At 53.7% G+C, this 282,468-nt stretch overlaps 6 protein-coding genes across 9 annotated transcripts; 3 read left to right on the top strand and 3 right to left on the bottom strand.

The window, feature by feature from the left end:
- Window positions 1–6,447: 6,447 nt before the first annotated feature.
- Window positions 6,448–21,519, top strand: HMG20B (high mobility group 20B). Its single transcript, XM_050933810.1, has 10 exons — window positions 6,448–7,085; window positions 7,233–7,335; window positions 12,503–12,608; window positions 13,039–13,242; window positions 13,708–13,828; window positions 13,994–14,046; window positions 14,861–14,939; window positions 15,609–15,824; window positions 16,473–16,605; window positions 17,661–21,519. The coding sequence occupies exons 2-10, from the start codon at window positions 7,298–7,300 to the stop codon at window positions 17,671–17,673; spliced, it is 963 nt and encodes a 320-aa protein (XP_050789767.1). The 5' UTR covers window positions 6,448–7,085; window positions 7,233–7,297; the 3' UTR covers window positions 17,674–21,519.
- A 1,703-nt stretch (window positions 21,520–23,222) lies between these two features.
- GIPC3 (GIPC PDZ domain containing family member 3) lies at window positions 23,223–33,418 on the top strand. The gene is made up of 6 exons (XM_050933811.1): window positions 23,223–24,449; window positions 26,241–26,426; window positions 28,037–28,217; window positions 31,116–31,228; window positions 31,950–32,031; window positions 32,932–33,418. Exons 1-6 carry the CDS (start codon window positions 24,216–24,218, stop codon window positions 33,081–33,083), a joined length of 948 nt encoding a protein of 315 aa, XP_050789768.1. The 5' UTR covers window positions 23,223–24,215; the 3' UTR covers window positions 33,084–33,418.
- A 2,859-nt stretch (window positions 33,419–36,277) lies between these two features.
- On the bottom strand, window positions 36,278–91,311 carry TBXA2R (thromboxane A2 receptor). The gene is made up of 3 exons (XM_050933799.1): window positions 90,835–91,311; window positions 46,122–47,136; window positions 36,278–36,642 (listed from the first exon to the last, which is right to left on the bottom strand). The coding sequence occupies exons 2-3, from the start codon at window positions 46,941–46,943 to the stop codon at window positions 36,373–36,375; spliced, it is 1,092 nt and encodes a 363-aa protein (XP_050789756.1). The 5' UTR covers window positions 46,944–47,136; window positions 90,835–91,311; the 3' UTR covers window positions 36,278–36,372.
- Window positions 91,312–149,407: 58,096 nt separating this feature from the next.
- LOC127040391 (dynein axonemal heavy chain 2-like) lies at window positions 149,408–170,188 on the top strand. Its single transcript, XM_050934502.1, has 8 exons — window positions 149,408–149,662; window positions 150,058–150,244; window positions 150,448–150,587; window positions 151,742–151,894; window positions 168,016–168,186; window positions 169,085–169,195; window positions 169,514–169,573; window positions 170,012–170,188. Exons 1-8 carry the CDS (start codon window positions 149,408–149,410, stop codon window positions 170,186–170,188), a joined length of 1,254 nt encoding a protein of 417 aa, XP_050790459.1.
- A 4,133-nt stretch (window positions 170,189–174,321) lies between these two features.
- CACTIN (cactin, spliceosome C complex subunit) lies at window positions 174,322–183,137 on the bottom strand. The gene is made up of 10 exons (XM_050933721.1): window positions 182,966–183,137; window positions 182,157–182,646; window positions 181,413–181,508; window positions 180,675–180,820; window positions 180,411–180,573; window positions 180,072–180,186; window positions 178,723–178,915; window positions 178,053–178,175; window positions 175,534–175,793; window positions 174,322–174,902 (listed from the first exon to the last, which is right to left on the bottom strand). Exons 1-10 carry the CDS (start codon window positions 183,118–183,120, stop codon window positions 174,412–174,414), a joined length of 2,232 nt encoding a protein of 743 aa, XP_050789678.1. The 5' UTR covers window positions 183,121–183,137; the 3' UTR covers window positions 174,322–174,411.
- A 10,169-nt stretch (window positions 183,138–193,306) lies between these two features.
- Window positions 193,307–279,915, bottom strand: PIP5K1C (phosphatidylinositol-4-phosphate 5-kinase type 1 gamma). Of its 4 annotated transcripts, XM_050933722.1 has the most exons (20): window positions 279,775–279,892; window positions 250,374–250,495; window positions 234,755–234,786; window positions 228,022–228,114; window positions 227,537–227,667; window positions 221,781–221,898; window positions 219,207–219,359; window positions 216,487–216,786; window positions 215,636–215,841; window positions 213,930–214,013; window positions 213,318–213,366; window positions 212,137–212,221; window positions 211,022–211,183; window positions 209,779–209,920; window positions 209,502–209,534; window positions 204,393–204,501; window positions 203,854–203,982; window positions 201,896–201,970; window positions 199,606–199,689; window positions 193,307–199,228 (listed from the first exon to the last, which is right to left on the bottom strand). In XM_050933722.1, the coding sequence occupies exons 1-20, from the start codon at window positions 279,798–279,800 to the stop codon at window positions 199,226–199,228; spliced, it is 2,136 nt and encodes a 711-aa protein (XP_050789679.1). In that variant the 5' UTR covers window positions 279,801–279,892; the 3' UTR covers window positions 193,307–199,225. The 4 variants fall into 4 exon arrangements, with proteins under 4 accessions (XP_050789679.1, XP_050789682.1, XP_050789680.1 ...); XM_050933725.1 differs by lacking the exons at window positions 199,606–199,689; window positions 201,896–201,970; XM_050933723.1 differs by lacking the exons at window positions 193,307–199,228; window positions 250,374–250,495 and having other exon boundaries at window positions 199,610–201,970; window positions 279,775–279,915.
- Window positions 279,916–282,468: the final 2,553 nt, after the last annotated feature.

Here is a 282,468-nt window from a genome sequence, read left to right as displayed (position 1 = left end):
AGTATCACGCCTGCCCAGAGCTGCGTGGGGCTGCGAGTACTAGGGCTGGTGACTCTGCACTGGGAACAAGGAGGGAGGCTGTAACTAGTTAAGTGGGGAGGGGGTCGCTCTATGTGGCTTTGCAAAGAGCGGCAGGAGAGAGCACCGGAGAAGTTTGCTGGGGGAAAGTTCACTAGCGCTGAAGACGACCGGGAGCCCCCAAGACTCACCACTGGACTGGAACTTTGCTCAGGCCTCCTGAATTCTGTGTGCAGACTCACTGCTCAGTGTCTGTCCTTCCAGACTGTGCTACCTGTGGGGCCTTGTTTGGATGCAGCCCTGTTTTATTGCTCCCCCTATATTCCCCCCTGTTATATTTCTCCTCTCATCCCTCTGTAAATAAATATCTCCCTTTGTTATATCCATTGTACTTTTCCTGTGGGTGGGTGTGTTCACTCTGGGGGGTTTGGAAACAGGTGCCCCTGGGGTGGAAGGGATTTTTCCTGCTGCATTCCTGCGCGTGCTGTCTCTTGGCCAGAGCTGCCTGCAGAGCAGACTCCATCTTGACCACAAGGGTGCTAAAGTTACACTTGAAAGTGAGAACAGGCATTTGCATGGCACTGTTGTAGCCAGCTTCGCAAGGTATTTACGTGCCAGATGCACTAAAGATTCATACGTCCCTTCATGCTTCAACCACCATTCCAGGGGACATGCGTCCATGCTGATGACAGGTTCTACTCGATAATACTCCAAAGCAACGTGGACTGATGCATGTTCATTTTCATTAGCTGAGTCAGGTGCCACCTGCGGAAGGTTGATTTTCTTTTTGGTGGTTCAGATTCTGTAGTTTCTGTATTGGAGTGTTGCTCTTTTAAGACTTCTGAAAGCATGCTCCACGCCTCGTCCCTCTCAGATTTTGGAAGACACTTCAGATTCTTAAACCTTGAGTCAAGTGTCCGTAGCTATCTTAAGAAATTTCACACTGGTACCTTCTTTGTGTTTTGTCAAATCTGCAGTGAAAGTGTTCTTAAAATGAACAACATGTGCTGGGTCATCATCTGAGATGGCTATAACATGAAATATATGGCAGAATGTGGGTAAAACAGGGCTGGGGACATACAATTCTCCCCCAAGGAGTTCAGTCACAAATTTAATTAACACATTTTTTTCTAAAGAGCATCATCAGCATGAAGCATGTCCTCTGGAATGCTGGCCAAAGCATGAAGGGGCATAGGAATGTTTAGTGTATCTGGCACATAAATACCTTGCAATGGCGGCTACAAAAGTGTCATGCAAACGTCTGTTCTCACTTTCAGGTGACATTGTAAATAAGAAGCAGGCAGTATTATCTCCCATAAATGGAAACAAACGTGTTTGCCTTAGCGATTGGCTGAACAAGAAGTAGGACTGAGGAGACTTGTAGGCTCTGATGTTTTACATTGTTTTGTTTTTGAGTGCAGTTATGTAACCAAAAAATCTACATTTGTAAATTGCACTTTCATGACACTACTTGTATGAGGTGAATTGAAAAATACTAGTGTTGGAGCATAAGCTTTCATGGGTGAAAAGCGTCTGACGAAGTGGGTATTCACCCACGAAAGCTCATGCTCCAAAACGTCTGTTAGTCTGTAAGGTGCCACAGGACTCTTTGTCACTTTTTACAGATCCAGACTAACACGGCTACCTCTCTGATACTTGAAAAATATTATTTCTTTTGTTTTTCATTTTTACAGTGCAAATATTTGTAATAAAAATAATATACACTTTCATTTAAATTACAACACAGAATACAATATATATGAAAATGTAGAAAAACATCCAAAATATTTAATAAATTTCAATTGGCATTCCATTGTTTAACAGTGCAATTAAAACAACAATTAATCGCGATTAATTTTTTTGAGTTAATCGCGTGAGTTAACTGTGATTAATCGACAGCCCTAGTATCTATGTTGAAAATGAAGGCAGATCACTAGAAGGTGATGTGTCTCAGACATGTTCCTTTCAGGCAGGACGTAACAGAGGCACACCTCCCAGTCTGCTCATGTGCTATAGTCTGTTGTACACCTCACAGTATCGGTCTAGGCAGAAGAAAAGATTGTGAAATCTACAAGAGAGGAACGTCACAGGATAAACCAAACAGCAGGAGTATCCTCTTTATGACTAAAGACACAGGATTGTTAGGGTATATCTGGGCAAAAGGAAACACGGGCTCCTCCATCCAGGAGGCAAATCAATAGGTGTTTGTGTTATGAAAGGAGGGTCACAGCCAGCCTGGCTGGAAAATGCTGGTGAGCAATATTCCACAGGCTATGAAAATATCCTGTTCAGGAAGTCAAGACTCTAGAACATGCCTGCACAACTCGTAAAGCAGCAAGGGCCACATTACGCTAAAGAAAACAGCTGAGGACCGAACCCCCCCCAGCCCCGCGGAAGCACCCCCTGCAGCATCTCCCGGGCCCGCGAAAACAGCCTGCTCCAGAGCCGCCCAGCCTTGCAGAAACGAACCCTTCTTCCCCAGCGCCACCCCACCAAAACAGCTGTGGGCCAAAAAGGAAGGTTGGGGCTGGGGGGTGATACTTGATTTTAAATCAACCAGGGGCTCCCAGCTGAAGAGGTGGCTGGGATCCCTCAGGGGCAAATTAAAGGGCCCGGGGCTCCGGTGGCTGGAGGAACCTGGAGCTTTCCGGCGCTGGGGCAGGGATTTAAAGGGCCTAGAGCTCCTGCCGCTGAGGGGAGCCCGAGCCCTTTAAATCCCAGCCCCAGCCCATCCGCTGGAGCTGCAGCCGGGATTCAAAGGGCTCTGGGCTGCCCGCAGCCACGGCCAGGAATCTCTGCAGGCAGCCCAGAGCCCTTTGAATCCCGGCCGTGGCTGAGATTTAAAGGGCTCAGGGCTCCCCGCCACTGCGGGTAGCACAGACCCCTTTGATTCCCGACCGTGGCCGGGAATCAAAGGGCTCTGGGCTGCTCGCAGAGCGCCGTGTGCAGGGGATTTAGAATCCACGCGTGGGCCGCACAATGAGGCTCCGCGGGCCGCATGCGGGCCATATGTTGTGCAGGCTTGCTCTAGAATGCTTGTTAGCATTTTGGTTTATATGTAACCATTTGTTTCCAATATTTCTACTTGCTACTGCCTGAGTCTCTGGCCTCTGTTCAGTAAACCAAGGCCTGATTTCACTATAAACCAGGGATCGGCAACCTTTGGCACATGACCTGTCAGGGTGAGCCCCTGACAGGCAGGGCTGGTTTGTTTAACTGCCATGTCCTCAGGTTCAGCCGATCCTGGCTTCCACTGGTTGCGGTTCGCCGCTCCAGGCTAATGGGGGATGTGGGAAGGGCGGCCAGCACATCCCTCGTCCCGCGCCACTTCCTGCAGCCCCCATTGGCCTGGAGCTGCGATCAGCCGAACCTGCGGACGCAGCAGGTAAACAAACTGACTCAACCCACCAGAGGCTTTCCCTGATGGGCTGCATGCCAAAGGTTGCTGATCCCTGCTATGAAAAGATCTGAGCACTGTGTGTTAAGCGGAACAGTGATCCAAGGCGAAGCTGGTGATCCATGGTGAAACTGTTTCTTTGGAAGCAGCGAATCTGTGAATACTGCGAGTGTCCAGTGAACCAGGTGCTGGACGCTCCAGGGAGAGGCTTGGAGAGCTCAGGGGGTTGGAACAAGCCAGTAGCTAACTTGGGGAGAGAGAGAGTTGGGGAGCTGACCCCCAGCAGCCACTGACAAGGCTTCCTCACGCTAAGGGCAGGTGGTAGCAAGGAACCTCCCAGCCCTAGGTCCTCTTGGGAAGCATCACATCTGGGCTGGGGCATTGTAATGTTACTAGCATGGCAAGAGATGTTGACCAAATGAATCTATTTTGTATCTGTGCCTTGAACATGGTTTTAAAAACAGCCCTGAAGGCAGATCCACTGCAGCTATTGGGTATTGATGTTCTGTCTGTGCACAGCTCTGTGCTTCTGGTTCTCAGGGATGCCCAGGAACCTTTGGTGCCCGTTTCCCGCCCCAGGGGTTTGCAGACCCTGACTTAACTTTTCTGGGGATCCTTTGACTCTCAGCCAAGGCCAAAAATGGCCGACCGCCATGTGCGATTTGAGGCAGGTTCACAAAATGTTGGAGGCTTGGCCAGAACCAAGCAAGTTTTGTGTCTCTTTAAGTGTAGGGGTCCTGGCTGTATGGGGGAGGCATATTGGGGGGTAGGAGCCCTGATGGGGAGGTTGGGGAGTCCTGGCTGGGGGTGGCTAGAAAGTCTGTCTGGGGTGTGTTGGGTGAGGGGGAGTAAAACCCTGGCTGGGGTGTGTTTGTGTGTAGGCTACAAACTCTGGCTGGGGAGTGAGGGTGGGGTACAGACCTTGGCTGGTGGCTGTGGGGGGTAGAGACCTTGCCTGGGGGGTGGGGTACAGACCCTGGCTGGGTGGGGGGGGAGGGTACAGAACTTGCCGGGGGGGAAGGCTAGGGGTATGTGTGGGGGGGTACACAACTTGCCAGGGGAGGTACAGACCTTGGCTGGTGGCTGTGGGGGATAGAGACCTTGCCTGTGGAGGGGGGTACAGACCCTGGCTGGGTGTGTGTGTGGGGGAGGGTACAGAACTTGCCTGTGGGGGGCAGGGTACAGACCTTGGCTGGAAGCTGTGGGGGGTAGAGACCTTGCCTGTGGGGGGGGGGGGTACAGACCCTGGCTGGGTGTGTGTGGGGGAGGGTACAGAACTTGCCTGTGGGGGGCAGGGTACAGACCTTGGCTGGAAGCTGTGGGGGGTAGAGACCTTGCCTGTGGGGGGGGGGTACAGACCCTGGCTGGGTGTGTGTGGGGGGGAGGGTACAGAACTTGCCGGGGGAGGGAGGCTGGGGGTATGTGTGGGGGGGTACAGAACTTGTCTGTGGAGGGGGGGGGTACAGATCTTGGCTGGTGGCTGTGGAGGATAGAGACCTTGCCTGTGGAGGAGGGTACAGACCCTGGCTGGGTGTGTGTGGGGCGGAGGGTACAGAACTTGGCTGTGAGGGGCGGGGTACAGACCTTGGCTGGCGGCTGTGGGGGGTAGAGACCTTGCCTGTGGGGGGGGGTACAGAACTTGCCTGGGTGTGTGTGGGGGGTACAGAACTTGCCTGGAGGGGGAAGGCTGGGGGCATGTGGGGGGGTACAGACCCTGACTGGGTGTGTGGGGGGGTACAGAACTTGCCTGGGGGGGAGGGCTGGGGGTATGTGGGGGGTGTACAGACCCTTGCTGGGGGTATGAGGGGGTACAGAACTTGCCTGGGTGTGTGGGGGGGGTACAGACCCTGGCTGGGTGTGTGGGGGGGTACAGAACTTGCCTGGAGGGGAGGGCTGGGGGTATGTGGGGGGTGTACAGACCCTTGCTGGGGGTATGAGGGGGTACAGAACTTGCCGGGGGGGGAGGGCTGGGGGTACGTGGGGGGGGTACAGACCCTGGCTGGGGGTATGTGGGGGGTACAGAACTTGCCTGGGGGGGAGGGCTGGGGGTATGTGTGTGGGGGTACAGACCCTGGCTGGGTGTGGGGGGGGTACAGAACTTGCCGGGGGGGGAGGGCTGGGGGTACGTGGGGGGGGGTACAGACCCTGGCTGGGGGTATGTGGGGGGTACAGAACTTGCCTGGGGGAGGGTGGCTGGGGGGTCACAGACTCTCTGGGGTGGGGGTGGGGAGGGGAGTCGATTACATTTGGAAACTGGCCCTTTAAGAGCCTCCCCTCTCTCTGAGGCTCCGAAAACCGATTTCTGATTGGTTAGGGCCCCTGTCGCGCGCAACCTAACTTGACGCAGCCAGGCGCGCACAGCCGTAGCCCCTCCCCCCTGTCTCTGACGGAGGCTTCCCTTACCAATCACCGCCTGCTTTATCTACATATCGCCCCCAGGATGGCCAATCCAAGTCCTAGCTGGGGGTAGCTCATTAGCATAGCGATGGCGGGCGGGGTGGAGGGAGCAGGCAAGGGCGGTTGAGACTGAGAGACGGGGTTGCTGAGCCAGGGAAGTTTGGGGAAGTGGGGGTGGGGGGTGCGGGGGGCTGGGGTGGGAGAGGAGGAGGGGCTGGGGAAGGAGGCGGGGAGGTTGGAGGGGGAACAGGGGTCCTGGGGGTCCTGGGTTGGGGGGCTATAAGGGAGCCCTGGGGAAGGAGCTGCTGCGGGGGGGGAGGGGCATTGCTTGTAGAATCACAGAATCTCAGGGTTGGAAGGGACCTCAGGAGGTATCTAGTCCAACCCCCTGCTCAAAGCAGGACCAATCCCCGACTAAATCATCCCAGCCAGGGCTTTCTCAAGCCTGACCTTAAAAATCTCTAAGGAAGGAGATTCCACCAGCTCCCTAGGGAACCCATTCCAGTGCTTCACCACCCTTCTAGTGAAACAGTGTTTCCTAATATCCAGCCGAGACTGGGCGCTCTTCCCCTGGTCTGACCTTGTTAATCAATAAAGGGCTATAATAAGGGCAGGGGCAGAGCTGCCCCTCTCGTCCCAGTTCCCTCCTGGGTGTCTCTGTGACTCTCCTTTTGCAGGGACCACTTGTGTCCCTTGTTCAGTGCAGGGCCTGGGAGCCAGGAGGCCTGGATTCTGTTTCTGCTTTAGCCACTGACTCACTGGGTGACCTTGCACAAGTCATTCCCTGCCTCTGTGCCCCAGGTTGAAGACGCCCATGAAGCACTCTGAGGGTGCAAATTGTAATTCACGTTATAGAGTTACGCCTGTGAACTTCAGTAGGGTTGTGGATCAGGGCACCTAGAGCTTCCAATGAGCATCTTTTCGTATATAAATTGAAATAACTCAGCTGGGAAATTCCCCAAGCAACTTCCACTCTCCTGGCCTGCGCAGAAAAGCAGCTGCTGGTCAGACTGTTAAGTGTGAAGTGCTGTGCCAATGTTGCTTTAAATTATTGTATCTCTTGAATATCTTTTCTTTTCAGTACAGTGTTAAGGTTGCAATTTAAATAACCTTGTTTTGTTTTTCACATTTATCATTTTGCTTCTAGAGGTGATAAGGGAAGTTATTTGACCAGGGTCACACAATGAGCTAGTATGTGAGCTGTGAATAGAACCCAGGAGTCCTGAGCCATCAGAGCAGGAGACAATACTTCCTCCTGAGTGGGATGTGTCAGGTGGGCACTGGGGCCTTGTTTCAGCTGGATTGTAGCTTGCTCAGTTGCTGCTGGGTTTGAGGTTTGCTACCTCCAGTTTCCAATAACCTTTCTCCCTGCTGCCCAGTTGCTGAAATGTCCTTAATGAAACTTGATTGCACATTACAGGTGGCTTGGTCTGAGCTACTTGAGCATTTCCTGGTGCTCTTAGCTGGTGTCTGCAGAACTTGGTCATGTCGCATGGTGCAAAACAGCTGGCCGCTGGGATCTTGTAAGTGTTGCTGGTTCTTTCCCCTTACGAGACTGCAACAGGCCGACTGTTGTGGTCATGGTGATGCTGACAGGCCCCATAGTGCCTGACAGCAATCAAATCTGGTAATAGTTTCATAGAGCTTAAGCCTGATAGGACCATTAGATCATCTAGTCTGACCTCCTGCATAGCAAGGGCCAGAGACCTTCACCCTGTTACCCTGGATTGAGCCCAATAGCTTGTTTGGCTAATGCATCTTCCAGAAAGGCAATTGGAGGCTCCCTTGGTAGTTTGTTCCAATGGTTAATCAGCCTCACTGTTAAAATGTTAGGCCTAATTTCTAATTTGCCTGGCTTTAGTTTCCAGCCATTGGTTCTTGGTCTGCCCCTCTCTGCCAGTTTAAACGGCCCGTTAGCCCCTGGTATTTTCGCCCCAGGTATGTGTAGGCTGTTATCAAGTCAGCTCTTGATCTTAATATAATATGATGGCATTCAACATCCCTGTGGGGAGAAGAACACCTCAACAGCCCAACACTGTGGCATTTAATTTCAAAAGAGGGAACTATATAAAAATGAGGGGGTTAGTTAAACAGAAGTTAAAAGGTACAGTGACTAAAGTGAAAACCCTGCAAGTTGCATGAGCCCTTTTTAAAGACACCATAATAGAGGCCCAACTACAGTGTATACCCCAAATTAAGAAACACAGTAAAAGGACTAAAAAAGAGCCACCGTGGCTTAACAACCATGTAAAAGAAGCAGTGAGAGATAAAAAGACTTCCTTTAAAAAGTGGAAGTCAAATCCTAGTGAGGCAAATAGAAGGGAGCACAAACACTGCCAGCTTAAGTGCAAGAGTGTAATAAGAAAAGCCAGAGAGGAGTTTGAAGAACGGCTAGCCAAAAACTCCAAAGGTAATAACAAAATGTTTTTTAAGTTCATCAGAAGCAGGAAGCCTGCTCAACAACCAGTGGGGCCCTTTGACAATCAAAATACAAAAGGAGCGCTTAAAGACGATAAAGTCATTGCGGAGAAACTAAATGGATTATTTGCTTTAGGCTTCACGGCTGAGGATGTTGGGGAGATTCCCAAACCTGAGCCGGCTTTTGTAGGTGACAAATCTGAGGAACTGTCACAGATTGAAGTGTCACTAGAGGAGGTTTTGGAATTAATTGATAAACTCAACATTAACAAGTCACCGGGACCAGATGGCATTCACCCAAGAGTTCTGAAAGAACTCATATGTGACGTTGCAGAACTATTAACTAAGGTTTGTAACCTGTCCTTTAAATCGGCTTCGGTACCCAATGACTGGAAGTTAGCTAATGTAACGCCAATATTTAAAAAGGGCTCTAGAGGTGATCCCGGCAATTACAGACCGGTAAGTCTAATGTCGGTACTGGGCAAATTAGTTGAAACAATAGTTAAGAATAAAATTGTCAGACACATAGAAAAACATAAACTGTTGAGCAATAGTCAACATGGTTTCTGTAAAGGGAAATCGTGTCTTACTAATCTATTAGAGTTCTTTGAAGAGGTCAACAAACATGTGGACAAGGGGGATCCAGTGGACATAATGTACTTAAATTTCCAGAAAGCCTTTGACAAGGTCCCTCACCAAAGGCTCTTACGTAAATTAAGCTGTCATGGGATAAAAGGGAAGATCCTGTCATGGATTGAGAACTGGTTAAAAGACAGGGAACAGAGGGTAGAAATTAGTGGTAAATTCTCAGAATGGAGAGGGGTAACTAGTGATGTTCCCCAGGGGTCAGTCCTAGGACCAGTCCTATTCAATTTATTCATAAATGATCTGGAGAAAGGGGTAAATAGAGAGGTGGCAAAGTTTGCAGATGATACTAAACTACTCAAGATAGTTAAGACCAAAGCAGATTGTGAAGAACTTCAAAAAGATCTCACAAAACTAAGTGATTGGGCAACAAAATAGCAGATGAAATTTAATGTGGATAAATGTAAAGTAATGCACATCGGAAAAAATAACCCCAACTATACATACAATATGATGGGGGCTAATTTAGCTACAACGAGTCAGGAAAAAGATCTTGGCATCATTGTGGATAGTTCTCTGAAGATGTCCATGCAGTGTGCAGAGGCGGTCAAAAAAGCAAACAGGATGTTAGGAATCATTAAAAAGGAGATAGAGAATAAGACAGAGAATATCTTCTTGCCCTTATCTAAATCCATGATACGCCCACATCTCGAATACTGTGTACGGATGTGGTCTCCTTACCTCAAAAAAGATATTCTAGCACTAGAAAAGATTCAGAAAAGGGCAACTAAAATGATTAGGGGTTTGGAGAGGGTCCCTTACGAGGAAAGATTAAAGAGGCTAGGCCTCTTCAGCTTGGAAAAGAGGAGACTAAGGGGGGATATGATAGAGGTATATAAAATCATGAGTGATGTAGAGAAAGTGGATAAGGAAAAGTTATTTACTTATTCCCATAATACAAGAACTAGGGGTCACCAAATGAAATTAATAGGTAGCAGGTTTAAAACAAATAAAAGGAAGTTCTTCACACAGCACACAGTCAACTTGTGGAACTCCTTACCTGAGGAAGTGGTGAAGGCTGGGACTATAACAGGGTTTAAAAGGGAACTGGATAAATTCATGGTGACAAAGTCCATAAATGGCTATTAGCCAGGATGAGTAAGGTATGGTGTCCCTAGCCTCTGTTCATCAGAGGATGGAGATAGATGGCAGGAGAGAGATCACTTGATTACTGCCTGTTAGCTTCACTCCCTCTGCGGCACCTGGCATTGGCCACTGTCAGCAGATAGATATGGGCTAGATGGAGCTTTGGTCTGACCCGGTACGGCCGTTCTTATGTTCATAACTAAACAGATTGACCTCTTTAAATCTCCCACTGCAAGGCATTTTTCCAGATAATTTTTTGTGGCTCTTTTCTGCACCTTCTCCAATTTTTCAAGAGCCTTTTTAAAATGTGGACCCCAGAACTAGATGCAGAGTTCCAGTGTCGGTCTCACCAGTACCACATATAGAGGTAAAATCAACTCCCTGTCCTGCTTGCTACTCCCCATTTGTACGTCCAAGAATCGAATCAAAGATCTTGTTGTCTTCTTAGTCTCGTACTGGGAGCTCGTGTTGAGTTGCTTCTCCATTATGACCCCTAAACCCTTTTGGAAACACTGCTTGCTTTGTTCCTAGATGAATAACTTTGCATTTGGTTATATTAAAATGTGTTTTGTTTGAATGGGCCCTGCTTATCAGACACTCCAGATCACTCTGTATGGCTGCCCTGTCCTCAGCGTTAGTTACCACTCTGTTGGTCTTGGTGTCATGCGCAAACTGTATTGGCACTGGTTTTATATTTAATTCCAGATCATTGATAAACATGTTGAATAGCATCAAGCCTAGTACCAGTCCCTCTGAAACCCCACTAGAAACACCCCTATTTGATGATGATTCCCCATTGGTAACTACTCTTTGAGATCTGTCACTTAGCCAGTTCTTAATCCATTTAGTGCTTTATAGATAGTGGATCCTACTAGTTTCTCAATCAGAATGTCATGCAGTAGTAACTCGGAGACCTTACTAAAGTCTGTTACATCTACACATGCATCTGAAGAAGTGGGTATTCACCCACAAAAGCTCATGCTCCAAAACGTCTGTTAGTCTATAAGGTGCCACAGGATTCTTTGCTGCTTTTACAGATCCAGACTAACACGGCTACCCCTCTGATACTCTACATCTACACAGTTATCTTTGTCAGCCAAGCTTGTAATCTCAAAGAATGAAATCAGGCTTGCTGACCGGCCCTGTTTTCCATAAACCCATGCTGACTGGCCTTAATCATTTTGTATTTTCTGTTATTTTGCATAGGATTGATGTCAGGTTAACAGGCCTATATTTGTCTGAGTCATCCCACTTGCACATTTGGAATATTGGTACAACATTAGCTCTTTTCCAGTCTTCTGGAATTTCCTAGTATTCCAAGACGTACTAAAAATTACCATCTCCTCAGCCAGCTCTTTTAAGATTCTTAGGTGCACGTTCACCAGGCCTGCTTATTTAAAAATACTTATCCCTAGCCGATGTTGTTTAACATCCTCCTTAGTTACTACAGGACTAAAAAGTACTTAATCATGCTCCTACGATACTCGATATCATACTACCTCTTTCCAACTGCAGAGCAGAAATATAGAACCTTTTTCTGCATCATCATTAACAGTTTTATTTTCTCCATCTAGTAATGGGTCTGTACCTTTGCTAGGATTTCTTTTGTCCCTATATACTTAAAAAAATTCCTTCTCATTGTCTTTAACGTTGCCAGCCATGGATTTTTCCGTGATGTCTTTAGCTTCCCTTATTAATTTTCTCTACTTCATAACTGCTAAGTTATATCTGCTGCTATTTACTTCCCTGGTTTTACTTTTCTTATGGATTGCTTTTTGATTTCTAATTCCTGCCTTCACTCATCCTGATCCAGTAACTGGACTTGTTCAGGTGGAGCACCTCTGGGGCTCCCTGGGGGCATATCTGATTGCGGGAGCTGGGCCCTCGTTTGCGGTTCTTCCTTGGACTGTGGCTTGTGTAAGATGCTCCAGATGAAGGCACAGCTCTGCTGTATGATGCATCAGCACCAGCCTTTTCCTTCTCTCCATACTGTGCCTGGGGTGGGGGGTGGAATGTTGTCTCCAGCCATAGATTAGTGGATGCACTGGGTACAAGGACTGATGGATGGTCCTTGGAATTGGCACCCAGAGGAGTACAACTTTAGATCCAGTTCTCAGTCATGTGAGAATCTTTCTCTTTCTGACTCTTCTGTGCAGCTGCTTGACCTGCCAGCAGAGGGCATGACTTGGGCTTTAGTGTGTGAAGGAGTGCACCAGATTACCCGGGGCCGTGCTGGTCTTGGTGGGGTTTAGTTACTACAATGCTAACTGGTCCCAGCAAGGGCTGCTGTGGGGAAGGGTGTGGGAGCTCTGGCATTGGGAGAAAGTCGCCATCAGCTACCTCAACCCAGCTTCACCCAGTAGGAGTCACTCTTGTGAAGGGCTGTGGAGAGTGCTGGCTGCGTGGGAAGATCAGTGCTCCCAGCAGGAGGCGCCGAAGAGCGTAGCGGTGTGCACCAGCAATGCCATCCCAGTAGTATCTCTGCAGTTGCACTTCACCCTTTTCCTTCCCTGCAGTGTGACACGAGCTCTCTGGTTGCAGACATGCCACCGGCAAAGGCCAGCATGGAAACTTCCTGGTCACCATCAAGCAGGAGAAGGGAGAAGTTCCCCGGACCAGCAGCGAGAAGCCCCACGGCGAGGAGGAGGTGAGCCCCTCTGTGATGTAATCTGGCTCTTCTGCTTTCCCGGTCTGCCCTGGGCACAGGATCCCTGTTGTGGTTCGTCCAGGCTCTCCTGCTGGCTCGAATGCAGCTGGACAGTGCTGGGACAGCTGGGTTTACAGCGCTGCAGGGAGCCGCTTTGCTGGGGTTTTGTGCCACGGAAATGCATTTGCTTTCCCTGCAGTAGTCCTAGCGTAGCCGTACAGCGTGCCAGGCTGCCGCAGATGGTGTGGGGGCCTTGTGGCTGCAGCACGGGGCTGGGAAGAGAGGCCAGGAGTCCTGGGCTCGGGAGGGCTAACTGCAGGGGGCTGCATGGTGCTCTGTCCCTCTCTTCCCCCTGCGGACACAGTCACTTAGTGAGCTCCAGTCCAGCATGTTGGTTTGTTTCTTTCCCTCTCCTGCTGTGGGGCGACAGCCAGTGAAGAAGAGGGGCTGGCCCAAAGGGAAGAAGAGGAAGAAGATCCTGCCCAATGGCCCCAAGGCCCCAGTGACCGGCTACGTCCGCTTCCTGAATGAACGCCGCGAGCAGATCCGCATGCAGCATCCCGACCTGCCCTTCCCAGAGATCACCAAGATGCTGGGAGCTGAATGGAGCAAACTTCAGCCCACGGACAAACAGGTACTGCGGGAGGTGGGGGGGGCGCGTCCGAGGAGACACCTCGCGTTAGCCCAGCCACATCCAGCTGGGACCTGGGTCACAGCCGCGCTCCAGACCCGCTCAGGCTATTAGGCCGGTTGAGGATTGCACCTTGAGTAGGGTAGGCTGCAACTGGGCCAGGGTCTGCGGGACGTACCCTAATTGGCTGCTGTGCAGTGGGTATGGGGTCCGTTCCCTTCCATAACTGCAGGGCATACATGGAGCCCCCTGACTAGCCGCTCAGCGAGGCTGGAGTGTCAGCCAGCAGTGAACTCCTTGTGGCTGCCTGATTCAGCTGCCATTGATCCAGGGGAGCAGGGCCCTGACTCGTGGAGTCATGTCCTGGAGTATTTGCTGGGCCCCTCGCTGGGATCCAGGCTCTGGGCTGTTCCTCGCCCCCGTTCCCTGCACTGTCGGGTGTGCCCACCTGACCCCGAGTGATTTCAGCGGTACCTAGACGAGGCGGAGCGCGAGAAGCAGCAGTACATGAAGGAGCTGCGGGAGTACCAGCAGTCAGAGGCCTACAAGATGTGCACAGAGAAGATCCAGGAGAAGAAGATCAAGAAAGGTTGGTGCTGGGGGCGTGTGGGGCGGGGCTTTGGCAGGGCCCCTGAGCCCAGCATGATGCGCTCTGCCCTGCCCCCCACTGACACCGTGGTGCGGAAGGGGCTGGCAGGGTGGGCCTGGCACAGCAGGATGAGATGAGTAAGCTGTGACCCCTTTGTGCCCCCAGAGGATGCTGGTTCTGTGTCCGTGAACACTCTGCTGAACGGGCACCCGCACAAGGTAAGGACCCTGGCAGCTCTCTAGGAGGGTGGGCAGTGCCCACGGAAGGGGTTGGGGTGCCAGGTGCCAGCTGGGGGAAGTGAGGCAACAGAGCACAGAGCCCCTCGTAGAGCATGAGGTAGTAAATCCTGTCCAGTTGCATGGGCCCTGCCAGGGCTGCCACGGGCTGATGGGTGGCAGTGGTGAAGTGGGGCCTGACTCCGTGCAGGGCACAGGCAGCTCCTGCCCAGGCTAGGCTGGTGTGAGGTGTGTCCAGCTCATGCTGTATGGCCCTCAGCTCAGTGCCTGTGTCATGCCCCCTCCTCTCCATGGTGATGCTGCTTACTCAGTCAATGTCTGTCCCACCCTGTGCCCACACATCCACTGACCGTGCCAGGGGCTGCCTGTCTGTCCCCTGCCACCTCCCTAATGTCCTTCAGGCCATTGGCAGACTTGCTGCATGTGACCCTGCACTGGCAGAGGGGCGTGAGGGGGTCTTGGCTGCAGACTGGGATTAGACAGAGCTGCTCAGCCGTGCCATGTGGAGCTGCCACGGCTGGGGACTATGGCTTGGCCTGGCCTGTTGAGGGGAGCCCGGGGCTATTGCCCGGCCTGTGTGGGACCCACCAGCTCCCCTGAGGCCATGTGTTGGGACTGGAAGGAGCCCTTACGCCCCACTGCCTTCCCCCATCCTTGAGCTGAAGCAGAGCAGGGGCCGTGTGTGTGTACCCCAGGGGAGGCAGGAACCCCACCCAGGCAAAGGGGAGTTCATCCCTCGGGCTAGAGTCATCCTGTCCTGGCCACTGGCTGTTAACCTGCGTCTGCTCCTGCCCAGGGCGAGGACTGCGGTGGGGACGGCTTCTCCACGTTTGATGTTCCCATCTTCACCGAGGAGTTCCTGGACCAGAACAAAGGTACTGCGCCTGTGGGGAGGTGGGGTGGGGTTTAACTTGGTGGGGCAGTGACCATCCTGCATTGTGTTTGCACAGCGCCTAGAACACTGTCAGCGACACAGCCCAGGCCAGGGGACGGGGAGGCTAGAGACCATGGTGCCCAGTGCTCTCACCTCCCAGCGGGGGGCGGGCCCAGGATCCCTGGTGTAAATAGACCCCTGGTGCTTGCCGTAGGTGATCCCACTCTGGCCCATGTGGCTGGGCAATGCCTGTTCCTTCCCAGCAAGCCACACGCAACCCCTAATGCCCCAAGGCAAGTTTGGGGTGCGGGGGGTCGCAGCCTGTGGACTTGGCCTGCGCCTGCTGATCCCATCAGCGTCACGGCAGGGTGCCAGGCAGCCCTCGGAACAGAGTTGCTGATCCCAGCATCCTGCCCAGAGTCGACTTCCACCTCATTTGGCCCAGCAGGGGCCAGGTGCGGGGGCTGATGGGCCGAGAACACGGGCAGAACCTAGCACCGTGGGGCCCTGATCCTGGCTGGGGCCTCTGGGCTCTGCCATAACCGAAGTAGCTGATGGCACTGCTGTGTGGGCACTGCTGTGTGAGCCCTGCATTGGCACCAGGCCTGGCCCAAGCTGGCCTCTCCCCCTTCCTCTGCAATGACCCTCCCTCCTGTCTGCGGTGGGGCAGCGCGGGAGGCCGAGCTGCGGCGCCTGCGGAAGATGAACATGGAATTCGAGGAGCAGAACTCCATCCTGCAGAAGCACACGGAGAGCATGAGCTGTGCCAAGGAGAAGCTGGAGCAGGAGCTGGCACTGGAGGAGAGGCAGACGCTGGCCTTGCAGCAGCAGCTGCAGTCCGTCCGTCAGGCCCTAACCACCAGCTTCGCTTCCCTCCCCATCCCAGGTGAGCCCAGGAGGCAGAGAGAGGAGGATCATGGGAACACAGCCTACAGAGAGCCCCTCCCTGAGCAGTCCTCTGGCCTTCGGCTAGGCTGACACTAGAAGGGGGAGCCGGGAGTCTGATACTCTGCACAGGAGGGGGGCTGGAGATGGAGCATGGGGCCTCAGAAATCTCCCTCCTTTTCCCTCGCATCTCCAAGGATCCCAAAGCACCCCATGGTGGCACTGAAGAAAGACGTCTCTTTGGCACCGTGGCAGTGTAGCTCCGCCTGGGCTGGAGCGTGGCTGGCTCAGCATGCAGCCAGCAGGTGTGGGCAGAGGGCGGAGAAAGTGTCTGTGGCAGAGCAGCCGTGGCCGCAGCGTGGGGGTCTCCCCAACATGTCCACATGTGGTAAACTCACTCCGGGGGTGAAGAGCCAGCTGGGGTTTGACCCAGAGGGTGCAGGGGACGAAGGGGTTGGGCCTGAGAACTGAACCCTCCACCCAGCGTAGAAACGCGCTGGAAAAGGCCATAGAGTGCCAGTCCTGACCCCTCCAGGGCTGCCCGTGCATCGCTGCAGCTGGCCTCTGGGGGCATTGGGCTCAGGATTCCAGCCAGGCTCCGGATTCCAGCCAGGCTCCTGCGCTTTGCTAACCAGGCCCCTCTCCCCAGGCACCGGAGAGACCCCCACGCTGGGCACCCTGGATTTCTACATGGCCAAACTGCACAGCGCCATCGAGAGCAACCCGCTCCAGCATGAGAAGTTGGTCGTGCGCATCAAAGAGATCCTCTCCCGGATAGCCAGGTGAGTGGGGACTCTTCCCCGCCAGGCCTGAGGGCGTGGGGCTTCAGGGTTTGGTGACTGGTGGGGCTGGGACCCGCCTGCCCTGGGCATAGGCAATGACAGCTGTGGGTTGATCCTGGCAGGTGCTCAGCACCCAGAACTCTGGGAATGAGGCCAGGATTGATGCGGGAAGGGGGGTGAGTCAGATCTCGGCAGGTGAGAGGAGGATGTGGTGGGATCGACCCAGGCTGCCCTGGTGCTTGGCTTCCCCCTGGACTATTCTTGGGGGAGGAGGGAGGCATGTGGGGCCCTTGCAGGATGTCACACTGGTGATGCCGCCAGTGGGGAAACCCCTGGTGCCAGGGGCTGCGGGGGGATCTTCGCTGCATGGCTGTGCTCTGCCTAGGCCCCAAGCCTGTTCTGACGGTCCCTCACAGCCAACCACCCCTTCCTGGGACGCAGGTAGAACAGCCCAAAGGCCCCCAGGGCACCCACAGGCCAGCTCGGGGCTGAGCAGACCTGTGACTGGAAGCGTCCTTGCATGGTGCTTGCAAATTTCACATTTTGGGGGCCACGTGGCCAGGGGAGGCCGTCATTTTAAATGGCCACTGTAGGGCAGCAGTATGTCCTGGGGTCCCTCTCCCTGCTGGGATTTCCTCCCCGTCTCACTGACGTGGGGCACAGGGAATTGGCATGCTGACCGCTAGAGCTGTCCTGAGCTCCTGCTTGCTGGCTGGAGTCGGCCGTGCTTGGCAGGGACTGGACGTGGCCGCTGCCCCACAAGTGACTCATGTGAAGAGGGCTGCTGGCTCTGGCTCGGTTTCCTGGGGGCAAGTGTCTGCTGTGCAGTATCTGCCCCTGGGGTTAACTGTTGCCTGTGTGGGCAGTCCCATGGAGACCGAAATCCCCCTGTCTCCAGGGTGGACTGGAGGCAGGCTTCTGTGGCAGTGAATGGGCACTGCCTGTTCTGGAGAGGAAGAGCCCCTCCGGCCCCACACCACTGCTCCCCCACCCCCCGAGCTGCTGAATGAGCCGAGGGTGCCGAAGCAAGCCGTGTTTTTCCTTCCTGTTTTTAGTGACCACTTATGAAAGGCCTGGTGTGTCCTGCGGCCCAGCGCTGACTTGGACTGGGACCCTCAGCCACCTCCTCCCACCCGCCCTGACACCTGGAATCCGCTGGAGCCTTGTGGCTCAGCACCTCTGCCTTGCACAGATCTTTGCTGGAGAAGGGCTTTGAGCGGGTTGAGTAACTCTTGGTCCTTCCGTGCAGCTGAGAACTCTGGGCCAGGCCCCCGTGGGGCCTTGAGGGGCAGGCTGACAAGCAGGGACAGCAAGGCAGCTTGTGGGGTCACTTCTCAGCTCCTCCTGTGCCCCGGCTCGCTGAGTGCCAGGGCTGGGGCTCAGTGCAGTGCCCCGGCAGCATGACTGGATGCGCTGCAGGCCCCATTGCAAGCTGGCCCTTGATTCTCCAGCGAGGCCCCAAGATTGTGCAGCAATGCTGGAAATCCTGCAGCAGCTGCGTTAAATTAAACCACAGTCTTAAAGCTGCTCCTGGCAGCTCACTGTGACAGTAAATCAGGGTGTCTCGGGCTGGCCCCACCCTCCAGCTGTCAAGGTGACGGAGAAGTCTGTCTTGCCAAGGCAGGGCAGAAGCGCTTATCACTGGGAGGGTGCTGGTGTAGACCAGGCACTGCTGTCCATACCCTTGTGTCACCTGGACCTGCGCTGAGCAGAAGAGGACACAGCAATGATAAGGCCATGTCCTGCTCATGTTAGCGCAGCCTCCCCTAGAGCTGAATCAGTGGTTAGGCAAAAATTGATGGGTTCCCTCTTCCCCCTACACAAAAAATGTCTGTAAACCCAGCCTGAGCTCTCAGCAGTGAAATGGTTCAGTGTTGGCATTTAAACTACCATCATTAGGTTTCAGAGTTAACCAACTGCCGTGAAGGGGGCTGTTCACCCCTCTTGGAGCAATTGTTTCAGGCTGTCTGCAGACTCAGGCGTTCACACTTAAGTCACATGAGGGCTGTCGCTCTTTGATGAGCGCTGCAATCCTGGCGCTCTGTGGTGGGCGGGAACTCTGCTCCCCATCCCTAAAATAGCATGAATGAGTATTATGGGACTGGCCCTTCCAGTCCCTGCTGAGCCCTGCCTGAGGGGGCCTGGGGAAGCCATGTCTGCAGGCTGGGGTCAGGCCAGCTCTCTTGTTCTCAGCGTGGTGTCCTCTGCCTTAGTTAGCTAAAGGGCGTGGATGGGACCAGCTAGGTCAGTTTGGTTACAGTCCTGTTGCCTGGAACAGGTCCCTGCCTGCATTTGGGTCTGTGGTGTAGATGGGCCCTTGTCTGGTCACTGCTGAGTTAACCCAGGCTCTTACCCCAGTGGAACCTCAACCCCCTCCTGTCCACACACAACCCTGTCCCCTGAGTTTGGTGGTGCTCTCAACCCCGGCTAGCTGGCCCGGGTGCCGCTTTCACTCAGCTGGGAACCTGCCCACTTTCAGTGAGGGTGCAGGCTAACTCGCTCAGTGCTGGTAGTCCTCCAGTGCCTTCCCACAGTTCCCTCGCATGCCCGGGAGGACAGACAAGTTCTCCCACAATTCACTGGGAAAGCCCCCTAGAGCAGCTCAGCTCACTGCAGCACAAAGCACCTGGGAAGAGCCCCTGAAGTCCTAGTGACACCCAGGCGAGTGCCGTGCCGGCACAGGCATAGTAACAGGTCGGGCGCTGCTCGCCCTGGCTGGGCTGGTCTGGGCTCAGACCACCTGCGTTGCTCTGCAGTGTCGTCATATCCCACGAAGTCTCCAGGGTTATCATGTTCAGTTCCCTGCCATCCTGTCCTGAGCCCACAGGAGTCGTGAGAGGCAGAGGGTGGGGAGACAGCACCCATTTCATTGCCCAGTAGGTGCCCGGAGCTCTGGGAAGGTGAGGCAGTGCAGTGGAGAGCTGTGCCCTGGCAGGGGGGCTCCATTCTCTGTGCGTGGGCAGGGGTGGGAGCCCCACTCCATCCTGGCCAATCCTGCAGACACCACGCCAGAGATGGCCACTGAGGGCACGTCTACACTGCAGTTCAAACCCGCGGCTGGACCATGCCAGCTGATTCGGGCTCACGGGGCCTGGGCTACAGGGCTGTGTAGTTGTGCCGCAGGCATTTGAGGTGGAGGGTCCCAGAGCACTGAGCCTGAAAGCCCCTTAGCCTGAGCCCTGCAAGCACAAGTGAGCCGGCCCAGGCCAGCCACGGGTTGTTAACTGCAGTGCAGACATGGGCTCACCTCTTAACACTTGCCAGTCAGCCATAAAGCCCAGAGATGTGGTCTGGCTCCAAACGTCCTCGCAGCTGGAGGCAGGAGGCCTGGCCCGGCTTGGACAATTAATTCATTTTTACAAAGAAGTTATGTATTCCAGGCGGAAGTTGACTGTGACCAAACCTCTGAGTGTGCAGCAAAGAGTCGCTCAGTTCCCTCCCGGAGCCGCCTCCTGTTGGGCTGGCCTGTGAGAGATGGCGCTGGAGTGTGACACTCTGCGCTGAGGGTTTTAGATCCGACCACAGCACCTCTCCGGGCATTTTGGTGGGCAGAGTAGGGACCAAACTGCTGGGCCAAGGGCAGTGCTGGCAACTTTCCTGCAGCTCCTTGCACCAGGCACTGCCAACACCGGTCACAGAGAGCAGGTTTCCTCTGCAAGGAGGGCTTGGTGTCTGTGGGAGGAGTACGGTGCGTGCTCTGCACTGCGGGTACCTGTGGCAGGATCCATCCTTCGCTGGGGATGGACTATCTGTGTGTGCTGCCATTTGGAAATGCCTGTCCGCAACCATGGCACCTGGCAGCAGGCCAGCCCAACCCTGCTCAGCCAGCAGCACGATGCTTTTCAGCCTGTGCTCCGCAGACCCCTGGGGAGCCGCTGACTGTCTAAGGGGTCCATGAAAGGGTGCCGTTACCATAGCCCAGTGCTTTTCAGCCAGTGGCCCACAAATCCTTGGGGGCCCCCAGACTGTAAGATTTCCCAAGGAGTCTCCACCTGCATTTGAAATTCTGTAGGGGTCCGTAAATGAAAAGAGGTTGCAAAGCCCTGGAATATCAGGTCTGGCTTGGCTGAGAACAGCTGCTGAGTTACAAGGGGCTGTGCCCTTGTGGTCGCGAGGCTGGGCCTTGGCTTGGGAGCTTTGGGTAAACTCCTAGCTCTGGGCACATCATACCGCTGTCTGCCCCTTGCAGGGAGGTGCAGGGAGGAGCGGCTCCCTTTCCTACCTCCCGAGGAGGTGTGAGGCCAGATTCCCCAGTCTCAGCAGGGTGCTGAGATACTCCAGTGATGGGGCTGTGGGAGCACCTAGCTACCCCCTCCCCTGTGCTCAGTGCGCTCCAGGAGCTGCACCCACGAAGGCCTGCTGAGCAGCATTTTCAGTGCCTCTCCTACGTCTCCTGAGTAAGGTCAAAAAGAACAGGAGTATTTGTGGCACCTTAGAGACTAACAGATGTATTTGAGAGTAATATATTTGTTAGTCTCTTAAGGTGCCACAAGGACTCCTGTTCTTTTTGCAGATACAGACTAATACGGCTGCTACTCTGAAACCAGAGTAAGGTCAGTGGCTTAAAAGTTCCCCTTGTGTAGGAGCTGCCCTCATGCCTGCAGCGCCATTCCTGTTCTGCAGAGCTCAGGGGTCTCTGTGTCTTAACTCAGTGTCCTCCTGAAGTGGGATTAGTCACTGATCTCGATCATGTAATTAGAGAGACTTATTTTCTTACTAGCACTACATAACAAAGCACGATTTCCAATTAGCAGTCGCCTCTCCCTTGGGGCTAATGCTCTGTCCGCTATGGAGCGACAGTGAGAACTGCTCTGGTTTATGTAAGCGTCTCCATGTCGCGGTGCTTCGGCCGCAGCCTGCAGTGCCTGGAAACGGCCAGGGAGACATTTTATACAAATAAAAGTGGGGCAGAGAGCCAGTGTGTTCCCTGAGTGAACATGGTTTGGGGTAGGGCTGGGATTGTGGGCAGAGTGTGTTGGGTGGGTGTAGAGTGACCAGACAGCAAGTGTGAAAAACCGGGACGGCATGCGGGGTAATAGGAGCCTATATAAGAAAAAGACCCCAAAATTGGGACATCTGGTCACCCTAGCAGCACTGCCGTGGTCCCTGTGTTGTCACTGAGTGATAACTGGCTGCTGGAACAACCGAAACCCTCGGTGTCTCGCGCTTCGGCAGGGACACCACGAAGCAGCCCAGCCCCTGGCTGTCCTTTGGCATGGGCGAATCTGGGATGCAGGGGCCTGCTCTACATTACAAACAGAACTAAGAGCCGCCATTTTGCTCTGGTCCCACTACACCCCCTGTTCCTGAGCTGCTCCTCTGGCTGCTGTTACCTCTAGTCTCCGAGCTGGGCACCAAAGGTGTCTTTGGAAGGGCTGGTGCAGACCCAGAAATAAGCCGGTCATTCTTAGCAGTGCCTGCTCTGAGCTCGCTTTCAGCAGCCCTAGCAATGAGGCTTGTAGCATGTGTCTAGCTTGACTAACCCTCTTTCAGAGGTGAATGACAATATTTGTGAAGGGCTTTGAAGAGGAGCATCCCAGAGGCTGGAAGGTTTTGTGGCTAAAGCCCATGACTGGGAATTGGCAGATCTGGGCCCCTCCTTGGCTGTGCCACAGTCGTCTGTGTGACCTTGGGCAAGACACATGACTTGAGATTAGAGACCTGGCTGCTGCACAGGATCAGGGTGAGGGAAGTGGAGTGTTTATGAGCAGAATGTGATTCTAGAGCAGATCCTGCAGGGGAAAGTGCCCCTTAGGACACAGTTCCATAGAGCTTCAAAGTGTCTCAGAACCAGTGACCAGCACCCAGTTCAGTCACCGCTGTTCACAGGAGTTCGCTCCTGCAGTAGTTCCATGCTCACTGAGTGGCTTAGGCCTCGCGCTCGCACTTTGCCTGTGGGGAAACTGGAGAACCTACCCTGGCAGGCAGGGACCCCGTCTAAGTGGCTGTCCTGGTGATGCAACACAAATCTCCCCTTGGGACAATGGATGGGAGACTCCATGATTCCAAATCAATGCGACTCAACTCACATGGCGGAAGAGCCTTTTATTTTCTCCCAAACTCCTCCTAGGATCTGAAAGTCAAGCTGGGTTCCCCTGCCTCCTTCAGCAGCCACAGCAATGCTGGTTCTGCAGCAGGACCCTGGCTGTCCCTTTTGCTGGTGCACAAGATGGAACAGAATCCTCCTAGCAGCCAGGCAGTTCGTGCAGGGTGCCACAGAGTGTGGGGGAGTCCGGTCCTGCACCCCTCTTCCTGGGACCCACAGTGACTCACAGCCAGCCAGTAAAACAGAAGGTTTATTGGACAACAGGAACACAGGTTACAGCAGAGCTTGCAGGCACAGTCAGGACCCCTCCACTGAGTCCTTCTGGGCTTTCAGAGTGCTTGGATCCTAGCTAGGATACCCTGAATTCCGCCCACACAGCCCCAAGCCCAAACTCAAACTGCTTCCCTCCTGCCACTCCCTTCCTTTGTCCCCTTCCCGGGCAAAGGTGTTTGACCTTTCCCCTCCCTTACCTAGCTCAGGTTACAGGCCCTGGCATTGTCCATCCCCTAAAGTCCTCCTCCCCTGCTCTCCCACTCCCCACACAGACAGTCCCTACTGCATCACACAGGGCTAAGGACTTGCTAGTGTCAGCCAAGGCAGCAGGTCTGGCATGAAGAGAGAGAGCGCAGCCATGTGAAATATTTGCCTTATCATTAAAATCCCCCCACCCTCACCAAACTCAAAGTTCTTTTTTAGATTTCCTTGGTCTGGGTTTTGCAAAAAGCTCAGCTGCTGCTCTCCCACCCGAGAGAAAACCCCAGCGCTGGACCGGAGACACTGCCTTCTGATGCAGATAACTTCCACGCTGCTCCTGCTAACACTGGCCAGGGGTCGGGGGCACCCTCCAGGGGCTGGTCCCTGTAAGAGGCTTAGGAGTCTGCTACTGCCTCCGGCCTGGCCTGGCCCTGGAGCAGCAGGAGTGGAGGCTGCTTTGGGGCCCAGTGCTGCCTGTGCATTTCCTGGCCAGTGGGGTTTGAACAGCTGCCCATCTCCGGGCCTCAGGCGCAGTGCCCCTGGCCAGGGGAAGTATGTAACCCCTGGGAACCTAGCATGGTCCTTTGTTCCCCTCCAGGTGTGTAACTGCTGCTGCCTTGCAGTGACCAGCGCCCAGGTGCCAAAGCTTGTGCACATACATCCCCAAATTGCTGCTTCAGTCCCTGGCAGTGGCCCAGCGTAAGTGCTGCAGAAGGTGCTGTTTTTATAGGGTCTCTCTCCTGATGGTAAACACACTCTGGCCGTTAGCTGGAAGCTGCGGTGATGGAACAGCCAAATCCCTGTTTCCCCTTGTAACCCCTCGGCACAGCTGCTCTTCCCGGGGGGTTGCTTGCTGGTTCTTCCCACTCCTCAGGTCCCTGCAGCTTGGAGCCCTGCCTCATGGAGGGGAGCTCATCTGACACTCCTCAAATTACCTGCGCTCTGGGGATCAGATTCGCTGGGCTGGGAGCTGGAGCCATCTATAATTCAGTGGGGGCAGCTACCATTGTGGCCCTGAAAGCAGGGCGGCAGGATGCTGCGGAGATCAGGCTAGTGAAGCAAGAAGGCTAGCGAGGAGGAGGAGAAGCCCATGGAGAACGGGGTGTCCCCGGAGCAGGGGGCCACAGAGGCCTCGCCTGAAGTGGGGAGAGCCGGGGATGGTGCCCCCGCTGCCTGCTCACAGCCATCCCTGCGGGTCCGGCCCAGGCTGGTCTTCCACACACAACTTGCCCATGGCAGCCCCACGGGCAAGATCGAGGGCTTCACCAACGTTAAGGAGCTGTACGCCAAAATCGCGGAGGTCTTCGACATCTCTCCCACTGAGGTGAGGCAGGAGCAGCGTGTGTTTGGGGGGGGGGGGGGCGCAGCGGCTAACCCAGTCGAAGAGCCAGGATACCTGAGCCTGACGCACCTGTGCCAGTGCCGAGGCTCCCCACTGCCCTCGATCGGGGGGAGAGGGGTGTCTGCTGTTCGCCGTTGGAGCCCTGCAGATTTCAGCTGGCTGGCTCTCGTCACCAGAGGGTTAATGCCAAGCTCTCTGGTTACGCTGCAGGACGCCATGGAGCGTCTAGCTGGGCCTAGGCTGCTTTCCAGGCCCCGGGTCCTCAGCAATGTGCCAGGGTCCATCTGGTACATGCCGTTCTGGAATGGTCATTGTCAAGCCCCCTGTGGGCTGGAGCCCTGGGCTCTCTGTGACCCTGGGCAAGACACGGCTTCCCTCAGTGCCTCGACTTCCCCATCTCACCCACCCTTCAAAAGATCTGCGCCCAGAAATGGCTGCGTAATCAGTACGGGTGATAAGAACTCTGGATGGTTTGTTCCTTAGCCAAGAAACGTGGGACTATCAGGACCAGTTGGCACAGGTGCTTTGAGCTGAACGGCGCTAGGGATAGTCCCGTGGGGGTACTGGTGGCCTGGGGGGTGTCAGTGATGGGCTGCTGGACCTCTTACCTTTAACCTGGTTTGATCCAGCCCAGGCAAGTTGTGAGTCTCACTTGTTACCCTCTGATGCTGCTCAGGAGCTTGCCTGAAACGGGGGTCGCTCTCGTGTGGGCAGAGCTGGGACTGTCCGTCAGCTCCCTTGTGTTCCTGTTCACACCTAGTTCACTACTCCTGGACAGGGCCGCAGGAACCCATGCTGCTGCGGGTGCTCTCTGAGAGCCTGCCCCTGCCCCTCCATCTTGTCGGGGTCAAGCTTCCGACCTCAGCTGTGGCGCTGTCAGCATAATGTACAGGAGACACCAGATCCATGTCTCAGAAATTCACCCTCTTTATTCTTTAGTGCATCCAAGAGGCCCCAACAGAACCCAGGCTCTGATTGTGCTGGGTGCTGCACAAACACCATCAGCCAGGCCCTGTCTCTGAAGAGTGTGAAATCCAAACAAGCCCGACAGGGAAGGATGGTTTTCCCCATTTTACAGATGGGGATACTGAGGCACAGAGCAACTAAGCAATTTGCCTGATCTGTCAGAATCAGGAGGTGTACTGAATCCAGTCTGGTTAATTAACCAACAGCCAACCTGCTTCTATAATAACAAAACAACAAAACCCCGTCATGTTTGTGGTTTGAAAATGCACCTGGTTTTGCCCATTTTGAGTTGCAGACCCTGGAGTTCCAATGAAGGCTGCGTGGGGACAGCTCAGTTCCGTGGGTGGTTCGTTTATTTTTGCACAGTGATGATCACCCAAAGGGTGTTTGGCTCAGGGTGCTGCTCAGGAATAATGTGGGGTTGTCGCGTGTGGTTGTGGGCCTCCGTTTTCACAAGCAGCTGCAGTCGGGAATGGGAACGTCTCCAATAAACACAAGGTTCACTTCCCCGACTGGCCCATTTCTCTTTTCTTGAGGCAAGTGCCTTTCACGTGATCATCAATGCACAAAAATAGATAGAATAAGCCCCGGAACCAGCTTGTCCCGCCCAGGCAAAAAGCAGAATTCCAGGTCTGCAACTCAAAATGGGCAAAAAGGGGTAATTTCCCACACGTGGGTGGGGGCGCCATGGTTCTGGGTGCTCTGTGCCCCTTTGGTGCATGCCAGCCACTGCCCCGCTGAGCTGTAGGGCAGAGTGCGTTCCAAGCTTCCGGTGGGCAGAACGGTGAGGGCGCTGCTCTCTGGCAGATCCTCTTCTGCACCCTCAACACCCACAAGGTGGACATGCAGAAGCTGCTGGGCGGCCAGATCGGCCTGGAGGATTTCATCTTCGCACATGTGCGGGGCGAGACCAAGGAGGTGGAGGTGACCAAGACGGAGGATGCACTGGGGCTGACCATCACCGACAACGGGGCAGGCTATGCCTTCATCAAGGTGGGTGAGGGCCATGGGGTGGAGGAGCCGCAGTGGTGGTGGGGGAATCATGCCAGGGACAGCGAAGAATTATCCGGGGGGGGTGATGGGTTTTTTTAAATGGAAAATTGGATTGTTGGTGAAAAGTGCCTGTTGGCTTCTCGTGGGAAACCTCCAGTCTCGTTAAAAACCTGCACCCCAGACACCCAAACTGTCTGGAGTTGGGAACCCTGTCATGGTGCCTCCTGGGAGTCATAGTTTAGGTGTTTCATGTTCCCGTTCGCCTTACTCCCAAGCCGGACTCTATCTCCCATGATGCACTGTGACCCAGACTCCCATGATGCCTCACCAAGTGGGGGGAGCCTGGTGCCTTATGGAAGTCGTAGTCCAACCAGGAAAGCTGCCCCTAGAGGAGGATGGGAGTAACAATCACTGAATTGCAGCTCCCATGAGGCACAGGCTGGTGTTTCTGTTTTCTATTGCTGAAATGTCAAAACTCGGGGGAGGGGGAAGCAAGGGGACTTTTCAGGTCAGACTGTCCAGGACGGGGAAGGCTGGTTTCCAGGAGATGGCTCCGGGGACTGCTGAGTCGGGAGCAGAGAGTTTACAGATATTTGTTCTCATTCAAATCACGCCCCCACACCATGTAACTGTCCCATTCACTGTACGCAGTAGGGGATCCCCCAGCACATGGAGTCAGATGGGGACGAAATGGTGCCAAACAGAGCGCGCCTGGTTGGAGGAAGCGGCTGAGCATTGCTGAAAGGCGCTGAGAGCAGGGCTGCTGTGGAGAAAGCAGAGTGGAGGCCTCTGATCTCACCTGCAGCCCCCCTGCTTCAGGGCATGAGCCAGCCTGGAGCTGGGGTCAGGAGGGACCTGGCCCAGGACAGGTTACTGTAGGGCTGCCTGCAGGGCTGCTTGCACCTTCCTTGGAAGCAGCTGGTGCCGGTGCCGGGAGATTGGGCTGGGGGGCCAGTGAGGCGATGCCTGAGGGGTCAGGAACCTCAGCTAAAGACAAAAATACCCAGGGAGCTGCTTTCTGTATGAGAGCTGGGGGGTCGGAGCCCTGCAGAGTGTCCCCCTCCCACAGAGTTCTGGAGTTGGGAGAAGGAAGGCAAATACCGCCCCCGGAAAGTAGCCTGAAGCTTTGCTCAGCTGGACATGGCCCTTTCCCCCTGCAGAGGAGGGAGGGGAGTCGTCCCCATCATTGCCCTTCCCCGGTGGGTCTCTCCAGTCCAGCCCAGGCTCACGCAGAGGCAGCGCAGGGCCTGGAACCCCCGATCCCAGCCGGCCCACGGCACCAGGTGCTGCCAGACCCAGAGCCGAACCCAACAGCCACGTTCTCAGCCGGGGCGGTCGCTTTCCCTGGCTGTTCCAGGCAGCGCTGGGCTCATCCAGCCTGGCAGAGCGGGGTCAGGTCCTTCCAGCCATCGGGGCTGGAGAAACAAGGGCTGCCGCTGTCAGCCCCTGCCCCAGGGTGCCAATCTGGGTCACCCCCTGCCCAGCAGCGCCGCCTCGAGGGCTGGGAGGCCCCTATGTGGCCCCCCATGTGTAACGACCGGGAGCAGCTCAGCCTGGACCTATCCTTGTGCCGCCCCCGCCCCCGCTGACCAGCGTGTCCCGCGCTGCAGAGGATCAAGGACGGGAGCATCATGAACCGCGTCCAGACCGTGCGCGTGGGCGACAGCATCGAGGCCATCAATGACCAGAGCATCGTGGGCTGCCGCCACTATGAAGTTGCCAAGATGCTGCGGGAGCTGCCCAGGGCTCAGCCCTTCACCCTGCGGCTAGTGCAGCCCAAACGGGCCTTTGGTGAGTTACACACGTGCACGAGCGCACACGTGCACAAGCACACATGCACAAGTACAAGCGCACTCGTGCACACAGACACTCTGCGGCCCGCAGGGTCAAGTGTTTGCTGCCCCTGGCCTTGCTGCAGATTTGCCCTTATCACAGGACCAGCATTCAGAATAACTGGGAATCACTCGTCAATAGAGACCTCAGGCTGTGGGTTGGGAGTGAGGGGCACTGGCTGAGCTGGTGGGGGGACCCCAGGGCTGGGCTGGCAGGGGTTGCGGGTCAGGATTGAGGGGCACCGGCGAAGCTATGGGGGCGCCCAGGACTGGGCTGGCAGTGGCTGCAGGTCGGGAGTGAGGGGCATTACTGTGGCAGGCTTTGGGACTGTGGTGCAGTGTCTCCATTGTCAGATGGGTGCAGGGAGGGGATGTGGTCTGAGGTCACAGCGAGTCTATGGCCGAGCTAGGCACTGAGTCCTGATCCTGGGTCCCAGCCCGGAGTGTCTGCCCCATGAGTCCATCCTACATCTGGCCTGGGTTTGTAGGACCAGTGATGGTAGAAGTGGGAAAGCCCTGAGCCCCTGCAGCCCATCTCCCAGTGAATGGTGCAGAGAACATTAAACAGCCACCGCCTGGGCACCCCAAACGCTCCTCTACAGCTCTGCTGGTGCGCCTCACTCCCACCCCGCTCTGCGGTGCCCCTCACTTCCGACCCGCAGCCCCGCCCCGCTCTGCGGTGCCCCTCACTTCTGACCCGCAGCCCTGCCCCGCTCTGCGGTGCCCCTCACTTCTGACCCGCAGCCCCGCCCCGCTCTGCGGTGCCCCTCACTTCTGACCCGCAGCCCCGCCCCGCTCTGCGGTGCCCCTCACTTCCGACCTGCGGCCCCGCCCCACTCTGCGGTGCCCCTCACTCCCGACTCGCAGCCCCCCCACTCTGCTGGCGCTCCTCACTCCTGACCCACAGCCCCCTCCTGCCCACTCCAGCCTGGGGTCTCCAACCCAGCTCTAGCAGTGCCTCTCGGCCCCGGCCTGCGTCACCCTCTGCTCTTCAAGCCAAGGACCTTCCGGAGCAGGGGTGCTGCCCTGCTGGGCAGCGTGACATTCTCATGATGTGCCCAAGCCTCCCCCAGCCCTGCTGGCCCCGCCCCCTGAATGTGGCTGCTGTATCTGAGCTGTGGGGGCTGCTCTGCTGGGAAGGGAGGGGGCCAGGAAGCCGTGGTACAGCCCTGGGGTCTTTCATATCCCCCCTCCTTCCCCCCGGCCTCCACCTGCCCCTGTCTCCTGCTCCTCTGGGGAACGTCGGGCAGCCCATGTCAGTGTCTCCCACCAGGGGGTGCTGACAACACGGCTGGGCCCGGTGCTGAAGCCTAGCTAGCCCCATACCCGGCGTGGGACCTGCTGCCTCCGGGGGCGCTGCTGGGGGCCAAGTGACTCCCCCGGGGCTGGGCCTGGCCATTGGCCCCTGGTTTGAGGAAGGGTTGCCAGGATCCGGGTTTCGACCGGAACACCCTGTCGAAAAGGGACCCAGGCGGCTCCGGGCAGCACTGCTGACTGGGCCATTAAAAGTCCAGTTGGCACGGGGCTGGCAGGCTCCCTGCCTGCTCTCCCGGAAGCGGCCGACATGTCCAGCTCCTAGGCGCAAGGGGTAGCCATGGGGGCTCCCTGCACTGCCCCCGCCCCGAGCTCTGGCTCTGCAGCTCCATTGGCTGGGAACCTCGGCCAATGGGAGCTGCGGGGGCGGCGCCTGTAGATGGAGACAGCATGCAGAGCTCCCTGGCCATCCCTACACCTAGGAGCTGGATGTGCCAGCCACTTCTGGGAGCCGCCTGAGGGAAGTGCTGCCCGGAGCCTGCACCCCAAATCCCTCCTGTGCCCCAACCCCCTGCCCCAGCCCAGAGCCTGCACCCCCAGCCAGAGCCCTCACCCCCTCCTGCAACCCTGCCCCAGCCTGGTGAAAACGAGCGAGTGAATGAGGGTTGGGGAGAGTGAGCAAGGAGGGAGGAAGGATGGAGAGAGCGTGGGCAGGAGGTGGGCAAGGATGTGTAGTTTTCTGTGGGCAGCCCTAGTCTGAGTTGGGAGTTAATTGTGTTAATTGGGGAAGGGAGCTCGGATCCCATTAATTCAGGCCTGGGACCAGCTCGGAGCCTTTCTGCTTCCACCCCCTGTGCAGCTCGGGGATCAAGGCGACTGTGCATCCCGTTGGGGCCGGGGGCTGCCTGCACTGGCTGAGCTATCACTAGAACGAGTTAATGCTGTTCTCAGCCTTGCTGCATCTTTTAATCCTTCCCACTGGCCTCCAGCACCCAACTGCCCTGCCCCATCCTACAACTCACCACAGCCCAAATCGCCAACACTGATTTACCACCCACTACTGCCCTCCCTCTTATGCCCTCCACACTGTCGCTCATCACCCCCAGGCTGCAGGCATCCAAGGGATACTTGGTCCTCACGCAGCCCTTGACAATGGGCTGCTGTGGATCAGCTGCCATGTTCCACCCCAGAGGTGGCTGCATTCCAGTGATGCAGAGAGAAGGGCTCTGTGCTCTAGTATTGAGGTGACGTTCAATGGAGCTTAAGCTGTTCTCCCTGAGGTGCCCTGGGCTCCCATCTGAGGCCAGACCTAGGATAGTCCAGTTGACAGAGTCGCTTTCTGTGCCCCAGAGTGCGTTAGAGCCCAGCGGGCTGATCCACCCACTGCCAGAGATCAGTCACTTCCTGTGCGGGAGGATGGGGGGTGTTGGGCCAGAGGCCCGCTGCCCAGGGCTTGCCTCGCCCCCAGGGGGTGTCCAGGTGGAGCTGTGTCTTTGCTCCCCTGGTGGGTATGGTGCCCTGGCACTAGGGAAAGACACCGGACCCTGTGCCCACCCTGGTACCTGCTCTGAACAGCCCCCTTGCCCCCTCACCTGTGTCCCAGATATGATCGGGCAGAGGACCAAAAGCAGCAAGTGCCTGGGTGAGGGCAAGGTGGCCAGTGGCAAGGAGACCCTGCGGCTGCATGCCTGGGGCACCGCCAGCCTGGAGGAGCTGGTAAGTTTGGGGGGGGTGTCCCCTCCGCACAACTGGATCGGGGGAGGAGGCAAAGAGGGAGGATACACATAAGGAGTGAAATCCCCCGGGGGCCTGTGAGGGGGGCTGGCTCACACTGCCATTCCCCAAAGCAGGCTGCTGCCACTCCCGCCCCCTGGCCCAGCCTTCCACCTGGAATCGCTGTTCACCGGAGCTCTGCCCAGGGACCCAGGCGTCCTAGCGAGAGGAGGCAGCTCCAGGACCTGCAGGGGGAGGGAGCCAGGGGCCTGGGCATGGTTGCCAGTGACTACACATTGCATGTGCACATGTGACACGTGGTCACACAGGTGGGTGCAGTCAGTCCCATGCGCGCATGGTGCTGTACACGCAGTCACCACCCCCAGCCCATGCCGGGCGGTGGACAGTCATGTGAAAACGTGCACGGCGCCAGAGATGCCCCTAGTCATGTGTGTGCCTGTGGGGGGTCCCAAACTAGCAAGGAGCAAAAAGCAGGTCTTGGTTGGGCCAGGGACCCCCCTTGATGCACAGTCGGGTCCACCTGGCCAAAGCCCCTCGCCCCCAGTGGGCTCCCCTCCGCCAGCCCCTGTGCCCATGGGGGGTGCGCCCCAGTCCACGAAGGCCCCTCCCATGGAGCCCAGGGCTGACACCAGGCTCCCTGAGGCAATTGGGGGCCGCGATGGTTGAGCCACCAGTGACCCTGCTGACCTGGCCCTGCCCACAGCCCAGCGCCTGGGAGGAGGCGGCTTCCCGGAGTGTGGACGACCTGCTGGAGAGCTACATGGGCATCCGGGACGTGGAGTTGGGTGAGCAGGGCTGGGCCCCAGCGGGGGGGGGGGGATTGCGGGGGGGCAGGTTCTAGGGTCCTGGGGAGGGCAAGGGCTGGCATGGGGGAGGGCCGGGGCTGGGTCCCGGTGATGTGAGGAGGGCAGGGGCTGGGTCCTGGTGATGGGGGGGAGGGGCTGGGCCCTGGTCATGGGGGGAGGGCAGGAGCTGAGCTCCGGTGACTCGGGGGAGGGTAGGGGCTGGGCCCCCTGATGGGAGGAGGGCAGGGGCTGGGCCCCTGTGATGGGAGGATGGGCTGGGGCCTGGTGATGGGGCCTGGCAATGGGGAGAGGGCAGAGGCTGGGCCCTGGTGATGGGGGGGAGGGGCTGGGCCTCGGTGATGGGGGGAGGGCAGGATCTGAGCTGGGGTGACACGGGGGAGAGCAGGGGCTGGGCCTTGGTGATGTGGGGGGAGGGGCTGGGCCCCGATGATGGGGGGAGAGCAGGGGCTGGGCCCCGGTGATGGGGGGGAAGGGCTGGGCCCCGGTGATGGGAGGATAGGGGCTGGGCCCCAGTGATGGGGGGGAAGGGCTGGGCCCCAGTGATGGCGGGGGAGGGGCTGGGCTCCGGAGATGGGGGGAGAGCAGGGGCTGGGCCCCGGTGATGGGGGGGAAGGGCTGGGCCCCGGTGATGGGAGGATAGGGGCTGGGCCCCAGTGATGGGGGGGAAGGGCTGGGCCCCAGTGATGGCGGGGGAGGGGCTGGGCTCCGGAGATGGGGGGAGGGCAGGGGCTGGGCTCTGGTGACTCGGGGGAGGGCAGGCTGGGCCAGTGCCTCGTTGCCTTTCTCAGCAGGTCCCTTGGCCCCAGGGCCTGTCCCGGGGGTGTTGGGGTCCAGCCCATAGCCCTGCCCCCCCGGCTGAGCTCTGTCCTCTCTCCGTAGCCTCAACTATGGTGGAGGTGGCCCGGGAGTGCCTGAGCCCTGCGGACTTTGCCAAGAGCCTGGACTCGGTGCTGGGCGAGTTCGCGTTCCCGGGCGAGTTCGTGGCCGAGGTCTGGGCCGCCATCAGCGGAGCCAAGGGGGGAAGGAAATAGGGGGCACGGAGCACTTGTCCTGTGACATCTGCCCCCCGGCCATGTGCTCCCTCCCACCCCAGCTGCAGCCCCCGTCCTCCTGCTCTGGGGGGGAGCCCTGCGGTGCCTGGGCCTAGCTCCTGCCCCGGAGGGGCCCCACACCGAGCTGGGCAAGGGCTGGTGAGGGCCCCCTCCGAGGAACCCAGGCCCTAGTTAGATGGGGTGGTGGGCCCAGGGGGGCTAGTCCAGGCCATGGTGCCCATCCTGGCTATGAGCCCAAGAGCTGGCAGCTCCTCAGGGCTCCTCTTCTGCCCCCTGCATAGCAGCCAGGGCTGGGGCTGAGCCCAGGGGGCAGTTGGGGGAACCCTGGGGAAGGGGGGACAGGCCAGAACCCATGCGGGGATGTGGGGCTGGTGCGACTCTGACCCTTTCCTCACCCTTTGCACCGATGACTTCTCTCACCCCCAGCCAGCGGGCGAGGGGGGTGGAGGCCTGCTCTGGGGGCCAAGCTCTGGGGGATGGGGGCCTGGCTCTGGGGGGTGAGGGGGGCAGGCGCCCGGCTCTGGGGGCAGCTGGGTCAGTGCAGCAGCTTCCCCCATTGGGCTTGTTGGCCACTGCACGACCAAACGTCTCTGTGGGGGTCTCTTGCCCACCACCCCTGGGCCCATGGCAAGCCCGGGCTGTGCCCCAGACTGGGCCGGGGAGCAGCAGCGGGACCCCTGGTCGTTCACAGGGCGGGGTCAAGGTGTCCTCATGCAGAGGTGGCACTTTCTGGCTGCCCGGGGCCGAAGGGGCCCAGGGACCTTGCTCAGCGGCTGTTGCCATCGTCTGGGGCCCTGCGGAGGTGGGGAGCAGCATGAAGGGAGCAGCCAGCCCCTGCTAGCATGGGGGGCAATTGGGGAGGGAGGAGACTCGGCCCCCGCAGCAGATCATGGTGGGGATGCCGGCTCTGCAGGCCTGCTGGGGGCTCTCTCTTGTGGGGACCTGCGGCTGCGGGGCCAGTCAGGCCCCAGCATCCTCCCCTCCCCTGGCCAGCCCCATGGAGCCGGCTTGCTGGGCCCAGCCAGGCTCCTCGCCAGGCAGGGGCCATTCCGGGTGGCAGCCTCAAGGGAGGCCATGAGGGGGAAGGGCTGCCCTGGCCGCAGGCTGCTCAGCAGTGGCCGCCTTGCCCCCCACCTGCAGGCCCTAGCCCTACCCCGGCAAATGGAGGAGCCAGGCCCACTGGCAGTGATCGGGGCAGAGCCAGGTGGCTTCGGTTTGTTCAAAGCCTCCATATTTCTCTGCTCGTTTGCCCCGGAAGCCCAGGGCCCCTTGGGTCTTGGGGATGGCTGAGATGAGGGATGGCAGCTGATGTGAGAGAACTGGGGCGGGGAGGAGTTGCCATGTGACGAGTTTCTCAGAGCCCCAGCTCCTGGGGTCCCGGGATCGTGGGACAATCTGGGCTTTCATTAAAAACAAACAAACAAGGTCAGTTTCTGGCTCCTGCGGTGGTGGGGGAAACATGGAAGGGCCGCAGAGTGCCTGGGCTGGGGGCCGGGAGCTCTCTCCTGACAAGCCAACCTCGACGAGCTTTCAGGGGTGTGAATTAAAGTCCCTTCCCCGTGCGGCGCGCCAGGGCTGCACCTGCCCGGCCACTCTCCAGTCGGCCACAGAGTCTCCCAGAGCCCAGAGCCTGGACAGCCCGTGTTAAAAACAAACAAACTCCCCAGTGTTTGCCACGCATCTTCCCTGGGCAGAGCCAGGTGCCGAGAGCAGGGCCAAACCAGGCTTTTATTGCTGGAATGAGTGTGCGGATTGCTGCTGGGGTGCCAAGGTGATCGCCTGCCTACCAGCCAGCCTGGCCCCTTCCTGTGCCCCTGTCCCCCTGCCAGCCTCTGTCCCCCAGCCAGCCTCCCCTTCCTGCCCCCCCGACGGTCCCCTGCCCCTGGACAGCCCCCTGTCACCCTCCCCCAGCCAGCCTCTCCCCTTTCTGTGCCCCCCTGTGCTGCCAGCCGGCCTCCCCTTCATGCTCCCCAACAGCCCCCTGCCCCTGGAGGGTCCCCTCCCCCAGCCAGCCTGTCCCATTCCTGCCCCCCTGCCCTAGACAGCCCCCATCCTTGTCCTGTCCCCTCTTCCTGCCCCTCAACAGCCCCCTGCCCCTGGACAGCCCCCGTCAGGGGCGGCTCCAGGCACCAGCGCTCCAAGCACGTGCCTGGGGCGGCAAGCCACTGGGGCGCTCTGCCGGTTGCCTGCGGGAGGTCTGCCGAAGCCGTGGGACCAGCGAACCCTCTGTGTTTGGGGCGGCAAAATGTCTAGAGCAGTCCTGGCCCCCGGCCCCCTCCCGCAGCCAGCCTGGCCCCTTTCTGTGCCCCTCTGTGCCCGCAGACAGCCTCCATCCCTGTCCTGTCCCTCTAGATAGCCCCGTCTCCTTCCTGCCTCTGTCTCCCTCCCCCAGCCAGCCTGTCCTAGCCCCATGCTCCAGACAGCCCCCATCCTTGTCCTGCCCCCCCGAGCCAGCCTGTTCGCTTCCTGCCCCCTGCAAAGCCCCAGCCCTCGTCTGCCCCTCTACATAGCCCCGTCTCCTTCCTGCCCCCTGCACAGCCCCCAGCCCCCTCCTGCCCCCACCACAGGCTGCAGGGACAATGGCTCCCTTCCAAGCAGCAGCAGGGGCTGTTGTCCATGGGGCCGAATCAAACACCCAGCCAAGGCCCAGGCAGGAAATTCCAGCCGTGACCCCCGGCCCGAGTGGCGCCGGGCGCAGCATCTCGGCAGACACCGGGAGCCACGTACCAGTGGGTGCACTTGCAGTCTGGGGGAGGCGGAGGGGCACTGGCAGTGGGTGCAGCTGGGGTGTGCGGTGGGGGGGCAGCTTCTACTCCAACAATTGTGCGTTTTTAAATGAGGTTTTTCTGCCCAAGTGGGAAAGCCAAGAGTCGGGGCAGTTGGACTGGGGGGGGGAGAGAATCTCCATCCCGGGGCTCTCAGCACCCACCCCAGGAGCGCCATGGGTGCTGGCTCCCTCCAGGATGGGGTGTGGCTTTTGGAGCTGGTGCTGAGATCCCCATTCTGCAAGCCCGTGGCTGTGGCATCCAACCTCATGCTTCCTGGCAGGGGTCAGGCAGGGAGCTCAGCCCCACAGCTCCCTGCTGACAGGCGGGCCGGGCCCAGAGCTTGGAGGCAACATCAGTTCAGGTGCCAACCCAAACCATCTGTCCCCGGGGCAGCCTGAGTCCAGGCTGGGGCCTGTCTCTCCCTCATGCCCCCCTGAGCAGGTGGCCCTGGCAGTGCCCACTCTGGGCCCGTTGCTCGCTGCCCGCCCAGATGCCCCCTGCTACTGCAGCACGGACTCCTGGGTGAGCTTGCGGCGCAGTGAGGGGTTGAGCATGGGGTAGAGGGAGACGATGGAGGGCCGTGCCTTGAGGCTGGGGTAGATGCGCTTTAGCACGGCCCTGCGGAAGAGGATGTAGACCCAGGGGTCCAGGATCTGGTTCCAGGTGACCATGCGCAGGTAGATGAGCAGCATCTCCTCCGTCTGCCGCGGGATCTGGCGGGGCAGCAAGCCGGGGGCGGGCGCCTGCAGGACCGTCTGGATGATAAAGATCTGAGGGGGAGGGGAGAGGTTAGGGGGAGGAACAGGTGCGGGCAGGGGATCTCGGTGGGCCTGCGACCTTGGCCCATGTCCTGCCACCTGCCTGGGGCCACACAGTGTCTGTCCATCTGTCCAGCCCGCCACGGGGGGGGTCACGCGGCATCTGTCCATCACCCTCTCATCCCCCTCTGGCTGCGCAGCGCCCGTCTGTCTGTCCGTCCCCCCCACCTGCCTCTGGCTGCACAGCATCCGTCTGTCTGTCCCCCCCCATCCCCCTCTGGCCGCGCATCATCCATCTGTCTGTTCCCCCCCTTCCCCCTCTGGCCGCGCAGCGTCCATCTGTCTGTCCCCCCTCTGGCCGCGCAGCGTCCATCTGTCTGTCCCCCCTCTGGCCGCGCAGCATCCGTCTGTCTGTCCCACCCCATCCCCCTCTGGCCGCGCAGTGTCCGTCTGTCTGTCCCCCCCACCTGCCTCTGGCTGCACAGCATCCATCTGTCTGTCCCCCCCATCCCCCTCTGGCCGCGCAGCGTCCATCTGTCTGTCCCCCCTCTGGCCGCGCAGCATCCGTCTGTCTGTCCCACCCCATCCCTCTCTGGCTGCGCAGCGTCCGTCTGTCTGTCCCCCCCACCTGTCTCTGGCTGCACAGCATCCGTCTGTCCGTCCCCCCCTCATCCCCCTCTGGCCGTGCAGCATCCGTCTGTCTGTCCCCCCCCCACCTGCCTCTGGCTGAACAGCATCCATCTGTCTTTCCCCCCCATCCCCCTCTGGCCGCGCAGCGTCCGTCTGTCTGTCCCCCCACCACCTGCCTCTGGCTGCACAGCATCCGTCTGTCCGTCCCCCCTCATCCCCCTCTGGCCGCGCAGCGTCCGTCTGTCTGTCCCCCCCACCTGCCTCTGGCCGCGCAGCGTCCGTCTGTCTGTACCCCCACCTGCCTCTGGCTGCACAGCATCCGTCTGTCCGTCCCCCCCTCATCCCCCTCTGGCCGTGCAGCATCCGTCTGTCTGTCCTCCCCACCTGCCTCTGGCCGCGCAGCATCCATCTGTCTGTCCCCCCCATCCCCCTCTGGCCATGCAGCGTCCGTCTGTCTGTCCCCCCCCCACCTGCCTCTGGCTGCACAGCATCCGTCTGTCCGTCCCCCCTCATCCCCCTCTGGCTGCGCAGTGTCCATCTCTCTGTCCCCCCCACCTGCCTCTGGCCACGTAGCATCCGTCTGTCTGTCCATCCCCCCACCTGCCTCTGGCCACGCAGCATCTGTCAGTCTGTCCATCCCCCCTCATCCCCCTCTAGCTGTGCAGCGTACATCTGTCCGTCCCCCCCTCATCCCCCTCTGGCCGCGCAGCGTCCGTCTGTCTGTCTGTCTGTCCCCCCCCCCACCTGCCTCTGGCTGCGCAGCGTCAGTCTGTCCGTCCCCCCTCATCCCCCTCTGGCCGCACAGCATCCGTCCGTCTGTCTGTCCATCCCCCCATCTGCCTCTGGCCATGCAGCATCCGTCAGTCTGTCCATCCCCCCTCATCCCCCTCTGGCTGCACAGCATCCGTCTGTCTGTCCCCCGCACCCGCCCCTGGCTGCGCAGCTTCCTTCTGTTCGCCCCACCCCAGCCCCGCCCCTGGCCGCGCAGCATCTCCCTGGCCAAGGACTCCCAGGGGCGTCTGCTGGGTGCACCCAGACCCTGGGCTCTCCCTGGCTCTGGCCCCCAACCGGGGGTCCCTGCACAGGGTCTTTCTGAGTCCGGGCCTGGCGAAAGGGCCATCCAGCCCTTCCACTACGGTTCAGTGGGGCTGTGGCTGGGGATGCTGGTGCCCCTGCAGTTGGATTTATTATTTTTCTCTATTCTGGTTGTGCACAAAGCCCCCCCGCCCCCTCCCCCCAGGATCGGGTCCTGCCCAGTGCGGTGCCGCTCACTGAGACGAGGGGGCTTTGTGGCTCGTGCATGGGGCTGGGCCTCAGCTGCATTGGGACCTTGGTCTGCCAGCCTCCATGGACGAGCCCCCTAGCCGCCCTGTTCCTCAGTTTCCCCCTCTACATGGGGGAGCCGGTCTGCCCGCCTGAGGGGCTGAGGCACATGGGGTGGGGTGTGCCTAGCCAGGCGGGGCAGGAGATGGGGGTAGGCACTAGGCAGAAGACACTGGGTAGGAGGGGGACATAGCCGGACAGGGCAGGCAGGGCACACCGGGGAAGAGGGGGGTAAGATGAGGGTAGGCAGGACACAGCAGGCGGCAGAGACGGAGTACACAGGGCCCGGGGGGTGGGGTAAGATGGGGGTAGGCAGGTGTGACGAAGTGGGGCTGTTCTTAATGTTTCCTCTGAATACTGTGGGGGGGCCTCAGTTCCTGGCCGACCTTCTGTCTCCTGGCAACTAATGGCCAGGCCCTTCCCCCCTGCAAGGGGGTGCTAAAGGTGTGGGAGGACAAAGAGGTCAGGTGACCTCCTGGCCCAGGAAAGAGACAAAGCCGAGAGAGGAGGGGCTGGGGGGGGTTTCAGTTTGGGGCTGGCTGGGGACGAGGAGGGAAGTGCAGACGTGGGGGGTCTGGCTCACTGCCCCCTAGAATGGACCCGGCCGAGAGGTCTGGTTCTCTGTACCTACAAGCTCTGTGTTAGACCCTGTTCCTGTCATCGAATAAACCTCTGTGTTACTGGCTGGCTGAGAGTCACGTCTGACTGCAAAGTGGGGGTGCAGGACCCGGTGGCTTCCCCAGGACCCCGCCTGGGCGGGCTCGCTGTGGGAAGCGCACGGAGGGGCAGAGGATGCTGAATGCTCCAAGGAGAGACCCAGGAGGTGAAGACGTGTGAGCTTCTTGCCCTGCAAACAGTCTGCTCCAAGGGAGGAGACTGTCCCCAAAGTCCTGCCTGGCTTGGTGGGGAGCAGTTCCAGAGCATGGCCCAGGGACTCCATGACAACTGGTGGTAGCACTGGGATGTGCTACACCCCATGAATGGCGCTGCTTGCAGTAAGTGACTGGGGAGCAGTAAAACAAAGGAGGGATAATAAGGACCAGGCGTGCTGAAGGCTCAGAGAGGGACGGTTTCAGGGGGCAGTTAACCTCTGGGAGTGTGTGACCAGCGAGAAGGACTGTTGGAGTAACGGGGTCCCCCTGAGGATTGCAACAAGCAGTCTCGGGGTGGAGGAGCTTGCCGCTCGACCCTGGGAGAGAGAAGGTTTTTTTCAGTAGCAGGGTTCCCCTGGGGATTGCAGGAGCAGTCCCAGCGGTGGATGAGTCTGCAGCTCGACCCTGGCAAAGAGGTGGTGATCACGAGAAGGGCTGGCACACCAGGGGTTCTTCCTGGAAACCATGGGGGAGCCAAGAGCACACAGCCCTGTGAGTCCAGAGCCACTTGGGAACGGTGAAGTGATGGCCTATCACCATCTCCTAAAGAAGGACATTGTGATCCTGTGCACAAAGAGAGGGTTACGCATGGGGAAGTTCACCAAGGCCCAGTTAATCATGCAGTTGGAGGAGGAGGACCGCTCTGAGGAGCAGATTCCTGGCCCAGATGGGGCTACAAGAGGATCTGGGAGCAGCTGGAGCAACAGCCAGGCATCCCCGGGAGTCTGGTCCCCAATCAGACGAGGGTCTTCACGATTGGGTTCCCTATCAGGAGATTGGAGATGGATGGGATGGGAGCAGAGCCCAAGAGAGCGAGAGGACCCTGAGAGAGAGCAAGAGCCTGAGGAAAAGCTGCAGGAGAAGTAGCAGCAGCATGGACTGGTGATGGTGGAGCGGAGAGACATAGGGGGCTGCCCAGGGGTCAGTGGGGAAACACGCCTCGGGTGGCGAGACCCTGGGACAGAGGCAACTGTGGTGGTGCAGCCGCAGATGCTGAGGGGCTGTGGGACCTGGGTGAAGGTCCCTGGGGTGAAGCCCCTCGCCCTGCCTATGGCCCGACCCCTGTGCAGACCCAGGAGGGGTCGGGCTGGCTGGTAGTTGGGGTTCTCCAGGATATTGGCTGGGAGGCCCTGTTGGGGGGTGACTGTGTCTCTTTGGGACAGGATCCAGGCCCCGCTCCTGTAACGGCCGAGGGTTTGAATTCAACTCCAGGGAACCAATTGGCTAGGATGGAAATGGTCAGTGAAAATGCAAATAACCTGGCTGGCAGGGGGGAGGGGCTGCTGGGCTCAGGATACCTGCCTACCTGTAACCAGCCCCCTGGGGCTGAGTGGGAGGGAGAGATGCTCCCCGCCCCCCTGCACACTGGAGAGGGGGCTCACGCTGGCTCTGATGCTGGGACCAGAGCAGAGAGCTCGCTGCCTGCCCCCACTGGGACTGCAAGGGCAGTGCTGAGCATGGGGGGAGGTGAGACCCCAGCTGAGTGGGGGGACACCCAGGCAGGGCAGGTCAGCTGCCAAACAGGTTTGCCTGGTCCAGACATGCTGCTGGGAAGTGATTGCACAGCAGGAAGGGAACTGCCAGGGACAGGGCTCGGGGGGCTGTGAGCCCAGGCCCAGCCAGCGAGAGGGAGCAGGTCCCACTCCCTGCCCCAGCCGCTGAATCCCAGACCGAGCTGCAGAAGGATCCCTCCTTGGAGAAGCTGAGGGAACTTGCTGGCCACAGCGCTGCAAACCTCCTTGGGGAAGGCTGCAGGGACAGAGTCCTGCAGGAGAAGGGATTCCTGTACCGGGAATGGGCTCCACAAGGGGAAGTAGAACTGGGGGGAATCGGGAGGCAGCTGGTGGTGCCCCAGGAATCCACAGGGTTCTTCCCTTTCGAGCTGCTGGATGGGAGGAGAGTGAGGGGACCCCTGGACCTGAAAGGGGAGGATTGGGAGGAGAAGGGGGAAGACCCCCTGGGGGATCTCTTCCCTGAGGTGAGAGCCAATCTCCCCATCAGGTGTTCCCCATTCAGAGTCACTGGGAAAGCAACCCAGATCCTGGAGAGAGAGGTCAAGGACATGCTGGCTTTAGATGGGATCCAGCCGTTTTACAGCCCATGGGCCTCACCCATGGGGCTGGTCCCCCAGGAAGATGGGATGATCTGGTTTAGTGGGGACCTTCAGAAGCTAAAAGCCATCACAGTGTCCGATGCCGACCCCATGCCTAAGCCTGGGGAGATTCTAGACAAGCTGAGGGGGATGGAGAACATGGCCCTGGCGTACACTGATAGCATGTGCATCTTTAGCCAGACCTGGGAGGAACAGGTGTCCCAGGTGAAGACGGGGCTGGGCTGCCTCAAGGAGGTGGGACTGACGGTAAAAGCTGGAAAGTGCAAGGAGGGATGGCAGAGGTGTTGTATCTGGGCCACAAGGTGGGGAGCGGCTGCCCAAGCCCAGAGCTGGCAAAGGCCAAGATGGGGGCTCTTAACCAAGGGAGCCCGAATCACAGCCCAGAGTGCTGGGAGAAGACCCCATCCCAGTTTGAACCCCAGGGGTACTGGGGTGGCAAAGGGTGTGGGCTGCATAAACCTTCCCACATGCGGCCTGCAAGTGCCATCAAGCACACCCAACCTAAGGGAGGGCGTGAGACTGGACTGTCCTGGTGTAACTCACACCAAGGAATGGGAGAGATGCTGGGGCATCCATGGGAACGTTGGTGGGTTCGAACTTCCCCAGGTCACTGGCTGAAGTGACCTCGCTCAGTTCGGTCTCGAAGAGGGGAGAGATGTGACGAAGTGGGAATGTTCTTAATGTTTCCTCTGAATACTGGGGGGTGGGCCTCAGTTTCTGGCCGATCCTCTGTCTCCTGGCAACTAATGGCCAGGCCCTTCCCCCCTGCAAGGGGATGCTAAAGGTGTGGGAGGACAAAGAGGTCAGGTGACCTTCTGGCCCAGGAAAGAGACAAAGGCCAGAGGAGGAGGGGCTGGAGGGGGTTGTTAGTCTGGAGCTGGCTGGGACTGAGAAGTGAAGTGCAGACATGGGGGTCTGGCTCACTGCCCCCCAGAATGGACGCGGCTGAGGTGTCCGGTTTGCTGTACCTAAAAGCTCTATTTTAGACCCTGTTCCTGTCATCTAATAAACCTCTGTGTTACTGGCTGGCTGAGAGTCAGGTCTGACTGCAAAGTGGGGGTGCAGGACCCTGTGGCTTCCCCAGGACCCCGCCTGGACAGACTCGCTGGGGGAAGCACATGGAGGGGCAGACAATGCTGAATGCTCCACGGAGAGACCCAGGAGGTGAAGCCGTGTGAGCTTCTTGCCCTGAAGACAGTCTGCTCCAAGGGAGAGGAGGCTCCCCAAAGTCCTGCCTGGCTTTGTGGGGAGCAGCTCCAGAACATCGCCCGGGGACTCCATGACAGCAGGTCACAGTGGGGGGTGGAGATGGGTCAGAGCACACCAGGTGGGAGACGGATGGGAGTAGGCAGGGCAGAGCGGTGGGGGTCAGATGGGGGTAGGCAGGGCAGAGCGGGGGAGAGATGTGTCAGAGCACACCAGGTGGGGGGCGGATGGGAGTAGGCAGGGCAGAGCGGTGGGGGTCAGATGGGGGTAGGCAGGGCAGAGCGGGGGAGAGATGGGTCAGAGCACACCAGGTGGGGGGCGGATGGGAGTAGGCAGGGCAGAGCGGTGGGGGTCAGATGGGGGTAGGCAGGGCAGAGCGGGGGAGAGATGTGTCAGAGCACACCAGGTTGGAGACGGATGGGAGTAGGCAGGGCAGAGCAGTGGGGGTCAGATGGGGGTAGGCAGGGCAGAGCAGGGGAGAGATGGGTCAGAGCACACCAGGCGGGGAGCGGATGGGAGTAGGCAGGGCAGAGCGTTGGGGGTCAGATGGGGGTAGGCAGGGCACAGCAGGGAGGGGGTGGAGGGGTAGGCAGGGCACACTGTGGGTGGGGAGATGGGTCAGAGCACACTAGGTGGGGGGGGGCACAGCGGCCAAGGGTGCTGGGCAGTTATAAATCAAGCCCCAGCTGGGGGTAGGGGGGTGGGCAGGCGCCTAGAGCTGGGGGCTGGAGGAGGGGCTGGGGCTGCACTACGGGGATCTCGAGGCCGGCACGGCTGGGCACTGGGAGGCAAATGGCCCAGTCCAGGGCTGGAGGGGCTGTGCAGGGACTAGAAGTGTCGGGGGGGGGCTGGAAGATTTCGTGGGGGGCAGGAGGGGAGTCGAGCGGCTCTGGCTGCAGCAGGGGAAAGGGGCGTTGCTGTAACCCAGGCAGGCACAGAGGAGTCGGACGGGGATCCTGGAAATGGGGTGAAGGCTACAGCCTGGCTATGAAGCGTGGGGGAGAGGAGGTGAACCCCCCTTTGTGGGCTGAGGGAGGGGCTGGGAACAGCCCCGGAGGGACCATCAGGTGCTCAGCTTTGTCCACATAGGATGGGATAGTGCAGGCGGGAGTGGGGGTGCTGGAGCGGAGTGGGGGGTGTCAGTCAGGCCAGGAGGGGGCAGGGGGCAGGGGGCAGGGGCGGCTCTAGACATTTCGCCCCCCCAAGCACGGCGGCATGCCGCGGGGGGTGCTATGCCAGCTGCCGGGAGGGCGGCAGGCGGCTCCGGTGCCTGCGGGAGGTCCACCAGAGCCGCCTGCCGCCCTCCCAGCGACCGGCATAGCGCCCCCCGGCGGCATGCCGCCCCAAGCATGTGCTTGGCGTGCTGGGGCCTGGAGCCGCCCCTGGCAGGGAGGTCAGTCAGGCCAGGAGGGGCTGGGGGTGTGTGTGGGGGTGGGGGGGTCAGTGAGGCCAGGCTAAGGGAGTGGCTGTTGGGCAGACAAGGATGGGGCAGAGGTCAGAAGGGAGGTCAGAGAGGCCGGGGGGGGGGCGGCGGACAGGATGGGGTGGGAGGTGGGGCAGGGGTTGGTGTGTTCCAGTGAGGAGAGGTGAGCTAAAGCCAAGGGAGCGGCTGTGGGGGTGGGGAATGTGGGGGGGGGGAGCCAGATCCTGATGCTGTTTATTGCTTGTCTGTACTGGGGGAGGAGAAGTGGGGGGCAGCTCAGGGCTGATGGGGGCCAAGCCACAGGCAGGGCCGACGATGAGGGGGGAGCTGGTACAAAGTCCCGGGGCCCAGGGCCCGGCTTCGTCAGCCCTGTTTAGCTGATCTGCCCTTGCTGGGGGGGCCCGAAAAAAAATTTTCACCGGGGCCCAAACCCACTGTCGTTGGCCCTGGCTGCAGGGAGGCCAGGCGAGGGGCATTGGGAGCTCTGGTAAAAGCAGGCTGGGGGGAGCACCAAGGGCTCTGTGCTGAGCAAAGCTCCAAGGGTTCGTCCACACTGCAACCCTCCCACACACACACTGCAACCCCCCCTCACTGCAACCCCCCTCCACACACACACTGCAACCCCCGCACACACGGCAACCCCCCCCCACATTGCAACCCACACTGCAATCCCCCCCACACACTGCAACCTCTCACACACACATACACACGTTACAACCCACACACACAAACACTGCAGCCCCCACACACGCACACACCCCGTGTGGCACCGAGGCTCAGCACCAGTCAGGCACCTGTCGCGGGGCCAAGCCATTTGGGCTCAGGGCAGACCCTGGCTCTGAAACCCAGGGAGGCGGGAGGGGCTCACAGCCCAGCTCCAGCCCCAGAGGGAACATCCACGTGGCTTGGTTTAGCCTGAGTGTGCAGCCCCACAGCCCCACGCATGTGCCCCAGACTCTGCGACGTGCTGCCCCTGGAGCTTTGTTGTTATGTAGACTCAGGACTTGGCTAGCATGGGGCTGCGGGTCGGGAGTGAGGGTCACCAGCAGAGCTGAGGGGAGCTCAGAGCTGGGCTAACGGAGGGTTGTAGGTCGGGAGTGAAGGGCACCGGCAGAGCTGGGGGGAGCCCAGGGCTGGGCTAATGGGGGCTGCGGGTCGGGAGTGAGGGGCACCGGCAGAGCTGTGGGGGAGCCCAGGGCTGGGCTAACGGGGTTGCAGGTTGGGAGTGAGGGGCACTGGCAGAGCTGTGGGGGAGCCCATGGCTCAGCTAACAGAGGGTTGCAGGTCGGGAGTGAGGGGCACCGGCAGAGCTGTGGGGAAGCCCAGGGCTGGGCTAGCAGGGGGTTGCAGATTGGGAGTGAGGGGCACCCGCAGAGCTGGGGGGAGCCAAGGGCTGGGCTAGCAGGGTTGCAGGTTGGGAGTGAGGGGCACCGGCAGAGCTGGGGGGAGCCCAGGACTGGGCTAATGGGGTTGCAGGTCGGGAGTGAGGGGCACTGGCAGAGCTGGGGGGGAGCCCAGGGCTGGGCTAATGGGAGCTGCGGGTCAGGAGTGAGGGGCACCGGCAGAGCTGGAGGGAGCCCAGAGCTGGGCTAACGGGGGGTTGCAGTTCGGGAGTGAGGGGCATCGGTAGAGCTGGGGGGGAGCCCAGGGCTGGGCTAATGGGGTTGCAGGTCGGGAGTGAGGGGCACTGGCAGAGCTGGGGGGGAGCCCAGGGCTGGGCTAATGGGGGCTGCAGCTCGGGATTGACTGGAATGCTAAACTAAGGTCATAAAGGCCCCTGCTGATCCCTTCACATCCTGGCCCATGGCAGCGAATGCCAGCTCGAAAGCCAGCAGCAGGGAGGCCCAGCACGGCAGGGGCTGGGGACTCGGCAGGCGAACGCACCCGTGACCGTCGCGAAGCCAACGCTCGGTGGGGGCCTTACCAACAAGGGCAACCAGCACACGGTGGCAATGATCATAATGCCCACGAGCTGCACCATCATCTCCACCTCGCTGTCCCGCCGCCGCTGCACCGACTCGCGGTCGTGGTAGACCCGGCACAGCGTCACCACGCTGACCGTGTTGAAGAGAAAGGAGAGGCCGACGGCCAGGATGCCCAGCAGGGCGAAGATCAGGCAGAAGGTGACGTTCTTGGGGTCATGCAGCAGCGTGATGAAGCACCAGGAGTTGGGGTACTGCAGGGTGTAGTCCCCCAGGCCCAGGATGGGCAGGAGTCCCAGGGAGAAGGAGAAGGCCCAGACCAGGCCTACCATGAACCAGGCTCGGCGCTTGGACATGCTGGTGGAGCGGGAGAAGGGGCGGTTGATGCCGAAGAAGCGCTCCCCAGCCATGGTGGCGCCCAGCAGCAGCGGGCACTGGCCGAAGAAGACCATCGAGAGGCCCAGGAAGTTGCAGAGGTAGCAGGCGGGGTCGACCACCATCCAGTTGAACTTGGTGAAGTGGTAGGAGATGATGATGGTCCCGGTCACCAGCAGGCCCAGGAAGTCCGTCACCACCAGGCCGCAGAGGAAAATGAGGAAGGAGGAGCGGGCGCGGCTGTGCATCTTCCGGGAGGAGCTGACCAGCACGCAGAGGGCAAACAGGTTGGAGGCAAGGCCGATGCTGCCGAAGGCGGTGGAGAACCAGCGCGAGACAATCAGCTTCTCGCTGAGGTTGGCGCTGAGGGTGGTGCTGAGGGTGGTGCTGAGGTTGGTGCTGCGGAAACACGAGCCCAGCTCGCTGGCCGGGCTGCCATTGGCCCCCATCCCTGGCCACGGGCAGGGTGGCTCCCCCAACACACACGGCACCTCTGCAGCCCAGCCTCAGGCTTCCCTACAGCTGGGCTCCACGGTGCCGCAGCCTGGTGGGGCCTTCTCCTGGGGGCTGGGCACTGCCCCACGCCAGCCTCACTCGTTCGCCAGAGAATCAGCAGGAGGTGCCCAGGTTGCTCCGCCAGCCCTTTGGGGAGAAAGGGGACAAGTCAGTGTCACGTCTGGCTCACCCAGCACCACTCCCATGGTGCCCTCCTCACATGGCTCCCGCTGGCCCAGTGTGGTGGCTCCCAGAAAGCCAGCTTGTGCCATTAGATGCCAAGGGCTGGGGCTCAGTCCCCGGGGCACCGTTAGGGTGATACCCCACAGTGGGTGGAAGTGTCATGATCCCCACAGTCAAGTGCCGGCAGCAGGATCTTTGGCACCAAAAGCACACGGCTCTGCCACTTCAGCTCACGGAACAGCTCCTTTGCTGGCAGAAGTAGTAGGCTCTTATCCCCTAGCGGGACCAGCCACTAGCTGGGTCTCCACCTCACTCAGCCAGTGCATTACAGAGCTCCGTGCTCGGGGCCCAGTGTCAACCCGGAGAGGTTGGGTTTAGGGGTCAGTCAGGACTCCTGGGTTCTCTTCCACACATTGATTATGCAAACTTAGCCGCAGCCCCGTCTGTGTGCCCACTGGTACCCCGATGCCCTACCGCAGGGGGTGAGTCACTGCCCTGAGGGTGCGGGAGGGGCGAGGCTGTTGCACTGGGGAAAGTGGGGAGTGAGCTGGAAGTGCAGGGGATGGCTCCAGTTTGGGGTCACTCCAGAGAGCCTGCGGATCAGTGCTCCGAGACGCGCTCGCTGCCATGGGTGAGTGCCAGCAGCCTTGGGCTGGAGCCTAACAGCAGCGTCTGCCCGGAGAGTGCCACCTTCTCCAGCTACAAGGAGGCACCGTCTTTCCTCACCCCAATGAGCCCCCCATGAGCCCCGAGCTGGGGGAGCTGGGGAAGAAAGCAAGCCCAGAGGGCTGCCTCCCAGAGCAGCCCTAGAGGGAGATTCTGCAGCAGGGACCTTTGGGCACAGGTGATGCCCCATCCATCCAGCAGCTTCAACTGGCCTTCTGTCCCTGTGCTCACTAGCTGCTGGTGCCGATTCCCTGCCCTGCCTTCCCTCCCTCCCCTCAGCCCCACCATGGCCCTGATCCCTCCTTTCCTCCCCATCTAGTGACCCCCACCTCCAAAATCCCGGCACTAACATGACATTTGCAACCATTGCTCTGTTCGCCTGTCACACCCCTTCCCCTGCCCCAGGCCAGTTGGGTCTGTTTCAAAGCCAGGGCCAGCTCTAGCGATTACTCTGCCTGTGCAGCACCTGGCACAACGGGGCTCCGTCCTCAGCTGGCCTGTAGGTGCTAGTGCAATAACAGCTACACACACACAGCCTGGGGCCGGGCTCACTTGTGTGGCCTCGCTCCAGCCACTTCCTCGCTGTGCAGTGGAGATGGTGCTGGGCTGCCATTGAAAATGCCTTTTATGCTGGTAGTTGGGTGCAAACTCCTTGAAACTGGCGGGCATAACAGCTGCCTTCATTCAGGAGAAAGGTAAGAAACAATTCAGCTCCTTTATGAAGCAATCAGAGCGACAACCCAAAGCACAGGCACATGGAAGGCTGGAGTAGGAGGTGCACCGGGGCTTCCGAGGGATCAGATAACAAAACACAAGAGTGGGAAACTGATTAAGTTGAGAGAAGCAGCAGAAACACACGAAGGAGCAAAAAGCCAAGAGGGAGTTTTTGGGCAGAGTGCTGGCTGAGAAGGGCTTGGAACTGTGACCAAAGAAATGGTCCCCTGCTGTTTGATTCCTGCAGTGTGCAGGGAAACAGACTTTGTACATCCCCTTGTAAATAAACAGGATTCCACAAAAGAAGCACCAGCCTTCAGCATCAATGTCCCCTCCTGTTGGCTAGCCAGTTGGAGCAGTTGGGAGCTACAGCCAGAAGGAGCGAGATCTGAGCCTCTTGGGCCCATGTGGGATGAGTTTGGGGGAGGGTATCTCAGTCTAGTCCCTTTGTCTCAGCATCATGGAAACCACTGGCTCCCTTGGGCAGCCTCCTGGAAAAGGGGCTCCAGAGAGGGGCCCTGCGCTGCTGAGCCGTGGGGCTGGGGCTCCGACCCTGCACCGCGTGCTCGTGCCCAGGAAGATGGCGATTCTCTGGGAGATGCTGGGCAGCTGGTTTGCATTAGCAGCCCCACTCCTGCACACGCAGCACATTCCCTGAAGGAAAGTCATTTGGGGATGTTTACACGGTTGCACTAATCCCCACTGGTGCATTGTTTAAAGAAACTTGTTTTCAGCTCATCTGCTGTCAAACAGCACTAAATAATCCAGGCTGCTCGCCGTGATGGACGCCTGGATTCTGGCCGAGCTCCTGCGCCCATCCCAGGACGCTCACCAGCCGTTTCTTTCCATTTGCCTCCTTGGAGCCCATGTCCCAGAAAGGGGTGTCAGGGAGTAGCCAGAAGGGCCAAAGCTGGGTCACATGCAGGCAGAGGGTGCCCGGGGTGGGGGGTGTCAGTGTGGGATGTCCAGTCCTCCAGGGGATCTATTGGGGGCAGGATTTTAGGGTCTGTTCGGAGCAGGTCAGCTCACCTGCCAGGAACCGGTCGATTAATCGAACGCCATGGCCACACCAAACTGCACCCTGCACATCACGTCAGGCCCAAGTTCCCTGAGCGCTGCGGCCAAGCCTCGGACGGATGGGCTTGGGCTGAGCAGGGGCCACGCAGAGCTCAGCCATTGGCGCCTGATGCCTGGCAAAGCTCGGAGCCTGACTGGAGCCGAGATCGGTGCCAGGTTTGTCAGGCTGTATCTTCTACTCAGGATTCGAATACCTGGGGGGCTGTCTAGCACCCAGACTCCACGGTGAAGGGGGCCAGCCAGAGCGATTGGGGTGGCGAGTCTCCAGCAGGCTGCAGCCCTTGGCTCGGACCCAGGAGCTGGGGGTCTGGCCTGTGGGTACAGGGTACAGCAGTGCCCCGCGTAGGGCCCTGGGCGAGAGAAGAGGGGTGTAGCTGCAGCCTCTCCCTGCCCAGCACCGGAGCAGTGGCTGGAGGCAAGAGCTGCCGCCAGGAGACACCTGCAAAGACAGGCTGAAAACCTGGGCTCGATCTGGGGGGTCCTTGCTCCTGTTTACCCCTCTCCTCACCCAGGCATCGAAGACTCCCGGGGAGGTGTGGCTGGACCCTCAGCCAGTGACCTGCTGCTGCTGGGTTAGAGGAGTCCAGTCGGGGAAGGGGCCCAGTGCTGCCCTCCTGGCAGCCTCTCCCCTGCCCCCCCGCATGGGTCCAATCTAGCCCTGGGGGTTTGGCTCAAGGACATGGCAAGCGTCACCCTTGGCCGCCTGCCTGTCTGGGCAGAGACCTTCCGCCTGCAGGGGCTGGGCCCCTCCCGCACGCGGGGCCTGCCGGGGTCAGAGCTGCTCCTCGAGTTCTAGCCCGGGCTGGGGCCTGGGGGCTGGGGTGCAACTTACACAACACAGGCCTGGGGTCTCGAGCGCAGCAGGGCTCTGGGGTGGGACCCGTCCATGGGTGGGGGGTTCTGGCACTAGCCCCAGCCCAGAGCAGTGGTGCTGGGTGCTGCTCGGGCCAAGCCCAGCTCCCTGCGATTGCACTAAGGCAGGCCCAGCAGAAGAGGGGGAAAGAACCCAGGTTCTACCCCGGTTTAGTTCCCAAGCCCTGTGGCCTGTGGCCCGGCTTCCCTCAGGGGCTCTTCGCTGGAGGAGGGCGGCTGCTTCACTCCTCTGGCCTGCTGCGATCAACCGCAATAACCTGGTGCCAGCTGGGGGGCTCGGGGAGCCCTACTGCAGCACCTGAGGTCCAACACCGACTCTCCTGGCTTGGTCCAGGACCGGCCCCGGCGGGTCTGACCAGTTAATGGGCTGGACAGCGCTGCCTGCGCTTTCACAAGGCCTTTAAAACTTTTTATGAACATCCATTGGCAAAGTCCCATGACCTAGGAAGTCAAGTATCAGGACGGATGGGGAAACTGAGGCAGAGAGCAGGGCAGTGACTTGCCCAAGACCATGCAGTCATCAGGAGAGCCTGGAGCTCAAGCCAGCCTAAAGGGCTGGACAAGAGGATAGAGAGAAACTAACTGGGCAGAAATCTTTGCCGGCTCCCCGAATTTGTCCCCATTTTAAAATCTGATTCAGGAACCTGGGGAAATTAATCCGCATTAGGGGAGGGTTCGAATTTAAACCGCTAGCGCAAATCCAGAATAGCTCCCCATGTGGACACACTCATTCTGCAGACCGAATGAGTGTGGGGGTTTAGCTTAACCCCCTCTGGAACAGCGTCTCGTTCCAGGGAGCGATTCCGGTCAATTTCCCCATGCAGACAAATCCTCCCTCTTCAATCAGGTTCATTAAGTGGATTTTTAATCTGCAGTTACAAGGTTTCAGTTTTGACCCCAGCCTTGTAAATCTGTCCTTGAACAGAACCAAACTTGGCCTGGCAGTAAGACCCCAGTGTCCCTTTACAGGGCAATCCAGGGCTCATCAGGTCCTCCGGCGCCCAGCAGCCCCGACATCCTGCCCTCTCCATGTCTCTCAAAGCCAATGATCTGGTAGTGGCAGGCTGTGTGGGTGTTGGAAGCAGCTTTCCTGGGGAAAGCTCTGTTCTGGAGGCCGCTCCGCCGGATACATGAATCTTTCTGATTGTTCTATGCCAATGAGTCTGAGCATCATATTCTGGCTGCCCCAGGCCCGGGCTGTCATTTCATAAACAAGGAGCCAAGAGATGCCTCCTGTCTGAACGCCCATGTCACTGCAGCTCGAGAGAGCCAGCGGAGGAGGGAGGAGAACAGGAAAGTCGCGAGGGGAGAGAGCGCAGTGTGGGCGGCTCCTCTCTGCACCGAGCGAAGGCGCAATGGCAGCCTGGCTTTGCAGAGCCCTTTCAAAGGGCCGTGGGTTCAGGGAGCCATTGTGGCGCCCTGGTTAGGCACCAGTTTGGGGTGGGAGCGGATGTGGGGGAGGATGAGCTGCCTCTGAGCCAGCCCACCCTGCCCAGCACCCTGGTGCCATTCTGCCGGCTCCAGCCCAGCCCAGCCCCCTCCTGCAGATGAGGCTTGCCCCAGGCGTGCTGTTCTCCAGTGGTTCGCAAGGGTGGGACTAGCCAGCTCCTCCTGGAGGCCCATGGTCTGCAGTAAACCAGGACTCCCCTGCTGCACCCAGAGGTGTTACCTGGGGCTGGAGAGCAGAGCGGCGCCTGGGGAGGCCGTCAGAGCAGCTGTGCCCAGAAGTCACTTTTTGGTTCTTCATCTTTGGAAGCAGCTTCTCTGCGAAGTGCAGGATCCCTGGCGCAGGGACCCAGTTTCTGGGCCGTGCCGCTGGTTCAGATTTTCCAGATCCTTGCTGGTGTTTAGAGGCCACATTGACCCAGGTTTTCCTACCATCACTGGCTCTCACCCTGCTCGGTACACACCTCCAACACCAGTCTGCACCTGCCGGATTCGCTCCGTGCACCTCGACCATGCAGCCACCTCTGGGCTGGAACACAGCACGGCCACGCTGCACGGCAGCCCAGTGAAGAAGGAAGGAGGCTGCTGCATCCAAGTGCCCCGCAGGGGGAATTCCACCTGGGCACAAAGCAGCTGACTCCTGCTGGCGATGCAGTGCGACCACCTCTTCCTGACAGGGGCCTCACACCGCTCTGCTGACGCATTGCTCACAGCAGAGCCAGAACTGGTTCATTTACACCCGGGCAAAGGGGCAAAGGGGGCAGAAAACGATCCCATGGTGGCAACTGTCCTGCCCGTTTCGAGGGGCTCCTGTGTCAGCCCAGAGCCTGAGCTCATCCTGCACTTGGTGACCCTCCGTGGCTCAGCGATTGCAACACACCAGGTCCCGTGGAGGCAGGAGTGGAGCCGGGTTTTGACCATATTCAGCCGCTTCTGCCTTAAATCGAGCAGCATCTGCTTCCATTTATGCCGCCCCCCTTCCCCATCAGGAGGGATAAATAAATCCTGTCGCTGTTGTAATAAATCCTTCCCATAAAGGCAGTGGGCTGAATCCAGCCAGGTGCCGTGTGTGCCCCACGGAAGTCATGGGGAGAAACAGCTGAGCCACACTGCTGGAGCCAGGAGGGAGCAGATTGCGGGCAGGAGGGTGGGCTGCAGCTGAAGGCCGGACAAAATGGATTTTTTGAAAAAATGGGCAAAAGTTGTTTGAGGTCAAAACAAAAACAACATTTTTTAACAAAGCAAAACATTTTAAATCCCTTTCGGCTCAAGGGAAACATTTTGTTTACAAGTCGAGCGTTTAAAAACAATTAAAGGGAATTTTCAAATGAAAAGTTTTTGAATAAAAAAATCGAAACATTTGTTCAGATCGGGGGGCGGGGGTGTTGGAGTGTTGGTGTCTCCAACCTAAATGATTTGGCAAGTTCGACATGAAGTCGTGAAACATTTCAGAGTCACCAAAGCGGCATTTTTCCCCAGAAGAATATTTGTTCACCAAATTTCCCACAGCTGCAGCTGCAAATGCAGCAGCAATTTGACCACAATACCACGTGTGACGTAACGGCCCTGCCCTGATGTCTCAGAGCCCAACTTCCCGGGCCTAGTTCTGATCTGACATACTCGGACTTGAACAGGGCCGGTGCAAGGAAGTTTTGTGCCCTAGGTGAAACTTCCACCTTGCGGCCCCCTCAGCCCTACAGCAGCTCCCCGCCCTGAAGTGTGCCGCCCGCCCCCGTGGCAGCTCCCCACCCCCTGGCCTGAGGAGCCCTGCGGTACCTCCCCACCCCAGCTCACCTCTGCTCCGCGTCCTCTCCAAGCAGGACTGCGCAGTGGAACCCCTGGGCTGGCGGCTGCTGGCAGCAGTGTGCTGACCCAGGGGACCTCCCTGGGTTGCCAGTGGAGCGCCAGGGCAGCCCAGAGGACTCTGGGAGCCTGGGGTCTTCGGCGGCAGAGGGCCCCCGCTTTGGCGGTAATTAGGCGGCGGGGGGCCCTTCCGCTCCGGGACCCGCCACCGAAGTGCCCCGGAGACCCACCACGGGGCCCCCCCACCGCCGAATTGCCGCCGAAGCGGGACCAGCTGCTGAAGTGCAGCCGGGTCTTCAGTGGTAATTCTGTGGTGGAGGGCCCCCTCCGCGGGTCTCCGGATCACTTCAGCGACTGGTCTCAGAGCGGAAGGGCCCCTGCTGCCGAATTACTTGCGAAGACCGGGCTGCATGTCGGCTGCGGGTCCTGCTTCGGCGATAATTCACCGGCGGGGGGTCCTTCCGCCCCGGAGCGGAAGGACCCCCTGCCAGCAAGGACTGGGAGCAGAAGAAGCTCCAGGGGCCCGGGCCCCACGAGTGTTTTCCGGGGCTCCCGGAGTGAGTGAAGGACCCCGCTCCAGGGGCCTCAAAAAACTCTCATGGGGGCCCCTGCGGGGCCTGGGGCAAATTGCCCCTCTTGCCCCCCTCTCTGGGCGGCCCTGCTGGCGCACTGACCCAGAGGAAGCCCTGGGCTGCCGGCAATGGCGTGCTGACCAGGGGGACCCCCGGGCTGCCTGCTGCCGCGGTGGCGCCCTGACCCGGGGGACACCCTGGGCTGCCGGCTGCCACTGGCAGCTCAGACTCCCTCTCTGTCCCAGCAGCAGCGGCTGCTCAACCATTTAAAAAAAAATTGGGGGCACTTTTTGGAGCCCCCAAATCTCGGTGCCCTAGGCAACTGCCTAGTTCGCCTAAATGGTTGCACTGGCCCTGGGCGTGAATCCACCGGCGGTCGGATCAGAAACAGGCCTGTGTCTCTTGCAGGGCAAACTCCCCTGAGCAGGAGGGGTTTGAAATCCAGGCTGCTGAGACTCTACCTGTGCAAACAGTGGGTGACCTGTGACCCCAGCTCCAGGACAGAGGGGAAGTGGAGTTAATGGTTAGAGCAGAGCGGGCCAGGATGCCTGGATTCCATTCTCTACTCTGGCACGGATTTGGCCTGTTCATTAAGCAAGACTCTTAATTCCCTGTGCCCAGCTCTAAACTGCAACCGATCAGCACCGGTGACATCCCTGGGCACGTGGGGGGTCAGAACTGATAAGCGTCATTTGAAAATGTTCACAGCTCCTCCAGCCAAGCAGCCGGTGCTGTTTGGCCAGCGAGCTCTTTGGGGCGTGCTAGGCGAGCGTGCACCCAGCACAGCCCGGCCCCTGGCACCTCTGGGTGGTGCTGCTATTCATGGCGATACGACGAACAGCAAGGGTTTGGAGGGATTTCCAAAGCCAAACCTAGCTGGGAGCTAGACCCCAAGGTCAGACAAGGGGCCCTGACGGAGCAAAGGCCACGCATTGGGCTGGCTCCTCCCTGAGCCCCCAGCAGCCCGTCTCGGTCCCACAGGCAGGGACTGGTGCTTTGATTCCAGCAGCCACCTCTGGAGTCTCCTGCCCTTCCCTCAATGTTTGTGCAGCTGAACTTCAGGGCCTGCAACCGGGGTCCCCCGCATCTGAGAACGTGCTGCTCAGGGAGCAAAGACCTGGTAGTTAATGACCTAGCGAGGGATCCCCATTCGCTGAGGAGCCCCGGTCTCCAGGGGCAGTGCAGGCTCACAGGATAGAAACCAGGCTGAGGGATCAGGTGCCCGAACGTCTCCTGGCGAGGATGCAGCACCTCGTTAGCGCAGCTCCGATTCCCCAGCAGCCCCATCTGGAATTCGTCAGCCTGACACAGCCCCCAGAACGCCGGGTTGCCAATCGCTTTGGAGGGAAGTCGATGCTGAAAGTCGTCATCTGGCTCACGGCTGGGGAATGTGAGGAATCCAGGCTGAAGGCTGAGCTGAGCCCTGGCCCCTTGTGAAATGACGCCTGTTGGGAGAGGCTGAGTCCAGCAGCAGGGAACTTCCCCCAGCCCAGGCCTTGCTTCCTGCTGCTGGCGGCTGGCACGGCAGGAACAGGGAGCGCAGCTGCTGACTCACTGTGTGACTTTGGGAAAGTTGTTCCCACTCTGTGCCTCAGTTTCCCCATCGCCACAATGGGATCAGGGACAGGGGCTGCTAACAGGGAGTTTCGCAAAGGAGTTCGAAGGGGAGCGGGAAGGGGGCAAGGTTCACTTGCTGTTCTTTAAAACCTGGAAACTAAACTACATTCAAAACGTCTTGATTTCAGCAAAACTTTGATTTCAGCAGCAGGGTGGGCGCTATCCAGTTGATTGCACTCCATGTAGTGCACCCTGTGGGCGGGTGGCGTATGTGTGCAGTCAAAGCAAGGAGCTCCTGGCCATGTGGAGGCTTTGGAAGCCAGGGTGGCAGCACTGGAGGAGCTAAGGGAGGCAGAGAGGTATGTTGATGAGGCTTTCCGGGACACCGTAGAATTGTCCCACCTCCGGTCAGACAGCCCCTGCGCTGCTGAGGAGCATGAAAGGCCCAGGGAAGCAGAGCAGTCAATGGGAGCAGAGGGAAACCTTCCCATAGTTGGGACCTTCCTTCCAGATGGTGCTGGGGTTGCCTCTCGCACTGAGGTTACCTCTCCAGGGGAGGGAACTCCAGTCACTAGGAAAAGGCAGGTGTTGGTATTGGGAGATTCGATCATTAGAAACATAGATAGCTGGGTTTGTGATGACTGGGAGAACCGTATGGTGACTTGCCTGCCTGGTGCAAAGGTTGCAGATCTCTTGAGACATCTAGACAGACTTATGTGCAGTGCTGGGGAGGAGCCAGTGGTCGTGGTACATGTAGGTACCATGACATAGGGAAGGGTAGGAGGGATGTCCTGGAAGCCAAATTTAGGCTGCTAGGGAAGAGACAGCCTAATCCAGGATCTCTATGGTGGCATTCTCAGAAATGCTCCCAGTTCCATGCTGTGATGGAGTAGGGGCTGTCTGCATGGGGGATGGGAGAGCAGGGGAGGACTTTAGGGGATGGGCTACACCTGAACCTGTAACCTGAGCTAGGCAAGGGGGGTGGCAGGTCAACACTTTTGCTCCGGAAGCTAGACAAAGGAAGGGGCTGGCAGGAGGGGGTTAGTTTCAGTTTCCGTTTGGGGCTGGGTGGTTGGAATTCAGGATATCCTAAGCTGGGATCCAAGCACCCTGAAACCCCAGAAGGACTTGATTGAGGGGTCCTGGCTGCGCCTACAAGCTCTGCTGTAACCTGCATTCCTGTTGTCCAATAAACCTGTTTTACTGGCTAGCTGAGAGTCACTGAGAGTCCCAGGAAGAGGGGTGCAGGGCCGGACTCCTTCACACTCCGTGACACACGCGCAAGGCCAGGTAGGCAGGCAGAGCTTCAGAGTCTCAATGCGTGGATGAGACGATGGTGTAGAGAGGAGGGGTTTACGTTCATTAGGAACTGGGGAAACTTTTGGGATGGGGGGAGCCTATCCAGGAGAGATGGGCTCCACCTAAAGCAAAGTGGAACCAGACTGCTGCCACTAAACATTAAAAAGGTTGTAGAGTAGTTTTTAAACTAGGAGATGGGGGAAAGTCGACCACTGCAGAGGAGCATGTGGATCGGACAGAGACTTCTGTTAGGGGAGAGTCTGATGATAGAGAATCTCCAGGTTATAGTCAGGGGCAGAGGACGGAAGAGGATAATGTAAGGGCCAGATCAGACGAGAAACATTCACAATAAAGAATCTGACACATCAGAAAAGGGCAGACAAATAAACAGGGACAAGTTTTTAAAGTGCTTGTACACAAATGCTAGAAGTCTAAATAATAAGCTGGGTGAACTAGAGTGCCTTGTGATAAAGGAGGATATTGATATAATAGACAGCACAGAAACCTGGTGGAATGGGGACAATCAATGGGACACAATCATTCCGGGGTACAAAATATATCGGAAGGACAGAACAGGTCGTGCAAGTGGGTGGGGGGAGTGGCGCTATATGTGAAAGAAAAGGTGTAATCAAATGAAGTAAAAATATTAAGTGAATCCACATGTTCCATTGAATGCCTATGGATAGTAATTCCATGCTCTAATAAAAGTATAACAGTAGGGATCTATTATCGACCGCCTGACCAGAACAGTGGTAGTGATGATGAAATGCTGAGGGAGATTAGAGAGGCTATCAAAATAAAGAGCTCAATAACAGTGGGGGATTTCAGTTATCCCCATATTGACTGGGTACATGTCACCTCAGGACGAAATGCAGAGACAAAATTTCTCGATACTTTAAATGACTGCTTCATGGAGCAGCTGGTATGGGAACCCACAAGGGGAGACGCAACTTTCGATTTAGTCCTGAGTGGAGCGCAGGAGCTGGTCCAAGAGGTAACTATTGCAGGACAACTTGGAAACAGTGACCATAATATAACAACATTTAACATCCCTGAGGTGGGAAGAACATCTCAACAGCCCAACACTGTGGCATTTAATTTCAAAAAGGGGAACTATGCAAAAATGAGGGGATTAGTTAAACAGAAATTACAAGGTACAGTGACTAGAGTGAAATCCCTGCAAGCTGCATGATGCTTTTTAAAGACACCACCATACAACTTAAATGTATACCCCAAATTAAAAAAACACAGTAAAAGAACTAAAAAAGAGCCACCGTGGCTTAGCAACCATGTAAAAGAAGCAGTGAGAGATAAAAAGGCATCTTTAAAGAAGCGGAAGTCAAATCCTAGTGAGGTAAATAGAAAGGAGCATAAACAATGCCAAATTAAGTGTAAAAATGTAATAAGAAAAGCCAAAGAGGAGTTTGAAGAACGGCTAGCCAAAAACTCCAAAGGTAATAACAAAATGTGTTTTAAGTACATCAGAAGCAGGAAGCCTGCTGAACAACGAGTGAGGCCCCTTAACGATCGAGATACAAAAGGAGCGCTTAAAGACGATAAAGTCATTGCGGAGAAACTAAATGGATTATTTGCTTTAAGCTTCACAGCTGAGGATGTTGGGGAGATTCCCAAACCTGGCCGGCTTTTGTAGCTGACAAATCTGAGGAACTGTCACAGATTGAAGTGTCACTAGAGGAGGTTTTGGAATTAATTGATAAACTCAACAGTAACAAGTCACCGGGACCAGATGGCATTCACCCAAGAGCTCTGAAAGAACTCAAATGCGAAGTTGCGGAACTATTAACTAGGATTTGTAACCTGTCCTTTAAATTGGCTTCGGTACCCAGTGACTGGAAGTTAGCTAATGTAACGCCAATATTTAAAAAGGGCTCTAGAGGTGATCCCGGCTATTACAGACCAGTAAGTCTAACGTCAGTACAGGGCAAATTAGTCGAAACAATAGTTAAGAATAAAATTGTCAGACACATAGAAAAACATAAACTGTTGAGCAATAGTCAGAATGGTTTCTGTAAAGGGAAATCGTGTCTTACTGATCTATTAGAATTCTTTGAAGGGGTCAACAAACATGTGGACAAGGGGGATCCAGTGGACACAGTGTACTTAGATTTCCAGAAAGCCTTTGACAAGGTCCCTCACCAAAGGCTCTTACGTAAATTAAGCTGTCATGGGATAAAAGGGAAGGTCCTTTCATGGATTGAGAACTGGTTAAAAGACAGGGAACAAAGGGTAGGAATTAATGGTAAATTCTCAGAATGGAGAGGGGTAACTAGTGGTGTTCCCCAAGGGTCAGTCCTAGGACCAGACCTATTCAATTTATTCATAAATGATCTGGAGAAAGGGGTAAACAGTGAGGTGGCAAAGTTTGCAGATGATACTAAACTGCTCAAGATAGTTAAGACCAAAGCAGATTGTGAAGAACTTCAAAAAGGTCTCACAAAACTAAGTGATTGGGCAACAAAATGGCAAATGAAATGTAATGTGGATAAATGTAAAGTAATGCACATTGGAAAAAATAACCCCAACTATACATACAATATGATGGGGGCTAATTTAGCTACAATGAGTCGGAAGAAAGATCTTGGAGTTATTGTGGATAGTTCTCTGAAGATGTCCACGCGGTGCTCAGAGGTGGTCAAAAAAGCAAACAAGATGTTAGGAATCATTAAAAAGGGGATAGAGAATAAGACTGAGACTATCTTATTGCCCTTATATAAATCCATGGTACACCCACATCTCGAATACTGTGAAAACCAAACCGCGACGGCTCTCACTTTGGGCTGCCCCTGGGGGCGCCAGGACCCCTGGACAGCTCCCACATGGGGCTACAGCCCTTGGCATATGGGCCACACCATAATCCTTGCCCGCCACCCCTCCCCCCAGAGTCCCCAGCTCTCCGGGCACTGGTGACTTCTGCCTGGGGCAGACAAGGGGCAAGCCAGCTGCCTGGCTTTCCCGGGACTAAGGCGGCTGCTGTTGTTTAGAGAAGGACGAGCTCGCTAATCCCCTCACTGCGTTGAGAACAGGCTGGGATTAGTTCAGATGCTGCCTCAGTGCGGAAATATCCCCAGATCCATTAGGCCAGGCGCCCACATGGCCTTCTGTGAGTGACCACAGCCTGGCTGGGACCACACGGGCACACACCGCCAGGTCAAAACACGGTCACTCTCACGTGCTGGATTTCCCATCTTAATCTGCACACCCCAACATGCCCCCTGGGCATGGGGCACCGACCCCAGCCCAGTGTCCACACGCTGATGTTCCAGCTCGGGCATGGGGCACCAACCCCAGCCCAGTGTCCACGCGCCGATGTGCCAGTCCAGGCATGGGGCGCCAACCCCTGCCCAGTGTCCATATGCTGATGTGCCCGCCTGGGCATGGGGCACTGACCCCAGCCCAGTGTCCACGCGCTGACATGCCAGCCCAGGCATGGGGCACTGACCCCAGCCCAGCATCCACGCCCCAATGTGCCAGCCCGGACATGGGACACTGACCCCAGCCCAGCGTCCATGCCCCGACATGCCCCCTGGACATGGGGCACCCACCCCAGCCCAGATTCCACGTGCCAATGTGCCAGCCTGGGCATGGGGCACTGACCCCAGCTCAGCATCCACACCCCAACACGCCAGCCCAGGGCACAGGGCACCGACCCCAGCCCAGCGTCCACGCGCCGACACGCCAGCCCGGGCACGGGGCACTGACCCCAGACCAGCGTTCACACCCCGACACACCAGCCCTGGTCACGGGTGCTCCTCTCCTGATTTTCAGAGGTCATGTGTCTAACTCCACGTGTCTGTCTTGATGCTGACGCTTTTTGGTTCATGTCCAGCCCCCTGTAACTGACTAAATCTCCCTGACTTTTTGGAATAAGGTCCCAAGTATCCTTCGCATCACAGGACAGGCAGGGCATGGGCATTTCCTTCCTGCGCGGGGAATCAGCCTGCATGTCCTGCTTCAGCTCAGAGCCGGGAGCCCGCTGGCTCTATTCTCCACGGACGGACAGTCACTGTTCAGTTTCAACTCATGCTGGTGCCTTTTCGCTGGTTTCCATCCTGCCTTTGAGCTCTGAGCTGACACCAGCCGCTTCATTTTCGCTCCAGGTGTCAGTCTGGCACCCGCCTCAGTGTGTCTGCTTCGGCATCGCGAGTACAGTCCTAGCTCAGGGCCCACCGCGCAAGGAGCTGTACAAAGACCCCACACAAAGGGATCACTACCCGGGGAGCTCAGTCTTGGTCTAGGACAAGACACACGAGGGGGTGAAACAGATGGGCGGGCAGCAGTAGCCTGGCAGGTTTTTGCACCCCAAGCAGTGGGCTGAGGTCACCGGTGGCCCAGCCATTGTCAGAGCCGAGTTTCGCTTTGCTTCTTGCTGAGGGAGCCAGCGGGGATGGGACAATTCTCCTTTCTCTACCTCGCGTCTGGCCTGGCCATTGGCCGTGGCCCCAGGCCCGGCGAGCGGTGAGTACTCAGGGTCCTGTGTGCACATGCCAAAGTGCTGGAATCCTTGTGGGAAATGGGAGTTCGTCTCCTAAATCTGCTGGGCGTGGCAGCGCTGAGCACAGCTGCACAGATGTGCGGCGGAGAGTCCCAGACCCCGCCCAGGTGGGGGGCTGCTCTGGGGGCAAAGAGGGGAGAGGAACCCAGACCTCCCGAGTGTACCAGACTTTGTGGGATGTGCTGCATTTTGACTGTTGCCCAGAAACAGACACAGTCTCCCCACCAATGGAGCCTCAGGGAGGGCTGCTGGGTTGGAAGTGCAGGGAGCACGGGGTCCCCTCCTCTGAGCATTGCTTGTATTTCCTTCACTTCCCAGCTCCTGTTTACGAGCACAAGCCCACACACGTGGATCAGCCCCCACCCCACTTTACAAGAACAAGCCGATTGCACAAGGTCCCTCCAAGCAGAGCCGGATGCAGCTCGCGAAGACGGCAGAGCCGAGCCTTTCAGACGGAGCCTGTCAGGGATAGGTGCTGTGGTCAGGTCACGTCCAACCGCTGCACCACATGCTGCTCTGAGAGCCCAAGTTTCTAAGCTCCACTATTGCTGCACGCTCAGCAAGTTCGCAGATGACACTAAACTGGGAGGAGTGGGAGATACGCTGGAGGGTAGGAATAGGATACAGAGGGACCTGGACAAATTAGAGGACTGGGCCAAAAGAAACCTGATGAGGTTCAACAAGGACAAGTGCAGAGTCCTGCCCTTAGGACAGAAGAATCTCATCTATTGCTACAGACTAGGGACTGACTGGCTAGGCAGCAGTTCTGCAAAAGAGGACCTGGGGATTACAGTGGACGAGAAGCTGGATGTGAGTCAGCAGTGTGTCCTTGTTGCCAAGAAGGCTAATGGCATATTGGGCTGCATTGCTAGGAGCATTGCCAGCAGATCAAGGGACGTGATCATTCCCCTCCATTCGGCACTGGTGAGGCCTCATCTGGAGTACTGTGTCCAATTTTGGGCCTCACACTACAGAAGGGATGTGGACAAATTGGAGAGAGTCCAGCAGAGGGCAACAAAAATGATCAGGGGGCTGGAGCACACAACTTACGAGGAGAGGCTGAGGGAACTGGGATTGTTAAGTCTGCAGAAGAGAAGAGTGAGGGGGGATTTGATAGCTGCTTTCAACTACCTGAAAGGGGGTTCCAAAGAGGATGGATCTAGACTGTTCTCAGTGACACCGGATGACAGAACAAGGAGCAATGGTCTCAAGTTGCAGTAGGGGAGGTCTAGGTTGGATATTAGGAAAAACTTTTTCACTCAGAGAATGGGTTCCCCAGGGAGGTGGTGGAATCTCCATCCTTAGAGGTTTTTAAGGTCAAGTTTGACAAAGCCCTGGCTGGGATGATTTAGTTGGGGTTGGTCCTGCTTTGAGCAGGAGGTTGGACTAGATGACCTGCTGAGGTCCCTTCCAACCCTGATATTCTATTATTCTATGATTATATTTTATTGATGTCTGGCAAATAGGAGCTCACCCCACTTGGCAACGCATGTTGTAAGTCACCCCTGAGGGCTGGTCCCCAGCAAAGCTGCAAATACTCTGTAATCCACGTGGTAACAGTCCAAGCTGAGAAGCTGAAGATCTACCTTCACAGCCGGCTGATGATGCTGGGAGATGCGTGTCATGGCAGCGTGCAATAGCCTTTGTTTTTCTAATTTTCTTTACAAAGAAACTGAACTCTCCCAGTGAGAAAACAGCCCTACCCATGGGGTCTCCAGTTCAAAACCTTTATCCTCCCTCAATTGCAGGGAGTCACGCAACAAAATGCAGGGGTTCCACATTTCAGCCGTTTGTCCCCTTGTCCGAGTGCGGCTGCCACCCCGACAATGCACGGCGTGGAGGGTCCGCTCCTGCTCTGTTACTGGAACTGCAGGCTGAGCGGGTGCTTAGCACCTGCTGGCCAGCACACTGTCACACTGAGTTGTGTCTCTCCCCATCCAGCATCCTATCCTGTCATTCACCTGACCCCCAGGACACGAGCCGCCTTGCTCCTCACACCCACCTCCAGCTGGCAGCAGCTTTATCTGAAGGATCCGGCTACGAAAGTCGAGCCAGGACCTGAGGCTCTTAATCAGCATTTACTTGGGAAAGCTCATTTGGAGAGAAAGCCTGGGCCCGATTTGCCGCTTCCCGGCCCCTGGCACCAGGGCAAAGGAGGTGATTTTCTGGTTCACTGGTGCCATGTGCGCTCTTTGCCCTGTGTCTTGTGCAGCCTTTGGGACCAGGCAATGGAGAAGCAGACCCCAGACGTCCGAACCGGAGACTGGTCCAAGCCACAAATCTTGGAGCCAGATTTTGACCTTCCCAAAATGCAGCTGCAGAGATCAGAGGGGCTGTGACTTAGCCCCTTGCAGAGACAGGGGCCAGTTCAGAGCCTGGCAGGGAGTCAGAGAGGAGAAGGGCCTCACGGGTCCTCCAAGCCATCTCCATGGCCGGGCTGAACCCGAGAGAACGTCGGGATTCTCTGCCAGCCCCTTGTAGCCTTAGTGCCCCTGGAGCAGGAAGTGAAGCCCCACCGCAGTCGGTCTCTCTCATTTCTGCCCCCAGCCTCCACGCTGGCTCTCTGCACCATTTTGGCACTGCCAGTGCAAGGGCCTCCTCCGGCCCTGCAGCTCCGTGACACCTGGAACCACCCTCGTCCGGACCAGCAGTTCTGCCCCTTGCATTGCTGTCTTTGCAACGCTCCACTGGAAATACGTGGGGCCTGATCCTCCTCTGCCTCACCCCCTGCAACCCACTCACCTTCCGTGGAGCCAAAACTCCACCCCAGGGCGGGCCTGGCTGAACCTCATCAGCCCTCTCCCCAGCCCCAGAACTGCACGGAGGCTGTTTCAATACAGTCTGCAGGGCCCCTGGCCCCCTCAACTGCTCCCACTTCTCCAGTAGTTCCCCGATTGCCAGGACCTGTGGCCACCCTACGCGTGAACCAGGGCCAGCAAATCTGAACTAAACCCGGATCCCCTACAAAGAAATGGCCGGAGGAACTAAGCCGATTGTTTCCTGCTAAGCAATGGACACAAATTTCAGCCATTGTGCTGACCTGCTCCTTCGGCCTCCGGCTAAGATTAATCCAGCAGAAAATCCTATGGCACAGAGCAGCAGTTCTCAACCGGGGACCACAGCCCACTGGGGGTCTGTGAGCTGTTTCAGGGGGTCCAGCAAGCAGGGCCACTCGGAGCCCTGAACCCCAGCACCCCCACGGGGCTCTCCAGCCCCCCTCTAGTCCCCTGGGGCAGACTCCTGGAGCCCTCCTCCCGCTGGGCTGTGGAGTTTCTATAGCATGTTGGGGGGCCTCTTAAAGAGAAAGGTTGAGAACCCCGTCTCTGGCAGACGCATTGCCCCCCCCCTTTCACACAGGTGCTGCTGAGTCCGACAAATGCCGCAGTGACCTGGCAGGGGCAGGGGAAGGCTCCTAGACGCCGTGGTTTGAGGCAGAACTGAAGGGTCTGGTTAATTTTTTCCTCTCTCATAACATTGTGTTACAGGCTAACCAGGTCATCTGAACCCTGCGGGACTGTGTCCCATTTTGGGCCCCACACTACAAGAAGGATGTGGAAACATTGGAAAGAGTCCAGCAGAAGGCAACAAAAATGATTAGGGGGCTGGAGCACATGACTTATGAGGAGATGCTGATGGAACTGGGATTGTTTAGTCTGCAGAAGAGAAGAATGAGGGGGGATTTGATAGCTGCTCTCAACTACCTGAAAGGGGGTTCCAAAGAGGATGGAGCTCGGCTGTTCTCAGTGGTGGCAGATGATAGAACAAGGAGTAATGGTCTCAAGTTGCAGTGGGGGAGGGTTAGGTTGGATATTAGGAAAAACTTTTTCACTAAGAGGGTGGTGAAGCACTGGACTGGGTTCCCTAGGGTCATGGTGGAATCTCCTTCCTTAGAGGTTTCTAAGGCCCAGCTTGACAAAGCCCTGGCTGGGATGATTTAGTTGGGGATTGATCCTGCTTTGAGCAGGAGGTTGGACTAGATACCTCCTGAGGTCCCTTCCAACCCTGAGATTCTATGATTCTATGTTAGCGAGAAGCTGAGTAAATGTGAAATGCTACTCCACGTATTAGTGCTAAGCAGAGCACCAGTAATGGGTAAAATACCAGTTCTGCAAAACTGGATACTCAACAAGGCCCCACAATCGAAGAGCGGACCCCAGCCACTGGGAGCTTGGCCAGCCTGGGAAGAATCGTACAAAGACATTCCAGACAAATTCCCTGGGATCACGGGTTCTTTCCTGGAAGTATCTGAAGGACCCCCCACACTTCCCCCTCTGCTCTACCTACTTCCTTCCTGTCCAGCTCTAGCCCCCTCCTCAGAATTTAGCTTCTCATCTGTGTCTTATCATGTGACGGGATCCCTGGTGTTTATTATGGTTTCTCTGCTGTGCTGAGCTCTACCTCTGTTCATGGTGTTAACTGAGAAGTAGCGTTATCAGAAGGTTTAAAATCAGTGTCAAAATTCTTATCTCAAAACTTAACATTAATACCAATGTTTGTATCTCAGATGAGTGTTTACAAGTATCTTTAGGACACTGCAGCCTGGTTTGAGGTTGGGTCATTCATTTCCCAGGATGACCTTTGACTCTCCCCTGTAATCAGTCACTGGCTTTTCTTTCTCTCCAGTGTCCCCTTCTGTGTGAGCTCTTAATGGAACCTACTTGCTGGGATTTTGGTACTCCAGGGTCCGGCAAGATAGGGGCCTGGGGGATCCTGCACATTGGCTGCCCTTTGGGGAGCTGTCTCCCCACCCCAGGACTGTATATATGCAAAAAATCCAGCTCCCTCTTTGGGGTTACCCCGTGTTCCCCACTCCCAGCACTGAGTCCTGCCCCCTAGGGCAGGGGTTCTCAAACTGGGGTTTGGGACCACTCTGGGGATTGTGAGGTTATTATATGGGGGGGATCCAAAGCTGTCAGCCTCCACCCCAAACCCTGCTTTGCCTCCAGCATTTATAATGGTGTTAAATATATAAAAAAGTGATTTAATTTATAAGGGGGGGGTCACACTCAGGAATATAACACAGGGGTCACCAGTACAAAAGTTTGAGAACCAGGCTGTGAGCTGTGCTCTCTGGATGAAGTGTGTTTACCCTTTGATCAGCTGCATCTTTTTCCAGCAGTTCTCCCATAACTGCTCTCTGTCCCAGCACACACACTCACTCACTCGTGCCCGTCACCCCAATTGGCGGGGGGAAAACACCTCCCTCTCTGTCAGTTGGGTCATTTGCTTTCTCACAAACCACCACCTGGCAATTTCCTGGTCTCAACTCTGCTGTTATCACAGGCCTTGGAGCTGCATCTTGATTTAAAGAGACAGCTACTGTCCAAAATCTTATCAGTAATAGCATCCTGAAAAACCTGGACCTGGATTGGGGTACCCTCTGCCACCCCTTTCTCTGTCCCGGAGCAGGCAGCTGCGTGACTGCTCCCCTGCAGGAGGTCCCCCTCCAAACCTGGGTCATGGGCTGAGTTGTTGGCCCAGCCATTCTGTCCTGGGCATCCTCTCCCAAATGACCACTGAGGAGACATGCCTGCACCCCCACTATTCCTTCCCCCGTTTCCTCCCCTGGCCCGCCCAAAGACACACTGCTCTGTGCTCCCTGAGCAGGGATCCATCCCTTGTTCAGCTGCTGTCATAAACAGATAAGTAAGAGTTAATGGAACAGAGGTACTTCATATCTCTTTTGCCTGTAAAGGGTTTAAGTCCAGTGAGCCTGGCTGTCACCTGACCAGAGGACCAATCAGGGGACAGGATACTTTCAAATCTTGAGGGAGGGAAGTTTTTGTGTGTGCTGTTAGTGTTTGGTGGTTGTTCTCTCTGGGTTCTGAGAGTGACCAGATATGCAACCAGGTTTCTCTGCAATCTCTCTGATACAGGCACTTATAAGTTCAGAATAGTGAGTACTAGGTAGATTAGGTGAGTTAGGCTTATGGTTGTTTTCTTTATTTGCAAATGTGTATTTTGCTGGAAGGATTTTACTTTGTACTTGTATACTTAGGCTGGGAGGGTATTCCCAGTGTCTATAGCTGAAAGACCCTGTACATATTCCATCTTACAAAGATAATTTTTACTGTTTTATCTTTAATTAAAAGCTTTTCCTGTTTAAGAACCTGATTGTTGTTTTTTTATTCTGGTGAGACCCCAGGGGACTGGGTCTGGATCCACCAGGGAATTAGTGGGAAGAAAGGAGGGAAGGGGGAGAGAGAGGTTAATTTTCTCTCTGTGTTAGGATTACTTTCTCTCTCAGGGAGAGTCTGGGAGGGGGAGAGAGAAGGAGGGGGGAAGGTGAATTTTCCTCTCTGCTTTGGGATTCAAGGGTTTGAATCACAGTGATCTTCCAGGGTAACCCAGGGAGGGGAAGCCTGGGAGAGGCAAGGGTGAAGGAAAGGGTTTACTTTCCTTGTGTTTGTCATAACCTAGTCCCAGATTTGGACCTTAGCGTCCAAAATATGGGGGTTAGCATGAAAACCTCCAAGCTTAGTTACCAGCTTGGACCTGGTAAAGCTGCCACCACCCAAAAAATTAGAGTGTTTTGGGGCACTCTGGTCCCCCCGAAAACCTTCCCTGGGGACCCCAAGAACCAAATCCCTTGAGTCTCACCACAAAGGGAAATAAACCATTTCCCTTCCCCCCTCCAGGTGTTTCCTCCCTGGGTTCCTGGAGAGATACACAGAAGCAAGCTCCGTGAATCTAAACAGAGGGATTCCACCCTCTCTATTTCCAGTCCTGGAAATAGAAGTACTTCCCTCTTCACCCAGAGGGTATGCAAAGTCCGGCTAGTAAATCTAACACACACAGATTTCCCCCTGACTTCTTCCTCCCACCAATTCCCTGGTGAGCACAGACTCAATTCCCTGGAGTTCCCCACTAAAGAAAAACTCCAACAGGTCTTAAAGAGAAAGCTTTATGTAAAAAGAAAAAAAAATACATAAAAATGGTCTCTCTGTATTAAGGTGACAAATACAGGGTCAATTGCTTAAAAGAAATATGAATAAACAGCCTTATTCAAAAAGAATACAATTTAAAACATTCCAGCAACTACACACATGTAAATAAAAAAAAAACACATATAAATCACTATCTGATCTTTTGTACTTACAACTGGGAAACAGAAATCCTCTCATAGCCAAGAGAGAAACAGGCACAAGACAAAGAACTCCAACACAAACTTCCCTCCACCCAGATTTGAAAAAACCTGGTTTCCTGATTGGTCCTCTGGTCAGGTGTTTCAGGTTACTTCTTTCCAGGTGTAAGAGACATTAACCCTTAGCTATCTGTTTATGACAGTGTTAAGATCCAGAGGGACTGGGTCTTGGGGGTCCCCGGCAAGATCTGGGGGGGACCAGAGTGTACCAGGCACTGGAATTCCTCGTTGGTGGCAGTGCTACAAGTACTAAGCTGGTAATTAAGCTTAGAGGAATTCATGCTGGTACCCCATCTTTTGGACGCTAAGGTTCAGAGTGGGGAATTATACCATGACAGCTGCAGAGCTCTGCCAGCTACCACCTGGGGCAGTTTCCTTAGTCACTGACAACCCCTCGCCTGCCCCTGCGCCTCAGGGCATGTTGCCTTCTGCAGGAAAGGAGCTGGCCTCAGCCCCTCCCATACTTGGAAGCACCCGGCTCCCCTGTGCTACAGAGCCACAGGAATCCCCACCCACCTCAGTGGTGTCTGAGATTCCCTGTCTCTTCTCTAGGCTCCCCTCTGGGACACATTTCTCTCTGCTCCCTAGCGTGGGATCTGTCTCTGGTTCAGCTGCAAACTGCTGGCAGCTAACAACCTGGACAGGTCTCTCCCTGGCCGGCATCACACCCCCACCGCTTCCTGAAGTGGGGCTGCCTCCAGCTGCAGTGCAGGAGCTGGGCTCAGCCACCCCCACACCTGGAAGCATGTGGCTTCCCCTTGCTGCAGAAGAATCTAGGAGACTCTCTGCCATTCTCTCAGCAGTTCCTGAGCCCTGACCCTTTCCCTCCGGGGTCCCAGCCCAGAACTCTCTCCTGCTGCAGGCAAATACTTTAACCAGAGCTACATGGAAAATATCATTGCCAAGGAGCAAGTCAGCTAGGAGTGTCCATACTCCCCCCACCCCCGGTCAAAACACTTCCCAAGCCTTCCCACTCCACATGGACTTTAGCTTGCGGTACGAGGAATCTGCTTTCGCCCACCCCACAATCTCTGCCATTTGGCCAGGTAACATACTGGCCTTTGGGACCACACGCTGCTTAACCAGAGAGATCTGGGCCCCTGTATCCCTCTGCCCCAAGCATTCCCTGCCATCAGTTTTGACAGCCTTAAGTATCTGGTTCTGCAGAGGCTAACCTCACAGAACCAATATGCTAGGTTTCGATTGCCGGGGGGTTCTGTGTTGAGGACAGTAAACTAACATGAGCTGTTGGTTGCTTGCTTCCTCCCAGCACAGGGCATTTATTCCTCAGGGGATCAGTGGAATCACACCAATAGCACCTTTTGGGCTCCTCTGTTTTTTACAGGAGATTTGGGACGAGGGTTAGAGGAATGGTTTTGGGGAGGTGAGTATCCAGCCTCCCAGCCACCCTCCTTCTTGCTAGGAATAAAATGACCTTGGGACAGGCCACTTTTGGATAGCATCCACCTTGGCCTGTAGGGGGTTTATGGTTCCTCAACCCACCTGATGCCCCAGGTAAGTCACTCTGTTTTGATTCACAGAGCTTGTGTCTGTGTATCTCTCCAGGAGCACCTGGAGGGGGGAAGGGAAAGAGGATTATTTCTCTTTGTTGTGAGACTCAAGGGATTTGGGTCTTGGGGGTCCCCAGGGAAGGTTTTTCAGGGGGACCAGAGTGCCCCAAAACACTCTAATTTTTTGGGTGGTGGCAGCAAGTACCAGGTCCAAGCTGGTAACTAAGCTTGGAGGTTTTCATGCTAACCCCCATATTTTGGACGCTAAGGTCCAAATCTGGGACTAAAGTTATGACACGAGGGTTAGAGGAATGGTTTTGGGGAGGTGAGTATCCAGCCTCCCAGCCACCCTCCTTCTTGCTAGGAATAAAATGGGATCCTCCTTTCCCACTACCTTTAAACTCCTGTTCTGCGGGTTTGCTTTCAATAGCTGCCTGGGTCTGTTCAAAGGCATCAGCTAGCGTCACCATCTCACCCACAGCCTTGACATTTTGGGGTCATAGACACGGCTTGACATCAGCCTCCCATATGCCTAGGAAATGCTCTTAAGCCACAAGATCAAACAGTCCCTCAAAGCCTGTAACATCTTTGCCCCTCACCCACTTTCCCATCAAAGCTTTAATTTTATTCCCATATTCCCCATTACTCAGACCAATATCCCTCTTCAGATTCCTAAATGTAACTCTGTGTGTCAGACATAATCTGAAACCTTTGCAAACCAGTGGTTTTGAATTTACAATAGTCTAAAGCATCCGCAATAGGCATTTCATTGAATACATTCAGAGCTTTACCAGTTACTTTTGCAATCAGGGTAGGAACTTTCTTGGCCTTAAGGGTTTCATGCACTGCACACAACCTGGTGGTCAGATATTCAGCAATATCATCTGCCTCATTGTATGCAGGACATAAATGGTCCCAACTGGGGATTTTCGGTGTGATGGGAGTCGCTGGGCTCTGGTGCTGCTTCTCTCGCAGGTCTAGCTGGTGTTTTCACTTTCTCTCTCTCTCTCTCTCTCCTCCCACTCTCTTTCTTCCTGCTTCTCCTTCAGCAACAGCTCTTTCCGTTCCAGTGGTCTCTGGTGCTCGCTTTCTTCTTCTGCAACCTCCAGTCTAAGGGTATGGCTACACTTGGAGATGTGCAGCGCTGAGAGTTACAGCTGTGTAGGGAAAGTGCTGCAGTGTGGCCACACTGACAGCTACCAGCGCTGCAGTGTGGCCACATTTGCAGCGCTGTTGGGAGTGGTGCATTGTGGGCAGCTATCCCAGCATTCAAGTGGCTGCAACGTGCTTTTCAAAACAGGGGGGTGGGGTGGAGTGTGACGGGGAGACAGAGAGAGTGGATTTTTGGAGCTGACACTGTTCTCAGCTCCCTGCCTTGCAAGTTCTAAGGACTGGAAGATACACAGCACCAACCTTGAATCATTTTAAAAGTTTTGACCCCTTCCTCCACCCCTCTCTTATTCACTAAATGCAAATTATGCACTCCTAAATAGCCTTCAGACCACATAAGCAGCTGCTCAACACGGACTCCCCTCTCTCCTCAAGCAAACAGCTGTGAACATTCCAAAGCAATTCCCCTGCCTCTGCTCGCTCGCTGGAGCAAAGAGCAGCTGTGTTTGTTTTTTAGATAAGTTGCTCCGGGGAGCTCGGAGTTCAGCCATTCTTCCGGTTTGTTGTGGACAGGCATTCTGGGATACCTCCTAATACCCTGGAGGCCAATACCAGTGCTTTTTCTGGCCACACCTGCGGAGCAGCGCTGCATCACCAGCTCTGCAATCGTTACACCCCAAGCAGACCAGGTGTACAGCCAGCGCTGCAGCCAGGGAGTTGCAGCGCTGGATGTGCCTTGCAGGTGTGGACAGTTACTAAGTTGCAGCGCTGTAAACCCACCACCAGCGCTGCAACTCTCCAGGGTAGCCAAGCCCTAAAAAGCTCCAGCTTCACAACGGCTTCACTGCTTTCACTCGTTTGCTTTTCTGTTTCGACTTCCTGCTCCCGATAGAAGCAAACAGGAAATAACAAACTGGTAGCCTTCTCCTGACTGTCCTCAGCCACTGCACTTAAAATCTTACACTAGTGTATGAAGTGCTCAGTACAACAAGCTGCGTATTTCACCCTGCTCACTGCGCCTCTGTGACGGGATCCCCAGGGTGCAGCCTGTGGGACCACTGTGCCCCTGAACTCTCTCCAGCCTGGGCCGTCTCTCACAACACCTTGCTAGTGACAAGCAGCAAACCCCTCCAGGCACTGTGATCTCTCAGCCCAACAGCATGTGGAGCCCCACACCCAGCTAGGTTGCATGAATGTCCCAGACCACTCACGAATCACACAGACAAAAGCACCAGAGCCAAATCCCCCTAGCTCGCAGCACTGCACCTCAGGAATATACCACCTTGCGCTGCTCAAGACAAGCAGTGCAAATTTATTAATTGGTTCACCTCTTCATCAATGGAAAGTGGATATACACCAGCCTCTGTAAACCTGAGCAGATTACCAAACACTTCAGGCAAATTCACTAGTAAAGATAAACAGTTAAACAAATGTATTGACTACTAAAGATAGATTTCAAGTGATATTAAGTGATAGGCAAAAAGTCAGAGTTAGTTACCAAAATAAAATTAAATATAAGTATGCAGTCTAACCCAGTGGCGGATTAACAAATTTTCCGCCCCTAGGCCCTCAAAAAATTACCACCCCCCGCCCCACAGCCAGCTCACCTCCGCTCCCCCACGGCAAGCCTGGGAGAGAGGGGGGAGAAGGGGAGTTGCAGCGCACTCAGGAGATGGCAGTGATGGAGTGGAGATGAGCTGGGGCAGGGAGCGGTTCCCTGCCCCCCCCTAAGAGTCACTCCCCACGCCCGCCGGCCCCAGCTCACCTCTGCTTTGTCTCGTCCGAGCGTGCTGCTACTCACTTCTCCCTCCCTCCCAGCGCTTTCGCGCGGCGTGCCTGGGAGGGAGGTGGACCGAGGGAAGCCGGTGCGCCTGGGGGAGGAGCGGGTTGGGGATTTGGGGAAGGGGCGGAGTTGGGGAGAGGGTGCGAGCAAATCGGCCGCTGCAAATTTGCCACCCTAGGCCTAGGCCTTGTTGGCCTAGGCGATAATACACCGCTCATCTAACCTCTCAGCTCTATTAGACTGGGCAACATCTAGATGAAGCAGTTTTTCCTATCCCACTGGATATTGCAGGTCATAATACACAGATTTCACCCTTGAAACCTGGACCAGACTCCTCTGTTGGAGTCTTCAGTCTTCTCAGTGTCCTTGTTGTGCGCAGCATAGGTGGGGGCAGGAGAAAGGCCCAGCATGGGGCCCCTGTGTTCTGTTTTATACCCTCAGTCCCGTGTGCCTGGAGAACACAGGTCCCAGTGTGTCTGGGGGACACTGCTCAGTCCCCAGGCAAGCTGAGCAATTCCCTTGGCGTGGCCTCATGCAGGGGTCCTTGAGTTGTAACTCCCTCGCTGGACAATGGCTGGTGGTGATTGTTTTGACACCTGCCCGGCATTGGTTACTTTCCTTATTTCCCTATATCATTAGCTGATAATTAACTTGATTCCCCAACTTCCTGCATGTTTTAGTGCCGACCATATAACACAATCATATAACTTCATATGCACTAACGATACACCGATTAGATAGAGCAGTGGGTTTCAGCCAATCAGAACCTCTCCCCGATACCTCACTCGGCCTGCTTTATATGCCAGGTCAATGATCTGTACAGGAGGAATGTGGGGGTTACAGGATGCTCCTCCAAGGTTTGGAATGTCACATCTTATCTGAATCATTTTTTTCCCCCTGGCTGGAATTGTAGAAGCCAAATGTGTTTGTTTGTAAACTGTGTAATACAAACCACTGATTTATATTTTAACCAGTCATAGTGTTTATAACTCAAGGTTTGAACTAGAGCTAAGGTTATGCAGCACCCGACTAAGGCGTTATGAGCTGCTGGTGTGGATTTTGTTCTGCTTGGTTTTTCTCTCTGTCTTTTTTTTTAAAAGGTAATAAAAAAGTTCATAGGAAAAAAGATCCAGTGTGCCAGGCAGAGGCGTTAGAACGTTTCTCAGAGGAAACCGTCTCACACTGTGAAGCCTGGTGACGCTGAGGCTCATGCAGGGTTTCAGCCGCAGAATTTACAGTTGATGTTGTTTGAAAAATAAGGCTAGGGCCATACACACACACGTGCCAGCTGCAGCCCCCCCCCCCCCCCCGCCCTCTCTCTGTGTGCATCCCGGAAACCCCAGCCCCACCGCAGCTGGCTGGAAAGTCACACCATTCACAGAGACACACAATGCACATGCAGGCAGATGGGCTAATCATAGAATCATAGAATATCGGGGTTGGAAGGGACCTCAGGAGGTCATCTAGTCCAAACCCCTGCTCAAAGCAGGACCAATTCCCAACTAAATCATCTCAGCTGGGGCTTGGTCACGCCGGGCCTTAAAAACCTATAAGGAAGGAGATTCCACCACCTCCCTAGGTAACCCATTCCAGTGCTTCACCACCCTCCTAGTGAAAAAGTTTTTCTAATATCCAACCTAGACCTCCCCCACTGCTCCGTGTTCTGTCATCTGCCACCACTGAGAACAGTCTAGATCCATCCTCTTTGGAACCCCCCTTCAGGTAGTTGAAAGCAGCTATCAAATCCCCCTCACTCTTCTCCTCTGCAGACTAAACAATCCCAGTTCCCTCAGCCTCTCCTCAGAAGTCATGTGCTCCAGCCCCCTGATCATTTTGTTGCCCTCCGCTGGACTCTTTCCAATGTTTCCACATCCTTCTTGTAGTGTGGGGCCCAAAACTGGACACAGTATTCCAGATGAGGCCTCACCAGTGCCTAATAGAGGGGAATGATCACATCCCTCGATCTGCTGCCTTCCTGGCAGCAAGGGCACACTGTTGACTCATATCCAGCTTCTCGTCCACTGTAACCCCTAGGTCCTTTTCTGCAGAACTGCTGCCTAGCCAGTTGGTCCCCAGCCTGTTGCAGTGCATGGGATTCTTCTGTCCTAAGTGCAGGACTCTGCACTTGTCCTTGTTGAACCTCATCAGGTTTCTTTTGGCCCAATCCTCTAATTTGTCTAGGTCCCTCTGTATCCTATCCCTACCCTCCAGCGTATCTACCACTCCTCCCAGTTTAGTGTCATTTGCAAACTTGCTGAGGGTGCAGTCCATGCCATCCTCCAGATCATTAATGAAGATATTGAACAAAACCGGCCCCAGGACTGACCCTTGGGGCACTCCACTTGAAACCGGCTGCCAACTAGACATGGAGCCGTTGATCACTACCCATTGAGCCCGACGATCTAGCCAGCTTTCTATCCACCTTATAGTCCAATCATCCAGCTAATACTTCTTTAACTTGCTGGCAAGAATACTGTGGGAGACCGTATCAAAAGCTTTGCTAAAGTCATGCTCACTCCTTTTCATCCGTGGGCCTCCCTAGAAGAGGAAGGATGGCCTAGTGATGTGGGAGCTGTTTTGGGAATCAATAAAGAGGGGTTCAATTCCCAGCTCTGCCACAGACTTCCTATGTGCCTTGGGCAAGTCACTTAATCTCCCTGTGCCTCAGTCTCCATTGTAAAATGGGGTGAATACCCCTGTCCTGCCTCATGGAGGGGTTGTTAAAGATGCTCAGATACTGTTCTGAGAGGCCAGATGAGTACTTGAGTGCTCACAGTGTGTTACCAGGGAACGTCAGTGCCATTAGCCCCATTTTAGAGGTGGGGAAACTGAGGCATGGAGAGGGGAATGACTTGGCTGTCATCCCACAGCCCTCCTGAAGCTGAACTGGAGCTAGACCCTGGCTTCTGCAACTTGTCAGCCAGTGTCTGAGTGTTTGGCATGATGCCCCTCTGTACAGCAGAGTTTGGACACTGACATGGAAGCTCCGGGGATAGAGCCACGGGGGAGTGTTACTGAAGAGGACTGTGGCTGATATGACTGGCTGATGCACAAAGAAAGAGGGTCAAGAAAGCAGGACAGGCCCTTCCTCCCCCCCGCCCACGACCAACCCTCACCAGCAAGGAAATACCTCATGCTGGGACCACTCTTCACTTCACCCAAACGCCCACCTGTCAGTCTACACTGTCAGGGCCGGACCCACATCATCACGAGAGACCGCCTGCCCCATTCACTAGATAAGGAATCACAACACACGAGCCTCCCTCACAACCTAATGCAAACCCTCACTCGCAGCCTCGCTCACGGAGCAAACATTCTGCTGACACGTGAGCAGGTTAAGGTTGCACCGAGTCAGGCAGGAGGCTGTGAGGATGATCCGGATTCCTGGGTTTCAATCCCGCCTCTACCATGACCTTGGAGCAATTCACGGGCCTGCCCTGTGCCTCAGTTTCCCCAGCTGTGCAGCGGGGATAATGATACTGCCTTGTAAAATGTGTTGAGCTTCTTGCATGAAAGGGAGCCAGAGAAGGGCAGACGTGCTGAGAACACCATCCCTTGACAAGGACACTGCCCTCTGCCCCCCACCCCCAATCCAGGCCAGCCTGAAGCAGTCGCACGTGGCTAGCTGGGCATGGTGACTTGTAGCCCTTGGGGCTGCTGGAATTTGATTACTCCCAGGGATGGCACTTGCTTACATACTGGCCTTATTGGTAAGTTACATGCTGAGATTCCTGTGGCATCTTTAACCCCATCAATATTCATGGCAAAGGAATTCCCTGGCCTGGAGCCTCCCCAGAGTTCTGCTTCACCCAGACAGACCATTTCCCTGCTAAATCAAAGTGGGGCCAGAACCCAGGGCCCAAACCCCTCCCACCTCTGGGGCCTTGGAAAACTGGATCCAAATGATATTTTCTTTGCAGGCCTCGTCCCATCCCGGTGCTCAGCAGTCCTCCCAGGAGTCCTGTTGGCTCCGGGCTGAACGCTAGGAATTCACTGTTTTCATTCTGGATGCCAGGAGCTGCTCCAGCCTGGGAAAACACATGCCACAGAAAGGTCCCATCTTTCTCTGGGAAGTCAGCCTCCCATCCTGTCAGACTGTCGTGCTGGGGAGCATGGCACAGAACACGTTGCCCCCCACGCCCTGCCCCACTACAGGACCAGACGGAGGGCCAGACAAGCTCAGAGCCCAGGTCCAGCTAGCCCAGGATCCTGTCTCTGCCAGGGTCCAACACCAGCTGCTGCAGAGGAAGATGTAAGAACCCCTCGGAGCAGAAGTGGGATAAGCTGCCGTGCCTTCCCTCCCCCCTGCCCCAACAGGTCTCATCCCGCGCTCTCCTGTTGAGATATTGGCTGAGATCCTGAAGTATGACGCTCAACGTCCCTGCCAGAGGTTCTGTTGTAATTCATTATGATCACTGGTGATAGTCTTCACAGCCTTGGAAAGCACAGAGCCATCGGAATGTGGGGCTGGGAGGGACCTCGAGAGGACACTGAGTCCAGCCCCCTGCGCTGAGGCAGGACCAAGTAACCCGAGACCAGCCCTGACAGGTGTTTGTTCAGCCTGATCTTAAAAACCTCCAATGATGGGGACGCCACCATCTCCCGGCAGAGCCCGTTCCAGAGCTTCACTCCCCGGACAGTTAGGAAGTTTCTCCTGAGATCTAACCTAGATCTCTCTTGCTGCAGATGAAGCCCATTGCTTCCTGTCCTGCCTTAAGGGGACATGGAGAACACTTGATCACTGTCTTCTCTAGAACAGCCCCTAGCATGCTTGAAGACAATGATCGGATTGTTCCCGCACCACCACCGTCGGCCCCGGCCCCCAGTCTATTCTCAAGACTAAACGTTTCCAGCTTGGAATCTTTCCTCATAGCTCAGGGTTTCTAAACCTTTTCTCATTTGGGTTGCTTTCCTCTGGACTCTCTCTAATTTGCCCTCATCCTTCCTAAAGTGCGGCACCCAGAACTGGACGCAGTTCTCCAGCTGAGGCCGTACCAGCCCCTAGCAGAGCAGGACAATTACCTCCCAGGTCTTACCTACAGCACTGCTGCTAATACGCCTCAGAATCATAGGAGCCTGTTGTGCAACTGCCTCCCAGCGTTGGCTCGTTCGATTTGGGATCCACTCAAACCCCAGATCCGTCCAGCCGTGCGAACCCCTCGCCAGCACTGCCCATTCTGTAGTTGCGCACCTGAGCTGTCCTTGCTAAGGGCACTTTGCACTTCTTGTCATGGAATTTCATTGTGTTGAATTCAGACCAATGATCTAATTTGTCAGGGTCATTTTGAATTCTAATCCTGCCCTCCAAAGTACCTCCCAGCTGGGTGTCATCTGCACGGCACACTCTCCACTCCATTATCCAAGTCATTAATGAAAATATTAACTTGTCCCGGACCCAGGACTGACTGCTGCAGGACTCCATTATATACGCCCTCCTAGGCTGATAGATTAGGTATCAGTGGTTCACTTTGACTACCGTCTTTCAACCAATTGTGCCCCCATGTTATAGATATTTCTTGTAGCCTGTGTTCCCCTAGTTTGCTTAGGAGAATATCATGTGGGACTGGGTCAAAAGCCCTATAAAATCCAGACCTAGCACATCTCCTGCTTCCCCCCAGCCACTAGGCCTGTCGAAGAAGGAAATTAGGCTGCTCTGTCATGCTGACTATTCCTCATAACTCTGTTATCCTCTAGGTGCTCACAAACTGATGGTTCACTAGTTTATTCCAGTGTCAGAGGGGAGCCGTGTTAGTCTGGATCTGTAAAAGCAGCAAAGAGTCCTGTGGCACCTTATAGACTAACAGACGTATTGGAGCATGAGCTTTCGGGGGCGAATATCCACTTCGTCGGATGCATCTAGTATAATTTATTCCAGTATCTTTCTGACTGGTTCATAATTCCCCAGATTCTCTCTGGTCCCCTTTTTAAAGGTAAGTCTTTGTTTGCTCTTCTCCAGTTCTCTGGGACCTCATCTATCCTCCAGGAGGTCTCCAAGTTAATTTTCAGCGGTTCTGAGATTGCTTCAGCTAGTTCCTTAAGTAAAGTCAGCTGAATTTAATCAGACCATGCCGACTTGAATACATCGAATATACCTAAACATTCTTCAACCTGTCCTCTCCTTATTTCGTCTTGCTTTCCTTTTCCGTTGTTGTTAATATTCATTGTGCTGAGTATCTGGTCACCATTAACCTTTATAGTGACGAATGAAGCAAAACAGGCATTAAACACTTCAGCCATTGTGATGTCATCAGTTAACAGACCCCATTCCCCCCGAGGAGCGGACCTGCACTTTCCTTCGTCTTTCCCTTCAATAATCTCTTCTCACGGCCTTTTATCTTCCTTGCTCGCTGTGACCCATTACGGGCCTAGGGGCTTCTCTACACTATAAAACTAGGCGGACTTAATTGAGGTTGACCTACAGCCACTGAGGTCATTCAATCGGCCGTTGGTGTCCATCTTACTCTCCTCCTGCCAGTGGGGCTCATCCGCTCAAGAGCGCTTGCATCAAGTGCCGTGGGGCATTGTGGGGCACTGAGAGCCGAGTGTGGGGCACTGGCAGCCACTCGAGCCCCCACTCTTCCCCAAGGTGACAGCCCCTGCTGTGAGCCCTGCTCCAGCTCCATTTCCCAGCACAGAGCCCACCAGTAGTGAAACTGACACCCTTGTCCATTTCACACCTCTACTGGCTCTGCTCAGGGCAGCGGCACTGGGAGGGCTCGGAGCAACCAGCAGCCATGCTCGGAGTGGGGAGCCCCAGCGATGAGGGGGGAGCCCAGGCAGCAGCCTGCTGGGAGCAGGTAGCCAAGTGCCTGGGGTGGGGGGGCAACAGGGCTCCCAGAGGACAAAGACATTCTGCTGTTCTCATGCCTTTCTTTTGAATCATGAAAGCTATCATGTCCTGATCACTTTCACTCAAGGCCCAATCTCTTTTTGAATCTTGTTAATCTTGTTTCTTGGCCACATCATCTTCTTGCGGCAGTGAGTTCCCCAGTTTAATCACTCATTGAGACAGTATTTCCTTTGATTGGTTTGGAATTTCCCACCGTTTCATTTCACTGAATGCCCCTTTGTTCTTGTGTGACAGTGAGGAAAAGAGAACAGGGCTCCTGGGCTCCCTTCTCTAGAGCAGGCCTTGTTCACAGACCTTTATCACGGCTCCTTGCTGGGGTAACATCCCAGCCTTGTCCATTTCTCCTCCAAGGAGAGTTTTTCCAAGCTGTTGCTTATTCTCCTCATCCTTGTCTGAGCCCCCTCTAGTTCTGCTATATCCTTGTGAACCGCAGTGACCAGCATTGCACGCAGTGTCCAGGGGAGGCTGCACCATTGATTTACATAAATGCGTTAGAAAATTCTCTGCATTATTCCCTTATGCAGCCTCACACTGTGCTCGCTCTTTTGACTGCAGCTGTACATTGAGCAGGAGTCTCCCCTGAGCTGTCTACAATGGCTCTTTCTTGAGCTGACACACTTCATTTGGACCCTGTATGGAGCACGGGTAGTTTGTTTTCCCCCTGCAATCCGCATTGCTTTGCATTTGTCGACTCTGAATTTCATTTGTAATTAGAATCAGAGAATTTCAGGGTTGGAAGAGACCTCAAGAGGTATCTAGTCCAACCCCCTGCTCAAAGCAGGACCAAACCCCAACTAAATCATCCCAGCCAGGGCTTTGTCAAGCCTGACCTTAAAACCTCTAAGGAAGGAGATTCCACCTCCCTAGGTAATTGTGTGGCATGTTTCCCTGCCAGGGTTCCTCTCTGAAGTTCCCTGACTGTGTTCTCTGGTCCCTAAATTACTGTTTGTCCTCACCTAAATTACTCTTTGTCCTCACCTAAATTACTCTTTGTCCTGGGCAGATTCCCCCCCACACACACTGCTCCCCCCGCATTCCCACATCACTAACAAACATACTGGATACGCTGACCTAGCACAGAACTCCAGTGGCTCCTGCTGTTCACCGCCTGCCATGATGAAAATTCATCATTGAATCCTAGTCTTTGTTTTCTGACTTTGAACCAGTTTTTGATCCATGGCAATGTTTTGCCTCTTGCCCCCTAGTGATTTAGCTTCTTTAGCAGCTAAAAAAGCTTTACTTGGAAGTATAAATAAATTATGGTCAGTTGGTTCTTCTTTACTCACTACTGTACCAACATGGGCAAAGAATTCTGAGATATCAGTGAGACACAATTTTCCTTAGCTGAACCCCTCCTGGTTTGACCCTGTCGTGGCCTGATCTCCACAATGTTTTGTCATTCTATTTTTAACTAGCTTCTTAGCTGAGGTGAGGCTGACCGGTCTATATGGAACACCCCGAAGCCTTTTCAAAATACAAGTCCAAGATTTGCCCCCTCCAAGTCTCTGGAACAGCAGGTGTTTTGAATAAGTGATTTCCTGGTTTGGTTAGCAGCTCAGCTCCCTTGTACCTCGGTCCCTTCAGAACCTCTGGCTGGCCCATCTGGGTCTGGGCCCGTACTGCATTTTAAATGATCCGTTTGCTCCAGCAGCTCCCTCCTAGCAGCCAGAGATGAGCCCCGGGGTAGGAATTCCCATGACATCTCAGCAATGAAGACTGATGCAAGGAAATCATTTGGCTTCTCAGAAATGTCCTTATCTCCCTTGATTGCTCCCGTTAACGCCTGGTGATCCAGCAGGCTCACCCACTCTTCCCCAGCCTTCCTGCTTCTGATAGACTTAAAGACTTGCTTGAGCCTGGTTTTTACACCTTTACCTATTTGGCCCCTCTGACTTCCCCCTCTCCTGTCGCCTGCTGCACTTTGTGCTCCTGATTGGTGGACTCATGGGGACAGGTTTCCGAATCTGGCAGGGTTTCTGTTTGCCTGAAATAGGCTCTGGAGCCTGCCATGTAGTTCTGTTGGTTGGGTGGGACACGTGTCTGCTGAGACTCGAGTGTTGTATCCAGGCCACCTCTGGGGATTCGATTCTGTTACTTTCAGCTTTGGACCCTTCGCCCTTTCCACAGTTCACCGTCTGGCTCTTCCCCGCCCCGGGGGTGTTGACTAATTATATCGTGGTCTTGGGTCCCGAGTGGTTCAGCTCCTGTCACTTCTCGAATGAGCTCATGTCAGTTACCTCGGCCTCACCAAGGAGAACCTCTCCTCTCTCTCTCTGGCACTCGCTGCTCCACGGCACAATCACAGAAAGTGTCCAGATTTGTTTCTCCCGCCCCATCCCCTTGGGCTGGGTGACCAGTTCGTAGGCGGGTCACTGAAGTCTCCCGTTACTATTGTTTTGCTGCCTTGTCCCTAGTTTCAGTTCCTTGATTTGGAGCCCGGTCGTGCGGCCCCACTGATGTAGTGACACATTGCTACAGCTGGGGATGTGCAGACCTCGCTGCTCAGAATTCCTCTCTCACGGGATTATGTGGACGCTTGATGCTTCCGCACTGCGCCCCCACCTCTTTGGCTTCCTCTGGCTTGTAGCCAGGTATTACCCATGGCCATTGGTCTTCACAGCAATGCTCGTCTGGAAGAGATCGCGAAGGGTCCTCTCGTCCATCCCCCGGCGCTGAGGCAGGACCACGTCAACTTGGAGCCTCCCCACAGGAGCTTGTCCAACCTGCCAGAAAAACCTCCGGCAATGGGGATTCCACAGCCTGCCTCGGTCACCTGGGCAATGCTGAGCTAGCCTGAGCGTTGCAACCTGAATCTCCCCGGCAGCTACTTCCCGGCTTTGTGTCATTCTGCCCCATCTCCGCAATGGGCCCAGTCCGTCCCCAGGCAGTCCAGGGCCGCAGGGTTTGCTTTGCCATTTCTTGCATTTGCACTCAGGCATTTCTAGGGTTTAGTTTTGATCAGGTGCCAGTTTTTATTTAACCCTTTGGTCTGAGTTACAGACTTCTGAGCTCTTCACTGGGACCTGTTCCTGCCCTCGTTCAGGGGCACTTTGCACCACCCCTTTAATTGGATGCCCAGACACCATTGCGACCTGGGAGCTCCTCAGCTCCTGCCACCCTTCCACCAGCTCCTGGGTCAAACATTCCTCCCCAGTCTGAGGGACGTCCGGTTCCACTCAGACTTAGGGGGAGCCCATCCCTTCTGCAGAGGCTCCCCCTTCCCCAGAATGTTCCCCGATGCTGGACACACTGAAGCCCCGTTCGTCAGGAGACAGGCTTCCCCAGAGGGAGAATGAGGGAAGTTAGTCCTGAGGCGAACCCGCTCCACAACGCCCTCCTGTGCCAGGTCAGTAAAGAGCCCAGAGCCTCTGCTCCTTCAGGCCAGCAGCTCTGCCCTCCCGACGCTGCCCCTGGGCTCTGAGGTCCCCGAGCTGCCCCTGGGCTCTGAGCTGGCACCTGAGCTGCCCCTAGGCTTTGAGGTCCCCGAGCTGCTGCCACCAGGTACTTCCATAAGCCAGGTGGCCACAAGCTAGTCCGCAGCTGGTCTGCACCCTGCGCAGTCAGACTGGGCTTTAACCCTGCGCGGAGCAGGGCCGGATCTCAGTCGGGGGCTGCGAGTTATTCAGGTAACAGGGTTTCTTATTGTCCAGATTTCAACCCCTTAGTCGACCCAACTGTTAATGGAGCTGCCTCCCCTGCCGTGCCCGGCCCACACAGTGCAAACGCCCCCGTGCTCCCTCCATGTGGGACCCCCCCCCGTGTTCACTCCATGTGGGACCCCCCCTGCCGTGCCCAGCCCACACAGTGCAAATGCCCTCATGCTCGCTGCATGTGGGACCCCCCCCGTGTTCACTGCATGTGGGACCCCCCCTGCCGTGCCCGGCCCACACAGTGCAAACACCCCCGTGCTCACTGCATGTGGGACCCCCCCCCGTGTTCACTGCATGTGGGATCCACCCCCCATGCTCGCTGCATGTGGGACCCCCCCTGCCGTGCCCGGCCCACACAGTGCAAACGCCCCAGTGCTCCCTCCATGTGGGACCCCCCCCTGTGTTCACTCCATGTGGGACCCCCCCTGCCGTGCCCGGCCAACACAGTGCAAACACCCTCGTGCTCGCTGCATGTGGGACCCCCCCCGTGTTCACTGCATGTGGGACCCCCCCTGCCGTGCCCGGCCCACACAGTGCAAACGCCCCCGTGCTCACTGCATGTGGGACCTCCCCCCGTGTTCACTGCATGTGGGATCCACCCCCATGCTCGCTGCATGTGGGACCCCCCCTGCCATGCCCGGCCCACACAGTGCAAACGCCCCCGTGCTCCCTCCATGTGGGACCCCCCCCCCGTGCTTGCTGCATGGGGACCCCCCCAGGTGCTCGCTCCGTGTGGGACCCCCCCGTGCTCACTCCATGTGGGACCCCCCCCATGCTCCCTCCATGTGGGACCCCCCCAGGTGCTCGCTCTGTGTGGGACCCCCCCGTGCTCGCTCTATGTGGGACCCCCCCATGCTCACTCTATGTGGAACCCCCCGATGCTCACTCCATGTGGGACTCCCCCGTGCTCACTCCATATGGGACCTCCCCGTGCTCACTCTGCGCACCGCTCACAGCCTGGACCTGAGCTTGGTCTCCTGACGCCTGGTGCCAAGGCCCCCCCAGGAGGCCTCGCTCGGAGAGCCCAGCGACACCCGTGCGACAGTGGGCACGTGTCTGCCTGTTTGAGGGCTGTTCACTGCTCCTGCCACGGCGACGGCCCCTCACCCAGCCCGTGGTGTCTAGCCCCAGCACAGCCCCACAAAGTGCAAGGCACAAGCGAAGGAACAGACGCTTACCGGGAGCTGCAGCTCCTACTCCGCCCAAACACCCCCGTGCTCACGGGCTCTGCTGGGACCTCCGGCTGCCTCAGCCACAGCCACCAAAGCCACCTCCCACCCGCTAATTACTGAGCCTCCCGGTGGCTGCTTTCCAAGAGCCTAGGCTGAGGCCCCGGATCCCAGAGCCCTTCTAATCCCAAACGAAAGCAGGTTTACAGCCAGCACTTTATTGCTGCTTTAACTGCGCCCGCAGCAATTCCAGGGTAAGGTTCAAAACCAGCCATGGCACTTACCAGAAGGAACTGCCACTCAGTCCAAACTCCCTGGGAGCGCTCTGCCCCTTGTCTTCTCCCTAGATCTGGGGCCTCGCAGGCCAGGAGGCCAGTTTGACAAGCAGGCATTGACTTCCTGGAAGAGCAGTGACTTCAGGCTGCGACTTAACCCGAACAACATCCATGAACTATACATCTGCATGGGCCTGCCCACACTCACGGCCTACGGGGTTTACCAGGCTTGACAGGGCACTTTGATTTTCCAGGGATCCCTAAGTTAATAGCACATGGTCATGGTTTGAAATCCGCATTTTGGAAAGAATGGACAAGACAACAAAGCTCAGACAGAAATGGTTGGTTTTATGGCAATGGAAATGGTTATTGTTCAACAAACAAACCTTCCCCTGTGGTATTTACAAGCCGAAAAGTGAAACTAACCCTACACAAAAGGGAAACTGACAGGTAGCTCACCTGCAAATGCAAAAACAAACAGCTGGGCCAGGAAGAAGAGAACTGACATTTTTAAAATTCTGCCCATTTGAATTGCTAGGTGCTAGTACCCTGGGGGGGGGGAGAAATATGTTTACAGCAAAATTAGGGGCTTGATTCTGATCTCCCCCACTCTGGGGTAAGTTGGGGGTCACAGCTGTGACTACAGCTGTGTCTGGATGCAAGGGAAATGGGGCCCATGCTATTTAACTGGATCGTGTCCTCTTAAGGCTCTGGGGTTTTGCTTGGTTGGTTTTCTCCACCACAAGCTCACTTCCTGCCCTCATTGCTTCAGAGCTTAAAAAAGGACCTGAACTTGGCGTTTAAGTCACTCCGAAAGAGAAATTCTGCTAGGCTCACGACCCTCTTTCCCCAGCTGCAGCCCATAAACAAGTCACAGTTTATTGTCATTCCTGAAAAGCCCCATAGCAGGGGCTTTTCTGGGGGCTCCCCACTGCTCAAATTTTCTGGGAAGAGCCTGCGGGAAGAGAGACAGATTGGACGCTGCACACTCTTGTCCAAGATCTCCTACCGGGCAGTCAGGGTTGGCAGGCGGTCACCCCCAGAACAGGAGCACAGAGGCCATGCAATGAGCTGGGATGTTTAGTTCAGGTGTTTACAGAGCCTTGTCTGCACTAGACAGGGCTCAGTGCTATCCTGGCAAACCCTGCAGTGGAGACGCAGCAAGAGGGCATCTGTGGCACGGTTTATCCCAGTGCCCAAACAGAACAAGTGATCCCAGCAAATGTAACTGGGGCCCCACCAGGGCTTTTCCAGCAGGGCCATGTCGGTCAGGACTGGGAGGTTTTTCAGCTGGCAAAACATTTAAGTGTCGACCTGGCCCAGTCTCCCTCTGCCTACCAGGATGTGCCATCCCCAGCGCGGGGAGCCGGACACACGCTAGCTCTGCTCCTGCTAGCAGTTCCAGAGAGCAGTGTGGCGGCAGGACCGGGGGTTAGATGCCCAGGTACAAACCCGCCTGCCCCCCGGCTGCGTACCCAGTAGCAGTGTAGCCACGGCTCACAATAGCAACCTCGGTATGTGCCCCAGTGGAGACTCAAATTCCGTTGTGCTGGGCACTTGGAAATGGAGTCGGCCGCCGCCCATGCACCCCATCATGGCCACAGGTCACACTACCGGCAGCCAGCCTCGGTTTCCCTTCTTGGATTGTTTAAATAACACTTCCCTTGGTCAAAAATACCCCTCCTTGGGGACTAGGCTTTTAATATCAAATTAACTGCAAACAAGAGTCACAAATTCATTCCCAATGCTTCACAATACAAGGTTTCCCTTCCTCCTCCCCAACCTCCCTGCGTGGGGCAGCCCCTGGTCTGCAGCTTCCCTGCAGGAGCCTTTCCTCACTTTGTGAAGACTCTCTGCCAACTTCCTGGGCTCCCACCTGCTGCCCATTCTGGGGACTCCCCAGGTGTGCCTCTTGAGTGGTCAGGGCTGGCTAGCCCCAGCCCCTCGAGCCACCCGGTACAGCACCGCACGAGCACACAGCCCTGCCCCCAAACTGCTGACAGGCTCAACAGCCCGGCCAGGTGGAGACAGGATCCGTAGCCCCATTTCACAGACCGGGAGCTGAGGCCCCAGGGGTGACACTGGGAGGCGGAAAACCTGAGCCTGACCCTGAGCCCCATGGCAGAGAGGGCCCTGTGCTTCAGAACAGCCAGTCCTTGGCTCTAGACCAGACAGTGACAAGGGGGATGCGTAACCCTGCGTGGGGTAGGCCAGCCCTGCCCCCGTGGGAGCTGTCTCACTCCCCTGCTGTACCTCTGCATGCCGACAGAGTCATTCCCTGCACCCTGCTGGCTGCACCATGGCAGATCCTCACCCGGCTCAGCTCCACATGGACCTGAGCACGGAATGAGAACCAGCTCCTGCAGGCTGGGTGAGGAGGTGGCGGAGCAGGCCCCATGGCCCCCACAGGGACTTTGGCTAGAGCAGAACCGCTCAGCCCTGCAGTGCCCCGATGGAGCTCCATGCCCCAACCCATCGTTGCATTGCCCTGGGGCCAGCCTCCAGACAGCCCCTGCAAAGGGCCTGGGGACGCATTTGGAAGGATTGCTGTTATGACTTGTAATTGGAAGCTATCGCAAAGGCCTGGTTCCGCCTGGTTAGCTGGGGTTACTAGGACACACACACACGCGCCCCGGAGCTCGTTGTAATGCAGTCCGTGCAAACTGCCAGCAGCAAGAACAGATCCGTTGCAGCTGAGACCTCACAGGCTGCCCTAAGCTGTGTTTCATTGCGGGCTGGCAGAGACAATACGAACCCTGCCCGGCTCTCGGCATCGGATCCCTGCCACGGACACGAGGCTCCACCTGCGCAGAGCCCGTTGCAGAAACAGGGTCCCCGAGGGCAGAGTGTGACTCTCTGGCTCGGCAGCCCAGCGCAGAGGTGTGGGCGCTTCGCCGCGGGGGCTCCCTGTTTTTCTAATATCAATAAAACACAGAGCCCGGGTGAATTTTCACTGCGCTGCTGCAGCTAGTGTTGATGCCTTTGGCTTTGACAGACTCAGGTTTGTTTTATCAGCCACTGTGGGCTTTTCTAAATTGCTTTTCTTCCAATAAAGGCGTCGGTCGGGTGCACTGGACACCTCGTGCCGCAGTTCTACTGGCTCCACTGGCACTCAGCCACTATACGGATGGGCACCGACAGACAGAAAAGCCCAGAGAGCGAGCGTGAGCGTGAACGCGCGCATGTGCTGCCGGGATCTCTGGACGTTCCTCTCATGTCTCTGGTTTCTCTTGTGCCTCATTGTCCCTTGCAATGTTGCTGAGCACCCTGGTGACTTCAGGAGGCCCCACAGGCAGACGACCTCAAGGGACAGCACATCTTGGGCCGGATTCTGCTCTCGTTTCCACAGGTACAAAGCGGAAGCAGAGCCGGTGCACGTGCTCCAGGCCAACATCAGTGTGACCAACAGGAGAATCTGACCCTGGCCCCTGCAAAGGTCCTAGCTAAGGAGCAGCAAGTCAAGCGGGGGAGAGGCTGGGGTGGGCTGGCCCCTTCTCCCAGTTGCCCCTGCTGATGCAGGCCTCTCCCTGCAGTGTGTTCTCCAGGGCTTGGCCAGCCAGCGCCAAGTAGATGCCCATGATGGAGCTCCATAGAGCTCTCTGTCCCCAGCTCTCTGCAGGTCGGCCTGGGCCTGGGGGCAGTTCCCTACCTGGGGAAATGTCTCGTGGGCTCCCGGCCTGGCCGTGTCTTTGGGCCCTGGTGGCTAAGAGGGGAGTAGGACGTGGGCACTCGCTATGGGGAGGAAAGGCACTGGCAGGGGTCTCACCAGAGGGGAAGGAGACACCCCTCAAAGCATTCCTGCTCTGACCACTGCCCTCCACTGCCAAGCCAAAAATAAAGGCACAAAGGCAGGGCCAACTTGACATCCCCTCCCCTAGCCGTGGGCTGGCGTCCTGCTCCCAAGAGAAGTCCACACCAGCCGTGACAGCCCAGCATGGTACAGCCTCAGCAGGAGCCGCCTGGCCAGGGCAGAAGACAGAACCAGCGTTTGGGGGCCATATGCTGAACAGGGAGGGACCAAGCCACAGACCCCAGAGGGTTCGGCCCCAGGTTCTTGTGCAGCCTGTCTCTGAACTGTCGAGTGCCAAACCTGCCGTACAAGCAGCAGGGGCCTGGCTTGGGGCTTTGATTTGGACTCATCTCTGGGGTCCTTTAGCCCTGGCCATGGCAGCATCTGACACATGCTGGGATCTGGCTTCCCGCTAGCCTGGGCCATCTCTCCCTCCACAGCCCACGGCTCCGTCCTTAGAGGTGCATCAGAGAGAAGCCACGCACACGGGTGAGCACACCGGGCTGTGTGGGTGAACCGGCCCTGTGGGCTCAGAGCAGCACAGCACTCGCTGCCCCTTGTAAGCCAGCCAGAGCAGCTGGTGTCCTGCTTACGTGCATCGGTCTGAGCCAAATCCTCTCATCCCGGGGATACACCCAAGGGCAGCACTTGGCCCCAGAGGCTCCATGGCCTTCAACCAGCCGCATCGCATCGAAGCCCATCACAGACAGCAGCCACACCAACCTCCCCCGGGCACCCTCCGTGCATCGTCCTCCATGGGGCATAGCCAAGTGCCTGCCTGCAATTAGCCACCTCGGCACTTCAAAGCCTGCACTGGGTCACCAGCTTCCACTGGTACAAACCAGCCCCTTTCGCTCCGCTCGGCTGGTGGCTGCCGACCTCAGAACCAGAGAGAAAGTCTCCGCCCTCTTGGCCAAGGGCATCTTGCTGCCTAGATCCAGGGGCAAGCACAGAGGAGAACAAAAAAACTTCTGGGGCTGGAGGGCTGACAGCCGATGGGAGATTACAAAAGCGAAATGTTTATGGTTTGGCTAAGAGATGACTCCAAGGGACATGATAACAGCCTGCAAGTATTTGAAGGTTGTAAGCACTGAGGCTGGAGGGGGATCAGCTCACGCTCAGGGCTGCAGGCTGAAGTTAAGCGAAGGGAAATTCAGACTTGATACCAGGATGTATGTCCTGCGGCTGTGATCACTGTGGATTCGGAGTGACGGGACTTTTATAACAAAGGCTGGCAAAGCTTAAGGGAGCGTGTCATAGGGAATAACCCTGAATAGGCCTTTTCCTCTTCAGTTGTTCGATTTCGTGGAGAGAGGGGCCAGAACAAAGCACATCAGAACTCGGTGGAAGTCTGGAATTGGCTCCAGATACAAACCATGCTCCTGAGCCCATCTTTAATTCAGCTACAGAGAGACAGCTACAGCTGTGGTTAGCTTGCATGAGACCAGCTACACACACAGCTCAGGCGGGCTGGTCACAAGCCACTTCCCCCAAACCCAGTCATTTCATCCCAGCCTCTGACAGAGCCATGCTGCTGATAGCCAGGCGGGCAGTGATGGAAAGAGACTGAATTCCTATTTATTTTGTATCTTTTCCATAAAAGGGAAAAGTGGAAGATCTTTATAGCTGGTGAGGAAGGGATGCCAGGCAGGGGTTGCGTACACACTCGGGTTCAGTCTCTCATCTCACACAGGCTTGGTTTCTATCTGTATTCCCCCCCCCCACAAACATCTGTTGTTAACTTCTATGCTGAGTGAAATTAACACGCCATGGCTGTAACTCACAATTAAAGTTTCTTTTTAAACGAAGCCCTTTTTCGTTTGCAACGCGCTGTGCCAATCAATTATATTTTCCACTTACCTTTGGCAGTGCTAGGTCCTAGGGGTATCCCTGGAAAGAAGGGGTGCGGTGCAACGAAGGAGAAGCGCTCCTGCTTGGCGGGTGGCTGGCTGAAGAACCTCTTTCCCAGCTGATGGAAGCACAGATGTGGGGGGGGAGAAATGACTGTGCAGAGGGGAGGAGAGACAGACCAAGAGAGGCTGCAGCTTTTTAACCGCTATCTTGGCTCCTTCCCCTGAGCCAGCGAGCGAGGCAGACGGGGGTCAGGGGTCAGCGATGGAGCCGAGGATGGGAACTGAAGCTGTGGACCAAGCAGGGAGGTGCATGGGAAGGCTCAGGCACACTCTTGGGGCTGTCCCACAGTGGTGACATGCCACCGCCTACAGGAAAAAGGACCCCAGACCCATGGGCAGACCCTAGTGGAGGGTCCTGGGGGGCAAGGAGCTGGGAAATGACTCAGAAAGGCACCGTCTAGCCTGCATCACAAGACCATAAATAGTTGCCCATCTGCAGCACAGGAGGGGGTGGGATGGAAACAGAGTGCACTACATAGACTGCAGAGCCTCATCCTGCAGAACGGAAGAGAGGCGTTCATTTCCCCTCACCATCCCCCAGCAAAAGCAGCTGGTGAAAGCAGTTAAGGAACCAAGGTATCATAGCGAAGTACTGCTTTCCAAAGCACGAGGGATTTCAAAGCACTTACCAATCACTCAGACCCCCTCCCTCCATGGGATGTGGAAGTATCTTTAAACCCATTGGGCAGAGGGGAAGCTGAGGCACAGAGCAGCTGAGGGCCTGATTCTGCAACTCTTGAGTAAGGATCACTCAGATGATCACAGGCTGCCGAATTGGGCCACGGGTGACTTGTCTGAAGTCACAAAGTGAGTCCTTGGCAGAGCTGAGAACAGAACCCAGGAGTCCTGGTTCCTGTCCCCCACGTCCTGCCCCGTTGAAAACAAATGAGCAAAGGCCTGCTCCTGCTCACACGGAAGTCACGGGGAGTTTTGCCAATGACTTCAGCGAGTTAAGGATCATGAATTACGCAGCCACCCTTCTGCACAAGCAATTGGCGCTGTGATTAATTCCCCGGGAGAAGAGAGGTCGCTCTGTATGAGGCGCTGCACAGCCCGGAGCGTTCAGTGACGTCTGAATGGATTCCACGCCGATGGAGAAGAGACAGGTTCTGGGTGGGGTTGGAGTCTCTGTCCTCGGGATCTTCTGGCTGGGTCAAGCACCCTGAATACCACTGTCCCCATTGCTATAGCTGCGTGGGAACAAGGACACAGAGCATTTGCCTAGAGCTAAATTTATCAACCAGAAACTCCTCATGCTGTCGACTGAGTGTGTTCCGCAGCAGGCGAGCCCTGGCACCCTGACTTTCTAAGGTAGTGAAGGCAACAGTCAAGGTCTCCCCAGGGAAGGCAGCAGGCTGGGCAGAGATGGCCCTGGTAGCGTAGGTGACATCGCTGATAAACTAGCAGGATCACAGGTCGGCACAGAGGCTGTCTCTTGCAGTGAGTGAGGCTGTGTGGTTGAATGGTTAGAGCGGGGCTGCAGGGCTACATTCCAATCCCAGCAACCTGGTCTTGGGCAAGCCCCCTCCCCAAAGTATTCCCCTGGGGGCACGGGACAGAGCCTTGGTCCCCGGCACTCCTATCACATTGCAATTGGCATTAATTTAACGGGGGTCGCTGGTTGGAGGCTCAGCTGAAGCTGTTTGGAATGGCCATGTCTGGGGACAGAATTGTCTGGCTTCTGAGCCACCCGTGTGTCCACACCCCAAACTTATATTGCACATGTGTGTGTGTGTGTGGCAGGCCAGACACCTCCACCCAACCACACACCCTCCCACACATACACACCCCCACCCTCAGCCCCCCTAGACCCTACACACACCCCAAACTCACATTGCACGTGTGTGTGTGGCAGGCCAGACACCCCCACCCAACCACACCCCCACCACACACCCTCCCACACCTACACACCCCCACCCTCAGCCCCCGAGACCCTACACACACTTCAAACTCACATTGCATGTGTGTGGCCAGCCAGACACCCACACCCAACTATACACTCCCCCCACACCCCACACCTACACACCCCCACTCTCAGCCCCCCCAGACCCTACACACACTTCACACACCCCAAACTCACATTGCACATGTGTGTGTGGCCAGCCAGACACCCCCACCCAACCACACACCCCCCCACACACCTACACACGCCCCCACCCTCAGCCCCCCCCCACAGACCCTACACACACCCCACACACCCCAAACTCACATTGCATGTGTGTGGCCAGCCAGACACCCTCACTCAACCACACCCCCCGCACACCTACACACCCCCACCCCCACCCTCAGCCCCCTCACAGACCCTACACACACACCCCATACCCCAAACTCACATTGCATGTGTGTGGCCAGCCAGACACCCCCAGCCAACCACACACACACCCCACACACACCCCACACCTACACACCCTCACTCTCAGCCTCCCCCAGACCCTACACATACCCCACACACCCCAAACTCACATTACACATGTGTGTGTGGCCAGTCAGACACCCCCACCCAACCACACACACCTATACACTCCCACCCCACCCACACCTTACACACACACATACCCCCCCATGTGCACATCCCACACACACCAAACTCATATTGCACATGTGTGTGTCTGGACAGCCAGACTCCCCCATCCAACCACACACACACACACACACACACACACACACACACACCAGCCCCCCACACCCTACACACACACACTCCACGCACACCCCACTCATATGCACACACCCCACTTACCCACACACACACACCACACCTACACACCACCACCCTCAGCCCCCTCAACCCCCTACACACACCCCACACCCCACGCACAAACCCCACGCCACCCGCCCACCCATACACACACGAGCAGCCCCCTACACCCCCTACACACATTCCAGCCCCCCATAGTCCATGCACACTCCACTCACCCCCACACCTACACATTCTCACCCCACCACCAGCCCCCCCCACACCCATGCCATCGCCCCACACCTACACACACGCACAGCCCCCCCAGACCCTACATACACACCCACATGCTCCACACACATTCCACTCACACACACACACACACACACACCCCACACCACCCACTCACCCACACCCCTTACACACACACACACACCACCCCCCACACACCCTATGCCACCCCACACACACCTACACACACACACACACACACGAGCTCTGGGTGTTGTTATATAAATACATTGCCTGCCTGTTGCCAGGGCCGGTGCAAGGATGTTTCGTGCCCTAGGCAAAACTTCCACCTTGTGCCCACCCCACCCCACACCTACACACTCCCACCCCCACCCCCAGTCCCCCCAGACCCTACACACACCCCATACACCAGGTCCCAAGTCCCCGCCCTGAGGCGCCCCTCCCCCCGCAGCAGCTCCCCATCCCCCACCCTCTGCCTTGAGGCACCCCCCCACCCTAGCTCACCCCTGCTCCACGCACAAGCAGCCCGAGCACGCCATCGCTGCTTCACTTCTCCCGCCTCCCAGTGCCAATCAGCTTAGGCACCGCAAGCCTGCGAGGCGGGAGAAGAGAAGCAGCCATGGCGTGCTCGGGATGCTTGTGCGCGGAGCAGGGGTGAGCAGGGGCGGGGAGTTCCCCTGCGTGTCACCCCCCCCTTACTTGCTGCAGGCGGCCCTCCCCACGCTCCCCTGCCCCAGCTCCCTCCCCCTAAATGCCAGCGACTACCGAGGCGCCCAAAGATCCAGCCACCGTGGTCGCTGCCGAAAAAAATGGCGCCCCCTGAATCCTAGCGCCCTAGGCGACCGCCTAGGTCGCCTAAATGGTTGCACCGGCCCTGCCTGTTGCTACTCAAGGATCTCCAAACACTTAACAAACAGGAATTAACTGAGTCTGACAAAAACTCAGACAATAAGACATGTCGCTTTTATTGCCGGCGACGCTGCTTGTCTGCACGACCGGGTTACGGTGGCAGAGCTCCAAGGTATCCCCATGTGTAATGACAACACATCCAGGATGACCTAGTGACCGGTCTGGGTCAGATCCCAGGAGACCCCGGTATCCAGCGACAGGCCAGAGGGCAGACCCCGGGGCAGGCAGCAGGAGCACCGCCAGGGAAGCAGCCCTAAGCAGGGGGATCCCAGCTGCGTGGACAATTTCCTGCGCTGGGTTTAAATACAAGCAGAGATGCAGTCAGGACTCCGGAGCTCCGCCTGTCCCCTGCCCGAGTTGTGCTTCTAGTTCTGGCCCTGCTAGGGGGTGACTGGGTGGCAGGTGGGAGCCCACTAGCACCCGAGTGCCTCACGGAGCAGGGCCCTGGCAGAGGAAGTAACCCCACCTCCCTGAGCAAGGGAAGGACGCGGCCGTCAGCCTGGCCGTGCTGACACTGGGTTAGACCGGCGATGCTGAGGGGTGCGGGCGTTTCACACCCCGGGGCACCGGCGTTATGTCCAGCTAAGTTCTACGCACTGAGCAGGCCTGAGACACTGATCTGCCCCAGGTCACCCAGCCAGCTGGGGAGAGAGCCCAGCTCTTCAGGGCTGCCACAATCCCAGCCCTGTCTGGAGGCTGGGTGGGCGAGGGAATAGATACGAGCAGCTCGCTGGGCAGTGTGTCAGATGGGCAGCTGGCTAGATCAGCCTGGACAGAAAGGCGGGTGACTAGGGAGACGCTGGATGAAGGCCCAGTAGGCAGGTTAACACTGTATCTAATCTCACCCTCGTATTTATAATTCACCATCACTTTGCTGTAACCTTTCCTCCCCGCCTCCGCCCTCCCCCCATTTTCCCTCTTCTGAACTCGGACAGGGAGTAGCACTGGGCATCTTAATCTGGGTTAGTCACTTGTTTATGATGTGGTGAATTCCATTGCCACGGGGCGGGGGTGTCCACCCCTAGCACTGTCCAACCCCACGGTCCCTGCGGGCTGGGGCCAGGCCGCCCGCGGATGACAGACGGATGACTCGGCCAGCCGGAGTGTCAGCAGCCAGGTCACTGCAGCTGGGAAGCCCCAAGCCAAGCTGAGCAGGGAACGGACTGAGCATTGGTCAGCACGTCCTGGGGTCAGGGGCCAAGCTGCACTGGAGGGCAGCATAATGCCCAGCGGCCAGGAGTGCCTGGGACTGGGACTATACGCGAGGCCTGTAGCTGCTCCTTGCCTCTCCTGGCCGGGCAGTGACTCCCAGAGGAGCCAGGCAGTTATAAACGCTGCTTTCCCAAAGGGAGCGAGGGTGCTCTCTTCCCAGGAGAGAGCCGCACTACCCACGTGCATGGCTCCGCCCAAGCCAGGGCACTCAGATGAAACCGAGCCATCTGCCGGCCACGTTCACTGCACATTGCACCCACCGCGGCATGGAGCAGGGCGCTTGTGGGATGCACCTGGGGGCTTTCCGATCAGAGTCCCTCTGCTCTCACCGCCCTGGCAGAAAGCCACTGCAGCTGGGACATTCCAGGCTTGGGAATTTTCCACACACCCTGTGGCTGTTTGCGTCTTCCCAGCAGCTCAAACACAGCTCAGATCCTCCTGCTCCAAAAGCACAGGTCCCAGCTAGCTGGGCTCACAGAGAATCCCCCTTAGCTGTGCGGGATCTGTGACACACAGTCCAGCAGTCCTGGTCCCGTCCATTAGCAAGTGGTGGCGTGCATACACACTTGCCTCCATTATCATACCTTGCATTGCACCACTTTCCCCTGGGTCCAAAAGCCCAGGGACTGGATTCTGAGCAAATGACCCGGTGTTTGTCTACACTGCAAGAGAAGAAACCCCTGGCAGTGAGGTTCAGAGCCCGGTCAGGTGGCATTACGGGGCTAGAACAGCAGTGTAGCCCTGCCTGCTTGGGCTGGAGCTTGGCCTTTGCAATCTGGCGAGAGGGGAGGGTCTCAGAGCCCGGCTCCAGCCCGAATGGGAACATTCACTGCTATTTCTAGCCCCCTTGTGCAAGGCCCAGGCAGCTGACCTGGGCCCTGACACTCATGTTCCCCGTGGAGGGGTTGCAGGATGGCAGCACCCTGGGGCCAGCACAGTGAAGATCTGGGTGCTCTCAACTCTAGGGAGCAGGCAGGTCTGAGCTGCTGCCACTACCAGGGGCAAGGAAAATAGGTTTGCACTCGTTATTTATTTGGCCTTCATTCCTGTGGGTGCTTGGGTCTGTAATATGAGCACACCCCATGAGCACCTGAAGCAGGGCAGGGCCATTGTGTAACTGGGGAACTGAAACCAGAAGTGGTTTGGCCAAGGTCACCCAGAGAGTCTGCAATGAAACAGAGACATGAACCCAGGTGTCCCACGTCCCAAGCGAGCGCGCTAACTCCCGGGGCCAGCTAAAGATGGCCAGGAAGGCCCCACAGGCCCAGCTGGCCAGTGCAGCTCGGAGCGGGCCACGCGGTATGGAACGAGTTCTCTCTGGAGAACGCGCTGACTGTCTGGGCTCCCGCAGGGCTTGTGGACCGAGTGTTCCTCACCCCCTTAGGCCGGGGCTGTTGTGAGCAGCCTGAAGACCCAAACACAACTGTTCGTGCCGAGGGTGCGGGTAATGCAAATAACAACCTTAGCTACGAGATTTAGAGTGACAGCATCCAATTTTATAGCAAACGTCACCCTCCTCCAGGGGTTTTATAAACCAGGTGAATCACAGCGCCTATCACTGACATGCAGCTGCCTCTGGGGTGGGACTTGTCAGCTGAATCACAGCTTAAGCCAGGAACTGCAGAGTAGTGCATGCTAGTGAAACTGCAGGGGGATTGTGTACAGGAAGGCTGGAGGGAACTTGGCCAGGACCCCAGCGTAACATCGCTGTTCTTGTGCCCTGGGCTCTTTAATGACCGAGTCTGGGCAATACTCCACAGCCAATGACTCCACAGCGCCCCCTAATGCCACTGGCTCAGAAGTTAGGAGGGCGCCTACTGCAGCTCCGCCCCCCTGCAAGCTTTCCATGGCACCCTCCCAACCGAGCCCTGACCCTTCGCAGCGTGCGACTCCCAACACAGTCGCAGCGCCCGGGGGGCTGATGCTGACGGAGATGCAGCCAACCCGCCTCCTAGGTCACTCTGCTTTGGATGCTGCGTCTGTTTATCTGGCCTAGCCTAGCAACCAGGGTGTTTCCGCTCTTCCCTAGCTGTCAGGTCTGACGCTCTGCAGCCCCCCGCCAGAAGCCAGCGCTGGGAGCAGCCAAGGCATCCAGCGCAGATGGATGGGCCCCTTTGATCTGCCTTGCTTTGAAGGCGCCCAGCCCCTCTGGAAATGTTACTTCTGAGCGGGGCCGTGTGAACAGTGCAGCCTGTGATGCTGTGGCAGCTGGCAGGACACTAGCAACTCACAGCCCCTGGGTCGGGGCTCGAACCCCTGGCCAGCTCTGCCCCCGGTGTCAGGCCGAGCTCTCTCACTCACCCCTTCTCACGTCGCCTGCCTCCTTCCCCCAGGCTAGCCCAGTGCTCACCACTCCCTCGCCCCGCAGTTTGGTCTCAGCCCTGCCTGGTATCTCTGCTCCCATCAAGTCTTGTCTGTCCCAGGTCCACCGCAGCGCTCCCAGCCTGCGACCCCCTGTGCTGGTGCATTCACTCCCAGCTGCTCTCCTTTGGCTGCTGCAGCCAGGCCGGAGCAGAAGCAGCTAGCAGGGAGGTGCCCGCAGGGGTGCAGTGAAACGGGAAGTGCTCAGTGCGCCTGTTACTCACCACCGGCCACCTGCCCCTTGGGCTCACTGGAGAATGGCCAAGCAGCCCTGTGGCTGAGAGACGGGAGCAGGGCTGCTAGACAATCCGAGCCCTAGTCCCAGCTCTGTGGCTTCACCTCTCTATGCCCATGGGGGACAAAGCTGACTCTGAGCACATCCGATGGGCGGTGCCAAGCACCATTCTGCGTGGGCTGACCCTGCTGTCCTCGGGACAGGCGAGCAGGCCGAGAGGGTGGTCTCCTCTGCGGGGATTGTAGGACCAGACACATCAGGAAGAGCCCCTCACTCAGGGTCGACTCCAACAATTCCCCAGTGCTCATTCTCACACACCCCAAGGCCACGGGTTCAGTTTGCAACAAACAAGGCCCCTGATGGGATCCTAGGCAGATCCAGCTGGGCTCTGGGAGCTGCTGGGCTGCTTTGGCTAATGGCCGGGAAATGTGTTTGCATGTCAGCAGGCCCTGGCAGAGCCAAGGACACATTTGTCCCTGAACTCGCCTCGTACAGCAAGAGAGACTAGCTTGGCCACTCAGACCACATCCAGGCCTGGCTCCAGAACCAGGCTTGTCCCCATGCCTGCTGGCCCAGCTGACTCAGCCTCTCTAAATGATGAGACTGCAGGGCAGAGGGAGCCTTGCGGAGAGGCAGATGAGCAGAGCCAAAGGAGAAGAACTGTGGACACGCTGGGTGGCTCAGTCACTGGGCAGTGTAGAATTCAGCTGTCTAATTAAAAACCATTGAAATCTATCCTTTCTGAAAGGGAGGAGAAGGATGTGGAAAACCAGGGAAGGTTCAGAAGAGCTACAAGAACAATTTGGGGTCTGGAGAACCTGCCTCACGGTGGGAGGCTGAAGATACACACGCTATTTCCTGGGCTGGGAGGAGGTTAAGCTCCTACCTGGGGGAAGATCTCTGAGAGCAGAGGGCCTTTAATGAAGCAGACAAAGGCCGAGTGAGATCCAGGGGCTAGAAACTGACGCTATATCAGTTGAGACTAGAAATCCGAGGGCTGTTTCACGTGGGAGGGTGATTAGCCATGGGAACGAGGCAGGTGGGGGATTCGCCATCATTTGGGATCCTTATGTGAGGACTCACTCACAAAAATATGCTCCAGCTCAGCACGAGCCCTGGGCAAGCCAAGGAATGAGTGGGCGGCCTGGGGAACCCAGAAAGACAGGCTGGTCCCATCTGGCCTGGGCATCAATGAACTGCGGGAGGGCCCAGCTCCCGGTGGGCGAAGGCACAAATAAGGAGCTGACTGCCAGAGCTGGGGAAACTGGCTTCAGGGTGGGGTGAATGGGAGTGCGATGGGTTTGGAGTCCAGACAGAGTAGCCCAGGTTCCCAAGACAACTAATGGTTTTGGGGGCCCAACTTGCCACCCCTTAAAGGAGCCTGATTCCCTCTATGCGGGTGTTAAGGTCCCTTGAGGGCATCTCATGTTGCGTCCCCTGAAATCACTCGTCATTTTGGAATGCGTACCCAGGGAGTCCAAACCCTAGCACCCACCAGGACTTGAGACCCTCGCAAGATGATCTTGGATGCTCAGGGCTGAAATCCTGCCCAGGGGGGCCAAGGATCAGCTCCCGCCCATGCAAGGTCTCAGCCCATACGCTTCCCTTGGCGAACCCAGCAGAGGAGTCTAGGCTGGAATCCTCTCAGATTCACTCCAGAAACTCTAGTGAAGTCAAAGAGGAGTCTCTGCCCCCCACAGGGTCTGTTCATTCATCACTCCTTGCTTCATTCATCACATCTCCCTCCCCTTTGGCCACTCTCGTGTCTGCAGCGACAAGCCATAGGGAGCCCAAAACCAAGACAGAAGAGTAATTCCTGGGTTCCTGAAAGACTGAGATGCTGACTCCAACGAGCCTCCCCAGTAGCGGCTTTAACCCAGAGCCAACATAGAATCATGGAATCATACAAGATTAGGGTTGGAAGAGACGTGAGGAGGTCACCTAGTCAAAGTAGGACCAACCCCAACTAAATCATCCCAGCCAGGGCTTCACCACCCTCCTAGTGAAACAGTGTTTCCTAATATCCAACCTAGACCTCCCCCACTGCAACTTGAGACCATTGCTCCTTGTTCTGTCACCTGCCTCCACTGAGAACAGCCTAGATTAGGGGCCAGCAACCTTTCAGAAGTGCTGGGCCGAGTCTTCATTTATTCACTCTAATTTAAGGTTTCACGTGCCAGTAATATACTTTAACATTTTTAGAAGGTCTCTGTCTATAAGTTTATAATAAATAATTAAACTATTGTTGTATGTAAAGTAAATAAGGGTTTTTAAATGCTTAAGAAGCTTCATTTAAAATTAAATTAAAATGAAGAGCCACCCGGACTGGTGGCCAGGACCTGGGCAGTGTGAGTGCCCCTGAAAATCAGCTCCGTGTGCTGCCTTCGGCACGCCTGCCATAGGTTGCCTACCCCTGGCCCCTCTCCAATTTGTCCACATCCCTTCTGTGGTGGGGGGACCAAAACTGGACACAATACTCCAGGTGTGGCCTCACCAGTGCTGAATAGAGGGGAAAAATCACTTCCCTCGATCTGCTGGCAATGCTCCTACTAATGCAGCCCAAAATGCCGTTAGCCTTCTTGGCAACAAGGACACACTGCTGACTCACATCCAGCTTCTCGTCCACTGTAGTCCCCAGGTCCTTTTCTGCAGAACTGCTGCTTAGTCAGTCGGTCCCCAGCTTGTAGCAGTGCATGGGATTCTTCCATCTTAAGTGCAGGACTCTGCACTTGTCCTTGTTGAACCTCATCAGATTCTTTTGGCCCAATCCTCCAATTTGTCTAGGTCACTCCGGATCCTATCTCTACCCGCCAGCATATCTACCTTTCCCCCAAGCCTAGTGTCATCTGCGAACTTGCTGAGGGTGCAATGCATCCCGTCCTCCAGATCTTTAATGAAGATGTTAAACAAAACCAGCCACAGGACCAAACCCTGGGGCACTCCGCTTGATACCGGCTGCCAACTAGACATGGAGCTGTTGATCACTACCCGTTAAGCCCGACAATCTAGCCAGCTTTCTATCCACCTTATAGTCCATTCATCCAGCCCATAGTTCTTTAACTTGCTGGCAAGAATACTGTGGGAGACCGTATCAAAAGCTTTGCTAAAGTCAAGGTATATCACATCCACTGCTTTCCCCATATCCACAGAGCCAGTTATCTCATCACAGAAGGCAATTAGGTTGGTCAAGCATGCAGGGGCGGCTCCAGGCACCAGCACGCCAAGCGCGTGCTTGGGGCAGCAAGCCACAGGGGGGGCTCTGCCGGTCACCACAAGGGTAGCTGGCAGGTTGCCTTTGTCGGCATGCCTGCAGAGGGTCCACTGGTCCCACGGCTTCGGCGGACTTCCTGCAGGTTGCCACCGAATCCACGGGACCGGGGTCCTCCCGCAGGCAAGCCGCCGAAGGCAGCCTGCCTGCAGTGCTTGGGGCAGCAAAATACCTAGAGCCGCCCCTGTGGCTATGACTTGCCCTTGGTGAATCCATGCTGACTGTTCCTCATCACTTTCCCCTACCCAAGTGCTTCAAAATGGATTCCTTGAGGACCTGCTCCAACATCAGCCAACTCCCTCAGCACCCTCGCATGCAGTGCATCCAGCCCCATGGGCTTGTGCATGTCCAGCTTTTCTAAATAGTCCTTAACCTGGTCTTTCACCACTGAGGGCTGCTCACCTCCTCACCATACTGTGCTGCCCAGTGCAGCAGTCTGGGAGCTGACCTTGTCTGTGAAGACTGAGGCAAAAAAAGCATTGAGTACTTCAGCTGTTTCCACATCATCTGTCACTAGGTTCCCTCCCCCATTCAATAAAGGTCCCACACTTTCCTTGACTTTCTTCTTGTTGCTAACATACCTGTAGAAACCCTTCTTGTTTCCCTTCACATCCCTTGCTAGCTTCAACTCCAATTGTGCCTTGGCCTTCCTGATTACACCCCTGCAAGCTCGAGCAATATTTTTATATTCCTCCCTAGTCATCTGTCCAAATTTCCACTTCTTGTAAAATTCCTTTTTGTGTTTAAGCTCACCGAAGATTTCTCTGTTTAGCCAAGCTGGTCGCCTGCCAGATTTGCTATTCTTTCTGCACATCGGGTTGGTTTGTTCCTGCACACTCAATAAGGTTTCTTTAAAATACAGCCAACTCTCCTGGACTCCTTTCCCGCTCACATTAGCCTCCCACGGGATCCTGCCCATCAGTTCCCTGAGGGAGTCAAAGTCTGCTTTTCTGAAGTCCAGGGTCCGTATTCTGCTGCTCTCCTTTCTTCCTTTTGTCAGGATCCTGAACTCGACCATCTCATAGTCACTGCTGCCCAGGTTGCCACCCACTTCTACTTCCCCTACCAATTCTTCCCTGTTTGTAAGCAGCAGATCAAGAGGAGCATGGCCCCTAGTTGGTTCCTCCAGTACTTGTACCAGGAAGCTGTCCCGAACACGCTCCAAAAACTTCCTGGATTGTCTGTGCACTGCTGTATCGCTCTCCCAGCAGATGTCAGGATGATTGAAGTTCCCCATGAGAACCAGGGCCGGTGATCTAGTAACTTCTGTTAGTTGCCTGGGGAAAGCCTCATCCCCCTGGTCTGGTCCTCTATAGCAAACGCCCACCATGACTTAAATACAAGGGGGGAACAGTTGTTGAGCATGAGGGGTTCACCCATGTATAGGAGACCCTTCCAGTGAAGTGGGCAATGAAGGCAGCGGGCAGCAGGGTGTGCTCCCCGTTGTTGTAACGCGCCGTAGGAGCAGGGTCTCTCTTGAGTCCATGGTTTTAGTGCCTAGTAGAGGTAGGAACTGAAGCTCCCAGGCTTACCTTTGAGGGTGTTGGGCAGATTTCCTTTGAAGCTCAGACTGAGAGGGCAGCTAGGCATGATCACTTTGAAAGCGGGTCAGTTTTGTAACCAGGATGATGCGTAACCTAGGGACGAGGCCCAGGCCTAGGAGCCGGGCATGCTGGGTTCTAGCCTCTGCTGAGGGAGATGACTGGTGATGAGGACCACAAGTCAGGCTTTCTGCATTCTGCTGAGGCTTGGGGAGGGGACTATGGTCGAGTGCCCAGAGGAGGCGCTAGAGAGTTGAGGGTCTGTGTGTGATCATGGGATGTTGCCTGTATGATACTATTTCCCCACCTTGCTGGGGGACTGGGACCCTGCTAGGGCTGGTGCCTGTAAGTTGCTTTGAGATCCTCATAATGCTGGTGGTGTTAGCACAGGGGAGGCAACCTATGGCACACAAGCTGATTTTCAGTGGCACTCACACTGCCCAGGGCCTAGCCGCTGGCCCAGGGGGCTCTGCATTTTAAATGAAGCTTCTTAAACATTTAAAAAACCTTATTTACTTTACATACAACAACAGTTTAGTTATTTATTATAGACATATAGAAAGAGACCTTTTAAAAGCGTTAAAATGTATGACTGGCACGAGAAACCTTAAACCAGGGTGAATAAATGAAGCCTCGGCACAGCACTTCTTAAAGGTGGCCAACCTCTGTGTTAGTGTCTGTGTGACACACCATTCCCATTCTCTGAACGCTCCATGCTGCCTGAGGACAATATGGAAACTCCCCCCCACACCACCCCTGCACACACCCCCTCTGATCCTCGCAGTCACTCTGCAAACACTGAAACTGGCAACAGAAAAATGGTTTCCAAGCAGGAGCGTTTTAGAGCCAAAGCCTGTGTGTATAATGATTCCCAGCATCATTCGCTAATGGTGATGGAAGAGATCCTGGCACCAGGCCCTGGAGCCAGCTGCTCCCTGGTGAGCCTCCCATCCGCAGTCAAGTCTAGCGAGATGAAAGGGTTGTTTCGGAAGAGACTGGAAGGGATCCAGCTCTTACTCCAGGGCATGAAGCTGGCCCAGCCGAAGGGTGAGCGGAAGGTCCCCAGGCAGACACACCCAAAGGAGGCATTGGGGAGACTGGGTGGCCCAGAGAAGCTGGTAGGGGAGAGCTGAGAGGCCCGGAGAGGACTGTGGGGAGAGTGAAAGGGGCCAGAGGAGCGAATAGGCAGCTCCCAGGGCGAGTGGTGGAGCTCAGAGGGGATACAAGAGCAATTAGATACACTGCACACAGCTGACAAGGGGATTCGGCCCCATGCTGCTCACCGCACCCACATCCTACTCGCTCCAGGACTCCAACCCTGGGCAGGGAGCGGACTGGCTCTGTGCATGGCACTACCTTCACTCGGCTTGGTGGCATGGTGCTGGCTCTGTGCATGGCACTACCTTCACTCGGCTTGGTGGCAGCATCTGGCCTAGGTTCCAGAACAGCCCAGGAGGCTGCTCCCCATCCTGCAGGAAAGGCCTGTGGGAATCACGATTCGGGGCCTTTGGAGAGTTTCTGGCTGGACCAGGAGGAAGCCGGCGCCAGTGTAGACAGTGTACTGGGGACGCTGGCTCCAGCAGTGCCAGCTCGCCCTTGTGCACAGGGCGAAAGGGGGAGTGAGGCTCATGCTGCTGTCTGGAATGGGGTTGTTACCCCATGGCAGAGGAGTTTGCAGCAGCCTCTTAGGATGCCTGCTTCAGAGAGGAATCTCCAGAGGCAGGTAGGGGAGGAGAGAGCATCCAGTTCTGAACAAGGTGCCATGTGTAGCCAAGATTGCACACGTGGGTGTATGTGTATTTGCGTGTAGCCCTGGGTGGATACGTGTGTGTGTGTGTGTGTGTGTGTGCGTGTGTAGCCCTGGGTGGATGTGTATGTGAGTCTGTGTGTGTATTTGTGTGTAGGGGGGTGCATACATGGGTGTATGTATATCTGTGTGTAGCCCTGAGTGGATACATAGAATCATAGAATATCAGGGTTGGAAGAGACCTCAGGAGGTCATGTAGTCAAATCCCCTGCTCAAAGTAGGACCAACCCCAACTAAATCATCCCAGCCAGGGCTTTCTCAAGCCTGACCTTAAATACCTCAAAGGATGGAGATTCCACCTGCTCCCTAGGGAACCCATTCCACTGCTTCACCCCCCTCCTAGTGAAACAGTGTTTCCTAATGTCCAACCTAGACCTCCCCCACTGCAACTTGACACCATTGCTCCTTGTTCTGTCATCTGCCACCTCTGAGAATAGCCGAGCTCCATCCTCTTTGGAACCCCCCTTCAGGTAGCTGAAGGCTGCTATCAAATCCCCCCCTCACTCTTCTCTTCTACAGACTAAATAAGACCTGTTCCCTCAGCCTCTCCTCATAAGTCATGTGCTCCAACCCTCTAATCATTTTTGTTGCCCTTAGTTGGACTCCTTCTAATTTTTCCTCATCCTTTCTGTAGTGGGGGGCCCAAAACTGGACACAACACTCCAGGTGTGGCCTCACCGGTGCCGAATAGAGGGGAATAATCACTTCCCTCGATCTGCTGCCAATGCTCCTATTAATACAGCCCAATATGCCGTTAGCCTTCTTAGTAACAAGGGCACACTGTCGACTCATATCCAGCTTCTCATTCATTGTAATCCCCAGGTTCTTTTCTGCAGAACTGCTGCCTAGTCATTCGGTCCCCAGCTTGTAGCAGTGCATGGGATTCTTCCGTCCTAAGTGCAGGACTCTGCACTCGTCCTTGTTGAACCTGATCAGATTTCTTTTGGTCCAGTCCTCCAATTTGTCTAGGTCACTCTGGACCCTATCCCTACCTTCCAGTGTATCTATCTCTCCCAGCAGCTTAGTGTCATCTGCATACTTGCTGAGGGTGCAATCCATCCCATCATCCAGATCATTAATGTTGAACAAAACCGACCTCAGGACTGACTCCTGGAGCACTCCGCTTGATACCGGCTGCCAACCAGACATCGAGCCATTGATCACTACCTGTGAGCCCGACGATTCAGCCAGCTTTCTATTCACCTTATAGTCCATTCATCCAATCCATACGTCTTTAACTTGCTGGCAAGAATACTGTGGGAGACCGTATCAAAAGCTTTGCTAAAGTCAAGGCATATCACATCCACCGCTTTCCCCTCATCCACAGAGCCAGTTATCTTGTCATAGAAAGTAATCAGGTTGGTCAGGCATGATTTGTCCTTGGTGAATCCATGCTGACAGTTCCTGATCACCTTCCTCTCCTCCAAGTGCTTCAAAATGGATTCCTTGAGGACCTGCTCCATGATTTTTCCTGGGACAGAGCTGAGGCTGACTGGTCTGTAGTTCCCCAAATTCTCCTTCTTCCTTTTTTTAAAGATGGGCACCACACATTTGCCTTTTTCCAATCATCCCGGACCTCCCCCGATTGCTACGATAATGGCATTTTCAAAGATAATGGCCAATGGCTTTGCAATGACATCAGCCAATTCCCTCAGCACCCTTGGATGCACTGAATCCGGCCCCATGGGCTTGTGCATGTCCAGCTTTTCTAAACAGTCCTTAACCTGGTCTTTCACCACTGAGGGCTGCTCACCTCCTCCGCATACTGTGCTGCCCAGTGCAGCAGTCTGGGAGCTGACCTTGTCTGTGAAGACCAAAGCAGAAAAAGCATTGAGTACTTCAACTTTTTCCACATCATCTGTCATTAGGTTGCCTCCTCTGTTCAGTATGGGTCCCACACTTTCCCTGACCTATGTGTGTGTGTAGGTGGGTGCATACGTGGGTGTCTGGGCATTTCTGTGTCAGTGAGACTCTGGGGGAGTGTAGAACTGCAAAGGGGGGGGGCGGAAATGACCAGATTAACCCTTCCCATTCTGATGCCTTATTGGCTTCCATGTGAGTGAGAAAAGAGGGATGCCAAGAGCCAGGTTCACCCAGCCAGGGAGCAGCCAGGCAGCCAGAAGGCCTGGAATTGGCCTGGCACATCCAGAACTGAATGGATGTGTGTGACGAACTGGGAATGTTCTTAATGTTTTCTCTGAATACTGTGTTGGTGCCTCAGTGTCCCCATGGCAGTTCTTAAGTATCTGGCAGAGCAAAGGGACAGTGCACCTAAATGCCTGGCACTCTGTCTCCTGGCAACTGATGGCCCGGGCCCCTCCCCTGCAAAGGTGCCAGCTGAAGGTGTTGGAGACAAAGGGATCAGGTGACATCCTGGCCCGGGAAAGGGGCTGAGCAGAGAGGAGGGGCTGGGAGGGGTTGTTAGTCTGGAGCTGGCTGGGGTCAAGGGTGGAGGGCAGATCTGGGGGTCTGGCTCACTGACCCCAGAATGGACCCGGCCGAGGGGTCCGGTTCTCTGTACCTACAAGCTCTGTTTTAGACCCTGTTCCTGTCATCGAATAAACCTCTGTTTTACTGGCTGGCTGAGAGTCACGTCTGAGTGCAAAGTGGGGGTGCAGGACCCTGTGGCTTCCCCAGGACCCCACTGGGGTGGACTCGCTGTGGGAAGCGCCTGGAGGGGCAGAGGATGCTGAATGCTCCAAGGAGAGACCCAGGAGGTGAAGCCGTGTGAGCTTCTTGCCCTGAACAAGTCTGCTCCAAGGGAGAGGAGGCTCCCCAAAGTCCTGAGTGGCTTGGTGGGGAGCAGTTCCGGAGCATCGCCCGGTGACTCCGTGACAGTGTGTAAACCAACCAGAACCAGAGCAAGGGAGCAGGCAATGAGGCAGGCGAAGGGCGCTGAGCAGGTGCTGACCCCACGCGAGGAACTGAGAGATGCATGGACAGGCTCACATGACAGCACTGTCCTGAGGCCTCACTTTTCTCAGAACTTAGGAGACCATCTCTGTGTGTCCAGTCGCTGTAGGGTCGCCACCCATCTAATGGCTGGTAACTGGTCCCCCTGCCCTGCCTCTTCCCCCAAGGCCCCGCCCCTGCCACGCCTCTTCCCCAAGACCCCGCCCCTGCCACACCTCTTCTCCCAAGGCCCTGCCTCTGCCCCACCTCTTTCCCCAAGCCCCACCCCTGCCACGCCTCTTTCTAAGGCCCTGCCCCTGCCACGCCTCTTTCCAAGGCCCCACCCCTGTCACACCTCTTCCCCCAAGGCCCCGCCCCTGCTCCACCTCTTCCTTCAAGGCCCCGCCCCTGCCACACCTCTTCCCAAGGCCCCACCCCTGTCACACCTCTTTCCAAGGCCCCGCCCCTGCCACGCCTCTTCCCAAGGCCCCACCCCTGCCCCACCTCTTTCCCCAAGGCCACGCCCCTGCCTCACCTCTTCCCCCAAGCCCCCGCCCCTGCCACACCTCTTCCCAAGGCCCCGCCCATGCCACGCCTCTTTCCAAGGCCCCGCCCCTGCCATGCCTCTTCCCAAAGCCCCGCCTCCATTGATCACCAGCACAACAGAGGCCACCTTGCCCACCACCTGCGGCTGTGCAGGGCCAGGTGCCACCCTGAGGCATAGGAACAGCCTGGCCCGGAGGCAGCTGCTGCTGCACTACCTCCTCCCTTCCACTTAGGCCTTGCCACCTTTTCCACAGAGCAAATAAAATGGCCATCAGGGCTTGGGCACCCGTCCACACAAGCCGAAACCCGGACTGTCCTGGTGAAAACCAGATGGGGGGCCACCCTACGTCACGGAGACCCCTGACTTAGCTCTAGAGTCATCCTGTCTTCACAGGCCTGCGACGGGAAGGGGAAAAATTCTCACCCCAAATCTTGCCTGCCTCATAGGATGTCCCTGGGGTGACTCCACTGGCTGCCGGGGGGCTAGAGAACCGAGGGCTGAGTTCATCTCTCACCTAACTGAGCTGAAGGCAACAGAGTGGAACAGGGCTAGCTGGACCTGCAGGACATGAGGCCGGGATTTTCCCCTCACTGTATTTCCATGGTCCCCTGCCAATTCAGAGCTGGGAAAGGCAGAACTCAGCCCATCTGACCTCTTGTATCACGCAGGCCCTTCCACGGCACCCTGTGCTGAGCCCAGCTTGTGTCTGGCTACAGCACCTCCAGAAGGTGGGGGAGTCCACCACAGCCCTGGGGAGTTTGATCACCCTCCCTGCTAAACATTTATGCCCTAATCCCAGTTGGAATCTATCCGGCAGCAGCTTCTTGTTCTGCCCCTCTGCTAGATGGAAGAGCCCTTCAGTACCCGAGATTTTCTCCCATTGGAACCCTAGAGAACATCCCCTCCCCCCCGCCCCCAAGTCACTGATTAGTAATTATTATTGGTATTGCGGTAGCGCTAGGAGCCCCAGTCAGTGACCAGAACTCCGGAGGTGCCGTACAGACACAGCACAGAAAGATGGTCCCCACCCCCTAAGAGCTCACAGTCGGAGTGACAATTCCCTGCTGACAGCTACTGTCAGAGAGCTCTATGTCAGCCAGCTCTTGGTCCATTTAACAGGCACCATATTGATATGTCTGGTGGTAATGGGTTAATCAGAGTAGAGCTCAGGCAAAGCCTTCACATTAGCCAAGCACATTACATCTCTTCTCAGCTCTGTGAGCTCAGATCAAGTGTGAGTAGTCTTTTGGCTTATCCAAGGCTGTGATCAAGTGTCTTGATGTTTTTGGTCTTCTAGCCCCAAGATGATCTCTGCAGCCACCTGCCCTAGCCCTACCCTCTGTGGCGAACTGGGAATGTTCTTAATATTTGCTCTGAATACTGTGTTGGTGCCTCAGTGTCCCCTATGCAGTTCTTAAGTATCTATGCGATGGAATAAGGGTGTGTGATTGCTACAGAGCAAAGGGCCAGTGCACCTAAATGCCTGGCACTCTGTCTTCTAGCACCTGATGGCCTGGGCCCCTTCTCTGCAAAGGTGCCAACTGAACGTGCTGGAGAACAAAGAGATTAGGTGACCTCCTGCGGGGCCGGCTTTAGGAAGTGTGGGGCCCAATTCAAACAGTTTCCACGGGGCCCTGGCAGAGATGACTTTAAAAAAAAACACATGTATAAAAACCTCGTGGGGCTTGTATTCACCGGGCGGTGCTCTGCATCTTTGGTGGCACTTTGGCGGTCAGTCCTTCACTCGCTCCAGGTCTTCAGCAGCACTGAAGGACCCGCTGCCGAAGTGTCACCAAAGACCCAGAGTAAGCGAAGGACCTGTTGCTGAAGTACCATCGAAGACCCGGAGAGAGTGAAGGACTTGCCGCTGAAGTGCCGCTGAAGACCCAAAGGGCCACCAGGTGAGTAAAAATTAAAAAGGCCCCTCTAGCCAGGGATGGGATTCTCACTGGGCGCGGGGACCTCTTAGGCGCGGGGCCTGATTCGGGGGAATTGGGGGAATAGGCCTAAAGTCGGCCCTGACCTCCTGGCCCGGGAAAGGAGCTGAGCAGAGAGGAGGGGCTGGAGGGAGTTGTTAGTCTGGAGCTGGCTGGGGACGAGGAGTGAGGGCAGAGGTGGGGGTCTGGCTCACTGTCCCACAGAATGGATCCGGCCGAGGGGTCCGGTTCGCTGTACCTACAAGCTCTGTTTTAGACCCTGTTCCTGTCATCGAATAAACCTCTGTGTTACTGGCTGGCTAAGAGTCATGTCTGACTGCGAAGTGGGGGTGCAGGACCCTGTGGCTTCCCCAGGACCCTGCCGGGGCAGGCTCACTGTGGGAAGCACACGGAGGGGCAGAGGATGCTGAATGCTCCAAGGAGAGACCCAGGAGGTGAAGCTGTGTGAGCTTCTTGCCCTAAACAAGTCTGCTCCGAGGGAGAGGAGGCTCCCCAAAGTCCTGCCTGGCTTGGTGGGGAGCAGTTCCAGAGCATCGCCCGGGGACTCCGCGACAACTGGTGGCAGCGGTGGGATGTACTGCACCCCATGAATGGCGCTGCTTGCAGTAAGTGACTGGGGAGCAGTAAAACAGAGGAGGGATAATGAGGACCAGGCGTGCTGAAGGCTCAGAGAGGGACGGTTTCAGGGGGCAGTTAACCTCTGGGAGTGTGTGACCAGCGAGAAGGACTGTTGGAGTAACGGGGTCCCCCTGAGGACTGCAGTGAGCGGTCGCAGAGGCGAAGGAGCTTGCCGCTCGACCCTGGGAGAAAGAAGGATTTTTGCAGTAGCAGGGTTCCCCTGGGAATTGCAGGAACAGTCCCAGGGGCGGAGGAGTCTGCACCTCGACCCTAGCAAAGAGGTGGTGATCACGAGAAGGGCTGGCACACCAGGGGTTCTTCCTGGAAACCATGGGGGAGCCAAGAGCACACAGGCCTGTGAGTCCAGAGCCACTTGGGAACGGTGAAGTGATGGCCTATCACCATCTCCTTAAGAAGGACATTGTGATCCTGTGCACAAAGAGAGGGTTACGCATTGGGAAGTTCACCAAGGCCCAGTTAATCGTGCAGTTGGAGGAGAAGCACCGCTCTGAGGAGCAGATTCCTGACCCAGATGGGGCTACAAGAGGATCTGGGAGCAGCTGGAGCAACAGCCAGGCATCCCCGGGAGTCTGGTCCCCAACCAGACGAGGGTCTTCGTGATCGGACTCCTCATCAGGGGATCGGAGACGGATGGGATGGGAGCAGAGTCCAAGAGAGCAAGAGGATCATGAGAGAGAGCAAGAGCCTGAGGAAAAGCTGCAGGAGAAGCAGCAGCAGCATGGACTGGCAATGGTGGAGCGGAGAGACATAGGGGGCTTCCCAGGAGTCAGTGGGGAGACACGCCTCGGGTGGCGAGACCCTGGGACAGAGAGAACTGTGGTGGTGCAGCCGCAGATGCTGAGGGGCTGTGGGACCTGGGTGAAGGTCCCTGGGGTGAAGCCCCTCGCCCTGCCTATGGCCTGGACCCCTGTGCAGACCCAGGAGGGGTCGGGCTGGCTGGTAGTTGGGGTTCTCCAGGATATCGGCTGGGAGGCCCTGTTGGGGAGTGACTGTGTCTCTTTGGGACAGGATCCAGGCCCCGCTCCTGTAACGGCCGAGGGTTTGAATTCAAATCCAGGGAACCAATTGGCTAGGATGGAAATGGTCAGTGAAAATGCAAATGACCTGGCTTGCAGGGGGGAGGGGCTGCAGGGCTCAGGATACCTGCCTACCTGTAACCAGCCCCCTGGGGCTGAGGGGGAGGGAGAGATGCTCCCCGCCCCCCCCTGCACACTGGAGAGGGGGCTCACACTGGCTCTGATGCTGTAACTAGAGCAGAGAGCTCGCTGCCTGCCCCCACTGGAACAGCAAGGCCAGCGCTGAGCACGGGGGGAGCTGAGACCCCAGCTGAGTTGGGGGACACCCAGGCAGGGCAGGTCGGCTGCCAACCAGGTTTGCCTGGTCCAGGGACAGGGCTCAGGGGGGCTGTGAGCCCAGGCCCAGCCAGCGAGAGGGAGCAGGTCCCACTCCCTGCCCCAGCAGCTGAATCCCAGACCAAGCTGCGGAAGGATCCCTCCTTGGAGAAGCTGAGGGAACTTGCTGGCCACAGCGCTGCAAACCCCCTTAGGGAAGGCTGCACGGACACAGTCCCACAGGAGGAGGGATTCCTGTACTGGGAATGGGCTCTCCAAGGGGAAGTAGAACTGGGGGGAATTGGGAGGCAGCTGGTGGAGTCCCAGGGATCCACAGGGGTCTTCCCTCTCAAGCTGCTGGATGGGCAGTGAGGGGACCCCTGGACCTGAAAGGGGAGGATTGGGAGGAGAAGGGAGAAGACCCCCTGGGGAATCTCTTCCCTGAGGTGGGAGCCAATCTTCCCATCAGGTGTTCCCCGTTCAGAGTCACTGGGAAAGCAGCCCAGAACCTAGAGAGAGAGGTCAAGGACATGCCGGCTTTAAATGTGATCCAGCCGTTTTACAGCCCATGGGCCTCACCCATGGGGCTGGTCCCCCGGGAAGATGGGATGATCTGGTTTAGTGGGGACCTTCGGAAACTTAAAGCCATCACAGTGTCCGATGCCGACCCCATGCCTAGGCCTGGGATGATTCTAGACAAGCTGAGGGGGATGGAGAACATGGCCCTGGCGTACACTGATAACATGTGCATCTTTAGCCAGACCTGGGAGGAACAGGGGTCCCAGGTGAAGAGGGGGCTGGGCTGCCTCAAGGAGGTGGGACTGACGGTAAGAGCTGGAGAGTGTAAGGGAGGACGGCAGAGGTGTTGTATCTGGGCCACAAGGTGAGGAGCAGCTGCCCAAGCCCAGAGCTGGCCAAGGCCAAGATGGGGGCTCTTAACCAAGAGAGCCCGAATAGCAGACTAGAGCTTTGGGAGAAGACCCAATCCCAGTTTGAACCCCAGGGGTATTGGGGTGGCAAAAGGGTGTGGGCTGCATAAACCTTCCAGCATGCGTCCTGCGAGTGCCATCAAGCACATCCGACCTAAGGGAGGGTGTGAGACTGGACTGTCCTGGTGTAACTCACACCGAGGAATGGGAGAGATGCTGGGGCATCCATGGGAATGTTGGTGGGTTCGAACTTCCCCAGGTCACTGGCTGAAGTGACCTCGCTCAGTTCGGTCTCGAAGAGGGGAGAGATGTGACGAACTGGGAATGTTCTTAATGTTTTCTCTGCATACTGTGTTGGTGCCCCAGTGTCCCCTATGCAGTTCTTAACATCTAGGTGATGGAATAAGGGTGTGTGATTGCTGCAGAGCAAAGGGCCAGTGCACCTAAATGACTGACACTGTCTCCTAGCAACTGATGGCCTGGGCCCCTCCTCTGCAAAGGTGCCAACTGAAGGTGTTGGAGACAAAGAGATCAGGTGACCTCCTGGCCTGGAAAAGGGGCTGAGCAGAGAGGAGGGGCTGGAAGGGGTTTCAGTTTAGGGCTGGCTGGGGACGGGGAGTGAAGTGCAGATGTGGGGGTCTGGCTCACTGCCCCCCAGAATGGACCCGGCCGAGGGGTCCGGTTCGCTGTACCTACAAGCTCTGTTTTAGACCCTGTTCCTGTTGTTGAATAAACCTCTGTGTTACTGGCTGGCTGAGAGTCACGTCTGACTCCAAAGTGGGGGTGCAGGTGTGATGGAGTAGGGGCTGTCTTGGTGGGGGATGGGAGAGCAGGGGAAGACTTTAGGTGAGGGACAGGACCTAAGCCTGTAACCTGAGCCAGGTAGGGGAGAGGGGTGTCAGCACCTTTTGCCCAGGAAGCTGGACAAAGGAAGGGGCCGGCTTGAGGGGGTGGAGTTTTAGTTTCTTTTTGGGCTGGGTGGTTGGAATTCAGGGTGTCCTAGGCTGGGACCCAAGCACCCTGAAAGCCCAGAAGGATTCGATTGAGGGGTACTGACTGTGCCTGCAAGCTCTGCTGTAACCTGCATTCCTGTTGTCCAATAAACCTTCTGTTTTACTGGCTGGCTAAGAGTCACTGTGGGTCCCAGGAAGAGGGGTGCAGGACCGGACTCCCCCACACTCTGTGACAACTGGTGGCAGCGGCGGGAGATACTGCACCCCGTGGACGGCGCTTCCTGCAGTAAGTGACTGGGGAGCAGTAAAACGAAGGGGTGGTTAACCCCTGGGAGTGTGTGCCCAGTGAGAAGGACTTTGCAGTAACAGGGTCCCCCGAGGGATTGCAGCGAGCGGTCCCAGGGGTGGAGGAGTCTGCAGCTCAACCCTGGCAGAGAGGTGGTGACCTCAAGAAGGGCTGGTGCACTAGGGGGTCTCCCTGGAAACCGTGGGGAGCGGTGGGCACCCCGGCCTGTGAGTGGCCAGCAGGAAGATGTATGCCAAGTGGCGCAAGTGTGACCTGGTGGAGCTGTGCAAGCAGAGGGGGCTGCACCCGGGGAGGCTCAGCAAGGACCAGTTGATTGCCCAGCTGGAGCAGGGAGACCGCATGAATGAACGGAGCCCTGTCTCTGAGGGAAGCAGCCGGGCAGATGCAGCGCAGGCACCAGCGTCTGTCCCCGCTGGGAGTGGTCAGCCGGCGGACGAGGGCTTCCCGAGACCCCCCCTTCCTGTGCCTAGGGGAAGGGTGAGGAGGAGCCCAGTGAATACCGAGGGCACCGTGACCCCCCCGGCCAGCAGAGGATCCTCCCGGCAAAGCTCACTCCCAGCAGGGGATCGTCCCGGCGGCGCTCGGCATCCATGGAGCGGATGCAGCTGGAATATGGGAGGGAGCTGAGATGGGAAGAGCTCGAGTTAAGGAGGCAAGAACTGAAGGAGCGGGAGAACCAGCGTAAACATGAGGAGAACTAGCATAAACATGAGGAGAACCAGCGCCAGCATGAGCTGGAGCTGGCCCGGCTGAGGAGCAGTGAGGCTCCGGCTGCGGTGAGTGAGGGGGGACTCAAGCCTACAAAGAGCTTTGATAAGCACTTCCTGGCCCGGCGTAAGGAGGGGGAGGACATAGATACCTTCCTGACAGCCTTTGAGAATGCCTGCGAGCTGCACAGGGTTGACCCTGCAGACAGGATCTCATTTCTCACCCCCTTACTGGACTCCACAGCCGTGGAGGTGTACAGCTGAATGAAAGGGCCGGAGGCAGGGGACTACGTGGAGCAAACAGGCCCTGCTCCACGAGTTTGGGCTGACTCCTGAGATGTACTGGAAAAGGTTCCAGAGTCAGCGTAAAACCCATGAGGTCACATACCTACAATTGGCCAACAGGGCAAAGGGATATGCCTGCAAGTGGACAGCTGGGGCCCAAACTACAGAGGACCTGCTTGACCTATTCATACTGGAGCACCTGTACGAGCAGTGCCCGTCCGACCTGAGGCTGTGGTTGATGGACCAGAAGCCGGAGAACCTGCAGCATGCAGGCCAGCTGGCTGACTAATTTATGGACAGTCGGGCAGGGGATGGCAGGGAGGAGTCTCAAAGGAGCAGGCCTGCCTCAACACAGAGAAAGAGTCATCATGGGACCTCCCAAAGGGGGCCTATGAAGAACCCCCCCAAAAGGGGAACATCCAGCGTCAGGTCCCTCTGACCCACTCAAGGGGACCCACGAGACATGGGCTGCTATCGCTGTGGCCAATGAGGCCACATACGGGCCCAGTGCCCCAAGCTCAGGGACAGACCAAGCAGACCCAACCCGCAGAGGGTGGACTGGGTAAAAACCCAATCGGAGGAGGGGCTACATTCCCAGGAAAGGGGGGCTGGCAACATACCACCTGTGAAGGAGGGAGGAGGTCCCCAGATCAGCTCCTCTGGGGGGCTGGGTGCTCCAGGCTCCGGGTTTGTGGTTTACCGGGTGGGTGCGGGGCTGCCCCTCCGGAAGGAGTGCATTGTTTCCCTGGAGGTAGATGGGAGGAAGGTCACTGGGTACTGGGACACGGGCGCAGAGGTGACGCTGGCCCGGCCCTAGGTGGTGGCCTCAGATTGGATGGTGCCCGACACCTACCTGACCCTGATGGGCGTGGGCGGGACCCCATTCAAGGTCCCTGTGGCGAGAGTACATCTGAAGTGGGAGGCCAAGGAGGGCCCCAAGGACGTGAGGGTACACCCACTGTGATGCAGTAGGGACTGTCTGTGTGGGGAGTGGGAGAGCAGGGGAGGACTTTAGGGGATGGACGATGCCAGAGCCTGTAACCTGAGCTAGGTAAGGGAGGGGAAAGGTCAACACCTTTGCCCGGGAAGGGGACAAAGGAAGGGAGCGGCAGGAGGGAAGCAGTTTGAGTTTGGGCTTGGGGCTGTGTGGGCAGAATTCAGGGTATCCTAGCTAGGATCCAAGCACCCTGAAAGCCCAGAAGGACTCGGTGGAGGGGTCCTGACTGTGCCTGCAAGCTCTGCTGTAACCTGTGTTCCTGTTGTCCAATAAACCTTCTGTTTTACTGGCTGGCTAAGAGTCACTGTGGGTCCCAGGAAGAGGGGTGCAGGGCCGGACTCCCTCACACTCCGTGACACCCACATTTGCCCATGGATGTGTAAATGGGAGGGGACCTCGAGGACTGGCCAAGTAACACCCAGGGTGCCCTGGTCGTGACTCGTAGTCAGAGTTGGCAAAGGGCACTGCACCCTGATAACAGGGAAGGTACTCTGTCCGAGGCGCAGGACTCTAACCTGGTGCGGGAGGAATGCCCAGGGACATGGCTCAGAGAGGCTGCGGCCTCAGAGCCAGCCAGCAAGAGAGAGAGCAGGTCCCCATCCCTGTCCCAGCTGCCGAGTTCCAGGCCGAGTTGCAGAAAGATCCCTCCTTGCGGAGGCCCAGGGACCGGGCTGACCTCAGTTCGGTACAGACCATGAGGAGAGGTTGCAAGGAGAGGTTCCTGTGGGAGAAGGAGTTCCTGTACCGAGAATGGGCTCCCCCTGGGGAAGCAGAGGCATGGGGGATCAGGAGGCAGCTGGTGGTTCCCCAAAAGTTTTGCCACAAGCTACTGTACCTGGCCCATGACATCCCTCTCTCAGGGCACCAGGGAATCCGACGCACCAGGCAGAGGCTGCTACAGAACTTTTACTGGCCTGGGGTCTTTACCCATGTCCGACAGTACTGCCAATCCTGTGACCCCTGCCAGAGGGTGGGGAAGGCCCGGGACAAGGGGAAAGCGGCCTTGAGGCCTTTACCCATCATAGAAGAACCTTTCCAGAACGTGGCCATGGACATAGTGGGACCTCTCAGCAAGACGACCCGGTCGGGAAAAAAATACATTCTGGTGGTGGTAGATTTCGCCACTCGCTACCCCGAGGCGGTGGCCTTGTCCTCTATCAAAGCAGACACCGGGGCAGATGTGCTGCTGACCATTTTCAGCAGGGTGGGGTTCCCCAAGGAAGTCTTAACGGACCAGGGGTCCAACTTCATGTCGGCCCTGCTCCAGTCCTTATGGCAGAAATGTGGGGTCTGGCACAACTGGGCCTCAGCGTATCACCCCCAGTCCAACGGGCTGGTGGAAAGGTTCAACGGGACGCTGAAGATGATGCTAAAAACATTTATGAACCAGCACCCGCAAGACTGGGACAAGTACTTACCTCACCTGCTGTTCGCGTACAGGGAGGTACCCCAGGAATCTACCGGGTATTCACCTTTCGAACTGTTGTATGGAAGGCGGGTAAGGGGGCCCCTAGACCTGCTGAGAGACGAATGGGAGGGGAAGGCCACTCCCGATGGAGAGTCAGTGGTGGAGTATGTCCTGACCTTCCGGGAAAGACTGGCCGAGCTCATGGACCTGGCCAGGGAGAATCTGGCCTGAGCCCAGAGGAAGCAGAAAGTCTAGTATGACCGCATGGCGCGGGCCCACGCCTTCGACACCGGGGATCAGGTGATGGTTCTCATCCCCGTGACGAAAAACAAACTCCAGGCCTCCTGGGAAGGGCCCTTCAAGGTTATCAAGCAACTGAATGAGGTAAACTATGTGGTGGAGCTGTCAAACCGGGCACATCACCGTCGGGTGTACCCTGTGAACATGATGAAACCATACTATGACATGGGGAATGTGGTGTTGGCCGTGTGTAGACATTGGGAGGGGCAGGGAGATGACCCCTTAGTAGATCTATTCCCTGGGACAAAAGCTGGTTCCCCCCTGGAGGCGATTCCTCTCTCTGATCAGCTGACCCTGGCCCAGCACGCTGAGATCAGAGGGGTGCTGCATCTATACCGACAGCTATTTTCCAACCAGCCTGGGGGCACTAATTTGACTGTCCACCGGGTGGAGACCGGATCACATCCCCCTATAAGATGCTCCCTTTTTCAGGTCACCGGGAAAACTTCCCGGGACCTAGAAAGAGAGGTCAGGGACATGCTGGCTCTGGGGGTGATCCAGTCGTCTTCCAGCCCTTGGGCCTCGCCAGTGGTGCTGGTCCCCAAAAAGGATGGGTCGATCCGGTTCTGTGTGGACTATCGAAAGCTCAATGCCATCACCGTATCTGATGCCTACCCCATGCCCAGGCCTGACGAGCTCCTAGACAAGCTGGGAGGTGCTCGGTACCTCACCACCATGGATCTTACAAAGGGCTCCTGGCAAGTGCTGCTGGACGCAGAGGCCAGGCTGAAATTGGCCTTTATCACCCCTCTGGGGCTCTACGAGTTTCTGACCCTGCCCTTCAGCCTCAAGGGAGCGCCGGCCACCTTCCAGCGCCTGGTGGATCAGCTACTGAGGGGGATGGAGAGTTTTGCCGTGGCATATATTGACGACATCTGTGTCTTTAGCTGGACCTGGGAGGACCACGTGTCCCAGGTTAAACAAGTCCTAGACCGACTCCAAAAGGCTGGGTTAACAGTAAAGGCTGAGAAGTGCAAGGTGGGGATGGCTGAAGTATCTTACCTGAGCCATCAGGTGGGAAGCGGTTGCCTGAAGCCGGAACCAGCCAAGGTGGAGGTGATCAGAGACTGGCCTGCTCCCCAAACCAAAAAGCAGGTCCAGGCCTTTATTGGGATGGCGGGGTACTATCGAAGGTTCGTGCCCCACTTTAGCACCATAGCCGCCCCCCTCACTGAGCTGTGCAAGAAGGGGAAGCCAGACAAGGTGGTCTGGACTGAGCAGTGCCAGTAGGCTCTCCAGGCGCTGAAGGAGGCTCTGGTTAGTGGCTCAGTTCTGGCAAACCCAGATTTTGACAAGCCCTTTATGGTGTTCACCGACGCCTCAGACGCGGGACTTGGGGCGGTGTTAATGCAGGAGGATGAAAAGGGGGAGAGACACCCCATCGTGTACCTGAGCAAAAAGTTGCTACCCCGGTAGCAGAATTACACAGCCATCGAGAAGGAATGCCTGGCCATGGTGTGTGCCCTTAAGAAGCTAGAGCCATATCTTTTTGGGCGACACTTCACCGTGTACACCGACCACTCTCCCCTGACCTGGCTGCACCAGATGAAAGGAGCCAACGCCAAGCTCCTGAGGTGGAGCCTGCTCCTGCAGGACTATGACATGGACGTGGTCCATGTGAAGGGAAGTGCCTACCTGACAGCGGATGCGTTGTCCTGGAGAGGGGGCCCTGAACTTCCCCAGGTCACTGGATCCCGCTCAGTTCAGTCTCGAAGGGGGGAGAGATGTAATGGGGTAGGGGCTGTCTGTGTGGGGGATGGGAGAGCCAGGAAGGACTTTAGGTGAGGGACAGGTGCTCAGCCTGTAACCTGAGCCTGGTGGGGGGGAGGGGTGTCAGCACCTTTTACCCGGGAAGCTGGACAAAGGAAGGGGCCGGCTGGAGGGGGTGGAGTTTTAGTTTCGTTTTGAGGCTGGGTGGCTGGAATTCAGGGTATCCTAAGCTGGGATACAAGCTCCCTGAACCCCCAGAAGGACTCGATTGAGGGGTCCTGACTGTGCCTGCAAGCTCTGCTGTAACCTGCATTCCTGTTGTCCAATAAACCTTGTTTTACTGGCTGGCTGAGAGTCGCTGTAAGTCCCAGGAAAAGGGATGCAGGGCCGGACTCCCCCACACTCTGTGACAGCAGGACCCTTTGGCTTCCCCAGGACCCCGCTGGGGCAGGCTCGCTGTGGGAAGCGCATGGAGGGGCAGAGGATGCTGAATGCTCCAAGGAGAGACCCAGGAGGTGAAGACGTGTGAGCTTCTTACCCTGAACAAGTCTGCTCCAAGGGAGAGGAGGCTCCCCAAAGTCCTGACTGGCTTTGTGGGGAGCAGTTCCAGAGCATCGCCCGGGGACTCCGTGACACCGTCTCCCTCCACTAGGCTCTCAGGTACCCGCTGAGGAGCAGGGATCAGTAGAGGACACGGACCTTGCAGCCATGTGGTGCTAGTCAGAACGCTCCTTGGCACTGGCCCTAAGGGAACTTTTAGTGGAGGGATTTGGGAGCTGCTCATAGACCCTCTGGAAATGGGAGGTGTGGGGAACTGTACCTTTAAGAGGTTCATGGTATGTAACACACTGGCCATTGGCCTGGGGCCACTGACTGCAGTCTCTGCCCAGCCCCTTGTCTCTGCGCGGATGTGTACGCAGCAGCTGGGAGGCGTAAGTCCCAGCACAGGCAGACGTACAGATAGCAGCAAGGCAGTGGCCAGGCCTAGCAGCCCATGTCCATACCCAGGGGCTCGGCAGGGCTGTCCTTGCTCCATGGAGTTCCCAAAGTCGTGGGAAATGCAGCAGCAGGAATGTTAAACAGCTCCCACAAGCACTGTCCCATGTGCGCCGTGTGTCAGCCCCCTGCAAGGCATCTGCGCCCGTGGAGAGTGGTGGGGCAGCAGCTGCAGGGATGGAAGAGAGCAAAGAACTTCGGAGACTCTCTGATTAACTTACCAGCCTTTCAGCTCTGTAGAGGGGCCTGTAATCAGAACCTAGGGACAGGAAATTGCCAGACACACTTAGCCCTGATCTGGTTACTCCTGTTCCCAGAAAGCAGCAAGGGAGCCTGGGATGGTTCTGGTGACAGGGGTGGGGGCTGAGGGGTTTGTCCAATCGCCAGTGCTGCTCCCCTCCCCTCAGCCCTCCCCCCATCGCTGCCCCCTTGGGCTCCCCCACCCCTATCATTGCTCCCTCCCTTCACCCCTCCTCCATCGCTGCCCCCTTGGGGCTCCCCCAACTCCCATTGCTGCCCTTTGCCCTTAGCCCTCCTAACATCGCTGCCCCTTTGGGCTCCCCCACCCCTATCACTGCCCCCTCACCTCAGCTCTCCCCTCATCACTGCCCCCTTGGGCTCCCCCACTCCAATCAGTGCTCCCTCCCCTCAGCCCTCCTCCCATCGCTGCCCCCTTGGGCTCCTCCCCCCCTCCCCCCCTCCCCTCAGCCCTCCCCCCATCGCTGCCCCGTGGTGGTTGGCATGAAGGGTTCTGGGGCGTAGCCTCCCACCCTTATAACGCAGGCGCCTTTATTGCTTTGCCCTGTGGCCCCTGGGTCCTGCCCCCTGGCTGCCCCAGCTCCGTGCCTCGCTGGCATTTTGGCTCCAGCTTGGGTTAATGAGATGCAGCCGGGAGCTTCATGCCAGCGGACTCAGCTGCTTCCCGAATGTGTCTGTGTCACGGAGTGTGGGGGAGTCCGGCCCTGCACCCCTCTTCCTGGGACCCACAGTGACTCTCAGCCAGCCAGTAAAACAGAAGGTTTATTGGACAATAGGAACACAGGCTACGGCAGAGCTTGGAGGCACAACCAGGACCCCTCAATCGAGTCCTTCTGGGGGTTCAGGGTGCTTGGATCCCAGCCTAGGACACCCTGAATTCCAACCACCCAGCCCAAAACCGAAACTAAAACTCCACCCCCTCCAGCCGGCCCCTTCCTTTGTCCAGCTTCCCGGGTAAAAGGTGCTGACACCCCTCCCCCCTACTTGGCTCAGGTTACAGGCTGAGCACCTGTCCCTCACCTAAAGTCCTTCTCGGCTCTCCCATCCCCCACACAGACAGCCCCTACTCCATTACATCTCTCCCCCCTTCGAGACTGAACTGAGCGGGGTCACTCTGCCTAGCGACCTGGGGAAGTTCAGAGCCCCACCCTCCAGGACAATGCGTCCGCTGTCAGGTTGGCACTTCCCTTCACATGGACCACGTCCATGTCATAGTCCTGCAGGAGCAGGCTCCACCTCAGGAGCTTGGCGTTGGCTCCTTTCATCTGGTGCAGCCAGGTCAGGGGAGAGTGGTCGGTGTACACGGTGAAGTGTCGCCCAAAGAGATATGGCTCCAGTTTCTTAAGGGCCCACACCATGGCCAGGTATTCCTTCTCGATGGCCGCATAGTTCTGCTCCTGGGGTAGCAACTTTTTGCTCAGGTACATGATGGGGTGTCTCTCTCCCTTTTCATCCTCCTGCATTAACACCGCCCCAAGTTCCGCGTCTGAGGCGTCGGTGAACACCATAAAGGGCTTGTCAAAATCTGGGTTTGCCAGAACTGGGCCACTAACCAGAGTCTCCTTCAGCGCCCGGAGAGCCTGCTGGCACTGCTCAGTCCAGACCACCTTTCTGGCTTCCCCTTTTTGCACAGCTCAGTGAGGGGGGCGGCTATGGCGCTAAAGTGGGGCACGAACCTTCGATAGTACCCCGCCATCCCAATAAAGGCTTGGACCTGCTTTTTGGTTTGGGGAGCAGGCCAGTCTCTGATCACCTCCACCTTCGCTGGTTCCGGCTTCAGGCAGCCGCTCCCCACCCGATGGCCCAGGTAAGATACTTCAGCCATCCCCACCTTGCACTTCTCAGCCTTTACAGTTAACCCAGCCTCCCGGAGTCAGTCCAGCACTTGTTTAACCTGGGACACGTGGTCCTTCCAGGTCCGGCACAAGATGCAGATGTCATCAATATACGCCACGGCAAACCTCTCCATCCCCCGCAGTAGCTGATCCACCAGGCGCTGGAAGGTGGCCGGCGCTCCCTTGAGGCTGAAGGGCAGGGTCAGTCAAAATAGCGTGTCCAGGCTGGTTGGAAAACAGCTGTCGGTATAGATGCAGCACCCCTCTGATCTCAGCGTGCTGGGCCGGGGTCAGCTGATCAGAGAGGGGAATCTCCTCCAGGGGGGGAACCAGCTTTTGTCCCAGGGAATAGATCTACTAAGGGGTCATCTCCCTGCTCCTCCCAATGTCCACACACGGCCAACACCACATTCCCCCTGTCATAGTATGGTTTCATCATGTTCACATGGTACACCCGACAGTGATGTGCCCGGTTTGACAGCTCCACCACATAGTTTACCTCATTTAGTTGCTTGATAACCTTGAAGGGCCCTTCCCAGGCAGCCTGGAGTTTGTTTTTCCTCATGGGGATGAGAACCATCACCTGATCCCCGGTGGCGAAGGAGCGGACCCGCACCATGTGATCATACCAGACCTTCTGCTTCCTCTGGGCTTGGGCCAGATTCTCCCTGGCCAGGCCCATGAGCTCGGCAAGTCTTTCCCGGAAGGTCAGGACATACATACTCCACCACCGACTCTCCATCGGGAGTGGCCTTCCCCTCCGATTTGTCTCTCAGCAGATCTAGGGGCCCCCTTACCCGCCTTCCATACAACAGTTCGAAAGGCGAAAACCCAGTAGATTCCTGGGGTACCTCCCTGTATGCGAACAGCAGGTGAGGTAAGTACTTGTCCCAGTCCTGCGGGTGCTGGTTCATAAATGTTTTTAGCATCATCTTCAGCGTCCCGTTGAACCTTTCCACCAGCCCGTTGCACTGAGGGTGATACGCTGAGGCCCAGTTGTGCTGGATCCCTCATTTCTGCCATAAGGACCGGAGCAGGGCCGACATGAAGTTGGACCCCTAGTCCATTAAGACTTCCTTGCGGAACCCCACCCAGCTGAAAATGGTCAGCAGCACATCTGCCCGGTGTCTGCTTCGACAGAGGACAAGGCCACCACTTCGGGGTAGCGAGTGGCGAAATCTACCACCATCAGAATATATTTTTTCCCTGACCGGGTCGTCTTGCTGAGATGACCCACTATGTCCATGGCCACCTTCTGGAAAGGTTCTTCTATGATGGGTAAAGGCCTCAAAGCCACTTTCCCCTTGTCCCGGGCCTTCCCCACCCTCTGGCAGGGGTCACAGGATTGGCAGTACTGTCGAACATGGGTAAAGACGCCAAGCCAGTAGAAGTTCTGTAGCAGCCTCTGCCTGGTGCGTTGGATTCCCTGGTGCCCTGCGAGAGGGATGTCATGGGCCAGGTACAGCAGCTTGTGACGAAACTTCTGGGGAACCACCAGCTGCCTCCTGATCCTCCATGACTCTACTTCCCCTGGGGGAGCCCATTCTCGGTATAGGAACCCCTTCTCCCACAGGAACCTCTCCTTGCAACCTCTCCTCATGGTCTATACCACACTGAGGATAGCCCGGTCCCTGGGCTTCCGCAAGGAGGGATCTTTCTGCAACTCAGCCTGGAACTCAGCAGCTGGGACAGGGATGGGGACCTGTTCTCTCTCGCTGGCTGGGTCTGAGGCCGTAGCCTCTCTGAGCTGTGTCCCTGGGTGTTCCCTCCCCACCAGGTTAGGGTCCTGCGCCTCGGGCAGAGTTCCTACCCCATTGTCAGGGCGCAGTGCCCCTCGCCGACTCTGACTACGAGTCACGACCGGGTGTTACTTGGCCAGTCCTCAAGGTCCCCTCCCATTAACACCTCTGTGGGCAAATGTGGGTGTACCCCCACGTCCTTGGGGCCCTCCTTGGCCCCCCACTTCAGGTGTACCCTCGTCATGGGCACCTTGAATGGGGTCCCGCCCACGCCCATCAGGGTCAGGTACGTGTCAGGCACCATCTGATCTGAGGCCACCACCTCGGGCTCGGCCAGCATCACCTCTTCGCCCGTGTCCCAGTACCCAGTGATCTCCCTCCCATCTACCTCCAGGGAAACCAGGCACTCTCTCCGGAGGGGCAGACCCGCGCCCACCCTGTAAACCAAAAACCCGGAGCCTGGAGCATCCAGTACCCCAGAGGAGCTGACCTGGGGACCTCTTTTCTCCTTTACAGGTGGTACGCTGCCAGCCTCCCTTTCCTGGGAATGTTGCCCCGCATCCGACTGGGTCTTTACCCAGTCAACCCTCTGCAGGTTGAGTCTGCTCGGTCTGTCCCTGAGCTTGGGGCACTGGGCCTATATGTGGCCTCGTTGGCCACAGTGATAGCAGCCCTTGTCTCGTGAGTCCTCTTGAGTGGGTCGGATGGACCTGACACTGGATGTTCCCCTTTGGTGGGAGTTCTCCATAGGCCCCCGCTGGGAGGTCCCATGGTGACTCTCCCTCTGTGTTGAGGCAGGCCTGCTCCTTCGAGACTCCTCCCTGTTATCCCCTACCCGAGTGTCTACAAATTGGTCGGCCAGCTGGCCTGCATGCTGTGGGTTCTCCGGCTTCTGGTCCATCAACCAGAGCCTCAGGTCGGACGGGCACTGCTCGTACAGGTGCTTCAGTATGAATAGGTCAAGCAGGTCCTCTTTAGTTTGGGCCCCAGCTGTCCACTTGCGGGCATACCCCTGCGCCCGGTTGACCAGTTGTAGGTATGTGACCTCACGGGTTTTACGCTGACTCCGGAACCTTTTCCGGTACATCTCAGGAGTCAGCCCGAACTCGCGGAGCAGGGCCTGTTTAAACAGCTCGTAGTCCTCTGCCTCTGCCCCTTTCATTCGGCTGTACACCTCCAAGGCAGTGGAGTCCAGTAAGGGGGTGAGAAATGGGATCCTGTCTGCAGGGTCAACCCTGTGCAGCTCGCAGGCATTCTCAAAGGCCGTCAGGAAGGTACCTATGTCCTCCACCTCCTTATGCCGGGCCAGGAAGTGCTTATCAAAGCTCTTTGTAGGCTTGGCTCCCCCCTCACTCACTGCAGCCGGGGCCTCGCTGCTTCTCAGCCGGGCCAGTTCCAGCTCATGCTGGCGCTGGTTCTCCTCATATTTATGCTGGTTCTCCTCATGTTTACACTGGTTCTCCCGCTCCATCAGTTCTTGCCTCCTTAACTCGAGCTCTTCCCGTCTCAGCTCCCTGTCATATTCCATCTGCCCCGTTCCAGGGACGGGGAGCTCCGTCGGGACGATCCCCTGCTGGCCGCCGGGGTCAGGGTGCCCTCGGTATTCACTGGCCTTCCCCCAACCCCTCCCCTAGGTATAGGGGACAGGGTCTCGGGGTGTCCCCGGCAGCAGTCTGGCCCCTCCCAGCCATGTCAGGCCCCGGGGCCCATGCTGCATCCCCTGGGCGGCTTCCCTCAGGGACCGAGCTCTGTTCACCCAAGCGATCCTTCTTCTCCAGCTGGGCAATTAGCTGTTCTTTGGTGGACCTCCCAATGCACAGCCCCCTCTGCTTGCACAGCTCCACCAGGTCTTTCTTAAGGTGCTTAGCATACATCTTCCTGCTGGCCACTCAACGTCCTGTGCTCTCAGCTTCCCACCGGTTCCAGGAGACTCCTCGTGCACCAGCCCTTTTTCCAGGTCACCCTCTCTCTGCCAAGGTCGAGCTGCAGACTCCTCCGCCCCTGGGACTGCTCCTGCAATCCCCCCGGGGGACCCTGTTACTGCAAAGTCCTTTGCTCTGGTCACACACTCCCAGGGGTTAATCGCCTCCTGAAAATGTTGCTCTCTGTCTCTTCAGCCCACCTGGTCCCCGTCAATCCCCCTTCGTTTTGCTGCTCCCCAGTCACTTACTACAGGAAGCGTCGTCCACGGGGTGCAGTAGATCCCACTGATGCCACCAGTTGTTACGAAGTGTGGGGGAGTCCGGTCCTGCACCCCTCTTCCTGGGACTCAGAGTGACTCTCAGCCAGCCAGTAAAACAGAAGGTTTATTGGACAACAGGAACACAGGCTACGGCAGAGCTTGGAGGCACAGCCAGGACCCCTCAATCGAGTCCTTCTGGGGGTTCAGGGTACTTGGATCCCAGCCTAGGATACCCTGAATTCCAACCACCCAGCCCAAAACCGAAACTAAAACTCCACCCCCTCCAGCTGGCCCCTTCCTTTGTCCAGCTTCCCCGGGCAAAGGTGCTGACACCCCTCCCCCCTACCTGGCTCAGGTTACAGGCTGAGCACCTGTCCCTCACCTAAAGTCCTCCCCAGCTCTCCCATCCCCCACACAGACAGCCCCTACTCCATCACATTCTGGGGCATGCAAAGGGTGCCCAGTGCTGGGGGCACCTTGCACCCACCCGCCCTGAGCGCTAGGCAGCCTCAGCTGTGCCTGCTGGGGATCAGCTCCCCGATTCCACTGGCCACGGGCTTCAGGCCCCACGCTCACGCCGATTCCCAAGTGTCCCCTGGAGCACCCCGCCCCCCAGGCCTCCGGACACAGGCAGGGCTCCCGGAGCCGCTCTTCCCAAAGGACCAGGCCCACGGCAGGCCGACCTTCGTTTAACACAGAGCACAGATCCGAGCAGAATCAATGGAAACAAGGGTTACACAGTAAATCAACCCCCCGCAGTTCAAGAGCCTGGTTCACCCAGCGGTTCGGTACCACCGTTAAACAGCCACATTGCCCGTGGTGAGCCAGGCAGCTGGCAGCTCGTCCCGTAGTGAACTGGCTGTCTCCATGCAAAAACCATCATTGTCTTCACTTGTTAATGGGGGAACCGCCCCAGCCCCCGCCGCTGGGTTTGTTGAGAATCGCCCCTGGAGCGACCCCAATCACTTGATCAGCATTTTGCTCGGATAGTAAATAGGTGTCCAATGTGCAGTCTGACACGCAGCCTGCAAGCAGCCATCCAGGGAGCTGAGCGGCTCCTGCCTGCCCGAGGGCGTGCGCAGGAATAAACACTTGAAGGCTTTTGGAGGGGCCCATTCTGTACCCCTGCTGCAGCCCCTCAGCCAGAGGAGCTCGCTCTTCCCGCCGCAGCCCTGTGGCCAGAGGAGCTCGCCCTCCCCACCGCAGCCCCGTGGCCAGAGGAGCTCGCTCTCCCCGCCACAGCCCCGTGGCCAGAGAAGCTCGCTCTCACCGCCGCAGCCCCGTGGCCAGAAGAGTTCCATGCCCCCATGGATTACGGGGGGGAGGGGGCTGTGCCCCACTTTCCCCACCCTACCCCGTGCACACTCCTGCCTGCCAGGAACCTGTTTATCACCCTCTGGTGACCAGCCCCAGCTCATAGGCTTTAAGAACCCAGTTTTCAGTATGGAACCGGAACGCCGCACGTATTCACTGCACAGACGTGTCCCAGTGCTCATGAGCCCGGTGTGACACAGGCATTCAGCATGACACTCTTTGGTGAGCTACACCCCAGACCCAGGGGACCCCTGTAACCCAGATGCACCCACGCCCTTTGCCAGTGGGCATCAGTGGTCCCTGGCTCACAGCCCTCGCCGAACCTCCCTTATCTGATAATGAGTTTGGGGCCCTGCTGTCATAAACAGATAGCTAAGGGTTAATGTCTCTTTCACCTGAAGCACCTGACCAGAGGACCAATCAGGAAACCGGATTTTTTCAACTTTGGGTGGAGGGAATTGAGTGTCTGTGTCTTTGTTTTCTGGCTGCCTGCTTTCTCTGAGCTTTGGAGAAGTAGTTTCTATTTTCTAGTCTTCTGTTTCCAAGTGTAAGGACAAAGAGATCAGATAGTAAGTTATATGGTTTCTTTTCTTTGGTATTTGCATGAATATAAGTGCTGGAGTGCTTTGATTTGTATTCTTTTTGAATAAGGCTGTTTATTCAATATTCTTTTAAGCAATTGACCCTGTGTTGTATCATCTTAATACAGAGAGAACATTTGTACTTATTTTTCTTTCTTTTTATATAAAGCTTTCTTTTAAGACCTGTTGGAGTTTTTCTTTACTTCCGGGAAATTGAGTCTGTACTCACCAGGGAATTGGTGGGAGGAAGAAATCAAGGGGAGATTTGTGTGTTGGATCGCTAGCTGATTTTGCATTCCCTCTGGGGGAATAGGAAAGTACTTTTTGTTTCCAGGATTGGGAACGGAGAGGGGGAGTCCCTCTGTGTAGTTTCACAGAGCTTGTGTCGGTGTATCTCTCCAGGAGCACCTGGAGGGGGGAAGGGAAAAAGGATTATTTCCCTTGGTTGTGAGACTCAAGGAATTTGGGTCTTGGGGTCCCCAGGGAAGGTTTTTCAGAGGGACCAGAGTGCCCCAAAACACTCTAATTTTTTGGGTGGTGGCAGCAGGTACCAGGTCCAAGCTGGTAACTAAGCTTGGAGGTTTTCATGCTAACCCCCATATTTTGGACGCTAAGGTCCAAATCTGGGACTAAGGTTATTACATGGTGTAGCAGTGGTGGGATATAGACAGAATCCAGAAGCCAGTAGGAATATTATATTTTTCTTTTCTCTGCTAAGGGCTTTTTAGCAGAGAGAAGCAGTTGGTTTTAAAAGGGAACCAGAGAGAATTTTTTTTTCTGCTCTCTCTCGCAGTTTGTGGCTTGCATGTTAAGGGTCTTTTGTCATGCAATAGCCCTCCCATTAGGAGGCAAGTACCAGCACTTATAGGCATGCAAATAAAGTGGTTTTTCTGGTTTCCTTTCATTGAACATTAGCTAGAGAGAGAAAAGGAAAAAAGCACTGTTGCTAGGCAGACTTCAGGAGGCAACAGAACCTGCAGTTCAGAAGATAAACACCGGAGGGCACCCCAACACAAGAAAACAGGAACCATGACTTCTAAGGCAAAAATTGAGGCCGAAGAACAAATCAAAGAAGCTGAACACAGGCGACAGATGGAGATGAAAGAAAAGGAAGAAAGCATGAAACTGGCAGCCTTCCAAAGAGAACAGGCAGCCCAAGAGGCAGCACACAAAAGAAAACTAGAAGAAGAAGAGGTGGCCTACCGAAGGAAACAAGCAGAAGAAGAGTTGGCCCACCGCCGAGAAATGGAAAAACAACAAAAAGAAATGGAAAAACAACAAAAAGAGAATGAAGAGAAGGAAAAACAGAGAAAACATGAACTGGAGTTGGCAAAAGCTGGGCTGCCTGTGCCAGCCAACCCTAACAACCCGGCGCCAAATATTGCTCCACAGCACAGGAAATTTCCCACCTACAAGGCAGGTGATGACACCGAGGCCTTCTTGGAAAATTTTGAAAGAGCCTGTCTTGGGTACAGCATTCCCGAAGACCAGTACATGGTAGAATTGAAGTCACAGCTCAGTGGACCTTTAGCAGAGGTGGCAGCTGAAATGCCTAAGCACCAAATGAATGACTATAAACTTTTTCAAACCAAGGCCAGATACAGGATGGAGATAACCCCAGATCATGCCCGTCGGCGCTTCAGAACCCAAAAGTGGAAACCCGAGGTGTCATTTCCCAAACACGCCTACTACATTGCAAAAAACTATGAGGCCTGGATAACAGGAAACAACATTCAAACCTTGGAAGAACTAAACCTCCTCATACAAATGGAACAGTTCTTGGATGGTGTTCCTGAAGACATCACACGGTACATACAAGATGGAAATCCCAAAGATATCGCTGAGGCGGGGGAAATTGGAGCCAAATGGATGGAACTGGCAGAAAGCAAGAAAGCTACTGTCAAGGGGAACGATTACCCCAGGGGGCACACAGACCATAAACCCTACAACCGAGGACAGCCAAAGACCCCACATACCACCCAAGTAAAGCCACAGATACCCTACCCTTCAACCTCACCAGTCTCCAGTAACTCACCTCAGCCCAGTGACCCATCAGATGGAAGATGCTTTAAGTGTAATGAACTGGGACATATCAAGGCCAAGTGTCCCAAGAACACCATGCGAGTGCAATTCATTACACCACCATCACACCAAAGATCCCCAGGCCCGGATGCCTCTCAAATACCCTTGGAGCGAAGGGAAAATTTGAGAGTGGGCGGAAAGAAGGTTACTGCGTGGAGAGACACGGGGGCACAAGTGTCAGCTATCCACCAATCCTTCGTTGACCCCAAATTCATCAACCCAAAGGCCAAAGTTACAATTTACCCCTTCATGTCACAAGCTGTAGACTTGCCTACAGCTCAACTGCCTGTCCAGTACAAAGGCTGGTCAGGAATGTGGACTTTTGCAGTCTATGACAATTATCCTATCCCCATGCTACTGGGGGAAGACTTGGCCAACCAGGTGAGGCGGGCCAAGAGAGTGGGAATGGTTACACGTAGCCAAACCAGGCAAGCTTCCAGACCCATTCCTGTTCCTGAACCGTCCACAGAGGCCCCGTCTGTGTTACCAGAGACCCAGACAGAGGTAGTGGACCCGGATTCCATGCCAACCACTGAAACAGCCACAGCACCTCCAGTCCCAGGCCCGGAACTGGAACAGCAACCAGCACCAGCAAGTGCAACCACATCTTCAAACTCAACGCCAGAGGGCGCCAGCGAGCCAGAACTGGCAGAAGCACAAGACAGCCATACCCAAAAGGCTCAGCCAGAGTCTGAAATACCCTCAGGTGCACCAGCGGAGAGCGGTTCACCAGCAACGGAAACAACACCATCACCTACATCGCTTCCAGAGGGACCAAGCCCAAGTCCACAGTCTGAGGAAGAACTGGTGACCCCAGCCTCAAGGGAACAGTTCCAGACTGAGCAGGAAGCAGATGACAGCCTTCAGAAAGCTTGGGCGGCGGCACGGAGCACCCCACCGCCTCTCAGCTCTTCTAATCGATCCCGGTTTGTTATAGACCAAGGACTTTTATACAAGGAAATTCTTTCTGGTGGACACCGGGAAGAATGGCAGCCGCAAAAACAGTTGGTGGTTCCAACTAAGTACCGGGGGAAGCTCTTAAGCTTAGCCCATGATCAGCCCAGTGGCCATGCTGGGGTGAACAGAACCAAGGACCGGTTGGGGAAGTCCTTCCACTGGGAGGGGATGGGCAAGGACGTTGCCAAGTATGTCCGGTCTTGTGAGGTATGCCAAAGAGTGGGAAAGCCTCAAGACCAGGTCAAGGCCCCTCTCCAGCCACTCCCCATAATTGAGGTCCCATTTCAGCGAGTATCTGTGGATATTCTGGGCCCTTTCCCAAAAAAGACGCCCAGAGGAAAGCAGTACGTACTGACTTTAGTGGACTTTGCTACCCGATGGCCAGAAGCAGTAGCTCTAGGCAACACCAGGGCTAACACTGTGTGCCTGGCCCTAACAGACATCTTTGCCAGGGTAGGTTGGCCCTCCGACATCCTTACAGATTCAGGGTCTAATTTCCTGGCAGGGACCATGGAAAAACTGTGGGAAACTCATGGGGTGAATCACTTGGTTGCCACCCCGTACCACCATCAAACCAATGGCCTGGTGGAAAGGTTCAATGGAACTTTGGGGGCCATGATACGAAAATTCATCAACGAATTCTCCAATAATTGGGACCTAGTGTTGCAGCAGTTGCTGTTTGCCTACAGGGCTGTACCACATCCCAGTTTAGGGTTTTCACCGTTTGAACTTGTGTATGGTCACGAGGTTAAGGGGCCATTACAGTTGGTGAAGCAGCAATGGGAGGGGTTTACGCCTTCTCCAGGAACTAACATTCTGGACTTTGTAAGCAACCTACAAAGCACCCTCCGACACTCTTTAGCCCTTGCTAGAGAGAACCTAAAGGATGCTCAAGAAGAGCAAAAGGCCTGGTATGACAGACATGCCAGAGAACGTTCTTTCAAGGTAGGAGACCAGGTTATGGTCTTGAAGGCGCAACAGGCCCATAAGATGGAAGCATCATGGGAAGGGCCATTCACGGTCCAAGAGCGCCTGGGAGCTGTAAACTACCTCATAGCATTTCCCAATTCCTCACTAAAGCCTAAAGTGTACCATGTTAATTCTCTCAAGCCTTTCTATTCCAGAGACTTACAGGTTTGTCAGTTTACAGTCCAGGGAGATGAGGCTGAGTGGCCTGACGGTGTCTACTACGACGGGAAAAAAGACGGTGGCGTGGAAGAGGTGAACCTCTCAACCACCCTGGAACGTCTGCAGCGGCAACAAATCAAGGAGCTGTGCACTAGCTTCGCCCCATTGTTCTCAGCCACCCCAGGACGGACTGAACAGGCATACCACTCCATTGATACAGGAAATGCTCACCCAATCAGAACCCCACCCTACCGAGTGTCTCCTCATGCCCAAGTTGCTATAGAACGGGAGATCCAGAACATGCTACAGATGGGTATAATCCGCCCATCTACCAGTGCATGGGCATCTCCAGTGGTTCTGGTACCCAAACCAGATGGGGAAATACGCTTTTGCGTGGACTACCGTAAGCTAAATGCTGTAACTCGTCCGGACAACTATCCAATGCCACGTACCGATGAGCTATTGGAAAAGTTGGGACGTGCCCAGTTCATCTCTACAATAGACTTAACCAAGGGGTACTGGCAAGTACCGCTAGATGAACCTGCCAAGGAGAGGTCAGCATTCGTCACCCATGCGGGGGTGTATGAATTCAATGTCCTTCCTTTCGGCCTTCGAAATGCACCCGCCACCTTCCAGAGGCTGGTAGATGGTCTACTAGCTGGACTGGGAGAATTTGCAGTTGCCTACCTCGATGATGTGGCCATTTTTTCAGACTCCTGGCCCGAACACCTGCTACACCTGGAAAAGGTCTTTGAGCGCATCAGGCAGGCAGGACTAACTGTTAAGGCCAAAAAGTGTCAAATAGGCCAAAACAGAGTGACTTACCTGGGGCACCAGGTGGGTCGAGGAACCATAAACCCCCTACAGGCCAAGGTGGATGCTATCCAAAAGTGGCCTGTCCCACGGTCCAAAAAGCAGGTCCAATCCTTCTTAGGCTTGGCCGGATACTACAGGCGATTTGTACCACACTACAGCCAAATCGCTGCCCCACTGACCGACCTGACCAAAAAGACCCAGCCAAATGCAGTTAAGTGGACTGATGAGTGTCAAAAGGCCTTTACCCAACTTAAGGCAACGCTCATGTCTGACCCTGTGCTCAGGGCCCCAGATTTTGACAAGCCATTCCTAGTAACCACAGATGCATCTGAGCGTGGTATAGGAGCAGTGCTCATGCAGGAAGCAACAGATCACAACTTCCATCCTGTCGTGTTTCTCAGCAAGAAACTGTCTGAGAGGGAAAGTCACTGGTCAGTCAGTGAAAAGGAATGCTATGCCATTGTGTACGCCCTGGAAAAGCTACGCCCATATGTTTGGGGACGGCGGTTCCAACTACAAACTGACCATGCTGCACTAAAGTGGCTTCATACTGCCAAGGGGAACAACAAGAAACTTCTTCGTTGGAGTTTAGCTCTCCAAGATTTTGATTTTAAAATTCAACACATCACAGGAGCTTCTAACAAAGTAGCTGATGCACTCTCCCGTGAGAGTTTCCCAGAATTCAGTAGTTAAAAAGTGTTCTTAAAATGTAGAAGTCTGTTAGTTATATACTTAGGAGTATATGTAAAGGTCTATGTGTTGTATTAATCTGTTTATTTTAAAGTTCTAGAAGGAAATCGCCGCCAGTGAGCTTCCCCACTGTCTGCAATTTGGGGGGCGTGTCATAAACAGATAGCTAAGGGTTAATGTCTCTTTCACCTGAAGCACCTGACCAGAGGACCAATCAGGAAACCGGATTTTTTCAACTTTGGGTGGAGGGAATTGAGTGTCTGTGTCTTTGTTTTCTGGCTGCCTGCTTTCTCTGAGCTTTGGAGAAGTAGTTTCTATTTTCTAGTCTTCTGTTTCCAAGTGTAAGGACAAAGAGATCAGATAGTAAGTTATATGGTTTCTTTTCTTTGGTATTTGCATGAATATAAGTGCTGGAGTGCTTTGATTTGTATTCTTTTTGAATAAGGCTGTTTATTCAATATTCTTTTAAGCAATTGACCCTGTGTTGTATCATCTTAATACAGAGAGAACATTTGTACTTATTTTTCTTTCTTTTTATATAAAGCTTTCTTTTAAGACCTGTTGGAGTTTTTCTTTACTTCCAGGAAATTGAGTCTGTACTCACCAGGGAATTGGTGGGAGGAAGAAATCAAGGGGAGATTTGTGTGTTGGATCGCTAGCCTGATTTTGCATTCCCTCTGGGGGAATAGGAAAGTACTTTTTGTTTCCAGGATTGGGAACGGAGAGGGGGAGTCCCTCTGTGTAGTTTCACAGAGCTTGTGTCGGTGTATCTCTCCAGGAGCACCTGGAGGGGGGAAGGGAAAAAGGATTATTTCCCTTGGTTGTGAGACTCAAGGAATTTGGGTCTTGGGGTCCCCAGGGAAGGTTTTTCAGAGGGACCAGAGTGCCCCAAAACACTCTAATTTTTTGGGTGGTGGCAGCAGGTACCAGGTCCAAGCTGGTAACTAAGCTTGGAGGTTTTCATGCTAACCCCCATATTTTGGACGCTAAGGTCCAAATCTGGGACTAAGGTTATTACACCTGCAGATTGGATCCAGTCTGCGCCCGGCTTGGGAGGAGGAATTATGAAAGGCCTGGATCCATCAGAACTTTGGGGTCCCTTCTGCACCCCTGAAAAAACTCTGGGTCCCTCTTGACTCCTGAGACTTCTTCCTCCCTGTTCCTGCCTGCGCCCCTTGATTGTCAGATCAAAGCCTCCTCCAGCTGGAGGCTCTTGGGGCCATAGGAGACAGTTAGTGCAGTCACTGGCATTTCACAGCTGGTAACTTAGTAACTTTGTATCTCCTGTGTCGGGGCCCCCTCAGCTCCCTGGATCCTGCCTGGAGCCCGATTCCTGGATTTGGTCAGGTTCCGAGGATCTGGTGCCCTGCCCAGTCTCTCTGCTGAGCCCTCTGTCTAGACGGGCTTTGGGCAGCAGTTTCCCACATGGGAGAGCTGGGGGGAATCTCCTGGCCTGTGCTAGGAGCACAGACCCAAGGAGCGAATGGTCCCGTCTGGCCTTGCTCTCTATGAATCTGTGAGCACTGGGATTTCCAGTGGCTGCTGGCTGAGCCCTGGCACGGGCGGCGGGAAGGAGCTGCTGTCTGCTGCCTGGCTCCCAGCATGTTTACATAGCCTGGGTGACCTTAGACCAGAAACAGGTTTTCATAAGGGTAATTCCCAGGCCCTTACAGAACAGCAGGGCAGTACATACGGCCTCCATCGGCCCGCGTAGGAGTGAGCTCCTGGACACAGGGATGGCAGCCTCTACGTCCATTGCAGCACAGACAGGGGGCTTGCAGCTTTAGGGACTGGAGGAATCTCTCAGCCCTGCTCCTGGGATAATTAGCTGCCAGCCATTTGTTCTCGTTTGTTGCTAAGCCTGGTTCTTTTCTCCCCCTGCTATAACCTCCCACCTCCAAATAGCGGAGCTGAAGTCAGCGTATCTTAGGGCGATTTACCTGGCCGTGAGGATGGCGGCGAGTCGACCGCTGCTGCTCCCTCATCGACTCCGCTTCCGCCTCTCGCCGCGGTGGAGTTCCGGACTCGACGGCAGAGCGATCCCCGACAGACCCATCCAGCGGGTAGCGTAGACGTACCCTCAGGGACTCTCTGCTAGAGACTGGCTCCCCTGGGCTGTCACTTCCGCCAGGGCAAAGTGGCTGGAAACACTCCATGTCTGACTGGGGAGGGCTCTACACCCCTTTGGCCCTCCCTTTGCACTGCTGCCAATGACTGCACAGAGGGCCGAGCAACCCAGACGCAGGCTATTGGGTCTAGCCCTGCCGCTGACACTGACCAGCTGGCTGACCTTGGTCAAGTCAGTGTGCTGCTCTGTGCCTCGGTTTCCCCAGCTGTAACGTGGGAAGAGGGCTCTGACATGGCTCACGGGTCTAGGGGGAGGCTCAATCAATGGATAATTATAAAACACTTGGAAATCCTCAGCGGGAAAGAGCTTGAGCTGTGTTGCCAATAATGCCGGGCCACCTTCCCGCGCAGCCGCTAGCTGGTCGTGGCCTGCGTCTCAGCAGCCCTGGAAGTGTGCTCACCCCCCGCTCCGAGTTATAAGTCCTACGAGTGCTGTGGCTAAAGGATATCTGCCTCTGGCTCACGCAGGCAGGGGTCTGGGCTCCAGCTACAGTGCTGCGTACGTGTTCGGCTGGGCAGCAGCATTCACTGCCTGGAGACTCTGATTTGCCACAGCGCCCACATGAGGGGTAAAACACGTGCTGCTACTCCAGCCTCCACAGCTCTCCCTCCCTCCCTCTGCCAGCAGCTGTCCTGGGGCCAGGACACAGGACTGGGGGCTAGGTGACCTGGGACCTGTTCCACCCCATTGCCATTGACTTGTGGGGTGGCCTGGGTGGGTCCCTTCCCCCTGCTCTCTCGGTGCCTCTGTTTCCGTCACCCCCAAAATGGGGACCAGGTTCTTACCTCCTTTGTGAAGCCCTTTAGATCCAGGTGCTGAAGTGCTGGGCCCCTGAACCTGGACACATCTCCAGAATCCAGCCAGATAGGCCCCAGCCTGTGGGATCCCCTGGGAGGAGCACTCGCTTCCCACCCCACAGGCCCGCAGCAGCCCTGTCAGGATGCAGGCCAGGCTCCGGGCTCTGCACAGCTGCAGTGCTCTGTGCAACAAGTGGGAGTTTGGTTTGTGATGTGCAGTTTCATTTGGCTCTTTCCCTCTGACCTACAAACCACAGGCCCAGCTTACGCCCCGCCCCCCAGGACAGAAATGCAGGCAATGGTCTGCTCCGCTCCGCAGGCCAGAAATAACCCTGCTGCCCTGAGCTGTGCGATTCGATGGCCTCTCCATGGTTTTAACAAACAAGCAGCCAGAGAGAGACACTGGGACAGAGCCTTAGGGAGTGCAGCGATTGGCTGGCTGAGCCTTTAGGGACAGGGATAATCATCAGTTGCACTCCCAAAGTGCCTTTATTAGTAGTTATTTATCCTGCAGTGGCACCGCCGAGCCCCGGGCATGGAGCCGGACCCCGTGGTGCCAGGCGCTGTACACACGCAGAACAAGACAAGAGAGTAATTAACCCCTGGAACAGATTCTCCTTCACTGACCATTGCTTCAGTCAAGACTGGATGACTGAAAAGCCCAGCTCCAGGAATGATCTGGGGGCAGGTCTCTGGCCTGGGCTAGACAGGTCAGACCAGATGATCTCAATGATTGCTGTGACATAATATGATTAAAATATGACCCTGTAGATCATTGTTGCCACCATTGTGTATAATTGCAACAAATCTCATACATCAGCGACAGGGGCGGCTCTAGACATTTTGCCGCCCCAAGCACAGCGGCAAGCTGCTGGGGGTGCTCTGCCAGTCGCCGGTCCCATGGCTCCGGTGGACCTCCCGCAGGCCTGTCTGCGGAGGGTCCACTGGTCCTGCCGCTTCGGTGGAGCCACGGGACCAGCGGACCCTCACAGGCAAGCCTGCGGGAGGTCCACCAGAGCCGTGGCACCGGCGACTGGCAGAGAGCCCCCCGTGGCATGCTGCCACAAGCACGCGCTTGGCGTGCTGGGGTCTGGAGCCGCCCCTGATCAGCGAGCTGCAAACTTTAGCAATCCCCATTTTGATTTAAAATTTTTCACGGAGCCCCAACTCCCCCACTCAGCCCCAGACCCTGCCCCTACTTCACCCCTTTCCCCAAGGCCCCACCCCACCTCTTCCTGCCCTGGCTCCATTCTCGCCCATCCTCTTCCCTGCCTCTTTCCGCCCCCTCTCCCGAGCGCACCCCGTCCCCACTCCTCCTCCTCCCTCCCAGTGCCTCCTGCACGCCACCAAACAGATGCTCCCCAGCGTGCAGGAGGCACTGGGAGGGAAGGGGAGGGGTTGATCAGTGGGGCTGGTGGCCCCAGACGTGATTCTACCCCCTTCCCCGAGCGCACCCCATCCCAACTCCTCCCCCTCCCTCCTAGCACCTCCTGAATGTGGGGAACAGGAGGGAGGGGGAGGAGTTGATCAGCGGGGCCCATGGACCCCCTGCAGCAGCCTCGCAGACTCCCAGGGGTCTGCGGACCCCAGTTTGAGAAACGCTGTTTTATGTTATGTGAGGCGTCAGTGGAAAGCTATGGTCTGCTGAATACGATTATCCTATTTGTATGCATGGATCATTTTTGTGTCTGAAGTTATGAATATTGACTATGTACCTGTATTTCAAATGTGTTTGCCCCTGTGGTACCGCCCACCAGGCAGTTTACATGGAGTCTAGCCAGCATATTGTGAATGGAGTATTCGAGTGATGGCCCATCAACAAACACAACGGGCCACGAAAGCGTATCCCCACCTAACTAGAATACGGGTAATGGCTCCTGTTATGACTCATGCAAGGGCATGTGACTAGAACATGTGACATTAAACTCCATCTTATGCCTGTCGTTTTCCACACATTGTGCTGAGGGGTTTGTTTCCCTCCACATGGCAGAAGCTATAAAAGGCCCTTGAGGCATCTCCATTTTTGCTTCTTTCCTGCACTAACCTCTGCACTTACACCAATGGGCACATTCTAACCAGGGGGCTGAGGACCTTCCAGTTTGGGACCAACCAGAGACTTGACTTTAGCCAGCAGTTTATTCCATCGCTGCTCCAAACCTGATCCAAGAATTGTGCAATCGTTTGTACATATTTGATTCCTTTAACCCATTGTAACTCTCACCTTTCTTTCTTTTTATAAATAAACCTTCAGCTAATAAATGCTAAAGGATCGGCAACGGCATGATTATTGGGTAAGATCTGAGTTAATATATTGACCTGGGAACACGGCTGGTCCTTTCAGCTCAGAGGAACTATGTTGTTTGTTGAAGGTGGCTTTAAAGAACCGCTCGTCATTAAGTCCTAGTGTCTGGGTGTTGAATCCAGGACTGGAAAACCTAAGGAGGCTGCATTGCTGACTTCTTGTTAGCCAGTGTGGTGAGGGAGACGTTTACTTTTGTTGCTGCCTGGTGTGGGATATCTTATAAGAGAATAACCACCAGCTTTGAGGTGTGTCTGGCCTTGTCAAGGTATTATTCCCACTTTGAACTTTAGCGTCCAGAAAGTGGGGACCTGCATGTACCCCTCTAAACTTAATTCCTAGCTTAGATCGGAAAGCGCTGCCACCAACCAAAAATATAGTGTTTTGGTACACTTCCTGTCCCCCAAAAACCTTCCCTGAGGAACCCAAGACCCAAATCCCGTGGGTCTTAAAACAGAGAGAAATAAACCATTCACCCTCCTTTCCCCCTTCCAGACTTTCCCTGAGAGATACACTGATCCAAACCCCTTGGATCCTAAAACAGAGAGGAATTAACCTTCCCCCCCTCCTTCTTTCCCCCTCCCATACTTTCCCTGAGAGACACGCTGATTCAAACTCCTTGGATCCTAAAACAGAGAGGAATTAACCTTTCCCCTCCCTTCTCTCCCCCCACCACTCCCTGGTGAGTTCAGACCCAATCCCCTTGAGTTTTACACAAGGAAAAAATCAATCAGGTTCTGAAAAAAGAAAGCTTTTAATTAAAGAAAGAAAAAATAAAAATTATCTCTGCAAAATCAAGATGGAAAATATTTACAGGGTCTTCAGCTTATATAGACTAGAGGGACTCCATCCCCCCTAGCTTAAATTACAAGTTACAGTAAACAGAGGTAAAATAGCCTTCCAGCAAAATACACATTTGCAAATAAAGAAAACAGCCATAAAGACTAATCCGCCTTCTATCTAGTACTTACTATTTTGAACATGAGAGACTGTTTCAGAAAGATTGGAGAAAGATCTGGTTGCACGTCTGGCCCCTCTTAGCTCCAAGAGAGAACAAAGAACAAAAACAACAGCACAAACAAAGACTTCCCTCCACCAAGATTTGAAAGTATCTTGTCCCCCCCGATTGCAGGGCCGCTCAGAGGGGGGGGCAAGAGGGGCAATTTGCCCCAGGCCCCGGGCTCTGCAGGGGCCCCCACGAGAGTTTTTCGGGGCCCCTGGAGCGGGGTCCTTCACTTGCTCCAGAGGGCCCGGAAAACTCTTGCGGGGCTGGGCCCCAGAGCTTCTTCCGCTCTTGGTCTTTGCTGGCGGGGGGGTCCTTCTGCTCCGGGGCGGAAGGACCCCCCCGCCATCACATTACCGCCAAAGCGGGACCTGCCGCTGAAGTGCAACCCCGTCTTTGGCGGTAATTCAGTGGTGGGGGGCCCTTCCGTTCCGGGACTCACCACCAAAGTGCCCCGAAGACCCGCGGCAGGGGTCCCCCACCACCGAATTACCGCCGAAGAGCGGGCTGCACTTCGGCGGCGGGTCCCGCTTCGGCGGTAATTCGCCAGCGGAGGGCCCCCGCCACGGGTCTTCGGGGCACTTCGGCGGCGGGTCCCGGAACGGAAGGGCCCCCCACCGCCGAACAGGGCCGGCTCTAGAATTTCGCCACACGGGGGGCGCCCTGCCGCTTGCCGGTCCTGCGGCTCCGGTGGACCTCCTGCAGGCATGCCTGCGGATGCTCCACCAGAGCCGCGGGACCAGCGGACCCTCCGCAGGCACGCCTATGGGAGGTCCACCGGAGCCGCCTGCCTCCGATGGCCCCAGGCCCCCAGAATCCTCTGGGCGGCCCTGCCCCATTGGTCCTCTGGTCAGGTGTCATCCAGATTCACTGAGCTTCTTAACCCTTTACAGGTAAAAGAGACATTAACCCTTTACTATCTGTTTATGACAGGCCTGTTTCTCAGCAGCTTGTCCTGAATTTACTATTCTCAGTTGTGACCCACTAAGACACTGTGACAGTCCATGGTGGGCCAGACAGAGACTTAGAGCAGCCTTTCCTCCCAGCAGATACCAAAGTCTTTGCAGAACAAGGGCCTGATTATACTGGTAAAGCTCTAATTAAAATGGGGAGGGGAGACATTCTCTCCTGCACCAAGATCTGACAATGGGCTCTGGTTACCCTCAGCCAGGTTACAGCTGCCTGGCTCTGGCCCTAGTGTAAATTACGTAGCTTAAAGGGGCCGGTGATGGCACCCTAAGGAACACACCAGCTGAGAATTTGCAGAGTGGCACCAACTGCCCCCCCAGCCTCATCATGCCCTGTCCCTGACCTGACACCGCCCCTATGCTGGGGGTCGTTCACCCTAGCTGAGAGGGTCCTTCGGCCTCATCTTGATCGCTGGTACTAGGCGAACAGCTTATGCCCCAAAGCAGCTTTTATATCCCTCCGACGTGTTGTCATTGACTATGGTGACTCTGGATGTTCTCGCTGTCCATAGAAACATCCAGTCCCATTTGGAATCTTGCTACCTTCTTGGCCCCAGCGACTTCCTGTGGCAGGGAGCTCCGCAGGGCAATTCTGTCATGTGGAAAAGCATTTCCTTTGGTCAGTTTTTAACACTCTTCCAGAGCCTGACTGCAAAAGGGCCAGAGTCCAGCAGGTTGCAGGAGCTTGCTCGGTTGCAGAGCCCTCTTTACGCTGCCAAGGCAAGATGCTGGAATTTAAGGTTTGGTCCTGACGAACACAGCACGACTGTTCAATTCAGGGCCCGCAGGCCCAGGCTTGCGATCAGGGCTAAAACCCATGGGATGGCGCTGCTGGAGTAACAGCTGGAGGTTGGCTTGGCCTAACCAGAATGAAAGAAGAGAGTGTGAAGAGCTGAGCATGGAGCGACCAGGCAGCATTGCTGTGTGGTGTTAAAGGGGCTGTGCTCCACCCCAGAGCCAGCAGTCATTCAAGCAGTACAATACAGTGGATCTGTGCAGTGCTTTGAGCCCTTTGGGATGACACCCCATTCTCTAGGCCACTCTGCACCCTTGATTTATAAGGGGTCCTCAGCACCAGCTTGCTCTGAAACAGCCCCTCTGGCAGGGCCTCTGCGGCCCGTCTACACGTCCTGGCCTGTGTAGAGGGAGGGGGTGTTGAGGACTGGGTATGGGGTGGGGGAATGTGTGCTGGAGGAGACGCAGGGAGGATGCTCGGTTTATTCCTGCTTGCGCCATTGTCTTTTCACTGGCTGGGAACCAAGGATGATTCAGAGCCACTGACCCTACGCTGCCTTGGGAGCTGTAAGGGCTGATCAAAGCTCCCCCGCCAGCTTGCAGGGCCCTGCATCCTGGAGATCAGCAGCCTGAGCCTCTCTCGGGAGCCAGCAGGAAAGAGCCCAAGAAGGGGCCTTGCGCAGAGATCCCTCCCCTGCCTGCAGCTGGCCAGAGAGCCAAGTGCAGATCCCAGCTGCTGAGCAGGCCTCCCTGCAGCCTCACCCCACTCCATGCTGGAGCCTGCCCGGGCCCTCTGGCGGGGTGGGGGAAGGAGCAAGGGCACTGGCTCCTGAGGGCATCGTGGCCCAGTACAGTGCCAGGAGATAGGAGCTCTCTCAGAGCCTAGGGAGCCTGGGACTGGGGCATGCCGCAGCCCTGAGGGGGAAGGGGGCCGTGGGGAGAGTCCCCTGCACTGACCACACTGGGCAGCGAGACCCAGGGGAACGTAGCAAGGGAGGTCTGCTGTGCCCGGGCGGTGGCTACGTAGGCATGTGCTGGAGGGCAAACTCAGGGGCCAGGTGGGCTAGAGGGAAGGGCCCCAGGGGCGGGGCTCTGGCTTGAGTCTACAGGGGAGGGCCTTTCTCTAGCCACAGACGGGGGTTTAAGCTGCTCACAGAGCCCCCAGCAATGTGGCTTTCGGGGTTACGCTCAGCAGCTCTCTCAGCCTCACAGGATGGGCTAGTGGTTAGCACCGCGCTGGCCCCAGAGCTCCTGGGCTACATTCCTGGGTCTCCTCTTGCCTCAATCTGTGTCCTTGGCTAATCCATTAGCCTGCTGGTAACAGCTGGGGCAGCCCTGCCACGGGCACATCCCCCGGTGGCTCTGTGTTCCATACTGAAGGCCCTTGGCCCCTCAGCTGGGTGTTAAAGGTCGGGCACTGCTCCTCCTGGGTCTCAGAGGACTGAATGGAGCTTACGAGCTTGTGATTCAGTACAAAGAATTAGGGCTGATTGTTTCCCCCTCAAGGCATTTTGACATTTACAAGCCAGTACAGGTGTGACCAATTGCCCTGAGGTGGCCCCCAGCACCTCCTCTTGTCACCCCATTATATGTTGTTTTATGGCACCTGCATTTTCCTTTAAAACATTTTTTACACCCACAAAAGTTTCCAAGGAGCAACATATCCCAATGCCAGACTAACCAAAGATGTTCTCAGCACAGCTCCACCTCCACGCAAAGCCAAACTGGGATACAGGTGCAAGTTAGATCATCAGTTGCAACAAGAAATCAGTGTCCCACTGGGCGAGAGATTCATTATGTTAATAAAGAAAGTGTTATAATCAGCAGTAAGGGGAGGCGATGGGAGAGGTAAAACTGAGGCAAAATGTCTGTAAAAATTAGAACTGGCTGAACAATTTTTGATAGAGCAGTTTTTCCATTAGGAAACACCAATTCAGTGTGAGAAAGTTTCACAGCAACATATCAATTTGGTCAACGTTTCGAAAGGAAATATTCAAACCAAAGCATTTTGACAAGGTCCAAATGTTTCATTTTTGTCAAAATGTTTGACGTTTAATATTATGTTATAAAATACAAATAACACAAAAGTCAAAAGAAAATGTTTTGATCTTATTGAAATGAAACATTTCAGTCAGGTCATTTCCATGTTTCCAAAACTAAATATTTTGGAATTTTCATTTCATGGTAAATTTCAACTTTTTGTTCTGATTTGGGACAAAAGGAAATTCAGAAATAGTGGAATCTCTGTGGAAGGGGAGCTCTGTTTTCCGACCCGCTGTATGAACGAGGCGTATGAATGAGCTCCTAAGGGTACTGGGAGAAGCCCCATTTAAAACTGGACGAGATGCTGGTAACTATAGTAAGGGACCCTCCTGAGCTGGCAGATGAACAAGATGGGAGCTAATGGGCATTTTCCATCTATAACTTGAAAGATCTTTTATCTATTCCCAAGCGAGGGCAAATCCAGCCTCGTCTAGGCACTGCCACAGAACAGACACTATATGTGAATAGTCTCCACTACCAACTCATGGGGGTGTAACTACACTATGATCTAACCTCTGGTGTAGACAGCGCTAAGTTAATGTGAGGGCTTCTCCCTTTATCATAGCTACCACCTCTCTTCAGCGTAGGTAGCGTCTTCACTAAGCGCTACAGCAACACAGTTGCACCGGTGCAGCGCTGCAGGTGTAGACACATCGGGCTAGCCCTTGTAAACACATGGTAAGATAATCAACCCTGTAGCTGCTAGACTGAAATACAACCTGAGCAACCTCCCAGCTCCAGGCTGTGCTCGCTGAGAGGGCATTTCAGGGAGAGGCGGGTTAGGATGATCTCCTCGTGGGCCAAGTAGATACTGCATGGCTGACCTTCAGCACAAGAAACCCCGTGAGGCAATGTGCCCAGAACCATGGTGAAAAGCTGGTGCCCCAAGACAATCTTCAGAGCCCCAGTTTTCATCTCTCAGCAGAATCCCCACCCCACACTCCTGCTCAACAGTCTCTCATGCATCTGCTCCAGGTAGCAGAATGGGCGGATGTGGTCACCGGCTCCTGCCCTGAGTGCATCGGGTGATAAGGGGAAGGGACACTGGGCAGCACAGGCTGGTAGCTGGAGGGACAGAGAGAACCCAGGGTCTGTCTCTGCCTAGCAACCTCAGTACAGAATATCCTCTATTCATTACAGCTGAGACCATGAGCAAGAGTGGAGGAGCAGACAGCAAAGCCCATGTCTTCTATAGCCCAGCAGCTGCCTGCCTCTGACTGCTACAGAGGGTGGAATTTGCGGGACACACACACACACACCGATCATGGCTGCAAATAAAGCAGATGAGATTTCTAACAAAATGTTTTTTCACCAGAAAATGCCGATTTGTCAAAACCAAAACTGCTTGCAGGGAAGGGTTGGTTTGAACGAATTTCCTGACTCAAAATCCTTTCAGCAACAAGTTTCAAAATTGCCGCAATATCCCATGTTGCCGCTTGCAATATGAAAAGTCCCACTCTAGGGTTTTGGGGTCAAAATTTCAGTTTGTTTAAAGAAAATAAAGAGATTTTGATTTTTTTAGCTCAATTTGGGACAGGGACATTTTTTTAAATGTAACAATTCTTGCAGGCTGGGAAAACCACCAAACATAACCCTCAAACTGTGAACTAGGCGTAAAGCCAGGGGGTGCAGCTGCCTGAGTCTGCAGCAGGGAGAAGGTGCATTGCCCCATGCACCCCATGGGGTGCTTATGCCCAAAATTCAAAGCTAATGTACTCAATGCTTTTTTTTGCCTCTGTCTTCACGAACATCTCAGCTCCCAGACGGCTGCACTGGGCAGCACAGCATGGGGAGGAGGTGAGCAGCCCTCAGTGGTGAAAGAAGAGGTTAAGGACTATTTAGAAAAGCTGGATGAGCACAAGTCCATGGGGCCGGATGCACTGCACCCGAGGGTGCTAAAGGAGTTGGCTGATATGATTGCAGAGCTGGCAAGGGGCTGAGCGTCTCCAGGGAGGCCCCCTTGTCAGACTGTGGGCTTTGTGGGTACTCACCTGCCAGCATCTCCAGCCTCCCCCCGCAGACGCCTGGGCTGCAGCTCCAAGCTGTCAGCACAAGCAGCTGTAGCACCTTGACAAGTGATACCGTGGGGAAACATCAAGTCAAGGGCCCTGGGGTGCAGCGTTTTCCTCACTTAATTCCCCCAAAGGCTCCCACTCTTCACTCAGCTGTGTCTGCTACAGACTTTCCACCTGCCACAGGAATGTGGGACTGGCCAGACTGGGTCCGGGGCACATCCTGGCTCTGAGTGACCAGCACCAGCTGCTTTCAGAGGAGCCCTGCATGGATGGGGCATCCTGCCTCCAGAGGACATTCCTTCCTGACCCTCATGACAACCATCAGCTCGTGCCCTGAAGCAGGAGAGTTTCTAACCCTCCAACAACTCTTGTTTATTTGTTAACATTCACTACTATAACTCTGGATGGTCGCGTTAGCCAGAGACATGTCCAGAGCTTTTCTGCAGCCTGAGCCCTTGGGCTTACCCCAGCCGGTGGCAGAGAGTCCCACAGGCTGGCAGCACGTTCGGTGCCGGTTTGAATTTGCCACACTGGGGCTGCAGAGTCTATGGGGCCTGGGCGCAGAATTCAGGCCCTGTTTTCCAGAGCGTGTTGAGCTGCCTCTGGTGCATGCGGAGTTTGCTGGCGAGCGAATTCGGGAGCAGAACTAGGCCTCCAGCTGGGACGGCCCCTGAACAGGAGAACGGCACATAAATCCTCCTGCGCCAAGGGGATCAGCCAAGGCACCATCACCTCTCTCCAGGCAGAGGGGCTGCCCTTGCCTAATAAGGAAGTGAGCTGTCTTGGGCTTGAGGGATGGGACCTGCCGAGCCCTCATGTCTCCTCCAGCTCCTGGCTCACAGGTAGAGCACGGCTCTGCATGGCTGCTTAGCAGGGGAGGATGGGAAGCAGGCCTAGCTCTTACCCAGACTGACACCAATGCGGCTGCTGCAGCCAGGGGCTCAGTCCACGGGCTCCTTGTGCCCTCTGCACCAGGCCCAGCCCCACAGGCCGGCTGCAGCCAGAGCCCCCGAGGAGGGAAGGGCTGCCCCATGCCCGACGCCCCGCGCCGGGCACACTGCTCCCAGTCAGTCCTGCCAGGAAAGGCTCTGCCCTCACAACTCAGCCGTCCAGAAGGCGGACCAGATGGTCCACGAGGTGCCGTAGGGCGCCCAGTGGGGAAGTGACCATTAACCTGGTGCAGTAAATCCTGGGCTGCATGGGTGGATTTACTGCAGGCTGCACTTGCAGCCATTGCTCCCCCGCCTCCCTGACAGCTCCCAGTTCCTGCTATGGCCCTTCCCAGCCCAGGCGCTGGGGCCTGCTGAGTACCCACAAACCCACAGTCTGACTGAGGGGGCCACCCTGGAGACGCTCAGCCCCTTGCTGGTCACAGGCCCATCGGTTCACAGGCCCGGTTCCAGCGCAGCTTGTGGAGGCAAAGAGGCAGGTGCTTAGTGGGGTAGCTTGGAAGCCAAGCTGCCTCCACTGCTCCAGGCCCCAACCCATCACCAGCAGCGGGAAGGGCCGGGGTGCTGAGGGACCGGCTCCTGCTGATGGGTCAGCCCAGAGGCTGCGTCAGCTGCAGCAGGTGAGAGGTGCTGGGCTGGAGAGGCCGGGGGAAGCGGGCCCCACACCTGCTCCTCTGGTCTCTGCTGCTGCAGACAGCGGGCAGCTCAGAAGCACTCAGACTATGGGATGGCTCTGCCTTATTCCAGTCCCTAGCAGACTGGTGCCCGTGTCCCAGACCCCCCTGCACTGGCTGGCACCGGCCTGCTATGTGTGAGTTCCAGCTGCCCAGACAGTGATATAACTCCCCAGTCTCCACTGAATATGCCCATATAAGCGTAACCTCAACTCCCTCAATTGCAGAAAGGGACCTGGGGATTACAGTGGATGAGAAGCTGGATGTGAGTCAGCAGTGTGCCCTTGTTGCCAAGAAGGCTAACGGCATATTGGGCTGTATTAGTAGGAGCATTGCCAGCAGATCGAGGGATGTGATTATTCCCCTCTATTCGGCACTGGTGAGGCCACACCTGGAGTACTGTGTCCAGTTTTGGTCCCCCCGCTACAGAAAGGATGTGGACAAATTGGAGAGAGTCCAGCGGAGGGCAACAAAAATGATCAGGGGGCTGGAGCTCATGACTTACAAGGAGAGGCTGAGGGAACTGGACTTATTTAGTCTGCAGAAGAGAAGAGTGAGGGGGAATTTGATAGCAGCCTTCAGCTACCTGAAGGGGGGTTCCAAAGAGGATGGAGCTCAGCTGTTCTCAGTGGTGGCAGATGACAGACCAAGGAGCAATGGTCTCAAGTTGCAGTGGGGGAGGTCTGGGTTGGATATTAGGAAACACTATTTCACTAGGAGGGTGGTGAAGCACTGGAATGTGTCACCTAGGGACGTGGTGGAATCTCCTTTCTTAGAGGTTTTTAAGGTCAGGCTAGACAAAGCCCTGGCTGGGATGATTTAGTTGGGAATTGGTCCTGCTCTGAGCAGGGGGTTGGACTAGATACCTCCTGAGGTCCCTTCCAACCCTGATATTCTATGGTTCTAAGGTGATCGCTTGATCCCTGACAGTGAAACTGATGAGGCCACGTGCTTTGAGATCTCCTGAGAAAAGGGCTACAGGAGAGCTGGAACTAAGTGCTGAGCTACTGGCAGTGCACTTAAATGGCTTCAGCTTAGGCCTGTTTCCAGAGGCAGAGGGGCTGGATGGGCAGGAGAAGAGCAGAGTGGACACCAGAGGGATGGAGAGAGGAGAACCCAGTGGCAGATGGCCCGAGGGGCAGGGAGGGAAAGCAAGGAGATTGATGTGTGGTCTCCCCTCTCTCTTTCCAGGTGCTACATAACTCTGATGACAGCCCTTCACCTCCACTGGGCAGGATCTCCCAAAGGCCCTGCCGGCACAGGGAAAACAGCGACTGTGAAAGACCTGGGTAAGGCCCTGCGCTTGTATGTGATTATACTGAACTGCTCCGAAGGCCTGGATTATAAATCCATGGGGAGCACGTACTCGGGCCTGGCTCAGGTAAGGAGTCAGAGATGCTTGACAGGCCACTGAGCTAGCTCCAGAGCACATGGGCGCTTCCCAGGGCTGGGGCCTGCACTAGACCCCACTTCCCTCCCAGAGCTGGGGACAGAACCCAGGAACCCTGGCTGCTGGCCCCCCATGTTCTAACCACTAGATCCCATTCCTCTCACAGAGCTGGGAACAGAACCCAGGAGTCCTAGCTTTAGTCATGGTGCAGGTAATTCGAACCCAACCAAAACAGACACAAAGCACACTTGAGTCTGGTCGGACAATTGCGAAGAACTGGATGGCCATGGCTGCATGCCTGCCAATGGTCCATGTAGAGCATGTGTGAATGGGAGGAACCTGTCTGTTACAGCCCACACCCCCACCTTTCTGCTCTTGTCCCACAGACAGGAGCCTGGGGCTGCTTTGACGAGTTCAACCGCATCAACATTGAGATGCAGTCTGTGGTGGCCCAGCAGATTCTCTCCATTCTCTCTGCCTTGGGCGTCAACATCACCACCTTCACCTTTGAGGCCCATAAGATCAAGCTGGTGTGGTCCTGTGGTAACTTCATCACCATGAACCCAGGTGGGAGTCACGGCCATGCCCACAGAAAGGTCCCTCTCACTGGTGGAGTCGCTGGCTCAGGCCTGGCAGGCCCCTCCCCATTCAGAGTTCAGATGGGCTCCACAAGACCACTAGGGAAGAACCCAAGACCAGCCCGTCCCTATGCAGGGGCCTCGGCTCAGCGTCCGGGGCCTGGGGTTGGGGTAAAGGGAGCTGGGTGGAGATGGCAGGTGGCCAGGGCTACTGGGTGCCATGGGGCAGAGCTGCCCAACAACTCAAGTCCATATTCTGTCCCAACTCCATGGTGGTGCCAAACTCCACGCTTATCGCAGAGATCATCCTCTTCAGAGAAGGGTTCAGCAACTGTAAGGTACTCACAGGCCTGGGGCTGCGGGGGGCTCAGAGAGTCACCCTGGCTGGGAGTACTCGTGGCCTGGTCAGTGGGTCTGGCTGGGTCAGAGAATGGGACACGGGGCTGTCATAAACAGATAGTTAAGAGTTAATGCCTCTTTTACCTGGGTTAAGAAGCTCAGTAAACCTGGCTGACACCTGACCAGAGGACCAATAAGGGGACAAGATACTTTCAAATCTTGGTGGGGCGAAGTCTTTTGTTTGTGCTCTTTGTTTTGGGGGTTGTTCGCTCTGGGGACTAAGAGGGACCAGACGTCAATCCAGGGTCTCCAAATCTTTCTGAATCAGTCTCTCATGTTTCAAACTTGTAAGTAACAGCCAGGCAAGGCGTGTTAGTCTTATTTTTGTTTTCTCAACTTGTAAATGTTCCTTTTTGCTGAGAGGATTTTACCTCTGTTTGCTGTAACTTTGAACCTAAGGCTAGAGGGGGTTTCCTCTGGGCTATATGAATCTGATTACCCTGTAAAGTATTTTCCATCCTGATTTTACAGAGATGATTTTTACCTTTCTTTCTTTAATTAAAAGCTTTCTTTTTAAGAACCTGATAAATTTTTCCTTGTTTTAAGATCCAAGGGGATTGGAGCTGGACTCACCAGGAATTGGTGGGGGAAAGGAGGGGGATGGTTAAATTCTCCTTGTGTTAAGATCCAAGGGGTTGGATCGGTGTTCACCAGGAATTTGGTGAAAAAGCCTCTCAAGGCTGCCCAGGGAGGGGAAGGTTTTGGGGGGACAGGGAGTGATCCAGACACTGAAATTTCTGGCTGGTGGCAGTGTTACCAGATCTAAGCTAGTAATTAAGCTTAGAAGTGTCCATGCAGGTCCCCGCATCTGTACCCTAAAGTTCAGAGTGGGGGAGGAACCTTGACAGGGGCCTTTCCCATCTGGGTGGCACGGGCTCCGATCTGGCCCCAGGGCAAGGACTGGCTGGCTCAGAGCCTTTCCCAGCTGGCGGACTGTTCCCAGTCTAGTGCACTGCAGCCTGGGATAAGCTGGGGGTTCCAGGGCTCTTAGCGAGATGCCACTTCTGAAGCCTGGTTCCCTGGCCCCCTGAAATGGAGCCAGTATGCCCCTGGCTGCCTCTTCCCCCGCTGATGGGCTCCGCTCTTGTCCCAGCTCCTGGCTGAGAAGATCTACACGCTGTACTCGCTGGCAGTGCAGCAGCTGTCCAAGCAGGACCACTACGACTTTGGCCTGCAGGTGCTGACGTCGCTGCTCCGCTACGCTGAGAAGCAGCACAGAGTGCACCTCAACATCAACGGCGAAGAGGTGAGGTACCCCCGGGATCCTGCACTTGGGGAGACCGGGGACTGTGCCAGGCGGTGTCGGGATGCTGGAGGGGAGTTTTGTTGGTTGTTGGGCAGTGGGGAGTGATACAGTCAGTGTGCCAGCTGGCGGGGAGAGGATCCCCAGCGCCCGGAGAGTGCCTGGCTCCGCTGGCTCTCCCAGTGGCTTTCAGATCCTCCTGATGGCCATGAAGGACATGAATATCGCCAAGCTTGCCTCAGTCAACATGCCCCTCTTCAATTGCCATTGGCTATGAAAAGGTCAGCTAGCCGGCCCCGGCCGCTCAGTTGGGCTCCTTCCCCCAGGGCTGGAGCCAAGTCAGAGGGATCCCAGTGCTATCTAGTGCAGGGAGGCTGCACTGCCAAGGCAGTTCCCTTCCAGAGAGCAGGGGACATGGAAGCAGGATTCCTTGGTTTTGTTCCCAGCTCAGGGAGGAGAGTGGGGTATAGTTTTTTAGCTGGGGAGGCTGGAAGCCAGGGCTCCTGGGTTCTCTCCTGGTTCTGGGAAGGGAGTGGGATACAGGGATTGGAGCAGGATTGTGTTTTTTTTCTCTCTCTCGCTCTCTCACTTGCCATCTGACCTCTCTGTACCTCAGTTTCTCCCATGTGTGGAGAGACTCCAAATAATTGACGAGATGGTGTCAATCCCAAGAGAGGGAAAATTGCTTTTGTAATGAGACAGCTACTCCCAGTCTCTATTCAAACCCAAATTAATGGTGTTAGATTTGCAAATGAACTGTAGCTCTGCAGTTTCTCTTTGAAGTCTGTTTTTGAAGGTTTTTTTTTCTGAAAAATGGCTGCTTTAAAATCTGTTATAGAATGTCCAGGGAAATCGAAGTGTTCACCTACTGGCTTTTGTATGTTACCATTCCTGATGTCTGATTTGTGTCCATTTATTCTTGTACGTAGGGACTGTCCGGTTTGGCCAATGTGCATGGCAGAGGGGCATTGCTGGCACATGATGGCATGTATCACATTGGTAGATATGCAGGTGAATGAGCCCCTGATGGTGTGGCTGATGTGGTTGGGTCCTCTGATGGTGTCGCTAGAGTAGGTATGGGGACAGAGTAGGCAACGGGGCTTGTTACAGGGATTGGTTCCTGGGTTAGTGTTTCTGTGATGTGGTGTGTAGTTGCTGGTGAGTATTTGCTTCAGGTTGGGGGGCTGTCTGTAAGTGAGGACTGGCCTGTCCCCCAAGGTCTATGAGAGTGAGAGATTGTTTTCCAGGATAGGTTGTAGATTGTTGATGATTTGCTGGAGAGCACAATTATTGGGAGTGGACCACATCCACCCTGTCAACACTAGTTCTCCACTTGTAAGGTAACTCCCTTCTCTTCATGTATCAGTATATTTGTAACTTTAGCACCCTCATGGCCAAGATGGAGTCTGCTCTGCAGGCAGCTCTGGCCAAGAGAAGGCGCGCACAGGAATGCAACAGGAGAAATCCCTTCTACCCAGGGGCACCTGTTTCCAAACCCCTCAGAGTGAACACACCACCCACAGGAAAAGTACAATGGATATAACAAAGGGAGATATTTATTTACAGAGGGATGAGAGGAGAAATACAACAGGGGGGAAGATGAGGGAGCAGTAGAACAGGGCTGCATCCAAACCAAGGCCCCACGGGCCCAGTGGTAGCACAGTCTGGAAGGACAGACACCGAGCAGTGTGTCTGCACACAGAGTTCAGGAGGCCTGAGCAAAGTTCCAGTCCAGTGGTGAGCCTTGGGGGCTCCCGGTCGTCTTCGGCGCCAGTGAACTTTCCCCCAGCAAACCCCTTTGGTGCCCTCTCCTGCCGCTCTCTGCAAAGCTACCCAGAACGACCCCCTCCCCACTTAACTAGCTACAGCCTCCCTCCTTGTGCCCAGTGCAGAGTCACCAGCCCCAATACTCGCAGCCCCACGCAGCTCTGGGCAGGCGTGATACTGGGTCCAGCTCCGGTCTGTCCTTCCCGGGCAATTCCCCCCTGGCACAGTGCTGCTCCTGGCTCCTGTCCTGGGCTGTCCCCAATCGGCCACCCTGCCCTTCCCAGGCTTCAGGCAGGTTCTCTCTGCTTCCTTTGCCAGGGCCTGCAGGCTGCTCCCCATCTCCCCTGGAGCTCCAGCCCCACCCCCTGGAGTTTCCTTCCCTTTTTCTTACTCTCTCCCTCCCCCGTGGGAAAAAGATTTAAAGAGGCCATGCTCTCTAAACCCCAAAAGGGTTACATATTTATTCCGGCAGCTGAAGAAGTGGGTTTTTACCCACAAAAGCTTATGCCCAAATAAATGTTAGTCGTGAAGGTGCCACCGGACTCCTTATTGTTTTTGTGAATACAGACTAACACGGCTACCCCACTGATATTTAGAAATCTTAGACACCCTCAGGGGTCCCAGGACCACCGGTTGAAAACTCCTAGTCTAGAGCAGGGAGAGCGGGAGCTTCTAATCTCAGTATCTCCCTGCTCCAGAAGAAGGGGAGATTCAGTTGCATTGGGAAGTGGCAAATTCAAAACTGATAGAGGAGGGAAATATGTTTTCACACAAGGTGTGACTACCCTGCGGAACTCACTCCTCCTGGCAGGATGTCCTGCTGAACAAGAATTTAGCAAGGTTCAAAGACTGATGAGGCATCTATGTGGTTAACAAGACTTTCCAGAGTTATAATAGTTAATACTAACAGAGTATAGGACAGGAGATAAATCCTCCTGTTTTAAAGGCAATCTCTGTTAGTGGTTAGGGTAGGAACATCATGGGGAGGATTTTATTGCCTCCCAGCTATATACTGTGTGGGTTCTTGCACTGTCATAGAATCATAGAATATCAGGGTTGGAAGGGACCTCAGGAGGTCATCTAGTCCAACCCCCTGCTCAAAGCAGGACCAATCCCCATCTGGAACATCTGGTGCTGGACATTGTCAGAGACAGGGCTGGATGGTCCATGTGTCTAGTCCGTTATGGCAATTCCCACACTTCTGTCTGGAGAGCAAGGGGTGGGAGAGCACATGGGTCTGAGAGGGGTAGGGTGACCAGACAGCAAGTGTGAAAAATTGGGATGGAGGTGGGAGGTAATAGGTGCCTAGATAAGACAAAGCCCCAAGTATCGGGACTGTCCCTATAAAATCGGGACATCTGGTCACCCTAGAGAGGGGCTAATGCTACAGCATGTTTAATCTATTTTACATTTATTTTCCCCATTCCTGGGGAACCTCAGAGCCCTCTCCTGCACTTATTCAATGGAGTTTGTGGCATATAGGACACTGCTGGTCACTCCTGCCCATTGCTCCACAAGTCAGGCTGCCTGCACAGCCATTCCCTATTATTGTGGGCCCAAACATTCAGAAATGGCTGGTATTTGGGATGCCCCAGGGTCTTGGTGCTCAAGTTGGGACATTTTAAAGGTGCCTCATTTTTCCAGAGCCACTAAGCATCAGCAGCACCAATGAATTCAGCTACGGTTGTTTTGGACTTCTAGAAATCGGGCCCCTTTAAAGTGCCTCAAGTTGGGCCCCCTGAAACCGCAGTGCCTCAGATCACTAGCTCTAGCTGAGAGTTTTAGCCATAGTGCACAAGGGGGGGTGCTAGGAGCACTACTGCGTGCTCTGCAGGCTGCCGGGGCGGGGGGAAGTCAGTCTGAAACAGGCCAGGCCTACCCGCCCAAAGCCCAGATAATTGATTAAGGGGCGAGCAAACAGAGCGGGCCCTACGCAGCTATTGGCCAGAGGGCTGGGAGGAAATCCCATCCCTCACTCCCTGCTTTTGGTTGGAGAAGGAGGATGCACGTCTAGACTGGGAGCTTCGCACTTTTGAAGTGGGGCTGGGGGCTGGCTGGAGGCCACTTTATCAGCCAGTGGGCGTAGAAGTAGGATTGGAAAGAGGTGCCCCGTGGCTGAGGCTGGAACAAACAGACCCAAAGGTAGCTTGGACATGGGCTAGGGACAGGCCTAGGGAGAAGCAGCATTGGGGGCTGCAGCCAGGCTGGGAAAGTGGCCCAGGGCCTGCCTGGGAGGCTTGCCTGGAGTGTTGGCCATAGCGATGGAGGCCTGTGATACGGTAGAGACTGGGAGCTCCCGTGCACCCACGCACCAGGGATCCCGGTGAGAGGGACGAGATGCCTGTAATAGGCCTACAGGACCGATGCTGAGATGGAGCAATATGAACTCATAACGGGTCAGTGGTAGTTCTCTGAAGGACTGGGGGCTCCGTGCATTGCACTGTTGAGGGGGTGCTGTGTGTGTTGCTGAAGGGTCCCTCTTACTAATCCTGGCCTGTGTCCTCGCCCAAGGAAAGTTGCTGGTATTATATCCGAGTGCAGCGCTGATTTCTGTGGTAAATTCCTGCCTCCCCAAAGTGCGTGGGAGGGAGCCAAGCACCTTGGGCCTAGCGGGAAGCAAGTGGGGCTCTAAACGAGGGGTTCTCAAACTGGGGGGCGTGGCCCCTCGGGGGTCACGAGGTTATTATGTGGGAGGCTGTGAGCTGTCAACCCCACCCCCAAGCCGTGCTTCACCGCCAGCGTTTGTAATAGTGTTAAATATTTTTAAAGTGTTTTTAATGTAAAGGTGTCGCACTCAGAGGTTTGCTGTGTGAAAGGGGTCACCAATGCAAAAGTTTGAGAACCACTCCTCTAAACCCTCTTGGGCATGTGGCTTGGGGGCATTTGGGGACCACCCAACAAACCGAGGTGCCCCCACCGTGCTGCTAAGGTCCATTTTCCAAAGGGCCCAAGCTCTCAAGGAGCTGAGCACCTTACATCCATCACCAGATTGCTGTATGCTGCCGACCTCTCTGTCAAGACGAAGGCTTGAAGAGATGGAGCCGGGATATGCAGGCCTGGCATTATACCAACCAATTCAGTGTAAAGTAAAACACTTTTTTCTTCAAAAATATAGGCTATGTTTATGGTAAGAGTCCAAGACGTTGATTTCTGAATGCTTGGAGCTGGCAATACTGCAGTGGTTTTTATATGTTCCTCTAACATCCTATGAATTTCTTCTGTAGTGAGATACAGGTTTCTTTGTCAGTCTCCTTTGTGAATCACTGGAGATATGCATTGAAGTCTCTCTTTTTGTATTGACTCTGACACCCATTTTGGCTGCAGATTTTTCTCTTCCTCGTGTTATTCTTATACATGCTGCTATGGGTACCCGCATGGCCCCACAGGACACCAACATTTTTATGGCTGACTTAGAACAACGCTTCCTCAGCTCTCGTCCCCTAAGGCCCCTACTCTATTTGCGCTACATTGATGACATCTTCATCATCTGGACCCATGGAAAAGAAGTTCTTGAGGAATTCCACCATGATTTCAACAATTTCCATCCCACCATCCACCTCAGTCCACACAAGAGATCCACTTCCTGGACACTACAGTGCTAATAAGTGATGGTCACATAAACACCACCCTATACCAGAAACCTACCGACAGCTATACTTACCTGTATGCCTCCAGCTTTCATCCAGACCACACCACATGATCCATTGTCTACAGCCAAACTCTAAGATACAACCGCATTTGCTCCAATCCCTCAGACAGAGACAAACATCTACAAGATCTCTATCAAGCGTTCTTAAAACTACAATACCCACCTGCTGAAGTGAAAAAAACAGATTGACAGAGCCAGAAGGGTACCCAGAAGTCACCTACTGCAGGACAGGCCCAACAAAGAAAGTAACTGAACACCACTAGCCGTCACTTTCAGCCCACAACTAAAACCTCTCCAGCGCATCATCAAGGATCTACAACCTATCCTGAAGGACGATCCCTCACTCTCACAGATCTTGGGAGACAAGACAGTCCTTGCTTACAGACAGCCCCCCAACCTGAAGCAAATACTTACCAACAACCACACACCACGCAACAAAAACACTAATCCAGGAACCTATCCTTGCAACAAAGCTCATTGCCAACTCTGTCCACATATCTATTCAGGGGATGCCATCATAGGACCTAATCACATCAAACATGCCATCAGGGGCTCGTTCACCTGCACATATGATATATGCCATCATGTGCCAGCAATGCCCCTCTGCCATGTACATTGGCCAAACCGGACAGTCTCTATGCAAAAGAATTATAACATTCAAAAACCAGTCAGAGAACACTTCAGCCTCCTTGGTCACTCAATAACAGACCTAAAAGTCGCAATACTCCCAACAAAAAAACTTCAAAAACAGACTCCAACGAGAAACCGCAGAATTGGAATTAATTTGCAAACTGGATACCATTAAATTAGGCTTGAATAAAGCCTGGGAGTGGATGGGTCATTACACAAAGTAAAACCTATTTCCCCATGCTAATTTTCCCACACACACACTGTTACTAACACCTTCTTGTCAAGTGTTGGAAATGGGCCATCCTGATTATCACTACAAAAGTTTTTTTCTCCTGCTGATAATAGCCCACCTTAACTGATTACTCTCGTTATAGTTGGTATGGCAACACCCATTGTTTCATGTTCTCTGTGTATATATATCTTCCTACTGTATTTTCCACTGCATGCATCTGGTGCAGTGGGTTTTAGCCCCCCGAAAGCTTGTGCTCAGATAAATGTGTTAGTCTCTAAGGTGCCACAAGTACACCTCATTCTTTTTTTTAAGTATCTAGGTGGTGGGATAAGGGTGTGTGATTGTTGCAGGGCCCCTAGAAGGCAGGGGTGTGCAGGGGTCTGCATAGAGAATGGCCAAGATCCTGTCTCCTGGCAACTGATGGCCTGGGTCCCTCCCCTGCAAGGTGCCAACTGAAGGTGTTGGAGAACAAAGAGATCAGGTGACCTCCTAGCTAGGGAAAGAGACAAAGGCCAGAGGAGGGGCTGGAGGAAGTTTCAGTTTGGAGCTGGCTGGGGAAACAGAGGGAGGTCCCCACTCCCTTCCCAGAGCTGGTAATAGAACTCAGGAATCCAGGCTCCCAGCCTCCCCTGTTCTAACCACTAGACCCCACTCCCCACATAGACCCAGGGAAAAAACCCAGGCGTCCTAGCTCCCAGTCCCACCACTGTAATGACTAGCCCCCACTTCTCTCCCAGAGCTGGAGACAGAACCCAGGAGTCCTTGCTCCCAGCACCCTTCCCCTGCTCTAACTACTAGTCCCTACTCAGCTCCCAGAGCCAAGGAAAGAACCCAGGAGTCCTGGCTCCCACCCAACCCCCATTTTAATCTCTAGACCCTACTCCACATGCAGAGCTGGGGAGATAACCTAACCCCTGCTCTAACCACTAGTCCTTGCTCTCCTCCAAGAGTTGGGGAGAGAACCCAAGAGTCCTGGCTCCCAGCCCCCTGGCTCTAACCACTAGCCCCCATCCCCCCACAGGGCCAGGGAAAGGATGCTGTGAGCATGGGCTGCCACAGCGTCTGCTCAGTACAAAGCTTGGTGTGCATCAGCACCAGCAGGGAGGTCATAGTCCACCAGCAGTCTAGTGTGCTTAATGTGCTTAAACTGGTTTTAATAAACTGTATGTGGCAAGTTTTCCAATATTGGCAGCTTATGTTTGTGTTGCTAAGAGCAAGTCAGGCAAAGGGGCACCAGTTTAACAATACAGTGTAGGGCCCCATAAAGCCTAAGGATGGCCCTGCCTGTGCATAGGGCACAGTCAGCTCCATATTAGAGATGGGGAAACTGAGGCATAGAAAGGGCCAAGTATATAACCCAGGAGGCCTGGCTCCCACCAGCCCCCACTCCCCTCACAGAGCCATGGAGAGAACCCAGGAATCCTAGCTCCCAGTCCCCCTGTTCTAACCCACCAGACCCCAATCCATTCCCAGAGCGGGGAGACAACCCAGGGGTCCTGGCTCCCAGTCCCCCTGTTCTAACCCACCAGACTCCAATCCGTTCTCAGAGCGGGGAGACAACCCAGAGGTCCTGGCTCCCATCCCTCCTGACTCCCAGCCCCCACTCCCCTCCCAGAGCCAGGGAGAGAACCCAGGACTCCTGGCTCCCAGCCCCCACCACATTCTACCCAGATGGAGAGGGGGCACTTCCCCCATGACCTTCGTTTACCCCTAGGGTGCTGATGGGGGTGGGGAAGGGGCTGAGCAGACTCTCCATGGACTGTAATTAAGCTCAGGCATGAGGTGTGTCCTTGATTGCATTTCCATTTAAAACAGAGCTAATGACACTTCCCTTCCCTGTACCTAGGCCCAGTCTGCCCCCTTGCACGGAGCCGGCTGCCAGCGCCTGGCGCAGCTAAGTATGAGAGGGCAGGTGAAACCCCTGTCTTGGGGAAGGGGGGGATGGGGATCCAGATGGCACCCCCAAACTCCCACAAATCTCTCCCATCCTGTGCAGGGCTGACCCCAGGGCGGTGCTAGGGGGTGCAGTGGGGCAGGGAGTGGGGCAGGGGGCTCAGCAGGGGGCACCCTCCTCTGGCAGGCAGGGCTGGCCCCAGGGGTGCAGTGTGGCAGGGAGCTGGGCGGGGGATCAGCAGGGGGCGCTCTCCCCTGGCAGGCAGGGGCGGTGCTAGGGGGTGCAGTGGGGTGGGGGGCTCAGCAGGGGGAACTCTCCCCTGGCAGGCAGGGCTGGCCCCAGGGGGTGCAGTGTGGCAGGGAGTTGGGCGGGGGATCAGCAGGGGGAGCTCTCCCCTGGCAGGCAGGGCTGGCCCCAGGGGTGCAGTGTGGCAGGGAGCTGGGCGGGGAATCAGCAGGGGGCGCTCTCCCCTGGCAGGCAGGGCTGGCCCCAGGGGTGCAGTGTGGCTGGGAGCTGGGCGGGGGATCAGCAGGGGGCGCTCTCCCCTGGCAGGCAGAGGCGGTGCTAGGGGGTGCAGTGGGGTGGGGGGCTCAGCAGGGGGCGCTCTCCCCTGGCAGGCAGGGGCGGTGCTAGGGGGTGCAGTGGGGTGGGGGGCTCAGCAGGGGGCACTCTCCCCTGGCAGGCAGGGCTGGCCCCAGGGGTGCAGTGTGGCTGGGAGCTGGGCGGGGGATCAGCAGGGGGCGCTCTCCCCTGGCAGGCAGAGGCGGTGCTAGGGGGTGCAGTGGGGTGGGGGGCTCAGCAGGGGGCGCTCTCCCCTGGCAGGCAGGGGCGGTGCTAGGGGGTGCAGTGGAGTGGGGGGATCAGCAGGGGGTGCTCTCCCCTGGCAGGCAGGTCTCAGCCTACATCCCAGCTACTCCCCCAGTCCATGTGGCGGGTAATGCAGTGGGTGATGCTTCTGGCGGCATTGTGGGTCATCAGCTAACGACCGCTGGCTAACGACTGCTCCCAGGAGGCTGTGCCAATGGGCTGCGGGTGCCCCCTGCCATGGTGTTCTTGCCCAGCCTGGTTCCTTTGCGCTGGCCCGGGGTGTTGAGGAAGAGGGGCAGCCTTTGCTGGAGGGAGGGAGCCGGGATCCAGCCGCATGGGGGAGATCAGCTGTGACATTGCGGGGATGGGGCTCTGCACACCACCTGCCTCTCAAATAATGGGGATCGGGGCCCCGGGTTCCAGAGAGCACTTTGGTCAGGCACTGTCTGGGCAGTGCCTGGCACAACAGACGCCCAATCTCAGGGGGTCTGGGCAGCACCTGGCGCAATGGGGCCCTAATCTCGGTGGGGGAGGGGGTCTGGGCAGCGCCCGGTGCAAGGAGGCCCCAATCTTGGTTGGGGGGTCTGGGAAACGCCCAATGCAATGGGGCCCCAATCTCGGTTGGGGGGACCTGGGCAGAGCCCAGTGCAACAGGGCCCCAATCTTGGTTGGCGGGGGTCTGGGTAGTGCCTGGTGTGATGAGGCCCCAATCTCAGTTAGGGGGGTGTCTGGGCAGCGTCCGATGCGATGGGTCCCCAGTCTCGGTCGGGGGGGTCTGGGTAGTGCCCGGTGCAATGGGGCCCCAGTCTCGGTGGTGGGAGGTCTGGGTAGTGCCTGGTGCTACAGGGCTCCTAACTCAGATTGGTGCCCTGTGACTATTGGCATCTTCCATTCTGTGGCGCAGGGGGGAAGCCACAAGCTTAGTTAATTGAGTTCAAAGAAACTTTTTCCTTCTGCCAGCGCCATCCGGTCAGTTACCTGGGTTACTTCCTAGTTCGGTGCATTAATGTATCCGGCAGCTTTCGGATCTCTGCCTGGGGTGCAGAGAATCTCCTCTAGGGTTCAGCCACGTAGGTCCCCTCATCTCTGCGCTACCCCAGAACACACTTTGATGTGATGTTCTCGGGAACTAGCAGACACAGGTAACAAGGCTGGAAACAGCAGCCAAAGTCTCTCCTTAAAGAGCAGGGGTGGCGAGGGATTCGGGAACCTTGGGACCAGCATGGCCAGAGGAATCCAAACCCCACTGCTCAGCTCTCTGCAGCGAAGAGGGGCTCCTTATGGCAGTTCCTATCTGTTTTACAGTGATACTAGAACAGGGGTGGGCAAACTAGGGCCTGGATCCAGCCCATCAAGGTTTTGGATCTGGCCTGCAGGACTGCCAGCCCCACGCCGCTCCCAGCACTGCAGCCCCTGTGGGGCAGGGGAAAGAGGGTTCTGTACGCTGCCCTCACCTGCAGGCGCCATACCCCACAGCTCCCATTGACCATGGAATGTCCCTATCATGCCAGGGGTGGAGAAACTGAGAGGAGGAAATCCTCAACCAGTAACCTTGACTGCTTCTCACACCTTGTCAGACAGGACTGGATGCTAAAGCCCAGAGCCTGGAAGGTATTTGGTGCCCATAAACTCAGCAATGTCTAAACCCCTAACTCATAGAATAGCAGGTTTGGAAGGGACCTCATCTAGTCCAACCCCAGACAGATTTTTGCCCCAGACCCCTAAGTGGCCCCCTCAAGGATTGAGCTCCCAACCCTGGGTTTAGCAGGCCAATGCTCAAACCACTGAGCTATCCCTCCCTCCAACTCCTTTGGCCTCGTCTGACTTTTTGTTCCAGCTTCCATGATCCACAGGCCTCGCCAGATCAAGGAGGTGATGAGAGCGCATCCAGTCGGGGGCTCTGCACACACCGCTCTGCCGATGCCCCTCAAGCCCTGGAGGGGCAATGCAGTTTGGTGCAGGAACCGAAAAGGCCTTGAGAGGTTAATTTGGGCCTTGGAGCCCTGCAGGCAGAGCGTCCTGCTTTCACCTGGACTTGGAGCCTAATAGACTGTGAGTCACCTGTTCCTCAGGATTAGCCTGCCTGCTCGAACCACGCATGAGATGACCCCTCGGATTTTCACTTTGGGGTCTGAGTTTTTTCTCTCCCCCTGGTGATTGCTTTGCAGGAGGAGTCTGAGCACCTGTAGTCAAACCTCCGATTCCTTTCCATCCTGACAAAGCAGTTCCGGGGGCTGTCCACACTGCGGCCCAAAGACATCCCTGACAAACTTTCCCACCTCATCAGCCTCGTCCACATCATATAGGTCAAATCCCCATACTACAGTACCAGAAAGAGAATCACAGGCCCCTTCCGAAAGGTGGGGGGGGCTACTGGGTTAGAGCAAGGGAAGGTGGGAGCCAGGACTCCTGGGTTCTATCTCTGGCTGTGGGAGGGGAGCAGGGCTAGTGGTTAGATCAAGGGAGTGGACATCAGGACTCCTGGGTTCTATTCCCAGCTCTGGGAGAAGAGTGGGGTCTAGTGGTTAGAGCCAGGATGCACTAGAGCCCACCTGGGGACTATTCTTAGTCTCATCTGGTTTGAACTTTACCGAGTATGACAAAGCTGGAGATTTTTGTCATGTGTTACATGAATACCGTGTGCGTACCTCTGTTTCCCTGTGTGCTGCATGTTTAACAAGGTGATGGCAGAGGGTGTGACGCAGGAGGGAGCGGGGTGGATCGACCTGGGAATGTTGTTTAGTTTTACTGGGACTGTCTGCATGGGGGAGGGGAGAGCAGCGGGTGACTTTAGGTGAGGGACGGTACCCGAGCCAGGAGCGGGGTGGGGGGAATCGACACCTTTGCCCGGAAACTGGACAAAGGGAGGGGGAGAGAAGGAGGGGAGGAGCTGGCTGGAGAGGTTTTGGTTCCGCTATGGGCTGGCTGGGAAGAGGCAGGGAACCTCAAGTCTGGGGTCTAAGCTCCTTGCTCCCCAGAGGGACCTGGCTGGGGGGTCCTGGTTGTACCTACAAGCCCTGCTTGGGACTGTTTCTGTTGTCTAACAAACCTTCTGTGTTACTGGCTGCTGAGAGTCGCGGTGAAACACAGGAAGGGGGGTGCAGGGCCCTGACTCCCCTCACTCCGTGACAGAGGGTTTGTTGTTGCAGAGGACCAGTGACCTCGCCTAGCGGCCGGGACCCCCGAACAACAGCCTGGAGATGGGGGACCCTAGCGACTGGTGACCTGGTGACTGAGGCCCACCCTAGCTTGGCAGCCAGCTGGTTCCGGCCAGTGGGAGGACACAGGGCTGAGGAGAGAGGACCCCAGTGACCTGACCAGCCAGGTCCAGCCAGAGGGGGACAGAGGACGGAGGACAGAGGGCCCCAGCGACCGTTTTACCTGGGACAGAAGACAAAGGACGGGGGAGGAGCTGTTGGGGGGTGGTGAGATTGGATGCCCAGCTGGGAAGCACAGGGTCTCGGGACTGGAGAGGGGGAGCAGGCAGAGCCCACTGGATGCAGGGGAGACTTGGATGTGCTGGGCTGAGGGAGGCCAGACCTGAAGGCCCTGAGAGCTTCCTGGGCTGGGTTCAGATGCTCACTGAACCCTCCTGTTTTATGCTGGCTGAGAGTCGCTCTGGTCTAGAGATCAGGGTTGCATCATTCCCTCTGGGAGTGGAGGCCCCCGGGGTCCAGAGTGAGTGGACTCCCCGAGGAGGCCCACAGCGAGAGACAGACGTGCTAAGGGCTCAAAGAGGTGCGGTTCCAGGAGGCGGAGGGGCTTAACCCCCGAGAGAGCGTGGACCCCCGGGAAAGGGGTTCCCCCCGGGACTGTTCAGGGCCAAGAGTGGGCATGACCTGTGAGACTGTGACCCCAAGCTCTCTGCCTCAGTTATATCTGGTGGCAGCAAGTTCCTCGGGTTAATAATCCTCTGCCCCGAATCATTTCTTCCTGTCACTCTGAGGTGTGTTGCCATTGAACTTCCTGGAGAGCTGGTCTCTTTATCGCTAAGAATTGTTGCCCAGGAAGAGTCTTTGTTTACTTGAAGAGGCCAAGGCAGAGCTGTGCTGACCCTTGAATCATTTCTCCTTAGATGAGCAACAAACTTACCCAGATGTGGTACCAAGACATTTCCCTGGACCAGATTTTGGAGGGTTACGTGGTATCCAGCAGACAGTCTCTCCACGACTGTATCTCGTGTACGAATGCATGGCAGGATTGTTACCTGTATGCAGCTCAGCTGCACAACGGATGGGCAGCGGGACAGCTCAGCGTCTGCACCCTGCAAAACCAGTGGGAGGATGTAATGGGAATGAAGCAGCTGGTGAAGGAGCCCAGATTAGCTGCTCCTCTGGATATCCCCAGAATGGAGACAACCTGGGCATTGGCAGGATGATCTTCCCCCTCCCTGCTTCAGCCCTGCTGTCAGACCCCTCTGGGGAGGAGGGAGGAGTTCAGTCCGTGTGGCCTGTTCAGTTCTTGGTACCTTGGCCCAGGCTGCCGAAAGATGGCCAGAGACATACAGCCCACTAGGGACAAACTGAAACCTGCATGAGTGGAACCAGTGAGCTGGATGGGAAAGGCCCTGGGTCCCATTCTCCAGTCCTTTCTGCCTGGCAAAAGCCTCTGTTCCCTGGTTCTCTGAGCTGTAAGAACCAGAATCTCTCATGATTAGGGAGGTCAGGTTTGAGTGGGCGCCTGGTCCTTGACAATGAAGTCGAAGTGTTACTTCTCTGCTTCACATTCAGATTTGTGAGCTGGATCAATATTTTATAAGACAAAGACATTAACGTGCAAGCAGCACCAAAGGCAAATACAGCTGAGTGGGGATTATGTACTTGAGCTTTGCTCTCAAGGTCTGTGATCTCCCCAGAGCTCCTGGATAGGATAATCCCCCTGTGTCTTCCTACAGTGGGAAGAGATTCTGGGGCATCTCAAAGGCTGTGAGCTCTTCCATTCTTTCCTGGGGCTCTCTTGGGAGCGGGAGCAGAGAGAGGGTCTGCAGGCTTGATGTGCCCTTTGGGGGCTGATTCTCAATTCAAATAACATGTGTTTGCAAAATCCTGCCCTGGGATTCATGTCCCAGACCCCAGAGCCTGTGAGCGAGGCAACTCTTGGGTGACATTCCTGTCCTTTGTGCCAGCAGGGCCCTCCCTGCCTTCTGTCTACAGAGCGCGGCTCTGCCTTTTCTGCAGGGCCCTGGACGATAGACATGCTGCTGCCTCTGAGAAGCAATGGAGATAACATGCCCACCTAGGAGAACCTACTCCCCATCTCAGTGCCTGCCTCGAGGCAGCCGTTGGGCATGACAAACCTTTTCTCGTTCTGCATTTCTAACAGGCTTTCCGGGAAAGGCTGAGTCCTGGACCAGACTAGCATCTCTGCCCAAGTGGATGCATTTGTTCAGTGCTGCAAAGACCTCCTGGGGGTACGTGGCAGTGGCACGTGATTCCCCCCTCGTGGTGACAGGACTAGGGACATGCCTGGCATTGCCCTGCGGGACGGTAATCTCACTGCAGCATTGGCACCCTGGCGTCGTTGTGAGAGGAAGCTGCATCTCAGCCTGACAATTACTGGTGTTCATTTACTTGGAGCCAACGGCTGCTCTCAAGTGCACCAGGACAAATCCATCTGCTTCCCCAACAGAGCAGTTTGGTGCTCGGTGACTTGTACAGAGCCTGAGACAAGTAGCAGGTGCTGTGTAGTGATCGTTAACGGCTCAGTGCCCGGCATCAAGCACTCCCCCCCTCCCCCACACCGAAAGCACAAGAGTGTTCAGCCCAGCGTGATGCGGGGAGCTGCACTGGAGGTACACAGCCCTGGGTGACAGTGGGGAGCCCCACCCAGGAGGTAGCCAGCCCTGGGTGGTGGCGAGAATGCAGCCTTCTGCATCAGCTGGAGTTTTCAGTGTCTGATCGTCCCTGCTGCTCCGGGTACATTTCATTCTGGTGGTGATGCGTGGAGAACTGTGGCAGATGCACCTTCCCCGCAACACATGCAGCATCATCACATTGTACCATGCTGCCCTGCACTGCAGTCAGATTCAGGCTCAGGCTGCTGGGGTGCAGGCAGCCCCAGGTCAGCTGTGCTTCAGTGAAGACGCTCCCTGCACTGATCTGATGGGAGGGGTTCTCCAGTTGGCGCAGGCACGCCCCCTCACCGAGAGGTGGTAGCTAGCTTGAAAGGAGAATTCTGTCTCCACTGGGGTTAGGGCAGTTTAATGCCAGTGCTCAGAGGTGTGGATTTTTAAAACCCTCAGGGTTATATTGACCCAGTTTGCTAATGTCGACCAGGCCTGTGACTTTACACCATCAGATCTTTGGGACAGGGACTGTCTTTTGTGTTCGGTGGCTGCACAGCGCCTAAGCACAACGGGGTCCTAGGACGAGCCTGGGGCTCCTAAGCGCTAGGACAAGACCAAAAAACAAGTAGCTGAAAGCCCCTGCTGGCACATGGGTGGGCCAAGTAACCCACTAGGTGTCTCATACAGCCCATTAAATCATTGCATGCAAATTAGCTGTAAAGTAAGTGGAGTGGGGGGTGGAATCATAGAATCGTGGGCCTGGAAGGGACCTGGAGACGTCGTCCAGTCCGGTCCCCTGCCCTCAAGGCAGGGCTACGTAATAACTCGATCTTCCCTGACAGATGTTTGGTTGAGTTACCTCTGATATCATGGACTCCTGCATGGCAGATACATGCCTTGCTTTGCACAGGTGTAATTTGTAAAGTCAAAATAGCTGGGACCTTAAAAACTGGGTGACAACAGACAGCAAAACCCAATGATGATTGAACCTGGTGATATTCTGAACAGCAAGAGCTTCCAAGCACAGACAGGTGACAATCCTGGAGCCTTACTGTATAGATAATAACAACATCAGGGTGGGTGGCTCCCTGCTAGGGTGACCAGACAGCAAGTGTAAAAAATCAGGACAGGGGGTGGGGGGTAATAGGATCCTATATAAGAAAAAGCCCCCAAAATCAGGACTGTCCCTATACAATCAGGACATTTGGTCACCCTACTCCCTGCCAAGATGGAGCGGGGTTGAACTACATTCTCAGCAGCCACTAGGTGCTCCCACAGCCTAGCAATGGGGATGCGGGTGGGATTCAGGCCGAGCAATGGGAAGGCAAACCCCATAACACTGTGGGGCACTTGCCAATAGGTTTGTGACTGCCTGCAGCACTTTGCCCGCTGGGAGGATGGGACGCAGACCCCACTGCCCTGTTCCTTTGGACACTGGGGGCCCCAGATGACCCAGAACCTGCTGGAGAGAGAGGAGACCTTTCAGAAGCACCTGCACACCCTGCGGAACAGGAAGGGTGGCAGCCTGGACGTGAGGATCACATTCGGGCATGAGGATTTTAATTGGTGAGAGGGGCCCTCTGGTCGCGGGGCCTGGTGGCAGAGTCTTCCCCCTCTGACAGCTCTCGCAGTGGGCATGGGCTCAGTCCAGTGTGCTCCCTTCCTCTCTGCTGAGACTGCTAAGGATGGTGCCAGCCAGGAGCAGTGCCAGGGTTTTTGGTACCCTAGGCAGGGATCCTTCTGCGCTTCTGGTCTTCGGGGCACTTTGGCGGCGGGTCCCAGAGCGAGTGAAGGACCAGCTGCAGAATTGCCGCCGAAGACCCGGAGCGCGGAAGGACCCCCCCCCCCCACTGCCGAATTGCCGCCAAGGGCCGCAAAATGCCACCCTCCCAAATCCTGGCGCCCTAAGCGACTGCCTAGGTCGCCTAAATGGAAACGCCGGCCCTGGTGCCAGCTGCATGGGTCAGGCCTGGATAGGCACCGGTGACTATGAGCATTGGCAGGGACCTGAGCTGGCAGGGATGGATTGGCCCCATTTCCTGCCCCCGTGGCCCGCAGTGGAAGAATGGGGCTGTGTCAGAAGCCCTCCCTCCCGCACTGTCGGGTGGAGAGGGCAGGAGGTTACAGACAGATCCGCTGTCACAGAGCAAGGGATGGTGAGAGAGCGGCGAGGTAGTCACCTCCTGGGTGGGGCTGGCATGTTGCAGGGGGCGACTGTCCCTCTTGTTCCCCACTGTCCGCTTCCAGGGAGAGGGGAGACTGAGTGGGAGGGATGCTGGGAAAGGGGAGACATGGCCTGTTGAGGGGTATGGGGGGATACGAGAGCTGTCACTATGTCCTGGCCAGTTGGGGCCCCCTGCTCCCAGCCAGCAGCGTTGACCCAGCAAGGTGGTGGCAAGTTTGTGCCTCTGTTTGCTGTTCTTCAACAGCTTTTCCCTTCTCGCTGCGAATCCCCACAGCCCTGCGACGCGAGGGTCCGCTCCGGTGTCAAAGACCTGGAGGTGATGGCCCAAAACTTGATCACCTCAGCCTTTGAGACGGTGAGGGACATGGAGCATGGCGTGGAGATCCAGGACCTCCTCCATCACCTGTCCACACAAGAGGCAGCAGGGCAGGGCCCTGTCAGAGCACGGTGTCCTGAAAACAATTAACCTTTCCAGACACAGATGCCAAACTCTGAGCCAGCTATTGACTGGATGGCTGGGAAGTCTGGAAGCTCCTGGAATGGGGGAGCAGGTGGCAGTTCCAAGACTGGGGTGTCAGTGGGGAACAGCCTCTGAACCAGATGGTTGTGAGTGGGGGCAGTTCTCAGACATGGCAGTCAGGGGGGACACGCTCCTTGTTGTGGGCTGTGGGAGGGTGGCTCCCAGGCTGCTCATGGGCTCTTCCAGAAGCTTAAGCTGAGCCGGAAGGTCAAGGTACGAGAGAAGCTCCCATGGCCCGGCCCATTTGGCTGGTCCCCTTGTCGTGTAGGGGAAGGGCTCTTTGGAGGGCTGGGGAACCGGGGCATTCAGGGAACAGCAGAGAAAGGGGCCTTTCCTAGTGCTCTGCTCCCTACTCCTGCAGCCCTGAGCTGGAGGTCATTGGAGGGGCACTGTGGGATTGTGCTGGGAGGACCAATTGAACCAGTGCAACTGCAGGGCCCTCACTTCCTGTCCTCATCAAATGTGATGCAGAGGCTCACCCCAAGCAGCCCATTGGGGGCGTGGTCTCTTCTTCACCACTGTGTGGAGTTCTGGGGGTGGGTGTGGGTGTGATGCATGTCAAAGGGCCGCCCAAATGTGCATTCCCACATCCCTGCTGACCGCCTCCCCCCCCCCCCCACCAGCCTGGTGTTGCTTCCTTTCCAACCAAAGGATTGGAACAGGGAAATTATTGAGACTTCCAAGGTGAAGGTCGAGCAGTTTAAGAGGACGATGCCCCTGCTCTCAGACCTCAGGAACCCGGCCTTGCAGGCTCACCTGAGGTCACCATCTGCACCTGCGTTGCTGACCCTCTGGAGAGTGGCTGAAAGCTGCTCCTCCATAGCGTAAATATATGGGATACTGTGCCGCTGTGATGCAGCAGGATCCCACTGAGGGAATGAATTGTCCTCTGCCTTTCCTTCGTTCCTGCCATCTGAGGAGCTCGCGCACCTTAGCAGATGGTTAAGAAGTTTCCCAACCCCTTTGTGAGATGGGTAAATTCACTGTTCCCGTGAGGCTCAGCGCAGAGAAGGGATGTGCCCAAGGTCACAGAGAGTGAGTGGTCTGGAATTGAACCCGAGTCCTGAGAGCATCATCCCCCTGCCCCCGACTACACTCTCCTTCCCTCAATAGGAAAGAGAATGCAGATGTCCTAACCTCCTGCGTTACCCACCAGCCCCAACTCCTCTCCCACAGCTGGGGAGAGAACCCCAGAGCCCTGGCTCCCACTCCCCCCTGCTCTAACCCCCAGACCCCACTTCCCTCCACAGTTGGGGAGAAAAGTCAGAAGTCCTGGTTCCCAGCCCCCTGCTCTAACTCCCAGACCCCAGTCCCCTCCCAGAGCTGGGGAGAGAACCCAGGAGTCCTGGCTCCCACTCCCCCATGCTCTAACCCCCAGGCCCCACTTCCCTCCACAGCTGGGGAGAAAAGTCAGGAGTCCTGGCTCCCATTGCCCCCTGTTCTAACCCCCAGACCTCAGTCTCCTCCCAGAGCTGGGGAGAGAACCCAGGAGTCCTGGCTCCCATACCCCCCTGTTCTAACCCCCAGTCCCCTCCCAGAGCTGGGGAGAGAACCCAGGAGTCCAGCACAGTCAGGCCTGGTGACACACACAGTCGCACTTTCAGCACAGCACACCCAGAGCGTGGATGCAGCAACCCTGGTCTAAAGCAGCTGTACTGGGATAAGGTGCCCGTACCCCGGGGGGCTGTGCTGGTCCTACCCTTGGTTCAAAAGCACTCGAGCTCCCAGGACAGACGCTGTATTCAAGCCAGACAGACCCTGCCAGGGATGCCCTGCCCTTCCCTGTCTCCCAGTCCATACAGTGTCCCAGGACAGACGCTGTCCCCTCCCACACACGATCCCCACTCACACACTAGCTGGTGGCCCATACAGTGTCCCAGGACAGACGCTGTCCCCTCCCACACACGATCCCCACTCACACACTAGCTGGTGGCCCATAGTGTCCCGGGACAGATGCTGTCCCCTCCCACACATGATCCCCACTCCCACACTAGCTGGTGGCCCATACGCTGTCCCCTCCCACACACGATCCCCACTCACACACTAGCTGGTGGCCCATACAGTGTCCCGGGACAGACGCTGTCCCCTCCCACACACGATCCCCACTCACACACTAGCTGGTGGCCCACATACCAGCTCCGGGCCATACACTATCCCACTCCATACGCTGTCCTGGCCCAATACTAACTTCCAACACATCCGCTATCCTGTCCCATCCACCAACTGGCACCTCCCAGCCCAGGCTCCTCTCTGGGCCAGACTTTGCTCCCATCTGGAATCCCTCAAGCCCTTGTTTATTGTCTCCTAAATCCCCGCGTCCATTAGCAGCTGCGAGAGAGCATCTGCCCCCCACACCCGTACACAATCCCAGGGATGCGTTCCATGCTTTTAGGGGAGCTGAGGAAGATTTGCAGCCAGACTGCAGGCTGCTCTGCTCCAAGGGGAATCTGAAAGCGGCTGCGGACAGCGCTGGCCTTGTTATTTCTGTGTCCCCAGCAGCCTTGGGGCTTCTGCAAAAGCATCTGCTTCTCCCATCACATGCTCCAGCCCCCCGGCTACCTTGAGGGGTCAATACACTGAGTTGCGTTTCCAGCTCCCCGGCCTTCTCCGCCTCCTGCTCACGGCCAGGAAAGTGCAATTCAAGGAGCTGAGTGGGCACTGGGAGCGTGCACCGTTCCTGGAAGGGGGCAGGCCCTGGGCCCTCGGCCTACCTGGAATGCCTTGATGGGTCTGGAGAGGGAGCTGCCAGGACCAGCCTGTGAGACTTGCACTAGGCTTAAAAAGGCAGCTTGGCCAGCCAAGACGCCCACCTGAGGGCAGCATCAGGCCTGTGCCACATGGTGCCTATGGGCTAGGCCTTCCAACAGCTGCCCTCATGAGCCCAATCCCAGCCGCTAACATGTGGGCCAAGCTATGGGCCAGGTGTGACGCTGGCACAGCCCCTCCATGATAGGGCACTGCAGCAGGGTTAACTCCCGTCCTGCCTGCACGTGGTGCTGACGAGTGGCAGAGAAGCCAACCACAGGGCAGACCCTTCGGAAAAACACACGGGGCTTTGCACACGCCAAACCAAGCCTGTTTAATCCACATTTGCTGAGCCTGCCCGTGCCATGGGTGCCAGAGCACAAGCGTGGCCAAAACTGGGCCTGCCACCCTCAGCGTCTGCCCTTTCCCACCGCCTCCTGCCCTGGCTGGCACAACTGTTATAGCCAGCCAGGAAGAGCCACTGATCAGGCAGGAGGTACCAGGAGCGTTGGGACAACGTCTGATGGCCAGCTGGGACTGGCAGGGCAGTGCCAGCCCCAGGGAGATGGGGGACACCTATCACCCCGTTAGAACGCTGGTGTCCAAGGGGAAAGCCTATCCCCAGGCCAAGCCCTCTGTAGCACCTCTCCCGTCCCAGGGGCTGGGCCTGCTGCTCCCCACTCAGGGGGGATGGGGGGAAGATGCAGCTGCTGCGAGGCCAGCACTGTCCTAGGCACATGGCCCAGGTCACTGCCCACAGAACAGGACAGCGCTCTCGCTCCAAGTTCAGCAGCAGAGCAACAGCTGGTGGGTAAAAACCTTCCCCGCACGGCCCCCTGACCCCATGCTCATCCTCCCAGCTGGACACCAGCCCCGGCAACTTTCATCTTGGCCACGGAAGGCAGTGAGAGTCCTCGAAAGGGGCAGAGGTGGCGTAAGCAGGAGCAGCGGGCGTGGGGCTCCCAGCAGGGAATGGAAACAAGGCTGGCTGACAAGGGAGAGAAGCTTGCCAGGCCGAGCTCCCAAAGCAGGATCTCTCAGTGAAGGTCCCACAAGAAAGGGCGTGGAGGCCACTTCTGGAGAACATCTCCCTTGAGAGGAGTCTGGCATGGGCCACTCAGGCCTGGAAACCATCAGCGGGGAAGGCCCAGTCAGCTCAGGACACAGCCAGCTCCTTGGTGCTGGGCCTGTCAGCACGCAGGGCGCTGGCTGCTAGCTCCCAACAACATGGGAGTGAGGAGCTTGCAGGGCCTGGCAGGGCAGGCTGGGGTAGCAGGGGATAGCGCCCCTCCGAAGGCAGCCCATGGGGACCATGTGGGGCCATCTGAGCAAAGGAGGCTGGGAGGCAGGACGCCTGGGTTCTATTCTGCACCTCTGCGGACAATGAGGCGATGCTGGGGAAGGCACGGGGCTGGACTGATGGCAGTCAGACCCAGGGGCAGCAGCCGCTCAGATGAATCAACAGGCCCTGGAGAAGCAATGCCATGTGCCCACAGCTGACGGCTGAGCTGGGAACCGAGTGCAGGAGCCTGGACGCTCACAGCACTGGGCTGGCTGCTCACAATCCTCTCTCCATGAGACACCGGCTGACGCCCTTTAGCCCCGCTATGCTCTCACTGGCCCGCGAGGCTGGGAATGGCCCCAGCAGTGAGGGGAAGGGGGCAGGTCAGGCACAGCGGTTTTACCTCATGCCACATCCCTCTGCTTGGGCACAGGGGACATAGTGCCACCTTCCCACTAGTGCACCTGTGGAGGGTGGGTTCCCAGGAGAGGCTGGTAGTTATCTGGGATGGGCCCTTCCCCTCCTGCACCCCAGGATTCTAACTTCCCGCAGCAGGGACCGACAGGGAGAGCTCCCGTGGGAACACAGCTCAAGGGAACAGATGGCTTTTCCAGGGAGCGACTGTTCCAACCCAGGACACAGCTAAGCACGAGTGCTGGCCACCCGCTAGCGGCTGCTTTGCAGACGGCAGGAGGCTAGCACTGCCTCTGGGCTCTCCTGGCCCCTTGCGGCCCAGACACCAGGAGGGGCTCTTGCTCACAGAGAACCTAGGTTTATTGTGCTAGGTGAGTCGCAGCACACTCATCCCAGGATCCCCTACCACAGCCCATTAAAAACAGGAGGACACAAAGCAATATACAGAGCGCGCCAGCGGGCCTGCCGGCAGGGAATGCCCCTGCAGTACAGAGCAGCGGTGGAGCACGCAGAAGTGAGTGCTCGCCCACGGGTCCAGCAATGACGCAAAGGGCCCCTCCAAAGGGAGGCAGCCCAGAGTCAGCGGGTGGCGGGCAGCCGCCCAGCGCCCTCACCTGCGGTAACGGTACCGCTTGAAGTGGAACCAGAGCTGGAAGATGCCGTTGGCGAACTGGCAGCGGAAGCCGTGGCGGTGCGAGTACTCCCACTCCCGGTTGACGATCTTGAAGGCAATGTCCTCGTAGGGCGGGCCAGCGTGGAAGCGCAGGATGGCAAAGTCCTTGTTGTCCTGACAGGCCTCCAGGAAGTACTCGGGTGTGGAGCGCTTGTCGATCAGGTCGGGGTAGAAGATGTTGAACTTGTAGCCCTGGACGATCTTGGGCGGCGGGTTGTCGAAGTCGTAGTGTGTCTGGTTGTACTTGTTCCACTCGAAGCCCGTGTGGACCCGGTTGAAGAATCGGGGCTTGCGGGGCCGGTACTTGTCAGCCCACAGGTAGGCCTTGCCTGTCAGGGGCATCTCCACGCTGAACTGGGCCTCGTCGGCGCCCATGCCCTCCTTGGCCCTGCGGAAGAAAATGTCCTCGGCGCTCTCGCTAGCGTCGCCTGCAGAGGAAGGGGCAGGGGGCTGGTTAGTGGGTGGGGCCTGCAGCACTACTGCTCTGGGGGCACAGGCCTGGCACCATCCCAGGGTGATCCACCCCAGCAGGACCCAGCCTGGGAAGGGGACTTCCGGCCTGACTGTTCCACCCCCAGCAGCCCTAGGCCTTGAGCTGGGGGCCGCTCTGAGGCATGCTAAGGAGGGGACTCTTCCACTGGCTACAATGCCAGGGGCCAGGCCGGAGGCCGCTGAGAACAGGCGGTAGGGGGTGCAGAGGGCTCCGGCTCCATGGGTATGGGCTGGCTGCTTCATAGGAGGCAATAACCTGGGGGGATGATCCACTAACCTGGGGTTTGGGTGTCCCTGGTCTGCTCAGGCTCCTCCAGCCCCTCATCCCACACACCCTGGGGCGGGCACAGACTCCCTGGGCTTTGCTGAGTCAGTCCCAAGCAAGGAGGCTGCCAGGCCTTCCCGGGGGAGCTGCTGTTCTCCTAGAGACCCAGGTCTTGCACCCAGTGGGGCAGGCCCTGCAATCTGGGCACAGGCAGCGTCTGAAAGAACCTGCCAGGCAGCACCTCTCGGTGACACAGAGACCCTGAGGAGATGGACACACCCGGGCCAGCCAGCAGCTGCTACCTGTAGCCTGGAGCTGTTGTCTCAAGAGCAGCAGTCGCTGGAGATCCTCCTCGGTCTCGAGCACGTGTGCGTCGCAGGGCAGCTCGTGGGAGTTCAGCAGCCTGGGGCTGTACCTCCCGGTGTCGTAGTCGTCCAGGCTCTGCTGAATTAGGTCCTCCTCCATCAGCACCGCTTCCCCCTCCCCCTCCCCCTTGGCCTCCGAGGGGGCTCCCTCCGTGGAGGGGCCCGGCTGCGCTGGAGCGCTCTCCTCCGGGTCCGGCCTGCAAGGCAGAGGGGGAGAGGTTACGGCGCTGGGGACCGGGTCACGCTCGGCAGGCTCAGGCAGTGAGGAGTCTGTGCTCCCACCAGGCACTGCCCTCTGCGGCTGAGTGCAAGAGGCCGGGCTGCCCCCTGTGTCACAATGCCTCCTCCACAGGACACCTCTCCCCTGTGCCGGCCTGGCGCCGTCGAGCTGCTGCAGTCTCCACAGGCCAAACACAGTGAACTGCTGCTGCTCCAGGGCAACCATCCCGGCACCCTTCCTCCCAGGAGAGGACCTCTGGCAGGCAGGGGAACAGGGACACCCCCCAAACACTACACTCACAACGGGGCCTTCTGCTGCCCAGGGCTGGTGCAAGAGGATGATCCATGCCCCAGAAGGGAAGAATCCACCCTGCAGCGCTCGCGACAAGGCACCGACGCTGGTCTCTGGAAGGATGGGGGCACCTTGCTGGATCCATCGTCTGGGGGTTGATGGGGGAAATATTTGCCTAAAACGGCAGGAACCTGACTGGAGGGGACCCCCTCAGGTGCCGTTAGCCTCTTTGATTGAGGCTGAGCAGCCGGGAATGAGGAGAGGTGTGATCCACCCCCAGGAGCAATTCCCAGCCCCCACCCCATGGCTGCTGCCGCTGGGTGGCTGCACAGGAGTCGGTATGGAGTCGTGCTGGCACAGTGAATGGCACCGACGGTGGGGAAGGGAAAGATACTGGGGGTTCCATGGCAGCGGTTCTCAACCAGGGGTCCACGGCCCCCTGGGTGTCCACGAGCCCTTTCAAGGGGGCTGTGGGGCCCCGCAGCTGAAGCCCCGATCCTCGGCGCCCCCCTGCGGGGCTGAAGCCCCGATCCCCTCCAGTGCAGTGGCACAAACAGCTCCTGGCAGAAGAATGTCCTAGCGAGGCTGTACTGAGCATGCTCACGCGAATTGAGCTGGCTCAGTATTAGCTGCTGCTGGAGGAGAGATGTGCCGTTGCCGGTGCATGGAGCAGGCAGCGTTCACTTCCCCCCTGCTGGCGCCTTGCCCCGGGTTGAAGCTTCTCCTCAGCTCCCAGCCCCCTTTGCTCCCACAGAGGCAGCTGGTAAGAGCCGCCTGTGTGGGGAGACCCGGTTCTGTGGCTCCAGACCCCTCTGGGAACAGGGATCACAGGGAGTCCTCCTAGCACACAGCCCCTAATACCCCTCTCCCTGGGCCCTGGAGTTTTTATGGCAGATCGAGGCAGGCCTCAGCGAGAAAAAGGTTGAGAACGCCTGTTCTGCGGGGCAGAGCTCTATTCCTGGCTCTAGAAGAGGGGTGGTCTGGGGGGTAGAGCTGGGGCTGCAGGGAGCTATGAACCCTGTCTGTCCAAAGGCGACATGGGTACCAGTCTTGCAATATGTTCTATTGCCAGAACTGGATGGGTGCAACCTCTCACCGGTACCAACAGACCGACCATTGCTGTCTCCTGCAGCAGGAAGCCTTGGGCGGTGGGGAGGAAAGTACTCAGAAACCGCAGTGTTCAGAGGAGCAGGGCACAAAATCACCATGTCCAAGCTCCCCACCAGTGCCCTTCCCCCAGCTCAAGAGTATTTTGTGGGGCAGGTCAGTCTCTCACTGCTCCTGACATGCCAACTGTGACACCCCCTGCTGGGATTGCGGCAGCCTGGCAAACCTCTGTAAAACCAGCCAGGTAACCGTGTATCACCTGGGAGCCAGCCCATCACCCGACACTAGATCTGACAGACGGCAGCCCAGAGATGGAGGGGTCACATGAAACCTGCCCACACCTACATTTCCCATCTGTGTGTACAACAGTGCTCAAAGCGAGCCGACCATCCTGCTCCTTGGGAGCTGGATCTCGGGAACGTCTCAATCCGATGAACTCTCCCCAGCCCGACAGTCAACCCAACTGGACTTCACGGGTGGCTTTTATAGAGGTTTGGGAATCCAACTGTTACTAAAAACCTCATCGCAAACCTTGTCCATGGGACATGCCAGCAACCCTCTGCCCTTCATCCACAGATTTCAAGGCGCTTTACGAAGGAGGCTTCACTTGGTTAGCATTGCTGTGCAGACAGCGATGCCGAGGAGAGCAAGGGGAAGTGACTTCAGCAAAGTCACAGCGAGGCAGCAGCAAAACCTGGAACTGAACCCTGGAGTCCTGTGCTCTACCTGCTGGGCTGTGCTGTGCTGTTCAGCTGTTGGCTCACTGACTTGGGGGATGCTCCGCAGAAGGAGCACTCTCAGGGGCTGCTCAGCTTCTGGCACCAGAAGGAAATCATACCTGTCGCTGGGAGAAGACGGCTCCTTCCTCAGGATGGGGAAAAGCGGCTCGCTCTCCACTCCCTGCTCCTGCTTCAGCTTGTACAGCTTCTGGCGCAGCACGTCCTGGTGCCGCTCCCGAAGCCTGCAATAAAGAGATGAGAGCAAACGGTGAGGCCCCCAGCACAGCCTTCCCCGAGCTCCCTGGGCTGGGACCCCTTTGGCATCCAGTCACTATGCTTCACCCATGCAACACCAGAGCGAGGTGTGAAACATGGACTCAGCGCCCAGGGTCCTGCCCCGAAGGTTACAGCAATGCTCCCAGACGGGTCCCGGCGGGCGCACAGCTCACTCCTGCAATCTGATGGCTCAGGGTCAGACAGCTTGAGAGGTGACGAAAGAGGAGCGGACTCAGTATTAGCCTTAGTCCAGTGCAGCGTCTGAACCTGTCACCCGGGCTAAAGGAGACGTGGGGCACTCTCCTTCCCCTCAGCCCAGGAAGGGAAGCAATCCATAACCAGCTGGGGGAGGGGGCTTTTTAGCCCATGTCTGGCTTGGCATGTTGGCGCAGCTCCCACCCCCGTGCTCTGGGACACAATTCCCCAATACCACCCACTGCAGGCGGGTGTTTGACACCCCACCTTGAGGGTGCAGCCCTGACCCAGACGGGATATGCTCCCTCTCCCTCTCACCTGGCCCGGGCCATATACGCTTTCAGCTGCTGCAGCAGACTTTCCCAGTAACCGATGTCCAGGTTGGGCCCCCCTGCTTGGATCTTGCCCTCGATCCCTTGGAAGATCACTTGCAGCTGGTTGTACGTCTTTCCCTTGAACACGGACTGCACGTCCGAGCTGACGGAGGCATTGACTCCTTCTCGGCGCTCTCCTGTCGTGGGACAGACGAGGGTTCATGGGTGCTAAGGTTCCTGAGCCACGATGCAGAGTCTAGGCCTGCACTGGGCCACCCCTCCAGGATCGGACCACTCCATCAATGCACCCGCACTGCCTGGTGCATGAACCTCACTGAACCCCTGCTGGATTCCCCCTGCCCAGATGTCAGGTGTTGCTCGGCTAATCCCAGCACCTTCCGTCCAGCCAGAGCCCACGAGGTACAGCCTGAAGGCCGTTTGAATGGGGTCATTTGGCAGGGCCCAATGCTGCCAAGCACAGAGTGCCCTCGATTCCCTTTGATGGGCATTGAGTGCCAAGCACCATTCAGGATGGGGGCCTGGGCCACACCCAGGCCTTTAGCAGGCTCTTGGCTGAGAGTCCCTAACCCAGGAGCTTGGACTCAGGTGCCAGGATCGTGCTCTCAGCATGTGACGCTCACTGCCCTGGTGGTTCTGCAGCAACCTCTGGGCCGCATCTCTTCGTAGGCAGGACGGGGCCTCAGTGCCACTGAGCACCAACAGGAAGAGCAATAACGGCACATGGGCACCCCCTGGCAGCAGCCACAGAAATTGCAACTGCAGGAAAGCAAAGCCCTTTGATACAGGCCAGGGAAGTGAGGCTGGGGAGCTGCAATCACTGAGACTCTGGATTTTACCAGCCAGAGCTGACAACACTGCTGGCCAACAAACCACTGCACATGTTACTGAGTTCTCTGTACAAAGACAGGGGAATTCACCTGGTTTGGTTACAGCCTCCAGGCTCAGCCAGCACCTGCAATCCGGGACAGCCGAGGGCTCTTGACTAGAGCCAGGCAACTGAGTCCCAGGGCCAGGAATCGCTCCCACTCCAGAACCACAGTTCCACATAGCTCTGGATTATTTTACAGCACCCTCGAGCCTGCTTGGCACTATACAGACAGTGCAGAGCTCACAGCAGGGCGGGGGTCACAGCGTCAGTGACAACAGCTCGGAGAGAAGAAGCAATTTGACAAAGGTCAGAGAGTGAGATGGGGCAGAGCAGAACACAGGCCTCTGCTCTGCTAGGCCACACTCCCCTCTATCATCTGCACTGCTGTGTATAAGCAGTGCTGCACTGCACTGCTGTGTATAAGCAACGCAGGTGCTGACAGCCAGCATTCCCCTCCCCCTTACCTGGGCCTTTCCCAGAAGCCTCTAATTTACGGAGTTTGGCTATCTCGTCCTCAGTGATAATGGTCATATCCCTCCAGAAATCCACATTCTTGCCCTGCTCCAGTTCCATGTAAACCTGAAACACAAAGCCATGTGAAGTCAGAGGTGAGGCCTGGCCTGGCGCTGCTGTTTGAATCAGGCCATTTGCAGTTGCCGGTGAGCACTGGAGGGAGGGCTGATGAGCACCAGAGGTGGGGCACAGGGACAGTGTGCAAAGGACAGGAAGGAAGCTCGGACAGCATCTAACCTCCTCAGCTAGAGAATGGAGGCCTGGAAGCAGCAGTACTGGGGGAGAGGTACCTGGATATCCTCCAGCAGATCCTCCATGTCGGAGACCGTCAGGCCATTCAGGAATGTGTAAGGCTCGTGCATTTCCACTGCCAGGTCATCATCCTCTGCACTGATGTACTTGGCCAGCAAGTCAATGGGTTTGGCTCGGCCATCCCGGATCCGGATTTTTGATCTGCAAGGAACAAGAGAACACACTGAGCTCCAGCTACCAGGTCTCAGACCTTGCCTGTCCCCAGCACACAGGCCTGAGACAAGTCACTGGTGCCCACTTACCGCAGCTTGGCCTGGTGGAGGTGGAAGTTGTCCTCTTGCTCCTCCCAGGTTTTGAAGTGCTCCGCCTCCTTCTCCCGCTGCAGCATCTCCAGCTCCTGCTCGCGCATCGCCTTTTCTCGCTCCCGTTCCAAGCGCAGCTGCTTCACCTGTCTCAGAAGGAGGGAAGACTGTTGCAGTGCACAGCCTGGGGCACCATCCATTCCACAAAGGCTCAGCCAGTCCCAGCATGTGAACTCATGGATGCTAGCTTCAAATCCAACCCAGCGCAAAACTGCCCCATTTCCCACGATGGGCCCTGCCCTTACAGGGAGTGGGAGGGCACCAAGCAAGAGGAGACACACGAGAACCAATGCTGGCATGGACAAGAGGAGAGCTGAAACTCACTAGATACCGGCAGCACAGACTCGACTGGGCCCATGCTCAGGGCTGGGGGGTACTGAGATCTCTGTTGGTTTAATAGTGTGTCATTAAAGAGACATGGGACCAGATCATTCTGAAGATTCAGTATTGAGAACAGGGCACCACCTCTGTGCCGCGACAAGAACCTGAACCACCACATCACCGTCACCACACATGCCACTCTCTTTGCCCAAAGATGGGAGCATTAGACTTGGCGGAGGCTGAGGGACGGGGGATAAGACAGGCACCAGTAACCAAGTGACTTATATTGGGGCCAGTGTCCTCGCCTGCATTAGCTCCGCTGCAGGTCACAGGCAGAGAAGGGCTACTGGCTCTCACCTTCTGCAGCTCCAGGCGGTTGTCCTCCTGGATTCGTTTGTTTCTCTCCTTCAGTTCTTTCTCCTCCAGGTGGCCGATCCCTTTCTTCTCCAGGGCCTATAATCAATCACGCATCAAGAGTAAGCAGGCCCCAACAGGCCTCTCAGTTGCCATTTGTGCCGTGGCAGGAAGTCCCCAAGACAAGCCCTCTACAGGGTGCTAAATACATACCATCCACACACTCCACCTCACTGCAGATGATGCTGTGGGACTAGAACTCAGCCAGTAGCCCCAGGAATTTAGCTGTGGCAGCCTTAACGTGGATACACAAGGAGCCACCATCCCATTTAAATGACCATTAAGCTCTACGTAATTCATAGGTTTTCAGTGGCAGGCCAAATAAAACTGCACTGGATCTTTAAGATAATCGCTCGAAACAAGTGGGTGCCTCTCAAGTGTGTCCTCAGTGCAGGTTTCACCCTCACTTTTGCTTTGCTGTTCCTAGCGTTTTCAAATTCCTCCCCCAACTCATCCCAGGCAAACGTGTCCCTCCCTGCGCCTCATCATCCCTGACCCTGCACCATCACCCCTTGGCCTTCAGCGCAGCAGCTCAGCTGGTATGTGCAAAGCTGAACTGACTGAGGTTCCCAGGGGAAAGCTCTGCCAGGGGGAACAGCACAGCCCTAATTATCTCATGACACAGGAAGCTTGGGGGAAGGAAAAGCTCATTTATCCCCCTCATCTCACTGCCCACTGAGGCCTCACCTTGCTCCAGATGAAGGTGCCTAGCAGGTTGTTGTCCCCAAAGGGGTTATCGGTGTTGGTGTAGCCCATGTATTCCTCCCCCCAGCCCATCTTCTCACGCTTTTTTCTCTCTTTGGCTTCCTTCTTCGCCAGCCGCCTAGCCCTCTTCTCCTCTGGTGTCTCCAATGCCTTCATCATCTCAGCCTGCTTCTTCTTCTCCTCTTTCAGTCTGAGTCGCTCCTGAAGGCTCAGCTGTTGCCCCAGCTCCTCCCTTGAGCTCTGGGAACGTGAAGGAGAGGGAGATGTGACGGAAGACACAGAAGACCTGGAACTGGATCGCTTTCTTCTTCGCTCTCTGCTGCGGCCTCTTTTCTTCTCTCTCTCCGCCTCAGAGTCTGAGCTAGAGGAGCGATCCCGTGACCGAGCGCGGCGTTTCTTCTTGCTTTTGCGGTGCCGGTCCCTGCTTTTGCTTTTCTTCTTTCTCCATCTCGTTCTCTCATCAGAGCCAGATCTAGAAGAAAAGACCACCACCCTGGTGACAGCTGCGACCTCAGAGAGACTGCACAGCAGCACAGGGCTGACGCGGCACCCTGCCTATCTAGCTGTCCAGTGATTCACCCTGGCACCCCTGAGATGGGGCAGCGCCCCCCACATGTCAGCGCCAGCGGAAGTACAGACATTGGGGGGCCACCCAAAGCCCCAGCGCCGGGCAGACACGCTGCGCGCGAGGTCGGGGGGCAGTGACACCCGGGGCGGGGACATGGTGTTTCCCCTCCACCCCCGCCCAGCTCGGCCTGGCCCGCTCCCCGGTCACCCGCTCGGGGCCTCACCCCGAGCCCGGCTTCCCGCGCCGCCGCCTCTGGCTGCCCCGGGCCCGGCCGCCTCCATCGCTGCCGGCGCCGCTGGACCCGGAGCGGGACCCGCCCGCGTCCCTGCGGCTCCGCTGCCGCGAGCGCCCCGCGGGGCTGCGCGAGCCGGACCCCATCTCCGCCGCGCGCCCGCTTCCGGGGGCCTCTCTCACCCGCGGCGCGTTCCCAGGCGGCCCCCGGCGCCTGACTGGAAAAGGCTTTTCCCAGCCGTCCTGCCGCCCGCTCCCATGCCCAGCCCCGAGCCTTGGCTCTGCAGAGCGGCCAGGCCGAGGCCGCGGCAGCTCCGACCCCTGCTGCTCAGCTCGCCCTACAGGCACCTACTCAGACAGCTACGGGAGCCGGGGGCCTAGCAGCGATGGAAGCCCCGAGCGCGTCACGGGGATGGGGGCGGGGCCAGCCCTTAAAGAGGCAGAACCCAACAACAGCCGGAGGGGAGTCAGGTCCCAGCTGGGGCTGGACGGGCACCGCTGCCGCATCCCCTGCCAGGGCGGACACGGGCCGGGGCCCTGCCTCGCCTTCCCCCTGGGCGGCAGGGCTGCGCCGCACACGGAGCTCGGCAGGGCTCTGCCCCCCCCCCGAGTGACGCAGCGATGTGGGCCCAGCCCCTGGTGTAGACAGCACTCCGCCGCCCCCCCAAGTTACGCAGCGATGCGGGCCCAGCCCCTGGTGTAGACAGCGCTCTGCTGCCACCCCCGAGTGACGCAGCAATGCAGGCCCAGCCCCTGGGGTAGACAGCGCTCTGCCGCCGCCCCCACTCCGAGTGACGCAGCGATGCAGGCCCAGCCCCTGGTGTAGACAGCACTCCGCCGCCCCCCCAAGTTACGCAGCGATGCGGGCCCAGCCCCTGGTGTAGACAGCGCTCTGCTGCCACCCCCGAGTGACGCAGCAATGCAGGCCCAGCCCCTGGGGTAGACAGCGCTCTGCCGCCGCCCCCACTCCGAGTGACGCAGCGATGTGGGCCCAGCCCCTGGTGTAGACAGCGCTCTGCTGCCCCCCCGCCCGAGTGACGCAGCAATGCAGGCCCAGCTCCTGGTATAGACAGCGCTCTGCTGCCCCCCCCCCCGAGTGACGGAGCGATGTGGGCCCAGCCCCTGGTGTAGACAGCACTCTGCCACCCCTCCCCCTCCGAGTGATGCAGCGATGCGGGCCCAGCCCCTGGTGTAGACAGCGCTCTGCAGCCCCCCCCCCCCACCGAGTGACGCAGTGATGCAGGCCTAGCCCCTGGTGTAGACAGCGCTCTCCCCTCCCCCCGAATGAGGCAGCGATGCAGGCCCAACCCCTGGTGTAGACAGCGCTCTGCAGCCCCCCCCCCCCCCCGCCGAGTGATGCAGCGATGCGAGCTTAGCCCCTGGTGCAGACAGCGCTCTGCCCCCCCCCCCCCCCCAGTGATGCAGCGATGCAGGCCTAGGCCCTGGTGTAGACAGTGGTCTGCCCCCCCCCCCAGTGATGCAGCGATGCAGGCCCAGCCCCTGCTGTAGACAGCGCTCTGCCCCCCCCCCCCGAGTGATGCAGCGATGCAGGCCTAGCCCCTGGTGTAGACAGTGGTCTGCCCCCCCCCCCGAGTGATGCAGCGATGCAGGCCCAGCCCCTGCTGTAGACAGCGCTCTGCCCCCCCCCCCCGAGTGATGCAGCGATGCAGGCCTAGCCCCTGGTGTAGACAGTGGTCTGCCCCCCCCCCCGAGTGATGCAGCGATGCAGGCCCAGCCCCTGCTGTAGACAGCGCTCTGCCGCGGGGCGGGCAGCTCCCACGGGACACAGCTGCCCCTCTGCTCTGGGGAGTGAGCAAACTTCTGCCTGTGGAAGCTGCTCTCCTGCCAGCACAGGTGACATCTTCACTGAGCGCTACAGAGGTGCAGCTGCTCCCGTAGACAAGCCCTGGGGAGGGGACAACGCGTAGGGTATTTCTACTTAGTTGCCACGGTTGATCCTTGTTTTTAAACACCCCTGCCATGCAGAAGTCTTGAGGTTAAACTATCCACATCCTATTTGCCACACCTAAAGTCAGTTTCCCCTTCTCAGGCCAGAGAGTATGGCAGCTTCTTGCTGAAACATGTCTTGTAAACAGGTCACCACACCCTGCCCTCCCCCTCTTCCAAAACAAAATTCTTGTCATTACATACAAAGCTTCCACAATTTAGCCTCACCCCACCTGACCTGTCATAAGAACATCAGACGGCAATACTTGGTCAGACCAAAGATCCGTCTAGCCCAGTATCCTGTCTCCTGACAGGGGCCACTGCCAGGTGCCCAGAGGGAATAAACAGAACAGGGAATCATCAAGTGATCCATCCCATCCCTCGTTCCCAGCTTCTGGTGAACAGAGGCTAAGGACACCCTCGCTGCCCATCCTGGCTAATAGCCATTCATGGACCTGTCCTCCGTGAATTTATCTAGTTCTTTTTTGAACCCTGTTATAGTCTTGGGTTCACAACATCCTCTGGCAAAGAGTTCCACAGGTTGACTGTGAGTTGTGTGAAGAAATGCCTCCTTTTGTTTGTTTTAAACCTGCTGCCTATTAATTTCATTTGGTGGCCCCTAGTTCTTGTGTTCTGAGAAGGAGTAAATAACACTTCCTTATTTACTTTCTCCACACCAGTCATGATTTTATGGACCTCTATCATATCCCCCTTAGTCGCCTCTTTTCCAAACTGAAAAGTCCCAATCTTATTAATCTCTCCTCACATGGAAGCTGTTCCATACCCCTAATCATTTCTGTTGCCATTTTCTGAACCTTTTATCAATTCCAATTTATCTTTTTTGAGATGGGGCGACCACATCTGCATGCAGTATTCAAGGTGTGAGTGTACCATGGATTTATAGAGGCAAACTGATATTTTCTGTCTTATCTCTCGCTTTCTTAATGATTCCCAACATTCTGTTCACTTGTCTGACTGCTGCTGCACACTGAGTGGATGTTTTCAGGGAACTCTCCGCAATGACTCCAAGATCTCTTTCTTGAGTGGTAACAGCTACTTTAGACCCCCTCATTTTATATGACTAGTTGGGATTATGTTTTCCAATGTGCATCACTTTGCATTTATCAACATTGAATTTCATCTGCCATTTTGTTGCCCGGTCACCCAGTTTTGTGAGCTCCTTTTGTAGCTCTTCGCAGTCTGCCTGGGACTTAACTATCTTGAGCAATTTTGTATCATCTGCAAATTTTGCCACCTCACTGTTTACCCCTTTTTCCAGATCGTTTATGAATATGTTGAATAGGACTGGGCCCTGTACAGACCCCTGGGGGACACCACTATTTACCTCTCTCCATTCTGAAAACTGACCATTTATCTCTACCTTTTGTTTCCTACCTTTTAACCAGTTGCTGATCCAGGAGAGAACCTTCCCTCTTATCCCATGACTGCTTACTTTGCTCAAGAGCCTTTGGTGAAGGACCTTGTCAAAGGCTTTCTGAAAATCTAACTACACTATATCCACTGGATCCCCCTTCTCCACATGCTTGTTGAACCCCTCAAAGAACTGTAGTAGATCCCCTTACAAAAACCACATTGACTGTTCCCCAATAAATTATGTTCATCTATGTGTCTGACAATTTTGTTCTTTACTAACTTTCAACCAGTTTACCCGATACTGAAGTCAGGTTTACTGGCCTGTATTGCTGGGGTTTCCTCTGGAGCACTTTTTTTAAAAATGGCGTCACATTCGCTATCCTCCAGTCATTTGGTACAGAGACTGATTTAAATGATAGGTTACAGGTGACAGTTAGTAGTCCTGCAATTTTACATTTGAATTCCTCTATAGGCAGCAGGTTTGTATAATTTTTGGTGGTGCCCCCCCACTCCCACCCTTTAAGCCAATATAAAATGAAGCTACAATGCTTCAGCACCACAAGATTACAAGGGTCAATTAAAAGTGGAAAGTCAGAAGCAGCACTTGCCTGCTTCAGTATACGGTATTATATTTTGTTGCACCTGTTGTGACAAAGTGGGAATGTTCTTAATGTTTTCTCTAAATACTGTGTGGGTGCCTCAGTTTCCCCTGCAAGGTGCCAACTGAAGGTGTTGGGGACAAAGATCAGGTGGCCTCCTTGTCCAGAAGAAATACAAAGGCTAGAGGAGGGAGTGTCAGTTTAGAGCTAGCTGGGGAAATGGCGAGAGGCCCAGAACTTGGGTCTGGGCTCCCCACCCCTCAAGATGGACCTGACTGAGGGGTCCTGTTTTCTGTACCTACAAGCTCTGTTTTAGACTGTGATCCTGTTTTCTAATAAACCTTCGGTTTTACTGGCTGGCTGAGAGTCACATCTGACTGCAGAGTTGAGGTGCAAGGACCCCTGGTTGCCCCAGGACCTGCCTGGGCAGACTTGCTGTGGAAAGCGCACGGTGTGGAAGGGCATGCTGAACGCTCTGAGGTCAGACCCATGAAGGTGTAACCTTCTTGCCCTGGAGACAATCCGCTCAGAGAGAGGAGGCTCCCCCAGAGTCCTGACTGGCTTTGTATGGAGTAGTTCCAAAGCACCCCAGCATCCCCTTCCACACCATGCGCTTCCTGGAAGTCTGCACAGACACTGACACTCCCTCCTCTGGCCTTTGTCTCTTTCCCAGGCATTAGGAGGCCACCTCATCTCTTTGTTCTCCAACACCTTCATTTGGCACCTTGCAGGAGAGCGGCCCAGGCCATCAGTTGCCCGGAGACAGGGTTTTGGCCATTCTCTGTGCAGACGGCATCACACTGGCCCTCTAGGGTTCTACAACAATCACCCCCCTTATCCCACCATCTAGATCTTTGAGAAATGCATAGGGGAAACTGAGGCACCCACACAGTATTCAGAGAAAACATTAAGAATATTCCCACTTCATAACAGCTCTATACGACTAGTTATATACTTTAAAGGGTGTAAAATAATCAAGTATTGTGCTAAACACAATGATACTCCAAACTGAACACCAAATTTAAGTTGCACGTTTTTCCCCTCAGGTGAGGGCTCTGGGGTGGGGCTGGGGATGAGGGGTTCACAGTGCAGGAGGGTGCTCAGGGTTGGGGTGCTGGGGGCACAGGCTCTGGGGTGGGACAGGGCTAGGGATAAGGAACTTGGGGTGCAGACAGGCTGCCCCAGGGCTAGGGCCAGAGAGGACTCCCTGCCCCGCTCTGGCAGCAGCAAGCTCCAGGGGAGGGACCCCTCCTCTTCCCCCCACCCCCGGCAGCACACTCATTCTGCACCACGGTCACCGCTAGGGTGACCAGATGTCCGAATTTTATAGGGACAGTCCTGATTTTTGGGTCTTTTTCTTATATAGGCTCCTATTACCCCCCACCTCGTCCCGATTTTTCACACTTGCTATCTGGTCACCGTAGTCACTGGACATGCTCCTAGGGCCTCTCTCAGGTCCAGAAAGCCCACTCGCCTCCCCTACGGTGGGTACTGGGGTAGGGGGTTTGCCATCACGTGTGGCCTCCCCTGCTGCTGCCCCTCACCATAGCCTCACTGGGGATGGGCTGCCCCTTGCCCAGCGTGGGGCAGGAGTGGGGACTGCAGGGTGGTGGCTGGTGGTGGGGTTAGGGTGTCACAAAATTCACCCAAGCCCCAGCTGCTCAGGTCTAGGAAGCCCCCTTCCCCCATCTCCCCTGTGGTGGGTGGGTGGGTGCTGGGGGGAGACTGCCATCACAATGGCTTCCTTCCTCCCCTGCTGCAGCCTGCTGCCCATGGCCGGCGCTTCCATTGAGGTGAACTAGGCCATCGCCTAGGGCGCCAGGATTTTTGGGGGGAGGCATTTTGCCGGGGGGGAGGGGGCGGCAGGCGGCTCTGGTGGACCTGCCGCAGTCGTGCCTGCAGAGGGTCTGTTGGTCCGCGGCTCCGGTGGACCTCCCGCAGGCACGGCTGCAGCAACTCCACCAGAGCTGGGGACCAACGGACCCTCTGCAGAAATGGCTGCGGCAGGTCCACCGGAGCCGCGGGAGCAGAGCGTGTGGCGGCGAAATGGCTGTGCGCCTAGGGCGCGAAAAACTCTAGCGCTGGTCCTGCTGCTGCCCCTTGCCCTAGCCTCACTGGGAACGGGGCTGCCCCTTGCCCTGCACTGGGCAGGAGTGGGGACCTGTGGGGGGGGGGAGGGGTGGATCACAGGGTCAAACCTCACCAAAGCCCCAGCAGCTGCTCAGGTGAGCGAGGTCCACTCCAGCTGTCCATCTCCTGGCCGGACGTCCCCTTGGCGTCTCCTCCAGGTGGGTGCCGGGGGACGGGAGTGAGGGCTCCCAAGCACGTGCGTGCCTCCCCCCTCCTCTCTCCCGCTCCCCGTCCCCCTCCTGAGGTGCCCGCTGCTCTCTATAGCCTTAGGCAGAAGCAGGGGCAGGCAGCCAGCAGCACAAGCAAGGGACAGAGGCACCGGCTGTTTGTTTTCAGGCAGGGAAGCTCCAAGGAGGGGGAGGGGGTAAATGGGGAGATGATCCAGGGTGGGGGGCAGGGCCAGGGGAGAAACCCAGCTCCAAATATTGGTGGAACACAGCCCCCAGCCTTGAATATTCCTGGTGCTCAGGCACCATGAGCCCATATAACCTGCTGCCCCTGCAGGTTCTGAACTCTTGAGTGATACCAGCTGGTCCTGGTGACTTATTACTGTTTAGTTTATCCATTTGTTCCAAACTCTCCTCAATCTGGGACAGTTCCTCAGATTTGTCACCTAAAAAGAATGGCTCAGGTTTGGGAATCTCCCTCACATCAACCGTGAAGACCGATGCAAATAATTCATTTAGTTTCTTTGCAATGGCCTTATTGTCCTTGAGTGCTCCTTAGCACCTTGATCGTCTGGTGGCCTCACTGGTTGTTTAGCAGCTTCCTGCTTCTGATGTACACCTCTTCCCCGATATAACACTGCCCTCGGGACCCAAAAAACCTTACCGTGTTATAGGTGAAACCACGTTATATCGAACCTGCTTTGATCCACTGGAGTGCACAGCCCCAGCCCTCCGGGGCACTGCTTTACCGCGTTATATCCAAATTCATGTTATATTGGGTCACGTTATATTGGAGTAGCAGGGTACTTAAAACAGTTTTTGCCATTACTTTTTGAGTCTTTGGCTAGCTGGTCTTCAAATTCTTTCTTGGCCTTCCTAATTACATTTTTACACTTCATTTGCCAGAGTTTATGCCCCTTTCTATTTTCCTCACTAGGATTTAACTTCCACTTTTTAAAGGCTGCCTTTTTGTCTCTCACTGCTTCTTTTACCTTGTTGTTTAGCCACGGTGGCACTTTTTTGGTTCTCTTATTATGTTTTTTAATGTGGGGCATAGATTTAAGTTGTCTCTCTTATGGTGTCATCTTAGTGTAAGGTTAACGCCAACTTTTCCAGTGTTGCTCCCTCCAATCTCTGTCATGCTTTCTCTGATGCTGCCCCTTCCAAGTGAGAAAAGCTCCCAGTCAGCCTGCACAAAGCCCCCAGATTGTCCTTCAAGTCCCTCCTCGGTAATGTGTTGGGGAACGAGGCTGGCTAAGCAGGGGAGAGATCACTGCTGCTGCCCAGCTAGCAATTCTGCACATCCTCTTTTACCTCATCCCACCCAAGCCTGCTTGCTTGTCTCATCCATTTGCTGTATTTGATCGTTCAGCGGGTCAGCGCTTTGGAACAGGGACATTTCTTTGTTTGTACATCACCTAGTACAAGGGCCTGTGGCCTTCAGGTGCTGCTACAATGTTAAGCGGGTTCTCCTTCCCCATCTCCAGAGCCCTGAGCAAAACACAGCGGCCACGGCCTGGCTGCACCGTGACCCCTTCCTGCATCTAACCTGGTGCATAAATTAACTTCTCACTCTTTAAAAGATGTGTTTGTTTCATAAAAGGGAAGAGGCTTTTCACCAAGTAACTAGCATTAATTTGATTTCTCGCACATACTAAAGAAGTGATAATGCACCAGCTAGTTCAGGGGTGGGCAAACTTTTTGGCCCAAGGGAATAGAAATTGTATGGCGGGTCATGAATGCTCAGAAAATTTGGGCTGGGTATGGGAGGGGGTGCAGGCTCCAGGGTGGGGCCAGAAATGAGGAGTTCAAGGTGTAGGAGAGGGCTCCAGCCAGGGGAGCGGGGCACAGGCTCTGGCTGGCAGTGAAGGCTCTGGACTGGAACCAAGCGGTTCAGAGGGCAGGAAGAGAATCAGGGTTGGGATGCGGGAAGGGGTGCAGGCTCTAGATGGGGTGCAGGAGGGTTCTTGGGGCTGGGATCAAGGGATTTGTAGGGCAGGAGGGGGAGCGGGGCTGGGGCAGGGGGTCGGGGCATGGGGAGAGGCTCAGGGGTGCAGGCTCTGGGCAGTGCTTACCTCAAGCGGCTCCTGGAAGCAGAGATATATCCCTTCTCTGGCTCCTATGTGGAGGTGCGGCCAGGGAGCTGTGTGTGCTGCCCTGTCCGCAGGCACCGCCCATGCAGCTCCCCTTGGCTGCGGTTTCTTGCCAATGGGGGCTGTGGGGGTGGCACTGGCATGCAGCACTGAGTCCCCTGGCTGCTCCTATGTGTAGGAGCCAGAGGTGGGTCATGCCGCTGCTCCGCGGTGTAGACAAGCCCAAAGCGTGATGCTCTGTACCTCGGGAGAACACCCAGCACCCCCATTCTCATCCCTGTAAAATGACTGTGTGGTATCCAATGCAAAGTTTGTCATGTCAGGTGTCTTCGGAAGGTTCATGATGCACTGAGTATGGTTGTTATAGTGATGTTATAGTAATTATTACAGTAACATTATAGGTTGTAATTTCATGGATATAGTTATGAGGCTGAAAATGTATCCCCATGGCTTAAAGCAAGCCCAGGCAAAAACTCTACAGAAGCAGAGGGGATAGTTCACACCTCATCAAGACGCAGATGAGACAAACCCAACCCAGCTTCACAGAAACAATGGACAGTGGCCTAGGCAGCAACAAAAGAATCCGTTAGACCCTCGAGGGAGTCACTCCCCTTCCTTTGGTCAGTTTGGAACTGTGATAAGGTAATGCTCACCTGACTTGGAGAGCGGGGGCGCAAAGCCAAGAACATGATAAAAGGAAGAGATGTTTGCCATGCTCTCTCCCTCTCTTCCACCTACATCTCTGGCCACCACCACACCAAGCAACTGAAGCGCTGATCAAAGGGGAGAGCCTGGCTGAAGAGCAGCCAGCCAGCCTGTGGGGAGAAGAATCTAAGTTCATAAGGACATTGAAAGTGATAAGATCGGGTTAGAATGCGTTTTGCTTTTGTTTCATTTGACCAAATCTGACATATGCTTTGATTTATAATCACTTAAAATCCATCTTTATAGTTAATAAATCTGTTTGTTTATTCTATCTGAAGCAGTGTGTTTGGTTTGCAGTGTGACAGAGGCTCCCCTTGGGATAACAAGCCTGGTACATATCAATTTCTTTGTTAAAATGATGAACTCATAAGCTTACAGCGGCCAGCGGGCATAACTGGACACTGCAAGATGGAGGTTCCTGGGTTGTGTCTGGGACTGGAGTTATTGGCTAGTGTCATTCGGTTGCACAATTCAAGGAGCAGCTTCCATGTCAGAGGCTGTGCGTGACCAGCCCAGGAGCGGGGTGCTCAGAGCAGTGCAGGGTGAGGCTGGCTCCCAGAGTCAAGGAGTGGAGTGACCTAGCAGTTCACTGGTCCAGATAACACCAGAAGGGAACGTCACACTAAGATTTTGGTGCCCAACACCCTTGTAAACAAGCCCTGATCAAACACAATCAGGTTTGTATGTAGCAAATCAGGATGGCTACCCAGCATCCAGTGCAAGATGCCCTATAGGTCAGGGATTTTCAACCTGCGGGTCATGACCCTAAGTTGTTTCAAAGGGTCACATAAGCAGCTCTGGTCCTGTGGGTCTGGGCAGGTTTGCCTCCCTGCTCCAGGCATTCCAACCTTCAGCATCACAGTGCCATGGGCTTTGGTCCCAATGCCCCTCCATGGTGACAGGTGGCCGGCTGGGCCAAATTTGAGTGGCAGCACTAGTCCATGCTCCAAGCTGCAATGCCACTCACAGCTGGACCCCCATCAGGCATGGGGCCAAACCTGAGCGATGCTGCCACCCGGGGGTCACAATACCCAGAGCAGGGAGCTGAGTCCAGCCTGCCCCACAGGACAGGAGTGACTGCTGCAGCGCTCTGCAAGCCTCCCCCAGAGCATTTGTTACCCAAGGGTAGGGCCCAACCCCACTCCCAGGGCCTATTTACTGGGCTGCAACAGGCCATCCCCTGCCAGGGCAGGACACAACCCCCTTCCCCTGGCCTATTTACAGGGTTGTGACAGGCCATCAACATACACAAATTGGCCCTGAGGCCAGAAAGGTTGAAAACATCAGCTACAGGTTAGCAATGAAGAGACAGAGGCAATTGCATGATTACTCTATTTATTAGAGAGATCCTTTCCAAAATAAAGGAAGGGGGAGAAGGGGCCACAGAATGAGGAGGCTGTTGCATACAAGTGTTATTAGTTCTTGTCAGAGGTGGTTGTACATGGTATACAGAAATTCCACAGCTCTGGGTTCAAAGGTACAGCTCTCCCCTCGACAAAAAAAAGCGTAGAGATTGTCAAAGTATTGTCGGACTCAAAAGTTCTACTGGAACCTGCTTCAATAGTTAAGGACATACAACGTTTCATAAGTTACAAAGTAAAACATGAGAGAAGATTGACCTCGATGCAATTTAACAACAAAACCGGTTTTGCCTTGGTCAGACTTTAATGCGAGTTAACTCACTGCGAGTTGAGTTGAGTTGGCCGACCCGTCCGTGAGGGCGACTGTGGGTACGTCACAGGTGGGTCAGGACACAAATGTGTGGATTGGCCACATATTTACAAACCTATTAGCCAACTTGAGCTAATGGCCAATCAACTTGAGCTACAAACCCAAGTCTCCACAAAAGCAGCAGTGTCTCTCTCTGGGAGTCAGGAATGAGCACAGGCGACTGTGGGAAACGTCTCCAACAGACGGGAGAGGACTCTGCTATTAACACGAGTATTGCCTTTTGAGCTAAGTTCATGATTCCAAGAGAACATTGCATCTCAATTGTCTCACAAAATGCCTTAGTTTTAATACAGTACAATCGTTCAAACAGTGTCCACTTTCTGAGCAATAGCAGCCATCAGAGAGACAAGACAAACTAGGAGTGCAATCTCACGCTGAAAGGATTTACAAAATTCTTTACACTAAAAAGGGAAACTATTTTTAGGAACCATTCCCATGGGGTTTTGGGTAAGGCAATTAATTCACCAGACATTATAAATAGTTTGCTTGCCTCTGTGTTTACATCAAAGACGACATTATGCTTTATCGCACAGCCGAAGAACAATTAGCATCAATTTACATTTCTCTGAGAAAAGACTTCCAAAAAAGCATTCAGGACTTAAACTGAAACAAAAAAAGAGAAACATGACAACATCCATGGAGTCTCATCATTTTTTTCAGAGAAGCTCTCCCGACTCCCTCCCCACAACCCCCGCCCCCCACTTACATACATTCTTTACATGGAGCACACATACAAAATGACCTAATATGCACAGCAGCTATATTATACTTGGTCTAATGTAGACTTCAAACAAATCAGACATGATCCAGTAAGTCTGAGCTCTCCTCTCCATTGAAAGCCGTGGGCCATGCTGCTGGGTGGGAGCGTGAAGAAAAGATACCAGGGCTGGGTTTAGCTGCTCAGGGAAGGCTCTTTGCTACAAGGAAAGGCTGGAACGTGTTTCAAGAGTCAACTGGCTGATGATGACCGGGACAAGCACAGAGCTTGTGCCCTCTCTCATGCTGCCATCAAGGATCACAGCCATGCCAGCTTCAGTGCGGAGATTAAATCTTTTGTGGGATTTCGACACACGCACCCAGATGATAGTGGCGGGGGCGTGACAGCAGGATACCTGCAGAGACACTGCTAGCAGCAGTAAAGGATACAGCTATGGATCCCGGACTCCTAGCAGAGCCTGAGGCTTTGGAGAGTTCCAGGAGTCTCTCTGGAGCACCAGTCTCTGCAGTTTGTTCGTTTTCAGTGAACGTGCACATTTGGAGTCTTCTCCGGAGAAGCTGTTACTCCTGTTCCCTCTGGAGAGGGCCCAAATGAACACACTGGAGTGGAGTGGAGTGGAGTTTGTTTTGGTGGTGTGCCTGCTGAATCATTCACACTGAGGCTTCTCCCACCCGGGAGCAGCTCAAGAAAGGCTCAGACTTGGGATGGAACACCCAGCAAGTAACAGCCCAGAGGCCACCTTGGCAGTCAACATTTTGCATTTCTTTATTGAAGTGGGGTCTTAATTACACTCCTGTGTGCATTCTGCACCCTGTAGTCTGGCACGAGACCTTCCCCTTGGAATCCCCTACCCCAGAGCTCAGAAACAGCCGTAGTAGAAGCAATGACTTCACACTTTGAGCAGGTGAGAGAGGCAGGATGCAGGGATGATGGTGGGACAGTAATGACATGAAGCTACTTTGAAGCCTAGGGTCTCACTGGATTGTTCCACTAACATTTCAGTGGAAAAGAAACAAGATGCCTCCTTTCCAAGATACAATAGACTAGATCTTGAAACAGGTGATAGCTCGTAAGCAAACTGTCAGCTACAGCAAAGCTAACAATGAAAATCCTGGTAGGTACAATAAATGTAAGAGTGCCACTTTCATACCACCCCAAGAACGAATGTGACGTAGGACAGCGCCGGCTCATGCTGGAGCGAAGCAGAATGACTGCTGTTCAAACAGTCTCTGAGAGAGGCCCCTGAGAAATTCTACAAACACTTCCCTCCCCCCAGTGCAAAGCCTCACCGTAGATCTAGGGCAGAATTGAGTGATGCAACCCCTCTCCTCCCCGTCCCCAAAGGAAGTGGCTGTGTCATCCCTAGAGGTAACTGACAGTAGCAGACCGCTATCCTCAGTCCAAATCTGGAAGTGTGGAGCTCCCTCATGCCACCTACTGTAGGATTAAGCCTTGCAAAACTACTATGCTGAAGTCCAGGAGGCAGGAAATAAGAGTCCAATTGATGGAAGAGGAGCCTGTTTTGAGCGCAAGGGTATGTCTACACTGCAATTAAACTCCCATGGCTGGCCTGCGCCAGCTGACCTGGGCTTGTGAGGCTAACTGCAGTGTAGACGTTCAGGCTTCGGCTGAGGCCCAGGCTCTAGGACCTTGTGAGGTGGGATGGTCCCAGAGCTTGGACTGCAGCCCAAGCCAGAACATCTATACTGCAGTGAAACAGCTCCTGGCACGAGCCAACCACAGTGTCTAACTGCAATGTAGACACACCCGACGGGTCCCTTCCTTCAGCCAGGTGCCTCTGCCATTATAGAAATGGGAGTTTAAGCCTCCTGCAGGGCAACTTGTAACAGACAAGACAACAGAGCACAATGGGACTGCAAGTGAACAATATGGTTTATTTCTGACCATCTCTTCCTGCAGTGCGGCTCCGGGGAAGGGTTTTTTGGCAATGTTCTTTTGCATGTCCAGAGAAGCTGAATCCTTAGAAGACGTTCAGAGTCAATAATAGACCCTAAAATGCCTGCTTGCTGCAAAGGGTTGAAAACAAGAGATTTACACAGATGAAGCTGCTCGAGAACATCAAGGAATACTTCTGGAATGGAGGAAGCAAGATCAGTTTTCCAGCATCACAGGACAGGGCTCTCGGCTTCAGCCTCTAATGTGGGAGCAGACCAAGGAAACGCCACAGCTGCAAACTTCATCACCAAAGATGCTTTGTCTTTGCCGCAGAGATACTGACTGGAGTAGGTGTACTGGATAAACCAATCAGAGATCTTCCAAATGGTTGAAAGTAATAAAATCCTGATCTTTATTCTTGGGCAATCAGAAGTGCCAAACTTCAGCATCTTCTTTTAAAGGCATAAGGCTAAGGATCTGATTACCAGGAAGGAAGCATCTTCCTTTCAGAGCCCTGAAATACTGGTCAGAAATGGGCCTAGCTCATCTTCATTGCTCCTCCCAAAGCCTAGTTTACCCGATGTTGAAATCGGGGGCTTGGTTGTCACAGGGCTGAGCATCTGCAGCTCCCACTGGCTTCATTTGGACTTCGAACTGCTCAGTGCATCTGAAAAGTCGCGCTGTACATTTAGCTGGGTTCTGAAATCTTCTGCCTTTAGCACTCAGCAGTAGCGGAGTCTATGCATTGTTCACCTCCCAAGCTCCTTCGCCCAGCCTTCTCTTCGGAGAGAAGACCGCCAGGTGGGCCTGGGCTGAGCACTACATACCACCAAATACCCAAGTGACGGTACCTCCACCTGTATGTAATGAGAGAAGGGGCTATGTAGGATTCTGAGAAAGCTTTTAGGAACCTGCCAGAATTCTGTAGCAGATTCGCCACCTGACTCATGGATGTAATGACAGCATCTTTGTTTTCACAGCTATTAAGGAGAAAAGAGGGGTTCTTTTAAACCCACATGAGTTCCAAAGAAAGGATATTCTAGACCCAACAGTGTAATGGCTCCTACAAAGCCCGGCACACACTGGGAGTGCAAGTCTTCAGCCTCCGCAGGGCAGGGATTGAAAACGCAGGCTCTGGGTATTTAAAAAAGGAAGAGAAAGTCATCCACTGAAGATCTTCAGAACATTGGCAGCTCCTGGGAAAAAAGCTTAGACACTCCCACCGACCCAACCTGCCTCCCCAATATGTCCCGAGTGCTGCCAGGCCAGACTGCGGTACCAGTTCTTCAGTGCTTAGCCTGGGGCCATCCTCTCACTGCTGCTGCACAGGGCAGCTTGAGAACAGAGGTCTGAAGAACGTAACCGCATTAAAAAGTGATCTCTGCCCCTCACTTTACACTAGAGTCCAAGGAGGACAGAGACAAGCCCAAGCCCTCTCTGCGGTCAAGACTTTCTAATTCATGAGAGAGGAGGTGGGCTCACTAGAGAAGTCAGGACCTACAGCTGCAGTATCCTACACTCACAAGGAGGAACTAGAAGTCAACCCCGGGTCACTGCTTTGTTCATTTCATGGTTAAGTGAAGCCAAATCTTGTCTGGTCTACAGATGCCTCTCAAGCACAGAGCAGCGCTATCTGCCTCAGAGACCACATCCCACAGCTGGCCTCCCCTGGCTGCGCGTCAATAGCGTGTGTGTCACATGCCCAATACAGACGCTTCCAGCTGGGATTCTCTGACTTCCTTCAATATGGGGGAAGGGTGGCGTGTCGGTTTCAGCTATGAAGGGATACACAGAAACCTCTGACACGCTCACACGCTTAAGCATCAGAGAGCAGCAGCATGTTCGTGACTCTAAGTGACTTCAATAGCCTGCAATGCCCAGCTGCAGGTCACACAGTTCTCCTCCTTCCACGCCCCATGGCTGAGGCAGCAGTCTGCCAGCAGATCAGGGCAGAACTCCAGCCCACCACCGAGCAGCACAGCTCATGGTGAAGGCAGAGCCCCCACCACCTCCAACACCCAGACGAGAGCCAGGCCAAGAAGCCATGTCATTACAGCCAGGGGTGTTTTTGCTTCTCCCATACAGATCAACAAGTTCACTGTAGCAGTCACTGGCAATTTCTAAATTCAGATCAAGTGGCATGTCTAACTCAGACTGCTTTAATACAGGAGCCATTCTCATCACTGGCCTTGAATACATTGCATTTACATAGCACCTTTCATCTGAGGGTCCAGGTGGGTATTACCCGCAGTCACACATGTGGAAACCGAGGCACAGAGCAGCAAAGTGACTTGCCCAAGGTCACACAGAGTCTGGCCTCCTGATTCCCAGTCCTGTTGTCTGGGGGTCAGACCACATGGCCACCTCATCGGTGAAGCTAGGACTGGACCTGCCCTCCTCAGAGCCCCCCAAGTGAAGATTTGCTCTCCGTCTCCTGTGAGGTTTCACACTCTTGATGAAGCACATAAATAGAATATGATAACCAAAAAAAGTGCAGTAAACTAAATGTTTAAAAAAAAAAAGCACATTTGTGCAGTGTCTGTGCAAAGATAAAAGAAATAAATACATGATTAAAAATTAAAAAGGTTCACAGTATCACACACGGGTAGGTAGCTGCAGTGGTGCCTGTTCAGGAACAGTCACTCCCCAGGCCTCTTTACAGCCCGCTTTACACAGGCGCTCTGGGTGGGAGGTGTCTTTGCTGTCCGTGTCTCGGATAGGTATAAATACACGTTTAGAGAGCGTTGCGCCCCAGCCTGAAACGCAGTGCCCAGATCCAGCAGTGCAGCAAGCTCTTCTCCATCCCATCAGAAGGACTGTGTCAACGAACGGGAACACATCAACCTGCAGAGGGAAACGCTGCTCTCTGGGTCTTCAGTGTCTGCATAGAGATTACTGGAAGAGGCAAGGAGGAGGGGTTAGCAGGCCATGGTGGCTGTGCTGATTTCAGTTAGTGTCACACTTTGCTAAGTCCCCTATACAGAGAGAGACCCACGCTCACTCTGTGCCCTCAGGTAACAGGGCAATTTAGATCGGAGGTCTGATTGTACTAGAAACAATTCAACAGAACCACCAAGGTGAAGCCAGTTTCTGGCTAGACAGCAGCTCTTTCCTGCTGCCAAAGAGCCAATCTAAGATGCAGCAGGACTACCCCAGCCATGCAAGCGTCACCTGCTGCGGAAGCCAAGCCGAGGCCCAAAGCCCCAAACCTCATGCTGGCACCACAGTCCACATTCAGAGCTTGCCCCATCAAAGCTTTCTTGAACACTTACTGTATCGCTCTCCTCATCGGAGACAGAGTGGACTTGAGTGCTATAGTGGAGGGGGGAGTAAACCCAACTCCTCTCGTCTGTAGGCTGCCAGAGTGGCCAGAGACAGTGCAAGAAGAGCAGCGGCAGAGCAGGGAGTGAGGGAGAGAAGAGGAGAAAATAGAGAGAGCAGGAAAATCCAGTAAGAACAGCTGTACACCCAGAGGAAGAGAACTGATCTTACAACGAGACTTCAGCAAAGGAGCCTTCCTCATCCTCAGTACGTACCTGAGCCCCTAGTAACGGCTGGCAGAGCCACTAGCAGCGCTGCCAAAATGGAAATCTCTGTTCAGCTGCAGGGCAGAGGGCAACACTTTCCACTTCCATGGGAGCATCTCAAAGAGCTTTCAAGGCATTAATTAAGCCTCAAAGCTCCTGCAAGGCCAGCCCCAGCCCCAATGACAGATGGGGAACCGAGGCACAAAAACCTAAGCGACCTGCCTAAGTCCCACAGCAGGTCAGTGGCAGAGCTGGAATTAGACCCCAGATCTCTGGACTCCCAGTGCTGTCTTTTACCCACAAGACCATTCCTTCCCCACACCTTCAGCTGCTGTCACATCTGCATATGTTGGATGTTACTGTCACTTTAAAGTTAAGGGAGCTTTTATGGCAAACCCAGCACTATTTGTACCCCCTCGTGCTGACATGCCAAGCAAGGCAGTGGAAGTGCAGGGTTAGATCATGTTGGACCATGAAGAGGAGCTGGTTAGTTATCAATTGGAAACAGCAGGGAAATGGAGAACAGGGACTGGGGATGACAAAGGAGGCAACACAGAACTGGATTGTTTTTGGGAAGGATCCAGGGACTTAGCTACCCCAGAACTGCATTAATGCGACAGATTCTGCTTCCAGGTGAGCAGGGAGAACCTTGCAGTCGAATGCAGGGCAAGGCACAGATCAAGGGGGAGCCACTGTCACCGTCAGTCAGTTGGGTTTCCCGCAGTGCTGTTTGAAGGCGTGAGGCAAAGGAAGCAGGGTTGGCACTGAGTCTACAAGGTACAGCTACAACCAGCCAGGCGAGCTTTGGAGCACTGGGCGTGGGGTCTGCTACACTCAACTCCACGGATAATAGCAGGTTCCGCTGGGAGGGGGCACCAGGATCCAGAGCCGACGCTTGAAGTGCTGCGCTAGAGCCCCCAGAGCCCCTCCCCACTGCTCCCGATCCTCCGTTCCTCATTACTGCTCTGGCAAAGTGAGCCCTGACCTCCACCGCCCACCTTCCAAGCCTTTCCTGAGCACCAGGAGCAGGGGTCTAGCAAGAGCTGCTACAGAAGTGGGTCTGTGCTGTGTGGTGACAGAGGAGAAGCGTTCAGAGTGTGGGCTAGAGTTAACCCCCTCAGTGCTGGGACTTCCTACTACAGTAAATGGGGGCAAAACGGATGTGAGGGAGAAGAGTAACGATTCTCTCAACTCTCTCTGGCTCCTCCCCCCTCCCCATCTCACTGGGCTCAGTCTGCACATTGCTCACCACCTACATCCAGTCTGCTTAGTGCCCCCAGCATCCCCCACAGCAGAGGAGGGGCTAGGAATACCACCCCCCGTTAAACAGTCCCTTTGGACAGACGACTTGGAGAGGGAACAATTATCCCCAGTTTATAAAGGGGGAAAACAAGTGAAAAGGTGACGTGATTCTCCCAAGGTCACACAGCCCGCTGGAGGCAGGGAAGGCCCTTCACCCTAGGCTGGAGTACCCAGCAGTTTCTCTCTTAGAGCCTCTAACGCTGTAGAACCTGGTAATCAGCCAGTGTCCTAAGGGCCAAAGGGCCGTGTTTGTAGCTGGATTTTATCCTCAGCTTCATACCAGCTGAGTGGACGTCTCCTGGAATCCAGGTCTGGCGTTCCAGCCTACGTGGCTACCAGGAGGACTCGGCCCAGCGTGATGTGTAAATATGGGGCCATGTTTACGTTAATGACAGATGTTGCCAAACATGCTGGCACAAAAGGTTAATGATAAAGCACTTGGCTAAATTCAGTCAGTTTCATAACTGGTCTAGAAAAAGGGGGGCAGGAAGAAGGGAGACACTCTCTCAATCAGCTCCATTAGCAGGGGTTCATCGGATGCCTTTGTAAGAGGTTGTAGAGGGTAACTCCTTGCTAATCAGGGGCTTGCTGGCCATGCAGGCTGGATCTACACCCCGCAAAACAGAACTAGACCCTGGGCCATCCAGGAGAGAGGGAACCGCTGGGTCTTTGCTTGACCCCAGTGTTTCAAAGCTGCAGCCTGACTCCCTTGTGTGCTAGCATGTTCACTTACAGTCCCAGAGGAAAACGAGGCGGCTCGGAGTCTGCGCTGGCGGGGAGAGTAAATCCAGTACCTCCCATCCGTGAACTGGATGGCACCAGGGCAAGTGAGGTGAGAAAGGAAACAGAGGAGAAAGGATGAAGTGAAAGGAAGGATGAAAGAGAAAGCAACCAAGGGGCTGGGCATCTCCAGGTCTGAAAGGATTAGCTGGCAGGGGAGCCATGCATGGGAACAGCTGAATCCCCAAGCCCAGCCACGCCGCTCTGCGCCTCTCTTCCCCTGCAGTGAGTAGGGAGATAGGTGCATCCCCACCCCTCGCTGTTGCTGCTTTAAGCGCTGGAAAGCAGATCTCCCCCAAAGGTGAATTTATGCTCCCTTGTGATTCAGTGACTTCCCCTCTGGTCCAAGCATCCCTTCAGATTACCCCCTGAATGCAGCTAGCTATTGGAGAGGGCAGCCAGGCCTAAGCTGCAGCATGCTCGGTGCTCGCTTGAGTTGCCGCTTAAGCAGTTTCCCTAGGTGAGAGCCAGCGGGGACTAAAACTCGGTGCATTTCCCTTCACCTCAGTAGTTCGGAGAGACACATCACAACACACTACACATGGCAACGCAAAGCCAGAGGGCTCAGATGAGGTATGAGATGCTGATGATGGGTTACAAGATTTGTGCACGCAGCTAGGCACAGCACACCAACCCATCCATCCCAACAGGCTTGTCTATGGCCAGGTGGTGGGGGGATGGGGGGTTGAACCTCACTAGAAGGCACTTCCTAATGAGAAAGGCAGTTACCAGAAGGCAGCTCACACTCAGCTGCCATCCACAGGAAAATAAAGAGCAGCAAATGTTGGGGAAAGCTGTTTGCATTTTGAATCGCATGCATAAAAAACCAAAACAGACAAGCTTTTAAAACTGAGCCAATTCCTCCTGCAGCTCCCTGGAGCCGTCCAAATTACTCAGCAATGAATGAGCAATTCTGCAGTGGAGTCACATGAGCACAAGGAAAGCCACAATGTGATGCATGAATGTTCTAGGATATGCTGTGTTTGAGCTACCCACTTTAGGGTGATCTCTGTTTCTATGGACGTGCCAAATTGCAGGACACAGCTCCTCCTTGCTGTAACTCCACTGCAGCCAAAACTAGCATCAATGCAAGGCTGATGGTGTCAGCAGGCAGTGTGCCTCCACCTCTCCTTGTTGGCCTTTGGTAGTTCAGAGAGGAGACACACGTTGCTAGAAGTCTCCTCTCTCTCACGTCTCCAGCAGGAGCTCAGACATTGCGAGAGCTGATGGAGGGATACAGCTCACAGATACTCCGCACTCTGCTGCCAACCCGGCAAGCACCTCACTTACTCCCTGCCTCAGTACTAGATTTCCACTGCACCATCTAACGCATCTGCCTGCAGGGAAAGGAAAAACCAGAGATCACCACAGACCTCTGAGGTCAGCCAGCACAGTAACTTCCTGTCCTGTCTCCAAGAGGCTGTGAGGAAAGAACAGGATCTGAAGCCTCATCTTTTCAGGGAGAGAAACAATGAATTCTGCTCGGTGGGGAGGAAAGAGAACTCGCAGGGTAACTGTATGTTCGATGCGACAGGTTCCCAGATATGGAGAGCTGGCTTGTTTAAACCCGTCAGAGACTTGTGCATGTAGGTAGCAATGTCGCTCATGTGGTGGACAGGCATGTCTACAAAGTACACTGAAACAGCAATGCCTCTCTCTCCTCTGCTTGAGCACATGCTATGTTTGAGTTAGCAACAGGTGAAACTGACGTTACCGGGATTTAAAACCTTTCCATCTAGCCAATGAGTGCACAGGCGACTGACAGCCATGTGTTTCAGATCCACAGGACATGCATTACCCAGGTTAGACTATTTTCCTTCAGCTGCTGCTTTGGTACCTTGTATCTAGCTACAACGCTGCTTGAATGCACTTTACGGGTGTAAGATGGATAAAGCAGATAGAGTATCTTACAAAGTATATGTCTGCGACTGGCACATCATCTTCATCTGAAGCCTGGCTGGCTGGTTCCGAGGCCTGGCTGGCTGTTTCCACTTCGATTGTAGCTGTGGCTGTTGCAATGGCACAGGCTGAAGGGGCTGCCTCCCTGGGTAAGAAGCAAAGAAAGTGAGGCCAGCCTCCTTTATCAAAAAAGGATGGAGCTAATCTGATTTACAACAGGGGAGCTGAAGGGGTCAGGAGACTGCAAATCTGGACACCAGCACTGCTCCCCAGCGCTACGGTGCAGATCAGTGTGGGGTTAGCAAAGAATCACTCAGCACTCTGGGTGAGGCACCTACGCTTTTGGAAGTTTGGTACCCAGAGCAAATCAGTCCTCGTGCATCTCAAAGCTAAGATGGAGACATTGCCCCCTTCCAGGCCCAGGAGTGCCACAGGCTGGCCAGCACCTGGAGGAGCTGCCTGAAGCAGCAGTGGCATAGGATTAGAGGCAGGAATCAGCATTTCTTCATGGCCAATACCAACAGCAACTCCTGTATTTTCCACATTGACACTTGCCCTTTGTCGTCTTCCTCAGGAGCTACGATCTCAACGTCACATTTGCTTTCCAGCTCTACGGTTATCTGCTTGAGTTCCTCCTCAACCCGAACCTCCTCGTGAGACCTGCAAAGCCAAAGGTACATGAGCCTATCTGCTCTGTTTCACATTGCCTCTTCCACCCAGTTCTCAGGTTCTCCAATACCAGAGCACCGGAAGTGCTTTATGGCAGAAAAGCAACAGCCTCGCATACTGCAGCAGCACCAGACTGGATGTGGCAAACGGCAGCCTTCTGCAACAGAAGTGGCCAGCACGCCATCCATGGGCAGTTGCACAGCACACGTGTAACGCAGCTACACTAGCTCCTGCAGTCAAAATCTCCTAGTGTCTGGTACTTGGGGACAATCGTTTTTGACAGCCTAGCTTCCCAGCCCAGAGGGTCAATCCCTTCCAAGTTCTGTGGCCGGGGAGGAGAGAATGGGGGCAGCAGGATTAGCTGGAGAAGGCCAGCTGACATCAGGAGACCCTGCTTTATCTCAGGATAGCTAGCAGCAGGAAACTGCCTGCTGTAGATGAGGAAAGCAGAGGAAGGTGGGACGGAGGGAGGAGCTGCACAGCTGACTCATGCTGCATTATCAACACTCCAGGTGTGCTGAAGCTCCTTGCCCACTTCTGTGCTTCCTGCCATGCAAAGATGTGCACAGGTGAATCATAGAATATCAGGGGTGGAAGGGACCTCAGGAGGTCATCTAGTCCAACCCCCTGCTCAAAGCAGGACCAAGCCCCAAATGGCCCCTCAAGGATTGAACTCACATCCTGGGAATGACATAGTCCAGACTAGATTATACACCTGTAACCCTAGGGAGAGCTGTGTGTCTGTGGATTGTCTGCTGTTTCATATGTTATGGTACCATTGCCCCTTTTCAATCCAAGTGGCTAGTCACAGTGTGGGGTGATGGGCACGTTCCAGTTGGGAACAGCAATTGGTGATAGTCAAGTGTTTCTCTGCTGCAGTTTTCTTCCTTTACAGACAATATATAAAGTCCCGTGTCTCTGAACACAGAAGGAATCAAATACCAGGAAACAGTTGCTTTTGCACACAGCACCAAGAACACTCTTTTCAGCCTGCACCTCTGGCCCAAATCCCTCTCCCCAAGTTTCTTCCAGAGTCAGACATAGCACTTTCAGCTGCTCCTTCCTGCTGTTTGTTTCTCTGGTCCCCAGTGTTCTACCTTTCCCTGCCCCACAAAAACATCAGCAAAAACCTCCTGGGAGTTCACATACACTTTTTGTCCTAGGTGGGGGCTTATCCTTACAGATATGTTAACTGAAGGATGCATTCACACCTATCAATCTCACTAAGATTTTAACTCAACCCATAATGAAGTTTCATCCAGCTCGTAATATTATTAAAGTGACTGCCTATTTAAGAGAGGCTTAGGCCTGGTCTACACATAGCTACATCAGTCAGGGGTGTGGAGAAAACTACTAAAACAAATGAACGTCCCCTCCCCACACACAGCCATGAGCACTGAAGCTATGCCAACCTAATCCTGGTGTAAACGCAGCTAGGTCGATGGAAGAATGCTTTCCACTGATTTAGCTACCGTCACTTGTGGAGGAGGTGGTCCTACCATGATGGAAAAGCCCCTTCTGCCACTGTAGGCTGCATCTACACTACGGATTAATGCTGGCATAGCTATGTTGCTATGGACCCTGCTCCCCAGTGCTACAGTGCAGATCAGTGTGGGGTTAGCAAAGAATCACTCCGCACCTACGCTTTTGGAAGTTTGGTACCCAGAGCAAATCAGTCCTTGTGCATCTCAAAGCTAAGATGGAGACATTGCCCCCTTCCAGGCCCAGGAGTGCCACAGGCTGGCCAGCACCTGGAGGAGCTGCCTGAAGCAGCAGTGGCATAGGATTAGAGGAATAGATTATTCGTTCGATGGTCTTCGAGGGAGGGGTCAATGTTTGCCAAGTGCAGGACACAATCAGCTGGGGAAGAAAGTTATTTACAGTGTCCTGGATTTGTGAGATACCTGAAGAAATTGTCACTGTTTGCTCACTTGACAGTGCTTGTGCAAAGCACAGTGCCTGGAGGAGTGCTAGTCAGGGAGTGGACACTGAATAGCCAGCAGGGGGAGCTCTCCTATAGATCTATGGGACTCAGCCGGGGAGCTTTGCTGTTTCTTGTAGTGATGGCTCTTTAAAAATCCCAGAGGAAATTCTCCAGATACAGCACACAGAGAACCTCAACAAACTGGGTACGGTCCCTTTCGTTTTCTGAGCATGTATTAATACATTTGTACTTGCAGCACTTTTAGAGGATCTCAAAGGGCTCTCCACACAAACATTAAGCCTCAGCCCTTTATGACTAATGTATATAGGTATACGTCTCACTGATGGGGAGACTGAGGCACAGAGGTAAGGGTCCACATTTTCAAAAGAGTTTCCCCCCAGGCTGCCAGTTTTCAGGTGCCAAGTCATTAGACATCAAGTATGATTTTCAGAATGATCGAGTACCTGTCAACTCTCCCTTACTTCAGCTGTGGGTGTGGGTCCACAGCACCTGGGAAAAGCAGGCCCTGGGCCACTAGCAAGACCAAGACAAGATTGCAAGTGGGACTGGACATTTATATAGATAACAAAAATATCCAGAGTTGTTCGAATGAATGACAACAAATTTGGGGAGGGATTGATACAATCTTGTGCTCCTGTTCCTGTCAACTGTCAGCGAAAGAACACTGGGTTGGATGGGCCTGGGGTCTGATCCAGACTGGCACTTCCTGTGGAGCGTTGGGCACCCAAAACCTGAAGGACCCAGGATCAGAGGCGGTATTTGGAAACGTTGGCCTTTGACTTGCTCAAGGGATCACAGCAAGTTTGGGGCAGAGCTGGCAATAGAGCTCAGGAGTCCTGACTCCAATTCCTCTGCTCCAGCATGCAGACACTGCAGCCAGTGTTACCAGTGTGAGAATATTCCGGAATAATTTAGGATATTAGCGTCCAAAGAAAGGTCTTAGAATAAAGGTATCCTCTAAGGAACAGGGGAATTCTGCCCGCTTTGTCAGCAGCTCCCCGCCACACACCACTGGAAGAACAGAGGGCTCAGAAATGCTGAGAGTGAGCACCGCTCCCTGTGTACATCAGTGGGAGCTGGGCAGGGGCGGCTCCAGGCTCCTGCACGCCAAGCGCATGCTTGGGGCGGCATGCTGCAGGGGGCGCTCTGCCGGTTGCCGGGAGGGCGGCAGGCGGCTCCAGTGGACTTCCCACAGGCGTGCCTGTGGAGGGTCCGCTGGTCCCGTGGCTTCAGAACCACACCTGCAGGAGGTCCACCGAAGCAGCGGGACCAGCGGACCCTCCACAGGCACGCCTTCGGGAGGTCCACTGAAGCCACGGGACCGGTGGACCCTCCACAGGCACACCTTCAGGAGGTCCACCGAAGCCACGGGACTGGCGGACCCTCCACAGGCACGCCTTCGGGAGGTCCACCAAAGCCACGGGACCGGCGACGGGCAGAGCGCCCCCCGCGGCATGCCGCTGTGCTTGTGGAGGCGAAATGTCTAGAGCCGCCCCTGGAGCTAGGGGTGCTCAGTATCTCTGGAAAATTAGACAGCATCCAGCACCATTGTACAGAGGCAACAGTTTGCACGCAACAGGGATACGCCTGCCTTTCAGTGACTACGGCACTAGATCAGGATCAATCATAGAATATCAGGGTTGGAAGGGACCTTGGGAGGTATCTAATCCAACCATCTGCTCAAAGTAGGACCAATCCTCAGCTAAATCATCCCAGCCAGGGCTTTGTCAAGCCTGACCTTAAAAACCTCTAAGGAAGGATATTCCACCACCTCCCTAGGGAACCCATTCCACTGCTTCACCACCCTCTTAGTGAAAAAGCTTTTCCTAATATCCAACCTAGACCTCTCCCACTGCAACTTGAGACCACTGCTCCTTCTTCTGTCATCAGGTACCACTGAGAACAGTCTAGATCCATCCTCTTTGGAACCCCCCTTCAGGTAGCTGAAGGCAGCTATCAAATCCCCCCTCACTCTTCTCTTCTGCAGACTAAACAATCCCAGTTTCCTCAGCCTCTCCTCATAAGTTATGTGCTCCAGCCCCCTAATCATTTTTTGTTGCCCTCTGCTGGACTCTTTCCAATTTTTCCACATCCTTCTTGTAATGTGGGGCCCCAAACTGGACACAGTACTCCAGATGAGGCCTCACCAATGTCGACCAGAGGGGAATGATCACATCCCTCCATCTGCTGGCAATGCTTCTACTTATACAGCCCAAAATGCCATTAACCTTCTTGGCAACAAGGGCATGCTGGTGACTCATATCCAGCTTCGTGTCCACTGTAACACCTAGATCCTTTACTGCAGAGCTGCTGCCTAGCCACTCGGTCCCTAGTCTTTGCAGTGAATGGGATTCTTCCATCCTAATTGCAGGACTCTGCACTTGTCCTTGTTGAATCTCATCAGAAGTGTTTTGGCCCAGTCCTCTAATTTGTCTAAGTCCCTCTGTATCCTATTCCTACCCTCCAGCGTATCTACCATTCCTCCCAGGTTAGTGTCATCTGCAAACTTGCTGAGGGTGCAGTCCACGCCATCCTCCAGATCATTAATGAAGATAGTGAACAAAACTGGCACCAGGACCGACCCTTGGGCCACTCTGCTTGATACCGGCTGCCAACTAGACATGGAGCCATTGATCACTACCCCTTGGGCCCAATAATCTAACCAGCTTTCTATCCATCTGGGCAGCTCTGCCACTAACTTTAGGGTGACCTTGGGCAAGTCCATTCACCTCCTGGGGCCTCAGTTTCCCCATCTGTAAGATAGGGGTAATGATATTGACCTCCCTTGTAAAGTCCTATGAGATCTACTGATGAGAACTGCTAGATAAGAGCTGGTGACTATTATTTAATATCACAGAGGGAGAAATTCACTTGTCTCTGTAGAAGAGCCCCAGCACAAAGTCTACGCACCACTGAAATCCCACTTAAGCTCTCAAAATAGGTCTGAAGTGGTGTACAGGCCTTAGCACTGTGGTTGTTTTTACTCAGCCCAGTCAGCTGAGGGGGATTTCTGGACATGTTTCTACAGCACAAAAGGACGTCTTACCTGCCATCCTGCCCTGAGGAGTGTGTGCGCCTCCTGCAGAGACAAACCAAAAAACAAGTTTATCTGAGGGGGTGGGGAGGGGGTGTTAAAAAAGCCTTCCCTGAAGGGGCTGTTCAACTTGACAGCAATAATTAAACCCGAAAACATGTTCTTCACTCCTGGGAGTGGTTTAATTAGAATCAGCTGGTCGCACTCCCTGGCAAAGCACAGCATACTCCACTGATTTGAAGGGCAGAGGCTAACCCTAGGATAACCAGATTAAGAACACCATCCTTACCTGTACCTGGGCTGCTCAGAGGTCTCCGAGGGAGACCGCTCAGGAACAGAGAGCGATGTTGAAGAGAGCGTCGTTGCTATGGAGGCTGTGGTTGCTTCTTCGAAGGAAGGGGGAGTGCAGGGTAGCAGGTCTGGCCTTCCTGCTATGCCCAAGACCAACAGCAGAAAGTAGACAGGAAAAAACAGGCTGAATGAGTTAAATACGAGCAACATTGGCCTGTCTCCAGCCAGCTGCTGAAGCCATGTCAGTCTGCTGCACCACCACTGGGATCCACACAGGTAGTGGGCAGTCTGAAATGCTGTGCACCTGCAGAGGTGTTTGAGGGTGGTCACAAAAGTGACTAACAGCGCTGACTTGAGCTAGGTGAGGGCTCAGCACATTTCCTCAGAACAGCCCTACCACGGAGCTTCACTCCCAGCTCCACCAGTACAGAGCCTTCTGGCTGAAACTTATCATTGCAATATGGGCCCAGGACCACGAGAGGCTTCCTTGCTCGTACCCAGCTGGCTTTGGGCACAGACTGTCAGATCAATACCTCCGTGCGCTCAGATGATGAACGGAACCCTCAGTGTTTCACCCAACTATGCTGTAAAGATGTAACATTTATGGGCCCAGCTGGCCACTGCCTTTTACCATTCAGAACTGGTAAAGGTAGCACAGACGTACGTGACTCAAGGCTGTGGAGAATCAGACCCAGCTTTCTCCTGGCAAAGGCCAAGTCTTGTACTGTACAGTGGTACCTGAACACCAATGGAATTGGGTTCTACATCCCCTTGTATTCCCAGTTCTCTTCTCACTGTCAGTGAAATAGTCAACAAGCCAACAGTGTTTCCATGGTGTCTGGACTGTCCCTGTCATCACTGCAAGTGCCAACTGGCAGTGGGCACCTTGCAGCAGTGACGTCAATTACCATTTTTACACAGAACCCCTAAGGTGCTGGCTCTCTCCAGAAGTGGAGGGAAGGGACTCTATCCTCTTCAGAGCCACTGGCGTCACTTGGCCATACACTAGTTCCTAATACCCTGCCAAAGCAATATTCTCTTACCTTCCCCCCTGTCCTGGTTAAGTTTAGCACCTGCAAAGCACAGCAAGAAATGGAATGAACAGCTGTTGACCCAGGGAAATGCATATTTGGTGCACAGTGGGGGAAACTGAACGAGTACAGGAGAGGATGCGAAGGAACAGCTACACACCTAGGAGGAGAGAATAGCCACAGGGCAGCCAAAACCACCACAACCGTTACCTTCGTCGTCCAGCGTGGGGTAACTCCTGGCGGCTCGGAGATCATACTGGGCTTCATCCCTCGCCGAGGGGATCTGGCTAGCTGAAAATGCAGCTGTTGGGCCAGGCATCTTGACAGCTAACAAGGCACTACGCCCTTTCTTAGATGGAGATGATTTCAGAGCTGCAGTCAGAAGAGTTAAGGAGATGAGACTACAAGCCACACTCGCTGACTGGACACTAGAAAAACCATCCCACCCCTTGGATGAACATCCCCACAACACAGCAACAGAAGGACCCTGTCTGCAGGAAGGCCTAGCTGTGGGCTGTTGATACCATTTGCCTAAAGAGCTTCCAGCTCTGAATCAGGCACTTCAGTTCGGAAGTTTGGTCAGCTCCAAACTGCAGTGAGTGTCAGTTTCCTGGCCATTGAAATTTCCTAGCTTAGGCCTGGACTGCTGTGGGGAGAGCCCAGTTTCCTCAGACAGTTACCTCACATAAGGAGCGTTGACAAGAGAAACATGAGTTCCTCTTGGCAAGCATTTGCCAGTCATGCCCTCTCACTGATGTCTTGCGGCATGGCATTCTCGGATTCCTACCCACCTGCTTTAAGAACTCTATACCCCAGGGGTTCTCAAACTGGGGATCATGAGGTTATTACATGGGGGGTTGTGAGCTGTCAGCCTCCACCCCAAACGCTGCTTTGCCTCTGGCATTTATAATGGTGGTAAATAGATAAAAAAGATTTTTTAATTTAAGGGGGGGAGCGGGGGAGATTGTCTCACTCAGAGGCTTGCTATGTGAAAGGGGTCACCAGTATAAAAGTTTGAGAACCACTGCTGTGTACAGCACAAGGGCACCAAGAGAACTGTGCAACGGTGGTTATACATAAAGGTGTCAGGAGAACTCAAAACACTCACAGAAAGGAGTGGGAGCAGGGAGATCAAGTGAGGGGGGTGAAGCACTTCCTCTGCTACAACAGAAGCAGCGGGGCTACTTTAGTATGGCAGAGCATTCTGTCAAGGTCTTTCCTCCTAGCAGGGTCGGGGACACTGGGGGGAGAGAAGACTTCCTGCCCATCTCAAAGGGAGGTGATCCCAGCGGGTGCCCCAGGATAGCGAGTCCACATACACTTACAGGAATTCTTTCGGAACACTGTGTTGGTCATGAATTTGAAGAATCTCTCTGCGTAAAAGCTGGGTCTGTGCACTGACACCGTGTCCTAGAAACAGGAGAGGTAATCAACATTCTGCTTAAAATCTACTGCCTTATCAGTAGTGCCCAGCGAGTCTTCTTTATTCTAACATTTAATGCTGACAGCACCATAAGCAGATCATTTCAGGAAAGCCTTTCCATTTTAACACTGTAAATATGCTTAGAGCATGGCCTTTGATTTGACTGCATTTTGACGAGGCTCTCAGTGTATTACGCTGGGCTGGTGATTCTGCTGCTCAGTGTGTACCTAAATTTTTGGAGGAAGCCATCGGCTTCTGTAAATAAGGCAAAGGCATTTTATAGAAGTGCGATGTGCGTTTCTGAAGAGCAAGTCATCTCCCACCTGAAGTCCATTTTGTAGCAGCACAACTTGCTGCTGTGGAACACATTGGAATGTCAGAGGAAAACAAGTAGAAAGTGACTCCTCGTAGGCAGACAATTCACCCAGGTGGAACTACAAACACATCACCCAGTGCTCTGTGCCAGTACAAAGATCCCTAGGACAGGGGTAGGTAACCTATGGCACGCATGCCGAAGGCGGCACACAAGCTGATTTTCAGTGGCACTTGCACTGCCAGGGTCCTGGCCGCTGGTCCGGGCAGCTCTGCATTTTAATTTAATTTTAAATGAAGCTTCTTAAACATTTTGAAAACCTTATTCGCTTTATATACAACAGTTTAGTTATATATTATGGACTTGCAGAAAGAGATCTTCTAAAAACATTAAAATGTATTACTGGCACGCGAAACCTTAAATTAGAGTGAATAAACGAAGACTCGGCACAGCACTTCTGAAAGGTTGCCGACCCCTTGCCCTAGGAAAATAGAAAGACAGAGGACAGAAACCTGAAGTATGACAGCTAAACGTTTGAGGAAGTGGGCCAAGCGAGGGGAACCTGAATGGAAGTACCACTCCACTGCCCCAAGCATATAGGCATGAAGAATTCCTCCTTTCCGTTGGATTTAAGCTGTACCCGCTGAGAGACTATGAACAGCAAGGTAAATGGTACCAAACTGCATACAAGAAAGCAATGCGAGTAACCCTGCAGACCACAGCTTGCTGACAGCATCTCTCACCCAAGGCTGTATGTGTCGAATACTCACCCCATCATGGACAAGGGCCTTCCAAGTGTGTTCTAGCTTCTTGATGAACCTAATTTTGAGAGAGAGAAAGACAGAGAGCGTGAGAGAGCGTGTGTGTGAGTGTGTGAGTGAGTTGGACGCAGGTTTGCCCTCCTCGCCCTGGTCAGACCACCTTTCACAGCAGAGGACAGTGAGCTGCTAATATTCCTTCCCATTCTCAGAGCACAGCTTCCCTCTCTCCAAGACAGCTGCGCTGATGCCTCTGAAGCAGAGATTTCTAGGTCTCAGCAGCTGGAAGGTCAAGACTCCCTGGAAACACTGGAGGTGGGAGGAGAAGGGGAAGAGGGAGGGGCACAAGAACTACTCCCCTACACATGGTACTACCCCTCCAGAAAGGGGAGAGACTTTTCTTTGAGAAAAGCAGATTCAACACCACTGGCTGAGATAAGAGCTTCAAAATTAGCAAGATAAAAACCCACAGCTTTCAAACATGCATTGATCAACGTGAGACAGATTGGGACACTTGCTCTCAGAGACTGTTGTCTCCAAGGCAGGCTTTAATCTCTCTCCATACAGTATTAAAACCAGGTGGTATAGAGGCTCAGGGGTCCGAGGATGCTCAAGCCCCCTTACCTGTAGGACTGAAGGATATCTATTATTCCCACGTGCAGCAGGAGGCGCTCTCCTTTGCCATTCACGGCTGGGATTCCTCCCATTCTGAAGAAAAGAAAACATTGTCACAGCAATGCAGAGATGCCCTAGGTTACTTGTGCTGTATGTTAGAGCGGAAAGACAGACATCCACATTATCGGGGGGACAATCCTGTGGTTAATCAGGCTGACTCTGGTGCAACAGCTTTCATTAGAAGATACAGCACCTGTGGAGTCATGAACTTTTCTGTCTGACTGGAAGGTGGTGTTCAACCTCTGTACAGCACTTGACCATATACAGTGCTAAGGTTTATTATGAATCAGGTGACTGCTCTCTCCTACCTGGGCCAGACACCCCAGGGTTCCTGTCCTACATAGGACATTAGCTTCTGAATAAGAACCCAACGTAAAGAACCAGCTGCAGTGCCGCATGTGAAATGCACCCTTCCCATACACTAAGCTAGCAGGTTTCTGCCAGTCGCTAGGAGGACATTAAGATGCCTGTGGTACTTCAAAGAGGCATCTAGGCAAACATCCCCTTCTCCCAAAAATATACATTCTGACATTTAAGACTGGGTGTTAGCACCCACCACACACAACTGCTGCTCCCTACAGCAGTGGTTAGGTAAGTCTTAGGCATGCCCTTCACAGGGAAAATGCTTTGAGAACCCTAGGGCATTGGTCCTTAAAATAAGGGGTAGACTGCTCACGAGTGCAGACGGCACAAGCCCTGGATCAGTCAGTGGGAGCTGTGTGCATATAAAAGCAGAAGCTTGGCCCAAGTCTTTAAGCACAAGTTTGTTTTCAAACCGCCCTCCTCCCCCCCACCATTAATACCCATCTTGAATTTGCAGCGCAATTAGTATCAGCACTTGCTAAGTCGACATGCGGACATCAGGCTGTCCACTGGAATTAAGAGTATTTGAGAGAATGGAAACAACAAAGTACCTCCTGGCTCTTTAACTGCGAAGAATCCGAACTGTTCAAAAAGGAGCAGCTGGGCTCTCAGAGCACAGACGCCAGCAGACAAACATAGCAACCCCACCATTTGTTAGTGAGCCCAATCCACCGAGCCACACACGGCTCAGGAACTACACATAAGGCCGAGTGCAGCAAGCACTGGACAAGCTCCACCTGTGCACCTATCAAACCCCAACGTGCCGAGGCCTGGATCTCTCCTGAGCAGAGGCCGGGTGCTGCTAAGCATGCCACATCCTCAATCCACGCTGGCCTGCTAGGATTCCACCGGGACCAAGTGACAGACTCATGATCCAAGCAGAAACTGAACCCTAATCTCCGCAGGCTACGCGAGCGTGTAGCCCCGCTGCATCACCACACTCTTGAGTGAAGCCTGCCCCCTTCTCTCCACCCAAGACCAGTGCTGGGCCTATAGGCTGGTACAGGACCCAGTTACCTGCTGGATGAGGTGCAATTCGTGGTCACGACCATTGTAAATAACTAAATGGGAACTGGTAAGTGTTCCAGAATGACAACGACCACATTTCACAACAAACTACTCCATGCTACAATACATCAGTGGCTGCGTTCCTTTCTCCTTAGGGTAGCTGGGTCATGCAGACAGTTCAAGCCAATGGCACAGAGTGGCAACCTTTAGGGATTTACTATTTTGGCTTTTTGCTTCCAACCGCTCCCATTACAGCAATGCAAGAGAAACAGGTTTTCACCTACGTGTCATCTGTATCTATGGACTCCCCCCGAGCAGCCCCACCCTGGATGGACTCCATGGCTGTGGAGTAAAGTGCCTTCTGCCCAACGGGACGCTTCTCATCAGACGTGCTCTGGGCTCCCTCTGTTTGCCGCTCTCTTTCTTGCTGGTCTATGTTATGCACCCCGAGCAGCAGGCTGTAGTCCATGATTTTAAAGCTTTCCAACACCTATAGGTCAGTATCAAGTTCAAGAACAAATCAGACAAGAAGACAGTCAGTCCAGTAAGGTCTCACATGCTACTCCAAAGGCATGAACTCATGTCAACAAATCCTAGGCAGCAGCGTAAGAGAGCGTCAGAGTTAACCACCCTTTGTTTCAACACAACATACTTTGGCCTTGGTCTAACCGTCATCTCAGACACCCTTGCCATTGGTCATTTGGGTGGGTTGTGGGATGGCAGAGTTTACAAGGGGCCCATCATCTGCTGCACACTGTACAGCAGAAGCTTGTTCACAAATCCACTCGTGACCCAGTTCTGGATGACTGAATTGTGTGAACTGGAGAATAAGTGAACAAATGTGATAGGAAGAACCAAGAATACCGCAGCACATGGCAAGTTGTGTCCCTGGGAGCCAAGTGTCATTTGGTTTTATGACATTTTGTAGGACATTAATGAATGTTCTGAAACTAGCAGAGTACCATGAGTCCGAACTACTGCACTCTGCTTTTGGGTGAGCTGAGGTGGAGACAGCTGGCTTTGGGGCTTACAGATTAATGAGCTAACAAAAGCCTGGGACAGTCCATCTTGGTTACAGCTGCCTGAGAGCTACACAGTTAGTCAGTCCAGCTTTCTAGGTTTACCTTGCCCTTACCAAGCAGTCTCGCTGCAGCGTTTTCACCAGCGCACTGAAGGTGTCTGTGTCCAGCATTAGGCCTTCTGGCATGTCCTGCATGAAGTCCAGGTCCTTGAAAGTGGGGCTGGATTTCTCCTTCTCCTTCTTGGATGCCCGGCGTTTGTAGGTTGAACCTTTCAGGTCAAATTTGAGGTGCATTTTCACCACCCGGGGCAGGATATTGTTCATCACCACCACCCGAATGTTCTTGCCTCCCGACTGAACGCAGTACAGTCCATAGAACTTTGGCAGCAAGGTCCGTGGGTTTTGGTTCAGGTTCTGCAGTGGGGCAGGGAAGGCAGAAGGGAAAGGTTAGAAAGAGCCACTGTGAAAAACAACAACTGCTTTGTTCAGTGCAGAACCCAAGCTCAGATTGGCTTTGGGAAGGGTTTGCAGTCCAGCATTTGCACATCCAGAATTTATTTTTACCTTGACAGCTTTGCACGAGAAAGATTCCAAACGAACTCCAACTAACCATTTGAACGGCTCCACCTAGGGCTTGGCTTTACAAACTGGAAGGATTGCTATGCCTTGGCTTGCCTATAGAAAATAAGATTTTGCACCTCTCTCTGGGCAAACAGCCAAGTTTGGGAATTCCCCAACAGATTTCCCCACAAACTGCAGCTAAGGAAAGGGAAACCTAACCAAACAGTGGGAATTTAAAGTTTTAAAATATCAAGTATCCTCATCCAATTGGAGATCTTACAGCCATGAACTGTTCCCTAGCTCAGAACAAACCAATGGCGTAATATTCATTACAATATCTCTATGAAGCCTCTCCAGCAGGAAATACTATCATCTCAGCTTACCTTTAATAGAAAGAGCCAAATTTATAAACAGTCTGCCAGAGAGATCAGTTAACCCACCCCGCTGTCAGGCCCATTTTAGGTAATCATATTATTTGGAATATCACATCACAAACCCAATTTGCTTGTCAGTGCTGGGAGGCTGTTAAAAGGAAACAAAGATGCTACATGAGAGAAGAGATGAACCTGCCAGATTTCAACACAAAGGAAAGCAGAAGCACAGCAAGTGTATGAAATTTTAATGCCCTTCATTTCATCTTTCCTCACTAGACCCAGGAGTGAGTTTTCATTCTGAGCGTGTCAGTCGATACAGTACCGCACAAAGCCACCACTGACAGCCAGCAGCTGAAAGCAGAACTCCACTTTCCAGAGTTAGAGCAACTCAGCACCAACCACCCTGGTGTCTTGTCTGTCTCAGGTCATTTTACACCTCAGATGAGTTTCAGGTTGCAGCAGGGAGACCCTCATAGCGATTAACACAATGTAACTTTACAAAATATCAGACAACCGCACAAGCGCTTTACAATAGGTCCAGAAGTCATGCTTGAGTGTCTAATTATTTTTATTGTCCAATCATCTAAAGTTCCTGGGACAAGAGAGTCTAGTTACTACTTCCGTTTGAGATGTCCTAATCCTAGCAGCCCTGCCTAGCATGCTGCACATGGTCAGACAGAGTAACATTTTCAAAAGCTCTTCTAGCTGCTTAAATTCCATTTTCAAAAGTGAGCCATTGACTTTCAGTCACACTCTGGAGTCTAGGTGCCTCTGAATAATAATTCCTAGCTTGTATCTAGCTCCTTTATTCAGTAACTCTCAAAGCACTTTACAAAGGGAAGGAAGTATCACACTCATTTTACAGATGGGGAAACTCAGGCACTGGGAGCAGAAATGGCTTGGTCAAGGTCACCCAGCAGGCCACTGGGATAGCCAGAAATAGAATTCAGGTCTCCCCAGTCCCAGTCCAGTGCTCCGAGTGAGGCAGGGATCTGGAGGAATATAGCTCTTCAGCTATTTAAAGACTACTACGATGCACACATACAAGGGGCAGAGTGAAGGTCGGGTGGGTAACCTTAGCTCTGGCATTTCCATAGCACAGTGCTTCCCCTTTGCAGGCTTCAGGTTCTTTGAATGCAGTTTGGACCCTAAGATGTAGCTGTGAAGGAGGAGATGCTTTCTGCCACTGGGGGGGACCCACCTTGCCCGGTACAGTGGGCTCCTGTTGTGGTTCTCTTGTTTTCTTCTCCTGGCAAGTCTCTGCTGAGCCCCAGTGCATGGCCATGCTAACCAACTATGCTGCTGCGCTGTAGAGCAACCCACAGTCTGGCGTTGGTTAGAAAATGCCAGGCTGCAGCCACGGGCTGATACAGGCAAAGGCTTCAGCTGACAGACTGGTACCAGGGCCTGTCGACGGCAGGGACCCACTACAATAGTACAGCCCATTGCTAAGCAGATCTCTGTTAAGCAGCACACATACAGGGGAAATTCAAGAAATAGTAGGGTTGGGTACTCCCGAAACAAACATGCTTGGGAGCTGCACAAAAGCAGGGCAATAACACACCCACTCTGCCACACAGCTGCCTTCACAAACCTAGGAGCATCTGATAGGAAAAAGTTTCATTCCTTAAGGACTCCAACAGTTAAGGCTTGATAATCTGCTATCCTGGGATACAACTGCAATAAAGCAGGAGGAGGGTGCAAATACTTGTCAGGACATGGCTCAGCTGCCTCCAGGTTTCAAGTGAGTTGAATTTTGTTTCCATGTCAGACTTCACAATAGGCTGTTCATTCTGTCATGTGTGCTCGGCAGGCGGGCGTTACCAAACACCACCCTTTGTGGTGCTGCAGACAGGCAAGCTGTGCATTCCTCCCACAAACCAAAGGCCTGATACGCACCATGTAGTAGCCAGGAAGAAGTTTCTGTAAGAATTCCGCTTCCTTGTGCATCACAGTTTTTATAATGAACTCGTCATCACTGGTGACATAGAAGAGGGAGCCGCTGGCACCAGGGTTCGACAGTTCGATCAGAGGCTCGTTACATAACGAATACTAGGAAGGAAAGAAAAAAAATAAGATGCCATTCATATACCAAATGATAAGCTATGAACAGAATAATACACCTGCAAGGCATTCCTAAGGCACCACCCCATCGACTCTAGATCAAGAAGTCTGGGATATTAAGCAGTATGGAAACTGTGAACTTTAAATTGGAGTGAGGTCTCTCAGTGGGTTACAAAAAGCTGCAGACATTACAGTCCAGAGTGCCCCAACTGCTCACAGATTCAAGCTAACCTGCCTGTCCTCAGTAACACCCAGGCTACATAAGGACATCAAATCTTTTTAATGTTTTGGGCCCTGTAACACCACCACATATAGGTTTCTTTCCCTCAGTGTGTTAGTGTGTGCGCAGACAGAAAGATCAGATTTAAAAAGAGACAAGCCAGCTTGTTCAGCATTCTGTGAGCTGCCGTGCCAGAGAGGAACAAAATGCACTGCCTGTTCCCAAGATTAAAGGTCTCCCATGTGCTCAAACATTAAAGATACATGGTTTGCAGAGGCGTCCCTCACACCCTCAGTGCAGCTGCTAAGAGAGGTGGGAGCCCCTCCGCCCCCCAGAAAACTCATGTATCAGTAGGCATGTGGTAATTACGCTTCCCTGTATTCAGAACCCAATCCTGGAGAAGAGAGCAGGGACTAGAAATCTGAACAGCAAGTTCTCAGAGCAGAATATGCATGAGGAGCAGAAGGGAGGAGGTGGTGTTGTGTGGATACAATAGCCCAAAAACATTTGCATATGTCAGACAAAAGGGGTTAGGGCAACATTATGTAGGAGCTGATATTTGAAGAAGGTAAGGCAGGGTAAAGCAGACAATACAGAGGGGACATAATCAGAGCGATACACTAAATGCTATCATTACATGCTGAAAACAGCTTTCAGCACTGCATGGATTAATGATCCAAGACTTTACCAACTTAATTATCTCATGCGTAATTAAAAGGCATTCACTGCTGTGGTGGGCCAGAAAATGGGGAAGCAGTGGCTGCAAATCAGATCTGTGACCTTTGGAATTCAGGCAGACTCTCTCCCTCCCTCAAGTTTGTAACCACTATCATCAAATCAGCAAGCATTATCCCAGATGGCACAGATGGGGATTTCTCTTGTTGTCAAGCAGCCCCATCATACCCGCTCATTTTTGCTGGTATGTTTTCAGTCCTCATTTCTGACTAGCTGCAGATATGGGCAAAGTGGTTACATAAAAATGGCAACTTCTTAAGAAGATCTGCTCCTGCCTCCAACCAACTTCGCCTTGCTACCAGCAAGATGAGGTGCAACCACTTACACACAGGAGCCAACTTTAACGGAGGCTTGACCTATGCTTAAATTTTAAACTGACATTGCTCAGGGTAGGAAAAGTTCACAACAGATGACACTGTAGTTGAGCCCCATCCCGTAGTGTGGGCACAACTAGCTACCACCTCTCGGAGAGGTGAATTAACAACAGCGATGGGAAAACCCCTTTGTCACAGTAGGAAGCAGCCACAGTACAGCAGTGCCGTAGCTGGTCACTCCAGCACCCATAGTGTAGACATGGCCTTAGTCTATTCCAAATCCAGTCAGTGACCTGACGGGAGAATACTGGTTAGCCCTCACAAGCCATTTCAGCTCTAGGAGAGCAAGTTGGAGTCTATTCTGATTTTCACATTACCAAGTGTTAACTACTCTCAGATTGTTAAATCTTTATTACTGGGGATGATGCATGAGGCAGAAAACATCTTCCCTGAGGTCCCGAGGGAGTTTAGAATACTCATCTTTTTTTCTTGTAGACAGAGTACATTTGTTGCATTATCAGTGAGTAACAGACATGGAACCCCACCATATCATTGTAACCAAATGTGCTTTAAAGACTCCATGACAGTAGATTATTCCATTCTTCCTTTAACAGAGGGTGCCCCAATAGACCTCATTCACTGGGAGTGGACTCAGCAAACTGAAGCAGAAACCCCAGAAGACCAGGAGCCTCTCGGACCCACTCTTCCAGCTGGTCTTTCTCCCAGATTGTACAAGAAGAGAAGCACCACCACAGACTTCTTCACATCTGGGATCTGCTTGATGTACAGGATCAGAGATTGTCTCTAATCCCAGTCCTTATCTCAGTCTCCAGCTGCCAAATATTAGCTGGGGGATGTTTGGCTTTCTCCTCTATGTTCTCTCCTCAAATCTGACTTCAATTGCCCCTGTGATATTGACCCAATCACTTGACTCCACGCCTCAGTTTCCCCCAGCTATTAGCTGGAGACTGAATTTAATAAAAACCCAAGGAAACCCCATGCAGCTGACTGGTCACATCTCAGTCTGTGGTATGGCATTCCCCTATCTTCACTTCTGCGGAGGCTTCAAGTAAAGCAGTTATATCCAAGCCCATTCATACCTAGTACTAACCTCAGAGAAATAAAGAACTCCACACATACCAAATAATCATCTGGACGAATTCCAAAAAGCTCCCGGAAGTACCGAAAAGCCACGGGTGCATAGGTTTTGAACCTGAAGTCAGGGTAGTGGTGAGCTGGAGTGAGGTTACTTCCTTCACTGCATGGAAAGGACACAAAAAGAGCAGGCACGTTATTTCACATTAACGCCTCGCGTACTTGCACATTGACACCCAGCCAGTTAATAGATACCAAAAAAAGGCAAATTGAGCTTTGTAAAAAAGGCATCCCAAGAAGCCACCAGCCTAAGCACGAAGATCTTGCCTGACCTCATCAGGACATTAGCAAAAAGATCTTAACATTTTAACCACCTGGCAATGAAACACTCACTCTTTGGGAAAAGAGAACAGAAGTTTGCAAGGCTAGACGTATTTACATACATGATCTAGTTTCTGTAAGCCCCGCACGTTAACAGCTCAGCCATGCAATAGCTGAAGTGGTCCAATGAATATTGTTGGCTCCGGGCTTGGCTACCCTGGAGAGTTGCAGCGCTGGTGGTGGGTTTACAGCACTGCAACTTACTCTGTGTCCACACTTACAAGGCACAGCCAGCGCTGCAACTCCCTGGCTGCAGCACTGGCTATACACCTGGTCTGCTTGGGGTGTAATGATTCCAGTGCTGGTGATGCAGCGCTGCTCAACAAGTGTGGCCAGCAAAAGCGCTGTTATTGGCCTCCAGGGTATTAGGACGTATCTCAGAATACCTTTTCAGCCATTCTGTTCATCGTTTCGCATTCCACTGCCCTGGGCTCAGGTGACCCGCCCTTTAAATGCCCTGGGGAATTTTAAAAATCCCCTTCCTGTTTGCTCAGCCAGGTGTGGAGTGTAATCAATCAATCAGTGACCATGCCTCCACGCGCCAAACGAGCCCCAGCATGGAGCACTGGCAAGCTGCTGGACCTCATCAGTGTTTGGGGTGAGGAAGCTGTGCAGTCACAGCGGTGCTCCAGCCGTAGGAATTATGATATCTATGGGCAGATATCAAGGGTCATGCTGGAAAGAGGCCATGACCGGGATGCCGCGCAGTACAGGGCTAAAGTAAAGGAGCTGCGCAGTGCCTATTGCAAAGCCCGTGAGGGAAACCACCGCTCAGGTGCTGCCCCCACGACCTGCCGTTTTTACAAGGAGCTGGATGCGATACTTGGGGGTGACCCCACTGCCAATCCGAGGACCACGATGGAGAGTTCAGAGCAGGGAGAAGAGGGGGAGGGTGTAGAGGAAGCCGAGAGTGAGGCTACTGGGGTGGTGGGAGACACCCCGGAGTCCCAGGAGGCATGCAGCCAGGAGCTCTTCTCAAGCCAGGAGGAAGCTAGCCCGTCGCAGCAGCTGGAACTTGTTGGTGAACAAGCAGCAGAGGAGCGGGTTCCCGGTAAGCAGCTTTTATTTTCAGGATGGAAATGTTTTGGGAGAGGCGTTATGGCTGCATGCATGCATGCCTAGATATGGAATAGCCCATTGATGTGGTCTATCATGTCTCGGTAATCGGCCTCTGTAATCTCTTCAAAAGTTTCAGCCAGAGCGTGGGCAATGCACTTGCGCAAGTTTATAGGGAGAGCCACTGTGGACCTTGTCCCAGTCAGGCTAACACGTCCACGCCACTGTGCCGCGAGGGGTGGGGGGATCATTGCTGCACACAGGCAAGCTGCACAGGGGCCAGGGCGGAATCCGCATTGCTGGAGAAGACCCTCCCGCTCTTCCCAGGTAACCCGCAGCAGCGAGATTTGTGGCAGGATAAAATCCTGTGGAAAAGGTAGGGATAGTGTTCCGTGCAGGTCCCCCCCGGCAGCTCTCTGATTTCCCCAATGCACAGAAACCCCTCAAGCAGTTGCCCTTCCCAGGTGAGCCATGGCAGCGAGATGGCTTCATTAATCACTCATTCCCCATTACTCACCATGTCTTCGCTGCTGTGGCCTCTCTGTGCTATGTTTGCTATGTGTAAAGGATGCTACAAATGAGACTAAAAACTCCTTAACTGTGATTATAAACAATGCAGCCTCTGTAATAAATGTTTCTATTTCTGTTTTATTTCTAAGTGTCCTTGAATAGTACCAGTAATCCACCATCCCTATCACAGACTGCTGAAAAGCTACAGAACCTGAGGAGGAAACCAAGAAAAAGCAAAGAGGATTTGGTGAAAGCAGTTATGAATCAATCTGCCAGAGAGAGTAAGAGGCTGCAGGACTGGAGAGAAAAAAATTCAGCAGTGGAGGGAAACAGAGAGCAGGAGAAAGGAATTGGCTACGAAGAAAAGCACAAAGTAGCTGATAAGCCTCCTGGCGCGCCAAACGGAGTGTATGCAGTCACTCAGCCATGCAGGCAGAGCACTACCGTGCTGCCCACCCCCCATCCCAAAGCTCTCTCTCTTGTGCCCCAATGTCAGCTCAAAACCCCCTTCTCCAGCATCGAGGTTCTTACCACCACCAGCTGCCCCCAACACCTGTACGTTCACCTATCAGCCCTGAGAACTACGAATTAATAATAAGAATTTTGGATATACGTTGGGGGCGCATCAGTTGGAAGCGACGGAGGAAGAGAAGGACCTTGGGGTACTGGTTGATAGCAGGATGACTATGAGTCGCCAATGTGATACGGCTGTTAAAAAAGCAAATGCGATTTTGGGATGCATCAGGCGGGGTATTTCCTGCAAGGATAAGGAGGTGTTAGTACCGTTGTATACGGCGTTGGTGAGACCCCATCTGGAATACTGTGTGCAGTTCTGGTGTCCCATGTTCAAGAAGGATGAATTCAAACTGGAACAGGTTCAGAGACGGGCTACGAGGATGATCCGAGGAATGGAAAAACTGCCTTATGAAAGGAGACTCAAAGAGCTTGGCTTGTTTAGCCTGGCCAAAAGAAGGCTGAGGGGGGATATGCTCGCACTATATAAATATATCAAGGGGGTTAACGTTAGGGAGGGAGAGGAATTATTTAAGCTTAGTACTAATGTAGCCACGAGGACGAATGGGTATAAACTGGATATTAGGAAGTTTAGACTTGAAATTAGACGAAGGTTTCTGACCATTAGGGGAGTGAGGTTCTGGAATAGCCTTCCGAGGGAAGTAGTAGGGGCAAAAGACTTTCCTGGCTTTAAGACAAAGCTTGATAAGTATATGGAGGGGATGTTATGATAGGATCGTTAATTTGGGCAATTGATCTTGAATTACCACCAGACAGGTCTGCTCAGTGGTCTGCGGGGAGATGTTGCATGCGATGGGTACTGAGTTGCTGCGGAGAACTCCTTCTTGGGTGCTGGCTGGTGACTCTTGCCCACATGCTCAGGGTTTAGCTGATCACCATATTTGGGGTCGGGAAGGAATTTTCCTCCAGGGCGGATTGGCAGGTGCCCTGGAGGTTTTTCGCCTTCCCCTGCAGCGTGGGGCACGGGTCGCTTGCTGGTGGTGTCTCTGCAGCTTGAGGTCTTCAAACCATTTTTGAGGATTTCAATAACTCGGTCCTGGGATAGGAGTTGTATAAAATTGGATGGGTGGGGTTCTGTGGCCTGCCTTGTGCAGGAGGTCAGACTAGATGATCAGATTGGTCCCTTCTGACCTATGAGTCTATGAGACCCTTACCCACTGCACTCAAACCCCATCACCATGCAGCATTTTCATCCTGAAGCGCAGCACTCCAGGCAGGACATATTCAAACCTCTGACTGTACAGTTCAGCACCCTACCCCCCTGTCCTTTTACTTACTGTCTTTTCAATAAATGATTTCTTGGCTTTTAAAACAGTTTTTATTATTGCAGAAAGTGAAAGATACTGTACCCCAAGGAAAAAACAGGCACTGCAAATCATTGTAACCACTGCACTTCACTCCCGTGCAAGGCACCAAACATTACTGTTGGCTTTCAGCTCAAATTGTTCCCTTAAGGCATCCCTAATCCTTGTAGCCCTGTGCTGGGCCTCTCTAGTAGCCCTGCTCTCTGGCTGTGCAAATTCAGCATCCAGGCGTTGAACCTCGGAGGTCCATTCCTCACTGAATGTTTCACCCTTCCCTTCACAAATATTATGGAGGGTACAGCATGCGGATATAACCGCAGGGATGCTGCTTTCCCCCAAGTCTAGCTTCCCATAAAGACATCTCCAGCGACCCTTTAAACGGCTGAAAGCACACTCCATAGTCATTCTGCACCGGCTCAGCCTGTAGTTGAACCGGTCCTTGCTCCTGTCAAGCTTCCCTGTATATGGTTTCATGAGCCAAGGCATTAACGGGTAAGCGGGGTCTCCAAGGATCACAATGGGCATTTCGACATCCCCTACTGTGATCTTCCGCTCTGGGAAAAAAGTCCCGGCCTGCAGCTTCCTGAACAGGCCACTGTTCCGAAAGATGCGTGCATCATGCACCTTTCCGGGCCAGCCTGTGTAAATGTCAATGAAACGCCCACAGTGATCCACAAGCGCCTGGAGAACCATAGAGAAATACGCCTTCCGATTAATGTACTTGGATGCCAGGTGGGGTGGTGCCAGAATAGGAATATGCGTCCCATCTATCGCCCCTCCACAGTTAGGGAAACCCATTTGTGCAAAGCCATCCGCAATGTCCTGCACGTTCCCCAGAGTCACGGTTCTTCTTAGCAGGATGCAATTAATGGCCCTGCAAACTTGCATCAACATGATTCCAACGGTCGACTTTTCTACTCCAAACTGGTTCGCGACCGATTGGTAGCTGTCTGGATTGCCAGCTTCCAGACTGCAATAGCCAACCGCTTCTCCACTGACAGGGCAGCTCTCAATCTCGTGTCCTTGCACTGCAGGGTGGGGGCGAGCTCAGCACACAGTCCCATGAAAGTGGCTTTTCTCATCCGAAAGTTCTGCAGCCACTGCTCGTCATCCCAGACTTGCAGGACGATGTGATCCCACCACTCAGTGCTTGTTTCCCGAGCCCAAAAACGGCATTTCCACAGTGCTGAGCATGTCCGTTACTGCCACAAGCAATTTATTGTCACACGCATCAGACGAATCGATATCATCGTCGGACTCCTCGCTGTCACTTTGGAGCTGAAGGAATAGCTCAACTGCCAAACGTGATGTGCTGGTGACATTCATCAGCAAAGTCCTCAGCAGCTCAGGCTCCATTTCCCACAGAAATCGCGCTGCAGACTCACAATAGCACCAAACTGCTGGGATGTGAAGCGATGCACCATGGGGCATTGGGACAGGAAGCGGAATGACCTGCACCCTTCCGTCCCTTCCCACAACCCCCGGCGCCAAAATGGGACGAGGTGCTCTGTGGGATAGCTGCCCACAATGCACCACTCCCAACAGCACAGCAAATGCTGCAAATGTGGCCACACTGCAGCGCTGGTAGCTGTCAGTGTGGCCACAGTGCAGTGCTGTCCCTACACAGCTGTACGAAGACAGCTGTAACTCCCAGCACTGCACATCTCCAAGTGTAGCCATACCCTCAGAGGGTTTCCTCAGTACAAAGATAACGTAACATCTGGAGGTGAAAATTCCACTTATGTAGGTTAAAAAGGACAACAATTTTAAAGGCAATGAAAGCTTCAAGGCTAACAAGCCCAGTAAGCAGATATATCACAGCCCATAGTAAATCTAACCCCATCTCTTGAGCTGCAGCACCATGATTTCTAATGCTTCCAGTAATGTGCTGGTAAGAAATAGGTGCACACTTGAAATTCTTTGGGCCCACCTTTCTGCTTAGAGTGAAGCCTCTTTAAATCAGCATGATGAAAGGAAACAGCCATCCCCTGCATTTTGTTTCACTTGTGCACTTACCTGGGGAAGAAAATGCTCTCCACCACATAAAAATCCTGCATCAGGACATCTCTCTCTGGCTTGGAGCTCAGGTTCCCCACCGTGTAACCAATGCCCAGCTGGATGGCCCCCTTCAGAGTGGTCGAAGTGGTCTAGCCGAAGGAAGAGAGCAGTCAGTGCACCTTCATTGTAAGTTACAGCAACAGCCCCCACATAGAGGTAACCCTGCTGCTCTATGATCATGCTGATGTGGGAGGTGTCAGATATTAGCTGCTTTGTAAGAGACCAACACTCTAGACTGCCTCAGCTTTCTATAGAACGATCATTGTAGAATGCTCGTAGCATGTAAGGTCAGCACAATACACTGCAGGGAAATCTAATCACATTGGTTGGCCAATTGCACACCTGTATTTCCCATTTGTTTCTTGATTCTAGTCTATTCTATTCTCAACCTCCCACTTGTATGTGTGGCCACCACCCTCCAGAAATCAAGCAAGAGATGAAACCTTTTTGTAGGTAGTTTCGCCGGAAGCATCAACTCCTCGATGACCTATCTTCTTTCCTTGGCCAACTCCAGGCTGTCCTGGTAATGATGGGACCTGGGAAAAAGAAGTTTTCAGGTCAAAGTGGTGAAGAAAAGCTATGCTAGCAGAAGGAAGAGAAGAGGCACAGTAAGGACTGAGGTGCTGAGGCTACAAGGAATGCAATGGTCTGCATTTATTCCTGTGTAAAGATCTGCAGAGTGCATACAGATGTATTTGGCCCCAGCGAGCTTTAAACACTAAATCATACACCCCTCAGAATGAGAGGAGAGTTGATAGCCAGCAGGTCTGTTTCTCACACACAGGACTGTGGATCTTGACATACTGGGAGGAGGGATGGTCTTGGGTTAAGACATTGGATTGGGACTCAGTTCTAGGTTTGTTTTCCAGCTCCATCAGACTCCTTGTGTAAAAGCCAGAAAGGACCATCCTGATCCTCTGACCTCCTGTATAATGAAGGCCAGCAAACTCCCGCAAAACAATTGATGTCAGTGCCTCGGTCCCCCATTTGTAAAACTGGTGACACTTCCTGTCACGGAGTGTGGGGGAGTCAGGGCCCTGCAACCCCCACTTCCTGCGATTCACCGCGACTCTCAGCAGCCAGTAACACAGAAGGTTTGTTAGACAACAGGAACAGTCCCAAGCAGGGCTTGTAGGTACAACCAGGACCCCTCAGCCAGGTCCCTCTGGGGGGCAAGGAGCTTAGACCTCTGTCATGGTATAACCCCCACTCTGAACCTTAGCGTCCAAAAGATGGGGTACCAGCATGAATCCCTCTAAGCTTAATTACCAGCTTAGATCTTGTAGTGCTGCCACCAACCAGGACTTGCAGTGCCTGGTACACTCTGGTCCCCCCAAAACCTTCCCAGGGGACCCCAGGACCCAGACCCCCTGGATCTTACACAAGGAAGGTAAACCCCTTTCCCCAACCGTTGCCTCTCCCAGGCTTTCCCTCCCTGGGTTACCCTGGAAGATCACTGTGATTCAAACTCCTTGAATCTTAAAACAAAGGGAAATGTACCTTCCCCCCTCCTCTTTTCTCTCCCTGTCTCCCACCAATTCCCTGGTGAGTATAGACTCAATTCCCTTGAGCCTCAACAAGGGGAAAAAATCAATCAGGTCTTAAAAAAGAAAAAAGTTTTTAATAAAAGAAAGAAAAAAAGGAAAAGTTGTCTCTGTAATTAAGATGGTACAGGTTACAGGGTCTTTCAACTTATAGACACTAGAGAGAAGCCTTCCCTCCAGCACAAATACAAATTAAAATCCTTCCAGCAAACTACACATTTGCAAATAAAGAAAACAATCAAAAAGACTAAACCGCCTTTGTACTTGTACTTACTATTTGAACAGAAAATTAGAGAGCCTGTAGGTACGTCTGCTTACTGTCAGAACCCAGAGAGAACAACAGACAAACACCACAAAACAAAGACTTCCCTCCCCCGAGATTTGAAAGTATCTTGTTTTCTGATTGGTCCTCTGGTCAGGTGGTCCAGGTTCACTGCTTGTAACCCTTTACAGGTAAAAGAGACATTAACCCTTAACTATCTGTTTACCACAACCTCACACTTGGGGTTCCCTGCCTCTTCCCAGCCAGCCCAAAACTGAAACTAAAAAACCTCTCCAACCGGCTCTCTTCCTTTGTCCAGCTTCCTGGGCAAAGGTGTTGACTCCCCCCACCCCCTTCCTGGCTCAGGTACCATCCCTCACTTAAAGTCATCCCCTGCTCTCCCCTCCCCCATGCAGACAGCCCCAGTAAAACCAGATAACATTCCCAGGTCAGTCCGCCCCGCTCCCTACTGCATCACACTTCCCCACCTCACAGGGTAACGGGAGAATAACTGCATTCACGTTTGTGGGGTGCTCAGGCACCATGGGGATGTGAATCAAATACACCTCTACCTCGATATAACGCTGTCCTTGGGAGCAAAAAAAATCTTACCGTGTTATAGGTGAAACTGCGTTATATCGAACTTGCTTTGATCTGCTGGAGTGCGCAGCCTCCCCCCCCCCCCCCCCCGGAGCGCTGCTTTACTGCATTATATTCAAATTTGTGTTATATCGGGTCACATTATATCGGCGTGGAGGTGTACTAGCCAGACTGATCAGTCTTTAAACATCCCACTCAGATAAGTACCAGGCCACTTGGGCTTCAGAGCTCAACGCCAACCCCTTATACTCCATCTGGAAGCCAGCAAGCAGAGTGGATAATGAATCACCAGCGTTGTGCTCATGGGGAGATACTTCACTGAAGCAAGCTGCTGTTTACAATTGATTCACCAAGCCAGGTGAATTGGTGTAATTGTTGCAGTTTCTGCCAACGTGTGTAAAGTGCGGTCTGAGTGCCAACACTAAAACGATGGCTGTCCCCTCCGCTCTTCTGTCCCGTCTCTTTCTACCCAGGCTTTTCTCCATCTGCTCCTTCAAGAATCAGCAGCAGAGCTGTACACATCAAGCCAACTGCACACTGTAAAATTCAAGGCAGTGTTGCTTTGCAGTCCCATCCACCTATAAACAGCGCTGCCTTGAAGTGCTGCTTTAATGACTTTGCAGCTGCCCACTACACACCATGACTGAGAAGCATCACAGGCAGCCACCAACATTCAGTGGACTCACCCCGTACATTTAGGGGGAGAAATCGTGCTAGAGCATTCTGCTTCTGTGAAACCATTAACCACCAACAGCCAGGTCTTTAGACATGACTCATCTAGGCACAATATGCAATGACCCCAGGCAGTCTCTCATGCAGGAACACCACATCAGGGGTATTGGTCTATGCTGCAGCACTTGACGATTTATCAACACCGATGTTTACAATAAAGGAAGAGTGATTCTATTCAGACTGCAGCAAATATTGCAATATTTCCTTCCAATTACCCAAGCTACTAGAGAGCCTTCTGGACAGGCAACTGGATGCCTTTACTTCTTTCTATAAAGATCTATTTGTCTTGGACATGCCTACAGCAGATTCCAGCCATTCTGACTACCATTACTCCACACGTCGTTAATCTTCCACCCAATGACCTCAAAACTCACTACAAATATGAATTAAACTATTGCAATCCCACTCCATGCTGTGGGTAATTAACCCTATTTTACATACTGACCAAAGTCACACAGCAAGTAAGAGTTGAGGACAGAGGGCAGGGGCTCGACCCCCAGGCCCTTGTTCTAACCATAACAGAGCATTTTCTCTCCCAGAGAGGGCTGGATATTTGTGCAACGAAAGAAGGAGTTAGCCTGTCCAGAAGTTAAATTTCCCACTAGGTGTTGATTTGGGGCTATCGTACTCCCAGAGCCATCGCTTTACATAAAATTATAATTATTGTTAGACATTTAAATGAGGGTCCATCGTGGTATCTCAGTGCCCACACCCAATGATCCCCACACCAATCCGTATTACTCAAATCTGACACAGCTGGACCAAACACAAACTGGCTAAACACTGCCCCAGGGGCCAGCACATGGGATCCTCCCTGCTGCCAACTGTGGTGTTTAACTCCAGAAATCAAGAGCGACTTAGCAAACTATAATCTATCGTAGCTAATGAGTGAGAGAGAGGTGATGCCTGAGATCCATCCCCTATGTAATTAATAATCAGCTCTTCTATTGTGCTTAGTAACATCTAGTTTTTATATAGTGCTCTTCATCAGATCTCAAAGCATTTTACAAAAGAGGTCAACATCATCATCCCCATTTTACAGATGGGAAACTGAAGCACAGGGAGGGGAAGGGATTTGCCCAAGGTCTTCCAGCAGGCTAGTGGTGGCATCAGGAATCGAGAACCCAGGTCTGCTGAGTCTGTCCAGTGCTCTACCCCCCTGACCACACTGACACACATTCAGGACTTTTCAAATGCACCTAGAAATCAATCAATGGCGCACTGGGAGAGATACACACACAAATAGCCCCTCTCACCCAAGACATTTACAGCAGCTTTTATCATATTTGTTTTATTCTACAACCACTAAATCTGCACAATATTACAAAACAGTTAGCAAAGGGAGAAAAATTAAAGCATAAACAAGAGTGAGATGGATTTTAAGGTGAGATTTCAAAGAGCTGATACAGCGCACACACTCAGTAGCAGCTCTCAGAGCTGCGGAGCAGCCTCTTGTACCAAGAGCAGTGGGATTGTCGAAAGGTACAGAGACAACTGGTAGGTAAGTAGTGCCACTGAATGGCGGGGGGGGGGGGGCGGGGGGGGGAGAAGAAGGGGAGGACGGCAAAAGAGATGCTCTCTTTGCATAGCTTATATGTATCACAAGCTGTTAAAGCCATGAACATACTTTACAAAGTTTTTGCTCTTATCAGAGCTTCATTCTCAGGGAAACACTAGCCAGAGCCAAGAGCTTATCCAGATTCTACAACCAGTGCCAAAAACTGAACTGTGTGAGCACAGCAGCAGAGAGAGGGTGGGACTGGGAGCTACAATGGGTAGCATTGACTAGAAATCTGGTAACTGAAGTAGCAAACTGATTAAATATTTCAAGGTCTGATTTTCAGATGAGCACCTGCAGCTCCCATTGACTATCTGGAGGATGAGGTCTGAAAATCAGGCTCTCAATACATGTACACACAAGTTTAGTGTCAGCTCCGAATTTTATCAGCAGCTTTCCCCATTTTCGATTTCGACTTGCGTGCTGTTTAGTGAAGCACAATTTACTGGGTTTTCTACTCTAATAAAGATAGAAAATGTGCTTTGCTTGGAGAGGTAACTTGCTTTTCTACCTGAGCGTTAAATACTTAGATGGGGGCCAGTTTCAACAGATACATTTCATAGATTATTAGAGTTGGAAGGGACCTCAAGAGATCCAGGCAGAATCAATCCCCAAATGGCCCCCTCAAGGTTTGAACTCACAACCCTGGGTTTAGCAGGCCAATGCTCAAACCACTGAGCTATCCTCCCCCCCAGGAGCTCGAGTTGCTCAGGACTGGTGAAGCTTTGAACAGACGGCCAGGGATTTAGTTTTGGCCTGCATTGGTAGCAAAGTGCTTACATGGCTTTCATCACTGTAGTAACAAAATCCTTAAGACTATCTTCTCAAAACCCCTGAGAGGTAGGGACATTTCATTTCCACTGCACATAGGGATAGGATGAGGTCCTATGTGCAGAGGGATAGCTCGGTGGTTTGAGTGCTGGCCTGCTAAACCCAGGGTTGTGAGTTCAATCTGTGAGGAATTTAGGGAGGTGGGGTAAAAGTCTGTCTGGGGAGTAGTCCTATTTTGAGCAGAGGGTTGGACTAGATGACCTCCTGAGGTCCCTTCCAACTCTGATATTCTATGAAATAGATTAAGTGACTTGTCCAAGGTCATACAGAAAGGTTGTGGCAGAGGCAGGAATCGAATTTTGATCTCGAGTCCCAACTCAGAGCCCAGTGGAGAGCAATGGAGTACTGGTGAGATGGCCCACCTCAGATCTCTCTCTCTCACACACACACACACACACACACACACACAGGCTGAAAGCCTGTGCTATCAAAGTCATATTGTAAAAAAGCCAAAAAATGTCCAAGAAGTTAAAAATTGGACACTAACAGTCTGTGAATCCCAGTGATTGAACCTGCTGAACTGTGGCGGTTGGGCACAGAAATCCATCTGTGCACTTTCCCCACATACAACCAATGAAATTGTTGCATGAAAATTATCTGTAGAGTAAGGGTGGTGATGGGTTGAGATTCTGCTGTTATTACAAAGGTCTAGGATCCTTGACTTGGCACAGATGCATGTGGCTAAAAGTGGCTTACTGTAGCTAAAAGCCCATGCTCTCACACAAGTGTAATTTGTAGAGCCAAAATAGCTGAGAACTTGAACTGATCAGTAACAAATCCCAGTGATGATTCAATCTGCTGATACTCTAAATCAGGGGCCCCCAATGCGGTGCCTGCGGGCGCCATGGCGCCCGCGTCCTGGCCGGTGGTGGAGCATCCACCGAAATGCCCCCGAATTTCTGCAGCATTTCGGTGGCAAAGCCTCTCGATGATGCCGCTTGCTGCCGACAAGTGACGTCATCAAGAGGTGTCGCTGCCGAAATGCCGCAGAAATTCAGTGGCATTTTGGTAGGTGCTCCACCACTGCCACGGTCCTTCGTCTGGCGCCCGCCAGACGAAAAGGTTGGGGACCACTGCTCTAAATAAGAAGAATTCTCAGCCATGCTTGTAACAATTTCCAGTGCTCCATACTGACTCAAAAAAACCGAGGAGTCCTTGTGAACCCACTTCATCAGATGCATGAAGTGAAAAATACAGGTGCAGGTATAAATACATGAAAGGACATTCTAGCCTTCAGAGTGAGAATCCCTGAATATTACATAGATTAATTGGTGGGTCTCAGTCCAGTTCCAAATAGTCGTATCAACATCACAAAATCCATCACCATAATTTGCCCTATCCACTGCCAGTCAGCAGACAGAAGGGCTGAATGGATCATGAAAAATACCCTCTCCAGATGTGATCACTATAGGTCAAAAACACTCCGTCCCCCAATGCCTTGCCCTGCTTCCAGTCATGCTGTAGGAAGCTAGAGGACCTCATTCTCCCAGGCTGCCAACCTGGCACCTGCATCACCACCAAGATTTACTTAAAAAACCATGAATCTTCCACCTTGCACACTCCTCCATTTCAACTGTGTGCCATAAAAGCTCTATCTCTGTTCTCTCCCCCTCTCTGCAGAAGGTTTTAAACAGCGGTATGCAACTCACCTCAGTGAGGGCCATCTTCTTCAGTGCCAGACCTGAGGAGAGAAGAACAGGAGGTCAGTAGGAGGATGGTCACAGGCTCTTTGCAGGTGCATTTATCCCAACAGCTGATGAGTCAAGCAAATGGCCAGAAAAAAAAAAGGCAGTAATTTTTTGCCCAGCTTTCATCTCTGCAAGTGCAGGGGTTCCAAGTTAAACAACAAGCCTGGACAACTTGGCTTTTAGAAGGTCATAGGGTGCTTATGTCTTCTTTCTTGGCTGTTGGTGGTGTTTTTACTCTAAAAATGTTACAGAGTTGACATAATTTTCCCCTACTTCTTGCTGCTCCTGCAGTAATGGGACTGTGCTACACTCAAGAATTATTTAATTAAAGCCCAAAGAGGAGTGCTCTCTTCTAGTCACTCAACAAGAGGAAAGACTGGTATGAATTGAGCCCCAGATTTATTTAAAGAACCCCAAGCCCATTAATGCATTAGCTTTCACAGCACCCTGGCGAGGAAAAAAGTCTTATTCCCATTTTACAGACAAGGAACTGAGGCCCAGATTAAATGACTTGCCTAAAGTCACACAGAAAGGCAAAGTCTGAGCACGTCCCACTAGCACCTTAACACAAGCCTGTCCTTTTCCCACCTTAGCTACAGTCAAACTTTGCAGACTGAGCCACGCATGTTTCTAAATGAGAACAGCCCCCTTTGCTGTCTGACCAGAGCACGCTAACAGAACAAGGGGCCATTACAATGGGATAATGCAGCACTTCTGAATTTTCATTCAAAGCGTGCGCACGCGCACACACAAAACCACGAAAGAGAAAAAAACAAACCTAAGCAGTTACGTGCACGGTATCAACAGCTCAACCGGCCCTAATTCTGGAGAATTATGGCTTTCATGAAGCTGACCCTGGATGACTTCAAGCATCAGGAGTGGCTCAAAAAGGAGCCCTTTCGGCAATACACCACACCCCCGCAGAGCTGCCCTAAGGGCTTGCAAGTTACGCAAGCAATCCTCTCCTTAAATGGAGAGTTCTGCTGGAAGAGCCAATGTGCTAAATGGCAGGGAAAAGCACTTTTTAAAAAGAAGAAATAACGATTTCGCTGTGAGGCTGCCTAACTAGCGTTACCTGCTTCCAGTTACCTGGTTTGAGACACACATAGGCCTTGTACATGCTTCCAGGAACGATAGGATCAGCAGATTATTGAACAATCCTTAATCCTTCTAAAAGAAGGATTTCATGTTGCAAAGCAGTACACTGAAATTCATTCTGCACAGAACAAAGGCTTCAGACACACACACACCCCCGACTTAACCTGCCCTTGAACCGCCAGGCAGATGTGTAACTGATGCAGCTCCTGCTTATGGCCTAAATGCAGATTTCCTACAGTCTAAGGGAGTAGCTGTTTCAGCAAGGCAGGAGGAGCAAGAGGATATTTCTGTCCAAGAGCAGAGCAGGCCAAGGGAGCCAGCGCTGTTGATCAGCCTTTCCCATTTGGTCAGACATTATGGAACTAAAACAGCTTGACCCAAAAAGAGGGGATGCTCTCAGTAAGTTGGGATGTGCCATGCCTACCCTTCTTGAAGAGCCCAGAGAGATTCAACCAAGTGGCAGTACGACAAGATCTGGTTCAAAATTAGTATCAACAAGAACAGAGGTTAACAGGAACATCCTAATATGGTGCTGATGCCACAACAATGCATTTACAGGGTCCTATGACAAGGGCACCCTTCCCTTACATTTCAGGAAACAGATCTAACAACAGAAAGAAAAGTCCTTCCTGCTGCCCACCAGGGGCTGGGCCCTTTCTGAACAGATGCTAGAACAGAGGTGGGCAAACTTTTTAGCCTGAGGGCCAGATGGGGGTTCCGAAACTGTATGGAGGGCCAGGCAGGGAAGGCTGTGCCTCCCCAAACAGCCTGGCCAGCTCAGAACACGCCCCCTATCCAACACCTCCCCCCTCAGCTACTTGTCCCCTGACCACCTGCTACTGGGAACCCCTACCCATGACCACTCCCTTCTGGGATCCCACCCTCTATCTGCCCCCCCGCTCCCTGTCCCCTGACTGCTCCACCCCCTATCCACACCCCTGCCAGACCCCCTGGGACTCCCATGCCTACCCAACCCCCCGTTCCTCATCCCCCGACTGCTCCCCCCTCACAACCTCTGCCCCATCCAACTGCTCCCTATCCCCTGACTGCCCCCCAGGGGCCTCCTGCCCCTTATCCAACCCCCCTCTCCCCACCCCCTTACCATGCTACTCAGAGCAACAGGACTGACAACCGTGCCACCTGGTCGGAGCCAGCCACACTGCAGCACTGTCCAGCAGAAGATCGCAGTGCCACCGCCCAGAGCACTGGCAGCATGGCAAGCTGAGGCGGCAGGATGGTCCCACGGGCCACATCTAGCCTGTATTTTCCCAACTCTGCGCTAGAAGATGATCTCATTTGTTTTTAAATATTCCTGTTGAAGAACAAGCCAAAAAGTTTTACCACTGCATCCACGGCCCAAGATCCACGTGTTAGCAATATGAGGAGATCTGGCATCAACAGGCCAACAGTGGCTTCCACAGAACAGGTCTAGGCACCTTGGTGCTTTGAATGCTGATGGTAGGCTGACCACCCCCGGGGCTCCCCATGTTGCTAGCACAGTTGGAGCTGAACCGGTCATAGGCAGATTGCTCAAGGCAAACAGAACCGCTTATATCAGGGGTCGGCAACCTTTCAGAAGTGGTGTGTCAAGTTTTCATTTATTCACTTTAAGGTTTTCCATGCCAGTAATACATTTTACAGTTACAGGGGCCGGCGGACGGAACCCCAGACTGGCAGCAGGCTGAGTGGGGCCGGCGGCCAGGACCTGGGCTGGCAGGGGCCGGTGGATGGAACCCCAGACCCACAGTGGGGGCCGGCGGATGGAACCCCAGACTGGCAGCGGGTTGAGCTGCTCAGCCTGCTGCCAGTCTGGGGTTCCATCCGCCGGCCCCTGCCAGTTGGCGTCCCTGCCACCGGCCCCGCTCAGCCCACTGCCGGCCCGGGGTTCCGTTCATCCAGGCCAGCAGCCAGGACCCCAGGCCGGCAGAGGAGCCCCCGGGACCAGTGGCCAGGACCCTGGCTGGCAGGGGGCTGGCGGACAGAACCCCACTCCGGCAGCAGAGTGCCATAGGTTGCCGACCCATGGCTTGTATCTTATTCAAGTGCAACAGGTAAATGACTAGTAGGAAGGAGCAAAAAGGCCCTGGATTCCATACCACTGCACTATCTTCAGCAACCGATACTGTTCTTCGCATAAATCGTATCGCTCACTCCCACTTCAGAGCTCCTAGGACTAACCTCCTCTAGGATGACGAGCAATCAGAAAATCCTTTCACAACCTTTCTAGGTCACAACATGGTCATGTGCCTGTGCTGCTTATCCCGACCATAAGTTCCTCAGGACAAGGCCCCTCCTCTCAATGCCAACAAACATGCTATCTACTTGAAGGCATGATTCAAAGGGCCAGATTCTGCTCCCAGTTACACCAGCGTAGCCTTGTTGAAGTCAATGGAGATGCACAGCGTAACAGAGAAGAATCTGAGCCCGAGAGGCTACGTTTTCTATGCTGACTGTAGGAAGGTAGAGGCTAAGGCCTCTTTTCCTACAGCTTTGTATTCCACGGGACTTAATCTTTCTGCACACTGTCCGAATTCCAGAGCAAGAGATTATCTTTAAATTTTGTGATAATTACCACAAGCTGCTTTAGTGCCTAGCATCTGGAGTGTCTAATGTTGTCTGTGTTCCAAGTGCAGAGTCCCCACTCATTGTCTGGAGTAGGGGTGATCAAACCAACCACCTGGGGCAAGGGATCACGGCTCTTTGGAACATATTTTGTTTCAGGGGACAACAAAAAACAAAAAGTAGTCTGGGCAGAAATTGAAAGTATTCCATTGGCTACTCAGTGTGCAGTATTAGGCTGTGCTTATCTCTTAAGTAAGCTGACAGATGGCCTGGTGAAAAAAACTGACAACTTTAGCTCCAGGGGTAATATAGCCACAACACAACACTTGGGTTTATGGATGAGCTGGAGATCTCCTTTAGGAAGTTTTCACACTGAACAAGCTAACTGAAACAGTCTTACTCAATGTAACTTGAGAAGTCCATGTTCACATGGCAGAATTTTCAAGACAGCCACTTCATACAAAGGCTACTCTACTGTAACTCCAACTCTCTGCCCCTCTCCATCTCAGCCCTCGTTTTTTGCAATGCATGTTCTGTACATTTGACTGACTTCTTTACAACGTTCAAAGCTGAGAATTCTGATTGCAGCACAATGCAATTCCCATCTCTGTTTGATTTAATCCTTAACCCTTCCCTTTCCTGGCTCTTCCTCTGGCTGCTGTCTCAATTTCTGGTTTTTCCAAAATAAGCACTCCTTGGGGCAAGGACTGGATTTATTTCTGAAAGCACCATGTATATTTACAGAGCTATACAGAGAGATTCTGGGGGCTGGCTTTTTCTACTTTCAGCGTTTATTTATGCTGCAACATCCTTGAAAAATCACGTGTATTTAAACTGAGACTAGACACACTGGAAGAGAAATTAGTTGTTTCATTAACAATCAATCAAGCATAAGTTAAACAACCCCATTTATTATTTGCATCCTACTTCACCAACATCAAGGCAAGTCCCAAGGGACGTATCCTCCTTGCAGTCAAGCAACATTCAGATCGATCTGTAGCTACCTATGACACTAACATAAAACTACCAATAAGTGGCCCACAAAACACTAGCAGGACAGGATACAGGCTGAATTTTCAAAGCTACCTACACTGGGTGCCTCAGTCCCTTAAGTTCTATTAGAACTCTCAGCCACAGTTGAAATTTACAGCTGATCTAGTGTATCAGATGTCAAATGTCCCTTTAAAGAGAATCCTGGCACATTCTAGGGTTCTAATGAAAAAACTGCAGCTAGATATAAAAGAAGACAGACCGATTTATTTTATTTATAGACTAATCCACTGGGTTTGATTTAGTTAAAGACTAGAATCTCTCTCTATCTCTATCAATATAAACAAACACCTTAACTGAAACTGGTTTCACTCAAGTTCTATAGCAGGAGATTCCGGGGTGCCAAAACAATCCTTTATAGAAGAGAAATAGGCCATAACAAAAACTCTTCACACTTGCTCCCTAACATGAGTTTATGGCAGTGAGTCTAAGACTGGCACCCATATAATCAATGACAGAAAAAAATCTTCACTTTAGTCATCTACTCCAAAGCCTGCTGAACAGCCACTACTGTACTCTCAGGTGGAAAAATGAGGCAACATTTAAAGATTTAAATGACGCCTGCAAAGTTTTCATAGAAATTAACTCAAAGAGCCTGTGGATTGGATGCCCTAGTGCAGTACAATATAACTGCACTGTGCTAAATGCAGATGAACTAAATTCTGATGGGCTGAACCTCCTCACTGACAATTATTTGTGGGGCCAACTTCCAGCCCTAGTTGCCTAGCAGGAAGAATGCATGGAAGGCGACACCGGGTAACTTAACAGGTATTTAAACACAGTGGCAAACTGGTAACATTTGGGTAGAGAAGTCATATCAGGAACAAACAAACAATCAAATACATCCCTATTAAATATTATGAGCGGAACCAGTAGCAACACAGCTAGGAAAGTGTTAGGCAACCTTACTGTTCCCAGATGCTTATAAAGCATTTGCCAAACTAAGCAACTGGGTTAAAATTCTTTATGCCAGGTGTCTATCTCAGGGTCAATTTATTTGCAAAGTTTCAGCCAAACCAGTTCAGATGTTTCAGAGAAGGTGTTTTGTTTTGGGGATTTTTAGAGGAGGAAGGGTAATCAGACATTTTCCCAAAGCAGCCACAATTTTTCCTCACTATGCAGGGTGTTTAAGTTGAATAATCACTGTGGCGTGATCCGTGACTTTTTCAGTAAACATGGCAAGGGAAAAAGGCTGCCTTGAATCTAGAGTTGTAAAGTCCCAAGACAATTCAATCTAAATAGGTGCAAGAATCTTGTTTAGCTTAGCCTATTCACACGTCTCAAAGCACTTTACAAAGAGATTTCAGAACTATTCCCATTTTACAGATGGAGACAAGTGAAGGAACACGTCCAAGGTCACCCAGCAGGTCAGTGGCAGGAATAGAACCCAGTGCTTCTGCCTCCCAGACCATTCTGCCTTCCCAAGAGTCTACAGTTGGGTGTGCACATGTATTGGAGGTCCTGTCCACACCACACTTCCGTTGTTCAAACGACAAAAAATTTACCGACAAAAAGCGCTGGTGCGAACAGCGCTTTGTCAGTGGGAGAGCTCTCCAACTGACAAAGCTACCGCTTCTCGGTGGGGGCAGATTTATTTTGTCAGCAGGAGAGAGGTCTCCTGCTGACGAAGAGCGGCTACACTGCACACCTTTTAGTGGCATGGCTGTAACAGCACAGCTGTGTCATTAAAAGGTGCTCAGTGTAGACACAGCCTTAAAAATTAGACCATCACCTATATACTGTCTCTAAGCCAAATTTCAGTAAAGGCAAAAAGGCTCTTGCCCTCATTGGCCAAAACCTATGGAAAGACTGAAGTTTTAAAACCAGGTTTGTTTTTATTTAAGCACAAAGAAGGAACTTGAAAAGCTAAACAAGTAAAGACGACATTTTCAAAGCTATTCCTCAAAAACAGCTAGATAGAAATTTGACCAAGCCACCAAAAATGTTCACTCAGAGCTAGGAGTCACGAGAAGTTTCTATCCAAGGGATAACTCCTTCAGAACATTTACAAGGATGTGATATAGGGTCCTATAATGAAGATACCCCTTCCACTACCAATGTTATTGCTACTGTGATGCTCTGCAGGGCAAGGCCAAGGAAGTAAAGCTTGAGTAGCTGGTGAATTTACCTAGGACTCATTTATAGCCTCAGATGCAGGATTGGCACATTTTATTACTCAAAGTATCACTTACATAAATTGGTACAATCAACCTCTGATGTGGTAAATAAGTACACTCCTGAATATGAAATACCACATAGCCTTTTATTAGAAAGTTACATTGATACCACCAGAAAAAAAAATGCAATAGAGGGTGCATAGAAGACTTTTGGCTGATCACCACTGGCTGTCCATTTCAGCAGTAGCAACACAACTAAACTTTGGAAGATAGTGTCTGAAAGCACTTGACTAATAATTTTAATTTTATGAATAGCAGTGACATTTACAAGCCTAACATTTCTTCAATGCTGACCCTTTCCAATCAGCTACAAGATTGTATGTTATGCTACTATAATGCAATGCATGTACACAAAACATTTTTATGTTTGTTCGATCCGCTCTGAATGAAAATGAATTGCAGGAGGAAGATCCGATTGTATAAGGTGGCGGTTAAACTAATAAAATGGGAAGGTAAAAAGAGGGAGGAGATGAGCACTCAGAGGTCACAAAGTTGAGATGTTGAGAACAACATTAATTAAGCAACCAAAGGACATGAAGAGAAGGAATTCTTGAGTTGCCTACATACCAAGGAACCAGGCACATTCTTAACCTGTCTAGACAATATGGAGAAGCAAAGAGAGCAACAAGAATATGAAGATCTCTTGTTAGAATAGTCAGTTCTAACTGCAGCTTGTTCTTGTCAATATATTACATTACAAAGCACTGGAAGAGAAAGTGGAGAGCGCAGAGGTATGAGCTATAAAAGGTAATGAAAACACATATTAGACATGTTATAAGAGAAATATGGTGGGAAGTACTGGAAATGAAACACCCATCTTAAGAGATGGCACTATGCTGTTCTTTTCCGTCAGAGACCGATCTTAAAAAGAAATTAAGGAAAAAGCAATTCGGAAAAGATGCCAAAAAATGCCTCTCATGCGGAGAATCATAAGCATCCTAAGTAGAAAAGCCAGCCAGGCAAGGCTGTAGAGGAGAAGGCAGTGCAGGCATTCAGAATGCATCAAATGGGAAAGTGGACTGGGATGAAGTCAACCTCAGAGAGCCTCCATCTTGTCCCCACAACACGCAGTCTTGGTTCTTACCCAGCAGCACAACATCAGGGCAGTAATTAGAGGGAAAACAGAGTAACCTCACTCTGAAGGGGAGGCTATTTACAAACTGGCCTTCCCACTGATCTACAATGACCTACTTTACCTTGTTAAATAGATAAGTCTTCCCTTTAAAAAACAACACAGCTTGCTCAGGATGCTATACGTAAAGTAACCCATCATTTAAAAATAAAAAATACAGCCCATCCCTGCAAGGCGGTGCTGTGGCTAACTGTATCCAGAACAAAGAAAATTCAGCAGTTTATGCCATTAGTGAGCTTACAGAAAGAGAGAAGCAAAGCAGTTCGAGAGATTGTACTCATTAATGGGGACAGAGAACATAAGACGAGCCTGTAAAAGACAAGCAAACTTTATACACCGAAATGAATCCATTCTCCCCTAGAGCATTCAGGACAATTCAGTGAGCTACTTTAGACTTGTCTATACATAGGAGTTGCACCTGTTTAACTAACTAGCTATAAAACAAGTCACACCAGTTCAGCTGTGTGTGTAGACAAGGTATTTTACAGCACCATGAGTGAGCATGGTGCTTTATAAGCACCATACAGCTCAAGTCCTGGAGCTTACCATCCAAGCAAGCTGCACTGAAGAGGGTGGAACTGAGTAGCATCCAGCTTTCCACAGCCACTGGCTGGAGTAGGTTGCACGGGAGACTTTCAGAGGCCCCTGGATATAAGTGGTAGCATCAGACTACTTACTTCAATTTGGCCTCTGGAGTAAACAGTCAATCAATCAGCAGAGAGGGATAATGTCCAGCTACTTTCCAGTCCCACCACTACAGCTTCAACTGCTTGGTCCTCCATACTCCTCTCCTTATCCTCCCTTCCTTCCTTCCCTCCTCTACGCCTATTAATTCTTCTACTCCCTGACAGTATGTAAAAACCAACCACCACCATGAGGAACTACCATGCCATTAGCCAACCATCAACCTCTGCACTCTGATTTTATGTTGCACACAAGTGTGCTGAAGAATATCCATGCAATCATCTCCAAAATCCTTCCTGTCCAACGAGCGAAGGAAGACAGAAGTCTATCAAAGTCAATCACTGGCTCAGTAAAGTGGAGTAGGGGTTTGTTTTGTGGAATGTTGGTCCACCTTCTGTGGAGAGAGAGTGCTAGATAGTTTGGATGGCCTCCACCCCAGCAGAAGGGGGAACCAATCACCTTGGGAACAGACTGGTCAGAAAAGTCAGGAGGGGTTTAAACTAATAATGAAAGGGGAGGGTAAAAAGAGGGAAAATATAAACACTCCGCTGGCACAAATCAAGATGTTGAGAATAATATCAAATCAAGGACATGAAGAGAAGGAATTCCAGAACTGCCTACACACCAATGCTAGGAGTTTGGGTAACAAACGAGAACTGGAATTGCTCATTTGTGAACATAAATTCGATTCAGGTGGTATTACAGAAACCTGGTGGGATGATCCGCACAACTGGAATGTGAAAATCTATGGTTGAAACGTATTTAAGAAGGATTGAGTGGACAAACTGGGAGGGAGAGTGGCACTGTCAAAAATGCCATTATCCTGTTTCTGAGTAACTGATAATTCAGAAGCAATATTCTAACAGATAAAATACAAGATCAGGTATTAGTTGGTGCTGACAACCAAATCACACTAAGAAACAGGATGATCGCTAACCTTATGCGCCTATCTATAAAAAGTGTAGGGGGAAAGATCTGTGTGATTATGGGGGACTTCAACTGGAGCGACATATGCTGGAAGTCTCATGTTGCCAGTACTAAAACATCCTTGGAATTTCTAAGCATTACACATGACAATTTCTTAACTCAAAGTGTTGTAGCCAACACAGGAATTCTATATTAGACTTTGTCCTAACAGATAAATAGGAACTAAAAATTAATGTTAGCTTGTGTACAAGTGATTAAGACTTGATCACATTTATAATGTGCAAGATGAATGAAGTCCAGCCCAGTAAATAAATAAATATTATATATACATACACACACACGGTGTTTTAATAGGATGAATTTCACAAAGCTGAAAACAATTGTGAGCCAAAGCAGTTCGAGGAAGAATTTAACCAGAAAAATGAGAATGAATACCAGATGCCCCAAAAGCCACAAACCAGTAACCAAGGAAGAAGGCTATGCTGGTTAAAAAACTGACCTGGTTTAGAGGAAGTGAGGGCAGCCGTAACAAATAAAAAAAAATAATATAACAAAATGGTAGAAAGGGGAAATTAACAGTAATAATATAAATCAGAAGTCAATTATTGTAGAAAATTGATAAGGGAAGGAAAGGGACACAAGGAGAAATCTATAGCCAACAGAGTTAAGGACAATAATAAAAAGAATCCTGTCAATGGTATTGGTCCATTACTCAGTGTAGGTGGTAGAATTATCAATTATAATGTAGAAAAGTTCAGTAAATATTACCATTCTATATTTGAGAAAAACAACTGATATATTCTCATTGTATGGTGATAACATGCAATTCAACTAGTATCTCTGGAGGATGTTAAACAGAAGCCACTAAAGTTAGACATTTTTAAAATCAGCAGGTCCAGATAACTTGCATCCTAGAATTTTTAGAGACTGGCTGCGGAACTCGATGGATCATTAATGCTGATTTTCAATAAGTCTTGGAGCACTGGAAGAGTTCCAGAAAGCTAGAAGAAAGCTAATGTTGTGCCAATTTTTAAAACGGGTAAACAGGATGACCAGGATAATTATAGGTCAATCCTGATACCAATCCTGGGCAAGATAATGGAGCTGCTGCTTCAGGACTTGATTAATAAAGAATTAAAGGAGGGTAATGTAATTATTGCAGAGCAACATGGGTTTAAAGATAACAGATCTCGTCAAACTAACTTGATTTTCTTTATGAGATTACAAATATGGCTGATAAAGGTAATAGTGTAATATACTTAAACCTCTCTAAGACATTTGACTTGGCACCGCATGACACTTAGATTAAAAATTAGAACGATATAAAATTAACATGGCACACATTAAAAGGATTAAAATCTGGCTAACTGATAGATCTCAAAATGTAACCATAAACAGGGAACTGTCGTAGAGCATGTGTTTCCAGTAGCATCCCACAGGGTTCGGTTCTTGGCTCTACGCTATTTAACAATTTTATCAATGACCTGGAAGAAAATGTGAAATCATCACTAATAAAGTTTGTAGATGACAAAAATTGTGGGAGCTGTAAACAATGAAGATGACAGGTTATTGATTCAGAGTTATTTGACAGTGGTTCTCAACCAGAGGTCCGGGGAACACTGGGGGACCCCAAGCAGGTTTCTGGGGTCTGCCAAGCAGGGCCAGCATTAGAGTTGCTGTGGCCCAGGGCAGAAAGCTGAAGCCCCACCACATGGGCTGAAGCCGAAGCCTGAGCAACTGAGCTTCACACAGCCCCCTGTGGCATGGGACCCCAGGCAACTGCCCTTCTTGCTACCTCCTAACACTGGCCCTGCCTTTTATATGCAGAAAGACAGTTGTTGTGGCACAGGTGGACTGTGGATTTTTTATAGCATATTGGGGGGGCCTCAGAAAGACAAAGGCTGAGAACGCCTGTTCTAAAAGATCTGCTCTAGGAATTACTGTGGGGCAGTTCTCTGACCTAGTGTGATCTCCTGTGTAGACAGATGATCACAATGCTCCTATCTGGACTCAGAATAGATAAATCTCTTTCCCACACCTTTTGTCCTGCCTATTTTGATTGTAAGCTCTTCAATGCAGAAAATGTCTTGCTATAATCTACCTTTGTACAACACCTAGCAAAAAGGGGCTCTGATCTGGACTGGGGCTTTTGGGTGCTACCGTAATATAAATATTACTACGCTGCAACAACAGAGAGCTATGAGCCCCCCCAAACAGTTTCTATACCACACTGTACACGGTCTTGCTCAAGATAAAGCGGGACTGGGGTAGCTTCAATAATTCCAGGATACTCACTTTAGTGCCTCTTGCTGGCTCAGTCTATAGCTGTGAACTCCCCCATATCTGGCTACAGACTGGCTAACCTAGTGAGGAGGGCTTTAAACTAGGTTCGAAGGAGGCAGGTGACCAAAGTCCACAGGTAAGTCAGAAATATGGAGACCTGGGAGAAGGGTTGGAATCTGGGGGGAGCATGGGCTGTTATAGCAGAAATAAGGTAGACAAGACAGAATATTGGGGGGGGGGGGAAATCAAATCAGTATCTTAGATGTCTGTATACTAATGCCAGAAGTACAGGTGAATCAGCAGGAAGAACTCAAAATGCTAGTAAATAAACACAACTATGACATAGTTGGCATCACCGAGAATTGGTGGGATAATACACGACTGGAATAGTGGTACAGAAGGATACAGCTTGCTCAGGAAGGACAGGCAGGGAAAAAAGGGAGGAGGTGTTGCCTTATATATTAAAAATGTACACACTTGGACTGAGGTTGAGGTAGAAATAAGAGACTTCTCAAAAGTCTTTGAGTAAGGATAAAAGGGGTAAAAAACAAGAGTGATGTCATGATAGGGGTCTACTACAGACCACCAAACCAGGAAGAAGAGGTGGCTGAGGCTTTTTTTTAGAAAACAATTAACAAATCATCCAAAGCACAGGACTTGGTGGTGATGGGGGCCTTGGACTACTCAACCATCTGTTGGGAAAATAACACAGCAGCAGGGCACAGATTATCCAACAAGTTCTTGGAATATATTGGAGACAATTTTTTATATCAGAAGGTGGAGAAAGCTACTGGAGGGAGGCTGTTCTAGATTTGATTTTGACAAATACAGAAGAACTGGCTGAGAAACTGAAAGTGGAAGGCAGCTTGGGTGAAAGTGATCATGAAATGATGAGTTCATGATTCTAAGAAATGGTAAAAGGGAGAACAGCACAATAAAGACAATGGATTTCAAGGAGGCAGACTTTAGCAAACTCGGTAGGTAAAATCCCATGGGAAGCAAGTCTAAGGGGAAAAACAACTGAAGACAGTTGGCAGTTTTTCAAAGAGACATTATTAAGGGCACAAGAGCAAACTATCCCCCTGCATAGGAAAGATAGGAAGCATGGCAAGAGATCACACTGGCTTAACCGGGAGATCTTCATTGGTCTAAAACTGAAAAAAAAAAAAAAAAAAAAAGAGTCCTACAAAAAGTGGAAACTTGGTCAAATTACAAAGGATGAATATAAACAAATACCAGTATGTAGGGACAGAATTAGAAAGGCCAAGGCACAAAACGAGATCAAAAACAAGAAAACATTCTACAAATACATTAGAAGCAAGAGGAAGACCAAGGATAGAGTAGGCCCATTACTCCATGAGGGGGGAAGACAATACAGGTGAGTCTCATCTTACGCGGGGGTTCCGTTCCGTGGTTAGCGCGTAAAGCGAAAACTGTGTATAGTCAAAATTATATTGAGTTGAATGGCAGGAAGAACTGCCGCACTACAGTTACAGTACTAAAATCGTTATTTTTCTTTTTTTGGTTTTTGTCAACCGCGTAAAACTGAAATGGCGCATGTTAAATGCGTGTAAGATGCGACAGACCTGTAACAGAAAAAGTGGAAATGGCAGAGGTGCTTAATGACTTCTTTGTTTCGGTTTTCACCAAGAAGGTTGGTGGTGACTGGACGTCTAACATAGTGAATGGCAGTGAAAATGAGGTAGGATCAGAGTCTAAAATAGGGAATGAACAAGTCAAAAATTACTTAGACAGGTTAGATGTCTTCTAATCACCAAGGACTGATGAAATGCATCGTAGAATACTCAAGGAGCTGACTGAGGAGATACCTGAGCCATTAGCAATTATCTCTGAAAAGTCATGGAAGATGAGACATTCCAGAAGACTGGAAAAGGGCAAATCTAGTGCCTATCTATAAAAAAGGAAATAAGGACAACTCAGGGAATTACAGACCAGTCAGCTTAACTTCTGTACTGGAAAGATAACGGAGCAAATAATTAAGCAATCAATTTGCAAACACCTAGAAGATAAGGTGATAAATAACAGTCAGCATGGATTTGTTAAGAACAAATCGTGTCAAACCAACCGGAAAGCTTACTTTGAAGGGTAACAAGCCTTGTGGATGAGGGGGGAAGTGATAGATAGGTATATCTTGACTTTAGAAAGGCTTTTGATATGATCTTGCATGACCTTCTCATAAACAAGAAAATACAACCTAGGGAAATACAACCTAGATGGAGCTATTATAAGGTGGGGGCATAACTTGTTGGAAAATCATTCCCAGAGAGTAGTTATCAATGGTTCAGTCATGCTGGAAGGGCATAAGGAGTGGGGTTCCGCAGGGATCAGTTCTGGGTCCATTTCTGTTCAATATCTTCATCAATGATTTATATAAAGGTATAGAGAGTACACTTACAAAGTTGCAGGTGATACCAAGCTGGGAGGGGTTGCAAGTGCTTTGGAGGATAGGATTAAAATTCAAAATGATCTGGACAAACTGGAGAAAGGGTCTGAAATTCAATAAGGACAAATGCAAAGTACACCTCTACCCTGAGGTAACACCGCCCGTTATATCCGAATTCATGTTCTAATGCGATAAAGCACTGCTCGAGGGGGGACGGGAGGCTGTGCACTCCGGCAGATCAAAGCAAGTTCAATATAACGCGGTTTCACCTATAAAGCGGTAAGATTTTTTGGCTCCTGAGGACAGCGTTATATCGGAGTAGAGGTGTACTCCAGTTAGGAAGGAAGGAACAATCAGTCGCACACATACAAAATGGAAAATGACTGCCTAGAAAGGAGTACTGCAAAAAGGGATCTGGGGGTCATAGTGGGTCACAAGTTAAATATGAGTCAACAGTGTAACACCGTTACTACAAAGAAAAAAAAAAAGAAGCAAACATCATTCTGTGATCTATTAGTGAGAGTACTGGAAGTAAGACATGAGAAGTTATTCTTCCACTCTACTCCGCGCTGATTAGGCCTCAACTAGAAACCCAGTTGTGCCCAGTTCTGGGAGCCACATTTCAGGAAAGATGTGGACAAATTGGAGAAAATCCAAAGAAGAGCAACAAAAATGATTGACGGTCTAGAAACATGACCTATGAGGGAAGATTGAAAAAACTGGGTTTGTTCAGTCTGGAGAAGAGAGGAATGAGAGGAGACATGATAACTGTTTTCAAGAATGTAAAAGGTTGTTACAAGGAGGAGGGAGAAAAATTGTTGTTCGTAACCTCCGAGGATAGGACAAGAAGCAATGGGCTTAAATTGCAGCAAGGGTGGTTTAGGTTGGACATTAAGAAAAACCACTCTGACAGTTAGGAAGTTAAGCACTAAATTGCCTAGGGAAGTTGTGGAATCTCCATCATTGGGGATTTTTAAGAGCGGGCTGGACAAACACCTGTCAGGGATGGTCTAGGTAATACTTAGCCCTGCCACGAGTGCAGGGGACTGGACTAGATGGTCTCTTGAGGTCCCTTCCAGTTCTATAATATCTAGACTTCCTGCCCTATCGCATGAGAGACTTACTTAAAAGAGAACTAGATAAATTCATGGAGGTTAAGCCCATTAATGGTTATTAGCCAGGATGGGTGAGGAATGGTGTCCCTAACTTCTGTTTGTCAGAGGATGGAGATGGATGGCAGGAGAGAGATCACTTGATCATTACCTGTTAGGTTCACTCCCTCTGGGGCACCTGGTATTGACCACTGTTGTAGACAGGATACTGGGCTGGATGGACCTTTGGTCTGACCCAGTCTGGTCATTCTTATGTTCTTACATTGGGTGAACCTAGGGCAGAGGAAAGAGCTCCCCTGTGACTACTGCTCTACAATATTTTCCTGAATAACCTTCCCACAGCAAGGAGGAGACCAGCTGAACTGTACCCATAGATTCCTTGAGCTGATCATTGCACACTGCGTTATACAGCATAACCAGAGCCATGGGACAAGATGCCTTACTCAAGGAATATCTTTAGCATAAATGACTGCAACAAACAGGATACTTCTGCAGTAAAAAAAAAAAAAAAAAAAAGGCATCTAACCAGGCTATTTCTAAGACGTTCTTCAGCAGAAACTCATGCTGTCACAGGAAATAATCTGCTGTTATCCAGGATCACAAAATGATGCAGGATAGCCGTTAACTCATCCACTCCAAGCCTAGACTACTTCTTACCATAGGGCATGCCCCTTCCCTCCGACTCACTACAGCGCAGCATTCCTCCCACAGCGCGAACTGCTGAGCTAATACATTCTGTGTTAAAACGTCTCCTTGACAACTAACCAGGAAAGCATTTACAGCAGAAAGGCCAGTTACAGCTCTGAATAAGCAGAACAAATGCAGTGAAATTTAAAACAATGAGCTATTTTACTGTTTTAAATAAGTTGCATGGCTAGGAAGGGCTTTTCAGAGAGCTTAGCATGAACTGTATGACCGGTCACCTGGAAAATGAAACAAAAATCTAATCAAGAAGAACATACACAATACCCAATAGCAGAATACACTGCTCCACATTTAGCTGCATCATTATGTAATTAGTGGGATGTTCACACAGCTTTTCATCACTAAAGACGAAGTGGAGATTTTAACCAAAAATAGTATTTCTTTCCCCTTCTGCGCCACCTGTCATTGGAGGATTCCAGAGATTAAAGCAAACTTCCTAACACACCTGTGTAGTCACCAGTTTCCAGATGGGAAAAAACAGGTAGAGATGGGAGTGACTTCCCCAAAGGTCACCCAATGAGCCAGTGGTGAAGGAAGGGAACCCTTTTCCTAATCCTTGGCTTCCCATTACTACAACCTCCAAAATCAAGTGTTCACTATTGGCTGCCTCAAATTAGTCTGTACGTCAAAATCTGCCAATACCATTGGATATCCTTTCTCCCAAGATGACGGTGGTATAAGAACTGTAAGCTCTTGGAGACAGAAACCCATCTGCCTACATCTATGACATGTCCAATGCCCTTTGACAGACACACCTTAGCAGCACATTATACTGCCATGTAGATTTGTAGCAGAGGAAATAAAGGTCCTTGAACATCCCGCAAAGCATGTCTCCAGAGGTCAATCAATGTCATTCTGAATGCTCAAAAGCTATCAGGGTGGGGGGGGAGGGGAACTGTCCCACAAGACAGCAGACGGCCTATTCCCAACACTATATTGAAGCATGAGGCTCACCTGGAGAAGCCTGACAAGAGCCGATATATTCGAAGGCCTCAGGCCATGGCTACACTCACACTTTACAGCGCTGCAACTTTCGCGCTCAGGGGTGTGAAAAAACACTCCCCTGAGCGCTGCAAGATACAGCGCTGTAAAGCCTCAGTGTAATCAGGGCGGCAGCGCTGGGAGCACGGCTCCCAGCGCTGCACGCTACACCCGTAAGGGATGTGGTTTACATGCAGCGCTGAGAGAGCTCTCTCCCAGCGCTGCCGCTCCGACTACACTCACACTTCAAAGCGCTGCTGCGGCAGCGCTCCCGCAGCGCTGCTGGGGCAGAGCTTTGAAATTCCAAATGTAGCCATACCCTTAGAACTCAGCTCCAAATTAATTCCTCTCCCTGTCAGATCCACACACTTTAGCAAAGCACTGATACAGACGCTTCCTGGGTTACACAAACCTGACTTATGGAAAAAGGTCCGTAAGTGGGTCTGGATTTGTTTTGGGGGGCGGGGAAGGTTGTTTTTTTGGTGTCATTGAGTATGTCTACACTACAGGATTATTCCGATTTTACATAAACCGTTTTTTTAAAACAGATTGTATAAAGTCGAGTGCACGTGGCCACACTAAGCACATTAATTCGGTGGTGTGCGTCCATGTACAGAGGCTAGTGTCAATTTCCGGAGCGTTGCACTGTGGGTAGCTATCCTGTAACTATCTTATAGTTCCCGCAGTCTCCCCCGCCCATTGGAATTCTGGGTTGAGACTCCAATGCAAAAACAGCATCGCGGGTGATTCTGGCTAAATGTCATCACTCAATCCTTCCTCCGTGTCAGCAACGGCAGACAATCATTTCGCGCCCTTTTTCCCTGGATTGCCCTGGCAGACGCAACAGCATGCCAACCATGCAGCCCGTTTAGCCTTTTGTCACTGTCACCGTATGTGTACTCAATGCTGCTGACAGACGTGGTACTGCAGCGCTACACAGCAGCATTCATTTGCCTTTGCAAGGTAGCAGAGACAGTTACCAGCTATAGCACCATCTGCAATTGGAAATTGGCGATGACGGTTATCGGTCCTTTTGTACCGTCTGCTGCTGTCATGGGTGCTCCTGGCTGGCCTCGCTGAGGTCGTCGGGGGGTGCATGGACAAAAATGGGAATGACTCCCCAGGTCATTCTCTTCTTTATGTTTTGTCTAAAAATAGAGTCAGTCCTGCCTACAATATGGGGCAAGTGTACTAGAGACCCAGAGAGCACAGCTGCTCCAGGTCAGAGCCCCAGAGATCTCGCAGAAATGATGATGCCATTCTAGGGGGTGCCCCTGCAACAACCCCATCTGTTGCTTCCCTCCTTCCCCAACCCTCCTGGGCTACCGTGGCAGTGTCCCCCCCATTTGTGTGATGAAGTAATAAAGAAAGCAGGAATAAGAAACACTGACTTTTTAGTGAGATAAAATGAGGGGGAGGCAGCCTCCCACTGCTATGATAGTCCAGGCAGTACAGATTCTTCATTAGACATGAAAGGGGGGGGGGGGGGCTGATGGAGCTCAGCCCCCAGTTGCTATGATGAGGACAGTTTTCAATTCTTTTGCACCGTGTGCTGGGAATGACCAGGAGTCATTCCCATTGTTGCCCAGGCACCCCCGGCCGAATTCACCGAGGCCAGCCAGGAGCACTCACAGGATGATGAGGATGGTTTTCCACCATTTTGTACCATTTGCCATCAGGAAAGGAAGGGGAAGGGATGCTGCTGTTCAGCGCCGCAGCACTGAGTCTACCAGCAGCATGCAGTAGACATACGGTGACATTGAAAAAAGGCGAGAAACAATTTTTTTCCCCCTTTTCTTTCACCAGGGGTAGTGGTGGTGGTAAAATGACGAGATATACCCTGAACCACCCGGGACAATGTTTTTGACCCTTCAGGCATTGGGAGCTCAGCCAAGAATGCAAATGCTTTTCGGAGACTGCGGGGACTCTGAGATAGCTGGAGTCCTCAGTCCCCCCTCCCTCCCTCCATGAGTGTCCATTTGATTCTTTGGCTTTCCGTTATGGTTGTCACGCAGCACTGTGTTGAGTCCCTGCTGTGGCCTCTGTCTGGAGATTTTTTCAAATGCTTTGGCATTTTGTCTTCTGGAACGGAGCTCTGATAGAACAGATTTGTCTACCCATAAAGCGATCAGATCCAGTATCTCCCGTACAGTCCATGCTGATCAGCGCTCCATGCTGGGCAAACAGGAAATGAAATTCAAAAGTTCGCAGGGCTTTTCCTATCTGCCTGGCCAGTGCATCCGAGTTCAGATGGCTTTCCAGAGCGGTCACAATGGTGCATTGTGGGATACCGCCCGGAGGCCAATACTGTCGAATTGCGGCCACACTAACCCTAATCCGACATGGTAATACCGATTTCAGTGCTACTCCCCTCGTTGGGGAGGAGTACAGAAATCGGTTTTAAAAGCCCTTTAAATCAATATAAAGGGCTTCTTTGTGTGGACGGGTGCAGCATTAAATCAGTTTAAAGCTGCTAAATTCGGTATAAACGCGTAGTGTAGACCAGGCCATTGTCAGGTATACGTCTCTGCAAATATGGGGAGAGTCTGTAGTTTAAAACACCATGGATTCCTGGAGGAAAGCAAGGTATAAGCAGCTTTAAAGCCTCTGGGCAGGGAGAGATACTGAACTGAGCTGGACTCTTCCTTCTAACTTCAAACATATTAATAAAGGGGACAATTTAGTGAGTTCATGGAGTTCCACCAACCTACCTGACATCACAGACTGGTTGGGAAAGCAGTAACTCTCCCCTTAGCTACCACCCTACTCTATTTCTCCAGACACACCCCTTTTGCAATGGTACACGTTCCAGCGGGATAGGTGCACAAGGCTCAATTCCAAACCTCACAGCTTTGCACTGCAGAGAGGGGCTAGCGCTGGTTGAGGGTGTTTCCTCAAGCGACAGCAAATCAACCCATAGAGTGCCCTCTGAATCTTGACCACCAACAGCGTTTGAGATGGCGGCCAGTCCTCAGCTACAGAGTTAGCATGACAATATGGCTACAGCTGACCCTGAAGTTAGGAATGAACAAAGAATCTGCCCTTGCAGCCAAATCAAAGACCTCCACTCAACTGACAAAGTATCACTGACTGCTGCTAACCAGACGAACAAAGACCCTGTAGCCAATGGTCCTGGAGAGTAGCACCAGGCAACATTTCTCCATACTAACCAATCACTTTGAGCGCTATTACCGTAGTAATAACGTCAGTATTTCATGCTCTGCCTCAGTGGTTTAAGAGACATCCGGTGGGGCAGGGAGACCTGGTGCGCTGCTCACAAGGACACAGTAGCAGATGGAAAGGAGTAGGGAATTTAAGTGGGAACTGAAATACTGCGGATTTTCCCCCTTACGAAGTGTTTCACAGAATGATAAAATCAGAACCTCTGCACTGCGTGAGAAAGATGGAGGAGGGATAAATTAGACTGACATGTTCATTAACTATTTCCTTCATTACACTGTGTTGCTAGAGGGGACACCTCTAAGCATGGAACGAAGCAATCTGCTTACTACCAACCACTGTTCTAAGCCTAAAAGTTACATTTACTAACTACATACAAACTCCTCCCCCCAGACTGCTACAGACATTTTTCTACCATAGAGAAATATTCTGGCCTTCTGGAAGGGCAAAAGGTAGACACCAAGTTGAGAAACTAATGATTGCAAGAACTAAACGTAAGTATGTTGAAAGAGAGTCCTCTAATCCAGTGCTAGTGGGGAAGAGGAGTATATCCAGAATTTCACTGCCCTAGTACCAGAATACACTGGCACTACCACAGTCAAATTCAGCGCAGGTGTAAGCAAGTACAACTCTGATGTCAGTGGGAACTCAGCACCACAAGATCAGACCCCAAAGAGGTACACCCTTCGCTCACAGTAAAAGCAACTGTCTGAACACTAAGGCCATGTCTTATGCGTCACTCAGGAAACGTACCTGGATTTTTCTTAGCAGGTGGGGTATTTTCTGACCTGTTTTGTAGCAAAAGCTGCTTGTCTAAATCCTCTAAGATTTAATTCTGCTCTTGCTAATGCTGCACGACAGGGAGATTTTCCTGGGGGTGCTCGAAACAGCACAGACGAAAAGGGGATTTGTGAATGGGGCTGTGTAACAACATGTGTCACTGAACATGCTGCCCTTTACTCAATCTGTGAGCAGCCTAGCACAACTCCTCTCCTTCAGGAGGCACGTTCCAGTTGCCAGAGACTGGTGCTTACAACACTGAAGAGGCTGGGGGAGAAGGAGAAGAGAAGGGGACATTAACATTTTACCTAATTTGAGGTTAATTTCAAAGAGAACGTTTCAACTAGATTTATTGAAACTGTTTTTTTTTCCTGAAGAGTTCCTGTCCTGATAAATAACGTGCCCAACATTTTCAGACAAATGTGGTTTTCAAGTTGGTGATGGCCTTTTAAAAACGTGCAACAAATACAGGAAAAAGAGAGGATCAAAACGGTGGAGAAGAGGCATGTTATACTTATTGCTGAATATATCTCAGTGGTTTTCCTGAATTACTTACAACCAGGAGTTTGTCAAACTCCCATGGCTGTATATATGTCTCTACCTGCACCTAGAGAGACAAGGTGCTTCCACCTTGTACTCAGTGGTGACGCACTGAATTCATTTCCCAGACCTGATGAAGAGCTCGAAAGCTTATCTTTCTCATCAACAGAAGGTGGCCCAATAAAAGGTATTACCTCACCCACCTTGTCTCTCCTGGGACCAACACAGCTACCACATGCTCTTTGCAGGGCCTACACTAGTAGATTTTCGTGAAGTTTCATTCAAGATCACCTACTCCCAAAATAAGCTTGACACCTAATGACTGGCACAATCATGTAGTCCTACAACCCAAGCACAATGAAACCTCAGGGAAATCTAACACTCAGAAATTGAGCTGCTGATCACCAACACTTCCCGTGTCCCACTCTCACCCTTTGACTGGATAATGCCCATCGCTGTTCTAAGATACTGGAGTAGTTTTGCATGATGTCCTATTAAAAGGCACCTAAACTGCTAAAACAAAACAAGCTCAAAGTGAGCTGGCAAAGACCATAATGAACCTTAAAGGTGGAACTTCAGTAGAAATCCTATTTCCAGAGGAATCGTCAATGAGGTATGACACCCCGTGACTCAGCTATTAAGCTGAGAAGTATGTTGTGTAGCTAACACAGCCACTGTACACCATTCATACAGGCGCCTCTAACACGGCCAAGCCAACCCTGAGCTGAAGAACAGGCCCTTCCTGGTATAGATCTGCAAGTTTGCTCAAAAGCAGACTGATAAAAACAAGGCAGCTTCTCTAGCCCGCTGAGCAGCATTCTCTCTCATACTCCTAGCCTGGCATTTATTACTCCCATTTAACTAATACAGCTGTGTCAAATTTTCATTCGTAGATTCATATTCATAGATTCTACGACTGGAAGGGATGTTGAGAGGTCATCAAGTCCAGTCCCCTGCCCTCATGGCAGGACCAAATCCTGTCTAGACCATCCCGGATAGATATTTATCTAACCTACTCTTAAATCTCTCCAGAGATGGAGATTCCACAACCTCCCTAGGCAATTTATTCCAGTGTTTAACCACCCTGATAGTTAGTAGGGTGACCAGACAGCACGTGTGAAAAATCGGGACAGGGGTTGGGGGTAATAGGAACCTATATAAGAAAAATCCCCAAATATCGGGACTGTCCCTATAAAATCAGGACATCTGATCACCCTAACAGTTAGGAACTTTTTCCTAATGCCCAACCTAAACCTCCTTTGCTGCAGTTTAAGCCCATTGCTTCTTGTTCTATCCTCAGAGGCTAAGATGAACAAGTTTTCTCCCTTCTCCTTATGACACGCTTTTAGATACCTGAAAACTGCTATCATGTCCCCTCTCAGTCTTCTCTTTTCCAAACTAAACAAACCCAGTTCTTTCAGCCTTCCTTCATAGGTCATGTTCTCTAGACCTTTAATCATCCTTGTTGCTCTTCCCTGGACCCTCTCAGGTCTATTGGATGGAGGGCTCCCAGATGGGCTCAGGAGGGGGAGGGGGCAGAGAAACAGGAACTGGGTTGTCTTTAGAGTTTCTTTAACTCTCTACATCTGGGGGGAAACGTGTGTGCGTGTCTGTAACAATACAGACATACTTCCTGACAGGTATTTTGAAATAAATTACCAAAATAATCGAAACTGGCATGATTATAGAGTGTTGTTTTGACAAAATTTGCAGAATTTTAAAATATTTGTGTGCAGATTTTTTATTTTTTCGGCACAGAATTCCCCCAGGAGTAAGAGACTAGAACTCATCATCTTTTCCTGACTCCCAACCCAATGAACTTTTCTCCTCAGACAAAGGGAGTTGTGGCTGCTGTGATCCCTGTCTGGAGCTCTAGTTCTGTATCCACCACGAAAGAGGCTCAGTGGGGGCTTGCACCATGACCAAAGAAATGTTAATCAGCTCTGCTGAGCATGTGAAAGTGGATCCTGGGAGGGGGAAGCAAAAGGCAGTTATCTGACCCCAGCACTATCACCCTTTCAAGTTTCGTGATCTTACTTCAAAGGATGGGGATGCCAGAGCTCAAAGGAACAATGGAACAAGGTGTAATACTGGCAAAACTATTTTTCTTGCCCTCATTCTCTGAAACGGTTGAACCACTGAACCAAAAGTCAGCCTGAGGGAAAGAGCAAACATGGAAATGTCCAGCCCAAATGGTTAGCAAGCAACTGAAACCAGGGCTTGATATGGAAAGCGTCAGGCTACTTTAACTACAGACATTGGTGAACGTATTTCTAGGCAGAACTAGTAGCAATCAAATGCTCTTATAAACGATCACCCTCAATCCAGGTGCCTGTTACTCTTCTTTAACAACAGGCTCAGACACTCCCTATCACAGATTAAAAAGGTTTTCCACATCACCTTGGCACAGAAAAACTTAAGTCTGTCCCTTTAGTTGGACACAATCAAAGTGCAAATCCAGCTTAATTTTTATTGCTTCTGCAAATTCATACTGGTCAGTTTTAGCTTTCTGGTTACTGATTAACAGTCAGTCTCACATTTTGGTTTTTATGCACTAGTACAACACTGCAGAGGATGGTTTAAAAGGAAAAAAGATTCACAAATCCCAACATTAATAGAAGTGTTTTCATGAACTCTGAAGTTATTTTTTCCAAAAGTTAATTTCAGTCACTCAGCTTTTTTAAAAAGCAACTTTGTCCATCCATTGTACCTTTCCATCTGAGGATCTCAAAGTACTTTACAAACACGAAGCCCCAACACCTCGTGAAAGCTAGCTTTATGCCCATTTTATGAATGAGGAAGTAGAGGCAGAGACATTAAGTGACTTTTCCCCAAGGCCACGGAATCAGTAGCAGATTCAAGAACAGAATTCAGGAGTCCAGTCCTCTACTTTAACCCTCATCATTTCTTCTCCAAATATTCTTAAAATTAGCATTAATCTGGGGTTGCCATCCCAGCTCACCCAGAACACAATGATAGGTAACTCTAGTTTAGGATTTAGAAGCAAAACAGGCCTCCTGATTCCATTCCTTAGATTGGCAGCATCTCATAGCAATAACTTTTGTCTTGTTCAGCAATATGCACACAGTCAGGACTTTGATAATAAAAGCTCAGGTCTGGAGGGACTTCAGTGGCCTTTTGAAGGGTGCTGGGATGAGAAGGAAGGGTTATTTATAGTTACACATGATTAATAAGTGAACAAGCCACAAAAAGTAATTAGCAACATCTCAGGATGTTCTCCCCCCAAGATACTCATTTTCTTTAATAAGCATTTTCCAGCATTACTGCTCCAGAAGCCTCTCTCTTAGAAGAGAGCCCTAGAAAGTTAATCCACCAGTCACTCCCGTTAAAATTGAAGTGAAAAAAAAACAGCAGACATTCAACCCTGACAGACCGAAGTGGAGAAAGAGGCTGCATAATCAGTTTTCTTTCACAAAAGACAAACTGAAGACAGAAGAGATGCCCAGATGCTATGTCTAAGGGGAGATATCCTACAAACCCAATAAAAACCAACACCCTCTACACTGGAAGTATTAACTTCCCACCTGCTTCCGTGCAGAGATTTAATAAACCATTACTGGAAAAAGGAAAGACTGAGTGGTAGAGAATGGAACATAATTTGCATTCCACTAGAGAAGCTTAATTATTGATCTAATAATTGATGGTCTTAGCATTATGTAATAAAGTTAGGAATGCAACAAATCCTGGTTAATCTTCCAGATCTCAGCTCTGACAGCTCAAGAACAATCCTTGCGAACACAATATTACATATGTTTGATTTAAAACCAACAGGAGCCAGAAAACAGGATTCCAGAGTGAAACTTTACCCTTACTTCTGCATTCTGCCTAGACAAGCATTAGCCCAGCAATTCAACAGGACATCATTTCTTAACTCTCGAAAGCGTTAAGAGCCTGGAATAGTTGCAAGGCTGCTTTTATCCTCGTTCCAGCTTTGAATTTACATATTGTTTCTATAGTTTGCATTTCTGTCAACAAACTCTACTGAGACTTCAACACGGTGTCCATCAACACATATGTGGACAGATGGTGAGAAGGACCATTGTAGAGTAAATACAGGAAGGGAAGCTATCCCTTTAAAGGGACCTCAATTCGAAACTGACAGTTAAGAAAAGTACTTTCAGGTGTTCCATCTAACCTGAGTCCCTCGGACAATTTGCGCAGGTTTTCAATCACATTTCCTGTTCTTCCCCCTCCCCTTTTCTTTTTAGTTTAAAATTTCTCCTGTTATTGCATGAAGCACACAAACACACAGGGAACTGACTGACTTAACAGGGGAAGCCGTGAAACTGACTATACACAAAGTGCTCTTACACGCACAAGGTAAAACTGAAAAACATTCCTTTAATCTTTCAATCACGTTTATTTTGGAGTTATTTGTAACACTTGTAGGTAAGGAGTTTTCAGAAAGAAGGGTGGTTATTTAGTTGACTGACCCCCTTTAAAAATGGTGTCATAACTATAAAGGGAAGGGTAACAGCCCTCCTGTGTACAATACTATAAAATCCCTCCTGGCCAGAGACACCAAAATCCTTTTACCTGTAAAGGGTTAAAAAGCTCAGGTAACCTGGCTGACACCTGACCCAAAGAACCAATAAGAGGACAAGATATTTTCAGATCTTTGGGGGGGGGGGGGAGAAGGTTTTTGTTTGTGCTCTTTGGACTAAGAGGGACCAGACATCAGTCCATGCTCTCCAAATCTTTCTGAACCAGTTTCTCATATTTCAGACTTGTAAGTAACAGCCAGGCAAGAGGTGTTAGTTTTATCTTTGTTTTCTCAACTTGTAAATGTTCCTTTTGCTAACCGGTTTACCTCTGTTTGCTGTAACTTTAAACCTAAGGTTAGAGGGGGTTCCTCTGAACTCTTTAAATCTAATTACCCTGTAAAGTTTTTCCACCCTAATTTTACAAAAATAATTTTTACCTTTTTTTTTTTTAATTAAAAGCCTTCTGTTTAAAAACCTAATTCATTTTTCCTTGTTTTAAGATCCAAGGGGAATTGAATCTAAACTCATCAGGAATTGGTGGAGGGAAAGGAGGGAGAATGGTTAATTCCTCCTTGTTTTAAGATCCAAGGGTCTGGATCGGTGCTCACCAAAAAATTGGTGGAAAAGTCTCTCAAGGCTACCCAGGGAAGGGTTATAGTACTTGGGAGGGAAATATTGGAGGGGGGGGAGGTAAACAGAGTTTCCCAAATAACTCAAATAATTTGGGTGGTGGCAGCAAAACCAAATCTAAGCTTACAATTAAGCTTAAAAGGTTCTCATGCAGGTCGAAAAAGTTATGCAGCACCAGTAATGAAACATTACGATGCCTTATCTCAACTGCTGTAACCACAGAGTTCCTACCAATTTTGTTAATACAGCAAGAGTGCTTTGTATACAGGTTATTGACACCACTATTTCTATCACTACAATACATGCAGATAAGATTTAGCACTTCAAGGCACTGTGGCCTGTTGGGAGCTGTGTGACAAACTGATTTTACAGATGGGTCTTGAGTGATGAAAAGGTCTCAAGCCTGTTCGCTGCATGGAAGCGTTCATCTGACATTACAACCCACACACACACACAACACGAAGGATTTGGACCAACACAATATATAACAACATTACTCAATTCCCAAGCTCCCCAATTTGGCCTGAGGTGACCTCAATTACCTGAGCTTCTAGTGAGTCCTAAACAAAAGTGAAAATCCACACCCAATCCTTATTGACTAAACTCTCCTTGCTATAGACTTTACAGGACTGGTATTAAAAATATGGTTATACAGTTATTTCAGTGGTTGCTTCAGTTAACGCAAGGTTGCCTGGCTCACAACAGAACGCAAGACAAATGAATATTTACGAGCTTAGAAGGACACAATCAGCTTGAACTTTAATAGTCCCACTGCGTCTCTTTTAAATAATATGTCCTTGTCATGAAAAAAATCAAGAGTACCTTTACACTGTACACATACAGTCTTATTCTGCTCCACTGCTGAGAATTTTTTGGTCTCTAATAAGCTATGACAAGAGAAGGTTAGGGCTGCAAAGCACTCCACAGCTAGAATGTGATGGAACTGAGGTCCACGCATCCTTTGTTCAGTCCCCTTGTGCATCTACCTTTTTCATGGACTCCAAGGCTGAAGAGACCATTGTTATCATCTAGCCTGACTCCTATATAACACAGGCCAAAGAACTTCCCTAAAGTAATTTCGAGAGCAGATCTTTTAGAAATACAGCCAATCTGGATTTTAAAATGGTCAGTGATGGAGATTCACCCTTGAAAGCTCATGCTCCAATACGTCTGTTAGTCTATAAGGTGCCACAGGACTCTTTGCTGCAACCCATGGTAAGTTATTCCAATGGTCAATTACTCATTTAAAAAAAATCTACACCTTATTTCCAGTCTGAATTTGTCCAGCTTCAGCTTCCAACCACTGGATTGTGTTAGATTGAAGGGACCATTATTAAACATTTGCTCCCCATTGGGTACTGTACTTACAGACTGTAATCAAGTCAACCTTTAACCTTTTCTTCGCTAAACTACATAGCTAGAGCTCTGAGAGTCTAATGCTGGAAGGCATGCTGTCTAATCCTTTAATTATTCTCATGGCTCTTCTCTGAACCCTCTTCGATTTACCAACATCCTTCTTGATTGGAGGGCACCAGAAATGGCCTCTATGGCCAGCAGTGGTCACACCATGAGAAATACAGAGGTAGAATAACCTTTCCACTCCTACTCAGGATTCCCATTTATGCATCCAAGGGTCACGTTAGCTATTTTGGCCACATCATCATGCTGGGAGCTCATATTCAGCTGATTATTCACCATGAGCCACAAATCTTTATTATATTAGTCTGATCCACCACATGGAAGAGGCAGAGATGGGGGCAGAACCTAACTCTCCTCAGTCCCAGTGCAGAGCCTTAGGCATAAGAGGACATCATTTCTCTTCTTATAACCCTTTGTCTCCTTCACTGTCCATCCTTTGCATGGAATTAAGCAGAAATAGCATAATTAAAGGGTGTATTCTAATGCGTTGGCACAAGAGAGAAGAAAAAGCTACAGCTTAACACTAGCATTTCCTAGCTTCTGAATGCTTGACTTTGGCAACCTTCATGGGTTTTTTATCTAGTTTGTGTGAGAGAGATTTTCTAGTGCCCTTTTATTTTTTTTTAAATATATACCCTCATGTGGAGGAATAAAAAGTAACAGTAACAGTTATCCGCTGTGAGGACTGGCCACTATAGGGGGATGAGAGGCACATTTTGCCAGTGGCTTACACAGCTGTTTGCTAGGCAGAAGAGGAATGGTGGGAAACAATTCCGATTTCTATTCCTGGCCCTGTACAGAAATGGGGCCTAGTGGTTACAGACAATCCAATCAAGCACAGACTAGAAACATACATTTTGAAAAACAGTGTGATTCCATGGATTCATGCCATATTAGAGACAGGGTTCCAGCGTCAGCTCTGCCTTAAGTGTTCTTGTGAGATTTCTCAGTTACCCTGTCTGAAAAAAATGGTAAATATAAAACTTGTCTGCCTCTCTAAGAGCCATCAAGTACACAGAATTATGACCCCATCTACCCACCCCAGTAGAAGAGAAGGGACTAGAATTCATAGTTTCCTTCTGGTCCCCAGCCCAGCACTCCCCTCCCTAGGCTAAGTGAGCTGCAGCTGCACTCCTTTTCGAGCTCAAACTCTGTGGGGCTGGAGTATGTTCAGTGTAAATGGAATGTTCTGAGATTACAGCCTCAAACTTCTTACAAGCCCTTCTGAGCATGTGCAACTGGCAATTTCTTTCCCAGTGGCTTATACTGCCAAATCCAGATGGATTTTGATATGAGAAGCAAAAGGCATCTTTTACCCCAGGAATATCCTCCTGCCACGTTTAGTCTAAAGCATGGAGGAGCTAGAGCCCTTCAAAGAGAATATTGAGAAAAAAATTTAAACATTGACAAGACTATTTTCCCTTAACCTCATCCTCAAGCAGCTGATTAGGGTTTGCTGAAACTTAAAGAAATATCAATCTGAGGCAGAACAGGCAATGAAAAATTTCAGTCTCAATAGCTGAGCGTTTGGCAAAGTTATATAAGCAACAATAGGGTCTTATCAGGGAAAGTGCTGTCAACTTCAACTGTAGGTGATGCTACCGGCTCTGCATATAAGGGTCCTTTCTGCATAGTCTGCCTTCATGCTAAAGAAACAGTAAAACTGACAATACAAAAATGTTGCCAAAACCAAAGTAAACAACCTAATCTTTCAATTATACCCACTGTAAATTATACCAATAACTATCGCACGTACACTATTTTCAGACAGAAACGTGATGTCTTTCAAGTGGCCATGCCCCTTTAAATTGCGGGTTGCAATTTTGCAACAGAAAAGCTTCAAAAACAGACTCCAACAAGAAACTGCTGAGCTAGAATTGATATGCAAACTAGATACAATCAACTTAGGCTTAAATAGGGACTGGGAATGAATGGTTGAGCCATTACAAACATTGAATATTTCTCACCACTTCTTATCAAACTGTCTGTACTGGGCTATCTTGATTATCACTTCAAAAAGTGTTCTCTCTTACTTAACTGGCCTCTCAGAGTTGGTAGGACAACTCACACCTTTTCATGATCTCTGTATGTGTATATATCTCCTCAATATACGTTCCATTCTATGCATTTGAAGAAGTGGGCTCTAGCCCAAGAAAGCTTATGCTCAAATAAATTTGTTAGTCTCTAAGGTGCCACAAGTACTCCTGTTCTTTTTGTGGATACAGACTAACACAGCTGCTACTCTGAAACCTTTAAATGCTGTATCTCAAAAGTAACACACACACACACACACGCACACCACTTGTGCGCTACAGGAGAGTAGACTCAACAAGTGTTAGCCAATCATTGCAGTTAACCTGGTGCTGAAGATGGTTTAGCTGCACTCATTGCTAACACTCCTTATAACAATGGGCAGCTTTGATAGTGTAGACATGGGTTTGGTGAAATCCAAGTTAACACAATTTCCATTGTAAAAGCATCAAAGGCTGACTATTATCAGTGTTTGGATTTAAGGTTTATTAATAGTCACGCCTAATCCTTTCCATATGTTGCTGAAGACTTTTACAAGGTTATACAGTAAAGGAGGAAGATGTATTTGAGCTACTCATCTTTGAGTACAACACAAGTGCATTAGCAGTGCTTTATAAATAACAGATACAGTACCAAGTGCGTGCTAGGTATTAACAGACCAGAAAGATGACGATCATTATCATAGAAAATCCCAAAGGGATATGTCTCCTTGCAGATTGAGCACCACTTGGATTGACCTCTGCCTAGGTCCTTAAGGTGGCATGGCGGGATATTCAGTTTATGTCCAACACTGACAACCGTAGTGCCACCAAAGCTTTTTTCAACCATGTGATTGTCAGCCATGTAATGACTCTGCAGACAAGATGACACTGCCCTCATCTTGTGGTCCACTGACATCCGGCTAATTTAAGGTTAGAATAGTGTTCCATAAAATGGAAGAAAAAGTAGTTTGCCCTGTGTTCATGTTATCTGAAAAGTTCCCATGCTCAGCTTGTTTACAGATCACTTCAGAAGAAGCAGTGTGTTTGCCCAAGCCAATCTTGTGATACAGACAAGTCCATAGGCAGAGGATGTTTTTAATTTGTTGAATCAGTGTTTGCTGTAAGGAAGCATACAGCTACCCGCTGGTTTGCCAATAGTTAGCCCTGCTTTTCTGTGTAGCGTTTACAGACGAACAGATAGATATTCATTTGGAAGTGGGTATATTTCTTATATGAAGATTTTTTAAAGCCAATAGTCTCACGGCAAAGAGCAGATAAAGATTACTATTGCAGATACTGCTACTTCTAAATTAGAGACAAGACTGAAGAGCACATCCCCCATCCTGAATAGTCTGCGAAGTGACTTGCACTCTCGGCACTATAAAATACTATACAGATGCCTGTGCACTGTGATATTTCATTTATTGACATTGGGTCCCCAGTGACAGAAAAGCCATGCAACTGTACAGAGGGATAGTTCTAGGTGGCCCTGTTTATTACAGATGAAACTTGACTGCATGTGCAGTCAGAATACTATAAAATAAAGCTGTTCTTTTTACAGAAATCATTCCCCTTTCCTGTTCCACAGTAAATATTTAAGAACGCCATTTACATTACTCAGTCACTCCTTGGCTTCACTTATTTACATGTAACAGAGCCAGAAGGGAAATTGCATTGTGTTTTACTTAGTAATACTGTAGGAAAAAATTAGTGAGGTACAGTAAATAGCTCACTATGAACTGGAACTGCTCAGGGATGGGCAGTCTTCTCTAGATTGCCGAGGTGACAGAAAGAGGTTGGCTGAGCATCGCTGGCAGTTCCAAACAGCATAAAATTGATGGGAATATGTTGAATCCTCCAGATTTATCCACCACACAAACTGACTCAGTCCACTTATTCACCACAAGACAGTGAAGAAACTCACATGTAACCTGGAGAAGCCACAAGAACACACGACAGAAAACAACTACTCTACACCTAATTATAGGTTGAAGAGATTTTGTTCAAATATGTGGAAGAGAAAGAGAAAGTGAGAAAAGCTACTGTCAGTTTTGGCCTTTTCTTTACCACTAGAAATGTCTCACAGAAAGTTCTGAGGTTAATTAGGCTACCTACAACAGTGGAAAAACCCAACACACACCACACACCCCTGGGAGCAGAATATTTCCCTAAAGGAAGGCAAGGCAGCACCATTGGCTCTTAGGGCTTGGCTACACTGGAGAGTTGCAGCGCTGCTGGTGGGTTTACAGCGCTGCAACTTACCGTCCACACTTGCAAGGCACATACAGCTCTGCATCTCCCTGGCTGCAGCGCTGGCTGTACTCCTGGTCTGCCTGGGGTATAACAATTGCAGCGATGGTGATGCAGCGCTGCTCCGCCAGTGTGGCCACCAAAAGCGCTGTAATTGGCCTCTAGAGGTATTCGGAGGTATCCCAGAATGCCTGTTCAGCCACTCTGCTCACCAGTTCGCAATCTACTGCCCCAGCCTCAGGTGACTCACCCTTTAAATGCCCCGGGAATTTTAAAAATCCCCTTCCTGTTTACTCATCCAAGTGTGGAGTGCAATCAGTGAATCTTTCCAGGTGACCATGCCTCCACGCGCCAAACGAGCCCCAGCATGGAGCAAAGGTGAGTTGCTGGACCTCATCAGTGTTTGGGGTGAGGAAGCTGTGCAGTCACAGCTGCGCTCCAGCCGTAGGAATTACGATACTTATGGGCAGATCTCAAGGGCCACGCTGGAAAGGGGCCATGACCGGGACGCGGTGCAGTGCAGGGTTAAAGTGAAGGCGTTGCGGAGTGCCTATTGCAAAGCCCGTGAGGGAAACCGCCACTCTGGCGCTGCCCCCACGACCTGCCGTTTTTACAAGGAGCTGGACGCAATACTTGGGGGTGACCCCACTGCCAATCCAACGACCACGATGGACACTTCAGAGCAGAGGGGGAGGAGGGTGGAGAGAAGGAGGAGGAGGAGGAAACCGAGACTGAGGGTACTGGGGTGGGGGAGAGACACCCTCCGGAGTCCCAGGAGGCATGCAGCCAGGAGCTCTTCTCAAGCCAGGAGGAAGCTAGCCAGTCGCAGCAGCCAGTACTTGGTGAAGGACAAGCAGAGGAGCGGGTTACCGGTAAGCAGCTTTTATTTTCAGGATGGAAATGTTTCGGGAGAGGAGGGGGGGGGTTAAGGCTGCATGCATGCATGCCTAGATGTGGAACAGCCTATTGATGTGGTCTATCACGTCGCGGTAATCAGCCTCGGTAATCTCTTCAAAAGTTTCAGCCAGAGTGTGGGCAATGCGCTTGCACAAGTTTATAGGGAGAGCCACTGTGGTCCTTGTCCCAGTCAGGCTAACGCGTCCGCACCACTGTGCCGTGAGGGGTGGGGGGAGCATTGCTGCACACAGGCAAGCTGCACAGGGGCCAGGACAGAATCCACATTGCTGTAGAAGACCCTCCCGCTCTTCCCAGGTGACCCACAGCAATGAGATATCTTCCAGGATTAACTCCTGTGGAAAATGTTGGGAGACTGTTCACTGTAGGTGCTCCCTGCAGCACTTTGCTTTCCCCAACGCACAGTCCCCCTTACTCACCATTTCATGGCTCCTGTGGGTTATGTGCACTCTGGTATGGGAAAAGTATGCTAAATAGAAGACTGTAAACTCCTTCACTGTGTGGGAATAATTGTCTGGGTGAGATTATAAACAATGCTTCCTCTGTTAACTGTTGCCATTCGAAAAGTGTCCTTGACTACTCGACTGCCCTTATCATCAACTACTGCTCAGAGGCTACAAAACCTCTGGAAGAAGCCGCAAAAAAGCAAAGATGACATGCTGAAAACAGTTATGGATCACTCCGTCAGAGAGAGTAAAAAACAGCAGGACAGGAGGGAAAGGGAAAGCAGGATCCGCCAGAGAAAAGCAGCGGCTAAGAAGAAAAGCACAAAGCAGCTGATAAGCATCCTGGCGCGCCAAACGGATTCTATCCAGTCACTTGTAGCCATGCAAGCAGAGCACTACCATGCCGGTTCCCACCCCGTCCCAAAGCTCTTTCCCTTGTGCCCCAATGTCAGCTCCAAACCCCCTTCCCCAGCATCCAGGTTCTTACCACCACCAGCTGCTCCCAACACCTGTACGTTCACCAACCAGCCCTGAGAACTACGACCCTCACCCTCTGAACTCAAACCCCATCACCATGCAGTAGTACCATCCTGAAGTGCAGCAGTTATTGCACAGCACTCCAGACAGGACATATTCAAACTTGTGACTGTACAGTTCACCACCCCACCCCCCTGCCCTTTTAGGTTCCCAAAGTGTTGTGCGTCTGTCAAGAAAGTTATTTTCTTTTCAATAAATGAAATCTTGGCTTTGAAAACAGTCTTTATTATTGCAGAAAGTGAAAAATATCATAGGCCAGGAAAGAAACAGGCACTGCCAATCATTTTAGGAAAAACAGATTCCTAACATTGTAACCACTTCACTTCACTCCCGTGCAAGGCACCAAACATTACTGTTGGTTTTCAGCCTCAAATTCCTCCCTCAAGGCATCCCTAATCCTTGTAGTCCTGTGCTTGGCCTCTCTAGTAGCCCTGCTCTCTGGCTGTGCAAATTCAGCATCCAGGCGTTGAACCTCAGAGGTCCATTCCTCACTGAATGTTTCACCCTTCCCTTCACAAATATTATGGAGGGTACAGCACGCGGATATAGCTACAGGGATGCTGCTTTCCCCCAAGTCTAGCTTCCCATACAGAGATCTCCAGTACCCTTTTAAACGGCCAAAAGCACACTCCACAGTCATTCGGCACCGGCTCAGCCTGTAGTTGAACCGGTCCTTGCTGCTGTCAAGCTTCCCTGTATACGGTTTCATGAGCCAAGGCATTAACGGGTAAGCGGGGTCTCCAAGGATCACAATGGGCATTTCAACGTCCCCTACTCTGATCTTCTGGTCTGGGAAAAAAGTCCCGGCCTGCATCTTCCTGAACAGGCCACTGGTCCAAAAGATGCGTGCATCATGCACCTTTCCAGGCCAGCCTGTGTTAGTGTTAATGTCAATGAAACGCCCACGGTGATCCACAAGCACCTGAAGAACCATAGAGAAATGCCCCTTCCAATTAATGTACTTGGATGCTAGGTGGGGTGGTGCTAGAATAGGAACATGCGTCCCATCTATCGCCCCTCCACAGTTAGGGAAAGCCATTTGTGCAAAGCCATCCACAATGTCCTGCACATTCCCCAGAGTCACGGTTCTTCTTAGCAGGATGCGATTAATGGCCCTGCAAACTTGCATCAACATGATTCCAACGGTCGACTTTCCCACTCCAAACTAGTTCGCGACCGATTGGTAGCTGTCTGGAGTTGCCAGCTTCCAGATTGCAATAGCCACCCGCTTCTCCACTGGCAGGGCAGCTCTCACTCTCATGTCCTTGCACCGCAGGGTGGGGGCGAGCTTAGCACACAGTCCCATGAAAGTGGTTTTTCTCATCCGAAAGTTCTCCAGCCACTGCTTGTCATCCTAGACTTCCATGATGATGTGATCCCACCACTCAGTGCTTGTTTCCCGAGCCCAAAAGCGGCGTTCCACGGTGCTGAGCATTTCCGTGAATGCCACAAGCAATTTAGTGTCATACACGTCAGGCGACTCGATATCATCGGACTCCTCACTGTCACTTTGGATCTTAACGAATAGCTCAACTGCCAAACATGATGTGCTGACGAGACTCATCAGCATACTCCTCAGCAGCTCGGGCTCCATTTCCCACAGAAATCGCGCTGCACAGAAACCGTTGGAAGAGTCACAATGGCGCCAAACGTGGACGGAAAAACAGTGACTGCTGGGATGTGAAGCGATGCATCACGGGGCGTTGGGACAGGAAGCGGAATGACCCGCACCCTTCCGTCCCCTTCCCACAACCCACGGCGCCAAAGTGGGATGAGGTGCTCTGTGGGATAGCTGCCCACAATGCACCCCTCCCAACAGCGCTGCAAATGCTGCAAATGTGGCCACACTGCAGCGCTGGTAGCTGTCAGTGTGGCCACACTGCAGCGCTTTCCCTACACACCTGTACGAAGACAGCTGTAACTCCCAGTGCTGTACAGCTGCAAGTGTAGCCATACCCTCAGACTGTTCACAGGATTTCAGTGTTGGTGGAAGGGGCCGGATTAGTATCTTCTGCAGACTAAAGGCCTCTACTTCTCAATAGGTCAGACACAGAAGGAAAGCCTTTCCACTAATGTGTCTCAACCCTGATCTCTGGGTGTGCAATCTTTGAGCTCTCTGCTAGGAGCACTAGTCGTGATATAGATTGAAGCTAAACTCATTTTACACACACCACCAAGCAAGTTACAGCCTTTTCCATCACCTCCTTTCTTGGACTTTTGTTGTTTAATATCAGCATCAAACAGCCTTTTGTTTGACATCACTAACAGACGGACTTATCTTTGTACTGGGTTACTGATGTTTTGCCATCATAAAAGTGGAGTTGTAAAAGTTGTAAAGCTGCAGGTGATTGGCCTGTTACACATCTACATTAAAGAATCTTCCACGCCACAAGAGAGAACATGTGGGTGCTTGTGTGTGTACTGAAAGAGTACAGAGCAGGTACACAACCAGTATGCTGTAGATGCAGGGTGGATCTGTGGGGCAAGCAGTTTGCTTTGCCAAAGACTTACAGAAAGTGAAAAATTTTGTTTCTACAAGTCTCTTCACCTGGATTGAGGAACAGTGACTATCATGCAGAGGTACCTAACGTAAGTTTCTTATTGGGAGCACAAGCCACAGAATGAATATATCAAATTAGTAACTTCATATTCTGCTCTGTGAACATGAAACTGAACAAGCTCAATACTCTGGGCCTATTGAGTGCCTCTGAATGTGGCTAAGAGTGGAGCAAGTTCTGCTCTCAGTTATATTCATGCAGGCTGCACAGCTGTAGGGAGACCAGAACAAGACATGGCAGCTCATGGGAAAGCCATGTGTTTGAATGAAAACGACAGAGTCAACTAGACTTTTAAAGATTAAGTAAAAATAACACTGAGAGTCTCCTTTAATACATATCACCTTTTTGAAAAGACTCCTTTGTAAAAAAATATATATATTTATATATATATAAATAAATTGATAGGATTTCCAGGTGCCCTGCTGATATTTATAAAGGTCCAAACGTCTTTAGGCTCACGCTTGCTTCTTCAGGAGTATCAAGACAAGGCCTCTCTTCTAACCTCCTCTCCAGGACCTGCAAAGAACACCTGGGAACTGAAGTACTACTTCTCCCACAGTCCCTGCCCAAACTCTCATTGCTCCACAGCCTGGAAAGAAGAAAGGGGCTCCCTGGCACCCAGATTTTATATCCCCCAGCATTGTAAGAGTCTAAAGAACAAAGGGGGCTCTGTGACCCACCAAACTCTCATTGCAACCCACCACCATAAAGATGTCTTGAAGAAAGTGTTTCCCAGCTCCTACTGTTCCCCACCTCAGTGCAGGGATCCTATGAACAGGACACAGGCTCCCAGAGCTAAACTCCAGCTGCTACTGTGTTACTGGTAAATACTGGGGAAGAGAAGGCACCAGACAAGAAGTCAACAAATCAGAGTGAAACTGACTATGCACCAAGTAGAGACACGGACACAAAGAAAAAAATGTTTTCCCTCTAATTTCAGTTTTAGCCATCTCTGCTCTAGTTACACAAGACTAGGGCAGAGGCAGCTTTTTCAGTCAAATGTGACTTTCAAGTTTATTACATCTTGAACTACTCTTTGTTCCCACATGCACAGAGAGCTGGGAACTAATCATGTGCTGGAAAACAAGCCTCTTAGAAAATATTAAGGCGCAACATCACGCTGGCAAAAGAAAGGCACCTGCCAGGCTCCTGCAAAGTAATTCTGGTCTGCAGGAACATGCAGAGAGATGGATGGGACTAATAAGTGACAAAGATGTAAGTGGCACCTGATGAGCACTGTACTCCAAATCTTTGTCGGAATATCACATGACCATGTCAGATCTATTTCTGGATTTAATTTGTTTCAGCTGAAAGATGCTTTCATGGAGAGCGAGCACTGTAATTTGGACTTTGTTTTTATACTGCAAGATCTGTATATGGGAAAATTCATGTTTTAATCAGATTATGGGCTTTTGCCAGATGCACATAGGTCATGTGAGTGAACTGTTTTAATCACGGAGCTCAAATTATACGCTACTCAGTCTCAGATCGTTTCCTAAGGAAGACTTCTTCAGAGACCTATAAGAAAGCTCCCTGAATGGAATACAGCAGCAGCAATTTACTCAATCCTATCAGTACTGGATTGGGGGGTATGAAACAGTATTCACGTCGCACTCCCAGTTGGTACCCAGTCTGGGACAGGGAAACTAACGATCCAACCAGCAGACCAAATTTGGCAATGAATCCTGGTCACGTGCCATCTGAGGCATTTTGCACATATCCTAAGTAGTAGTACTGGATTATGCGACTAGCTGTTACATACAGATCAGTGTTGGCTAGATCAAATGCTAGTAAAAAAAAAGTCCAAAATATTTTAAAGTAAGAGTGGCTAGAATACCCAGCGCTAAGATGGAAAGTATCTAGTTCTTACTGTCTTTCCTCAGCTCTCAACCTCCATTAGAAATCCTCCTGCCCTCCCTGTTCACTTCCTGCCTATTCTCATTTAAAGGGGCAATTAGTTTGCTAAGCCAGTCTTTGAACTAAAGTTATAACTTCTTTCTAATTCCCCACAGATGGGCTATGTACTGGGTTGACTTAGGGAGAAGCTATTGCAGAGGGTCTTTAAAATGTCAATGGGTCTGGGGGTGAGGGGGTGTCTTCTGACTAGCCACCATCAGCTTAAGTGGCACAGTTTCCAAGGGCAATGGGCACGCACCATGCTTTAAACCTTCATCACACCTGGGATGATGCGTATATTTGATTCTTCCTCAAGCTGATAAGATCTTTCCATTCCCAGAGTGATCTCTCCAATTTCCTTTTTCATCACATTGGGAAAGACTGAACTGTTTCTGGCTTGCAGATAGACTTCTTGTCTCAGCTTTTTAATCTGCTCACTGGATAAAACCATTTCCCACATCCCTTGTGAAGTTATTTATGATTTTATCTTTGGGCTGAGGAAGAAATTTTCCACCAATGAGCACACACTTCATTGTAATATTGTTCTAATCAGCACTCGTAACGTCAACACTTCAGGACTGGCATTACAGCTTCAGTCAACGTCCATGGAGGCTGAGGGTGAATGCCTAGGAGTGAACAGACTTCACCCTGCACTCTCCCTTTGTCTCCAGGGCTGGAATAGCAGACAGCGAGATGCACTGTACTGAGCCAGAGAATGGAATCCAGCTATTAGATCATCTAGCCCATCTCCCTACAAATAGAGGGCTCACCCTCTAGACACTGGAGGATTCTAGTGTTTTGCCCAGTCTAGCTTTTAAGAGTCACAAGTGATGGGGCAAGACTTGAAAAACTGACCAAACACCAACTAGACAGAGAGATCAGAAATATGGAGTGGGGTGTGAGAGAAATCCAGGCCTCACCACCTCAAACTGCTGTGATTCCTACTAGTATGTTGCCCCTGGATCCTGCTTGGGGGCATCACCTTTTGTAACACCAATTTATGTAGTTGGGTCTCCGATAACTCCGAACCCCACTCCCTACAAGGAGTTTTTGGACTCTTCTCATTCCCTCAGAGCTTCCTAGCTGCTGCTAATAGAGGGAGGAGAGAAGGATGAGGTCACTGCTATTCACCCTTCCCAACCACTTTCTGGGGACAAGTACTCCATTCTGAGTAATTCCAGGGCCTGCCACTGCTGCTGCTTACCAGAGCTTCCCCAAAGACCAGCCACGTGAAGATAATGAGATTTTCACCAGTTTCACTGCCGCTCACAGCAAAACTGAGCAAAGTTCTCAAGTGCTGCTTGGTAAAACTGCATGCAGCTGTCCGGGCTAGACTGTCTGCAGATTCAGGAAGATGGTACTGCATCAGTTTACATGTGATTCAATTTTCAAAACTGTTCTTTGCAATCATAACGGCTAAAACCATGGGGGAGGGGGCAGAAGAAGAAAGATCAGACTCTGCAGAAGTTGATGAATTTGACCCTTGTGCTCATGAATGAACACTTCCTGCTTGCCATGTCAAGTGTGATTTTTTCCCCAAGGGACATCATGAGGCTTCCAAAATTCCCCTTGGGAGATCCCTCCACAATTTAATCCATCTGACTGCCAGGAAAATGTTTCTGATCTTCAGCCCAAATTTCCTCTTACTTCCATCTAACGACTTCTAGTTACATCCCTGAGCATGCTAAGTGAGTCCTCTCTTTCCTTGAAGTTCACATCATGCCATTTCTCCCCATGCGTTCTGGAGGCCTTTACTGACATGGACAAGGCCCTTAATGAACTCTGTCAAGTTCATTTAAGAAGAAAGCACAGCTCTCAGTCAACCCAACTGCAAAATCTTCTATCAATGGTAGCAGTGATGGGTGCTGTTGCAGCGAGTCTCCAAAGCTTTAACCGCCACGTCAACAAGCGTTTGTGTACACCAGCTACAACGATGGGAAATGTAGGAAAACTGTTAGTGTAGAAACAGAGGGTGAGCAAAGGAGAAGTTCTATTTGGGAGGAATCCATCCCAAAATATGCCTGGAAGCAAAGGAACAGTGTTCCCATTCACAGGAATGCAAGTTCTCAAAACACATACCCACCCTGCTACATCACTCACTGCCCTGCCCTCAGGATTTCAGTGTGGTCCTTATGGTGACAGTGTGCCATAACCATGCTTTTGGGAATACACCTCTACCCTGATATAACGTGACCCAATATAAAACGAATTCGGATATAACGTGGTAAAGCAGTGCTCTGGGGGCGGGGCTGCACGCTCCAGTGGATCAAAGCAAGTTGGATAAAATGCAGTTTCACCTATAACACGGTAAGATTTTTTGGTTCCCGAGGACAGCGTTATATTGAGGCAGAGGTGTATTTCACAGAAGAATGCATGAAGTCAGGCTTAGGTTAAACTTTCTTTTGACAATCTTTTTAAAAAGCTGCCATGTGCTGCCCATCTACCCCAATTCCCTGTTGCATATTTTAACAATCAGCACAGGGCAGGGACCTGTCTATAGCTAGTCATGTGGCACACTTGGAACACTATGTAAGTAAAGAGTAAACAGTTTTTCAAATGAAAACACTGACAACATTATTCTTTGCCCTGTATCTGCCTGGTGCTAGTCAAAGGAGTCAAGATCTCCTACGGCTTTAGTTCAGCCAGTGTGCTTTTTTAGGAGAAGGAAAAAATTATGCATTCATTGTTTTGTTTTAAGTCAGCAGCTGAGCCAGAGCTTCCACAGACTCCTTGCTGCACCCTAAGCATCACAATAACATTCTGCCGTCCTCCGACACTCTTAGAAAACCAAAGTTATTTAAAAAAAAAGTGATTTTTTTTGTTGCTTTGTGAAAAAGCGTTTTCTTTTTTCTACTCAGCATCAAAAACCATAAAGCCTGCTGCCTTTACCGCATCTTGCTAAACAAGCATCATACTGTGCTCCAGCAAAGGGAGCCTCGAAACTCTCTGATCTACTTTTCTAGAGCTCTCTCGAAGCAAGCCACATGCAGGTGTTCCCTCTACTATCTAGCAGTACTGACCAACTGAAGCAGAAAGTGCACAGCCTGGCTGGGATTCTCCAGAAGTGTGGCTACCACCACCTCTTATAACATTTGGCTCATTAAACACTGCCAAACCCATTATATGGCATCTTCACCAATTTCTGTAGCAGATTATTTAAGTTCTACTGCCTCTAAAAACCCTAAAGAAAAATCAGATCATTGTGTTGTGACAATCAAAATTTGGCTGGCTCAGTTAAATACTATGAATACACTCAGTGTTCAGAGCCACAGATACTCAGCATCTCTCTGAATGAGACCCACAACGGGACTTGTAGTCCACTTAATTTGTAATAGTTGCACCATGGTCATATGCAAAACTGAACCTAAAAATTGTAAAGTTACAATGAACTGTAAGTTAGCAAGCAAGGACAGATGCACAGGGGTTTGCCTAGCAATGTGTTTCTGATTTTGTCAGTTTGAGATTCTCAAATTCCTTTAATATTATCAGTAATAGCCAGGTCAACTCATGAGCTTGTTTCCAGCCTTATAATCACTTTCAAGCAGCCTTGAGTCTGCTTTTTGATCTCGCTTTGGATAAGATGAACTGATAACATGATAGAAATATTTTCCTGTGACTGGAAAAGGTCCTCACAGCTTGTAAGGGCTACATGGGGGAGGTCACACAAAGAACTGGAGTTACTGGAGAAAGCAGGGGGTTGGACTAGATGACCTCCTGAGATCTCTTTAGTTCCAACCCTCATCTAGAATTCTATGAAAGCAATGAAGACCAGGGATGCAAGAGGGGAGACCCGTCCCATCCCATTCTCTATAGGAACGAATATGAACATAATATCGTAGTTGGAGCACTTATTCAATCCTGTCCTTGTTCGAGCCAAAAGGACGTACACTTTCCAGAGAAAGTTGTGGTTGGTGCACAGGACTGAAACTTGAGATCCCAGACTTGGTGTGTAATACCTGGGCAGGTCATTTAAAAGCCCGTGTGTCTACAAAATGAGGTTAACCATCCCCCTACTGTTCAGGGGTGTTGCAAGGATAAACTCAAAAATGCTCGTGTGGCTACTCAGATATTACAAGGACAGGAGAGCTGAGAAAAGCCAACAAAACTCAGTGATAGACTTGTCTGCTCAGATGTCACCAGATTGGGGGGCTCTGCCTGTCACTATTTGGTTGGGAGCAGAAGAGTAATTTTCCCCTGAGACCCAGCACACTGCTGATATTCCAGCACTCTGCTTTCAGGGGAGATGCCAGAGGAAGACTATTCAGTCCTATCTAGTCCATCTCACTGGGGACTAATGAAAGACTGTGCCCTATTCTCCAGGGCTTGGTCCCGTGTTGACAAGGCACCATCCCCTGATGTCCTACTGCTAAGCAAAGGGGCTCTCACCTCTCCCACCCCATTAGCTGATGCACTGCATTATTCTCTCTTCTCCCCCCAGGGGCAGACCAGATTGCCCCTTGCATTAGTACATGACCTTCCATGCACACAGCCCCACACCCAGAGCTGCAGGGGCTTGCCCACCACGCAGAGCGCCCAGCTCCAGGGGCTCCCCACCCCAAGCGGCCCCCTTCCCGACTCCTGAAGAGTGAGCACCAGGGCAGGCTCAGAGCAGTGCACCCTCAGAGAGGAGCAGCCTCAGGCTCGCTTCTTTCTGGAGTGGGGTCCTATGCATGGAGGGGCTCTGCCCAGGAAACATTACTGGGGGGCGAGGGGGCTCATCCTGGACAGTACCATTAATGGTGTCCTGTGAGACAGCAGGGGGGAGGGGCACACAGCCAAGGCTGGACCATGACGGGCGGCCCCCCGGGGACGGGCAGGGCGTTCAGCCCGGCCGGCTCCATGACGGGCGCCCCCCCCCCGGGGACGGGGAGGGGGGGGGCAGGGCGTTCAGCCCGGCCGGCTCCATGACGGGCGCCCCCCCCCGGGGACGGGGAGGGGGGGGGCAGGGCGTTCAGCCCGGCCGGCTCCATGACGGGCGCCCCCCCCGGGGACGGGGAGGGGGGGGGCAGGGCGTTCAGCCCGGCCGGCTCCATGACGGGCGCCCCCCCCGGGGACGGGGAGGGGGGGGGCAGGGCGTTCAGCCCGGCCGGCTCCATGACGGGCGCCCCCCCCGGGGACGGGGAGGGGGGGGGGCAGGGCGTTCAGCCCGGCCGGCTCCATGACGGGCGCCCCCCCCCGGGGACGGGGAGGGGGGGGGGCAGGGCGTTCAGCCCGGCCGGCTCCATGACGGGGGCCCCGCGTGGACGGGGGGGGGGAAGGGCGCTCAGCCCGGCCGGCTCCATGACGGGCGCCCCCCCGGGGACGGGGAGGGGGGGGGGCAGGGCGTTCAGCCCGGCCGGCTCCATGACGGGCGCCCCCCCGGGGACGGGGGGGGGGGGGGCAGGGCGTTCAGCCCGGCCGGCTCCATGACGGGCGCCCCCCCGGGGACGGGGAGGGGGGGGGCAGGGCGTTCAGCCCGGCCGGCTCCATGACGGGCGCCCCCCCGGGGACGGGGAGGGGGGGGGCAGGGCGTTCAGCCCGGCCGGCTCCATGACGGGCGCCCCCCCGGGGACGGGGAGGGGGGGGGGGGCAGGGCGTTCAGCCCGGCCGGCTCCATGACGGGCGCCCCCCTGGGGACGGGGAGGGGGAAGGGCGCTCAGCCCGGCCGGCTCCATGACGGGCGCCCCCCCCCGGGGACGGGGAGGGGGGGGGCAGGGCGTTCAGCCCGGCCGGCTCCATGACGGGCGCCCCCCTGGGGACGGGGAGGGGGGGGGGCAGGGCGTTCAGCCCGGCCGGCTCCATGACGGGGGCCCCGCGTGGACGGGGGGGGGGGAAGGGCGCTCAGCCCGGCCGGCTCCATGACGGGCGCCCCCCCGGGGACGAGGGGGGGGGAAGGGCGCTCAGCCCGGCCGGCTCCATGACGGGCGCCCCCCCGGGGACGGGGGGGGGGGAAGGGCGCTCAGCCCGGCCGGCTCCATGACGGGCGCCCCCCCGGGGACGGGGGGGGGAAGGGCGCTCAGCCCGGCCGGCTCCACGACGGGCGCCCCCCCGGGGACGGACGGGGGGGGGGAAGGGCGCTCAGCCCGGCCGGCTCCATGACGGAGGCCCCCCGGGGACGGACGGGGGGGGGGAAGGGCGCTCAGCCCGGCCGGCTCCATGACGGGCGCCTCCATAGGGAGAGACTCACCCCGCCACCCCCGGGGTCCGCCGCCCATTCACCTGCTGCCGAGTCCGCTCCCCCCCATCCAGCCTCCGGGGTGACGGCTCCGGCCTCGGCGGCTGCCGCGCTCTCCGCATCCTCCGGCACCTCCAGCTCCATGGCCGCCGAGAGGAGGCAGGCTGGGCAGGCCCCGGCAGCGCCGCCGCGCTCGCTCCCCCGGCTCCGGCCGACAGCAGCAGCGAGGCGGGCGCTGAGGAGACTGGGGAGCGCTCCGGGCCGCGCGGACCATAGAGCCGGGAGCGGCGGCTAGAAGCGCCCCTGTGGGCGCTGGAGGCGGAAGAAGATCATAGAGACCGCAGGAAGCGCAGGTAGAGGGGCCCCAGGCGCGGAAATGAACCGCCCATTGGGCTAGGCGGGCACAGAGAGCCTGGGCGGCGCGGAGGTCAGAGGCTATAGAGCGGCGCTCTAGTGGCTAGAGCGCCGCTGCAATCGGAAGCCGCGGATTGGCAGTTAGAACACACGTGCACCTGCTCCCTCCCACGGGGGACCGGAACCTCCTCTCTATGGCTGGGGCGCGGCCGGCGGCCCCTCCCAGGGTGTCCTCAGAGCGGGGTGAGCGGCTCCAGCCCCGCACGGCTGGGGGGCGGGGCCTGCCTGTCACCATGGCAACACGGCCCAGCCTGCCGCTGGAGGCTGTCATTGGCGGGGCGGCGTGCCGGCTTCACTGAGCCACGCCCTCTGCCCTGCCGTGGGGGGGGGCCGCCACACGCTCCCGCCTCCCTGCCCCGACGCGGCCGGCACCGCGGCGCCATGGGACCGTCCCGGGCCGGAACGTGACACGGTCCCCCACGGCCCCACGGCCCCGGGCCGGGACAGAACGCGACACGGCCCTCGACGGCCCCGGGCCGGGACGGAACGTGACACGGCCCCACAGCCCTGGGCCGGGACGGAACGTGACACGGCCCCCGACGGCCCCGGGCCTGGACGGAACGTGACACGGCCCCCGACAGCCCCAGGCCGGGACGGAACATGACACGGCCCCCGACGGCCCTACGGCCCCGTCCCGGGACGGAACGTGACACGGCCCCCGGCGGCCCCGGGCCGGGACGGAACGTGACACGGCCCCACGGCCCCAGGCCGGGACAGAATGCGACATGGCCCTCGACGGCCCCGGGCCGGGACGGAACGTGACACGGCCCCACAGCCCCGGGCCGGGACGGAACGTGACACGGCCCCTGACGTCCCCACGGCCCCGGGGGGCGGGACGGAACGTGACACGGCCCCCGACAGCCCCAGGCCGGGACGGAACGTGACACGGCCCCGGGCCGGGACGGAACATGACACAGCCCCCGACGGCCCCACGGCCCCGGGCCGGGACGGAACGTGACACAGCCCCCGACGGCCCCGGGCCTGGACGGAACGTGACACGGCCCCCGGCGGCCCCACGGCCCCGGGCTGGGACAGAACGTGACACGGCCCCCAACGGCCCCGGGCCGGGACGGAACGTGACACGGCCCCACAGCCCTGGGCCGGGACGGAACGCGACACGGCCCCCGCCGGCCCCACGGCCCCCGGCAGCCCCACGGCCCCGGGACGGAACGTGACACGGCCCCCGACGGCCCCACGGCCCCGGGCCGGGACGGAACGTGACACGGCCCCCGACGGCCCCAGGCCGGGACGGAACGCGACACAGCCCCCGACGGCCCCGTCCCGGGACGGAACGTGACACGGCCCCACGGCCCCGGGCCGGAACGGAACGTGACACGGCCCCCGACGGCCCCAGGCCGGGACGGAACGCGACACGGCCCCCGACGGCCCCACGGCCCCGTCCCGGGACGGAACGTGACACGGCCCCACGGCCCCGGGCCGGGACGGAACGTGACACAGCCCCCGACGGCCCCACGGCCCCAGGCCAGGACGGAACGTGACACGGCCCCCGACGGCCCCACGGCCCCGTCCCGGGACGGAACGTGACACGGCCCCCGGCGGCCCCGGGCCGGGACGGAACGTGACACGGCCCCACGGCCCCAGGCCGGGACAGAACGCGACATGGCCCTCGACGGCCCCGGGCCGGGACGGAACGTGACACGGCCCCACAGCCCTGGGCCGGGACGGAACGCGACATGGCCCCCGACGGCCCCACGGCCCCGGGCCGGGACGGAACGTGACACGGCCCCACACCCCAGGCCGGGACGGAACGTGACACGGCCCCCGACGTCCCCACGGCCCCGGGGGGCGGGACGGAACGTGACACGGCCCCCGACAGCCCCAGGCCGGGACGGAACGTGACACGGCCCCCAACGGCCCCGGGCCGGGACGGAACATGACACAGCTCCCGACGGCCCCACGGCCCCGGGCCGGGACGGAACGTGACACAGCCCCCGACGGCCCCGGGCCTGGACGGAACGTGACACGGCCCCCGGCGGCCCCACGGCCCCTGGCTGGGACAGAACGTGACACGGCCCCCAACGGCCCCGGGCCGGGACGGAACGTGACACGGCCCCACAGCCCTGGGCCGGGACGGAACGCGACACGGCCCCCGACGGCCCCACGGCCCCGGGCCGGGACGGAACGTGACACGGCCCCACACCCCAGGCCAGGACGGAACGTGACATGGCCCCCGACGTCCCCACGGCCCCGGGGGGCGGGACGGAACGTGACACGGCCCCCGACAGCCCCAGGCCGGGACGGAACGTGACACGGCCCCCAACGGCCCCGGGCCGGGACGGAACATGACACGGCCCCCGACGGCC

This window comes from Gopherus flavomarginatus, chromosome 24, assembly GCF_025201925.1.
Source record: "Gopherus flavomarginatus isolate rGopFla2 chromosome 24, rGopFla2.mat.asm, whole genome shotgun sequence".
NCBI lineage: Eukaryota > Metazoa > Chordata > Testudines > Testudinidae > Gopherus > Gopherus flavomarginatus.
This window is presented reverse-complemented; position numbering and strand designations above follow the sequence as displayed.

What these genes read in the sequence shown, in the direction of transcription:
- HMG20B (XM_050933810.1), top strand. Translation starts at nt 7,298, where the DNA reads ATGTCGCATGGTGCAAAACAGCTGGCCGCTGGGATCTT. An exon ending in AGCCCCACGGCGAGGAGGAG is followed by an intron (nt 12,609 to 13,038) that starts GTGAGCCCCTCT and finishes GTGGGGCGACAG; the next exon opens with CCAGTGAAGAAGAGGGGCTG. An exon ending in TGAACGGGCACCCGCACAAG is followed by an intron (nt 14,047 to 14,860) that starts GTAAGGACCCTG and finishes GCTCCTGCCCAG; the next exon opens with GGCGAGGACTGCGGTGGGGA.
- CACTIN (XM_050933721.1), bottom strand. Translation starts at nt 183,120, where the DNA reads ATGGGGTCCGGCTCGCGCAGCCCCGCGGGGCGCTCGCGGCAGCGGAGC. An exon ending in ATCTGCTGGAGGATATCCAG is followed by an intron (nt 180,187 to 180,410) that starts GTACCTCTCCCC and finishes TTTGTGTTTCAG; the next exon opens with GTTTACATGGAACTGGAGCA. An exon ending in CCGTCTTCTCCCAGCGACAG is followed by an intron (nt 175,794 to 178,052) that starts GTATGATTTCCT and finishes TCTGCCTTGCAG; the next exon opens with GCCGGACCCGGAGGAGAGCG.
- GIPC3 (XM_050933811.1), top strand. Translation starts at nt 24,216, where the DNA reads ATGGAGAACGGGGTGTCCCCGGAGCAGGGGGCCACAGAGGCCTCGCCT. An exon ending in TCGACATCTCTCCCACTGAG is followed by an intron (nt 24,450 to 26,240) that starts GTGAGGCAGGAG and finishes GCTCTCTGGCAG; the next exon opens with ATCCTCTTCTGCACCCTCAA. An exon ending in CAGGCTATGCCTTCATCAAG is followed by an intron (nt 26,427 to 28,036) that starts GTGGGTGAGGGC and finishes CCCGCGCTGCAG; the next exon opens with AGGATCAAGGACGGGAGCAT.
- PIP5K1C (XM_050933722.1), bottom strand. Translation starts at nt 279,800, where the DNA reads ATGGGGGGGAGCGGACTCGGCAGCAG. An exon ending in TTCGTCCAGATGATTATTTG is followed by an intron (nt 219,360 to 221,780) that starts GTATGTGTGGAG and finishes TTTCCTTCCTAG; the next exon opens with TATTCGTTATGTAACGAGCC. An exon ending in TCCATAGATACAGATGACAC is followed by an intron (nt 214,014 to 215,635) that starts GTAGGTGAAAAC and finishes TCTTTTCTTCAG; the next exon opens with AATGGGAGGAATCCCAGCCG.
- TBXA2R (XM_050933799.1), bottom strand. Translation starts at nt 46,943, where the DNA reads ATGGGGGCCAATGGCAGCCCGGCCAGCGAGCTGGGCTCGTGTTTCCGC. An exon ending in TGTGCTGGTTGCCCTTGTTG is followed by an intron (nt 36,643 to 46,121) that starts GTAAGGCCCCCA and finishes CCTCCCCCTCAG; the next exon opens with ATCTTTATCATCCAGACGGT.
- LOC127040391 (XM_050934502.1), top strand. Translation starts at nt 149,408, where the DNA reads ATGGCCCGAGGGGCAGGGAGGGAAAGCAAGGAGATTGATGTGTGGTCT. An exon ending in TCAACATCAACGGCGAAGAG is followed by an intron (nt 151,895 to 168,015) that starts GTGAGGTACCCC and finishes ACTTGCCAATAG; the next exon opens with GTTTGTGACTGCCTGCAGCA. An exon ending in AGCTGAGCCGGAAGGTCAAG is followed by an intron (nt 169,574 to 170,011) that starts GTACGAGAGAAG and finishes TTCCAACCAAAG; the next exon opens with GATTGGAACAGGGAAATTAT.